Source organism: Panthera tigris, chromosome C1, assembly GCF_018350195.1.
Source record: "Panthera tigris isolate Pti1 chromosome C1, P.tigris_Pti1_mat1.1, whole genome shotgun sequence".
NCBI lineage: Eukaryota > Metazoa > Chordata > Mammalia > Carnivora > Felidae > Panthera > Panthera tigris.
Window position 1 is genome coordinate 77536870 of NC_056667.1, and position 212097 is coordinate 77748966.

The 212097-nt window shown below is 37.0% G+C and overlaps 3 protein-coding genes and 2 pseudogenes across 9 annotated transcripts; 3 read left to right on the forward strand and 2 right to left on the reverse strand.

The window, feature by feature from the left end:
- The first annotated feature begins 15325 nt into the window (after positions 1–15325).
- Positions 15326–73630, forward strand: CC1H1orf146 (chromosome C1 C1orf146 homolog). Of its 6 annotated transcripts, none has more exons than XM_007073403.3 (6): positions 15326–15398; positions 56933–57044; positions 69753–69843; positions 71941–72109; positions 72499–72577; positions 73451–73630. In XM_007073403.3, exons 2-6 carry the CDS (start codon positions 56976–56978, stop codon positions 73583–73585), a joined length of 543 nt encoding a protein of 180 aa, XP_007073465.1. In that variant the 5' UTR covers positions 15326–15398; positions 56933–56975; the 3' UTR covers positions 73586–73630. The 6 variants fall into 6 exon arrangements, with proteins under 6 accessions (XP_007073465.1, XP_042853809.1, XP_042853805.1 ...); XM_042997875.1 differs by lacking the exon at positions 73451–73630 and adding an exon at positions 72695–72968; XM_042997871.1 differs by having other exon boundaries at positions 15351–15402.
- A 650-nt stretch (positions 73631–74280) lies between these two features.
- On the reverse strand, positions 74281–109179 carry GLMN (glomulin, FKBP associated protein). Its single transcript, XM_042997877.1, has 19 exons — positions 109096–109179; positions 108216–108281; positions 107628–107753; positions 102046–102162; positions 100794–100902; positions 99370–99616; positions 97772–97874; positions 90647–90834; positions 88273–88326; positions 86843–86873; positions 86667–86756; positions 85721–85762; positions 84971–85044; positions 83686–83770; positions 83096–83205; positions 82098–82161; positions 75639–75762; positions 74948–75030; positions 74281–74841 (listed from the first exon to the last, which is right to left on the reverse strand). Exons 2-19 carry the CDS (start codon positions 108252–108254, stop codon positions 74725–74727), a joined length of 1803 nt encoding a protein of 600 aa, XP_042853811.1. The 5' UTR covers positions 108255–108281; positions 109096–109179; the 3' UTR covers positions 74281–74724.
- Positions 109019–208590, forward strand: RPAP2 (RNA polymerase II associated protein 2). Of its 2 annotated transcripts, XM_007073425.2 has the most exons (13): positions 109158–109335; positions 110094–110139; positions 112934–113048; positions 122290–122388; positions 122712–122777; positions 124676–124764; positions 146004–146039; positions 148822–149761; positions 155679–155761; positions 158816–158896; positions 170037–170105; positions 198509–198658; positions 208151–208590. In XM_007073425.2, the coding sequence occupies exons 1-12, from the start codon at positions 109263–109265 to the stop codon at positions 198648–198650; spliced, it is 1839 nt and encodes a 612-aa protein (XP_007073487.2). In that variant the 5' UTR covers positions 109158–109262; the 3' UTR covers positions 198651–198658; positions 208151–208590. The 2 variants fall into 2 exon arrangements, with proteins under 2 accessions (XP_042853810.1, XP_007073487.2); XM_042997876.1 differs by lacking the exons at positions 198509–198658; positions 208151–208590 and adding an exon at positions 172364–172597 and having other exon boundaries at positions 109019–109335.
- Positions 114417–115247, reverse strand: LOC107179339 (annotated as a pseudogene).
- Positions 163354–163512, forward strand: LOC122241580 (annotated as a pseudogene).
- Positions 208591–212097: the final 3507 nt, after the last annotated feature.

The following is a 212097-nucleotide window of genomic DNA, read 5'->3' on the forward strand; positions in this document are numbered from 1 at the left end:
ACACATATGTGTAATTGACACATAAGATGAATCTCATTTTGTGTCTTTAAAAGATAGATGATAAGGGGGCACCTGGGTGGCTCAGTGAGTTAGGTATCTGACTTTGGCTCAGTTTGTGATCTCACAGTCATGGTTTTGAGCCCTGTATTGGGTTCTGCACTGACAGCTTGGAGCCTGCTTCGAATTCTCTGTCTCCCCCTCTCTCGTTTTCTCTCTGCCCCTCCCCTGCTTATGCTCTCTCTCTCTCTCTCCCTGTCTCTCAAATCAACATTAAAAAAAAAAAGATGATAGGGGAACACCTGGGTGGTTCAGTCAGTTAAGTGTCTGACTCTTGATTTCAGCTCAGGTCATGATCTCAGCACAGAGCTTGCTTGGGATTCTCTCTCTCTCCATCTCCCATGGTCCCACCACTGCACACTACCCCCCCCCTTTCTCTTAAAATAAATAAACTTAAAAAAAAAAAAAGACAGATGATAGGGACTTCAGGGGAGATGTCAGAGTAGGAGGATCCTAAGCTCACTTTGTCCCATGGATACAACTAGATAACACCCATGTCAGTGTAATTACCCAGAAAATGACCCAAAGACTGGCAGAACCAACTCTCCACAGCCAAATGTAAAGAAGAGGCCACATCAAAGAGGGCAGGAAGGGCAGAGACTCGATCAGGAGCTGAACGGTCCGGTGGAACTATAAGTGGGAGGGAGGGACATAGCAGGTGTGGAGAAGGGAGAAGACCAGATCTCCACACCAGGCACCCCAGTCATGGAGAACCCACATGGAGAAGACAAATTCCCATAACATTTGGCTTTGAAAAACAGAGGGCCTAAGAATCAGTGGGGCTTAACATCTGGAACTTGAAAAATCAGCAGGCTGGGCTCTGGGAGAGCTAGGAGGGTGGAGTCCCCACCTTTAAAGAGATAACACAGCAAAGAGCCACATGGAGATACAGCATAGAAGCAGTAGTTAAAACCTGATGTAGGGGCTCCTGGGTGTCAGTCACTTAAGTGTCCAACTTGTGGTTTCAGCTCAGGTCATGATCTCACAGTTCATGGGTTTGAGCCGTGCACTGGGCTCTGTGCTGACAGTGCAGAGCCTGCTTGTGATTCTCTCTCCCTCTCTCTCTCTCTCTCTCTCTCTCTCTCCCTCCCTCTCTGCCCCTCCTGCATCTCTCTCTCAAAATAAATATAATTTAAAAAACAAAACAAAACACTTGAGGTATACAGGAAGATTCATTTACTAATCACTGAGCATGTGGTGGAGGGGCAGGGATCTTTGGGAACTTTCCCCAAGAACAAAAGAACTAGTAGGTGCCATTTCCCTCCCCTGCCCCACAGCCTAAATACAAAAACACCTTCAGGAACCAGCACGGAGCCATCACTCTCCACCTAGCTTGCTAACAGCACCCCTTTGCACTTCTGCAGGTCTACTCCCTCCAACCTGGCCAGCCTCAGAGAAGTAGTCCCAAGCAGATGCAGGTCCCTTGTGGACCTTGCTGGCACAGTGCACCCTGCGTTCATGTGCTCCTACAGACCTGCCCCCTTCAATATGTCCTTGGCAAGAGACCATCCAAAGTGGTGTCACGGGTCTGGCAGTGTATAAGCAGTCCCAACAGGGGCCAGTACCACTCCAAAGTGACTCCTGTCCCAGAGAGAGGGGAAGATAACTACATATACCAGTCCAACTGCAGCCCCAGCAGTGTACTGGGGGTAGACCTCAGGTCTGACTGCAGGCCCTGCCCACCTAAAAAAGCTTCACAGGGGACGACACAGGGAAATCACCCTGAAGTTCCATGCTACTGCATCTAGGCAAATACCTAGTCTGACTCAACTCAAGCCCAAGATGGCCCCAGACTGGCCCAATGACAACACAGGAACCAAACCCTGCCCACAACAGGCACAGAGAACCAAGGCAGATGACTGGACTGAAGGCACAAGCAGCATGGCAATAACAGCAGGGCACGTGCAACACACATAGAAGACACCTCTGAAGCAGCAGATTCTGGTGAACAGGAGATACTGCACTGCAGAGCACTACAGGACCTCTTCTTCATAAACCCAGTATCTTCAAGAACAGGAGACATAGTTGGCTTTCCTAACACATATAAGCAGACACAGAGAATTAGACAAAATGAGAAGACAGAGGAACATGTCTCAAATGAAAGAACAGGACAAAATCACAGCAAGAGACCTAAATGAAACAGAGATGAGTAATATATCTGATGGAGACTTCAGTGAGACCATTAACAAAGAGAGAAAACATAAAACAAACCAATCAGAGATGAAGTACTCAATAAAGGAAATAAACAATAAACTAGATGGAATAAATAGACTAGAGGAAGCACAAGAACAGATCAGTAAACTGGAGGACAGAGTAATGAAAGCAATCAGGCTGAAAAGGAGAGAAGGGAAAATAATAATAATAATAATAATAATAATAAATGAAATGAGACTTAGGGAACTCAGTAACACCATCAAGCATACTAACATTCTCATTATAGGGATCCCAGAAGAAGAAAAGAGAAAAAGGGGTGGAAAATTTATTTGAAGAAATAATGGCTGAAAACTTCCCAAATGTGAGGGAGGAACCAGAAATCCAGATCCAGGAGGCACAAAGAACCCTGAACAAAATCAACCGAGAAGGCCCACACCAACACGTAGTAATGAAAATGGTTAAAAGTGGTTATAAAGAGAGAATTTTAAAAGCAGCAAGAGAAATGAAAACAGTTACATACAAGGAAAACAAAGGCAAAAATAAACTATTGGAACTACATCAAAATAAAAACCTTCTGCACAGCAAAGGAAATAATCAACAAAACTAAGACAACCTATTTAATAGGAGAAGATATTTGAAAATGACATGTCTGATATGTATACAAAATATATAAAGACTTACAAAACTCAATGCCAAAAAAAACCAAAACAATTCAAAGTAGGCAGAAGACATGAACAGACATTTCTACAAAGACATACAGATGACCAACAGACACATGAAAAGATGCTCAACAGTACTCATCATCAAGGAAATGCAAATCAAAACCACAATGAGCTATCATGCCATACCTGTCAGAATGGATAAAATAAAATAAAAAACATCAGCAACACGTGTTGGCAAGGATGTGGGGAAAAAGGAATCCTCATGCACTGTAGGTGGGAATGCAAACTGGTGCAGCCACTATGGAAAACATTACAGAAGTTCCTCAAAAACTTAAAAATAGAAATATCACATGATCCAGTGATTTCACTACTGGGTATTTACCCAGAGAAAACAAAAACACTAATTTGAAAAGATATATGGACCCCTATGTTTGTTACAGCATTATTTACAAGAGCCAAGTTATGGAAGCAGTCCAAGTATTGATCAATAGATGAATGGAAAAAGATATGGTGTGTATATGTGTGTGTGTGTGTGTGTGTGTGTGTGTGTGTATGACTATACACACACACAGTGGAATATTACTCAGCCATAAAAAAAGAAATCTTGCCATTTGCAGCAACATGGATGGATCTAGTAAAGGGTATAATGCTAAATGAAATAAATCAGTCAGAGAAAAACACCATATGATTTCACTCAAATGTGGAATTTAAGAAACAAAATAAATGTACAAAAAAAAAGAGACAAACCAACCAAAAAGCAGGCCCTTAACTAAAGAACAAATTGATGTCTACCAGAGGAGAGGTGGGTAGGGGGAGAATGAGTGAAATAGGTGAAGGGTATTTAGAGTACACTTATCATGATGAGCACTGAGTAATGTATAGAATTGTTGAATCACTATATTGTACACCTGAAAGCAATATAACAGTATATATTAACTACACTGGATTTAAATTAAAAAAAAAGATAAATAGGTAAAACATAGATGAGTCTTTAATATTATTAAAAGTTTTTGCACACCAAGTCAAATGAGTTTAAAAGCACAGAACTAACTAAAAAAGGACTCATTCATTTCAACTTATCCTCCTCCAGTCTGGATAGTTTATTCTCTAGGAGTTCTGTAAAGCTGTCCCCCTGGATCTCCCTTCATGTTCAACATGAGGATTCCTTCACTTCTTTCCTCATTAAACTCCCCATTAACTATGTCCCACATCTTCCTCTTTGTTTTATATTCTAGTTTTGGTGGAGTACTTCCTCCAAAGGGATCCATGAGAGGCACAATTTTTAAGAACTTGAAAGCCAGAAAACACCTTTATTCTACCCATGCACTTAGAAGATAGCTTAACTGAATATAACATTCTTGAATGGGAATAATTTTATTTCCAATTTTTGAATATGTTATTTCCGGTGTTGTTGTTAAGTCTGATGCTATTCTGATTCTTGTTTTTTTGTTTGTTTGTTTTTATTTTTGTAAGTAGTCTGAAGAATTTTAGGACTTTCTCTTTGTCCTTGATATTATAAAATAGTATGACCATGTACCTGACATGGGTATATTTTCATCCATTGTCCTACACATGTGGGAGGCCCTTTCAGTTTGGAAACTCATGTCCTTCCATGGTAGAAAATTTTCTTAGATTATTGATTCAATGATTTTGTCCTCCTCTATTTTCTCTGTTCTGTCTTTTTGAAACTCCTGTTATTAGATATGGGAACACTAATACCTTTTCCCTCAAATTAATCTCTTTGTCCTTTAGTTCTTGAGGAATTTCCTTAACTTTGTCTCCCAGTGCTTCCATTCAGCTTTGAATTTTCATTATTGCTATTTTATTTTTTATTTTGTACATTGAAATTTTTCTTAATAGTATTTTCTTCTTGTTCCTTGGATGCAGTATTTTCCTCATCTGAGGGTATAAATTATTTTTTTTACAGTTTCATACTCTGCACAGTGAGTTTCTCCCAATTTGCTTTTTTCTATTTGTTTTAGTGTCTATTTTTAGAGACTGAAATTAGAGGCATTCTTTGGCTTTTTTCTCATATTTTAGGGACTCAAATATTTTTTGGAAATTATATGCAAGTGAGTTGGGCTTGTTGATGGTAGTCTTCTTGGCAGAATAATCTGATTGGGCCCATTTTTTGTGAAACACCACTGTCAGCATCTTGAGGTCTTTTCATCTAATCTATTTAGATTCCTCATATAATAAAAATCTTCCTATCTCCTGCCTGGAAGAAATGACCTTGATACCAACATTCTAAGAGCAATTATGGTACATTATGGAAGAGGGTATCACTTTCTGTGTGTATGTATTCTCTTATCCTCCCGTTTTTAGCAAAATCCGCTTTCAGTTGCACCTGTAGTCCCCCCGTCAAAGACTATCAGACTACCCTCTCCAGAGAAATAACCTCTGATTTGCTGAAGTCAGGGAGGAGGAGTCACCTGGCTATGAGTAGGGCATCTTGGATTCTGAATGCTTCTTAAACAGGCTTTCAAGGGGCGCCTGGGTGGCTCAGTCGGTTAAGCGTCCGACTTCGGCTCAGGTCATTATCTCACAACTCGTGAGTTGGAGCCCCGCGTCGGGCTCTGTGCTGACAGCTCAGAGCCTGGAGCCTGTTTCGGATTCTGTGTCTCCCTCTCTCTCTCTGACCCTCCCCCGTTCATGCTCTGTCTCTCTCTGTCTCAAAAGTAAATAAACGTTAAAAAAAAAAAAAAACAGGCTTTCAATAATTCTGCCTCTAAGTCACACCTCTGATACACCAGAAACTCTGAAACAAATTTCTAAGCCTCTGGGAGTTCTGAGTTGCTTTCTGACTCCCCCCACTGCTGAGTTAGGCTTTACCTTTCTTTGATTTATTAGGTTAATCTTGGATTTATTAGGTTAATTGTCACTCCTTCTTTTGCTTCCAGCTTCCAAAATTGTTTTATGACCTCTACCATTCTCTTTTTTATTTCATGGTGTATACTTTTTATTTTTCTTTAAATATCTTTTTTTTTCTTTAAATATCTTCAACATCATTTATAAGATTAAATTTGTTAATTTTCTCATTTTGTTTTAGATTTTTATGTTTTCACCGTCCTTCTTTTGTGTCTTTTTTTCTACAAATCAGATTTCATTTGCTTTTCTCTAATGTTTAGAAAATTAGTATTCTAACTCCCCCATGCAGTTAACACTATTTTCCCTAAAACATTTTTTACCTTATATTTCTCCAGTCCACAAGAATCCAATGTGTAATGACATCTTTTGAGTTTCCCCTATTGGAAATGAGAAATTAGCACACCTCTCTCTCCACCACTTTCCTCTTACCTTATGTCCTTTGTTTACTCCTCTCTCTGATACTGTTTAGATGTTTTGAGTGTTTGGATCCAGATTATCATTCAGAATTTTTACATGATATGTCTTCCCTTTTAAGAGTAATTTTGACTTTTGTTTTAGCCCAGTTCTCCAGAAAATAGAACCTAAGGCAAAGCTTGTGGAACTCATGTTTTATCAGAGGGTTCAATCCTAGGGAAGCAACAGTGAGGAAGAAAGTAAAGTAAAAAGGGAAGGAGGGAAGCAAATACAAGGAGGCAAGCTATGCTCAGCTTCATGAGAAATAGTTGCTTGCTTGGTCACACAGGACACCTTTGGAGAGGCTAATGGTGCTTCTGAATCTTAGAACAATAAGGGGGAAGAAGGGTGAAAATTTATGTGCTTGCTCTTCCCTATTTTCTCTTCATTGCACCATAGGAGTTAATTCCTCCATACTTACAGACTGTGACCTGGGCACCTATTGGCAGCTACTGGAGAAGCCAGGGCCTCCCTCCATGGATCTCATTGGGCCAATACAGCTTCCACTGTAGCATATATGATGGAGCCCATGCCAAAAATAGCCTTCCTGCCTGGGAAAGCTGATCCAGCTGGTGGTGTCAGAAGACAAAATCCAGTTGGAGGAATCAGGAGTTATTATTGTAGGAATGGCAAGAGCCTTTGAATGGGCTGCTTGGGCTGGGAAGCTGAGCAAATACTGAAACCAGGGAAACAAAGGGTCAAAAGGATCTGAAGAGGTGCATAAATTAATGCATTACATCTGGGTTTAGCTTTTGTGACTATATTAATAAGTCTTTATATGTATGTCTTCATTTAACCCATTTGAGTGCTCATTGCCTGTCCTTACCTCTCAGTTAGTTGAAAATAGCTTGTAATAATTATCTCTTATAATTTAGTATGGCAGCACAGAAGTCTGAAGTGAACATGGTTTTCTTGTGCTTTCTAGGAAACATCTTTTATTTCCTTCACAGATCTTTGTAGATTTTTTTTTCTGGAGCCTTGTAATTTAAAAACATTCTCAGGCTTGTCTAGATGTAGGTCTTTGTCATTTATTTTTGCCAAAAACATGGCTATTTCTTTCTGTCTGCATCTATGGGCTTTTTATTCTCATCAGGAAAGTGTCCTTCCCATCATATATTTGATTTTCTTCCACTTGTTTTAGTCTCTTCTTCATGAATACCAATTGTCTTTTCTGTTTCCCTACTTTTATCTGTTCCACCTACCTCTTATCTTTATCTGTTCACCAGGAGTGTCTCAAGTAACCCTCATTATTTATTCAATATTCTTGCAGAGTCAAGTCTTTCTTCATTGCCAGTGGGGATTTTAATTCTGTGGTTGCGTTATTTTTGTATAATTCCCTGTCCTTTATTTTATTCATAACATTTTCTTGAGTTCCCATTTAATCCTGTTTATATCTTTCTTCTCACACTTTATGGATGCATGTTTTTAGAACACACATGGCTTTTTGTACTCTATTAAGGATGCAAATAGTCTCTGGAAGCTTTCTTTTGGATAATGCAGTAGATCATTTTTATGCTTTTCCTTTCAGTCTTTATGGTGCCATTTCCTTTCCCTTGTTCTGAAATATTTTTTCATAGGTTCCATGTTGATTTTTTCTCTTCTTTTACTCACTTTTCTGTAAGACTCCTCAGACTTAAGTGTTTATCAACAGATAGAATTGTATGTTTCTTTTGGTCCTGTTCCCTTTCCACTTGTATATGTGTCAGATCTTATTTCAATTTCTATGTCTACTAATCATTGACCTATTGAACTTTCCCTGTACTGGCTGTTCTTATACTATTGTCTAATTTTCTGTTAGAAGATTTTGAAATGACAGAGTACATAAAAAACTACAAAATTCTCAGTTTGCACTGCTCTTGGGTCGTCTCTCTGCTCCTCCCTACAATGCTATATATTGGGACAATACGCTTCCCAACATGCAGCCTGCTCCCTCCTTCCTGCTCAACTGTTTCCTTCTAGCTCTCTATGGATGTAGTACAAGAGAGAGATAGTAGAGGTAAAGGGAAGAAGAAATAAAGAGGTAATTAATATAACTCTGGCTATTTCCTAAGGCAAGGGGAATAAAAGCAAAAATAAACAATTGGGATTACATTAAACTAAAAAAATTTGGTGCAGTGAAAGAAACTACCAACAAAACAAAAAGGGAACCTACTGAATGGGAGAAGGTATTCGCAAATGATATATCTGACAAGGGGTTAATATCCAAAATATACATTGGGTCACCTGGGTGGCTCAGTCGGTTAAGCGTCTGACTTCAGCTCAGGTCATGATCTTGCAGTCTGTTGAGTTAGAGCCCCACGTCGGGCTCTGTGCTGACAGCTCAGAGCCTGGAGCCTGCTTTGGATTCTGTGTCCCGCCTCTCTCTGCCCCTTTCCCACTCGTGCTCTGTCTCTCAAAAATAAATAAATGTTAAAAAAACATCCAAAATATATAAAGAACCTATACAACTTAACACCAAAAAAAAAAAAAAACCCCAAAAAACCAAAAAAACCCTAATTAAAAAATGAGCAGAAGAGCCGAATAGTCATTTTTCCACAAAAGATGTACAGGCGGCTAACAGACACATGAAATGCTGTTCAGTAGCACTTGCCATCAGGGAAATGAAAATCAAAACCACAATGAGTTATTCCCTCACACCAGTCAGAATGGCTAGTATCAAAAAGACAAGAAATAGAAAATGTTGGCAAGGATGTGGAGAAAAGGAAACCCTTATCCCCTGTTGGTGGGAATGTAAATTGGTACAGACACAATGGGAAAAAGTATGGGGGGTTCCTCAAAAAGATTAAAGATTAAAAGATTAAAATAACAATCACATGATTCAGTAATTCTAATGGTGGGTATTTACCAGAAGAAAATGAAAACACTAATTCAAAAAGATACATGCACCCCTAAGTTTATTGCAGTATTATTTATAATAGCCAAGATATGGAAGCACCCTAATTGTCCATCAAGAGAGACAAATGTCCACCATATATATATATATATATATGAATATTACTCAGCCATAAAAAGAGTGAAATCTTGCCATTCACAATAACATGGATGGACCTAGAATATATTATGCTAGGTGAAATAAGTCAGACAGAAATAGATAAATAGCATAAGATTTCACTTATATGTGGAATCTAAAAAACAAATGAACAAACAAAAAGCCAGACTCAGAAACTCATAAATACAGGGAACAAACTCAAAGTGGTGGTTACCAGAGGAGAGAGGGTTGTGGGGATGGGTGAAATAGGTGAAGAAGAGTAAGACGTACAGGCTCCTAGTTATAAAATAAGTAAGTCACAGGGATGGGAAGTACAGCAATAGGAAATATAGTCAGTAATATCATAATAGCTTTGTATGGTGACAGATGATAATTATACTTATTGTGGTGAGCATTTCATAATGTATATAATTGTCGAATCACTATGTTGTAAACCTGAAATTAATATAATATTGCATTGTCAACTATACCTCAATTTAAAAAAAAGAGCTCTGGCTGCCTCAAAAAGCAGTGCATACCTGGTAAAAGTGGTAACCACAAAATTTATAATTGGCACATACACTTGATCTGATGCAGGGACAGAGATAGATATTATGTATTTTTTAAATCCCTTTTTATATGATAAAACTTGATTATGCTTTGAAGGGTAGGAATTTCTTTATCCAGTTCAAAATGCCTTAAATTCAGGAATTTTTATGTTCTCAGACGTAGTTTTTGCTGCTGTGTTGAATTTTCCTCTAGGTTGCTTTTATATTACGACTGAGAACTGAAGGCAATTTCCCTTGCCTAAAAACAAGAATCTGTCGAAGTGTCTAAACTTTGAGGAATTAACCATTAAATTACAGCTACACTCAATAATCACATTAAACCAACAGTAGCTACAACACAAGGGATTATCACTGACAGTTGAGAGCTCAGGAGAGATTTAAATCAGAGGATGAATAGAACCAGTGTGGTAGGAGTGCAAAAATTCTTTCTTAATGTCTGAATAAAGAACTGAATATATTTTGCTTTATCTAAACCATATACATACATGCCCAAACCTATTTTTAAAAAGCTTTTAAAGCCAAACCACCAGCTACTTTTATTTAAAAATGTTTTTGTAATGTTTATTTATTTTTGAGAGAGAGAGAGACAGAGTGCAAGCAGGGGAAGAACAGAGAGAGGGAGACACAGAATCCAAAGCAGGCTTCAGGCAATAAACTGTTCACATCCAGTCATTTAAAAATAGGAATTTATATACATGGTGAGTTTTGAGAATATAGTACTGTATCAGTTCCTGTATCAACGACAATTGGGGAAAGGCTAGATGTGAAAACAGCCACTTTTCTTTCATCAGATTTCCTCTACGTTCCCTTAGTCTTTGTGTATGTGTGTGTTTCCTTTTGACAGTTTAGAACATCAAGGTCAGAATGTCAGGAATGAAGCAGATAACAAAAAGAACATCCAGTAGAGCCTCAAAAGAAAATGCTTGTTCAATATTTGCAACTGACTAAAAGGGAAAAATATTGAAGTACATTGACTATCATAGATCTATCAAAGCATTCAAGCCACTAAGTAGATTAGAAGGTTTGCTGCTGCTTATGAAACTGAGACATCTCACAAAAAACATTAAGCTATTCTTTGCACTGTCTCATAACAGCTTGTCATTCTACAACTAATGTGGAAATATGGCATTGCAAGGTTTATGAAATATATATATTTTTATTGATTCTATGCTTTCAAGTTCAAGCTTACATTTTCCATTCAGGAATAAATAATTTACAGAATTAATTTTTCATTATAACTTTCTCACAGCTGCTGAATTAGGGATGTTCTGAAACTAAACATGAATGTAAATTGAACATATTTCTGTGTAGGAATTCTAGGGAGTAGTGAATCATAGAGTTGAGCTGTTGTAGAACTGCCAAATATATCTGTGTAGTCAGTTTCAATATATTTGGACCTGAATTGTGTAGATGACCTTTAAAAGCACAACTCAAACAGGCTTATTTATTCTGTTAATAAATGAATCACAATAATACATAAGACTCCCAAATGAAAACTTGTTAGCAGGGTTAGCTGCTGAACATTTATTTCAAGTAAACACCTCTCAGACAAATTAGCCTGAACCAGAAGACCAAAGCTTGAAATAAATTAGTTCAAGCCTAACAGTAATAAGGCTAAGAATCTTAATAAAAATAGAAGACCCTTTGGTACTGTTCATATTATGGCTACTAACATTCAATGAAGTCTGATATGTTACCACTGAGACACAAACTAGAAGGTGCTTTATATGTCAGGGTGAATGATACTTCAACATTTAACTAGATTTATTAGTGCTCATTAGGTACCAGACATTGTTCTAGGTGCTAGGGATTTATCAGCAAACAGACAAAAGTCCATGCTCTTGTGGAGTTTACATTCTAGTGAGAGAAGAAAGGCTATAAACAAACAAACAAAAAAACATAATATGTAATACGTTAGAAGGTAGCAAATGACATGAAAAACAAACAAACAAACCCAGCAGGTTAAGAGAGATCAGGAGTGATTCTAATTTTAAATGAGGAAGTCAAGGTGGGCTTTATTGGGAAGATGACAGTTGAGCTAAGTAAGATTTGAAGGAGGGGAAACAGAGAGTGAACTATGAATATATCTGGTTCAAAAGCCCTGAAGCAGAACCATGCCTAGATATGAGGACAGGAAGGTCTGAAACAGAATGTATCTGGGACAGAAAAAGTAAGTTAGAAAAATAGTAGTAGAAGGGGTTTAGATAGGTAATAGGGTAACTGGCTGACTTAGGCCATTGTCAGTCATCAGAAGGACTTAAGCTTTAATTCTGACTTCTATTTTAATAAGATTACCCTGGCTGCTATGTTGAAAAAGGACTGTAAGGGGCAAGGCATAAATAGGAAGATCTGTTAGGAGGTGATAGCAATAATCCAGGTGATTGGTGATGGTGGTTCAGACTAGGGAGGTGGTGAGGATATGGATATATTTTGAAGGTTCAGGCCACAAGATATCCTGATGGATGAGGTGAGGCATATAAGAAACAAGCAAGGTATTTATATTTAACAACATGAAAGTGTGAGTTATTAGCTGTGATGGGGAAGACTAGGGGTGGTATAGGTTTGCAGAGGGAAATTAGTTCAGCTTTAGAAGTGTGAAATTTAAGATGTCTTTTAGTGGAAATATTAAATAGGAAGCTCCTTATACCAGCTGGAGTCCAGGGGAAAGGCTAAAGCTGAAGATACAAATTTGGGATTTGTCAGCATATGGATTATACCTAAAGCCATGAATTGATGAGATCACCAAGGGAGTGAATATAGCCAGAGAAGAAAAGAGGTCTAAGGACTGTATTGGGGGTTCTCCTGCAAGGTTGGGTATTGAAGAAAAAAAAAGTGGCCAGTGAGGTACAGGAAAACCATGGTATGGGGTAAGAAGTATTTCCAAGAGGAGAAAGGGGTCAACTGTGACAAATGGTTAAGTAAAATTGGTATTGAAAATTGCTGGATTTAACAATGACCATGACAAGAGCAATTTCTTTGGCATGGTGGAAATGAAAAAGGCAGCCTCCTTATAGTAAATGTAAGAAAGAATTAGAGAAGAGGTATTAGAAACAGAAATTATAGACAATCCTTTTGAGTTTTACTATAAAAGAGAGTAGAAGAATGGATGGTTAGCTAGAATGTAAAGAGGGAACAAAAGATTTTAAGATGGGAGAAATAATGACATATTTATTTCCTAATGGGAATGGTCCAGTACAGACTAGAAAACTGATGTTGTAAGAGAGACAGGAGAAAATTGTTGGAACTATGTTCTTGAGTAAACAAGAAGAGATGAGATCTAGTGTCCATCTGCAGGGTTGACCTTATTTAAGAGCATGCACAGTTAATCTACCAAGACTGGGAGGAAAACAAAATCTGTGGGTAGAGATGATGATTGATGGGTAGATGTGCTCATGAGCCTCAGTGGAAAGTTCACTTTTGGATGCTTTGATTTCTCTCATTTAAATAGTAAGGAAGACCTTCAGCTGAAAGTAGGGATGAGGAAAAGGTGCTAGAGAATTAAGGAAAGGAGAAGGTATGAAACAGTTATGCAGGAGAGTGGGAGAAGGAATGGACTGGGCAGATACTGTACAGCTGCCAGATGACACTAAAGGAACATTTGAATAACGATAGCATGTTAAACATATTGAGTGCTTGTTTTAGGCACTGCTTTAGAAGGCTTACATATATTGATCTATGAACTAGCACAATTATTATTCTTAGTTTAAGATAAGAAAACCGAGAGGGGTGCCTGGGTGGTTCACTTGGTTAAGCATCCAACTTCGGCTCAGGTCATGATCTCTCAGTCCGTGAGCTCGAGCCCCACATAGGGCTCTATGCTGACAGCTTGGAGCCTGAAGGCTGCTTCAGATCCTGTGTCTCCCTCTTTCTCTGCCCCTCCCCTTCTCTCTCTGCCCCTCCCCCACTCACACTGTCTCTTTCTCTCAAAAATGAATACATGTTAAAAGACATTTAAAAAAGAGATTGGTAAGGAAAATTTAAAAAAAGAAAAAAAAATAAGAAAACCAAGAAGCTGTCACTTATCTGTGTTCACATAGCTAAGTTAATGGTGGAGGCATGATAGGAAGCCAGGCTATTTGACTCCAGACACTAGGCTATTTTTCTTCACAATCAAATATTTGTTGATTGAAAAGATGAAGGATAAATTAAAGGAAGGAAGGATGAACTATCAACGCTATCTCCACAGTCTGTGGCTTTTTGCTAACTCATTTTTATACTTATGTAACCTAAATGACGTTTTCCAGATCTTATAACTGGATCTTTGTGCAGAGAAGGAACTGTAGTAGTAGGGATGTGGCCCAGACATCTGATAGATTTAGGTTTGAATTTCAGCTCTTTTTTTACTAGCTATATCACTTTGGCCAACTAAATCACTCTGAGCCCTAGCTCCCTCATCTTTAAAATGAGAATAACGTATACTTTATAGCATTTATGGAGAAGATTAATAGAATCATGTATGCAAAGTATCTGGTATAGTACTTGGTACAATGCAGGTTTTCAGTAAGATTAGTTTGCTTTTCCCTCTCTGTTCTGGTCAGTTGCCCAGAACTTCAGTATCCTCCCAGAATGGACCCTTCTTTGCACTTGCCAGTTTCACTACCAGAACTAGAGTCTCTGCTCTCATTCCAGCTAAATCTCCTTGTGGTATTACATGTAGAAAGGGAAGGCTATCCTGCACTCTTACTTGTTGGGAGCCTCGGCAGTTTACTCTTGGATGTCTCTCCTACCCCTTTACAATCAGCCAGCTAGAAACATGAGGGCCTTCCAAGAAGGGTCCTCTGGCAAGCTAACCTTCCTGCCCCCACCAGCAGCTGAGTCAATTCCTTGAGTGCCCAAATCCACAGGTGTGGCTGGAGTCAGGTCTTGATTAATCTGACCTGCCCTGTCCTGGCTTTAACAAACTGTCCAACAGGGGCAGCAAAAGGGTGCCCCTAATTTTAATAATATCAGATATACAAGTCAAAATTTACAAAATAGTTACTGTAGGGAATAATGAATCCGTATTATAAGTGTGCTCCAAAGGATTTTTTCTGGAGCACTATTTTTCTTCCCAGCAATACATATTTTACTAAGGAAGACATAAATAGTTTTGCATCCTAACCATTAAGCTCTAGACAAGTGGTCGCTTTTTCTTTTTCAATTTTTACAATTGTGAACACCAGCGCATAAGAATTTGCTGAGTTTCAGTTAGGTTGAAAACAATGGATTCCAAAAGAGCAAACACACAGGCTTCTATATGTTACAGTTACAGCTACTAATGAAAAAGTGAGTATTTTTTCATAATTTGGATATACCTGAGGTCACTGTGACCTTATGTTGTCAATAATAAAAGAATTGAGCCTAAATTTAAAAAAATTGTGAAAAATTAACTCCAGGCAAGTAAGTCAAACGCAAAAAACAACTGAAAAACAAACAAACAAACAAACTTACTTTCTCCCAACCACTTCCTGGCTCCTTCAAATCTTGCCATTTAATGATCAGAAAAGGCGGGGCCAAAGTTAGCAAGGTCTGCGGCTGCGCGGAAGCGCAGCAAGTGAGGAGTAAGTCCTGCGGCTGGGGCGGCCACGAAGACGTCTGTGCTTCTCTGCTGTGCGGCCATACTTCCGCTACTCTTGGAACGTTCTGGAAGTTGGGGAGGTGACGTGGCACCACGGACTTGCTGGTCGGGTAGGTGTGTTTATAGCCACTGCGGACCACGCTCTTCACGTTTTTTTTCATTCTCCTGCCAGGGTGTTTTTTTTCCTCAGACTTGCCAGGTCCAATCTTTACCTCAGAGATTTGGAGACGTGAGAGAGAATCCTCCCCACCATCCTTTCTTTTTGAGAGTCATATGGAACGGGGTTTCCTGAGGTTTTTTCCTATAGGGTTATAGAACCTTCCTTTTCGGAACCCTTGTAGTCAAGTCTGCGGATTTATATTTACTTCAGGTATTGTTTGTATCCTGGTAGGAAGACTCTTAAGAATGGAAGCCGCCGTGAAGATAGTTGTGGTCCAACCTCTCACTTGTCAGTTAACGAGACTGAGCGGGAACGCGATTTACATGAGATTTTTGTGCAGTGTTAAGTTGATCTGAATTTGAAAACTTGGGGAAAACAAACGAAATCCTAATAGCCCAGAATCCTAGGGACTTGGAACGGGTAGTGCCTTAAGAGCGTGTGAGCTTTTTATTTTCAGACGAGGAAGCAGGCCAAGTGGAGGTGAAGGGATTTGCCCAGAGTTGCGGAGCTCTGGAGTGGATGAGCCCCCGCGTGGCTGCTCGCCCAGGGGCGTTTCTCCAGAGATACTGAAGGAGCCTTACTGCTGCAGCCCTAGTTGTCTGCCTCATTTCTATTCGTTAATTGTACCCTCGTGGGGATCTGCGGACCCCAGTTCCTTTCTCACTTATTAGAAGTGCACAAAATTAACAAACCTCTCATAGCTTTACTTAAATTGTTTATAAAACCTACAATAACGGTGTGAAGAATTAAACGGCTGTATATTATGTGTGTATTATCAGGAGGATGATCATTAGCTACACAGTGAATTGTATGGGAGGGGTAATAGAAGTTGCAGTCCTTCCTTTAACCGGGTAACCATTTACTCATCCAAAAACAAGTATTTTTTGAGTGTCTACTTCTGCCAGGTGCTGGAGATAAAGTACTATTCGTACAATAAATGAGGAAATTATAGAACATTTGGCTTCAACCCAGCAGGAAGACCTTTCTAATTATTAGAGTCATTCAAAAGTAGAATGAAACTGCCTTAGGAGATAACTAACTCACCGTAAACTGAAAGTGACTTTCATCTGGATTAGTTGGTTTCTAAATTTTGCTTTGAACTAATTTTATAGTAAGTAACATGAAAAAGTAGATAATATGTTTATAAATAATTTTGTTGGACAAAATGTGATAGGTGCTCAACCGAGATATTCTAAGGTGGATTCTGAGGAAGGAGAGGTCTCATTTAAGTTTGAGGGGCCCAGGGATAGTTTCTTGCAGGAGACAGCATTTCTAATGGGCTTTGAAAGAGAAGTAGGTTTTTTGTTTGTTTGTTTGTTTGTTTGTTTGTTTTAATAGACTTCATTTTTTTTACAATAGTTTTAGATTTACAGAGAAATTGAGGCTAAAGCCACAGTATTCCCACATACTGTTTTAGTTTCCCCTATTACTAACGTTTTATATTAGTATGGTACATTTGTCACAATTAATGAACCAATATTATTACATTATTATTAACTAAAGTTTATTCTGATTTCTGTAGTTTTAACTTAATGTCCTTTTTTTTTCTGTTCTAGGAATCCTGTCACTATACCAAATCACATTTAATTTTAATGTTTTCTTAGGTTCCTCTTGGAGGTGACAGTTTCTCAGACTTTCTTTGTTTTTGATAACCTTGTTGACTTTGAGGAGTGCTGGTCAGGTGTTTTGTAGGTTGCTCAATTATTGGAATTTGGTGTGTTTCTCACTTTAGGACTAAGATTATAGATTATTGAGAAGAAGGTTACATTGTATCATTGGTACATACTATCAGTGTGATTTATAACTATTGGTGTAGACTTTGACCACCTGGCTGAGGTAGTACCTGTCATGTTTTTCCAATGTCTTCTACCTGTCATGTTTCTCCAATGTGTCTTGAAGACATTCAGGAGATTTGTCGCCTCTCCCCCATTTATTAATTTTTTAATTCATTTTTATCAGTATGGATGTGTGACTTTTTGTTTTATAGTTTGAAATGTGATAAATGTTATGACTTTTATTAATATAATTTAATATTATTTTATTATAATTTTACTTATTTTGCTACTCAGATTGTTCCAGCTTTAGCCATAGGAATCTTTTTCAGGTGATTCCTCTCCTCTTTTTGACATACTTCTCTCAGTGTTAGTTTTTTCTTTGTTTTTTTAAATTTATTTCTGAGAGAGAGAAAAAGTGCGCATGCACATGAGATAGGGAGGGGGACAAAGGAAGAGAGAGAAAGTGAGAGGGAAAGAATCTTAAGCAGGCTCCATACTCACTATGGAGCCCAATGTAGGGCTCAATCCTGTGACCATGGGATCATGACCTGAGCCAAAATCAAAAGTCAGACACTCAACTAACTGAACCACCCAGGTGACCCACTTTGTTTTTGTTTTTAATCACTTCCTTCCTTTCTGGCACTACAAAATACCCTAGGCTCAGTTTGTATATTTCTTGTCCCACTTCTTTTCACCATTTCTCCCAGGGATCTCCAGTTCTTTTTATTAGAGAAAAGTATTAGAAACCAAAGTCTGAGGCACCTGGGTGACTCAGTCAGTTAGGCACCCGACTTTGACTTAGGTCATGATCTCACAGTTCATGAGTTTGAGCCCTACATCAGGCTCTGTGCTCACAGCTGGGAGCCTGGAGCTTGCTTTGGATTCTGTGTCTCCCTCACTCTGCCCCACCCCTGCTCAAGTTCTAGCTGTCTCCCTTAAAAATAAATAAACATTAAAAAAAAAAAATCTGGCTGCTAGGTGTGATTGTTTCTGAGAAGGTATCATTTATTTTAGGCCCCTCTCAGATAACAAAGCAAAGAGATATATACACGTGTATGTACTAGTCTATCTATGTCCACCTATCTGTAAGTCTTTTTATGTATGTTCAGTTGTATCTCTATTAAGCTAATAGTGATTTCATAAGAATGTTGCCAACACTAATCCATTACCACATGGATCATTCTAGCCTTGAAAGATTAAAAAAGAAATTTAAGCAAAAGTATGAGGAATGAACTTTTAAAATGCTGTTATGAACATTCTTGTACAAATCTTTTAATACATGTTGCATGCATTTCTTTTCAGGATAAACTTACAAATGCAATTGCTAGGTGTGTATCTTCCCACTTTAGTAGATAATGCCTATCAAGAACTCTGAAAAGTCTGAAATTTTATCCTACTTGTAAGCTAACAAGTTGACCTGGTATTGTTTAATTGATGCTGGCAGAATATACATACATGATGCCTGGACGAGGAACAGGCTTTAAAAATCATGGCAAAAGTAGTAGCCAAAGATTTAGGTTCCTCATGGTTTTCCTTGGCTCCCAAATCCCAAAGTGGGTAGATGTGTTGGAATAACAGAAGTGGACCTAGATGGACACATGCAATTGGTTACATTAACAAAGAGAACACTTATTAATAAGCGGTGACAAGCTTGCTTACTGCATTTCTCAGTGTTGCTCATTGCAAATGAAAAATGACCTGGATAGAGTCAGGGCCTTCTGTTGTTGGCATTTCAGAAAAAAACCTTCAGGGACACTGGGGGCCCATTGAAGACTACCCCAGCAATCTCTAATTGTTGATAAAGTACAGCATTCATGATAAAAACCCTCAGCAAAGTAGGTTTAGAGGGAACATAACTCAACATAATAAAGGCCATATATGAAAAACTTATAGCTAACATCATTCTCAATGGGGAAAAACTGAGAGCTTTTCTCCTAAGGCCAGGAACAAGAAGAAAAAATGTCTACTCTCACCACTTATATACAACATGGTACTGGACGTTCTAGCCACAGCAAGCAGACAAGAAAAAGAAAAGACATGTAAGTTGGTAAGGAAGAAATAAAACTTTCACATTTGCAGAAGACATGATACTCTTTATAAAATCTTTATGAAAGATTCTGTCAAAACCTGCTAGAATTGATAACCAAATTCAGTAAAATCACAGGATACAAAATCCGTATACAGAAATCTTGCATTTCTATACACCAATAATGAAGTAGTAGAAAAAGAAATTAAGAAAACAATCCCATTTACAATTTCACTAAAATAATAAGATACCTAGAAATAAACCTAACCGAGGAAATGAAAGATGTATACTCTGAAAACTATAAAACACTGATGAAAGAAATTGAAGACAACACAAAGAAATGGAAAGACATTCCATGCTCATGGATTGGAAGAACAAATATTAACTCTTTTTAATTTTTTTTAATATGAAATTTATTGTCAAATTGGTTTCCATACAACACCCAGTGCTCCTCCCAACAGGTGCCCTCCTCAGTGCCCATCACCCACTCTCCCCTTTCTCCCACTCATCAACCCTCAGTTTATTCTCAGTTTTTAAGAGTCTCTTATGGTTTGGCTCTCTCCCTCTTTAGCTTTTTTTTTTTTTTCTCCTTCCCCTCCCCCATGGTCTTCTTTTAAGTTTCTCAGGATCCACATAAGAGTGGAAATATATGGTATCTGTCTTTCTCTATATGACTTATTTCACTTAGCATAACACTCTGCAATTCCATCCACGTTGCTACAAAAGGCCATATTTCATTCTTTCTCATTGCCACGTAGTATTCCTTTGTGTATATAAACCACAATTTCTTTATCCACTCATCAGTTGATGGACATTTAGGCTCTTTCCATAATTTGGCTATTGTTGAAAGCGCTGCTGTAAACATTGGGGTACGAGTGCCCCTATGCACCAGCACTCCGTGTCCCTTGGGTAAATTCCTAGTACTGCAATTGCTGGGTTGTAGGGTAGTTCTATTTTTAATTTTTTGAGGAACCTCCACACTGTTTTCCAGAGCAGCTGCACCAGTTTGCATTCCCACCAGCAATGCAAGAGAGAACCTATTTCTCCACATGCTCGCCAGCATCTGTTGTTGCCTGAGTTGTTAATGTTAGCCATTCTGACAGGTGTAAAGTGGTATCTCATTGTGGTTTTGATTTGTATTTCCCTGATGATGAGTGATGTTGAGCATTTTTTCATGTGCCTGTTGGCCATCTGGATGTCTTTGGAGAAGTGTCTATTCATGTCTTTTGCCTATTTCTTTACTGGATTCTTTGTTTTTTGGGTGTTGTGTTTGATAATTTCTTCATAGATTTTGGATACTACCCCTTTATCTGATATGCCATTTGCAAATATCTTCTCCCATTCTGTCGGTTGCCTTTTAGTTTTGCTGATTGTTTCTTTCGCTGTGCAGAAGATTTTTATTTTGATGAGGTCCCAGTAGTTCGTGTTTGCTTTTGTTTCCCTTGCCTCCAGAGGTTTTTGTTTCCCTTGCCTCCAGGTGAAAGAGGTTTTTGCCTGCTTTCTCCAGGATTTTGATGGCTTCCTGTCTTGTCTTTTATCCATTTTGAGTTTATTTTTGTGTATGGTGTAAGAAAGTGGTCCAGGTTCATTGTTCTGCATGTCATTTTTCCCATCACCACTTGCTGAAGAGACTGTCTTTATTCCATTAGATATTCTTTCCTGCTTTGTCAAAGATTAGTTAGCCATACGTTTGTGGGTCCATATCTGCGTTCTCTATTCTGTTCCATTGATCTGAGTGTCTGTTCTTGTGCTAGTACCATACTGTCTTGATGATTACAGCTTTGCAGTATAGCTTGAAGTCTGGGATTGTGATGCCTCCTGCTTTGGTTTTCTTTGTCAAGATTGCTTTGGCTATTATGGGTCTTTTCTGGTTCCACACAAATTTTAGGATTATTTGTTCTAGCTCTGTAAAGATGCTGGTGTTATTTTGATAGGGATTGCATTGAATATGTAGATCGCTTTGGGTAGTATCGACATTTTAACAATATTTGTTCTTCCTATCCAGGAGCATGGAATCTTTTTCCATTTTTTTGTGTCTTCTTCAATGTCTTTCATAAGCTTTCTATAGTTTTCAGTGTATAGGTTTTTCACCTCTTTGGTTACATTTATTCCTAGGTATTTTATGGTTTTTGGTGCAACTGTAAATGGGATTGATTCCTTGATTTCTCTTTCTTTCGCTTCATTGTTGGTGTATAAGAATGCAACTGATTTCTGTGCATTGATTTTATATCCTGCCACTTTGCTGAATTCATGAACCAATTCTAGCAGTTTTTTTGGTGGAATATTTTGGGTTTTCCGTATAGACTATCATGTCATCTGTGAAGAGTGAAAGTATGAACTCCTCCTGGCCAGTTCGGATGCCTTTTATTTCTTTGTGTTGTCTGATTGCAGAGGCTAAGACTTCCAATACTATGTTGAATAACAGTGGTGAGAGTGGACATCCCTGTCTTGTTCCTGACTTTAGGGGGAAAGCTCTGTTTTTCTCCATTGAGGATGATATTAGCATTGGGTCGTTCATATATGGCTTTTATGATCTCGAGGTATGCTCCTTCTTTCCTATTCTTGATGTTTTTTATCAAGAAAGGATGCTGTATTTTGTCAAATGCTTTCTCTGCATCTGTTGAGAGGATCATATGGTTCTTGTCCTTTCTTTTATTGATGTGATGAATCGCGGTAATTGTTTTGCGAATATTGAACCAGCCCTGCATCCCAGGTATAAATCCCACTTGGTCGTGGTGAATAATTTTTTTAATGTATTGTTGGATCCAGTTGGCTACTATCTTGATGAGGATTTTTGCCTCCGTATTCATCAGGGAAATTGGTCTATAGTTCTCCTTTTTAGTGGGGTCTCTGTCTGGTTTTGGAATCAGGGTAATGCTGGTTTCATAGAAAGAGTTTGGAAGTTTTCCTTCCATTTCTATTTTTTGGAACAGCTTCAAGAGAATAGGTGTTAACTCTTCCTTAAATGTTTGGTAGAATTCCTCTGGAAAGCCATATGGCCCTGGACTCTTGTTTTTTGGGAGATTTTTGATTACCAATTCGAATTCCTTACTGGTTTTAGGTCTGTTCACATTTTCTATTTCTTCCTGTTTAGTTTTAGTAGTGTATATGTTTCTAGGAATTTGTCCATTTCTTCCAGATTGCCCATTTTATTGGCATATAATTGCTCATAATATTCTCTTACTGTTTTTATTTCTGCTGTGTGGGTTGTGATCGCTCCTTTTTCATTCTTGATTTTATGTATTCTGGTCCTTTCCTCTTTCTTTTTGATCAAACTGGCTAGTGGTTTATCAATTTTGTTCATTCTTTCAAAGAACCAGATTCTGGTTTCATTGATCTGTTCTGTTTTTTTTGGTTTCGATAGCATTAATTTCTGCTCTAATCTTTATTATTTCCTGTCTTCTGCTGGTTTTGGGTTTTATTTGCTATTCTTTTTTCAGCTCCTTAAGGCATAAGGTTAGGTTGTATATCTGAGATCTTTCTCCCTTCTTTAGGAAGGCCTGGATTGCTATACACTTTCCTCTTGTGGACTGCCTTTGCTGTGTCCCAGAGGTTTTGGGTTGTGGTGTTATCATTTTCATTGACTTCCATATACTTTTTAATTTCCTTTTAACTGCTTGGTTAGCCCATTCATTCTTTAGTAGGATGTTCTTCAGTCTCCAAGTATTTGTTACCTTTCCAAATTTTTTCTTGTGGTTGATTTCGAGTTTCATAGCATTGTGGTCTGAAAATATGCACAGTATGATCTCAGTCTTTTTGTACTTAGGGCTTATTTGTGTCCCAGTATATGGTCTATTCTGGAGAATGTTCCATGTGCACTGGAGAAGAATGTATATGCTGCTGCTTTAGGATGAAATGTTCTGAATATATCTGTTAAGTCCATCTGGTCCAGTGTGTCATTCAAAGCCATTGTTTCCTTGTTGATTTTTTGATTAGATGATCTGTCCATTGCTGTGAGTAGGGTGTTGAAGTCTCCTATTATGATATTACTATCAATGAGTTTCTTTATGTTTGTGATTTATTTATATATTTGGGTGCTTTCACATTTGGTGCATAAATATTTACAATTGTTAGGTCTTCTTGGTGGATAGAGCCCTTGATTATAATATAATGCCCTTCTGCATCTCTTGATACAGCCTTTATTTTAAAGTCTAGATTGTCTGATATAAGTATGGCTACTCCGGCTTTCTTTTGTTGACCATTAGCATCATATATGGTTCTCCATCCTCTTATTTTCAATCTGAAGGTGTCTTTAGGTCTAAAGTGGGTCTCTTGTAAACAGCATATAGATGGATTTTGTTTTCTTATCCATTCTGTTGCCCTATGTCTTTTGATTGGAGCATTGAGTCCATTGACGTTTAGAGTGAGTACTGAAAGATATGAATTTATTGCCATTATGATGTTTGTAGAGTTGGAGTTTCTGGTGGTGTTCTCTGGTCCTTTATAATCTTTGTTGCTTTCGGTATTTATTTATTTATATATATATTTTTTTCATCTTTTTTCCCCTCAAAGAGTTCCCCTTAAAATTTCTTGCAGGGCTAGTTTAGTGGTCACAAACTCCTTTAATTTTTGTTTGTCTGGGAAGCTTTTTATCTCTCCTTCTATTTTGAATGACAGTCTTGCTGGATAAAGAATTCTTGGCTGCATATTTTTCTGATTCAGTACACTGAATATATCCTGCCACTCCTTTTTGGCCCGCCAAGTTTCTGTGGATAGGTCTGCTGCAAACCTGATCTGTCTTCCCTTGTATGTTAGGGACTTTTTTTCCCTTGCTGCTTTCATGATTCTCTCCTTGACTGACTATTTTGTGAATTTGACTATGATATGCCTTGTTGATGGTCAGTTTTTGTTGAATCTAATGGGGGTCCTATGTGCTTCCTGGGTTTTGATATCTGTGTCTTTCCCCAGGTTAGGAAAGTTTTGTGCTATGATTTGCTCACATAACCCTTCTACCCCTATTTCTCTCTCTTCCTCTTCTGGGACCCCTATGATTCTGATGTTGTTCTTTTTTAATGAGTCACTGATATCTCTAATTCTTAAATCATGATTTTTTGCCTTAAGCTCCCTCTTTTTTTTCTGCTTCATTATTCTCTATAAGTTTGTCCTCTATATCACTGATTCTCTGTTCTGCCTTATCCGTCCTTGCTACCACTGCATCCATCCATGATTGCAGCTCAGTTATAGCATTTTGAGTTTCATTCTGGCTATTTTTTACTTCTTTTATCTCTGCAGAAAGGGATTCTAATCTATTTTTGACTCCAGCTAGGATTCTTATTATTGTGATTCTAAATTCTGGTTCAGACATCTTGCTTGTATCTGTGTTGGTTAAATCCCTGGCTGTCGTTTCTTTGTGCTCTTTCTTTTGGGGTGAATTCCTTTGTTTTGTCATTTTGAAGGGAGAAAAGGAATTAATGAGGTAGAAAAATAAAAACTAAAAAAATATTAAAATTAAAAAAATACTAAAATTTAAAAATTAAACACACACACACACAAATTGAATAAATGATGCTAGATCCTAGGTGTGTTTTGGTGGGTGTTGAAAGTGGTTTGACAGATTAGAGGAAAAAAAGGGGGGCAGGAAAGGAAATCGTTTGAGAATTTGAAAAAATGAATACATTGAAGTAGACTAAAATGAGACGATGGGAGTAAAATAGAATTTGAAAAAAATTACACAAAAGTAAATATACTAGAAAAAAATTTAAAATATTTTTAATAAAAATTAAAAATAAATAACTTTTTCTCTTTCTGTATTCAAGAAAAAGAAAAGAAACAGAAAAAAAGAAAAAATCGTTTGAAAATTTGAACAAGTGCATACACTGTAGTAGACTAAAATAAAATGATGCAAGTAATATAGAATTTGAAAAAATTTACATAAAAGCAAAAAATTATAGTAAAAAAATTAAAGAAAAATATTTTTAATAGAAATTGAACATAAAAATGAGGTTTTTCTCTTTCTGCATTCAAGGAAAAGAAAAACAAAAAAGAAAAAAGAAAAAGAAAAAGTAATCGTTTGAAAATTTGAAAAGGTGAATACATTGAAGTAGACTAAAAGAAAATGATGGAAGTAAGATAGAATTTGAAAAAATTTACACAAGAGTAAAAAATAGAGTAAAAAAATTAAAAACATTTTTAATAAAAATTGAAGATAAAAATGAATTTTTTCTCTTTCTGCTGAATTCTGTGGTTCAGGTTGTGCAGATTGTTGTGTTAATCCTCCAGTCAGTTTTCTAGGTCTGTAGGATGGTTTAGTGTTGGTCTGGCTGTATTTCATGGATGCGAGACACACAAAAAACTTCCATGCTGTTCTGCCATCTTGGCTCCTCCTAGACTTTAGATTTGTTGTTACCATTGGGTTCATATTATAACTTCTTATGTTATAGCAGTCTATATCAATGTGATGGTTGCTTAAGTTTGAACACATTCTAAAAGCACTAAATTTTTACTCCCTACTCCATATTTTAGGTATATGTTGTCATATGCTACATCTTTTTATTTTGTGTATCCTTTGACCAATTTTTGTCAGTATAATTGATTTTACTACTGTTGTGTTTTAATGTTGACATTGGCTTTATAAATTATTAATCTGCCTTTATGTTTGATTTTATCTATGAATTTATTTCCTTTCATAATTTTTTCCACTTATGGCCTTTTCTTTCTTCTTAAAGAATTATCTTAAAATTTTTTGTAAAGCTAATTTAATGGTGATGAACATCTTTAACTTTTGTCAGAGGATCTTACAACCTCTCCTTCTGTTCTGAGTGATAAACTTGCTGAGTAGAGTATTCTTCACATAGGTTTTTTTCCTTTCAGCACTTTGAATGTGTCCTGCCTCTCCAGTCTGGTCTGCAAAGTTTCTTCCAAAAATCAACTGATAGCTTTCTGGCATTTTCCTTGTATATAACTGTTTTCTTTTTTCTTGCTCCTTTTAAAATTCTCTATCATTAGTTTTGCTGTTCTGAATATGTGTATTGGTGTGGACTAACTTGGGTTTACCTTTATATAGGCTGACTGTACTTCCTGGACTTGGATGGCTGTTTTCTTTTCCAGAGTAGGGAACTTTTCATCTGTTATTTTTTTTAGGTAAGTTTTCTGCCCCTTACTCTTTATCTGTTCCTTCCAGGATCTCTGTAATGGGAGTGTTACTGTACTTGATGATATTGCTGAGTTCCTGTAACCTATTTTCATTTGTTGTTACTCTTTTTGCTATTAAACTTGGTTGCTTTCCATTACTCTGTTTTCCAGATCATTGATCCTTTCTTCTGTATCCTCTAATCTGTTTGTCGATTCTCTCTAGTGTATTTTTTTTTATTTCAGTTATTGAATTTTTAAGTTCTGACTAGTTCTTTTTTATATTTTATGTCTCTTTGTAGAGGTTGTTAACTGAGATTGCTGTCTTTTTTCAAGTTGTATTTTTATGATCATTACTTTGAATTCTTTATCTCTGTTTCATTTAGTTCATTTACTATGATTTTGTCTTGTTCTTTCATTTGAGACATATCTTGTGTCTCCTTTTTGTCTAATGATCAGTTTTTGTTTCTATGTATTAGGTAAGTCACTTATGTCTCGTGGTCTTGAAAGAAGTAGCCTCATGTAGAAGATGTCCTATGGTGCCCTGTAGTGCAATCCCTCTGGGTCTCCAGAACCAGGCTCTCCAATGGTCTTGCTTGTGTCTGCTGTACTAAATGATAAATGTCATGTTTGTTCTGACTGTTCTGCCAACCAGCCATTCCCCACCATTCTCCCTTGGGTTTCTCTATTCCCTGAGGCACAACAATATTGAAATTAGGCCAGTCAGTAACCCTACAGTGGACTCTGAGTGTTCATGTGAAACGAAGAGTCCACATACCTCACCTTAAATTGAAAGCTAGCAATAACTAAGCTTAGTGAGGAAGGCATGTCAAAAGGCCAAGATGGGCTGAAAGTTAGGCCTCTTGCAGTTAACCAGTTAGCCAGGTTATGAATGCAAACAGTTTGTGAAGGAAATTAAGAGTGCTATTCCAATCAACACACAAATGATAAGAAAGCAAAATAGCCTTTTTTACTGATAAGGAAAAAGTTTTAATGAGCTGAATAGATCAAACCAACTACTATAGTCCCTTAAATTCCTAATCCAGAGCAAGGCCCTAACTCTTTTCAATTCTGTGAAGACTAAGAAAGGCCAGGAGGCTGCAGAAGTAAAAATTTGAAGCTAGCAGAAGTTGGTTCATGAGATTTAAGAAAAGACCTCTCCATAAAAGTACAAGGTGGGGGTGCCTGGGTGGCTTACTTGATTAAGTGTCCAACTTCAGCTCAGGTCATGATCTTGCAGTTTGCGAGTTTGAGCCCCACATTGGGCTCTGTGCTGACAGCTTGGAGCCTGGAGCCTGCTTCAGATTCTGTGTCTCCCTCTCTCTCTGAGCCTCCCCCCCCCCTCCGTCTCTCTCTCTCTTTTAAAAATAAATAAACATTAACAATTTTTTTTTTAAGTAGAAGGTGAAGGAGCAGATGCTGATGTAGAAGCTGCAGCAAGTTATCTAGAAGATCTAGCTAAGATAATTCATGAAGGTGGCTACATAAACAACAGAATGTAGATGTAACTAACAGCCTTGTATTGGAAGGAGATGCCATCTAGGACTTTCTTAGCTAGAGAGAAGTCAGTGGAAGTCAATACCTGGCTTCAAAATGCCAAAGGATAGATAGGCTGACTTTCTTGTTAGGGGCTAATGCAGCTAATGATTTGAAGTTGAAGCCAGTGGTCATTGCCATTCTGAAAATCTTAGGGCCTTTAAGAATTGTGCTAAATCTGTGCTTGTGCTGTATAAATGGAACAACAGATCTGAGTGATGGCACATCTGTTTATAGCATGGTTTACTGAATATTTCAAACCTACTTTTGAGATGTACCACTCGGAAAAAAAGTTTTTTTTAAAATATTACTGCTCATTGGCATTGCACCTGATCACCCAAGGGTTTTGAGATGTACAGTGAGATTAATGTTGTTTTCTTGACTACTGACACATCTGTTGTACAACTCATAGATCAAGGAGTAATTTCGACTTTCAAATCTTACTATGAGAAATGTGTTTCATAAGGCTACAGTTGCTGTAAATAGTGATTCTTCTGATGGATCTGGGCAAAGTTGGTTGAAAAACTTCTGGAAAGGAGTCATCATTCTAGGTCCCATTAAGAACATTCATGATTCATGGGAAGAGGTCAAAATATCAGCATGAACCAGAGTTTGCAAGATGCTGATTCTTACCCTCATAGATAGTGGAGGGGTTCAGGACTTCATTGGAGGAAATAATTGCAGATATGGTGGAAATAGCAAGAGAAGTAGAATAAGAAGTAGAGCCTGAATATGTGACTCAATGGCTGCAATCAATGACTGAAAGACTTTCACTGGGGAGTTGCTTCTTTTATTTTTTAAGTTTATTTATTTTGAAAGAGGGAGCATGCAATCCGGGGGAAGGGCAGAGAGAGAGAAGAGAGAGAATCCCAAGCAGGATCCACGTCATCAGTGCAGAGCCTGACATGGGCTTCGACTCCACGAACCATGAGAATAAGACCTGAGCCGAAGTCAAGAGTCAAATGCTTAACTGACTGAGCCACCCAGGTGTTCTTGAGAACGTACTTCTTAAGGATGGGCACAGAAAGTGGTTTCCTGAGATGGAATCTACTCCTGGCGAAGTTGCTGTGCAGGTGGTTGAAATGACAACAGAGGATTTAGAATATTACATAAACTTAGTTGATAAAGCAGCAGCAGGGTTTGAAAGGACTGACTCCAATTTTGAAAGAAGATCTACTGTCAATAAAATGTTATCAGACAGCATCATGTGCTATAGGTAAATGGATTCTGAACACAAGAGTCAATCAGTATGGCAGACTTCCTTGTCTTATTTTAAGAAATTGTCACAGCCAGACAAACTTTCAGCAGCCATTATCCTGGTAAGTCAACAGCCATCAACATTGAGGCAAGACCCTTCTCCAGCAAAAAGGTGACATTCACTGAAAGCTCAAGATTACGGTTAGCATTTTTAGCAAAAAAGTATTTTGTTTTTCTAATGTTTACTTATTTTTGAGAGAGAGAGAGACAGAGACAGAGCATGAGCAGGGGAGGGGCAGAGAGAGGAGACAGAATCTGAAGCAGACTCCAGGCTCTGAGCTGTCAGCACAGAACCCAACATGGGGCTGGAACTCAGGAGCTATGAGATCATGACCTGAGCTGAAGTCAGATGCTTAACTGACTGAGCCACCCAGGCAAGCCAAGAAAGTATTTTTTAATTAAGATATGTACATTTTTTAAGACATAATGTTGGGGCGCCTGGGTGGCTCAGTTGATTAAGTGTCCAACTTCGGCTCAGGTCATGATGTTGGGTTTTGCGAGTTCGAGCCCCACATTGGGCTCTGTGCTGACAGTTCAGAGCCTGGAGCCTGCTTCCAGTTCTGTGTCTCCCTCTGTCTCTGCCCCTACCCCACTTGTGTTCTGTCTCTATCAAAAATAAATAAATGTAAACAAAAATTTTTTAAAAAGACATAATGCTATTGCACACCCAGCAGACTATAGTATAGTAGACAGAACTCTCTTTTTAAAGTTTATTGATTTATTTTGAGAGAGACAGAGACAGCACAAGTAGGGGAGGGGTAGAGAGAAAGAAATTGAGACAATTTCTCAATTGGGTGGGACGCCTGAGTGGCTCAGTCATTAAGCATTTGACTTCAGGTAATGTCACAGTTCATGAGCATGAACTCTGCTTTGGGTGAGCACGAGCCCTGTGTCAGGTAAGCACAAGCCCTGCTTCCCGCAAAAACATGAGTTCCACTTCTGGTGAGCCCAGCTTCTCTCTCTCTCCCTCTCTCCCTCTTTCTCTGTCTCCCTCCGTCTTCCTCTGTCTCCCTCTCTCTCTCTGCCCCTCACTCACTTGCTCTCTCCCTCAGTCTCTCTCTCACACACACACACACAGAAAAAAAAAAAAAAAAAAAAAAGAAGAAAGAAAAAATCCTAAGCATGCAAGCAGCCTGTGAGCTGCTAGTGCAGAGCCCAACTCAGGGCTCCTACTCTTGAAACCATGAGATTATGACTGAGCCAAAACGAAGAGTCAGATGCTTACCCTACTGAGCCACCCAGACGCCCAGTATAATATACATAACTTTTTTACTTTATTTCTATTATTATTATTTTTTAAATAGGCTCCATGCCTAGTGTGGAGCCCAAAGCAGGCCTTGGAACTTATGACCCTGAGATCACAACCTGAACTCAAGATCAAGAGTCGGACCCTTAACTGACTGAACCACCCAGGTGCCCCAAGCATATGTAACTTTTATATGCACCAGGAAACCAAAAAATTCATTTAACTTACATTATTGTGATATTTGCTTTACTGGGGGGGATCTAGAACCTAATTCACAATTTCTCTGAGATATACCTGTATTTAGATTTCTCTTTTCTTATTTCCATATCTTCACTATTGGAATTTTTGTCTTATTAGAACAGTGTCCATTTCATATAGGCATCAAATTTGCTGATACAGAGTTGTTAAAATCTGTATAATATTTTTAACTTCTGAAAGTTTGGCAGTGATATTCCTTCTTACATTCCAGATTTGGTAGTTTATATCTCCTCCCTCTCCACTTCTTTTTTCTCTCTGTTAGTTTAGCTAAATGTCAATTTTTTTCATCTTTTCAAAGAGCCAACTTTCTCTTTCATTAATTTTCATTAATTTTCTCTGGTGTTTTTCTGTATTCTATTTTATGGAATTCTGTTTTAATCTTTGTTACTTCTTTCTAATTGTTTTGGCTTTAATTTGTTCTTCTGGGTTTTTTTTTTTTTTTTAATGGAGTAAGGTACTAACTTGAAATCTTCTTTTTAAATTTAGTCTTTTAAAGCTATAAATTTCCCTGGATACTACTTTAGCCATATCCTATGAATTTTGATACATTTATATTTCTTCTCACTCAGCTCAAAATAATGTCTAATTTCCATTGTGATTCCTTTTTTGACGCATGCATTTCTCATGTATGTTTAGCTTCTTTATTTGAAGAAATTTGGTTTTATTTGTATTGATTTCTGATTTAATTCTCTTATGGTTAGAGGGCATGCTTTGTATGACTTTGTTTCATGTGTTTTGGGTCTCTGTTAGATGGGTCTCTGTTAGATGTTATGTTTACAGTTGTTATATATCCCTGATATATTGACTCTTTTATCATTTTAAAGTATCTCTCTTGGTCTCTAGTGATGTTTCTTACCCTCAAGTCTATTTTGTGTTTTATTAATACAGCCACTCCAGCTCTCTTATACTGTTTGCATGGTGTATCTTTTTCTTATGACTTTCAGTCTGTTTATATTCTTGAATCTACGACAGCGTATAGTGGATTTTGCTTTGGAACATTTTTCTGTTCATATTTGATGTAATTATTCAATATGGCTGGATTTATGCCTATTATTTAAAATTTGTAAGAGATATAATCCACATAACACAAAAATAACTTTTAAAGTGAATTAAAATGAATTTTTAAAGTGACTTAAAGTGAATTTTAAATTCAATGATTTTTAGTATATTCACTTTGCTGTACAACCATCACCACCATTAGATCTGCCATTTTGTCATTTATTCTTTATAGGTATTTTGTTGTTATTCTTCTGTTATTTTTTTTACTACCATTTTTGTGATGTATGAATATTTTTTTAGTTTACAACTTTAATTCCTCTTTATTTTTTTACTTTTTGTTTTTTAGTTACTTTCTAAGTGTTTTTAGACTGTAATATGCATCTCATTATTATTTCCGATTAATACTTGGTACTATAAAGTGGATTCTCCCACTGAGAGATGTTAGAAGTTAAATATATATTTATTACAATTAAAATAGTTTCTTTCATTGCTAGAAGCCTACTGTTAATATTACCAGTGTATCTCATCAGTAATATTATAGGAACATAATTCATTGATCAACTACTTAGTAAACCCCACTATGCTAAGTGTTAAGGGAATATAATAAGGAAGTAAATTCATATCTCAAACAAGTAGAGGGAAATTCTTCAATGGTATTAATTAGGGAAAGATAATATGGGATAATATTTGAGGTTTTGTACATAGAGATATGAGATTTATATTTTCAGAGATAAGAGGGGCATTTCATTGAGAAACCTGAGAAAATTTTGGAAGTTTAGAATATGGATGGTGTATGTAAGTGACGGCAATTAATCAAAATACCACAGACTTCGTGCTTAAAATGGCAGATTGACCCCATTTGTTTATCTTCTCTTTTTCTCCAAAGACTTTTGAAATGACAGTAAATATTTCTTTAAAAAGTTAACAAACACAAAGATATGAGGAATAAAATAGCAAATGAGAGATTTAAATGAGTAGGAGGAAGCTAGAAGACAGGAATGGTAATTGATTTGGTTATAAAAGAAAATTATCTATGTGTCTACAGAGGGAGAAATTAATGAGAAAAGAGGAGTTTTGCTTCATGGACCTCCTGAGAGGCTGAGTACTGTACTTAGAAGCATCAGGTATTGGTGCCATCAAGAGCAGAATGTGGAAGAAGGAAAGATTGTTGAAAGTTTATATGCAAATCTATTAGAAGCTCCCTGGGTTCTCTTCTCCATCCTGAACGTCCAAGCAAATTCACTCTACAATTCTCCTATGGAGGAGGCTGGAGGTTTGTTTTCTGGAGTAGTTCAGCTGGGAAGATGGATTTGGGAATACCAGGCAAATGTCTTACCTTATAAGAGATGTCTTCTCTGACCATCCCAACATAAAATAACAGCCTCCAGCACTTACTCCCCATATACCCTGATTTATTTTTCTCCATGGCACATATTACTACCTTCCATCACTCTCTCCTTATCACCCATATTTATCTTTTGTTTTTTAATTGCTGGAATCATCCCCCTAGAATGGAAGCTTCATGAGGGTAGAGATTTGTCTGTTTTTTTCACTGTTGTGTCCCCAGTCCCTATAATAGTATCAGATATGTACATAAATATTTTTTAATTAATAAATACATAAATAAGAACAATTAAGGATCACTAGACATTTGAGGAAAACTTCCAACATGAAAACTAGATAAAATAATCAGAAAAAAAGAGACCTGTAGAAAACAGACCATATGGACAACAGAAGAAAACTTTTTGAAGATGTAATTAATTACCTCAGGGAAATTACAGATTTTTGAGTTCATAAAATAAAGAGATGCCATAAAGGAGAATGATCAGAGAGTAAGAAAGAACCTCTAATAACTATATATATCCTATATATGATATATAATTATATGATATATGTGATATATATCATACATGATATATATATATCATATATATGTATATGTATCATATGTATATATGATAGTTTAAATTTTAAAAAACAAAACTCTTGGCTTCTGGTTGCCAGTCCAGCATGTAAAGAGCATGGAGCTAGTAACTCCATCCTATTAATAAGTAAAAAGCTGAACAAACTGAAAAATCAACAACTCTTCTTAAATCTGCCAGGGAAGTGAGATTACATGGCAAACTTCTGCACCCAAAATTTTAGAGGCAGAGAGATTGATACAAAGAATCACCTAATTGGAGCAGAAACCTCTGCAGGAACCAGTACTGGGATAGGAAAATCTAAAGTGTAATTGAAGAATTCCTGAAAGCACTGTGTCAATAAGTGCAGAGATCAAATCATTAGGGGACCCTGTCTTAGTTTGACCTGCCATAGCCATTCCCATAGACTGGGTGGCTTAAACAGCAGAGATTTATTTTCTTAACAGTTCTGGAGGCCAGAAATCTGAGGTCAGGGTGCCATCTTAGTGCGGTTCTGGTAGGAACTTGCTTCCTAGCTTGCAGATAGCCTTCTTGCTGTGTCCTTATATAGCAGGGAGAGAGAGACTGCACTAGCAAGCTCTAGCATCTCTTCTTATAAGGGCGCTGATCCCATCATGAGGGGCCCACACTCTTGATCTCATCTAAACCTAATTATCTCTCACAGACCCTATTTCCAAATACCATCATATAATGAGGATTGGGGCCTCATTATATGATTTTGGTGGAACATAATTCAGTCCATAGCAGGCCTCTGCACTTTGTGAGTTCTACCTCCAGGAGCTCTACCAGGTTCTCACAGTGAATATTGAAGAAAACTTCCTTTGTGCTTCTGGTTGGGGGCTGGGGGTGGGGGGTATTTTGAAATATGCAAGCATCCTCTTCTTTTTTTTAATATGAAATTTATTGTCAAGTTGGTTTCCATACAACACCTAGTGCTCCTCCCAACAGGTGCCCTCCTCAATACCCGTCACCCACCCTCCTCTCCCTCCCACCCCCATCAACCCTCAGTTCTCAGTTTTTAAGAGTCTCCTATGGTTTGGCTCCCTCCCTCTCTTACTTTTTTTTTTTTTCTCCTTGCCCTTCCCCATGATCTTCTGTTAAATTTCTCAGGATCCACATAAGAGTGAAAACATATGGTATCTGTCTTTCTCTGTATGACTTATTTCACTTAGCATAACACTCTGCAGTTCCATCCACGTTGCTACAAAAGGCCATATTTCATTCTTTCTCATTGCCAAGTAGTATTCCATTGTGTATATAAACCACAATTTCTTTATCCATTTATCAGTTGATGGACATTTAGGCTCTTTCAATAATTTGGCTATTGTTGAAAGTGCTGCTATAAACATTGGGGTACAAGTGCCCCTATGCACCAGCACTCCTGCATCCCTTAGGTAAATTCCTAGCAGTGCTATTGCTGGGTCAGAGGGTAGGTCTATTTTTAATTTTTTGAGGAACCTCCACACTGTTCCAGAGCAGCTGCACCAGTTTGCATTCCCACCAACAGTGCAAGAGGGTTCCCGTTTCTCCACATCCTCCCCAGCATCTATAGTCTCCTGATTTGTTCATTTTAGCCACTCTGACTGGCGTGAGGTGGTATCTCATTGTGGTTTTGATTTGTATTTCTCTGATGAGGAGCGACATTGAGCACATAGACCAATGGAATAGAATAGAGACTCCAGAATTGGACCCACAAAAATATGGCCAACTAATCTTTGACAAAGCAGGAAAGAATATCCAATGGAAAAAAGACAGTCTCTTTAACAAATGGTGCTGGAAGAACTGGACAGCAACATGCAGAAGAATGAAACTAGACCACTTTCTTACACCATTCACAAAAATAAACTCAAAATGGATAAAGGACATGCATGTGAGGCAGGAAACCATCAAAACCCTAGAGGAGAAAGGAAAAAAACCTCTCTGACCTCAGCCACAGCAATTTCTTACTTGACACATCTCCAAAGGCAAGGGAATTAAAAACAAATATGAACTATTGGGATCTCATGAAGATAAAAAACTTCTATACTGCAAAGGAAACAATCAACAAAACTAAAAGGCAACTGAAGGAATGGGAAAAGATATTTGCATATTACATATTGGACAAAGGGCTAGTATCCAAAATCTATAAAGAACTCCCCAAACTCCTCACCCAAAAAACAAATAATCCAGTGAAGAAATGGGCAGAAAACATGAATAGACACTTCTCTAAAGAAGACATCCAGATGGCCAACAGGCACATGAAGAGATGCTCAATGTTGCTACTCATCAGGGAAATGCAAGCATCCTGTTCTTAAAAATTCTGCCCTCAAGAGAAACTACCAGAACCTAATCCTGTTGGGCTTTTATCATAGCCTAGTCAACGTGGGAGAAGGGAAATACCCAGCTTTAGTCCCCTCCAGGCATCCTGTCTCACCTAACCAGAGGAAATAATGGACAAACACAAGTGAAATTCTCAGCTAAGGGGTGCAGGCTCCCAAAAAGACTGAGACCTAATAATAAGACTATGGAATGCTTCTCCTCCCTGTACACCTTACCACTGTCACCAAAGGCCTGTGTACCAGAGTTTCTTTTACCAAGTACGTCATGTTAGGCTTTAAACAAAAAATGATAAGGCATGCTAAAAGGCAGAAAACATAATTTGAAGAGACCATAAACATCAGAACCAGACACATCTAGTTGCAGCAGGAATGTTGTCATTATTAGACTAGGAATTTAAAACAACTATAATTTATATGTGGAGGCTCTAATGGAAAAAGTAAACAATATACAAGAACAGATGGATAATGTAAGCAGAGAGGTGGAAATTGTAAGAATCCAAAAAGAAATGTTGGAGATAAAAGACAATGTAACAGGAAGAATGCATTTGATGGGCTTATTAGTATAATTGACACAGCTGAGGAAAGAATCTCCAAGCTTGAGAATATGCTAATAGAAACTTCCAAAACTGAAAAGCAAAGAGAAAAAAAGTCAAAACAATTGAGCAAAATGTCCACCAGCTGTGGGACAATTAGAAGTGTAATATACGTGTAATGTGAATATCAAAAACAGAAGAAAGAGAAAGGAAGAGAAGAAATACTTGAAGCAGTGACTAAGAATTTCCATTTCCCCAAATTAACGCCAGACACCAAACCACAGATTCAGATATCTCAGGGAACGCCAAACAATGATAAATGCCAAAAAACTACCTAGGCATATTAGACTACAGAATATCAAAGATAAAATATCAAAGAAACCACCTTATCAGAGGAGCAAAGATACAAATTACGTTACACCAGATCTTGCTGGTGCTGTCACTCTCTCTGTGCCATGTGAGGATGCAGCAAAAGGTGGCCAACTGTCTGCAAGCTAGAAAGAATGTTCTCACCAGAACCCATCTAGGATGGCACCCTGGTCTTGGATGTAATTGGATGTAAACCATGCAAGCAAGAGTGTGGAGTGAAATATTTAAATTATTGAGAGAATAAAACCACCCACCTGGAATTTTGTGTCCTGCTGTCTTCCTTCAAAAGTGAGGGAGAAATACTTTTTTTCTCACATAGGCAGAAATTGAGAGATTTTCCTGCCAGTTGATTTGTTTTTCAAGAAATGCTAAGAATTTCTTGAGAGAACACTTTATGTTAACTAACTGGAATTAAAATAAAAACTTTAAAAAATGAAAATAAAAACATCGTACAACTTAAAACAGTAAAAAAATTTCTTGAGAGAAGGAAAATGATAGTGTCAGAAACTCAGATCTATATAAAGAAAGGCAGAGCAATAGAGAAGGAATACATGAAAGTAAAATAAAAACTTACTTATCCTTAATTCATTTAATAGATATGTTTTTTTTCCCAAATAATAGTAACAACAGTGTATTTGATGGTTATAGCTGATGTTAAAGTGAAAAAAAATGACAGCAGTGACATAAGGGATGGGAGGGCGGATTTAGGAATGTTTTTTATTATAAGGTACTTGTACTATTTATGAAGTGGTATACTGTTATTTGAAAATAAGCTTGGCTTGGGGCGCCTGGGTGGCTCAGTTGGTTGAGCATCCGACTCCGGCTCAGGTCATGATCTCACAGCCTGTGAGTTTGAGCCCCACGTCAGGCTCTGTGCTGACAGCTTGAAGCCTGGAGCCTGCTTTGGATTCTGTGTCTCCCTCTGTTTCTGCCCCTAACCCACTCATATTCTGTCTCCGTCTCTCTCAAAAATAAATAAACATGAAAGAAAATTTAAAAAAAGAAAATAACCTTGGCTTGGTTATAAATGTATATTGCACACTCTAGAGCAACCGCTGAAACATAGTAAAACAACAAAACAAAAAAGCCTTTAAGGTTGGTTGGGGAATAACCTGGAAAATGACAAGAAAAAAAAATGAAAACAGGAAAAGACTAAGATCAAGCTGTGAGATCTAATACCCAACTGATAACAGTTGAAAAAAAACAAAATGAAATACAAAAGAATATTAGGAATATTAAATATTTGATTCTGGTTTTCTAGGATTGAGGAACATGAGTATCCAGATTAAAAGAGCTCACTGAGTACTCAGTACAATTCAGGTAAAAAGATCTACCCAAAAACACATTGTTGTGAAATTTCAAAAGATTAGAGGTTAAGAAAGACCCAAAACATGAAGGTACCATAAAAGCTTTTGGAGAAAACAAATGAAAAATAAGTCACTTATACAGGAATAGGAATCAACATGGTATGTCCACAGCTACATTGGTTGTCTAGATGACAGTAGAGTAATATTTATAAAGTTCTTAAAGAAAACATATCTAATAAGATATATATATGTATATGTATATATACATACACACACAAGCATGTATATAAGTACAAACACATGCATATATACATATAAGTATCAAATACGGAGATAGAATAAAGACTTTCAGACATGCAAGTGCTCAAAATACATCTATATATTATCTGTTTGCTTTGCATCTTTTTAAGAGAACTACTAAAGAATGCTTCATAAACCACAATGAGATACCACCACACACCTGTCAGAATGGCTAAAATTAACAACTCAGGCAATTACAGATGTTGGCAAGGATGTCGAGAAAGAGGAGCCCTTTTGTACTGCTGGTAGGAATGCAAGCTGGTGCAGCCACTCTGGAAAACAGTATGGAGGGACCTCAAAAAATTAAAAACAGGACTATCCTATGACCCAGCAATTGCACTACTAGGTATTTATGCAGAGGATACAGGTGTGCTGTTTCAAAGGGACGCATGCACCCCAATGTTTACAGCAGCACTATCAACAATAGCCAAAGTATGCAAAGAGCCCAAATGTCCATCAATGGGGAATGGATAAAGAATATATGGTGTGTATATATATATATATATATATATATATATATATATATATATACACACACACAGTGGAGTATTACTCGGCAATCAAAAAGAATGAAATCTTGCCATTTGCAACTATGTGGTATTATGCTAACTAGAGGGTATTATGCTAAGAGAAATAAGTCAGTCAGAGACAAATATATGACTTCACTTGTGGAATTTAAGATACAAAACAGATGAACATAAGGGAAGGGAAGCAAAAATAATATAAAAACAGGGAGAAGGACAAAACATAAGAGACTCTTAAATACAGAGAACAAACAGGGTTGCTGGAGGGATTGTAGGTGGGGGGAATGGATAGATGGGCAAGGGGCATTAAAGAAGACGCTTGTTGGGATGACCACTGGATGTTACATGTAGGGGATGAATCACTGGATTCTACTCCTGAAGTCATTATTGCACTATATGCTAACTAACTTGGATGTAAATTTAAGAAAAAATATATATATATATTTAAAATATATATAATATATAATATATTATAATAATATATAATATATATATTTTAAAAATCTTTCAGCAAAACAAAAAATATATATAATATATAATATATTATAATAATATATAATTATATATATATGTATTTAAAAAATCCTTCAGCAAAACAAAAGAATACATCAGGGAAAGGGAAACATGGCTCTAACACAGGAGAGAGGTGAAGGGAAATCCCAGGATGACAGCTAATGAATCAGGCCCAGGTAAATATCCACTTTATATCTGCAGGAAAGGGAAGGGAACTAGGGAGAAAAGTGTAACTAAGGGATTATTTGTGTTGGTTTGAAAAAAGTGCTGAAGGTCTTATAAAAATGGTTTATTGTTAGGTTTTTGTTGAAAGGTTTGACTAAAGTAAATAATTATGGTAATAATATATTTGTATTTTACTATGTATTATGTCATTTTATTTTTTTAATCACTCTGAGGGATATCAGCAAGCCAATATTATTCATCTCATAGTATGTAATTATATATATGTTAAAAATAGGCTTAAAGGCATTGAGTGATTACAGTGTTAGAGGTAAGAATAGAACCCTGGTCTAACTCCTGTTGTGTTTTTCCTATTATACAATCGATCTTCTACCAAAAGGTTTGAATGTATACCTTATGTTTGATATATTCCACATACACTACACATCCTCACTGCATCATAAAAGCCATAAGCACCCATTTTGTCTTTTGTATTCTCCCCTCCCCCATCTGCCCTCCCCACCAGTATTTTAACATTCTTTCTTGTTCCTAACATTTTTTTTTTTTTTTTTTTTTTTAGTTTTTTACCTTTCACTGGACACTAAGGTGACACGAACCTTCATTCTGCCTCTAGAATTTGTCTTTATATTTGATCCTCCTGGCTTTTGAATTGTACCTTTCCCTTTTGTTTTCTTTTTTCTTTCCTTTTCTTTTCTTTCTTTCTTTCTTTCTTTCTTTCTTTCTTTCTTTCTTTCTTTCTTTCTTTCCTTCTTTCTTTCTGACAGAAAGAGAGCTTGAGCAGGGGAGGGATAGAGAAGGAGGGAGAGAATCCCAAGCAGGCTCTGGGCTGTCAGCATGGAGCCCAATGCCTAACTTGAACCCATAACTGTGAGATCATGACCTGAGCTGAAACCAAGAGTCGGACACTTAACCAACTGAGCAACCCATGGGCCCCTGGGGAGAGAGAATCTTGAGCAGGCTCCACACCCAGCATGGAGGCCCATGTGATCTCACCACTGTGAGATGACCTGAGCTGAAATCAAGAGTCAGATGCCCAAGAAACTGAGCCACCCAAGCACCCCTATTTTTTTGTTTTGTTCTTTCTTTCTTTCTTTCTTTCTTTCTTTCTTTCTTTCTTTCTTTCTTTTTTTAATTTTAGAGAGCATGCGAGCAGGAGAGAGGGACAGAGGAAGAGAGAGAGAGAATCTTAAGCAGGCTCCATTCTCAGTGCAGAGCTGAATGTGGAGCTTGATCCCATGAACCTGGGATCATAGCCTGAACCAAAATCAAGAGTTGGATATTCAACTGAAAGAGCCAGTTGCCCCTATTTTCTTTTTTTTTTTTTTCTTTCTTAAAATATCTATCTCTCTTTCTATTTATGATTTATTTATTTTTGAAAGAAAGGAGAGAGAGTGCACAGGGGAGGAGCAGACAGAGAGGGAGAGAGAGAATCCCAAGCAGGCCCCACACTATCAGCATGGAGCCTGATATGGGACTTGAACTCATTAACTGAGATCATGACCTGAGCCAAAATCAAGAGTCAGATTCTTAACCAACTGAGCCACTCAGATGCCTGTATTTTGTTCTTTTAAACATATTTGGAAATGAACTTTTATACATTTAACTATGGATGCAGTTTTTTTTCTTTTTTAAATTTTAAATTTTTAGAAAAATGTTTATTTTTGAGAGTGAGAGACAGAGCATGAGTGGGGGAGGGGCAGAGAGAGAGGGAGACACAGAATCTGAAGCAGGCTCAGGCTCTGAGTTATCAGCACTGAGCCCAACATGGGGCTTAAACCCACAAACCACAAGACCATGACCTGAGCCAAAGTCTAACCGATTGAGCCACCCAGATGCCCCATATTTTTTATTTATTTAAATTCAAGTTAGTTAACATACAGTGCAGTATTGGTTTCACGAGTAAAATCCATTAACTCATCACTTACATACAATACCCAGTGCTCATCCCAGCTAGTGCCCTCCTTAATCCCCATCACACATTTAGCCTATCCTCCCACCCACCTCCCCTGTAGCAACCGCCAGTTTGTTCTCTGTATTTAAGAGTCTCTTATGTGGCACAAAAACAGACACTCAGATCAATGAAACAGAACAGAGAACCCATAAATGGACCCACAAACGTATGGCCAACTCGTCTTTGACAAAGCAGGAAAGAATATCCAATGGAATAAAGACAGTCTCTTCAGCAAGTGGTGCTGGGAAAACTGGACAGCAACATGCAGAAAAATGAACCTGGACCACTTTCTTACACCATACACAAAAATAAACTCAAAATGGATGAAAGACCTAAACAAAAGACAGGAAGCCATCCAAATCCCCGAGGGGAAAGCAGGCAAAAATCTCTTTGACCTTGGCCACAGCAACTTCTTACTCAACACGTCTCTGGAGGCAAGGGAAACAAAAACAAAAATGAACTGTTGGGACCTCATCAAAAATAAAAAACCTGCACAGTGAAGGAAACAATCACCAAAACTAAAAGGCAACTGATAGGATGGGAGATTTTTGCAAATCACCTATCAGATAAAGGGTTAGTATCCAAAATCTATAAAGAACTTATCAAACTCAACACCCAAAAAACAAATAGTCCAGTGAAGAAATGGGCAAAAGACACGAATAGACACTTCTCCAAAGAAGACATCCGGATGGCCAACAGGCACATGAAAAAGTGCTCAACATCACTCATCATCAGGGAAATACAAATCAAAACCACACTGAGATACCACCTTACACCTGCCAGAATGGCTAACATTAACAACTCAGGCAACAACAGATATTGGCGAGGATGTGGAGAAATAGGATCTCTCTTGCATTGCTGGTGGGAATGCAAGCTGGTGCAGCCACTCTGGAAAACAGTGTGGAGGTTCCTCAATAAATTAAAAATAGAACTACCCTACAACCCAGCAATTGCACTACTAGGCATTTATCCAAGGGATACAGGTATGCTGTTTCGAAGAGACACATGCATGCCAATGTTTATAGCAGCACGATCAACAATAGCCAAAGTATGGAAAGAGCCAAAATGTCCATCGGTGGATGAATGGATAAAGAAAATGTGGTATATATATACAATGGAGTATTACTCGGCAATCAAAAAGAGTGAAATCTTGCCATTTGCAGCTATGTGGATGAAACCAGAGGGTATTATGCTAAGCAAAATTAATAAGAGAAAGACAAATATGACCTCACTCATATGAGAACTTTAAGATACAAAACAGATGAACATAAGGGAAGGGAAGCAAAAATAGTATAAAGGAGGGGGACAAAACATAAGAGACTCTTAAAGATGGAGAACAAATGGAGGGTTACTGGAGGGGTTGTGGGAGGGGTGATGGGCTAAATGGGTAAGGGGCATTAAGGAATCTACTCCTGAAATCATTGTTACACACTATGCTAACTAATTTGGATGTAAATTAAAAAAATAAAATTATTTAAAAAAAGAATCTCTTATGGTTTGCCTCTGTCTCTGTTTTTATTTTTCCTTCCCTTTTCCTATGTTCATCTGTTGTATTTTTTCAATTCTACATATGAGATTGAAATCTTTTTTATTTTTTTTTTTATGTTTTATTTTATATTTGAGAGACAGAAAGAGAGAGAGAGAGCATGAGCAGGGAAGGGGCATAGAGAGGAAGACACAGAATTCAAAGCAGGCTCCAGGCTCCAAGCTATCAGCACAGAGCCCAATGCGGGGCTCGAACTCACAAGCAGTGAGATGATGACCTGAGCCAAAGTCGGGCGCTTAACTGACTGAGCCACCCAGGCGCCCCAAAATCTCTTTTGTTCTTGACTAGACTCTGCTGCAACTCATGGAACTCAATGCCATATACCTCTTTTAGTTTAAAACAACTTTGCATCCAGTTGGCCTTATTTTAGGCAAGAATAAGCATTTGGAAAATATTTCAAATTCTTCAGGGATGATCCTTATATAATGGAATACCAGCTACCTACTTCCCGAATGGCTGTTTGCTTCTGCCATATCGCCATCGTATCGGGTCATCCTCTTCAAAATATTTCTTGATATCCAACAAGATGTTTTGTAAGCATGTAATTCTATTTGAATATTTATTATGATCTATGACATGGTGCCCAGGGAAAAGTCCCAGAAGGTCATTTAATTCCTTTCTGACTACATATCATTCCATTTACTAAACGGACTTTCATCAGCATGAGATTTTCGTAATGGGAAAAGCTCTCACCAAGAAAACAGCTTCTGTAGAACCTAAGCTTATTCATTTACTACTTAAGAATTTAGGAATTCTTGGGGCACCTGGGTGGCTGACTCAGTTAAGTGTCCGACTTTAGCCCAGGTCATGATCTCACGGTTCATCAGTTTGAGCCCTGTGTCGGGACAGGAGCCTGGAGTCTGCTTTGGATTCTGTGTCTCCCTCTCTTTCTGCCCCTCCCCTGCTCTCACTCTATCGCTTTCTCAAAAATAAACATTAAAAAAAAAGAGGAATTTAGGAATTCTTCTGTTTACACAGGTTACTTTACCATTTATACACTAACTACAGATCTGGGTTCATAGCATGGTTTTTTAAAATTAATGTATTTAAATTCACATTAGATAACATACAATGTAGTATTGGTTTCAGGAGTGGAACTGATTCATCACTTACATATGACACCCAGTGCTCCTCCCAACAAGTGCCCTTCTTAATCCCCATCACCCACTTATCCCATTTCCCCACCCACCTCCCCTCTAGCAACCCTCAGTTTGTTCTCTGTATTTAAGAGTCTTTGACGGCTTGCCTGCCTCTCTGCTTTGATCTTATTTTTACTTCCCTTCCCATATGTTCATCTGTTGTGTTTCTTAAATTTCACATACAAGTAAAATCACATAATATTTGTCTTTCTATGACTGACTTATTTCACATAGCATACTCTAGCTCCATCCACATTGTTGCAAATGGGAAGATTTCATTCTTTTTGATCACTGAGTAGTAGCCATCGTATGTGTATACCACATCTTCTTTATCCATTCATTATTTGATGGACATGATGTGCTCTTTCCATACTTTGGCTATTGTCAGTAGCGCTGCTATATAAACATTGGGGTGCATGTGCCCCTTTGAATCAGCATTTTTGAATCCTTTGGATAAATAACTAGTAATACAGTTGCTGGGTTGTAGGGTAGTTCTATTTTTAATTTTTTGAGGAACCTCCATACTGTTTTCCACAGTGGCTGCACCAGTTTGCAGTTCCAACGGCAGTGCAAAAGTGTTCTCCTTTCTCTGCATCCTCACCAGCATCTGTTGTTTCTTGAGTGGTTAATTTTAACCATTCTGACATATGTGAGGTGGTATCTCATTGTGGTTTTGATTTGTATTTCCCTGATGATGAGTGATGTTGAGCATCTTCTATGTGTCTGTTAGCCATCTGGATGTCTTTGGAGAAGTGTCTATTCGTGTCTTCTGCCCAATTCTTCACTGGATTGTTTGTTTTTTGGGTGTTGATTTTGAGAAGTTCTTTATAGATTTTGGATACTAACCCTTTATGTGATAGGTCGTTTGCAAATATCTTCTCCCATTCTATCGGTTGCCTTCTTGTTTTGTTATTTTCTTTGCTGTGCAGAAGCTTTTCATCTTGATGAGGCCTCAATATTTCATTTATGCTTTTGTTTGCCTTGTCTCCAGAGACATGTCTAGTAAGAAGTTGTTGTGACCGAGGGGTGCCTGGGTGGCTTAGTTGGTTAAGCATCTGACTTGGCTCAGGTCATGATCTCGTGGTCCGTGAGTTCGAACCCATGTCAGACTGTGCTGACAACTCAGAGCCTGGAGCCTACTTCAGATTCTGTGACTCCCTCTCTGTCTGCCCCTTCCCCACTCACACTCTGCCTCTCGTTCTCAAAAATAAATAAACATTAAAAACAAAAAACAAAACAAAAAAAATGAAGTTGCTGTGGCTGAGGTCAAAGAGGTGGTTGCCTGTGTTCTCCTATAGGATTTTGATGGTTTCCAGTCTCACATTTAGGGTTTCATCCATTTTGAATTTATTTTTGTGTGTGGTTTAATAAAATGGTCCAGTTTTATTCTGCATGTTGCTGTCTGGTTTTCCCAGCACCATTTGCTGAAGAGACTCTCTTTTTTCCATTGGGCAGTCTTTCCTGCTTTGTCGAAGATTATGTGGCCAGACATTTGTGCATCCATTTATGGGCTCTCTGTTCTGTTCCACTGATCCATGTGTCTATTTTTGTGCCAGTACCATACTGTCTTGAGGATTATAGCTTTGTAATACAGCTTAAAGTCAGGAATTGTGATCCCTCCAGCTTTGCTTTGTTTTTTCAACATTACTTTGGCTTTTAGGGTCTTTGTAGTTTTATACAAATTTTAGGATTGTTTGTTCTAGCTCTGTAAAGAATTCTAGATAGGGATTGCATTGAATATGTAGATTGCATTCGGTAGTATAGACATTTTACCAGTATTTTCTAATCCATGAGCATGGATTTTTTTTTCCATTTTGTTGTGTATTCTTCAATTTCTTTCGTAAGCTTTCTATAGTTTTCGGCCTACAGATTTTTACCTCCTTGGTTAGGTTTATTCCTAGGTATATTAAGGTTTTTGTTGCTCTTGTAAATGGGATAGATTCCTTGATTTCTCTTTCTGCTGCTTAATTTTTGGTGTATAGAAATGCAACCAATTTCTGTACGTTGAATTTATATCCCGCAACTTTGCTGAATTCATGTATTGATTGTAGCCATTTTTTGGTGGAGTCTTTGGGTTTTCTATGTAGAGTGTCATGTCATCTGTGAAGAGTTAAACTTCAATTAAAAAAAATTGACTTCTTTTTACCAATATGCATGCCATTTATTTTTTTCTTGTCTGATTGTGAGTCTAGGACTTCCTTCCAGTACTATGTTGAACAACAGTGGTAAAAGTGATCATCCCTGTCATGTTCTTGACCTTAGGTGAAATGCTCTCACTTTTTCCCCATTGAGGATGATATTAGCTGTGAGCCTTTCATATATGGCTTTTATGATGTTGAGGTATGTTCCTTCCTTCTCCCCTGCTTTCTCAAGGGTTTTTATCAGGAAAGGATATTGTATTTTGTCAAATGCTTTTTCTGCACCTATTAAAAGGATCATATACTCCTTACCCTTTCTCTTAATAATGTGGCATATCACATTGATTGATTTGAGAATATTGAACCAGCCCTGCACCTCAGGAATAAATCCCACTTGATCATGGTGAATAATTCTTTTTTTTTTAATATGAAATTTATTGTCAAATTGGTTTCCATACAACACCCAGTACTCATCCTAATAGGTGCCCTCCTCAATGCCCATCACCCACTTTCCCCTCCCTCCCACCTCCCATCAACCCTTAGTTTATTCTAAGTTTTTAAGAGTCTCTCCTGGTTTGCCTCCTTCCCTGTCTGTAACTTTTTTTTTCCTTCCCCTCCCTCATGGTCTTCTGTTAAGTTTCTCAGGATCCACATAAGAGTGAAAACATAGGTATCTGTCTTTCTCTCTATGACTTATTTCACTTAGCATAACACTATCCAGTTCCATCCATGTTGCTACAAAAGGCCATATTTCATTCTTTCTCATTGCCAAGTAGTATTCCATTGTATATATAAACCACAACTTCTTTATCCATTCATCAGTTGATGGACATTTAGGCTCTTTCCATAATTTGGCTATTGTTGAAAGTGCTGCTATAAACATTGGGGTACAGGTGCCCCTATGCATCAGCACTGCTGTATCACTTGGGTAAATTCCTAGCAGTGCTATTCCTTGGTCATAGGGTAGATATATTTTTAATTTTTTGAGGAACCTCCACACTGTTTTCCAGAGTGCCTCCACCAGTTTGCATTCCCACCAACAGTGCCAGAGGGTTCCTGTTTCTCCACATCCTCTCCAGCATCTTTAGTCTCCTGATTTATTCATTTTAGCCACTCTGACTGGCGTGAGGTGGTATCTCAGTGTGGTTTTGATTTGTATTTCCTTGATGAGGAGTGACTTTGAGCATCTTTTCATGTGCCTGTTGGCCATCCAGATGTCTTCTTTAGAGAAGTGTCTATTCATGTCTTCCGCCCATTTCTTCACTGGATTATTTGTTTTTCGGGTGTGGAGTTTAGGGAGTTCTTTATAGATTTTGGATACTAGCCCTTTGTCCAATATGTAATTTGCAAGTATCTTTTCCCATTCTGTCGGTTGCCTTTTAGTTTTATTGATTGTTTCCTTTGCAGTATAGAAGCTTTTTATCTTCATGAGGTCCCAATAGTTCATTTTTGTTTTTAATTCCCTTGCCTTTGGAGATGTGTCGAGTAAGAAATTGCTGTGGCTGAGGTCAGAGAGGTTTTTTCCTGCTTTCTCCTCTAGGGTTTTGATGGTTTCCTGTCTCATATTCACGTCCTTCATCCATTTTGAGTTTATTTTTGTGAATGGTGTAAGAAAGTGGTCTAGTTTCATTCTTCTGCATGTTGCTGTCCAGTTCTCCCAGCACCATTTGTTAGAGACTGTCTTTTTTTCCCATTGGATATTCTTTCCTGCTTTGTCAAAGATGAGTTGGCCATACTTTTGTGGGTCCAGTTCTAGAGTCTTTATTCTATTCCATTGGTCTATGTGTCTGTTTTTGTGCCAATACCATGCTGTCTTGATGATTACAGCTTTGTAGTAGAGGCTAAAGTCTGGGATTGTGATGCCTCCCGCTTTGGTTTTCTTCTTCAATATTACTTTGGCTATTTGGCATCTTTTGTGGTTCCATACAAATTTTAGGATTGCTTGTTGTAGCTTCGAGAAGAATGCTGGTGTAATTTTGATTGGGATTGCGTTGAGTGTGTAGATTGCTTTGGGTAGTATTGACATTTTAACAATATTTATTCTTCCAATCCATGAGCATGGAATGTTTTTGCATTTGTTTGTATCTTCTTCAATTTCCTTCATAAGCTTTCTATAGTTTTCAGCATACAGATCTTTTACATCTTTGGTTAGGCTTATTCCTAGGTATTTAATGATTCTTGGTGCAATTGTGAATGGATCAGTTCTTTATTTGTCTTTCTGTTGCTTCATTATTAGTATATAAGAATACAACTGATTTCTTTAAATTAATTTTGTATCCTGTGAATTTGCTGAATTAGTGTATCAGTTCTAGCAGACTTTTAGTGTAGTCTATTGGGGTTTCCATGTGTAATATCATGTCATCTGCAAAAAGTGAAAGCTGGACTTCATCTTTGCCAATTTTGATGCCTTTGATTTCCTTTTGTTGTCTGATTGCTGATGCTAGAACTTCCAGCACTATGTTAAACAACAGCCGTGAGAGTGGACATCCCTGTCGTGTTCCTGATCTCTGGGGGGAAGCTCTCAGTTTTTCCCCATTGAGGATGATATTAGCTGTGGGATTTTCATAAATGGCTTTTATGATGTTTAAGTATTTTCCTTCTATCCCAACTTTCTCGAGGGTTTTTATTAAGAAAGGATGCTGAATTTTGTCAAATGCTTTTTCTGCATCGATTGACAGGATCATATGGTTCTTTTCTTTTCTTTTATTAATGTGATGTTTCACATTGATTTGCGACTATTGAACCAGCCCTGCAGCCCAGGAATGAATCCCACTTGATCATGGTGAATAATTCTTTTTATATGCTGTTGAGTTCGATTTGCTAGTGTCTTTTGCATCCATATTCATCAGGGATATTGGCCTGTAGTTCTCTTTTTTTGCTGGGTCTCTGTCTGGTTTGGGAAACAAAGTAATGCTGGCTTCATAGAATGAGTCTGGAAGTTTTCCTTCCCTTTCTATTTTTTGGAACAGCTTGAGAAGGATAAGTATTAGCTCTGTTTTAAATGTCTGGTAGAATTCCCCAGAGAAGCCATCTGGTCTTGTTTGGACTCTTATTTGTTGGGAGGTTTTTGATAACTGATTCAGTTTCTTCGCTGGTTATGGGTCTGTTCAAATTTTCTATTTCTTCCTGTTTGAGATTTGGAAGTGTGTGGGTGCTTAGGAATTTGTCCATTTCTTCCAGGTTGTCCAGTTTGTTGGCATATAATTTTTCATAGCATTCCCTGATAATTGCTTGCATTTCTGAGGGATTGGTTGTAATAATTCCATTTCATTCATGATTTTATCTATTTGGGTCCTCTCCCTTTTCTTTTTGAGAAGCCTGGCTAGAGGTTTATCAATTTTATTTTTTCAAAAACCAATTCTTGATTTCATTCATCTGCTCTACTGTTTTTTTTTTAGATTCTATATTGTTTATTTCTGCTCTGATCTTTATTATTTCTCTTCTTCTGCTGGGTTTGGGGTGTCTTTGCTGTTCTGCTTCTAGTTCCTTTAGGTGTGCTGTTAGATTTTGTATTTGGGATTTTTCTTGTTTCTTCAGATAGGCCTGGATTGCAATGTATTTTCCTCTCAGGACTGCCTTCACTGCATCCCAAAGCGTTTGGATTGTTGTATTTTCATTTTCATTTGTCTCCATATATTTTTTAATTTTTTCTCTAATTGCCTGGTTGACCCAGGCATACTATGGAGGGTTGACCCTCCATGCTTTTGGAGGTTTTCCAGACTTTTTCCTGTGGTTGATTTCAAGTTTCATAGCATTGTGGTCTGAAAGTGTCCATGGTATGATCTCAATTCTTTTATACTTATGAAGGGCTGTCTTGTGACCCAGTATGTGATCTATCTTGGAGAATGTTCCATGTGCACTCGAGAAGAAAGTATATTCTGTTGCTTTGGGATGCAGAGTTCTAAATATATCTGTCAAGTCCATCTGATCCAATGTATCATTCAGGGTCCTTGTTTCTTTATTGATCCTGTGTCTAGATGATCTATCCATTGTTGTAAGTGGATTATTAAAGTCCCCTGCAATTACCACATTCTCATCAATAAGGTTGTTTATGTTTGTGATTAATTGTTTTATATATTTGGGGGCTCCGGTATTTGGCTCATAGACATTTATATTTGTTAGCTCTTCCTGATGGATAGACCCTGTAATTATTATATAATGCCCTTCTTCATCTCTTGTTACAGCCTTTAATTTAAAGTCTAGTTTGTCTGATATAAGTATGGCTACTCCAGCTTTCTTTTGACTTCCAGTAGCATGATAGATTGTTCTCCACCCCTCACTTTCAGTCTGAAGGTGTCCTCAGGTCTAAAATGAGTCTCTTGTAGATAGCAAATAGATGGGTCTTGTTTTTTTATCCATTCTTATACCCTGTGTCTTTTGGTTGGAGCATTTAGTCCATTTACATTCAGTGTTATTTGAAAGATACGGGTTTAGGGTCATTGTGATATCTGTAGGTTTCATGCTTGTAGTGATGTCTCTGGTACTTGTGGTCCTTGCAACGTTTCAGTCACATAGTGCCCCTTAGGATCTGTTGTAGGGCTGGTTTAGTGGTGATGAATTCCTTCAGTTTTTGTTTGGGAAGACCTTTATCTCTCCTTCTATTCTGAATGACAGACTTGCTGGATAAAGGATTCTTGGCTGCATATTTTTTTCTGCTGATCATATTGAAGATTTCCTGCCATTCCTTTCTGGCTTGCTAAATATCAGTAGATAGGTCTGCCACTAGGCTTATGGGTCTCCCTTTATAAGTTAGAGCCTGTTTATCCCTAGCTGCTTTAAGAATTGTCTCTTTATCCTTGTATTTTGCCAGTGTCACTATGATATGTCATGCAGAAGACTGATTCAAGTTATGTCTGAAGGGAGTTCTCTGTGCCTCTTGGATTTCAATGCCTGTTTCCTTCCCCAGATCAGGGAAGTTATCTTCTATGATTTGTTCAAGTACACCTTCAGCTTCTTTCTCTGTCACTTCTTCTGGAATTCCTATGATACGGATATTATTCCGTTTGATTGCATCACTTAGTTCTCTAAATCTCCCCTCATACTCCTGGATTTTTTAATCTTTGTCTCAGCTTCCTCTTTTTCCGTTATTTTATCTTCTAATTCACCTATTCTCTCTTCTGCCTCTTCAATCCATGATATGGCCGCCTCCATTTTATTTTGTGCCTAATTTATAGCATTTTAAAATTCTTCATGATTATTTTTTAGTCCCTTGATCTCTGTAGCAATACATTCTCTGCTGTCCTCTGTGCTTTTTTCAAGCTCAGTGATTAATTTTATGACTATTATTCTAAATTCTTGTTCCATTTTATTGCTTAAATCGGTTTTGATCAATTCGTTAGGTATTGCTACTTCCTGGAGTTTCTTTTGAGGAGAATTCTTTCGTTTCATCATTTTGGCTAGTCCCTGCGGTGGCTCCAAACTGCAGGGCACTTCCCCTTTGCTCTCCAGAGAAACTCGTGTTGGTGGGCGGGGCTGCAGTCAGACCCGATGTGTGCCCCTAGCCCACTGCTGGGGCCACAGTTGGACTGGTGTGTACCTTATCTTCCCCTTTCCCAGGGGCAGGACTCACTGTGGAGTGCTGTGGCCCCTGTCTGGGCTGTTTGCATACTGCCAGGCACAATTGTGGTGCTGCTTTGATGGGATCTGGCCAAGGGTGTATTAGTGGGGTGGGTCCGCAAGTGCACAGGGGCAGGAGGGCCAGGCTTAGCTAGCTTTGCCATAGGTGGTCCCCTGCGGGAAGGGCCCTGCAGCACCGGGAGGGAGGCAGGACCATTGGGGGGATGGATCCACAGAAGCACAGTGATGGGTGTTTGCACAGTGCAAGCAAGTTCGGTGAGGGAAACTGGTTCCCTTTGGAATTTCGGCTGGGGGATGGGAGAGGGAAATTATGCTTGCCAGCACCTTTGTTCCCCTGTGGAGCTCTGTCCTTCTGGGGCTCAACAACTCTCCTTCCCAGCATCCTCTCACCCTCCTCGCTCTCCGAGAGCAGAGCTGTTGACTTCTAACATTCCAGATGTTAAGTCCTGCTTGCTGTCAGAACTCACACAGTCCGGCACCTCCACTTTTGCAAGCCAGACTTCGGAGGCTCTGCCTTGCCTGGTGGGCTGACCCTCCACCACCCGGCTCCCTCCTGTCAGTCCGTGTAGCATGCACTGCCTCTCTGCACTTCCTACTCTCTTCTGTGGGCCTCTTGTCTACGCTTGGCTCCAGAGAGTCCATTGTGCTAGTCTTCTGGTGGTTTTCTGGATTATTTAGGCTGATGTGGGTGGAATCTAAGTGATCAGCAGGACTAGGTGAGCCAAATGTCCTCCTATGTCGCCATCTTTGGCTATTTGGTGAATAATTCATTTAAGGTACTCTTTGGTTTGATTTGCTAGTATCTTTTTGAGAATTTTTGGATCCGTGTTCATCAGGGATATTGGCCTGTAATTCTCCTTTTTAGCAGGGTCTTTGTCTGGTTTTGGAACCATGGTAATACTGGCCTTATAGTAGAGTTTGAAAGCTTTCCTTCCATTTCTTTTTTTTTTTTTTTTTTTTTTTTTTTTGAACAGTTTGAGAAGAATAGGTATTAACTCTTCTTTAAGTGTCTGGTAGAATTCCCCTGGGAAGCCATGTGGCCCAGGACTCTTATTTGTTGGGAGATTTTTGACGACAGATTCAATTTCTTTGCTAGTTATGGGGCTGTCAAATTTTCTATTTCTTCCTCTTAAGATTTGGTAGTGTGTGAGTGTTCAGGAATTGTCCATTTCTTTCATATTGTTCACTTTGTTGGTGTATAATTTTTCATAGTATTCTCTTATAATTTTTTGTATTTCTGTGGTGTTGGTTGTGATCTCTCCTCTTTAATTCATGATTTTATCTATTTTGGGTCCTCTCTTCTTTTTGTTAAGTCTGGCTGGGGGTTTATCAATTTTGTTTATTCTTTCAAAAAAACACCACCTTTTAGTTTCTTTGATCTGTTCTGTTTTTTGTTTGTTTCTAAATCATTTAGTTCTCTCTGAGTTTTATTATTTCCTTTCCACTGCTTTGGGCTTTATTTGCTTCTCCTTTCCTAGCTCCTTTAGGTGTAAGGTTAGGTTGTGTATTTGGGACCTTTCTTGCTTCTTAAGATGGCCACAATTGCAATGTATTTTCCTCTTAGGACTGCCTTTGCTATATCCCAAAATGTTTGCACTGTATGTCTTCATTTTCATTTGCTTCCGTGTATTTTATTCTTTAATTTCCTGGTTAACCCATTCATTCTTTACTGGGATGTTCTTTAACCTTCATGTATTTGAGGGCTTTCCAAATTTTTTCTTTTGGGTGATTTCAAGTTTCATAGTGTAATCTGAAAACATGCATGATATGATCTTGATCTTTTTGTACTTGTTCAGGGCTGGTTTGTGACCCAGTATGTGATCTGTTCTGGAGAATGTTCCATGTGCACTCAAGAAGAATGTGTATTATGGTGCTTTTTAGGGTGAAATGTTTTGAATATATCTGTTAAGTCCATCTGGTCCAATGTGTCATTCAAAGCCATTGTTTCCTTGCTGATTTTCTCCTAACTTCATCTGTCCATTGCTGTAAGTGGAGTATTAAAGTCTGCTCCTATAATGGTATTATTATCGATGAGTTTGTTTATGTTTGTGATTAATTGATGCACATATTTGGGTGCTTCCATGTTAGCATAAATATTTACAATTGTTAGATATTGTTGATGGATAAACCCCATTAATTATGGTATAATTCCCTTCTTCATCTCTTGTAACAGTCTTTGTTTTAAAATCTAGTTTGTCTGGTATAAGTATTGCTACTCTGGCTTTCTTTTGACTTCCATTAGCATTATAGATGGCTCTCCATCCCCTCACTTTCACCCTGCATGTGTCCTTAGGTGTAAAATGGGTCTCTTGTAGACAGCATATAGATAGATCTTGTTTTTTTATCCATTCTGCTACCTTGTGTCTTTTCATTGGAGCATTTAGTCCATTTACTTTCAGAGTGATTATTGAAAGATATGAATTTATTGCTATTATCTGTATTATCTGTAGATTTGGTGTTTCTGATGGTGTTCTCTGGTCTTTTGTAGTCTTTGCTGCTTTCCACTCACAGGGTCACCCTGAGGATCTCTTGTAGGGCTGGTTTAGTGGTCATTAACTCCTTTAATTTTCATTTGTCTTGGAAAGTCTTTATGTCTCTTTCTGTTCTGAATGACAGACTTGCTGTATAAAGGATTCTTGGCTGCATGTTTTTCCTATTTAGCACATTGAATATTTCCTGCCACTCCCTTCTGGCCTGCTAAGTTTCAGTGGACAGGTCTGCTACTAACCTTATGTGTCTACTCTTGTAGGTTAAGGACCTTTTCTCCCTAGCTGCTTTCAGAATTCTCCCTTTATCTTTGTATTTTGCAAGTTTCACTATCATATGTCATGGTTTTGAGCTGTTTTTGTTGATTTTGAAGGGAGTTCTCTGTGCCTCTTGGACTTGGATGCCTGTTTCCTTTTCCCAGGTTAGAGAAGTTCTCATCTATAACTTGTTCAAATAAACTTTCTGCCCCTTTTTCTCACTCTTCTTCTTCTGGGACCCCTATGATATGGATATTGCTTCATTTCATGGAATCAGTTAGTTCTCTATGCCTCCCATTATGATCTAGTAATTTCCTTTCCTTCTTTTTTCAGTTTCATGATTTTCCATAATTTTAACATCTATTTCATCTATTCTCTCCTCTGTTTCTTCCGTCTTGCTTCACTGTATCTAGCCCATTTTGCATCTCATTTATAGCCTTTTTCAATTCATGCTGACTAGTTTTTAGGTCTTTGATCTTTGCAGCAAGGGTTTCTCTGGGGTCTTCTGTGCTTTTTCAAGGCCAGCTAGTAGTTTTAGGAATGTTGATCTCAATTCTTGTTGATCTAAATTCTCAGATATATTGCCTATATCTATTTTAAGCAAGCCCCTGGCTATGATTTCTTCTTGACCTTTCTTTTGGGGAGAATTCCTCTGTCTTGCAATTTTGACTAAGTTTCTGTCAGTGTTTTGCATGTTCTAAAAGCTTGTTATGTTTCCTGCACCTGAGAGTACCACTATATTAAAAAGGGGTGATACACTGTCCAGGGCCTGGCACTCCTGGCAGTGTTTCTGGTGTATGCTGTGTGCATTCTGCTGTTGCATTTTGGCTTCTCTTTCCCATTGTTCAGTCCTCTACAGAGCTCCTCATTACTTTCAGTGGTGAAGCGTCTGTACCTTTAATTAGGTGTGCTTTGCTTTGTTTGTTGAAGTAACCCTGAAAAAAAAGGAAAAGGGAGAAAACCCTGATGCCCTGTAATGGGAACCATTGTTTTTAGTAATTGTTAGTAGAGTTAAATAGCAAAAATTCGACCGAGTACATTTACCGTATGTTTTCACTCATATGTGGATCTTGAGAAACTTAACAGAAGACCATGGGAGAGGGGAAGGGGAAAAAAAAGTTACAGAGAGGGAGGGAGATAAACCATAAGAGACTCTTAAATACTGAGAACAAACTGAGGGTTGATGGGGGGTGGGGGAGAGGGGAAAGTTGTTGATGGGCATTGAGGATAGCACTTGTTGGGATGAGCACTGGGTGTTGTATGGAAACTAGTTAGACAATCAATTATATTTTTAAAAAAACCAAATTGGCTTTATTCCATGAATCATGAATTGGGCAGTATCCCAATTAGCAAGGGAAAGGAACTCCACCAAGCTGTGGGAAAGGGAAGGTTTTGTTTTTTTTTTTTAATTGTTTATTTAGTTTTGAGAGAATGAGTGGGGAAGGGGCAGAGAGAGCGGGGGACAGAGTGTCTGAAGAGGGTCTGCACTGACAGCAGAAAGACCGGTGTGGGACTGGAACTCATGAACCATGAGACATGACCTGAGCTGAAGTAGGATGCTCAATCAACTGAGCCACCCAAATGCCCCAAAAAGGGAAGTGTTTAAAGACAGGAGTTGGAAAAAAATTATTTGCAAAGAATGCATTTTTCAGGCAAGGTTACTTTCCTGAGGGGAAAGGAAGGGATTTACTGAGTGCATTATTTCACCAGTGCTGACCAAGTATTCAGTGTCAATTGGTTAAAGGTTACATTGCAGGGGGTGGGGGGGTGGTAAGTGAGGGATAGGGTGGTTGGGTGGTGAAACTGAAGTTAGGTTGGATATTAAGTCTTGGTTTACTGATGTGGGGTTTAGTGCAAGTGACTCCGTTTTGGGTCTACTATCTCCTTTTTAGCAATAGGAAGCGTGGTATTGATAAGCTTAATGTATAACAAGACATATTTTCAGTGTCAAATTTTAACTTTCAAATATTATTTAGAATGTCTCCATTAACCTTGTTTGTTTGTTTGTTTCTTTCTTTCTAGAAAGCACCAGTGGGGGAGGGAGAGAGAGAATCTTAAGCAGGCTCTACATCCTTGGTGGAGCCTGATGCAGGGCTCGATTTCATGACTATGAGATCATGACCTGAGCTGAAATCTAGAGTTGGACTTTAACCAACTCAGCCATCCAGGTGCCCCCACATAGTTTCATTTCTGTCTTTAATTTACTCATTCATCAAACATTTCTACATGTCCTGTTTCCTCTTACCTTTTTTCAGGTTGTGGCACCGTTAGAAGCTGGGTTGATCCAAAGACAGACAGATGGCTGAAAATGGCACAAAAGAAAAAATAAAATGGACAACCACCATTATTATTAGCTCATCTCTTAAGGTAAATAGACATTTGGGCCATTGATCTTTAATTTAAAAATTAAAAACCATAGAACAATATTTTAAAAGATCCTTAGCTTGATTATCAAAGTTATGTAGATCAGCAAGCACATAAACTAAATGTATTTTAAAGATAAATTATAAACTTTATTGTATCAATTTTCAACATCTTACATCTCTAAATATTTGAGGTTTGGAAATTTTTTAAAGTTCTTTTTTTTCTTTATAAGCCTGTTCTAATAGAGATGTTAAACGATTCCAGAAACAGTAACACATATGCACATATATATTATTTAAGGTTTTTAAAGAAATAAACCACAGAAACTGATTTTTTTTAACTTAGTGGCATTAGGAGGAGGCTGTCTCCATAGTTTGGATGGGAGGGGATGGGAAGTTAAATGTCTGAAGGCACTTGGTCAGTCCATAGCTGTTTTTAACTCCTTAGTCAACAGGATTTCTCCATTGCCCTGGTATTTATCTGTGAACACTAGCTGATGTCTAGAGTGAAGGGGCAGGAGATGACTATTCCACAGTAAAGAGGAGAGAGGCAGTATAAGAGTTAAAATAAGATTTTTATCCACTCTGTCCTCTAACTGCTGCCTCAAGCTGCACTTTGCCCTATTAGCTTTAGCCATCTAGCTCCATAACACATACCAGTTTAGGACAGCCTTAAGTCTCACTGATTTTTTTTCATGCTTCTTTTTGTTAGGTTTCTAGAATTCATGTTTCTCTCTTAATTATATAGCTTTTTTAGACTGATTTTGAGAAAGGAAGCCAGCAATCCATGCTAATGTGTGAAGAGCAACTACTTTATAATTCATTTATTATGTTTAATCATCTTGTTTTTTTCCTATTTGTCCCACCTTTTCTGTTTCTTTTTTCTCTCCTTTCTTGTTAGTTTTTGTATTGATTGGTCAGTCTCTCTCTCTCTCTCTCCCTCTCCCCCTCCCCCCATCACCATCTCTCTCCCTCTTTTACTAGCTTTGGAAATTATATGCCCTATTTCTACTATTTTAGTGGTTGCCCTAGAAATTTTAACATGTATACTTAGTTCCACAAAATCACAGTGAATAATTACCTTTATCCTCATCTTAAATCACAAAAGAATCTTAGAACACTCTTAGAACAAGATTCTTGTTGTTATCATATTTAGTTTAATTCTGTTTTTTAACTCCACAAAGTCTTATTCTCTAAAGTTAGCATTTGTTTAGATTTACTCATGTCTTTGCTGTTGTTTTTGCTCTCCTTTTTTTCCTTTGGCTCAGACCTCTCTTTTTAAATCACTTTCTTTTTATCTGAAGAATATAATTTAGAATTTACCTGTATGAGGATTTTCTAGAAGTAAAAAACTTACTCTCATTTTTTGTTAATATCAAAATATTTCTGTTTTCCCCTTGATTTTGAAAGATGTTTTAAAAGTCAATTTAAGTATAACTTACATACAATAAAATGCACTCATTTTAAATGTGAAGTTTGATGAGTTTTACAATCAAAATATAGAACATATGCATCACTCTAGAAAGTTCCTTTATGTCCTTTTATAGTAATTTCTTTTCCAGCCCCCTGCCTCAAGTAAACCATTGATCTGATACTTATCACTATAATTGGTTTTGCCTATTGTAGAATTTCCTATAGATGGAATGACACAGTTGGTATTCTTTTGTGTCTTGCTTACATGTTGTTACATATTACAATAGTTTGTTTCCTTTTATTGTTGAGTAGTAGTTTACTGTATGAGTATACCCCAGTTTATTTATCTATTCACCAGTAGATGGACATTTGGGTTGTTTCCAGTTTTGGGCCATTTTTAAGTAAGCTGCTGTAAACCTCATTATATGTCTGTCTGTTGATCTGTGTTTTCATTTCTCTAGTAAATACATAGTAATGGAATTGCTGGGTCAGATGGGTCAGATGTTTATTTTTATAAGAAACTGGAAAACTTTCTTCAGTTTTACTACAAATGAGCACTGAATCTATTTAACTGCGTGACTAATCTGTGTAACTAAAATAAAAATAATGTGGGAATTATGGTTTTATACTCTCATCAGCAATGTATGAGAATTCCATTTACTCCAAAGTGAAAGATATTTTCACTAAATTTATAGATATTTTGTTTCAGCATATTGAGGAACTCATTTCACTGGATTCTGACTTCCATTGTTATTGTTGATAAGATAGCATCAGTTTGTCACTTCCTTGAAGATTACCTGTCTTTCTTCTCTGACTGCTTTTCAGATTTTGGCATTCTGTGGTTTTAAGGTATAGATTTCTTTTTATCTTTTGAGGCTTCATGAATCTTTAAATTGTTGTTATTACCAAGTTCTTATCCATCATCTCCTTTAATATTGCCTCTGTCCTATTTCCTTGCTCCTTCCTCTCTGAACTCCCATTAGATGTTTGTTAGATCTTATCAGAATATTCTCCATGCATTTTGACTTCCCTGTCACTTCTTCTGTCTTTAGGTTGCAATCTAGGTAATTTAATCTGTCCTTTGTTCCATGTCAATATTTTTCTCTATTCCTATTGAACTCACCCATTGAGGGTTTTGTTTTGTTTTGTTTGACTTTTTTCAGCTTATGAAATACACATAGAGAAAAGTAGAAAAGGACATAAAGTATATATGAACCATTTAATGGAGTTATTATAAAGAGAATACCATGTAGCCAATCGGGTCAATAAGTAGAACATTATTCATTTCCTTTTCTCCTCAAGACTTTTATTAATTATATCAATCAAACACCAATTATATTAGGTGTTTATAACTTATTAGTTATATCAAATGTGCATAGCACTTATACTTTTTCTATAACCATAATTCCCGCATTTATTTTCATGTTGGTTACACAGTTAAATAGATTCAGTGTGTACTTGTAGTTTTCATGTAAAAGATATGTCTTTCCACTACTGGATTTTGTTAATGATTCATGAGACAAGCATTAGACACAGCTGAAATGTTCTTTCTCTAGAGGAGCCAAAATTGTCAGACATGGCTTTCAAAAATGTCCCTCAAAGTAGAAGTCTGTTCTTTTTTCATGTGTTTTGTTGGGAGTTACACATGTTTCCCACTTTCAACAAAGGAAAGTTTGCTATTGTTTCTCATTCTCCTTTGGTTTTTGTGTACTTTTCAAAGAAAGTAGGAGATACCACCATTTTTATTCTAGTATTTTCTATATTTTTATATTTTAAATGCTGAGTCTTCATTTACCTTACACATAAATCTTTTTGTTTTTTGCTAGTTTTTGCTTTAGAAAAATTCTTTGAAATAGAATAGTTGCATTAAAGAAAGAGACATGCACCATTTGAAGACTTTTGATATGTGTTGTCAAATTACCCTACAGGATGTTTTTATACACAGTGGCATCAGCAGTATATAGGAAGCTCAACTTATCCTCACCTATGACAGTTCCACATGTTATTTAAGAAAATCTTTGCTAGTTTGGTATTTTATATTTTATATTTCTTTGATTACAAAGGATATTAAACATTTTTTCAGACACATTATTTTTATCTCTTCTGTAATTTTATCTTTCCTTTTTTTCTATTGGCATAAATAATAAATTTTTATTCTTTAAAATATTAAAAAATATAAAATTGTGTTATACTATTAAGATTTTTCTTAAGGTTTTTTTTTGCCTTTCAATTTTATTTGGTATTTGTGAAATCATAAGTTGCATATTTTTATTTCTACTCTATCTTTAGGAATTAAGGCAGCTGTTTTTATTATACAGTCAAATTTAACAGCTTCTTCCCTGAGATTTCTTAAATTGCTCTTATAAAATTTTTATATATCAGCCTTAAATATGTGTTATACATCTATACATATGCTCATATACAGATAATCATTATATAGTTTTGAATCTGATTCTGTTGTTTTCTCTTCAGTTGATGTATATATTAAATATTGAATCATTACCACACTTTTAAATTCATTGTAGTTGGGTGATATACCTTAAACTTAATAAGGCATGTTCCTTCCATACTGTTCATATGTTTTTAGAACATATTTTTTCTTCTTGATCAGGGAATCATAAAACTATGGTGTATGCCCTGGCCTACAGCATGTTATTGCCAAGCCAATGAGTTAAGCAGGGTTTTTACATTTTTAAAGGCTTATAAAAAAGAGAGAGAAAGAGAGAAGGAAGGAAGGAGACAGGAAGGAAGGAAAAGAAGAAGGAAAGAAGGAAGGAGGGAAAGAAGATGGGAAGGAAGGAGGGACGGTGAGAGAAAGAGAGGGAGACAGGGAAGAAGAAAGGAAGAAAAGAAAAAAAATGTGACAGAGATCATATGCAGCCTCACAAGCCTATAATATTTATTATCTGGCCTTCTGCTGAAACAGTTTGCCGAACTTTATTCTAGATGAACTTCAAAATCACTTTAAGTTAAAAAAATTTTCCATTCATTACACTTTTGATTTGAATTGAACTAATTTATTAAATGAGGGAAAAATTTATTCTTCCCATCCTTTGAACACATGAGATATATCGTTTTTTTTCAAGTCTTTATTTTCTCAGATAATTAAAAAATTTTTTCTTCATATTCTGTTTCTTTTTTTTTTTAATATATGAAATTTACTGTCAAATTGGTTTCCATACAACACCCAGTGCTCATCCCAAAAGGTGCCCTCCTCAATACCCATCACCCACCCTACCCTCCCTCCCACCCCCCATCAACCCTCAGTTTGTTCTCAGTTTTTAACAGTCTCTTATGCTTTGGCTCTCTCCCACTCTAACCTCTTTTTTTTTTTTTTTTTCCTTCCCCTCCCCCATGGGTTTCTGTTACGTTTCTCAGGATCCACATAAGAGTGAAACCATATGATATCTGTCTTTCTCTGTATGGCTTATTTCACTTAGCATCACACTCTCCAGTTCCATCCACGTTGCTACAAAAGGCCATATTTCATTTTTTCTCATTGCCACGTAGTATTCCATTGTGTATATAAACCACAGTTTCTTTATCCATTCATCAGTTGATGGACATTTAGGCTCTTTCCATAATTTGGCTATTGTTGAGAGTGCTGCTATAAACATTGGGGTACAAGTGCCCCTATGCATCAGTACTCCTGTATCCCTTGGATAAATTCCTAGCAGTGCTGTTGCTGGGTCATAGGGTAGGTCTATTTTTAATTTTCTGAGGAACCTCCACACTGCTTTCCAGAGCAGCTGCACCAATTTGCATTCCCACCAACAGTGCAAGAGGGTTCCCGTTTCTCCACATCCTCTCCAGCATCTATAGTCTCCTGATTTGTTCATTTTGGCCACTCTGACTGGCGTGAGGTGATATCTGAGTGTGGTTTTGATTTGTATTTCCCTGATAAGGAGCGACGTTGAACATCTTTTCATGTGCCTGTTGGCCATCCAGATGTCTTCTTTAGAGAAGTGTCTATTCATGTTTTCTGCCCATTTCTTCACTGGGTTATTTGTTTTTCGGGTGTGGAGTTTGGTGAGCTCTTTATAGATTTTGGATACTAGCCCTTTGACCGATATGTCATTTGCAAATATCTTTTCCCATTCCGTTGGTCGCCTTCTAGTTCTGTTGGTTGTTTCCTTTGCTGTGCAGAAGCTTTTTATCTTCATAAGGTCCCAGTAATTCACTTTTGCTTTTAATTCCCTTGCCTTTGGGGATGTGTCGAATAAGAGATTGCTACGGCTGAGGTCAGAGAGGTCTTTTCCTGCTTTCTCCTCTAAGGTTTTGATGGTTTCCTGTCTCACATTCAGGTCCTTTATCCATTTTGAGTTTATTTTTGTGAATGGTGTGAGAAAGTGGTCTAGTTTCAACCTTCTGCATGTTGCTGTCCAGTTCTCCCAGCACCATTTGTTAAAGAGACTGTCTTTTTTCCATTGGATGTTCTTTCCTGCTTTGTCAAAGATGAGTTGGCCATACGTTTGTGGGTCTAGTTCTGGGGTTTCTATTCTATTCCATTGGTCTATGTGTCTGTTTTTATGCCAATACCATGCTGTCTTGATGATGACAGCTTTGTAGTAGAGGCTAAAGTCTGGGATTGTGATGCCTCCTGCTTTGGCCTTCTTCTTCAAAATTACTTTGGCTATGCGGGGCCTTTTGTGGTTCCATATGAATTTTAGGATTGCTTGTTCTAGTTTCGAGAAGAATGCTGGTGCAATTTTGATTGGGATTGCACTGAATGTGTAGATAGCTTTGGGTTGTATTGACATTTTGACAATATTTATTCTTCCAATCCATGAGCAGGGAATGTCTTTCCATTTCTTTATCTCTTCTTCAATTACCTTCATAAGCTTTCTATAGTTTTCAGCATACAGATCTTTTACATCTTTGGTTAGATTTATTCCTAAGTATTTTATGCTTCTTGGTGCAATTGTGAATGGGATCAGTTTCTTTATTTGTCTTTCTGTTGCTTCATTGTTAGTGTATAAGAATGCAACTGATTTCTGCACATTGATTTTGTATCCTGCAACTTTGCTGAATTCATGTATCAGTTCTAGCAGACTTTTGGTGGAGTCTATCGGATTTTCCATGTATAATATCATGTCATCTGCAAAAAGCGAAAGCTTGACTTCATCTTTGCCAATTTTGATGCCTTTGATTTCCTTTTGTTGTCTGATTGCTGAAGCTAGAACTTCCAGCACTATGTTAAACAACAGCAGTGAGAGTGGGCATCCCTGTCGTGTTCCTGATCTCAGGGAAAAAGCTCTCAGTTTTTCCCCATTGAGGATGATGTTAGCTGTGGGCTTTTCATAAATGGCTTTTATGATCTTTAAGTATGTTCCTTCTATCCCGACTTTCTCAAGGGTTTTTATTAAGAAAGGGTGCTGGATTTTGTCAAAGGCCTTTTCTGCATCGATTGACAGGATCATATGGTTCTTCTCTTTTTTTTTGTTAATGTGATGTATCACGTTGATTGATTTGCGAATGTTGAACCAGCCCTGTATCCCAGGAATGAATCCCACTTGATCATGGTGAATGATTCTTTTTATATGCCATTGAATTCGATTTGCTAGTATCTTATTGAGAATTTTTGCATCCATATTCATCAGGGATATTGGCCTGTAGTTCTCTTTTTTTACTGGGTCTCTGTCTGGTTTAGGAACCAAAGTAATACTGGCTTCATAGAATGAGTCTGGAAGTTTTCCTTCCCTTTCTATTTCTTGGAATAGCTTGAGAAGGATAGGTATTATCTCTGCTTTAAACGTCTGGTAGAACTCCCCTGGGAAGCCATCTGGTCCTGGACTCTTATTTGTTGGGAGATTTTTGATAACCGATTCAATTTCTTCGCTGGTGCTGGTTATGAGTCTGTTCAAGCTTTCTATTTCCTCCTGATTGAGTTTTGGAAGAGTGTGGGTGTTTAGGAATTTGTCCATTTCTTCCAGGTTGTCCAATTTGTTGGCATATAATTTTTCATAGTATTCCCTGATAATTGTCTGCATCTCTGAGGGATTGGTTGTAATAATTCCATTTTCATTCATGATTTTATCTATTTGGGTCATCTCCCTTTTCTTTTTGAGAAGCCTGGCTAGAGGTTTGTCCATTTTGTTTATTTTTTCAAAAAACCAACTCTTGGTTTCGTTGATCTGCTCTACAGTTTTTTTAGATTCTATGTTGTTTATTTCTGCTCTGATCTTTATTATTTCTCTTCTTCTGCTGGGTTTAGGCTGCCTTTGCTGTTCTGCTTCTGTTTCCTTTAGGTGTGCTGTTAGATTTTGTATTTGGGATTTTTTTTGTTTCTTGAGATAGGCCTGGATTGCAATGTATTTTCCTCTCAGGACTGCCTTCGCTGCGTCCCAAAGCGTTTGGATTGTTGTATTTTCATTTTCGTTTGTTTCCATATATTTTTTAATTTCTTCTCTAATTGCCTGGTTGACCCACTCATTCGTTAGTAGGGTGTTCTTTAACCTCCATGCTTTTGGAGGTTTTCCAGACTTTTTCCTGTGGTTGATTTCAAGCTTCATAACATTGTGGTCTGAAAGTATGCATGGTATAATTTCAATTCTTGTAAACTCATGAAGGGCTGTTTTGTGACCCAGTATATGATCTATCTGGGAGAATGTTCCATGTGCACTCGAGAAGAAAGTATATTCTGTTGCTTTGGGATGCAGAGTTCTAAATATATCTGTCAAGTCCATCTGATCCAGTGTATCATTCAGGGCCCTTGTTTCTTTATTGACTGTGTGTCTAGATGATCTATCCATTTCTGTAAGTGGAATGTTAAAGTCCCCTGCAATGACCACATTCTTATCAATAAGGTTGCTTATGTTTATGAGTAATTGTTTTATATATTTGGGGGCTCCGGTATTAGGCGCATAGACATTTATAATTGTTAGCTCTTCCTGATGGATAGACCCTGTAATTATTATATAATGCCCTTCTTCATCTCTTGTTACAGCCTTTCATTTAAAGTCTAGTTTGTCTGATATAAGTATGGCTACTCCAGCTTTCTTTTGGCTTCCAGTAGCATGATAAATAGTTCTCCATCCCCTCACTCTCAATCTAAAGGTGTCCTCAGATCTAAAATGAGTCTCTTGTAGACAGCAAAAACGGGTCTTGTTTTTTTATCCATTCTGATACCCTATGTCTTTTGGTTGGCGCATTTAATCCATTTACATTCAGTGTTATTATAGAAAGATACGGGTTTAGAGTCATTGTGATGTCTGTATGTTTTATGCCTGTAGTGATGTCTCTGGTACTTTGTCTCACAGGGTCCCCCTTAGGATCTCTTGTAGGGCTGGTTTAGTGGTGACAAATTCCTTCAGTTTTTGTTTGTTTGGGAAGACCTTTATCTCTCCTTCTATTCTAAATGACAGACTTGCTGGATAAAGGATTCTCAGCTGCATATTTTTTCTGTTTAGCACACTGAAGATATCGTGCCAATCCTTTCTGGCCTGCCAAGTTTCAAAAGAGAGATCAGTCACGAGTCTTATAGGTCTCCCTTTATATGTGAGGGCACGTTTATCCCTTGCTGCTTTCAGAATTCTCTCTTTATCCTTGTATTTTGCCAGTTTGACTATGATATGTCGTGCAGAAGATCGATTCAAGTTACGTCTGAAGAGAGTTCTCTGTGCCTCTTGGATTTCAATGCCTTTTTCCTTCCCCAGTTCAGGGAAGTTCTCAGCTATAATTTCTTCAAGTACTTCTTCAGCACCTTTCCCTCTCTCTTCCTCCTCTGGGATACCAATTACGCGTATATTATTTCTTTTTCGTGTATCACTTAGTTCTCTAATTTTCCCCTCATACTCCTGGATTTTTTTCTCTCTCTTTCTCTCAGCTTCCTCTTTTTCCATAACTTTATCTTCTAGTTCACCTATTCTCTCCTCTGCCTCTTCAATCTGAGCCGTCGTCGTTTCCATTTTGTTTTGCATTTCGTTTAAAGCGCTTTTCAGCTCCTCGTGACTGTTCCTTAGTCCCTTGATCTCTGTGGCAAGAGATTCTCTGCTGTCCTGTATACTGTTTTCAAGCCCAGCGATTAATTTTATGACTATTATTCTAAATTCACTTTCTGTTATATTATTTAAATCCTTTTTGATCAGTTCATTAGCTGTTGTTATTTCCTGGAGATTCTTCTGAGGGGAATTCTTCCGTTTGGTCATTTTGGATAGTCACTGGAGTGGTGAGGACCTGCAGGGCACTTCCCCTGTGCTGTGGTGTAGGGGGTTTCCTTTTTCATTCTTTTTTTTTTTATTCCTTTTGTCTATGTCTATGTAGTTATATAGCATGGAAATTTTAAGGTAAAAGGTGCTTTACTATTAAATTTTCTGTGCTGTTAATTTTTTTATGCAATGTAGAAAAATAGTGGTTTTGCTTAGTTAAGTTTTGCACTATGTTATGAGTCTATTTCATAAATTATATATTTTTTCAAAAATTTACTAAATTATAGAGATAAATTTATTAAGTTGAAATTTATGAAATTGCCATTTCTGTAATTAAAATTTTCATATTGGCATTCGTTTAATTTTCTCATTAACTGTATCAGTTATTGAGTACCCTTTCTCATTTCTGTTTTTATTTATGGTTCCTTTCTAATGAGTGGATTTGGTAGACAGAATGTTAATTTTATAGAATATTGATAGGTGTTATATTTATAGAAAGAAGTATTGGATTGTATTTGGAATTCTTGTATAAACAAATTTATACAATTTTTTTATTGCACTGTCTTAACAGCTGTTCATATGCTCAGATGCATTATAAGTCCTCAAAAGGAGATAAAATAATATTCAGTGTTTCTAAGTATTAATTGAATAAGGAATACATTTTAATATCTCATGGGACTAATATTTCATAAAATATGCTTTGGAAAATCTGGTTTTAGCTCCTAGTTATTTGAAAAATTAACTGTTGAATTTGGCTATTTTTTTTTCTAATTCAGTACTTTTTATTTTTATTTTTATTATTTTCTTTTATTATTTTTATTATCATTCTTTTAGTTGGCACCCCAGATAGCATATGAATTTTTTAAGTTTATTATTATTTTTTATTGAAGTATAGTTGACACAGTGTTACCATATTTTCCAGGTGTATAGCATAGTGATTTGACAAATCTTGTACATTCTTCCATACTCACTAGAGGTGTAGCTACTAATAGAATATGATTAAAATTCATTAACATGGCATACATGGGTACTTAGGTTATGCACGCATTTATTCCTAACACCATCTTCAAGTTAACTGACTTGTGTATACCTTACATACTTATCATCTAAGGATCCTACTTTTGGTTCTGAATGCCTTTGCCTGTTACTTTTTCTGTCTGTGCTTTTCTCACATTTATCTTCTTCCTTCACTTGTCTGCTTAATAAACTCCTTTCTACTTTAAAGGTTTAACTCATATTTTATGAAGCTTTTCTGACTCACATCTGTTACATCCTTTTATAGTTTCTGGTTCTTAGCCAAAATTCTCAGTCTTGTCTTTCATCTCCTTAAACATAGTAAACATTGCTATTTTAAGGTATGGATCTGATATAACTTCACTTTATGTATCCCCTGTGAGTCTACTTCTATTGCCTATTGTTTCTCATAGTTCTCTTCCAAGTATTTAATCTCTTTGTATGTCTGATTATTTTTGTGTGTTGGAATTTGTATTTGAAAAATTGTAGAAATAATTTGAGGCCTAGAATAGTGTTCTATTCCTCTAAGAAGCTTTAATTTACAAGAGAATTAAACCCCTAAAACCTAAGCAGGGTTGCTACATACATTACAGGACATGCAGTTACAATATTTGGGTTTTAGGTAAGCAATTAATTTAGTATAAGTACATCCCAAATATTGCATGGGACATACTTATACTAAAAATTATGTTGTTTATCTGAAATTCAAATTCAGCTGGGTGTTCTTTATTTTTATTTGCAAAATCTGTCAGTCCAAGCCCTAAAGCATCTATTGTATGTAATAAATGAATTACATCTAGAATGGTACTAGTTATGTGAGAATTGAAAGAATAGTCACTCAGATAATTTTCTTTGTAGTTCGAAAGAGGAAACCTGATTGAGAAAGGTTGCTCTAGGGAGTGGTTCTGCAAGATGGTTGTGAATACTAGTAATACAGTATCACCTAAAGACAATTTCTGGGATTGAAATGGTTTGAAGCTAGGCTATAGTCCCTGTGAGAGCTGTTCTACTTTTATCAGAAGCTGTGTTTAGCCTGTCAGCTCTTTTGGAATTGGCAGATGCCCTCAGGGAAAAGGTGGCCTAAATGCTGGTCTCATATCTTTGAATTTCTGTATGGATTTGGCCTTATAATTGTTCACTATCCTGCTAGCTCTCTGATGTATTCAAGAAGATTTTTTAAATTGTCCAGCTTTTCTAGTTGCTTCAGCAGGAGGTTTGGCTTAAATTGCTTAGTCTGCCATTGCTGGAATCAATGTATAGTTTTAAAACGGCAGAAATAAACTCATGGGAAGAGCCATAGTTGAACTCTATGTCAGGATCTGTTTGGCACAAAATACTCTCTTTGGGACAGAAAGGAAGCATATATTTTGTACATAATTCCAGCCTGTGTACTTAAAATATACATGTTATAAAGCAAAATATAAAATTAATATACCTAAGGGATTTTTATCTACTTGGATAATAATCAGCTTGAGCTGTAACCAATCAGGAAACCCTATTAACCACTTACATTTTAGTGGCTTGGATAAAATTATCTAAGTAATTACTTGTATAGAATAGAAAATGAGATGGTTTTTGAAACGGCATTCAAACAGAAGTCCTGTTGCTGTGTTCATACGTGTTTTCTGACTCATCTAAGGCTTGAAGCATCTTAAAATTATAATAAAAGTAACTGTACTATACACAAATAAATTGGAGAATTGGTTGTCTCCTTGTGGTATTTTGTACATCTGGCACTTCATGGTTCTTTGAACCATCTAAGAAACTCACCACAACCCACCTTCCAATTTATATTAATGTATGTCAGGATCCATCTCCAAGTTGTGTTTTTACAAGAACTTTGCATTTGCTCTGCTTCTTATAGTTTAGTTCTTTAATACTGTCCTTTGTTTCTGTCTCTAAATAACATAACTAGTACACAATTCATTTCCAAACACAGTGTGTTTCAGAACAAAATATTTTTGTTTTTACAAAAGTGTTTTCACCATAGAGAGCACATTTACTGTCTCCTTTGATGATCAGATATATAAGTGGTATAGTTATAAAAGAAGCTATTAAATTAATTTTTTCATTAGCTTTAACAAAAAATCATTGTAAGCATGTCTTAAGTTTATGTTTCTGAAAAAAATTTTTTTTAGAGTTGTGAAGTTGCAACTGCCCTAGATCGAAGCCACAAGATTCGGTATTCAGATTCAGTGGAAAATGGATCAATTATCTTTTCTCTTTCTGGTACAGTATATTTGCTGTCTTAAGTTCCTTATAAAATATAGGAGTATAAATTCTAATAGTGGTAGTTCAATAACCAGGTAATAAGCTTAAGGTACTATCTTTTCAGAGAGGTAAATGTATAAAACTATTACTGCTGCAAAAGTAGTGCGTGTGGCCGATTACAACATGCATTTCTTTTTAGATTACAATTGTTGAACTAAAGCCAAACCAGTGGAGTGTGGTAGAAGATATTAAAAACTACTTGTTTTGGAACTAAGATGAAAATAGAACAAAGCCACCTCTCCAACAGTCAGTACTTAAAATGTTACCAGTATTAATGAAGAGGCCAACGTCACATTGGTCAAAAGCCATATACAAAAACAATATAGGAGAATGTTTTTTCATGATTTTGTACATGATTTTGATGAATATAACATAAACAAATACTAAAAGAAAAGAACCAAATGGAGACAAATAGAAGTTCCGCAAATCATAAAACTGTACAACGGTCATGGGCAAAATAGAGGAAGGAATTAGATTAGGAGATGAGAAGCCTGGGACGATGGAAAGGGGGCAGCACAAAGCATAGTTTTGTGATAGGGAAATGACTGAAGTGATAAAAGAGGTGGAGGTAAAGGATTTTATCAGGAGGGTTGCAGACAGACTGATACTTTAGCAGAGGTTTTGGAAGACAGGCAGCTTTCAAAAGCTACTAGAGGGGCGCCTGGGTGGCTCGGTCGGTTGAGCGTCCGACTTCAGCTCAGGTCACCATCTCACGGTCCGTGAGTTCGAGCCCCGCGTCGGGCTCTGGGCTGATGGCTCAGAGCTTGGAGCCTGCTTCCGATTCTGTGTCTCCCTCTCTCTCTGCCCCTCCCCCGTTCATGCTCTGTCTCTCTGTCTCAAAAATAAGTAAACATTAAAAAATTTTAAAAAAGCTACTAGATGGGGGGTGGGAGGGAGGGGAGGGTGGGTATTGAGGAGGGCACCTTTTGGGATGAGCACTGGGTGTTGTATGGAAACCAATTTGACAATAAATTTCATATATTGGGAAAAAAAAAAAAGCAGAAATGGTCAGACTGGATGAGGACTATTCTCAATGAGATGCATTCTAAATATAAAAGTAGAATAATCTGTACTTGACATTCTCATAGATCATTGGCACACTATATTAGGTAACTTAAGCTTTAAATCAGTCTGCAAATATTTACATACAAAAAAATATGGAGACTGAGATAGTTGGACTAAAGTTTGTTGTAATCATAAGAGTGCAGTCCTAAATCTTGAAGAAATAAAAGTGAAAATCTGAAAGGTAATTAAAAAAAAAAAAAAAAGCTACTAGAAATAAAACTCCAGGCTGAAAGTGGTCCAACTTCAAACTCATCCTTCCTGGTTGAATAAAGAGCCCACACTAGGGAGAAGTGAAATGTTCTTGAATACCTCCTATGTGCCTTGGCCACTTTATATACTGTATCTTATTGAATCCTCTCAACAAACCCATGAACAATTATTATTGCCATCTTACAGATGGGGGAACTTAGGTTCAAAGAGGTTTATATAAATTGCCCAACTTCACTCAATTAGTATATAATCACTTTCCTCAGATTGTCTACTCCTCATCATTTAAAGTGCTATAATTAGATCAAATTTCCTTTCAGGACTATTCTTACAGGCCTGATACTTTTTCAAAAATCCTAGGTAACTGCTTATCGAGTATTAATGTATGTAATAGTTAATATTCTCTACAAAGGTTTCTTCAAGAAACAATTGAAGGCTTATCTTCCTTTGATTTTCAGCTTTAAAAAAAATCATTATAACACACAAAAAAACTTTTCACTAAAATTAGGCATTACTATGTATACAGTGCCATCATCAGAAAAAGATGACCAAAAACATTTTTCTTCTTATTTAGAATAAGCCATCCTTTTATATAGAGCACTTCAAAGAATTACCAAAATCATTTTGTAGTTTAAGAATTTTGTTATAGTAACTTCTGTTCCTTATGGGTTTAGGTCCTGTACACTTAACCAGCTATATGAATTTTTGTTGATTTTGTGGAGTTTACAAAATATTTTATTATTATGACAAAGTGATGTTTTGTATTTTGTTCACCTTTCCTAGGAGTTGCATTTTTATTGATGGATGCTAAAGAATGCTTTACATCAGCTGAAGAAATATTTCTAGCCAAAATTGAGAAGTTTACTAATATTCACCAAAATAGCTTTTTGGTTCTGTCTGCTGCCTTCCATGGGCCTGAGGAATGGAAACTGATGTTCAGGATTCAGCAGAGGTATGGATGAATAGTACTATAGACTTTTCTTAAATTACAATATGCTCACTTTCGTTCTTAATCCTTTTAAACAGGTGAATTGTGTTTTGCCAAAAAATAAATGTTATAATATTAACTTGTCACAGTTAACAAAGTGCAGGCCTAATGGGTATTCCAAGAATGAGGGTAACAAGTTTCAGAGTTCATGCTGATTTCTGAGATTCTCCTGCAAGACCAAAACAAAAGTGAACATTTCAGTCTGTTCAATCCTGGCTATAAAGTTTATCATATCCTCTGTGGAATAGGGCAGAGCATAAATAAATGACAAGAGCTTTCTCTCTCCTTTCTGTTTACTTAACAGATGTCTATATAAGTTATATAATGTATTTAACTTATGAATTATTTTTCAGATTCCTGGGTAGTAACTTACGGATACTTCCAGTACACAACACAGTAGATGTTATTAATCTTATGTGCACTATAGCTAAGGTGAGTCACCTGAGGAAAATGACACATACATAAAAACTCATAGATTTTAAGGTTCTTGACTTCAAAATGCACACTCTGTTGAGCAGGATTGACAAATACTGTTTCTGTTCCCCTCAGAGAAGTTGCTCTTTCAGCATGCAACTTGGAAGCCTGAACTCAGCCTCTCAAGTCTTCTCAATTTACTTCTGGTAGTCATTACAACGACTAATTTTAGGCCAAAAGAGCATTTGGCATATATACATTGTGTTGGTCCTACTGGTTACTTAAATCTTCCTTTAAGTTCTAAAATATAATTATTGATCAGGTTGTAGTCAAGAACTGTCAAAGTGCATTCTTTTTTAAAGTTTACTTATTTATTTTGAGAGCACGTGTGCGCATGAGCAGGGGAGGGGCAGAGAGACAGAGAGAGAGAGAGGGAGAGAGAATCCCAAGGAGGGTCCACACTGTCAGCTCAGAGCCCCAGGGAGATCATGACCTGAGCTGAAATCAAGAGTTGGACACTTAACCAACTGAGCCACGCAGGTGCCTCAAAGTACAAACATTTTATAGAATGATCTTCACTTCACAAGTTACCATTTTCTTTTCATGCTTGTCCTCTGTGAAGTGTGCCCTAGGCAGAGTTAGGTGTTTCTTACTCTTATACTTGGAACAGATCTTCATTAAAGCAATTCTTAAAGTATTCTTTTGACTTGTTTGAAATTCCTTAAAGACAGAGCTCAGGTATTTTTCTTTTACTGACTTAACTCACACATAGTATTTAGCACAGAAGGTGATTTGATATTTGTCGAATAAGTGAAAGTTTATATTTTTATATGACCCTGTAAAAATAATTTATTTCTGTAAATAATGTTGCATGTTTATAACTTCTTACAGATGGCCTCCAAACCATACATAGATAACATCTGCTATAGAATGGTAACAACTGAGGCTTACATCATTGAGCAAAGTCCTGTTTGGAAAACACTTCAAAAGTTAAAACTGAGTAGTGATTCATTTAACCCAAACTAGAGTATCAATTACAAATGTCCTTTTGGGAGAATATTAAAATAATTAGACCACTTAAATTATAATGTTAAAATATATATTTACTTTAAAGATTTTTAAAAATTTTAAATAAAATGGATATGACCAAAAATGATTTTATTTTCAGTTTTGTTGAGTAATTCCTTTAATAATGTTTAGAAAACACTGGTACATACATATATTTAAAAAGTCAGATGCAGTTTTTTAATGATACAAATTAAGTTGGATGGATAAGTATTTACTACAAAATAAAAACACAGCATTTTTTAACTAGCCCCTTAGACTAAAAGGAAAGTCACATACACTTTTTAGCTTTTCCACAAAGGCTGCCAGTATTTTCTAAAATTAATCTTTGCAGATGCTTTCATGTTGTAACTACTGCTAGAGAGGTGGTGATGGAACTCTGCCCCCTAAGACTCCTCCTGAGGCAAGGAAAGGAAGGGAAATTAAGAGAAGCAGCCAACTGGCCCAACTGAAAACTTCTGTGTACACTTTTAGAGTGGTGTGATATCTTATTTGACACTAGGAGTTCTATTTTTTTTGTTTATTTATTTTTGAGAGAGAGAGACAGAGTGTGAGCTGGGGAAAGGGCAGAGATAGAGAGACACAGAATCCAAAGCAAGCTCCAGGCTCTGAGCTGTCAGCACAGAGCCCGACGCAGGGCTTGAACTCACAAGCTGTGAGATCATGACCTGAGCCGAAGTCAGACACTTAACCGACTGAGCCACCCAGGTGCCCCAACACTAGGAGTTCTAAAATGTGTCATAGCATCTAACTGGAACATAAAGTGTATCAATGTATTTATAAACTCACTATAACTGTATGAATGCATAAAGGCAATTCAACTACATTTTATGAAATTATAACATAAAATTATTAGTTTGTACTGGATTTTCAGTAGTAGGATTTAGAATACATATATGGGCATCATTACCATCTAGATAGATTATCTTTTTAAAACCAAAGAATACTACTGATCCATAATGTGTCATCACAGAAACCAATAACTGAGAAAGGTTACATTTATTTTTCTAGTATTTTAAAGAAAAGTTTTTATAAAGATATTAAATAATCATAATGGAAAATACAGTATTTTACTTGTTTTTATTTTGGGAAATGGAGGTTCATTTTATCCCAATATTTTCTTCAGGGGTAGACTTTGTTTTTATTTCAATGAGTTCTTCTACTCGAGCCAGAACACTTTCAATCAAATCAAATGTGAAAAGAGCTGAATGTAGAACCTGCAATGCCAAGGAAAGTTAGTGTTATATTAATGTTGCTGTTAAAGCAAAAAAAGAAAGTAGAAAGTCCTCAGCTGGATGTAGCTTAGGAAAATTTCAGATATACCTTAAGCTGCATTTCAGGTGGCATATTAGGGATCTCTTCTCCACCTACAGTTACAGAACAAAGATCTTTAGATTTCTGGACATCTGTTAAGGGAAGAAAAAAATTTAACCATTAAAAATCTCTCAGATTTCAATAATCAATTTATAACCTACTTTCATTATTATATATCTGTTACACTGAAAAGAAATTTCTAGTAATGCCTTTAAGAAATATCCCCACAGATATATAGAAAAGAGAAGATCATTATAGTAGAATTGCCGACTTTAAAAAGTAATTCTGAATCTGAGATTCTTTTTTGTAATTTATACAGATTTACTTGAGAGTGAGGTTGGCGGTGAGGACAGGTGGGGGGATGGACAGAGCCATACCAAAGTTAGTGAAATATACAAACAGAAATACTTGTAATACAGTTAGATTCTTAATCAGAATTTGATCTTAATCTGGTTTTAAACCAGAATATACTTCAATTTGTTTTAAATCTATGTTAACCCAATTTCAATTTCAACTGGCTTTACAGACATGTTAAAAATCATTTTAATTATAAATGAAATGACTTAACTGTCATGGTTCCTTGTTTGTTATAAAATAAACAACTATGATATTAGAGAGTTCTTTATTTTGAATATACATAACAGTTCTAAAATTTGACTAATTTTTAGACCTAACTAAAAATGAAATACACATTACCAACCTTGGCTATTTTCTTGGCTATTTTTAATTTCTGCTTCATAATGTGCTTTTGACATATTAAGTCCTGTATGGAGTGGCTTTAAGAAATTATTCTCAATCTTTCCAAGTTCTGTCCATAATCCAGTCTGTTCAGAAGAATTAATGAAAGAATTAGTTATTTGGTTCAACATTTTTTGATTGCCCACTATTATTAAACACATGTTAAGAGCTCAAGAAACAAAAATAAAATCTGATCCTTGCCTTCCAAGATAGTTTACTATTTAATAACACATTCATGCATACATTTAGTTATTTTATGTGAATACCAATCAAAATAAAATACCAATCAAAACAAAAATGTACTTTGGATACTACACTCATTCCTACACCATCTGGACAGCTCCTGACTTTGAGATGTGTAACATACAAGTTTTATCCGTGAGAAAATTATTTGAGAATAATCCATATGATGAGACACTTCTTTTCCTGTAAAAACCATCCCTACAATGACTACCTTATATATTCCTTCAACTCATGATCTTTCAATTGATAGCCTTGTCACAGATCTAGTTCTAAAGGATTCTTTCCCTTCTCTATTAATGGAAACATTTCTAACACAAAGCTGTTAATGAACTTTCTGGTGATCCATGTAGATAGAAATTTTACCTGCCTAGGACAGCTTAGGGTTATTCTGTCATCCATATTAGAAGTTTTTATTCCAAGAGCATTTCCTCTTATATTACTCAAAGGAGGGGAGTCACAAAGTCTTAATTTTATTAGAAAGGAAGAAAGGGAAATGAGAGGGGAGGGGTGGGTCATGGGGAAGAGAAAGGAGACAGGAGAGAACAAGAGGAGGTAGAAGAAGAGAGAGAAAATTCATTAATTTTATTAAAAGTTTCCAGGGGCTCTTTACAAAGGAAAATAGGTGAAAAAGGGAAACTTAGGAACCCAATTATCCTTAACTAAAAGTGGATCACTTGAAAGCCTATTTTGTATTCAAGTTTTGGTTATTCAGTTCCAAATAGTATCTTTTATCATGTATACAAATATGTCATAAAATAGATTTTATTCATAGTTATATAGAAGTTCTTAAATGTCAATGTGCTAGTTAAAAATGTAGATTTCTGTGCTTTAGTCGGAGACTTTGAGTAGATTTGGGGCTGAACCCAGGAATTTGCATTTATGCGCATAAAAGAATACCCAGATGATTTTGATTAGGACATGTTAAGATATAATGATCCGGGGCGCCTGGGTGCCTCAGTTGGTTAAGTGTCTGACTTCGGCTCATGTCATGATCTCGTGGTTCTTTAGTTGGAGCCTTGCATTGGGCTCTGTGTGGACAGCTCAGAGCCTGGAGCCTGCTTCAGATTCTGTCTCCCTCTCTTTGCCCCTCCCCCACTCATGCTCTGTCTCTCTCACTGTCTCTCTCTAAATCAATAAATAAACACACCAAAAAAAATTAAAAAAAAAAAAGATACAATGATCCAAGGGGCACCTTCATAGCTCAGTCGCTTAGGCATCTTACTTGGGCTCAGGTCACAAATCTCTCAGGTTTGTGAGTTAGAGCCCCGCATTGAGCTCTGTGCTGACAGCTCAGAGCCTGGAGCCTGGTTTGGAATCTGTGACTCCCCTCTTCTCTCTGCCTCCCCCCCGTTCACGTTCTCTCTCTGTGTCTCTCTCAAAAAATAAATAAATGTTAAAAAAAAAAAAAAAAAAAGATACAATGATCCCATCCAGGGGCACCTGGGTGACTTGGTTGGCTGAGCATCTGACTCTTGATTTCAGCTCAGGTCATGATCCCAGGGCGGTGGGATTGAGCCCTGCATCAAGCTCTGCACTAAGCATGGAGCTTGCTTATGATTCTCTTTCCCTCTCTCTCTCCCCCACCTGGGTTCATGTCCTCTCTCTCTAAAAAAATAAAATAGCCCTATCCAATGCCAATGAGGAAGTAAATTTTTAATTGAAAATGTTTTTTAATCCTAATTTTAAATAGTCATATGTGGCTACTACCTACTATATTGGACAGTGAAAATCTAGGAGGTCTTTATTAAGACTTTAGTTGTTTTTAATGGCAATTTATTTTAACATACAACACGTTATCATAAAACTCGTAATAAGGCAATAAAAACATGTGGCAAAATTAGGCTACAGCAAATCTGTTGGGCATTCTGTCCAGCTAATTCTACAAATCTTTCATATGATGAACTGTAATTTTAGAAGCATGTAGGAGTGAAGAAGTTGTGGAAATAAGAATATTCTCTCTCTTAAAATTAAGGTTACTAGGTCTTTAAAAAAACCACAAAGAAAATCATTTTAAGATTTCTTTTATCTTCAATGTCTAGAAAAAGTAACTTAAGAATTTTAAATAGTTACAATAAGGATAAAGATGTGATGTTCTCACAAATGCTTGCTTTTTTTCCTAAAATTTTTTTTAACATATATTCATTTTTGAGAGATACAGACAGCATGAGCAGGGGAGGGGGAAGAGAGAGGGAGACAGAATCTGAAGCAGGCTCCAGGCTCTGAGCTGTCAGTACAGAGCCCAGCGTGGGGCTCAAACTCACAAACCATGAGGTGATGACCTGAGCTGAAGTCGGACACTTAATAGACTGAACCACCCAGGCACCCAACAAATGCTTGTTTTTAATTTTTACCCAAGTAGACTCACTTAATGTAGTTAAATTCTTTCAGTTGTAAAGCTTACCTATATATTTCAAAATCCACTGGAGTCTATCTCACAAAAGGAAGACTAGGCAGTTCTGACACATAATGCAATTTATTGCCAGAACAGACAGGGACCTGTCAGGAATAATCAGCCATGACACTGAAGAAATAAAGGAAGGAAACAAATAACACCCAGTTTTCCCCTTTCTCCTTATTTGAATATGATTCTTATTTATGAAGTATTATTTATTCTTAATTACAAAGCATACGATACTTATTTATGAAGTAGTATTGTAGAACTTCTACTGTTTCTAATATTAATACTGTAATAATAAGGAATGTGTGTCACCTGAAGTCCTCTTGCTCAGCAAATAATACACAAGGGATATGTTTCAATAAATGAAAACCCAAAATATGGATTACACAGGATTATATGTATGTGTATATATGCCAGATACAGTTATTTTCCTAAATGAAAAGCATATATGCCTATATTATACAATTCAATTTTTAAAAATTCCCAATTCTTGTAGCCTTTACAATCTCACATTGTTTCCTTTGACCTTGTTTTCATTGTACATATTATAAGCACAAATTATTTAAGACAAAGAATGGACAAGCAGGCATATGGAAAAGGATATGAGTAGATAGGACAGACGGTGAGGGATAAAATTATTATGGACTGTGTATTAGAAAAAATTATTGTAATTTAAAACAACTAACATTTAACATATCGTTAATAAAAACTAGGTTGGAGGTGCCTGGGTGGCTCAGTCAGGTAAGCATGTGACTCTTGATTTTGGCTCAGGTCATGATCTCATGGTCGTGAGATTGAGCCCCACATCAGACTCTGCGCTGACAGTGCGGGAGCTGCTTGGGATTCTCTCTCCCTCTCTCTCTGACCCTTCCCCACTTCCGCTTGTGCATTCTCTCTCTCTCAAAATCAATAAGCTGGTTTTGCCAGTTGAGATGGAGGTTCAACTTAAAAACTGAGAACAAACTGAGGGTTGATGGGGGGTGGGAGGGAGGGGAGGGTGGGTGATGGGTACTGAGGAGGGCACCTTTTGGGATGAGCACTGGGTGTTGTATGGAAACCAATTTGACAATAAATTTCATATATTGAAAAAAAATAAATACACTTAAAAAAAAAGAAGAGATGGAGGTTCAAGAAAAGTTTTGTTGAATCTGAAGTATGGGAGAAGGTGCCTAAAACTTACGAAGAGATAAAGAGAAATGAAATAGGGTGAAGAGGGGAATGACATATGAAAAGAATAAGTCAGCTGACAGCAATCCAGAAGAGCAGGAAAAGAAATGGATGATTATTCAATTATGAATCACTTTGTTTTGTATTTGAATGATCCTCTTAATATCCCTGTATACCTTTCTGACTGCTTTTCAGCTTTTCATCTGACTAGTTACCCTCTCAGCATGCTTAACTGATCAAAAACAGGTACTGGTAGGAGTCTTTTTGAATAAAACTACCCATAATTCAGCCTCACTAGGGTATCATTTTGATTCTCCCTTAATCAAAACGTATAAAAACTCAGAAGCTGTCATTTTTTGATCAGCCATAGCACACAGATTTACCTGTCCTGTATATACATGACCTATTATGACTGCACTTGGGAGAAATACTTCTATGATGAACAAACAGGCTCTTAACCTGCCTCAAAGATAACAGGTTGCCCATCTTGGACTGAGTTTTTTTGCTAATCTCTTTGGTATAATAATTCTTATGGTAACTTGCATGGCAATACTTTGGGATATTTGAATCCCAAGAAATTTTTTTAAACCAGTAAATAATAAAGCAATCTTGTAAACTGGTTGTATCCTTTTCTTCACCATTTAATGTTCAAGCCAAATAAAAGGCATTATCTATGGGCATAATAGCAGATATTGCACAATGCTAAACTGCTCTGTTTTCCCTCTCTAGGCAGAGGCCCATCTGCTGTCCCTGCAGTACAGTGTTCCATACCTAATAAATCTAACACTCGTAATCAAGAAGATATTATTTCTCCCTGACAGTCAAATTAGGTCATCTCTAGGTGTGGCCTTTCATGATCACTAAAAAAGTAAAAGCTTATACCATACCCTAAGGACACCCTCCTGAAGCCTCAGGGCCTCCAATGCTGCTGAATATCACTTGTTAGCTTTTCTGTTTTTACCACAAGCTCCTTTAGGAATCAGGATATACTGTGATTCAAAGGTTCTGGCCATTGCCTGGGGTCATGGCTGTCTCTACCACTTACTAGGTATGGGCCCTTCTGCAAGTTAAAGATCCTTCCTAAGCCTATATTATCTTTGAAAAGCTATTAAAAAAAAAAAAAAAGGCAGAAAAGGACACAGCAAACTTCTGATGACAACAGTGTTTTACATTTGATAAAGATTTGGATAAGGGGTGCCTGGGTGGCTCGGTTGAGTGTCTCTTGATTTCAGCTCAGGTCATGATTCCAGGGTTGTGGGACTGAGCCCCACATCAGGTTCTGCAATGAGTATGAAGCCTGCTTAAGATTCTCTTGCTCTCCCTCTGCCCCTGTCCTCTGCTCTCGCTTTCTCTCTCAAATTAAAAAAAAAAAAAAAAAAAAAAGACTTGGATTAATCCTATCCGTTTGTTACAACTCAGAGATATTCGCTTAAAATTTGTGCATTTCATTTTATGTAAATGTTATCTCAAAGAAAAACTACAGACAGATATTTAACTCTATTGAAATATATGCTGAAATATGTACAGGCAAGTATGCTCTCTGCATACAGTTTACTATGAAGTGCATAAAAAATAGACTGGTGAATAGATGGTAGAGAGATGGAGACATGATAAAAGTAGAGTAAAATGTTAATGGTAGCATCTTGGTGGTAAGTCAGTGTGATGTTGTAAAATTATATTTCACTTTGGTTGTATGTTTGGAAAATTTCACTGCAAGATGTAGGGGAAAAATAAGCACACTGTAGAGAATAAGCACTAGTCAATAATAGCAAGTAACTGTTTCTGGCTGAAGAGGGATAAACAGGTCAAAACCCTGCATCTACTAAATTCAGTCAAGAGGGAAGGAAATTGCTACTTACAAACTTCTCATTCCAAATCATGACTGACTTAAATTTTCTTTAAAACTCTCTGGCATCCTTACATAAAAACCAATTACTTTCATTTCTTTTATTACTTTCTTAAAAAAAACAAAACTAAAACCAGATTAACAACACATGTAATTTAGGTAGTTACAATTTAAATAGAGATGACACATTGTGGGAAAACAACTATTAGAATAGGTAGAAAGAGAGGGGAAGATAAAAAGCAAATCTAATTTTACTGTATGACAAATCTTCCTCAAATAGTTTTGTCTTCATTGAATACCTCTAATGATGCACTATTTAAAGAAAAAAAACAAAACAAAACACTTCCCACACATTATCCAAAAGGTGCTATTAACAGATTTTAGTGCTGAAAATGCTTCAATTAGAGGATATCAAATTATCAGATGATTTTATTTTAGACATCTTAGACTTACAATCATGAACTAGAGGTGGAGGCAACTGAACAAGACACCCAAATATATGCTGGGCTCCAAAAGTTTAGTTAACTTACGACTTGCAACTTACCTACCTGACAGGGCTAAGCAATGCTTACAGCAAGATGGCAAGGGTTAAAAAAGAGAAATTGAAAGGGAAGCTGGATGTGAAGTAGTAAGAGCTCCTAAGAATTCACTTCATGTTTCAGAATTCTTACTGACACGTCTCCCAGCCTTTGTAGCTGGGTAAGATATTAAATATTGGCTTGTGCATTTTGAATATACTCAGTTTAATTTTTAAAAATTTCACTTACTTGATTGTCTTTTTCATTATCTTTGATAACCAAATATCTCAATAAATTTAATGAAGCCATTATCCTGTTAATTAAAAACACATAACTTGTTATTTACAATACAGTATTATATAATCAGCAATTTCAATGAATAAAATAAGTTAAAACCTTGGGTATATTTTTACAATTATATTTGCCATTAGAAACTATTCCCTTTAACACATCTTTTGTAGTAGTAATTATCATTCTTGTTCTTCAAGTTCACAAAATACAACTGTGAAAATTATAAGGGAGCATTGTTATCTTTTAATACTTGAGAGTATCATCTCTTGCATCCTGAATTTTAAGATTCCTTTATAAATGCTTACAACCACTTATCATCCACTGTGTAGACTAAAAGTGAAATTACATGTTCTCTATATAAAAAAAATGATATCCTTGGGGCACCTGGGTGGCTCAGTCAGTTAAGCGTCCAACTTCGGTTCAGGTCATGATCTCACAGTTTGTGGGTTCGAGCCCCCCGTTGGGTTCTGTGCTGACAGCTCAGAGCCTGGAGCCTGCTTTAGATTCTGTGTCTCCCTCTCTCTGTCCCTTCCCCATTCACGCTCTATCTCTCAAAAATAAACATTAAAAATATTGTTTTAATAAAAAAATGATGTCCTAGAAAACAAAACAATATAACCCAAACATGTAAGTCTTTTATGTAAGTTATACTGAAATTCTTAGTTTTCAGTCACCAATGCTTAGAGTTAGTTGCAAATCCTTATGAGCTGTACAATGGAATGCAGGGTACATCATAGGTATAAAATCATACTGTTGGTCATGCTTTTGGAAAGAGGAGTTTTTAATTTTGTTTTTACATAGCATCTAATTACTAAAATATGAAAATCTTTATGTAATTTTATGAATTAACCATAACTCATAACAGGAAAATACACCTTATTTGTTTAGGTTTGCTAAGCAGGGGTTTCACATTTTTTTTAATTTACTATGTGAACCTTAGTAATGGTCAACCTTACCTATCTGAATTTTGAAGTAAATCTGTTTCAGCACCCTCTGGGAGAAAGAGTACCAAATCTAGAAGTGAAATCAGCTGTGGTCCTGTAAACCATTTGTTGTCATGTGTTTTCTGAAAAGCAAAAGAAAAATTAGGAAAGATTTTAAGTAATAGTTGGTAAATTCACGTGTTTTTCTAGTACCCTCATACTACAAAAATAAACATTACACATTTAAAATACGTTTCTAAACTTAAATTTTCATTCATTCACACTATTTCTAGACAATGGGAACAAACTGCCAGTTTGAAAACATTGATGCACTCTTTGTTTTCAGTATGAAATTACTGACTATTCATAAACAGATTAGACTTAAGTTTCCATTGATATTTCAGAAGTACAGAGCAAAACAAAATCATATTCTTAGCTCAAAGAATGAATACAATTTAAATGTATAGTTAATAAAATTTCAAAATTCATGTTTTTAAAAAAGAAATAGTAGAAATGGTGAAAAAATATACCCTAATACTAGATATACATTAGTGTATTCCACAAATGAATATATATATCTCACAAAGTAAAAAAGATAATCAACACCTGAGCTATGCTCTTACCTTTAATGACACATCAATTTGATTTTTGATATTTTGAATAATGAAAGCCTCCACACCTGAATGATTACTTGTATTCAATAAGCACCTTGAAAGCAAAATTACAATACATTTGAATTTATCCTGGACTCTATTATACTTAAACAATGCTGAAAATTTTACAAATTCAAATGGACCATGTGTTATTTCTAAAAATACAAAAATCTGTGAAGACAATTAGCAAGGTGATCAACCAATTGCCAAATTACTTGTTGTGGTTATTGCTCTAACTGGCAAATTCTATTTTCACTGGATCTTTCCAACAAGAAATTTCTATTAAATCAAATATGAATCTTTTGTGAATATAGCTGCAGTGATTTGACATGGCAAAAATGGGCACTAATAACCTAAAATCTCCCAAAATTATTCCCTGTGAAGGTAGACTAGTTGTGTTAGACTAACTTAATTGCAAAAAAAGGAAACAGTATGACTAGCTTAAGAAAGGGGGATTTCTTGGTAGGGACATAGGTAAATCAGAACAGGAAAACTGGTATTAAGACATAAGCATCAAATTAAAATTTCATAAACCTGGTCTAAGTCTTATTGATAGAAGTAAAGATGGGATTAAGAATGCTAGTGTTGGCCAATTCCAAAAGAAGACTTACTAGCATTTTGACATTGCCCAAATCGGTGTTTAACTCATTTTTACTACCAGGCATGTCAACAGACTAAGGTCTGCAGGCCAAATCCAACCTGTTGCCTGTTTTGTTTTATTGGAATATATTCACCTCCACTACAAAGGCAAAGTTGAATAGGTGCAACAGAGACTGAGTGATGCATAAAGCCTGTATTTGCTATTTGGCCCTTTACAGCTGCTCTTTAACTCAGAGAGTTGCTAGAATCTTTTCCTTTTCAAACAGCACTATTAATAATCTCTACTTTTAACTTAAAAGTGAATAGCCTATCCAAGTTATAACTCCAGAGCAATTAATTTCAACAGTGAATAATGGAGATTACTGACGTGTAAAGTTCCATCAGGAGACTTATCAATATCTCTAATCTCTAGTCTATTTTAATTTTAGACTACTTCAATTAGTTGAGCTGAAATACTGTTACTCATATGAGTCCATAATATTTAACTAACCCTTCTCTACCCATAGGGATAAGAGAATTTATTATAATATGGTTTCCAAGTACAGTAGATTACATGTAAAACATATTGAAATACTGTAGCCTGGAATAATTAAATGGTATTAATTTGGTTTTTAATCAACTACAACCATTCTTGACAACCATTCTTGATACATACCTAAATAACGTATATTTGCCTTGTGAATCCAACTTGTTAATATACAGCTGAAGCATAGCTAAACTCTTTTTCCTCTAGAATCAAACAAATAATATTGTTACATAAACTGAATGAAGATTACAGTTGACTTTTCAACACAAGGAATTTGAAATGTGCAGGTCCACTTACAGTGGATTTTTTCTGGCATATAGTTCTGTAAATGTACTTTCCTTATGATTTTTTTCCTATGAATTTTTAAATAACATTTTCTTTTCTCTAGCTTAGTTTATTGCACGCATATAGTATATAATGTAACATACAAACTATATGTTAATCAACTGTTTATGTTATCAGTAAGGCTTCTGGTCACTAGGAGGCATTATGGAGTCAAAAGTTATACCTGGCTTTTTGACTAACGCAGGGGGATGGCGCCACTAATCCCTGCATAGTTCAAGAGTCAGCTGTAAATTATTCAAGAAAATTTCTCATTGTAAAGGGGCACCTGGGTGGCTCAGTCAGCTGAGCATCCAACTCTTGATTTCAGCTCAGGTCATGATCCCCAGGGTTGTGGGACTGAACCCCACATTGAGCTCTGTGCTGAGCTTGGATCCTGTTTAAGATTCTCATTCATTCATATTCCCTCTCTCTCCCCCCCCCCCCCCCGCCCCTCCTCCCTGCTCCAGCACACAGCCCAGCTCGCCCTCTCTCCCTCTCAAAAAAAAAAAAAATCTTCACTCTAACTCATTATTTATTTCCAAAACATTTACATACCAATGTCTCAATGGGGCAAAGCGTCATTACTTTGACTAGGCCCTGGAAATAAAAACAAAACAAACAAAAACCACCATTCAGATGATAATAGATTATATTGACAATAAACAACTATATTATCAATGGATACTAAAATTTCAGAGAAGGGAAGGTAGGAGATTTAAAAATTAAGTAAATTTTTCTCTGAGCCTTTCCGTTCCACTGTTACATCTGAGGAAGCAAAGTACAATCTGTTTTGTAAGTAATGTTGAATGGGGATGTTACAAAGCATAAATTTAGAAGTATAATTTACAATTATGTCTAGGGTGGCAAAAAATGAAACCAGACATGGAAAATATAATCCATTCATTAAAAACAATCATTGTTACTATACTAATATCCATGTTTTCCTATTTAAATAGTAGAAAAACAGGTTTCTTCGTTAACATCTAAAGACCCACCTGGCTATGATAACTAACAGATAGTACTAAGCAAAATAAATCACAGGAGAGAAAAAATGTCTTTCTAGTAATGAGTCAATGCATGCCTTGATGGAGTCCTTAGGACTTGAGTTATGAGAAAAGTAAAGGAGCTTCATTTTTAAGGTCCCTACAGAAACAAAGTGTTTAAGAAGAAAATTACGTTTTTCCACCAGATGCTACACTATCAACTATGGTAGCCACTGGTCACATATAGCTATTTAGGTTTAAATTAAATTAAATAAAATTTAAAATTCGGTTCCTTAACTCTAGCTACATTTCAAGTGTTCAATGTGGCTACTGGCTTTAATACTGTATCATACATAGCTAGAACACTTCCACCATCAGAGCAAGTTTTATTGGACACATGGCACTAGAGTTTTCAAAGGATATGGAGAAGGAAGTAGGAGAGGAGTCTGAAAAGACCTTTACTTAATTTTAGAATAGGAAAGGGGCTATTTCAGGATCAGAATACACATTTAACTGACCTGAGGTACCGTAAGAAAGCTCTTGATTTCTAAGTACTGGTGAAGTAAACTGTTGTCCTCTATTCTCAATAAACCATTCTCCAACAGATCCTATGGAGATACATATATACCAAAGTCAACAGCTGTATTTGTGCAACGACTGTGTGTAAATTACAAGGGGTGCAAACAAATCTTACCACTCCTTTGGAGAAAACAGACTCTTCTGTTCTGGAAGAGAATATTAAAATTTATCAACATGACTTTCTAAACTGTTTTAGAATGATTCTTCATTTTAGGAAAAATAAAGCAAAAATTGAAATTAAAAGACTTTCAAAATATATATCATTAAGGAAAAATTCTATTGAAGAACTTAGTCAAAATTCTTAATCCACGTATGATCGGTCTTTTGACTTGGCTATTGACATCCAAATCCAACCCAAATCCACCCACTCAGGGCTTACTTCCTAGTATAACAAATCAACGAATCTTCAACAGTAAGTGCTAAGAAACCAATTATACATAATATGATATTATGTATTCCAGTTGATTAATCTGTAAAATCTTTTCAATTCTTTTTATACAAAAATAATAATTAAATGCTTTCCATTTGTGATCATATTTTTTTCAAGGTATATAATCTTTGTTAATTAAGTATTTAAGCTCTGTGGCAAAAAATATTATTTAAGGCCCAGGTTTTTATTCTAACCATGCAAGGAGTTAAAAGTGTTGTTTTTGTTTAATGACTAAATAGTCTGGAAATCTTAAGAATACAGAACGTAAGATTTAAATCAATACATATTCTCATTGTATGAATAAAATAGAGACTAAAAAGAATGTAAAACCATTAAGACATACATAATACAGTAAATTTACAGAGTTAAAAACTGCTTGTGCCAGGAGACCCTTGGAAATTCCTGCCTTGTAGGCCGAGGCTTTGGACATTTGCCATGTTACAAATCTTCCTTCACCTGGGAAGAGATGGGATTGATAAACTGTCACTAATGTTCCTATAGGATACTACTGAAAGGTCCTGACTGATCGCAAGAGATAATTTAAACATGTTACAAGGAAAGAACACAAAGCATATAGAGTTTTGCAAAATGCTTAAATATGTCTGAAAAAATTACACATATTTGTTACTCTGTAATTTTTTTCAAAGAGAAAGACCTACGTTCTTAATGCCTCAAGTAGAAGTTGTTGAATACAATCACTGTTAATAATCTGAGATATAAAAAGGTGGGGTCAAGACACCTCCTTCCTTTTAATGCAGTTCACATTGTGTCTATGAAGCAAAAACATGGATGAATTTCTTTTATTAACCACCTCGCTTAGATGGAGAAGGCTGCAGTGGGACAGAGGTGTTTTAACTTACCAACTTTTGAAATAAGGGGAGAAACATCAGAAGCAGATGACTGGAAACTCCCTTAGAAGCTAATATTTTAATATTTAAAAGAGATTTCTGTTGTAAAACCTCTTTGACTCATTTTTGTTTCATATTTACATCACTGTTTTATAAAATAACCAATTAATTAATTAGGGTCTGGCAAAGAGAAGGTAGTCTCCCCCACTTTTAACAAGAGCTACTTTAACACTATTTAATTCTGAGATGCCATCTAAATGATCTTACCTTTGCAAAAAGACTTCAATGTGCCCCATATTAAATTGCAATAGGTACGATGGGCTAAAACAGACAACATATATATGTATGTATATATCACCCACACATTTTTTAGAAATTTTGTATACATCAATACTGTTAAAGGTTAAATTGTGCCCCCCTCAAAAAAGAAATGTTAGAATCCTAACCTCCAGAACTTCAGCATATGACTTTATTTGGAGACAGGGCCTCCTTTTTTCTTTTTAATTGGGATGGGCAAGGGCGACAACAGGAACCCCCTCCCCCCCACCTGTGAGGTCATTCCTGTGAACCCGAATCCAGTAAAATAGGTGTTCTTATAATAAAGGGAAATGTGGACAGAGACATACACAGAGAGAATGCTATATGAACATAAAGCCAGATTGGAGTGACACATCTACAAGCCAAGGAACATCAAGGATTGCCAGCAAACCACCATCACCAAGTGGAGAGGCATGGAACAGATTCTCCCTCACAGCCCTCTGAAGGGACCAATACTGCCCATACCTTGACTTGGATTTCCATCCTACAGAACTATGACAAAATACATTTCTGTTATTTTAAAGCTATCCAGTTTGTGGTGTTTTATTATGACAGCCTTCACAAACTAATATACATACCTAAGTCATTATGATGGTAGTGTGATTAAGAGTATAGGCTCTAGGGACGCCTGGGTGGCTCAGTCGGTTAAGCATCCGACTCTTGATTTTGGCTCAAGTCAGTCATGATTGCATAGTGGTGAGATCAAGCTCCACATCAGCTCTGTGATGGGGATGGAGCCTGCTTAAGATTCTCTCTCCCTTTCCCTCTGCCCCTCTCCTGGGGCTTTCTTTCTCTCTCTCTCTCAAGTAAGTATAGGTTCTGGGGGAAGACAAAACTGTTTGAATCCACCTATTCCACTAATTAGTTGTATGATATTAAGTGGTATCTTAACTTGTCTAAGCCTGTTATTTTCATTTGTAAAATGAGAATACTCTATTTCATAGTATTATAAAGATTCAATAATGCATATAAAGCTATTGGCATGTTTAATACATGATGAACATGCAAGTGGTAGCCATTATTGCAGTATTTACACAGAAATATATCCCCAGGTACATTCATAAGTAAATATATAAATGTACACAAAGAAATACAACTATCATCTGCAAGACAAATACATAATCATTATTATGGATATTAAAGTCCAAGAGGTGTTATGTTATAAAATTATGTATCTTAAAAATAATTTGATAAACTTTATGGGAAAAGAAGGGCAAGGTCAAGATAATTACAACAGGAAGATGTGACTGAAATTGGGTGATTAGTGAAGGCTTTCCTCATAAAGCGACATTTAAGGTTAAAGATGTTTGTTCTAAGCATATACAAAGGCCCTATAGCAGAAAGGTTTGTGACACATTTGAATAAAAAAACAAAAAAAGGTCTATGTTATTGGAGCATAGTAAACAAGAGAAAAAGTGGTAGAAGGTGAATCAGGGCAATCAAGCAGAGATCAGATAATGTATAAGCTTGTCTTATGTAAAGACTTTTAGACTTTAGAACAATAAAAAGCCAGTGAAGGGTTTACATTAAGGGACTACTCTTAAAGCTTCACTTTCTGTGTTGAAAATGAGTTGGATTAAAAGGGATTGAGGTTGGATATATAAATAACCACTCAGGACTACAAGAGTAATCCAGTTAAAAGATGATGGCATTTTAGATACCCACCCTTCCACCATGGGTAAATGAGCAGTTCCCTCTCTTACAGTACAGGGCGATCCCCAAAGCTTCAAAACCAAGCCCAGTTTCACTCTCTTAAAAAAATTTTTATTTAAGTAATCTGTACACCCAACATGGAGCTCTTGAACTCACAACCCCAAGATCAAGAGTCAGATGCTCTTCCAATTGAGCCAGCCAGGCACTCCCAGTTTCACACTTTGACTCTTGTCCCCACCATTATGTCTATTTCAATTCTCACCCCCCGCCACCACCTTTCACTATTGGGAGTACTATTGGCTTAAACAGATTATAGACTATATAATAATAGAAATAGTTCTTGTTTAGGGGCACCTTGGTGGCTCAGTTGGCTAAGTGTCTGACTCCTGATTTCAGCTCAGGTCATGCATGATCTTACTGTTCATGGAATCAAGCCCCACAACAGGCTCTGTGCTGACAGTGTGGAGCCTGTTTGGGATTTTCACTCTCCCCCCACATCCATCTCTGCCCCTCCGCCACTCACACTTTCTCAGAATAAATATTTAAAAAAATAGCTTTTGTTTATACTTCATTTAAAGTATTAGTATAATAATAAGTATGCTGGAAATTAGATATATGAGTTCGATACTCCTTTTACAATTACACGAATAAATCAAACACTAACTCCTACCTTAAGACCATTGGAAGCTGATCGATACTGATGCCCTGTACAAATACTAGATAGGCCAGAGAAGCCATAGAGTCTGCTAACTGTTTGTCTTCTTCTTCCTCAAATTCAAGATAATCCCATGTCTTCTTTTTCCTTCCATGATTAAAAATCATTTTGGGGAAAGGATGTCCAATTGCTGATAAGAAACCCTGTTGAAATGGATAAAAAAAAGTAAGCTACAGCAGACAGACTCTAGTATGCTCTTCTCACCCTCCCGTGCCATATTCACATCCTGTATAATCCTCACCCCTTGAGTGTGAGTGAGACGTGTTGGACTTGCTTCAACCTAACAGAATATGGCAAGATACCACCCCATGATTAGATTTTGTTATGACAAGAAGTGAAAGGATTTTTTGCAGATGTACCTAAGGTTCCAAATCAGTTGATTCGGGGTTATTAGAAAGGTGACTATCTCTGGTGGGCCTGAATTAATCAGGTAGAAGTCTTTAAAAAAGGGTCCAGTCCAGTCTGGGGCACCTGGGTGGCTCAGTTGGTTAAGTGTCTGACTCTTGGTTTCAGCTCAGGTCATGGTCTCCCAGCTTCATGGGTTCGAGCCCCACATCAGGCTCTGCACTGGCAATGAGGAGACTGCTTGGGGATTCTCTTTCTCCTCTCTCTCTGTGCCCACCCCCCCAACTTGTACTGTCTGTCTCTCTCAAAATAAATAAACTTTATTTAAAAAAAATAAAAAAATAAAAAAGGGTCCAGTCCCTCCTTGAGAGTCAGAAACTCACCGCTGAAGGCATTAAAGAACTAAGCTTCCATGTTATGAGAGGGTCTATGGAGAGGGCTGTCTGTAGGAACAACCTCTAGGAACTGAAAGTGGTTCCTGACCAAATAGCCAACAGGAAAATGGGGACCTCAATCTATAGCTTCAAGGAGATAAATTTGCCAACAACCTAAGGGAAATGAGTGGGAAGATGAGAAAGTTCTGGAGACAGATGGTGGTAATGGTTGCATGACAACGTGAATGTATTTAATGCCACTGAAATGCACTCTTAAAAATGATTTTTAAAATAGTAAATTTTATGTTATGTATATTTTATCACAATTTTTTTTAAAGTGCCTAAGGTATTTGAAAGCAATCTAAAAAATGTGAGACATACAAATACCATGAAATGATAGTAAACTAACTACTTAGAAGAAGATTACTCTAGGAACAGTGCTCCAGTGACCACTTTGAGGCTTTGGAAACTGGTGATATCTCATATCACAAGGGTTCTTGTGTCATAAGAGAAAGAGGACCATGAGTGGACAGGACTACAGTTTTACCTTTTTTTTTAAGGAGGTAAGAATAGAGAAAAAAAAGACACTCAGGAAACATAAAGCCACTCCTATGCCTCTTATATTATTCCTAACTACAGTATACTAGAAAGCATCTGACCTTCAGAATCCAATGGAATTACCACCTATTAGCTATCAGATACTGGACAAGTTACGTAACTTCTCTAAAGGCTCAGTTTCTTTACCTAGAAAATGATATAATTCCTGTGTCAAATATCTATTGAGAACATCTACAAAAAAAATATGAGGAGAGCCTGAGTGGCTCAGTCAGTTAAGCATCCGACTCTCAATTTCAGCTCAGGTCATGATCTCTTGGTTCGTGAGGTCAAGCCCTGTGCTGGGCTCCGCACTGGGCTCCATGCTGGGCATGGAGCCTGCTTGGGATTCTCTCTCCCTCCTTCTCCCTCTGCCCCTCCCCTGCATAAGCTCGCACGCTCTCCCTTTCAAAAAGTATAAAAAAGTCATAACATACTATATAAGTCAAAAGGGAATGTCAAGAACAGCTAAATCAGAATACTGACTTTCCACATATTCACTCATTTATTTAATAAATATTTGAGTATCAGGCACCGGGCCTGACATTGTAGGGAATAATAAAGTCAAATAAGACTTTTCCAGCCTTCAAGGAAGTAAAATCTGCTGATCCCAGATGGCTCCATTAGTCATTTCAGAACACAAAAAAGAACCAGGGGAAATCATCCACAGTCACAAGAGACTGCTATTCAGCTACCAGATGCTAAATATATATACTGTTGTACTGATTTTCAAAGCCATGCAGTCTTGTTATAGCTGTAAGAAAAAAAGTTTACTGTACTTGGATTCCAAATGTCCTCTTAACCATGAAGCTCCATTTCTTCATTCAGCCAATATTAGATGTACTTTTTCCCAGAGTAAGATTAGCCTTTTAAAAACCCATTATACATAACCAGATTCTACAGTGCTACTTTGGGATTATCTGGGGTCCACCTGTGTCCAAATTAGGGCCTTCACAATCTACCCACACACCAGCAGTCTTGCTCAGACCCAGGATGTACCTGCCACTCTACAATTTCTCATGGCAGACTTGGCCCTTTTTTTAAAGCATGTTTCTATGCTGAAACCCTTGGGACATTCAAGCAGTTCTCTATCAAAAAACTTCTGCCAGGGCACCTGGGTGGCTCAGTCAGTTAAGTGTCTCTTCATTTCAGCTCAGGTCATGATCTCATGGTTCCTGGGTTTGAGACCTGCATCAGGCACTGTGCTGACAGCGCAGAGCCTGCTTGGGATTCTCTCTCCCTCTTTCTCTCTCTGCACCTCCCCAGCTCATGCTCTCTCTCCCCCAAAATAAATAAAATTAAAAAAAAAAAAAAAGGCAAAACTTCTGCCAATGGTGGGACAGCTCAAGCTATCAATCTCAAGTGTTCCCACTTATCTGGACTTCTCCAGCATAGAAATGAAGGCACCTCCTTACTTTATCTCCTACCCTGATTTTACCTCTGCTTGATTGCTTTGTGCTTCCTCACTTCTATAAGATCTTAAACTTTCTTCCCTATACCCTCAACCTTTTCATAGAATACTTGCTCTATCTTACTGCTCTAATTAAACCTGACTGATTTCTGGTGGAGGCTGCTCATCCTCTCACACCTCTTACATAGCACAGCCAGGGAGGCAAGAGTGGGGAAGGGTGGTATAGGTAGAGGCTGGGTATTACCTTGGTTCTTCCTGTACTCTCAAGCAAAAGCACATTTTCCTTTGAGGTAGATACTGACCTTTTATTGTTCTTATCTCTGCCATATGCTGACTTCCTGGTCATTTCCCCACATTCACTGAAGACTTTGGTACCTGCTCACAATCTTCTCTATCCAACTGCTACGATGTGGGAAAGTTCAGTGTTCACATAGGTAACTCCTCTAACAGTCCAGCCTCATGGTTCTTGATTTCTAAATTCCAGTGACCCTAACTTCTAATTCATTTCAGCACGTAATCCCATCCTGAACCTCTGTCAGCATTTGGAGCTATTCCATATTAGATACTAAACTCCAGCATTTCACTTTCTGACCATAACTTCTTATCCTGTCTCTCCTACCAACCTGCTTTTGTACCTCTGACCTTTCTAGTTCTGTGATCCCTTCATCTAACCTACCTATCTGTCCCCTCCTAACTTCCCTTCTTTCCCTGTCCAACCAAGACATTTCTGGTCATTTGAACTACTTACACCCTGTATTTCCTTTAGCTCCATCTACCCAATAAAATGCCAGCTTTGGAAAAAAAACTACCATCCACCTTCTCTACTTCCACACCCAGTCAATTGACTACTGTTGAAGAAAAAAATCATACACAAATACAGACTGTTACCACTATAGTTGTGGTCTTCAATCACAGCTGAGTGCTCAGACTAGTAACTAATGCTTTCATAGTCTTCTACCATCTCTTTTCTTTTCCCTTCAGTATTCCAAACCTTTACCAGTTCCTTGAAGCCCCCATTTCTACCTCCTCATTCTTAAGAGATCTCCTTCACCTAGAAATCTGAGGCCAGTGGGTTTGATTCCTTTCAATTGTAATATTCCATTCCTGCTATAAATTTCACTGCATACATACCCATTCTTACCTCCTCCAGGTGTCCTTGCTCCTGTGGCCAGCTGTGTGCTCTCGAGCCACATTATTTCATTTATCCCATTATACTTCTCTTTTCCCCCTCTAATGGTTCCTATCCCTTCGAGTCTATAAATACACATGCTCAAGCCTCCCTATCTCCCCTATTACCTTCCTACCCCAAGTTCATGTCTTCCAGCTACTGCTTCTTCTTTCTTATCCTTCCTCTTTTGAAGAACACCTTATACTAGCTCCCCCCTATTTCTCATTTTTCATGCACCCCTTTATCCACTCTACTGTTTTTTGTCTCCAACACTCCACTTAAACTGTTCTTGCTAAAATTATCAATGCCATCTTCCTAAATCCAATGGATGCCCTTCAGCTGTTACTTTACAGGCTCTCTCTGCTGCATTTAACACTACCAATCACTTCTTTCTTCCTGAAACTCTACTACCCCAGTTTCTGTGATACTTGTACAACCTCTGTGACCCTTCTTCCTTGGTCTCTTTGGTGGACTTATCTTAAGTGTTGGTACTCTGTAGGGTTCAGTCCTAAACCCTTTTCTTTTCTCACAATGACCTACCTCTTTAGGTGATCTCATCAAAGTTTGATCATTATTCAAAATTTATTCCTTAAAAACCTGCTCTCTGGGAACTGGCTATATATTAAGAAATTTACTGCTAATCTTGCTAGATGTCATAATGGATTGTGGTTGTGTTTTTATAAGTCCTCAGTAGTTAAAGAAGCATAGTTAAAAGACTTATGGAAGAAATGATAGATCTACGACTTGCTATAAAATACCATAGTAGGGAAAACAAAGGAGGGTAGATAAAACAAGATTGGCAAAATGTCAAAAATTGTTAAAGCTGGGTAATGGGTATACCAGGGGTACATTATATTGTTCTTTCCACTTTTCTGAATGTTTTTAAATTACCTTAATAAAAAAAATTTTTTTAAGCACAAAACACCTTGTTCTTTGTTCTGTATTCTCTATCTCAGCTACTGGCACTTTCATCTGCCCAGTTCCCCAAGCACAAAACTTATGAATCAACGTTTTAACCATTTTTCTAAATCCAATTAATGACCAAATTTTGTCAATTTTACCTACTATGAAGTTTTTTTATTTTGCCCTCTCCCCTTCATCTCTACCATTTCTATAATCAGGATCCCACTATTTCTCACCTAATTCCCAAAACACACCTAAGGATCTCCCTATTTTCAATCTTATTTCTGTTAAATTCAACCTCCACTGAAGTGATGAATCCAAAACAAATACATCACTCCCAGGCTTAAAATCCTATAACAGCCACCAACTTTCATAGCTATTTTCTCAAAATAGGGTACATATATCATATATGGTAATTTTTATACAATATCCACTGGATTATACTGTACTCTAATATTGCCAACAGTGAAGAGGCCCTGTTATGGTCGGCTATGTACTCCTTGGAAAACTCCTCCCTTTCTCTCCTTCTATGTCACTCTTAGCCTCTTCCCTACTATCTTGACCATCAGCATTAATTCCATTAACTACATAACCCTATTCATATCATCTCTCCTCAGAATCTAGTTCCCCTACATTTCTGACATCTCCTCTTCGAAACCCTTCTCCTACCTCTTCTCAGATTTCAGATACCCTTCAGGTATGGCCTGTGGAACTTACAGTTATCAGCAAAATTCATTCTTCTTGAAATGGTCTCTTACCTCTTTTGCTCTAAAGGTAACCTGACTCCTCTGACAACAACTACTTTGTCTGAAAACCTCTCACAGGTTGTTATTTTTTCACCCATATCCACTATATCAAGCCTGGAAGTAAAATACCTGTTCTCCTTGCTATTTCTAGGCCATTCTCCCCCTTCCTCTCTAAAACCCCTCTCTTCAACCCCTTTGAAACTTATTTCATATGACTGTATTAGATCTACCCCCAAGGTCACACCATTAATTGGGTTTCTGACATTATTCTTAATCATAATTCTGTGTAACTTAAATGTACAACCAAAGATCTTCTAATATCCTGGAATCTCAGGTACTTCACTTTGGTCCAATGATTTCAGCCTCTACTTCTCCTAAGAACACTCACTCCATGGTCATACCCCAGACATTATTAATAACTAACTTTTCCACAGTGTAACTGCAAGCATCCTGTTCTTTAACCTCCAATCTTTTCAGGTCATTCCCTTTAGTAACCTAGCTCTGACAACTTGTCAGTCACACCAGGACCTACAATCCAGTGATCCCATCATCTATTCACTGTCTCTCACATTTAGTATATCCTAACTTCCCTCTTTACTCAGCTTAAATTCTACTGTGCGTCACAGTCACTTCCCTGCATACATGCTCAATGCCATTTCCTCTCTCTTGCTTTGTAGAACTCCCACAGTTCTCAAAGCCTGACCTATTTAAATCCACTTTCTTCCTATGTTGCACCTACCATCATACAGCTGAACATAGCTGAAGAAAACCCACAACCACAGTGGCTGCTCTAACCTGAAATTCATGACTATCAATCTCAAGTACATATTTTTCCATATTTCACATTAGTTCCCTAATAAAGAATCTCAGCACACTTAAAAATACTGGATACATTAAGCCAAATTACTTTTCAAATGAAATTTACTTATTTCTGGAGGTATTTTGAAAATATTTATCATGACCCTTAAAACTGAGGATATCCTTTGGCACAGAAATTCTACTTCTAGGAATTGACTTTAAGAAAACAACTAAAGAAATATATAAAGATTTGGTTAAAAGGATACTTACCACAGACTTAACAGTTAACAAAAGAAAACTGGAATTGTTCTATAATAATGAAAAACTGGAGAAAACCTAAGTGTTGAGCTAGATGGCCCAGGTCAAAGATATTATGCAAGGTCCATACCATGGAATACTATGGACAATGGAAAGACAATGGAAAAATATTCATAATATGCTAAGAGAAATAAAGTACATTCCAAAAGGGTATGTAGATAGACTCTTCTAAAAAATTATTTACACATATGTATAAATTTACTTATAAATATAAAAGCAAAGTCTAGAAGGTGTTAATTTCATTACCTAAATAATATTATTGATGTTTATCTTCCATCTTTTTATCTGTGTTCTACAAAAAATACATATTGCCTAATTAATAACGTATCAACTTACATGACCACATGCAGTACATGAGAATATAGCAGGACAACATTTTAAATTATAGCAGATTTTATGGCAGATTAAATTAGCTGTACTTACTATTATTTCAGATGCAAAACATCTTAAAGGATCATTTCCAGCTTCTTTAGATTGCTCAAAGAATTGTGCTGTCAGCAAAGGGCATTTCAAGCTTTTGAAACAACTAAGGTGTAAGAAATGGGTTACTGTGAACACAGCATTTCCTAAGTATAAAATACCTAATTTTATAAACATATCCAAGTTAATTTTACATGAAAAATAACATAAGCACCAATAACTCAATGGCTTATAAAGCTGGTGATGTAACATCTTTCTTACCAGTATTGGGGAAAGCATGAGAACTCCTTGCTAGACTCAATGTGGTAAGACTGACTTCCATGTCTGGACTGTATCAATGATTACTGAATGTTTGTTTGAGGATCAGTGCTATTCTCCATGACGTAGATTTCATCAGGTCAAAGAAAAATTGGGACAATGTAATTTTTTTCATAAAGCTGTATTTGTTTTACTTACAAAACCAAATTTTATTCTATGATTAAGCCCCTCCTACTTCTTTAGTTTAAATATCTTTAGTTTCATGAGATAATGCATTTTATAAATGGTAAAAAAAAATTTTTTAATGTCCTAACCTGAAAAAATAGAAAGCTAACAGTTTTAGTCTACAAAATTTAAAAGATAAAATTATTGGTCCATGTAATTAAATAGTCCAACACTGTCCAACAGAAATACAATACAAGCTCCATATATGATTTAAAATCTTCCAGTAGTCACATTAAAAAAAAAACAGGGGGTGGGGGGGCAGCGTCTGGGTGGCTCAGTTGGTGAAGCGTCCGACTTCGGCTCAGGTCATGATCTCATGGTTTATGAGTTCGAGCCCCACATCGGGCTCTGTGCTGACAGCTAGACCCTGGAGACTGCTTCAGGTTATGTATCTCCCTCTCTCTCTCTGCCCCTGCCCCACTTGTGCTCTGTCTCTCTGTCTCTATTAAAAATAAATAAAATGTAAAAAAAAAAACAAGGGAAATTTTAATTTATCTTATTAACTCAATGTATCTGAAATACTACTATGTGAATATGTTAATATAAAAATTATTGAGGTATTTTGGCATTTTTTTATAATAAGTCTTCAAAATCCAGGGAGCATTTTATACTTAGAGCACATCTTAATTTGGAATAGCCATATGTCAAGTGCTTGATAGCCATACTGAACAGTGCATGTTTAGTCTATAGTGCCCCCCAGATTGAATGCTATTGGGTACTCTTCCCGTTTTTGTGGTCAAGTTGGATGTTTAACTGTCTGGTGCTGCTTCTGTTGCTTTCAAAGGGAGAGCAAAAACATAATTCCCCCACAGAAAGACCAGATTCTTTAGCTACACCTATTTCCCCCGCTTTTATTATTCACTTGCTATGATGAGTAAAGCCAAGTCAAAGAAGAATATCAAGTAAATTAAACAAATGGATTTGGGTTTTTAATTTTTAAAAATGTAGAACATGGCATTTAATGAGGCATGGACCACTGAACCCCATAATCTTCTAAAATTCAAAATCTGAAATTAGACATCTACATCCAAGGCAAAAAAATAAAACAAAGAAACATAAATTAACTGAGCTATAATTACTTAATTCCATTGTGAAATGTTACCAAAAATTATACTTACAATTTCAGTAATTCATCCTTTAACTTTTCATTTTCACTTTCCACTGAGTTTTCTTTGTCATTAATGACTTCTTCCACAAAAGGCTTAGTGAATTCTATTAAGGCCTTGCAACACTGACAAAGGCCATAGTCATCTGTTTGTATTTGTTCTTTTGAATATGGAACAGGAAGGAGAGATAGCTGACTCCAAAGAGTGGACAGCGCTAATCCAACTGAATATGCCTTGTTGTTACGAAGTTTCTGAATCACTAAAACAGAGACCAAGTTGTGACTTGAGGTAGCTCCATTAAGTATGCTAAACATGGGACAAGTCCAGTAAACACAGAATTATAACACACTTTTTAAAAAAAAATATTGTAACGATGATCACTGGGTTCTTCTCCTGAAACCAATACTACACTGTATGTTAACCAACTTGAATTTAAATAAATTTAAATAATAAAACAAATATATTGTAACAACTCTGAAATCAGGATAACATAGCTTAATTGGTAGTTATTTTTTTCCTTCTTAGCGGTGTATGAAATATTGGAGCATCTTACCATCATGGCACCTTACAATAGATGCCATGTTTAAGTATGTTTCTAAGAGTTTACATGGTTAAGGCAGAAACACTTCGTTCCACATTTTTTGGTCATTCTAAGTATCAAATAAGAGAAAGAAATACAAAGAAATATATTTACAAAATATAAAGCACTGTAAAAATGACAGGTAGTATTATTAGATTTTCCTTTCTAGGAGATTTTGAGTATTTCAAGTGGTACACAGCTGCTTTATTCTCATTTAAAATGGATTTACTCTAACTTCTGACTCTGGGTCCTTCTATCAGATTCTGAGCTATATGTAAGTCATAAAATGAAGAAGTGGTCTCAGCTCATGGATACTGTCTGCTCTGGATGCTAAGGTCCATTGCTTAACAATAATGTTACTGCACTCAACCATAAAGACTTTTCTTCACTTGTTTCATTCACCAGCACCTTTGCTATTCCCAGCCTCAACTTCCCAAGACAGAGGATGAGCAATGCCCCGCGTGATACGGTTTTTAACCAAGATACACAACCTATCACAATGCTAACAGAATGAGTACTGCAGACATCATAGAGGCAATCCTTTAAATATGTTTACAGGGAAATTTCTAGATACAAGTTGCAGATAGGAAGATTAGGCAAAAAGCTACAGATTACAACACAGTCCCTGAAAATAGCATGACATTCAACAAAATCTATTCTGGGTACTGTCTGTGCCGGTATTGTCATCTTTCTATAGGCAGCAGGATTCAAACGGGCACTGCTATTGCTAGTTTAAGCAGAGTACTCAATAATGAGTCATAAATTTTACTTTGATATAGTACTGACATTTTACAGTAGTATCAAGAACTTAACACAGATAAAACAAGAAACTCTTAGATATCAAAATACTCATTACCTGTTTGTAATGGCTGAAGTAAAAGAAGAATTATCTGAGATATCTGTTTTCCAGAGGGCTCTTCAATCAGTTCAAGCAAACCCAACAATAATTCCTTTGGATTACATAACTATAAAAATATTCACAATTGAACCTGTTTAATACAAGTTGTATTTAAAGCCACATGATTACTAGTTTTAAAAGGCAGCATATACTGAGAAAATACCATTATTTTTGCTTAACAGTACAACACCTCATATAACTTAAAAAAATACACGAGCAAAACATAGAATCTGACTGTCAAATCACTATAAAACTAAAAAGAAGCAAGAATGAGTCTCTTAATAGACAACTACCTTTTGGAGACTTAAATTCCTCGCTAAAGGAGAAGTCAGAAAAACAGGGAGAAGGAAGAACTTGATTACCAGACTTCAGTTTCTTTTGAGCTTTGCCCGTCTACTCTGAAGGATGCTATAGTAGTTTCTCAGGCTTCCAGCAAGTGGGGCCTTTCTATCTCACCCTGCCAGGGTATTTCTGAGTGCAGTCTTTTTTGTCCTTCCTGAACAGATGAAACTGTGCATTGTCTTCTGACTAGCCATAATCACCTCACTTGCCTTTTTTTTTTTTAAAGTCCTCATTGTTAATAACTACTATCTAGATGGGGTTTCCTCTTTCCAAGTACTGTATATATTTTTATTTGCAGTGATCTCTAAGTAGACTCTTACAACGTCCTTTTCCTTAGAATTTATCTTTCTTTACCATCATTTTTTACTTTTAACTCTAATAACCTTTCCCCAAGGGTCTCTAAGGTTGTTGGTCACAACTAATCTGCATCCTATTACCATGTCCACCGTTATCACTTGCATTCTAGGTTTTTTATATCCTTTTAGAGAACATACCACAGAGAAAAGAGCATTGGCATTTGCTAGTTGCAATGTTGCTAAAAGAACAGTGTAGCCTTGAATTGCCTCTCTAAACCTTGAATTCCATATCTATACAATAAGCTACTTATTAAAAATAGAATTTTTAGGTATCTTCTTCGAGATTCTGAATCAGTGGGTCTGAGATGAGGTTAGATAATTCTACCCAGAAATTTGGAAAAACGGAAATGGATTTGCTCATCCAATCAATAAGACTGGGCCTTTTCTCCAAAGAGTCCCCTCCTATATTTTCATTAAAAGCTTTGTCACCCCAAATAAGCATTAAACATTAAAGGGAATTACAAAATACTGCTGGCTATTGTGACAAAGAGAACCTAATTTTGTTAACTTACCTTTACCAATAAATCAAGCATCAGAAAATAATGTTTTCTTTTCTCATCTTCCTTATTCCACAAAAGACATCGAACAACAGGACCAACAAGATTCCAGCCCATATTATTGATGATGACCTGTAAAAACATTTTCAGAGTAAAGCAAATACTGCCATCTATAGGACTCTTACACTGAGCTTTCTGATCTTGAAGGAGCTGAGAATTCCCTCTGAAGAGCTAAGATGAGACAAATGAAGTCTACAGTATTTCACCAGGGACTTCTTAGGGTTCGCTGCTAGCAAATACAACATTTTAAAATAGTTTTTTTTAATACTTTCACTGAGGAAATGTGAATGGGCATTTACTTTAAATCAGGCAAGTTCATGATTGAAATAGGTCTTCTATTTCTAACAAGAGAGTTAATTTATTTAATATAAGCAAATACTTAATTTTCACGGAGAATTTTGCTCTCCTAATTCATAAAGAAATCCACCCAATGCTCATGAACCTTTTAAATAAAGTTCCTTGGAAAATATGCAAACATGTTATAATTATGTAACTTATGTAAAAGAAGGGGATGCCACCTCAGTTAATTTTTCTCCTACATAAAAGTTGCTTCTATTTTCTTTCTTTCTTTTTTAAATTTTTTAATGTTCATTTGTGAGAAAGAGAGAGAGAGAGAGACAGAGTGTGAGCGGGGGAGGGGCAGAGAGAGAGCGAGACACAGAATCTGAAGCAGGCTCCAGGCTCTGAGCTGTCAGCACAGAGCCTGACATGGGGCTCGAACTCACGAACCGTGAGATCATGACCTGAGCCAAAGTCAGACACTTAACCGACTGAGCCACCCAGGCGCCCCAAAAGTTGCTTCTTTTCAAAGCAACTTGCTTTGAAAGCAAGTTGCTTTTTGTTTTCAAGATATTCCAGAGTGCTTATCATATAAATAAATGTTTATCTTTTTAATTAGTGATTCACATTCACTATCACAACTACTATTTTCAGAACTATCAACAATGTACTCCACTTCTCTGGCTTGATTTTACTTCAACTCATCAGTATTTTATCAAGAATATACTACTATATGTCAAGTCCCTAAAATATTCTGGTGCTAGAAATAAAACAAGAACGTATTAGATAAGATCTCTACCATCACAGAATTACATTCTAGGTTCACTCAAAAATAAAACAAACCCACACATTTGGGAGGAAGACAATTAAGTACAATACCTCCTCCATGACCCCACTCTCTTAAGATAAAGGTAGAGGATAAGGTATAGCAAGAGAAGAGTCCTTTCCATCTAGGGAAGGCCTCTTCCCAGAAGAGGCAATGGCTAAGTTAAGGCTTATTAGGTAAGTCTGTCAGGCATAGGTAGCTGGGGAACACATTCAAGGCTCTGAAACAGCAATGTGTAAAGGTACCTAAGACTTAACATGTCCTAGAGAACTAGCAACAGAATATGTTAGGGTACGTGAACAAATAGCTTACAAAAGAGGAAATATTTTTTACCTTTTTGCTCATTTATCAATTGGACATTTCAGTGTTTGTCTTTATCAGTCTGCATGAGCTTCCTACATGTTAATATTCCCTTCTTATATTTACGAAAAATAATTATTTGGTTTTTTGACTGTCCTTATTTTTTATATAGCAAAATATACTTTTTGCCTCGGTCTTTTAGGTCTAAAATGGATTTCCTCCTTTAGAGATTCATAAACATTCATTTAAAATTAAATATATATACATTCCCCCTTTCTTTTTATTCAATAAGATTTATGCTAAAAACGTGGCATAAAATGAAGACTTAAATTGATTTTTTTTAAACAAACAGCAAAACAATCATCCTTTTTACTGAACAGGAAAGATTTCAGCTGATCTCTCAGAATATTCTTTTCATACTAGTTACTCCTGGCTGGCACACTCTTCTCACAGATAGCTCCATATTTTATACCCCTCCTTCCTTCAAATCTCTGTAATTTCACCTAGCATGGTCCATTCCCCAGTCATGCTTTACTTTTTTCTATAGTATTTATCAGTTTCTAACACACTATATAATTTATAGTGTAGATACCTGTCTTCATTAGAATTTAACATCTATACGGGCACTGATTTTTGTTTACTGCTATCTATTCCTAGCATCTAGACAAGGGCCTGTTACAAAATAGGTGTTCCATAAATACAGGCGAGTGATATCTATTACCTTTTGGTGTAACAAATTATCCTCCCTCCAAAGATTTGATATTCTGTTTTCTTCCATTTTTTTGTTGTGGCTAAACTTAATATTCAGATCTTGAATCAGAAACATATTATAAACCTATTTTTTCCCAAGTTACTAAATACTTATTCCACCATTACTTACCATGACTATACTCGCTTTTTAAAACTTAACTGGTTCCTGTGAGACTTCTACTTTTCCAACTATGTACTTCTTTCCCTTTCCATTGGTCTACCTCTACCCTGTAAGTGATTCTCTGGGAATAATTATCAAGGAAATTTCAGTTTTGAGTAAGATGTTACATATCTGAACTGAAAAAAAATAATTTTGATAAAATGTTTTATAAACATCATCTCAGCTGCAAGGTATCTAGTTCCTATATAAATAGTGAATGGTTATGAGGAAGGAAAATAAATACTATCCATAAACTACATCTTTTTTAATTTAATACTAACTACCTACAGAATAAGATTATTATCCCCAAATGACAGATAAGAATGCCAAAGTTTAGAGATTACTGCCATGCCCAATATCTAACATCTAAATTGTGGCAAACCAAGATGTGCATATGTCTGTCCAGGTCCAAAGCCCATGTGTTTCCCACTATATCACTGGTTTTCAATGGGGGCTATTTTGTTTCATATCTGCCGGGGACATTTGGCAGTATCTAGAGACATTTTTGATTGTCATTATGGAATGGGGGGGAGGGGAGAGAGTGGGAGGGTGCTACAAAATATCTACAGTATAAATGTTGAGAAGCCCTGTACTATAGGACAAAGTATTCATATACTTTTTTTTTAAACATTTACACAAAGCAGATTAATAGTCAATTTTGATCAATCCTAATTGCATCACCTGGCAAGAAAATTAAGTTGCAGTCAGTTTGAAACCCTGTCTTACTGGGGCACCTGGGTGGCTCAGTCAGTTAAGCATGCGACTCTTAATTTCAGCTCAGGTCATAATCTCACTGTTTTAAGATCAAACCCCACAGCATCTCCCAGCTGGGCATGGAGGCTGCTTAAGATTCTTTCTCCCCCTCTGTCCTTTCCCCAACTTTTCTCTCTCAATAAAACAAAACAGAACAAAACAAGAAACACTTGTCTTATCAATGTCTGAACCCTTGGATTTAGCAGACCACACATTACAAAGGTGATTTTCAAGCTATTAAGACTATTAAAGGGTATCTGGGTGGCTCAGTGAGTTAATCGCCTGATTCTTCTTGCTTTCGGCTCAGGTCATGATCTCATTGTGAGTTTGGGCCCTGAGATCAGCTTTGCACTGACAGTGAGGAGCCTGCTTGGGATTCTCTCTCTCTCTGCCCCTCCCCCCCACATGCACATGTGTGCTCTCTCTCTCTCTCTCTCTAAAAATGGGTGGGCGAATTAAAAAAAAATTAATGTTTATTTTTGAGAGAGAGACAACACGAGCAAAGGAGGGGCAGAGAAAGAGGGAGACACCAAATCTGAAGGAGGCTCTAGGCTATGAGCTGTCAGCGCAGAGCCCGATGCAGGGCTCAAACCCATGAACCACGAGATCATGACCTGAGCTGAAGTCAGACACTTAACTGACTGAGCCACCAGGAACTCTCCCTCCCTCAAAATAGTGAGTCTTAATAGTCTTAAAAAAATTTTTTTTGTGGGGGAGCCTGGGTGGCTCAGTCAGTTAAGCATCTGACTCTTGGTTTTGGCTCAGGTCATGATCTCACAGTTTCCTGAATTCGAGCCCTGCACCAGTCTCCGTGCTGACAGTGCAGAGCCTGCCTGGAATTCTCAGTGTTCCTCTTTCTCTACCCCTCTCCCACTTGTGCTGTCCCTGTCTCTCTCAAAATAAATAAACTTTAAAAAAAAATTTAAGAAAAAGACTATGCTCAAAAATATTACAATTAATTTCTAATAGTGATGCATAAATCAGGATTTTAATCTCCTGTTTCTTGACTGAGCTCCAAACATTACTTTTCAACTGCCTGCTACATCTTAAACTTAACATTTCCAAAATAAATTTACTTGCACCCCTTCAAGAAATTCTCTCCTCTTCTTAAGTTGCCCTTTTCTATTCAGGATATAATATGTTATCCTCCCAGAGGCTAGAAATCCAGTCATTTTTGTTACCTTTCTCAATCCCACAATCAATTAGCCCTCTGTATCCCCTAAAACTTCCTTACAAGTGCTACGCAGTGCTAAGTGGAGAATGGTTAAGAGCTCTGAAACCAAGCTACACAGGTCTGAACACTGGATGTCACATGTTTCCTTATCTACAAACTGAATTTAATAGTACCCTATGGGATTCTGGGAGGCTAAATGAGTTAACAGATGTCAGGCATTTTAGACAGCACCTGGCACATGGTAAATGCTTAATAAATATTAACTATTATTAATTTTATTATTATTAGCTCTAAGTAAAACACTCTCAAAGATTATCCTCGAAAACACAATTGGGAAACATCAAGGAGTTAAAGAAAATATTACATTTACTCTATTTGGGGCTACAAAGGTACTATAAACACATATCCAAAAAAATGTATTAAATTAAATGTCCTAATTTTTAAAAAAAAGAATTTTTTATATAAAAAAGGAATAAGCCCTTTGAACTACTATGCATGATTTAAAAGTTTTAGTAATGTCCTAAACACCATCAAGGTGCCCTGGTTATAATCAGAGACCAGCATAACTAGTTTGTGATATCAACAAAAAAAACTTCCACATAAATAAACAGTACTGTAAATGAAGAAAGAGTGTGTTCCTGGAAAGAAGATGGTCTTTTCTTGCATAACAGGGCAAGTACAAAGATACAAAATTTAGCAGTGTTTTCAATACTGTGTCCCAGGAAAAAGTTGTTCCTGATCCCAAAAAGATCCTTTTCCTATGTTGAGAATGATTTCTCAGATAATTATAGCTGGATGATAACGGCCAGTAAAGCCATTTAAGTCTCCCCCTATTCTGATTCTATGCACCCAAATACTATTATCTTACTTAATATTTGGTTTTCCATATACATCTGGCTGAAAGAAAAGAATGTGCTGATCACCAAAAATGAGTATCTTAGGCTGCCTGATACTTATAATACAAAATATAAATTAATAATCCAAATGCCACTTTTGATCTCTAAGCAATCCGTTTTTTTAAAGCACTTTACTCATACTTCAACTATAGCACTTATTTCATTTATTCTGCCTTCTTACTGCTAGTTGTTTACCTGTTTATCTCTTCTACCAGACTATTATAAACACTGTCAAGAATATAAATAGACCTAATTCTTTTTTGTTTTCCACATTCCTATTGTAGAAGTTTAAGTTGATTCTTAAATGTTTAATGAGTAAATGGGTGGAAGAATAATAACATCATGTGGCTATTATCATTCTAATAAATACTAAAAAGTACTCATAAAGATTGTACTTACCTTATTCTTTTCATTTTGAATAATTTCTACTAGCTGCTCTATATGCCCTTCATCTATGCATCTTTGGCCTGCTAACTGAAATAGACCAAAATCTTCTTCTTTAAAGTCTTGTTCTTCTAGGATTTGCTGACAAAAACAAAATGAAGACAAAACAAACATGTTTAGGTGAATAAAAATTCAGTAACTCCTTGCTTTATCCTCTCTGGAGAAAAAGAGAAAATCTGTTTAAGTTCTAGGTAAGTTGCACACAAGCATATGTATGAAAATTAGGACAAGACTAATGAGTACCATAATGAATGATCTTGAAATCCACTCTGCCAAATAATTCTACAATAAAGATCAGTATTAAAAATTTAAAAGGTTACTTAGACAAGTAGGTCACTTGGAGAATAATCTAATCTGCCTTCTGGCCCTCCTGCTATTTATTCACAGGTCAAACAAAGCAAGGATTAAAGAAGATAAGCGATTTGAATGACCCTAAATGTAACTAAAAATAATCTGTGTCTTGCCCACATTTTAAAAGGTATTTAACTTTACACACACACACACACACACACACACACACACACACACACACACAATACTTACACATCTCTTTATTATGGATTGAAGTTCTTCCACAGCCATTCCTCTTTATTTTTCCTACTTTTGATGCTGAAATATAAAAGTTATCAGTGATATTAAAGCGTTAATAAGTTGTATTTCATTCTGGTGAATTTCTAGTAAATACAATAAGGAAAATGTCAAGTTTTAAAGCTGAAATGTTTTTATTGAAAGGATCTTAGCCTAAGGGGGTAAAACTGCTGCATCTATTAAGAGCACAGTTTTGAAAGATACACTTGAAAAAAAATTTTTTCTCTAGGGTACGCCCACCCAACAGGAGCGCAAATTTGGACTACGTAAATGGCTTAAAAAGGCACAGTATTTCTTTTCTGAAAAAATTTCCAGAAGGTGTTCCTGAAGTCAGTTCTAATCCTTAGGGAATTAAACAAAAAATTGTTTAATGTCCCACTTCACAAAACTTGTAGTCAACACAACTCACCCAGAGTGGGTGAAAGTTCAGATGCCCCCTGATCCGAGTGTGACCAGGAAGTTTCTCTAAGAGATGCAGTCCCCCAAATAATCCAGTTAATGTAATCAGTACACCGCACGAAGGCGAGGCAACCTGCAGCTCTCAGGAGAGCACCGTTCCGTTCTCCCAGGCCATCGTTCCTCCCGGAGAGAAGGACAGGCCCGCAATGGGGGCACGGGTCAGCGGGGCTTCACGGCCGCGCGATCCAGGGCAGATAAAGCCCCAGCGCGCGTGCGGGCGGCATCCAAGGGAAGCCATTTCTCCCGATTCCTCCACGCCTAGGCGTTCGGGCCCCAGGACCTCGCGGGGCCTTGCGGGCCGTGGAGCCGGGTCCTCCGCCGCTCACAGCTCGCCGCGAGCCCGGGCCGTCCCAGACTTCCAGGTGCGTCCACTTACCGGCTGGGCCTCTGGCCACTCTCATCACCCTCCTTCACTTCCTCCGGCCGCCCAGGCCTCTCTGCCGGCCCCGCCCCGCCCCGGCCGGCCCCGCCCAGCGCTACGCGAGGGGAGGCGGAGCTTCGGGAGACGCCAGCTCCCGGTGTGACCCTCTGACGACGCTACCCATGGCTGACTCGGCTGGGCCGCGCTCCGCCCGCCTCAAGGCCCGGACTCCCCGCGCTTCTCGAAACGCCACAGGTAGGAAGAAGGGCCTTATCCCACGATTGGACCCTGGGAGTTGAACGCCTACAGGGTTCCAGACTAAAACCCGCGGGGCACACCCCAAAGGCTGCTCCAGGGAAGGAGGTCTTCAGGGCAGAGAAGGCCGAGAGCGTCCCTTCGCTGTCCTCGAGTCTTCTACAAAAGACCTCCGGCCAGACCCCCACCTCTTTACACTAGTGTCCCAAGAATTTTACCCAGAATGGGCTGTCTCTGAAGGAGAGGGAGTAGAGGTGCTGGAGCCTAGAGCCAGGTCGCCAGAATGGGTAAGTGACCAGGGCAACGTAGGCAGGCCTTGTGCAGCTGGCTTTGAATCTCGCTCGCGCCAGCCCACCTTCGAGATGTACTGCTGCTTAGGTCCTTGGATGATCCTCTGAGGTGTCAGACCCCACGGTCTTTTCCTGCGAGCGAACATTCGGGGGATGGAGAGAGGTTGCCTCTAAAAGTACCCATATCTCAGATTTTCAGGAGCCCGTAACCGTGTCACTGTGATACATAAGAAAATTCAATCCCAAAAGAGATACACTCCAAAAAAAATTGGGAAATAATTAACGGAAGTAAACTGGATTCCCTGCCCATTTCATTTGTTTTACACACAGGATTAGAAAGTAATGTGTGGGAAAAGAAGAAAAGGTTGTCTGCGGTTTATTTGAGCAAGAATCTGCCCTGTAAACTAGTGTGTTTGAGTAGACATGACCTACTGTTTTTGTTTTTGTTTTTGTTTTTTTTAATTATAGGTGCTAAACAGACAAATGCCTTAAAACAAGAAGATATTTCTAAAAGGTATGAGAACTACTTGGACAACTGCATTCTCTTATCTGTTGATCTCATATTGAACTATTTTTAAAAACAATAAAGGCTGATACCATAGAGAAAATTATTATGAGAGAGAAGGGGAAGATCTGAGAATAACTATAAATTCTCCCATAGACTCTTTGTATCGCTCTACTCCAGGCTTTAAGAAAACCAAATCAAGACACTGCTAGTGTAGGTGTCAGTATCTGCAGAAAGATTTGTAAGGGAATAAGCATTCCTAAATTAACCAGGTACTCCTTTTATACCTCTTCAGATACACTTTCTTTTTATTTCTTTATATGCTAAAGACTTCCAAGAAACCTTTTCTATTCTTGTTTACATCATGTCCATATCTTCAGCAAAAAGTCTTATTCTGTGTCTTGGCATTTCCTGAAAAGGCTAGATTTATCTCCTGTCACAAAAAAGTTTTTAGAACAGGAGTAGTCTATGAAGATGATTAGAATATTTATGTCTGTGATGGATCTTTTTTATCAAGTATTGGCTTTCATTTACTCATTCTTTCAAAATTATTTACCGAGTATGAGATATGCCAGACCTGTGTTAGGCCCTGAGGATATGGTTTTGAGCAGAATAGACACAGTTCCTTTCTAGTGGAACAGAGAAATACCAATTAAATTATCACAACTGAATGCATAATTACAAGTTGTGATAAGTGCTGTAAGGGAAAAAACTCTCTGCCCCTCCCCTACTCATGCTCTGTCTCTCTCAAAAATAAATATTTTTTAAAAAGTGAGTGTGGCTGTTACTGAAGGTTTAGATAATTAACAGCTTGAGTCAGCAATTCCTCAGTGTAGGTTGTAAACTGATCCTAGTACAATGCATTGCTCTTACTGGTAGGCAACAATATGAGAAAAATAAAATGCTTTTCGTAAAGCTAAATACATTTAATATAGAAAACTTTCTTTTAGTCTATATTCATGTCTTTTATACTTTTTGGATGTAAGAATGGTCTTTATGAAATGGTGGGAGAACAGTTCTTAGTTGCAAATTTCTTTACAAGAAAAAAGTTTTTTTAACATTTATTCATTTTAGACAGAGCACGAAGGGGGGAGAGGCAGAGAGAGAGGGAGGAGACACAGAATCCCAAGCAGGCTCCAGGCTCCAGGCTCCGAGCTGTCAGCACAGAGCCGGACGCAGGGCTGAGCCAAAGTTGGTCGCTTAACTGCTTAACATCCCAGGTGCCCCTGTTGTAAATTTCTTCTTATTTTAATGCCCTTATTTGGCAAAAGAAATAGTTGATCCTGTGTCATCTTCCTTTTTTGTGGAATGTTATTGTTTTTGTAGAATATTTTTGCTCCAGGCAAGGAATTAGAGTCTAAAGTCTTGGGGGCGCCTGGGTGGCGCAGTCGGTTAAGCGTCCGACTTCAGCCAGGTCACCATCTCGCGGTCCGTGAGTTCGAGCCCCGTGTCAGGCTCTGGGCTGATGGCTCGGAGCCTGGAGCCTGTTTCCGATTCTGTGTCTCCCTCTCTCTCTGCCCCTCCCCCGTTCATGCTCTGTCTCTCTCTGTCCCAAAAATAAATAAAAAACGTTGAAAAAAAAAAAATTAAAGTCTTGGGGGTCACTGAAAATAGGGAGAAAAAATGAATACATTCTAGATCAAGGCCCAGGAGACCAGCAAAGGTAGTTCTGGTAGGAAAGGAGAAAACAGTACAGGAAAGGAGCAAATAAGTTACCAAGATGGTTGGGTATCTCTGTTCCTATGGAAGGATTCTCAACCCTTTTGCACATTAGGATTATCTGGAGCACTTTTTTTTTTTTTAATTTTTTTTTTTAACGTTTATTTATTTTTGAGACAGAGAGAGACAGAGCATGAACAGGGGAGAGGCAGAGAGAGAGAGGGAGACACAGAATCAGAAGCAGGCTCCAGGCTCTGAGCCATCAGCCCAGAGCCCGACACAGGGCTCGAACTCACGGACCGTGAGATCGTGACCTGAGCTGAAGTCGGACGCTTAACCGACTGAGCCACCCAGGCACCCCTGGAGCACTTGTAAGAAAACACCGATAACTAGGCCCCATCCTCAGAGATTCTGATTGAATTAACCTGCAGTGGAACACAGGCATAGACATCTTTTAAAGAAATCTTCTCAGATGATCCTCATGTGCAAGTAGAGTTGAGAACCACTGTCCTAGAGCCGTTGTTTGATCAAATGGTCTCTGCTTTTATGTTCCATGATGTGTAGGGGCCAGCAAAGGCTGACAGTTCCACTGGTGCCAAGACAAGGAGCAGCTCTCTTGGGAAGATTGTGTTCCTCAACTACACAGTCACGTCAATATAGTTATTTAATAAGATTTTACAGCAAAATAAGTAAACACTTCTTTGCAGATAGGACTCTATCTTGTCAAACTGAGCTATCAGTTAACTTTTGAGACTTGACACACGTTTTTACTTGTAAGAACAGCTGAAGTTGTCGGTTTCCTCTCATATCTCTCCTGATTTCTAAGGATTTCAGAGGAAAAGCCTGTCTTCTTAGATACCCACAGGAATGATTGAGACAATATAAACGCTAACTGGCAAAAAGATATCACCTATTTTCTTCCTTGTGCTTTGATGCTTGGAAATCAAATAGTCCTGTTACTGTGGCAGACTTCTGTGTGTTAATATTTTGAGACATATTCATCACAGGTAGCAGCGTTAAAAAATATAAATTTAAGTAGCAAAATAGCACATTATGTTTGTGCTGTATTATAAAACAAAATTGGCTGTGATAAAACTTGTAAGTAGAATAACTTAAGTTTAAGTTTAATTTTATTTAATTTTAGGAAAGCAGAACTAGAAGCAGCTGTGAGAAAGAAGATTGAATTTGAGAGAAAAGCTCTACATATTGTTGAACAGCTTTTAGAAGAGGATATTACAGAAGAATTCCTAAGGGAGTGTGTATGTGTTAAATTGGGAAATTATTACTTTTGTAGTTTTCGATCTTTAAATCTGTGCAATATCAAGCTTCCTTGTATTGTCAAAATCTTTGACTCTCCTCTCAGTCACTAGATGCAGGTAGCGTGCTATATAACTCATACACTTTAAAATAATCAACTATTATGCATTCCTTGTTGTATAATGAATTTAAAATGCACTAATGAAAAACAACATGCATATTTTACCCCTTAATAGTAGTTCTTTAAACAAGTCTGCTAATCTCACTTGATTTTTATCACTTTGCACTAATCATCCCAACGTTATTTTCCATATTCTGTGTGTTTCCTATGTTAGTAACAGAAGGTTGTTATTTTTGTTAATGTAATTCTATTAGGTTTGATATTTTAAAAACTTGGAATATAGATCATTTATGATTTAACGTATAACAGGATTGCAGTCTGCATTAAAAGTTTTTTCTTTAACAACTTTCTTGCACTAAAATTTTGAATGGAAATTTCTCTTATATCCTCATAATCCTTAGAAAAATTAAAAAGAAAATTAAAACTCTGAACTCCCATTGCAAAAATAATTATTAATGTGGCTCAGAGATTTTTCTAAATAAGAGGAATATAAATATGAAGATATATATACTTTTTAAATTCTGGTGCTTTACTATAGTCTTTGTTTTTTATTGTTGCTTTTGGTTTGTTTCAAGTTGTTATTTAAATTCTATTTAGTTAATATGTAATATCGATTTCAGGAGTAGAATTTAGTGATTCATCACTTATATATAAACCCAGTGCTGATTATAACAAGTGCCCTCCTTAATATCCATTACCCATTTAGCCCATCCCCTTCCCACCTTCCCTCCATTGACACTGTTTGTTCTCTGTAGTTAAGAGTCTCCTATGGTTTGCCTCCTTCTCTTTTTTTTATTCCCTTCCCCTATGTTCATTTGTTTTGTTTCTTAAATTTTACGTGTGAGTTAAATCATGGTATTTGTCTTTCTCTTCTGACATTTCACTTAACATAACACACTCTAGCTCTGTCTGCTTCGTTGCAAATGTCAAGATACAATTCTCTTTGATGGCTGAGTAATATTCTTTTGTACATGTATACACATATATGTGTATATATACTTATGTATATATGTATGTATGTGTATATACATACACACACACCACATCTTTTTTACCCATTTATCAGTTGGTGGTCATTTGGACTTTTTCCATAATTTGGCTATTGTTGATAATGCTGCTATAAACATTGGGGTACTTGTGCTTTTTTTTTTTCACTTTTATGTATTTATTTACCAAAACTTGCATAAACCTGACCTCATTCACCAACACAAAACATACAACCAGGGGAGACACACACACACACACACACTCAAAGGCCGTGGAAGAGGCTATCAAGTACTTTGAAGGACAGGAAGGAATGAACACAGCTGGGGGGACTTTTGATTTCAGTTGCAGTTGGGAAGGGCTCTGGCCCCACACACTGGGAAGGTAGAAGGATGAGAAAGATAATAAATAGAATCCTGGGCCCAGATCGCTTTGGTACATTACAGGTATAGTCCTGTGCATGGCCCGGGCAGCACCCAGCCCTTAGCCAGCAGCAGGAGCCAAGGAGGCAGAGCCTGAGCAGCTGGTGCAGGCAGGTCAGACATGCAGCCAGAGGTCCCCTCCAAACAGCCCCCCGTGCTCCACAAGGCAAGAGGTAAGACTGAGCCAGGCTCTGAAGACCCTCGCTGTTCATGTCTGAGGAAATGGTCTTTTTCCTTTTCTGAATCTTCAGTGAGTGCGAAGTGCCCTCCCACACGGGTGGCTTCCTCTTGACCACACGCAGGTTCTGGCTGCAGCTCAGAGGCTTCTCTCGGGGTCAGGCAGGTGGCTGAGAGACTGCCTCTGTACCTGACCAACACTCATCCTCAGTGTCACTGTCCTGCAGGCCCCCTGCTCTATAACTGATGGGCGGCCTGAGGTGAGGTACCTGGTCCTCCAGGTAGAGAGGATGCTGGTAGGCAGGGGGCAGGGGCATCAGGGATGGAGTGCAGGTCCTGCATGGAGAAGCTCCGCAGCCTTCCAGCCAGTGCACCCTGACTCTTGGTTGGTAGGCTGTACAGCAGTCGAAGCAGCAATGTTGAGACCCCCGTTTCCCAAAGCTGAGCATCGTCTCATAGCTGCGTTCTTTGGTGTGCACGATGCAGGTATTTTGTTTTTTTGTGCAGTATTTTTGTTTCCTTTGGGTAAATACCTAGTAGTGCAATTGCTGGATCATAGTACTTCTGTTTTTACCTTTTTCGAGGAACCTCCATATTGTTTTCCAGAGTGGCTGTACCAGTTTATGTTCCCACCAACAGTACAAGAGGGTTTCCCTTTCTCTTCATCCTCACCAACATCTGTTGATTCTTGGCTTATTAATTTAAACCATTCCGACAGGTATGAGGTGGTATCTCATCGTAGTTTTGATTTGTATTTCGCTAATGATGAGTGATGTTGTGCATCTTTGCATGTGTCTGTTAGCCATTTGGATGTCTTCTTTGGAAAAATGTCTGTTCATGTCTTCTACCCATTTCTTCGCTAGATGATTTGTTTTTTGGGTGTTGAGTTTGAGAAGCTCTTTATAGATTTTGATTACTATTTATCAAATAGGTCATTTGCAGATATCTTCTCCCATTCTGCAGGCTGCCTTTTAGTTTTGTTTCCTTCGCTTTACAGAAGCTTTTTTATCTGGATAAAGTCCCACTAGTTCATGTTTCCTTTTGTTTCTCTTGCCTCTGGAGATGTGTCTAGTAAGAAGTGGCTACAGCCGAGGTCAAAAAGGTTGCTGTCTGTGTTCTCCTCTAGGATTTTGATGGTTTCCTGTCTCACATTTTAGGTGTTTCATCCATTTTGAGTTTATTTGTGTGTGTGGTATAAGGAAGTGGTTGAGTTTCATTCTTCTGAATGTTGCTGTCCAATTTTCCCAACACCATTTGTCAAAGAGACTGTCCTTTTTCCATTGGATTAGTTGCAAAGATTAGTTGACCATATAGTTATGGGTCCATTTCTGGTTTTCTGTTCTGTTCCTTTGATCTATATGTCTGTTTTTGTGCCAGTACCATACTGTCTTGATGACTGTAGCTTTGTAATATGGCTTAAAGTCTGGAATTGTGATGCCTCCAGCTTTGCTTTTTGTTTTCAAGATTGCTTTAGCTGTTTGGGGTCTTTTGTGGTTCCATGCAAATTTTAGGATTGTTCGAACTCTAAAAAATCTTGGTGGTATTTTGATAGGGATTGCATTAAATGTGTAGATTGCTTTGAGTAGTATAAACATTTTAACAATATTTGTGCTTCCAATCCATGAGCATGGAATCTTTTTCCATTTCTTTTTGTCCTCTTCAATTTCATTCATAAGTTTTCTATAGTTTTTAGAGTATAAATCTTTTACCTCTTTGGTTAGGCTTATTTCTAGGTATCTTATGATATTTTGTGCATTTGTAAGTGGGATCGATTCCTTAATTCCTCTTTCTACTGCTTCATTTTTGGTGTGTAGAAATGCAGTCAATTTTGGGGGACACCTAGGTGGCTCAGTCAGTTGAGCCTCTGACCTTGGCTCAGGTCCTGATCTCACAGTTTGTGAGTTTGAGCTCTGCATCGGGCTCACTACTGTCAGTGTAGAGCTGGCTTCAGATCCTCTGAACCCCTCTCTCTCTGGCCCTCCCCCACTCATACTCTCTCAAAAATAAACAAACATTAAAAAAAATAAAAAGAAATGCAACATTTCTGTACATTGATTTTATATCCCGTGAGTTTCCTGAATTCATGTATCAGTTCTTGCTTTTTTTTGGTGGAGTCTTAGGTTTTCTACATAGAGTATCAGGTCATCTGCAAATAATGAAATTTTGACTTCTTTACTGCTTGTGATGCCTTTTATTTCTTTTTGTTGTCTGATTACTGAGGCTAGGACTTCTAGTATTATATTAAATAATAGCATTGAGAGTGGACATCCTTTTTCCTGACCATAGAGGAAAAGCTCTGTTTTTACCCATTGAGGAATATTAGCTGTGTGCCTTTTGAACCACCCTGCAGCACAGGAATAAATCCCACTTAATTGTGGTAAATAATTCTTTTAACGTTATGTTGAATTCGATTTCATAGTGTCTTGTTGGGAATTTTTGCATCCATGTTCATCAGGGCTGTTGGCCTGTAATTCTCCTTTTTAGTGGGGTCTTTGTCTGGTTTTGGAATCAAGGTATTGCTGGCCTCGTAGAATGATTTTGGAAGTTTTCCTTCCATTTCCTAACATTTCCTTCCATTTCTGTTCCAAATTATTTTGGAACAATTTGAGAAGAATAGGCATTAACTCGTCTTTAAATGTCTGGTAGAATTCCCCTAGGAAGCCATCTGGCCCTGGACTTCTGTGTGTGGGAGATTTTTCATTATTGATTGCTTTTTTTTTTTTTTGCTGGCTGTGAGCCTGTTCAATTTTGTTTCTTCTTATTTCAGTTTTGGTAGTTTTTGTGTTTTAGGAATTTGTCCATTTCTTCCAGGCTGCCCAATTTGTTCGCAAATAATTTTTCATAATCTCTTATGATTATTTGTGTTTCTATGATGTTGGTTGTGATCTCTTCTCTTTCATTTGTGATTTATTTGGGTCCTTTCTTTTTTTGATAAGTCTGACTAGGGGTATATCAGTTTTATTAGTTCATTCAGAGAACCATCTTCCTACTTTCATTTATCTGCTCTACTGGGTTTTTTTGTTTTGTTTTGTTTCTGTATCATTTATTTCTGCCCCAATCTTTATTATTTCGCTTCTGCTGGCTTTTGGCTTTATTTGCTGTTCCTCTTCTAGCTCCTTTAGGTGTAAGGTTAGATTGTGTATTTGAGATTTTTCTTGTTTCTTGAGGTAGGCCTACATGGCGATATACTCCTCTTATGGCCGCTTTTGCTGCATCCCAAAGGTATTAGACTGTTATGTTTTCATTTTCATTTGCTTCCATGTTTTTTTAAGGTTTATTTTTATTTATTTTGAGAGAGAGATAGCAAATGTGGGAGGGTTAGAGAAAGAGGGAGACAGCAGGGTCCATGCTGTCATCGCAGAGCCTGATGTGGGTCTCAAACTCACTAACCCTGAGATCATGACCTGTGCTGAAGTCAAGAATTGAACGCTCAACTGACTGAGCCACCCAGGCACCCTGAGCTTCCATGTATTTTTTTATTCTTTCTTTCATTCCTGGTTATTCAATTTATTGTTTAGTAGGTTGTGCTTTAACCTCTGTGTATTTGTGGTCCTTCCAAATTTTTTTCTTTTGGTCACTTTCAAGTTTCCTAGCATTGTGGTCTGCAAATAACGCATGGAGTGATCTCGAACTCTTTTTACTTGTTGAGAGCTGATTTGTGACCCAGTATGTGATATATTCTGAAGATTTTTTATGTGCACCCAAATGAAAGTGTATTCTGCTGCTTTAGGATGAAATGTTGTGAATGCGTCTGTTAAGTCCACCTGGTCCAATGTGTCATTCAAAGCCATTGTTTCCTTGTTGATTTTCTACTTAGATGATCTGTCCATTGATGTAAATGGGGGGTTAAAGTTCCCTACTCTTATTGTATTGTTACCAATGAGTTTCTTTATGTTTGTTATTATTTGGTTAATATATTTGGGTGCTTTAAGTTGGGGACATAATTATTTACAATTATTAGATCTTGTTGGGTAGACCCTTTTATTATGATACAGTGCCTTTCTTCATCTCTTGTTACTGTCTTTGGTTTAAAATCTAGTTTATCTAAGTATGGCTACTCCAGCTTTCTTTTGACATCCATTAGCATGTCATGATAAATGGTTCTTCGTCCCCTTACTTTCAACCTGCAAGTGTCTTTAAGTCTAAAATGGGTATCTTGTAGCTAGCATATAGATAGGTTTTGTTTTTTATCCATTCTAATACTGTCTTTTGATTGGAACATTTAGTCCATTTATATTCAGAGAGATTATTGATAGATTTGATTTAGTGCCATTGTATTATTTGTAAAGCTATATTTCTGGTGATGTTCTCTGTTCCTTTCTAATCTTTGTTGCTTTTCGTATTTCTTTCCCACTCAAAAAAGTCCCATTTAATATATCTTGCAGGCTTGTTTAGTTGTCATGAACTCCTTTAGTTTTTGTGTGTCTAGGAAACTCTTTATCTCTCCTTTTCTGGTTGACAGCCTTGCTGGATAAAGTATTCTTGGCTGCTCTTTTCCCATTCAGCATGTTGAATATATCATGTCACTCCCTTCTGGCCTGCCAAGGTTCTGTGGAGAGATCTGCTGCTAACCTTATTTGTCTTCCCTCTTAGGTTAGGAATTTCTTTTCCTTGCTTTCAGGATTCTTTGCTTATGTCTGTACTTTGCCAATTTTACTACAGTAGTCTTAGTGTTGGCCTGCTTTTGTTGATTTCGATGGGAGTTCTCTATAGCTCCTGGTCCTGGATGTCTGTTTCCTTCCCCAGATTAGCGAAGTTTTCAGCTGTAATTTGGTCAAATAAACTTTCTTTTCCTTTTTCTCCTCTCTTCTTTTGGGACTCCTGTGATACTAATGTTACTATGCTTTATGGGGTCACTGAATTCACTAAGTCTACATTCCTGATCCAGTATTTTCCTTTCCCTCTTCCTTTCAGCCTCATTATTTTCCATAATTTTATCTTCTATATCACTTATTTGTTCCTCTGATTCTTCCATCCTTGTGTTCATTATACCAGTCAGTTTTGCATCTCAGTTATAGCATTTCTTATTTCGGCCTAATTTTTAGCTCTTTTATCTCTGCGGTAGGGACTCCCTGGTGTCTTCTATGCTGCCTCAAGCCCAGCTAGTATTCTTATGATTATTGTTTTAAATTCTGGTTCAGGTATATTACTTATATCTGTTTTGATTAGATCCCTGGCCATGACCTCTTCTTGTTCTTTCTTCTGGGATGAATTTTTCCATCTTGGCATTTTGTCTAGGTCTCTGTCTTCTCTGTGTTAGGAAAGCCTGTTATGTGTCCTGCTTCTAACAGTAATAGGTGTGTGTATTAAGAAGAGGTCATATACTGTCCAGGGCCTAGCACTTCAGGAAGTGTTTCTGGTATATGCTGTGTGCACTCTGCCATTGTGTTTTGGGTGCTCTTTCTGTCCTCTGCAGAATTTCTCCTTGTCTGTAATGGGAAGTGTTTGTACCTTGTCCACTGTGTGATTAGTTTTAAGTATTTGTGTTTTGGTCAGCTTATTAAGAGTATAGATCCTGTTTCCCCTAGAGCTGACACTTTGCAGCATTCTGTGGTTAGTAGATTTGGTGGGTGTGGAGGACCGTTGTGCTGGTCTTCTGGGAGGGTGGCCTGCTGCTGCTCTCTCAGACATAATGACCCTAGTTCAGAAGCACCTGAAGAGCTCAGGGAGGACAGGACTTGGTGTAAGCAGCTCAAGCCTCTACTGTGGGCTCTTTACTGCTCACTGAAGTCCATCCATGCTAAATGGCATCAGCTGGCTCTCTAGTCCCCAGAGAGGGGAGTTTGTACCCACCACTGTTCAGGAAGTGCTCACAGAAGAGCAAACAATCTCCCGTCATTTGTCCCAAGCATTCCTCAGATCTCTTCCTTCACCCTGTCTGTGTCCGACTCATTTGCCCATCTGGTGGTGCAGTGCTACTATGGTTTATCTCAGGTGCGATGGCTAGGTTTCAAAATTCCATATTTTATGCACCCAGTGTGGCATGGACCTGCTCTGATCCTCTGGGGAAGGGTCTCACAACACTGGGGCGGGTGCCGGTTTGTCCCAGAAGGGCGGTGGCACAAATTCACTAGGCTTGAAGTTTATGGTAAAACACAGCAAAAAGCCACCGTCCAGGTTAGCTGCCCTCCACAGCTGTCTCTGTTCCTATCCTAATGAATGGGACAGCTCAGTGGTACCTGCCAGCCCTCTTGTCCCTGGAGAGGCAGTGCTACCTCTCCCAAATGCACTCCAAGAAGGGAAACTGTCTCTGCCAGTACAACCCAGGGCATCCTCAGACCATGCTCTCTGCTCCCTGGCCTCTGCCCTCCTTCTCCACAGGAGCACCATTGTGCCCTACAGCCTCCACCCCAGTGATGGGTCAGACTTCTAAAACCAGACTTTGAGCTCCACTGCTTGTAAAAACTTGGGATAATCAGCCCCTCTCTTTTTCCCCATCAGGGGTTTTGGCAAAATGTTTTCCTTGTGCAATGCCCTGCATCCTGCTCATTCCCTCTCTTTCTCTCCTTTCTCCTAATTAGGGCCCTCTCCTTTCTACAGCACCACTGATTATTTTCTCTCCCAAATCACATCTTCGCCCTTCCTGCCTTCCACAATATGTCCTCTTTTCTCCCCCTAGCTGTGCATCTTATTGTCTCAGTCCTAAGATCGATTTCCTGGGTGTTAAGAATGATTTGATATTTATCTAGCTGTGTTCCAGGGATGTGGTAAGCATAGGATCCCCCTCCTGCTCAGCCATCTTGACTCCTCCCCTCTAATGTGACAGTATTTAAATTGATACATGTAACTACATCAGAATCTGCATGCAGGATGCCACTAAAAACAAAGACAAACCAGAAATGCTTCATTTGAAACAAATACCTTATATCACTCTCAATAAAAAGTTGTTCAGTCCCTGGGAAAACAGAAAAACTTGTTCAAAAGTGATCTCAAAGTTATGAAACGAGTTGAGATTTGAACATGAAGATATCAAAGAAAGTATTTGGTGTTAGCTTATAAGTACCATCTCACCAGTCTCCTATACACATTTTTCAGAAACTGGAAAATTTTGCACAAAAATTTGTCAGGAATCACAATGACACGTTTGATACACACTGTTTTTTAAGACTGTGCTTCAAAAATAGGTAAATTATATTTTATTTTCCATGGTTTATTTTTTAATCTTTTTTTAAATAAAATAAACTTTTCAGTGTTTTGCTTTGGTATAGCAATGACTATAGCACCAATTCTTTTTCCTGCCTCAGAATTACTTCATGAAGTACTTACCTACAACGATTCATAGTCTCCTGAGACAGATGTTTTTTTGGGCTATTTTTGTTTGTTTTTTTAATAATAGCTAACATTTTTGAGTGCTTACTATTTGTCAAATGTTTTTCTACGTTTATTACCTTTATTTTCTCCTCTTATTCAAACATCATATTTATAAGATAGACTGTTATTATCCCTGAATTTTCAGATGAGCTCTGTGAGGCTTAGAGAGCTGATAAATGAACTTTTCTAATAATCTAGTGGGGGAACGCCCCTCTCATTTCATTATAGGGGAAGTTCATCACACCTGCTCACTACAGCGATGTCGTGGATGAGCGTTCTATTATCAAGCTCTGCGGTTATCCTTTATGTCAGAAAAAACTAGGAATTGTAAGTAATTTTTTTAAATAGAAGCTTTAGGGGCACTTGGGTGGCTCAATTGGTTGGGTGGGTTGTGGGATTAAGCCCCTCATCAGGCTCCCCTGTTCACATGCTTTCTCTCTCTGAAATAAAAAAAATAAAGTGTAATAAAGTAAAATAGAAGCTTTAATTTTTTATATTTAACAAAGTACTTTGTAGATAGTACAAGAAATGGAACTGAGGTCATGAACTAATTACCTGAATTAACCAAAGATTTGTAGATGATTTAATCTTACAAGAAAGTTTATGTTTATTACTTGAATTCTTCTTAAGCTGTACTTTCTTTTCTTTAGGTACCAAAACAGAAGTATAAGATTTCTACCAAAACCAATAAAGTCTATGATATTACTGAAAGAAAGGTAAGCTTAAAGGCTTTTTTCAATGTGGCAGTTAATTTTTAATACACTAAATGGAATTCTAAAAATAATTGTTTAGAAGTTTGCCTTTTAGATGGTCGTCATGTTAAAAGTTTATTTGTGAATATTGCCTTCAAGGTGTTAGAAAAAACTGCTTATGCTTTAATTAATATTTGGACATTTAAAAATTAAAAGTGTATACCGGCACAAATTCAGGCAAGTAAGTCATGGAATAGAATAGAGAGCCAGAAACAGATTAACCACATATGAGGACACTTTATATGTGACAACAGGAGTATTGTAGATCAGTAGAGAAAGGATGAATTTTTTTAAGAAATAGTACTGACACAAGTAGTTATCCATATGGAAAAAAAATGGAAATTGATCCTTATTTCAGTGTACATAAAAAAAATCAATTTTAGGTAGGCTACAGACTTAAATTTAAAAGATAAACATCTTTTTGAAGAGAATATGGGAAAGTATCTTTATAAACTCAGAGAATTTCTTAAATAAGATAGAAATATTACAAACCATAGAGGAAAAATTGATGTTTTCTACATTAAAATTTAAAAACATTTGCTTATTGGAAGTTTCCACAAAAGAGTGAAAAGATGAGATAAATTAGAAGGAAATGTATTTCTCACATATAACTGACTAAAGATTCATAACCAGGAAAAGACAGAAAACCTTGTAGAAATTTTATAGAAGGAACTTGATAATGAAATATGAAAAGATGCTCAGCCTTATTAATCAGGGGAAAAGCAAATAAAAACATTGATTTACAGTCCCCAAATTAGCAAAATTATAAAAATTTGACAATATTAGAAACTCTTTAACTGCTGGTTAAATAAAATTGGTGCAACTTTTTTGAGAACTTCTTTGGTATTATCTAGTAAAGTCAAGTTCACACATTTTTTATGACCAGGCTTTTCTATTCTTGGTATATATTTTAAAGAATTTCTTGCCCATTTCTTCCTAGTTGGGTTAACAAAATATATGATATACTATCATTCAACCTTTTTAAGGAAGGAAATACTGACACATGCTACAACATGGATAAACATTGAAGACATGATGCTAAGTGAAATAAGCCTGCACAAAAGGACAAATATTAAATGATCCCACTTACATGAGGTAACTAGAGTAGTCAGATACATAGTTATGAATGTAGAATGGTGATTATAAGAGGAGGCAGAAATGAGTTATTGTCTAATGGGTGTACAGCTTCAGTTTTGCAAGATAAAAAGAGTTCTAGAGATGGGCCATGGTAATGGTTGTACTACGGTGAGAAGGTGTTTAATGCCGCTGAACTGTAACACTTAAAAACAATTTAGGTGGTAAATTTTGGTGTATTTGACCACAATTTTTTTTAATTTTAAAAATTCTTAAAGTGCTTATAGTCACATTGTAGAGATAGCAGAAAAGTTAGAAACAACTCAATTATTCATAATAAATAAATGGTAATATACTTACACAATTGAATGTAATGTATATATAAGCCACAACTACAAAAATCTGAAAACTATAACTTGGAACAAAAAACTCAGAGAACATAACAATATGATTACATTCAGACAAAGTTTAAAATTGGATAAAACTAAATGGTATCTTTTGTAGGGATGTTTTTATAGATAGCAAAACTAAAGGAAAGCAAGGGAATAAGGAACACAGAATATGATAGTGGTTACCTCTGGGGAATGTCGAAAGTGATGCTATCCAGGATGGACACATAATAGAGCTTCGAAGGTACTATACCTTATTCTTACCTTGGTTGGTAGATTCATGGGTTTTCATTATTTTCTTTGAACTACATGTTTATGTTTTATACTCTCTTCTGTACATAAGTTAGTTGTGTTTCACAGTAAGAAAAAGTAATTTTCTGATTTTAAAATGTTTTTCAGTGTTTTTGCAGCAATTTTTGTTACAAAGCATCTAAGTTTTTTGAAGCACAAATTCCTAAAACTCCAGTATGGGTTCGAGAAGAGGAAAGGTAATTTAAATCATTACATATACATTTGTTCATATATTCCAATAATTTCTTTCTACTTTTTGGGATGTATAGAGAGTAGTTGTAGTTTCCTAAGAATGTTACCATCGTACACATTTTCATTGTGGAGAAGTGGTTATATTTTTAGCTTAGTTATTAAGGATTTTACACTTAAAATCAGAAAGTAAATATAAAAGTTGTTTCTTTGTTGTTTTAATCACAACATCTGAACTTTGCTTTCTGCTATGCAAGTTATTTCTATTAACCCTATTAATATTATAATTCTAGAGTAAGAATGTTAAAGTTTTTCAGGATACTAAAACTGAGGATCCACTGAACTTGTTTTGTTGTTAGAAAACTATGTACTAAGGTTAAAAAGTTCAGGTAACTAATTCATTCAATCTTTATTAAAAATCAGTACAGTATTTTATAAATTTAAAGAAATCCAATTTAATTTTTAGCAAAATGTTTATCAATATTCCTGGGGTTTGCCGCTTGGGAAATGTTTAAACATTTACAACATTTTAGTAGTTGCTGAATTTGAGAAAAAATTTATTATTGAGGGACAAATGCCATAATACAGTAAAGGTAACAAAAATTGTTATGTAATCAGACTATTGTCTAAATTCAGACAGGCTTAAATGAGATAAGGTCTCAACTCATACTTCATAAAGAATATTATAACACAAGGCAGTGTTATTTGTGGTAAAATAGTATCAGTGCTAAATAAACTTAGTGACATAAATGTAATGTGATGCAAGGTAACTAAAGATATTTGCCTTAAAAAAAAAACACCTCTTATTAAAGTCTTATCTGATGCACAAGGTAGTATGAAACCACTGTAGTTTGAACTAGCATCATTTGTACTGGTGACAGTCCCTTTGTTGGCTGACACCTTTGCCTGCAGATCCAATGCTGTGTCGTTTAGAATATGTAAAACATACCACCCTATAGCCTTTGTTAATTGAATTACACATAGTGAAGACTAAATTGTTCACTATTTCTCCACTAGCCTGTCTTTCTTATTTGAAGAATAAAGGTTGTAGCATTGTCCAAGGTGAATGGGGAGCTACGAGCACTTTCTTAACTATCACTTTTTGTCTCTTTTACTTTCCTTTAGAGAAAGAGAGAGCAAGTGGGGAGAAGGGCAGAGAGAGAGAGAGGGAGAGAAAGAATATGAAGCACACTTCACTGATGAGTGTGGAGCCTGACATGTGGCTTGATCTCATGACCCTGAGATCATGACCTGAGCTGAAATCAGGAGTCAGACACTCAACTGACTGAGCCACCCGGGCATCCCTTTTTTCTCCTTTCCTAGCATTTCTTTGGCTAGATCTGCTCATCGCCTTTTCAACCTTATGACAGCTACACATATTGCTGTATTCTATTCCCCAGCTGTTAAGACCACTGTTTCCTTAAGTTATTCCTAACTTTGTTTCCAGTGATATCTTCTCTACTTGCTACTTTAGCTCATCTTCATCCCTGCTTCAAAACCATTTACCAAACTACCCTTCCTGTCATCTTTATATTCTTCAGATGTAGTTATTGGTATTTGCTTTAGCTAATTGAAAATAGTTCTTCTCTCTAACCTTTTTCTAAAATCTTATTCTAATATGTTCATAACACCCACCTTTCCTAGAACATGAAGGTCTGTCACTTTATTTGTAGTTCTTGAAATTCTACCTTATCTATATGCCCTTCCCTACCTCACCAAAAAAGAAAAATGAAAATGGCTTTGGCTTCCCTCAAAAAACCATTTTAATTTACATGCAATGTTTGTAGTAAGTGCTTAGTACTGGCAGGCTGTCCATACCTGTACGAGCACACACACACACTTAATGAAACTCAACCTGTGAGTTTAAATTGAAATTTTAATTGGATGGCATAATAAATATACAAGTGAAACAAATTTTTACTTATTCTAATGGGGACAAGTATTGGGGAGCCATCAAACACTTTTGAACAGAATTTGATCTGACATTGATGTACAAGATGAGTTAAAGAAGAAAGGATCATAATTAAAGAGCTGAAAGGTCCTTAGAGACAATTTAATCCAACATCTTTATCAAACAATCTCAGAAAGATTAAATATATTTCTTAAGCTTGTGATAGGTTCTGAACGTTGCTAGGATTCTATTATATTTCTCTTTGATTGGAGGTAACCAATAATCTATAAATAAACATTTGTCACAATGTGCATAGTATTAACTGTAGCCCTTATTTATGTATAATACTTGTCAGTATATAATCATATTAGTATCTTTTATATTTGGTTGCGCGTTACTTTATAAATTCTTATGGGCATGAATTATGTAGGTTTATTTCATGAATCCACTAGAGGTCACTGTGTCTTCAGAGGATGTTTATTATATTTTATGTGTTCTAATGATCAGAATTCTAGAATTCAGTATTATTTTAAAGAGCTTTTCTAGCTGTTGCACATATAAGCTCTACAGAAATGTGACTTTTTTTTTAATTTTCTTTTTTTAACGTTTATTTATTTTTGAGACAGAGAGAGACAGAGCATGAACGGGAGAGGGTCAGAGAGAGGGAGACACAGAATCCGAAACAGGCTCCAGGCTCTGAGCAGTCAGCACAGAGCCCGACACAGGGCTCGAACTCACGGGCCGTGAGATCATGACCTGAGCTGAAGTCGGCCGCTCAACCGACTGAGCCACCCAGGCGCCCCCAGAAATATGACTTTTAAAGAAAGTCTCTTCACATATAGTATGGGGTATAACACTTCAAAACCTATCTCCTTTAAAGGGGAAAAATGGTTTCTTTTAAATGGCAGCATTTAGTATTGCAGAGATGTTTTTAATGAGCTTAAAGTAAGCCATCATCATAATAACTTGCATCACCTTCATAATTAAATCATAATCATAATTGTTTTATTGTTGATTTTATTTTATTGATATTAATAATTATTAAACAATTTTAAATTTTAAAAATAAGAGCAAAATTTTAAATCCACTCAAAGAATTGAGTATTTTATTGCAATGATTTCCAAAATTTTTGACCACTATAAGTATATTTTATGTTATGATTCAATACACATGTAACTGAAACAAAGTTTTATAAAATGATATTTATCCTCATTACTTGAACATCCTGATACTTTCTACTCTATTGCTTTTTTCCTTTTAATGTTTATTTATTTATTTTGCGAGAAAGAGAGCAAGCAGGGGAGGGGTAGAGAGAAAGGGAGAAAGAGAATTCCAAGCAGGCTGTGCTGTCAGGGCAGAAGCAAATGCGGTCTCCATTCCATGACCTCGGAATCATGACCTGCGCTGAAGTCAAGAGGCAGAAGCCCAGTTGCATGAGCCATTCAGGTGCTCCTACTCTGTTGCTTTTTTTGTTTTTTTTTTAAATGCTGATAGCAATCCACTTAATTGGTTGGTCAATTCTAATATGCAGTTTTAAAATTCTAATATGCAGTTTTAAAAGTACTCTTGGAGCGCCTGGGTGGCTCAGTCGGTTAAGCATTTGACTTTGGCTCAGGTCATGATCTAGCGGTCAGTGAGTTCGAGCCCCACGTTGGGCTCTATGCTGACAGCTCAGAGCCTAGAGTCTGCTTTGGATTCTGTCTCCCTCTCTTTCAGCCCCCCTCCAGCTCATGCTTTATTCTGTCTCTCAAAAATGAATAAACATTAAAAAAAATTTTTTTTAAGTACTGTTTTGTTGTATCCAGCTTAGGTTTTTAGTTGTTTCACTATAGGAAAGTCTCTTATCAACACGAAGTCTCAGTTTCCTCATTGGTAAAGTAGAAAGTTGCAATTAAACTCTTAGTTCCCTTTAGTTCTAATGTTTTGCAGTTCTGAGTCAGTCAACTGCTACTGTAGTGAAAGTTTCCTAGATAGGAAATGTCTTATTTATAAAAAGTGGTGAAAATTAAAATTGTAAGCATAAGACTGGGAAAATTTTGTAGGGAAGTCTGTCTCATTTAAGAATTTAGAATAAATGTTACTGACTTGAATAATTTGAACTCTTCAGTCTATAAAGATAAAGGCTGATGAAAAATTGGAACAGAGTTCTTAAATTATGAAGAAACCCAGGAATATATTATAGCATGTTCAGAACAACTTGAAGTTGGCATCTTCAGGGACACTATGATCTTCCATACTGTTTGGAAACAGAATGTTGAATTTGACTCAATTTAGTCTTATATTGTTATGAAAGCTTATATAAATTTTTTCACCAGACTCCAAAATACTAAAATCTTTAGTGTCCCTTAACACTGCTAAGATATTATTTTGTACCATAGAAGGCTGTGTATCTCATTGCTTAAAATGTGTAAGTAACTTTAAGAAGGATGTAGAGAAATTCATGAATTCTAGCTCCATACTTCTATTGAGGCTTTGGAGTCAGAAGGTGCCTTAGAGGTTTTCAAGTCCCTCATTTTTATCATTAAGATATGAAAAAATATGTGGAGTGTATCTTCAATGTCATGAATAACAGCAGTGCTTCTCCCAAAATGTCTCCTGATGCCGTGTCAGAGACAGAACATTGACCTAGATGGACTGGGTCATGACGCAGTATGATGCATCTCATGTTGTGAGTTAGAAATTTTTCACCCACTTGGTGGCCAGACACAGACCACATATTTGTTCCTCTTAGACAGTACGCTCATTTAGATAGTCATATAGTTGCATTTATAAATCCTGTTTTGTTCACTACAGGCTCTGACAAATCTTTGAAGGAAAGCGGTTTCTTTGTAACTTAAAAAATCAGGAGTTAAAACTAAGAAGGAAAGACAAATGTTGAGAATTAAATTATAGTTTAAAAGATCAAAATGGGGTGAATGGCTAATGCTGACAGAGCTAAAAGCGCCATCATGTGGCCCAGAGTAGGGGATTTTCACACATGCTTCTTGGCAATAAACAGTATAATCTCAGAGGTGCGGAAGCCAAAAACCTCTGCAGAACAACTTCTCTAACCTCTTCCTGAACAGCCACTTCTGTTGCTGGGTGTACAGAATAAAAACTTGTCTTAAAGAGGTTTTAACATGTCTCATATTATATTTGAAAAATTTCCACCACAGGGGGGAATTGTAGCCTGCTGCTTTTGTTGGTTTATGTATAGTACACATATTCTGAGTGATACAAACACATATATGTGCATATATACACACAAGGTTATTTGGCACAAGTTATTTCTAGTTTTAGATTTATATTGCTAAAGTTGCAATTAATCATCTAATTTATACTTCGGTTAAAATAACATTAAAATGTTTATGAAGAAGCAGTTTGAAGGTATTCTTTAACTAACATGATTATTTTTGTTTTTTAAGTTGAGGTCCTATCAGATTGAGAATAATCCGGGGCAATGTAAACTTTGAGGGGAATGGAAGATACATAGAACAAAGAGAAATGGCACTTTTGCAGTGTCTGGGTGGCTCAGTTGGTTAAGGATCCGACTCTTGGTTTTGGCTCAGGTCATGATTTCACAGTTCGTGAGTTCAAGCCCTGCGCTGAGCTCTGTGCTGACAGTGTGGCGCCTGCCCTGGGTTCTCTCTCCCGCGCTCGCTCGCTCTCGCTCTCTCTCTCTCCCTCTCCCTCTCCCTCTCCCTCTCCCTCTCCCTCTCCCTCCCTCTCCCTCCCTCTCCCTCCCTCTCCCTCCCTCTCCCTCCCTCTCCCTCCCTCTCCCCCATGTGCTCTCTCTCCCTCCAAATAAATAAATAAACTTAAAAAAAAAAAAGAGGGGCACCTAGGTGGCTCAGTGGGTTAAGTGTCTGACTTCGGCTCAGGTCATGATTTCATAGTTCACAGGTTTAAGCTTTGCATTGGGCTCTCAGCTGACAGCTCAGAGCCTGGAGCCTGCTTTCAGATTCTGTGTCTCCCTCTCTGTCCTTCCACCACTTGTACAATCTCTCTCTCTCTCTCTCTCTCTCCCCCCCCTCTCTCTCTCTCTCTCTCTCTCTCTCTCTCTCCCCCTCTCTCTCTCCCAAAAATAAACATTAAAAAGTTTTGAAAAGAGACATGGCACTTTTATTTATTTATTTATTTTTATTATTATTTTTTTTAATATATGAAATTTACTGTCAAATTGGTTTCCATACAACACCCAGTGCTCATCCCGAGACATGGCACTTTTAACAAAAAGCTTTTGAATTTCATCTAAGGATAGAAAAGAATGCAATATAACTTAGTGCCTCATTCTTTCTAAACAGCTATAGCAAAACAATAAAACTGAATTTTTATATTGAACCTTTCATTTAATAACCTTATTAAGTGCCAATCTAATTTATTTTAGTGTCACATATTATTCTCCATTTTGCAGACTGGGTATCAGGGAGACTGTTAAGATTACTCATCAAATATCTAGAAACAATGTTCAATATAGTTTTCTTTACCTGAAGTAAGAAAAATGAAACAAAGGAGGGGAAAATAGTCACTTGTAAAGTATATTGAGTTCCTATGAGAAAGATTAAACAAAGGTAGTACCCTCACAACTTTTTAAAGTCTTTTTTCTGATTTTACAGGCAGCATGTTGTAGAAAGAGCTTGAACTTTGAAAGATCCAAATTCGAATCCTAGATTTACTAGTTAATTGCTTAACCTCTCAAAACTTCAGATTCCTCATCTGTAAAGAAAAAAAGGCCATAAGTTATATGAGGATTAAGCGAAGTTGTATAAAAAACAGCTAGGACAAAGTGTGGGTAGATGAAAATATTCTGGAAATGGATGATGGTGATAGTTGTACAAAAATACAAATGTACTTAATGCCACTGAACTATAATTAAAAATGGTTTAAATGGTAAATTTTATGTAATGTATATTACACCACAAAAAAAAAAAAAAGAAAAGAAAGCCAAGCCCACCTACCATATGGTAGGCACTTTGTATATTCTGGCTTTCCCCTTACCTTTAGAAATTGAGGGTTTGTTTTTTTTCTGAATTCTTAAGTGTTTTTCCTTAAATGTTGTTATGTAGCTGGGTATGTCTCATAAAATTATCTTAAACTGCATTCATGATTCAGAATAGTGTTTACATTTTGATTATCTCTTAATTTAGCCATACATAGACTTACTCTTATATGGGCTATTCTACCTCCAAGATCTTGAAATAAGAGCTTCCCGTTGTGACCACAACCTCTATCTCATCTACAGCTATCACTCTTGAGTATGCTTTGTAACCTCATTTTGACCTCCTGTCTCTACCTTAGCTCTATTCTTCTAAGTTGGACAGACTTTCATTAAATTTGTTTTCTTGAGCTCCACAGTCAGCAGTTACAGTATTGTCCATTCAAACAATCCCAGATTCTTTCTCCCTTAACCTTCTACCATGTCTACCTTCCCAAGTGACAGTCATCTTTTTTTTTTCTTTTAAAATGTTTATTTAAATTCTAGTTAGTTAACATAGAGTGCAATATTGGTTTCAGGAATAGAATTCAGTGATTTATCATTTACATATAACACCCAATGCTCATTATAACAAGTGCCCCTAATACCCATCACCCATCTAATCCACGTCCCCACCATCAACCCTTAGTTTGTTCTCTATTGTTAAGAGTCTCTTATGGTTTGCTTCATTCTCTCTTTTTGTCTTCTCCCTCCCCCCCCCATGTTAATCTGTTTTGTTTCTTAAATTCCCTTTATGAGTGAAATCATATGGTATTTGTCTTTCTCTAATTTCACTTAGTGTAACATACTCTAGCTCTATCCACTTGTTGCCAATGGCAAAATACTCTTTTGATAACTGAGTAATATTCCTTTGTATATATATATACGTATACCAGCTCTCCTTTATCCATTCATCAGTCTTCAGTAGTCATTTGGGCTCTTTCCATAGTTTGGCTATTGTTGATAATGCTACTGTAAACATCAGGGTGCATATACCCCTTCAAGTCAGTATTTTTGTATCCTTTGGATAAATGCTTAGTAATGTGATTGCTGGATTATAGGGTAGTTCTGTTTTTGCCTTTTTGAGGAACCTCCATACCGTTTTCCGGGGTGGCTGTACGAGATTGCATTCCCAACAGTACAAGACGGTTTCCCTTTCTCTGCAGCCTTGCCACTACCTGTTATTTCTTGTTATTAATTTTAGCCATTCTGACAGGTGTGAAGTGGTATCTCATTGTGGTTTTGATTTGCTGCTGATGAGTGATGTTGTGCATCTTTTCATGTGTCTGTCAACCATTTGGATGTCTTTTTTGAAAAAATGTCTGTTCACGTCTTCTGCCCATTTCTTCACTAGATGATTTGTTTTTTGGGTGTTGAGTTGGAGAAGCTCTTTATAGATTTTGATTACTATTTCTCAAATAGGTCATATGCAGATACCTTCTCCCATTCTGTAGGCTGCCTTTTAGTTTTGTTGTTTTCTTCGCTTTACAGAAGCTTTTCTATCTGGATAAAGTCCCACTAGTTCATGTTTACTTTTGTTTCTCTTGCCTCTGAAGATGTGTCTAGTAAGAAGTGGCTCCGGCCGAGGTCAAAGAGGTTGCTGTCTGTGTTCTCCTCTATCCTGTCTCACATTTTAGGTGTTTCATCCATTTTGAATTTATATTTGTGTGTGGTGTAAAACTAGTCTAGTTTTATTCTTCTGCATGTTGCTGTCCAACTTTCCCAACACCATTTGTCAAAGAGACTGTCCTTTTTCCATTGAATATTCTTTCCTGCTTTGTTGAAGATTAGTTGACCATGTAGTTGCAGGTTCTTTTCTGGGTTTTCTATTCTGTTCTCTTAATCTATATGTCTGGTTTTGTGCCAGTACTATACTGCCTTGATGACTACAGCTTTGTAATGTAGCTTAAAATCTGGAATTGTGATGCCTCCAGCTTTGCTTTTTGTTTTCAAGATTGCTTTGGCTATTTGGAGTCTTTGTGGTTCCATGCAAATTTTAGGATTGTTTGTTCTAGCTCTATGAAAAATCCTGGTGGAATTTTGATAAAGATTAAATGTGTAGATTGCATTAGGCAATATAGACATTTTAACAATGTTTGATTCTTCCAGTCCATGAGCATGGAATGTTTTTCCATTTTTTCGTGTCCTCTTTAGTTTCCCTCATAAGTTTTCTATAGTTTTCAAAGTACAGACCTTTTACCTCTTTGGTTAGGTTTAAATTTTTTTTTTTATGTTTATTTTTGAGAGAGAGAGAGAGAGAGAGGGAGAGGGAGAGAGAGATGGAGTGTGAGCAGAGGAGAGGCAGAGAAAGAAGGGGAACACAGAATTTGAAGCAGGCTCCAGGCTCCACACTGTCAACACAGAGCCTGACGCAGAGCTTGAACCCACAATCTGTGAGATCATGACCTGAGCTGAAATCGGACACTTAACCGACTGAGCCACCCAGGTGCCCCTCTTTGGTTAGGTTTATTGCCAGGTATCTTATAGGTTTTGGTGCAATTGTAAATGGGATAGATTCCTTGATTCCTCCTTCTGCTGCTTCATTATTGGTATATGGAATAATGCAACAGATTTCTGTACATTGATTTTTATATCCCATGACTGTGCTGAATTCACGTATCAGTTTAGCAATTTTTTGGTGTAGTCTTTCAGGTTCTACATAGAATATGATGTCATCTACAAATAGTGAAACTTTGATTCTTCCTTGCTGATTGTGATGCCTTTCTTGTTGATGTTTTTCTTGTTGTCTGATTGCTAAAGCTAAGATTTCCAGTACTTTGTTAAGTAGTAATGGTGAGAGTGGACATCCCTGTCTTATTCCTGACCACAGAGGAAAAGTTCTCAGTTTTTCCCCATTGAGGATGATATAAGCTGTGGGTCTTTTGTATATGACCTTACGTTCCCACTATTCCTACTTTGTTGAAGGTTTTTATAAAGAATGATGCTGTATTTTGTCAAATGCTTTTTCTGCATCTGTTGAGAGGATAATATGGTTCTTATCCTTTTTTTTTTTTTTTTAAGTTTATTTACTTTTGAGAGAGAGCGTGCAAGTGGGATAGGATCAGAGATAGAGAGAATCCCAAGTACACTCTGCACTGTCAGCATAGAGCCCGACATGAGGCTCTATCCCACGAACTGTGAGATCATGACCTGAGCTGAAGTCATGCTTAACGGACTGAGCCACCCAGGTGCCCCAGTTCTTATCCTTTATTTTATTAACATCGTGTATCACATTGAGTAATTTGCAAATATTGAACCATCTCTGCAGCCCAGGAATAAATCACACTTGATCATGGTGAATAATTCTTTTAATGTACTCTTGGGTTTGATTTGCTAGTATCTTTTTGAGAATTTTTGCATACGTGTTCATCAAGGATATTGGCCTGTAATTCTCCTTTTCAGTGGGCTCTTTGTCTGGTTTTGGAATCAAGGTGTATTGCTGGCCTCGTAGAATGAGTTTGGAAGTTTTCCTTTCATTTCTATTTTTTGGAACAATTTGAGAAGAATAGGTGTTAATTCTTCTTTAAATGTCTGGTAGAATTCCCCTAGGAAGTCATCTGGCCCTGGACTTTTGTGTGTTGATTTTTCATTACTGATTACGTTTCTTTGCTGTTATGGGCCTGTTCAAATTTTCTATTTCTTCCTGTTTCGGTTTTGGTAGTTTCTATGTTTCTAGGAATTTGTCCATTTCTTCTAGGTTTTGCCCAATTTGTTGGCATATAATTTTTCATAATCTCTTATGATTATTTATTTTTCTGTGGTTTTGGTTATGATCTTTCCTGTTTCATTCATGATTTTATTTATTTGGGTCCTTTCTCTTTTTGATAAGTCTGGCTTTGATAAGAACAAGCTCCTAGTTTCATTTATCTGTCCTACTTTTTGTTTTTATATCATTTATTTCTGCTCTAATCTTTATTATTTCCCTTCTGCTGGCTTTTGGCTTTATTTGCTTTTCCTTTTCTAGCACCTTTAGGTATGTGGTTAGGTCTGTTTTGAGACTTTTCTTATTTCTTGAGGTAGTCCTGTATGGCAGTATACTTCCCTCTTATGACCACTTTTGCTGCATCCCAATGGTTTTGGACTGTTATGTTTTCATTTTCATTTGCTTCCATGTATTTCTTTATTTCTTCTTTAATTTCCTGGTTATCTCATTCATTGTTTAATAGGATGTTCTTTAACCTCCATGTATTTTGTGGTACTTCCAAATTTTTTCTTGTGGTTGATCTCATGTTTCATTGTGTTGAGGTCTACAAATATGCATGGAATGATCTTGATCTCTTTGTACTTGTTAAGGACTGATTTGGACTCAGTATGTGATCTGTTCTGGAGAATATTCCATGTGCACTCAAAAAGAAGGTATATTCTGTTGCTTTAGGATAAAATGTTCCGAATGTCTGTTAAGTGCATTGGGGTGCATTCAAAGCCATTGTTTCTTTGTTAAATTTCTGTGTAGAATGATATGTCCGGTGATGTAAGGGGGGGGGGGTCAAAGTCCCCTACTACTATTGTATTGTTATTGATGAGTTTCTTTATGCTTGTTATTAATTGATTTATAAATTTGTTATTGATATATATTTATATATGCTTGTTACTAATTGATTTATATATTTCTATATTAATTGACATATATATTTATTAATTGATTTATATATATTGAATTGTGTATATATATACACAATTTATATATATATTTATATATTATATATATATATAAATATATATATATTATATATTTATATATACACAATTTATATATATATATTGTGTATATATATATATATATATATAATATATATATATATAATTGCCTCCCAAGTTGGAGGAATAAATAATCTAGTTTTTTTGATATAAGTATGGCTACTCCAGCTTTCTTTTGATGTCCATTAGCATGATAAATATTCCCCATCCCCTAATTTTTAATCTGCAGGTGTCTTCCGATCTAAAATGAGGCTCTTGTAGGCAGCATATAGGTGGGTCTTGTTCTGTTTTTTGTTTTTTAGCTTTTTCAATGTTTGTTCTTGAGAGAGAGAGAGAGCACAAGCGGGGAAGGATAGAGACAGACAGACAGACTGAATCTGAAACAGGCTCCAGGCTCCAAGCTTTCAGCACAGAGCCTGATGCAGGGCTCAAACTCGGGAACGGTGACATCATGACCTAGGCTGAAGTCAGACACTTAACCGAATGAGCCACTCAGGCACCCCCCTGGTGGATCTTGGTTTTTTTTTTTTTATCCATTCTGATACCCTATATCTTTTGATTGGAACATTTGGTCCACTTACATTCAGGGTGAATATTGAAAAATATGAATTTAGCCATTGTGTTACCTGTAAATCTGGTGTTTCTGGTGATATTCTCGGTTCCTTTCTAGTCTTTGTTGCTTTTGGTCTTTTTTCCCCCCAAAGAGTCCCCTTTAATATGTCTTCTAGGGCTGGTTTACTGGTCACAAACGTTAGTTTTTGTTTTTCTGGGAAACTCTTTATCTCTCCTTCCATTCTGAATGATGGCCTGCTGGATAAAGTATTCTTGGCTGCACATTTTTCCCATTTAGCATGTTCAATATATCCTGCCATCCCTTCTGTCCTGCCAAGTTTCTGTGAATGAGTCTACTGCGAACCTGATCTGTATTCCTTTGTAGGTTAAGGACTTTTTTTTCCCTTGCTGCTTTCGAGATTCTTTCCTTCTCTGGGTATTTTGTGAATTTGACTATGATATACCTTGGCAATTGCCAGCTTTTGTTGAATTTCATTGGAGTTCTCTGTGCTTCTTGGATTTCATTGTCTGTGTCCTTTCCCGGATTAGGGAAGTTTTCAGCTATAATTTGCTCAAATAAACCTTCTGCCCCTTTTTTCTATCTCTTCATCTTCTGAGTCTCCTATGATATGAATGTTATTACGTTTTCAGACGTCGCTGAGTTCCCTAAGTCTACCTTCGTGATCCAATACCTGTTTTTCCCTCTTCTTTTCAGCTTCGTTATTTTTTGTGATTTTATCTTTTATATCACTGATTCATTCTTCTGCTTTGTTCATCCTTGGTATTATGGCATCCATTAAGGTTTGCATCCTGGTTATAGCATTTTTAATTTTGTCCTCATTGGATTTTAGTTCTTTTATGTCTGCAGTAAATGATTCTGTAGTGTCTTCTGTGCTTTTTTCAAACCCAGTTAGTGCCCTTATAATTGTTTTAAATTCTAGTTCAGACATCTTCTATCTGTATTGATTAAATCCCTGGCTGTTACTTCTACTCCTGCTCTTTCTTTTGGGGTGTATTCCTACATCTTGTCATTTTGTCCAGACAAAATATGATTTGATCTGCTTGTTAAAAGAAGCTAGATCTAAAAATAAAAGCAATATTTACATTTATATAGTTATATATATATTTATATTTTATAATGTATATTTATATATATTATATATATAACTAATTTATATATTATAAATATATATATATTATAAATATATATATATATATATATAAAACTAAAAAGTTGAAAAAATAAAAAGGAAAAAATAAAAAGGAATCTAGACCCTATTTCCCCTAGAGCTGAAGCTTTGCAGCATTCTATGATCAGTGGAGTTGGGAGTGTACGAGGGGTTTGTGCTGGTCTTCTGGGGCCAGCTTCTGTGCTGCTTCTCAGGCCAACTTGCCCTCATTGAGATACACCTGCAGGGCACAGCAGGGTGCAGCAGGGCTGGGGCTTGGCGTAAGCAGCTCAGGTCTTTACTTGGTGGTGCTGGTTAGCTCACTGAGGTCAGTCAGTGCTGGTGGACGGGGGAGCAAAATGGGGTTGCTCAGCTCTCTTATCCACAGAGCAGAGAGCTTGCACCCACCACTCTTCAGGAATTCCTCACAGAAGAGAACACAATTATCTCCCTTATGTCCCAGGCTGCCTTCACCCTGTTTATTTCCAAGTTGTTTTGTCTCAGGCCCATGGCTGGGTTTCTAAACTCCAAATTTTAGGGACTCGGTTGGCATGGCTCCAAGCTGTTCCTCTGGAAGAGGGTCTTGCCATGCTTTTGCCATTTGCCAGCTTGTCTAAGACAGCAATCACACGACCACACAGTGGTTCAGATCTTAGGCAAAGCAGAACAGAAAGCCTGCATCAAGATAAACTGCCCTCTTCCTCAAAACACTAAAAACAGAACTACCCTACGACCCACCAATTGCACTACTAGGCATTTATCCACAGGATACAGGTGTGCTGTCTCGAAGGGACACATGCACCCCCATGTTTATAGCAGCACTATCAACAATAGCCAAAGTATGGATAGAGCCCAAATGTCCATCGATGGATGAATGGATAAAGAAGATGTGGTGTAAAGAAGATGTGGTGTACATATATATATATATGTGTATATATGTATATATACACAATGGAGTATTGCTCAGCAATCAAAAAGAATGAAATCTTGCCATTTGCAACTACATGGATGGAACTGGAGGATATTATGCTAAGTGAAATTAGAGAAAGACAAAAATAATATGACTTCACTCATAATAGGACTTTAAGAGACAAAACAGATGAACATAAGGGAAGGGAAACAAAAATAATATAAAAACAAGAAGGGGGACAAAACAGAAGAGACTCATAAATGTGGAGAACAAACAGAAGGTTGCTGGAGGGGTTGTGAGAGGGGGGATGGGCTAAATAGGTAAGGGGCACTAAGGAATCTACTCCTGAAATCATTGTTGCACTATATGCTAACTAATTTGGATGTAAATGTTAAAAAATATAAAATAAATTTAAAAAATACAAAATAAAATTAAAAAAAAAAAAAAAAAAAAAAGATTCACTGCCCTCAGCCAGTGTTTCCACTGCTGTGCCTGGCAACAGTACAGCACATTGGTGCCATCCATTCTTCTGGCCCTGGAGAGGCCTTGCAGCCACTCCCAAATGTACTTCAAGGAGGGGAACTGTTTCTCCTCATGTGACCCAGGGGAATCCTCAGTCCATGCTGTCCACTCTCCGTTCTCCACTCTCCTTCACCGTAGGAGCACCACTAAGCCAGGCTGGACCCCTGTAGTGGGCAGACTTCTACAACTTCAGATTTTGGGCTCCACTGCTTCTAATACCTTGTGGTACTCTATATAAGCAGGGCTCCTTCCCCTCCACAGCACCCGCAGTTCTTACCTCCCCCAAATCAAGTCTCCGCAGCTCCTACCTTCTACAATTCTACTTGTAGACTTGCAGTTTTGTTCTCTCAGTCCTCAGATTGATTTCTTGGGTGTTCAGAATGATTTGGTTTTTATCTAGCTGTGTTTGAGGGACTAGGCAAGCTTAGGGTCCCCCTATTCCTCTACCATCTTAACTCCTCCCTCACCCTTTTTTTCTGTGCTTGGGTTCCTGATCTTTATTGAGTAAAGTTCTCAAGCGCTTTAGATAAGCTGTCTCATTTAGAACATTAGTGCTTTAAATAAGCTGTCTCAGTCCTTACAAGACCCCTTGGAAGTGTTATTACTCATTTTATGGGTGGTGGAACTGAAGCTCACAGAGGTTTAGTGACTAACCCAGAACACTAGGCTCATTTATATAGATCTGGAATTTAAACCCAGATCTGACACCAAAGCCTCATGCACTCTTTCCATTCCTTTGGCCCTGTTCCATTTTATTCTGTGTAATCTCACTCATGTGTTCACATGTTTTTTTCTTTGTTTCTTATTGACTCTCTGATAAGTTCACACATTTTCTTCTCTCCTTAAACTTTGAACCCAATCCCCAACTCATTATAGATAATTTAACCTACCACTTAACTAAATGATTGAGTGCATCCAGCAGAATTTCCTTCAATGTTATTTTCTTATCCTCTCTCGTTTCTCTGCCTCATTGCTTATACTTTCTATGTTCCTGATTCTTTTCTTCTGTCACCAAGGCTTGCTTCATGATTTATTCCTATTTTCTCTTTCAAGCTCTCCTCTCAAGTTGATTATTTTTCTTCTACTTTAAAAAGGTTGGTAGGGACAGAACCCTGAAAAATATCCATTAAGTTTAGCATTTCTATGGTGATTGGTAATATTAGCAAGGGACATCTCAGTAGAGTAATGCATACAGATTCCAGGAGGCAGAGGGGTGATGATTGAATAGGAGATGTGGAATTGAAAACCAGTGCAGACTTCTATAAAGAAAGGTTACAATGAAAAAGGGAGTGGGGGGAGCTGTATGATTGAAGGACAGGGTTTGTTGGTTTCTGTGTTTATTTTCTCAAGATAGATTTAAGTATGATAATATCCTAAAAGGCAAGAGGAAAAAGGGAGAGGTTTACGGAGTAAAACCTCAGATCCATAGAGTTAGCCTTAAAGGCTTTTATATATAAACTATATGAATCTTTATAGACCCAACTGAATCTAAAGCTTTTCTTCATTGGCTCAACAAGCAATTTTTATTTCTTCTGTAATTTGTTGTAGCAGTTCATGTATCTCTCATGATACTTAACATATATTCTCTGAAATTATATGATGCAAAATGTAGTTAAGAGCCCTGCTGTCTTGATTTGATTTCTAGCTTTACCACTTACCAGTTGTGTGGCTTTCCACTACTTATTCTTTTAGTACTCAAATTTTTTTATCTGTAACATGGGGATAATAGTTGTAGCTACTCATTCTTGTGACGATTAACCTTTGTGAAGCTCTTAGAACAGGCGTTTTTCTCCTACTAAATTGTAACGTCCTTAAGAATAAGAACCTGTTCTTTATATTACTTAATATGCCCAGCATAATTCATACATATAATAGTTCAGAATTTTATTTTTGAAGGAATAATGGAATATATACCCTGCATTTGTAGGTTAGCTGTTGAGTGTAAGAGTCCAATTGAGAATCACTGTCTATACATATTTTCTTACCTATAGAGATACTCAGACCCTATAGGACTAAATGCCAGGCAGCTGCAAGGCACTGAACCTTGACAATTTTAGCCAGGAAGACTTGGATGGGGATGTGGGATAGGAAGAATGAAAGAACTACAGGTACCTGTGAGAGGCAATACAATCCTCTGTTGTAAAAGTTAGCATATTATTTAGGCCAAAAAAGCTCTTAATAAGAGTTATAAATATCCCCTGGGGCAATCAAGGCTAGTCATCATCCATGTAGTGTCCTTTGCTTTGAGGAACACCAACCCAAGGTAGCTTCTATAACTAGAGTTTTAGTGAGTAGAAGAAGTAGTGTAAACAGGGTAATATTGGGTGATTGGGAAAGGATATGCCTCAATTGGCTGAGGGACTAAGGAAAAAAACAAAAATAGATTAAAATTTTACTCTCAGGCAGCTCATTGCCCATTGTCTTATTTTGCCTTTCCTTCTAAATTTTTTATTATTGGTCTTGGAGAATTCCTGAACTACAGGGGAATCTCTAAAGCAGGGATGGCAAATATTGGTTTCATCCCATATGTCTCCTGATGGGTGGTGCTGAGAAGGAATATAACGGGAAAGAATGCCTTGATTAGTTAGTGGTGCCTTCCATAACTTAAGGAGAGGATTGGTAGGAGAGTCCATTCATAGCAGTGCCTCTTCTGCTTAAGACTGAACACAAGATAAATGGATTATCTAGGCAGTATTATGTGGTCAACTCTGATGCTTAATTATATAGAAAAATATCTTTAACTGACATTTTTTTGATTAGCAGCCTTTCAATGTCATAACTCGAATAACCTGTGGTTCTATCTATCCATTAGGCTTAACTTTTTTTAATTGAAATGCTTTTTTGCAATATCATGGCCTTCATTGCAACCCTATTTTGTCCTTTAAATGGGATTAATATTCAATGCCTTAGCTTCTCTTTCATGTATGTCTAGTTTCTTATATTTACTTTTTTTTCTATTAATAGACTTTATTCCTTAGAGCAATATTAGCTTCATACCAAAATGGTGAGGAAGGTACAGAGATTTCCCATATACCCTCCTTACCCCTACCCTTGTATAGCCTCCCTCATTATCAGCATCCCCCAACAAAATTGCTCATTTGTTGCAATTGATGGGCCTGTATTGGCATATCATTATCACCCAAAGCCCATAGTTTACATTAGAGTTCACTCTTAGCTTTGTACATTCTATGGGTTTGGACAAATATATAATGACTTGAATCCAACATTAATTACATTATTATACAGAGTAATTTTATAGTCATAAAAATCCTATGTGCTCCACTTATTCATCTCCCACCTGTCATAAACCCTGATCTTTTTACTATCTCCATAGTTTTACCTTTCCCAGAATATTAGGTAGTAAAATTATACAGAATATGTTCTTTTCAGGCTGGCTTATTTCACTTAGTAATATGCATTTAAGTTTCTCCCATGTCTTTTTCTAGGTTGATGGTGGCTAATTTCTTTTTCATGCTTAATAATAATCTGTTGTCTGAATTTGCTACAGTTTATTTAACCATTCACCAACTGAAAGATATCTTAATTGCTTCTAAGTTTTGGCAAAATGGATAGAGCTGCTGTAAACATCCGTGTGCAGGCTTTTGTGTAGACGTAAATTTTCTTATTTGTTTATTTTTAATTTACATCCAAGTTAGTTAGCATATAGTGCAACAATGATTTCAAGAGTAGATTCCTTAATGCCCCTTACCCATTTAGCCCATCCCCCCTCCTACAACCCCTCCACCAACCCTCTGTTTGTTCTCTGTATTTAAGAGTGTTTTCTATTTTGTCTCCCCCCGCCCGTTGTTATATTATTTTTGCTTTCCTTCCCTATGTTCATCTATTTTGTATCTTAAATTCTTCATATGAGTGAAGTCATGTGATATTTGTCTTTCTCTGACTAATTTCACTTAGCATAATACCCTCTAGTTCTATCCACATAGGTGCAAATGGTATGTAGATGTAAATTTTCAACTCCTTTGGGTAAATACCGAGGAGTAAGAGTTCTGGATTGTATGGTAAGAGTATGTTTAGTTTTAAAAGAAATCACCAAACTGTATTTCAAAGTGGCTGTACCATTTTGCATTTTCACCAGGAATGAATGAGAATACTCTTGCTCCAAACATTCACCAGCATGTGATGTCAGTGTTCTGTATTTTAGCTATACTAACAAGTGTAGTGGTATCTTACTGTTCTTTTAATTTGCAGTTTGCTGATGACATATAATGTAGAGCATCTTTTCATATGCTTACTTGCCATCTTTATATCTTGTTTGGTGAGGTGTCTTTTAATGTCTCTGACCCATTTTTATTGAGGTGTTTTCTTATTGACTTTTAAGAGTTATTTGATATTTTGGATAATAGTCTTTTATCAAGTATGTCTTTTGCAAATATTTTCTCCTAATCTGGTTTTTCTTTTTATTCTCTTGACAATATCTTTCACAAAGCAGAATTTTTTTAATTTAATGAAGCCTGGCTTACAAGTTTTTTCAGTCATAGATTGTGTGTTTGGTGTCCTATCTAAAAAGTCATCTAGGGGCGCCTGGGTGGCTCAGTCAGTTGAGCGTCCGACTTCGGCTCAGGTCATGATCTCACGGTCCGTGAGTTCGAGCCCTGCGTCGGGCTCTGTGCTGACAGCTCAGAGCCTGGAGCCTGTTTCAGATTCTGTGTCTCCCTCTCTCTCTGCCCCTCCCCTGTTCATGCTCTGTCTCTGTCTCAAAAATAAATAAACGTTAAAAAAAAAAAAAAATTTAAAAAGTCATCTAGTTTTCTCCTATATTATCTTGTTGGAGTTTTGTATAGTTTTGTGTTTTATATTTAGTTCTATGATCCATTTTGAGTTAGTTTTATGAATGGTATAAGTCTTTGTCTTGATTCACTTGTTTGTTTGTATGTGTTTGTTTGTTTGTTTGTTTGTTTTAGAGAGAGAGAGACAGAGACAAAGTCCAAGCAGTGGAGAGGGACAGAGGGAGAGAAAGAGAATCTCAGGTGGACTCCGCAGTCAGTGCGGAGCCCAACACAGGGCTCAATCCCACAACCCTGGGATTGTGACCTGAGCTGAAATCAACAGAGAGGCCCAACACACTGAGCCACCCAGGTGCCCCTTGATTCACTTCTTTACATGTGAATACTCAGTATTCCAGTACCATTTGTTGAAAAAATGGTCTTTTCTCCCTTGTATTGCTTTTGTTGCTTTGTCAAAGATCAGTTGAATATATTTGTGTGCATCTATTTCTGGGTTCTCTATTCTGTTCCAGTGATCTATTTATCTGTTCTTTGACCACTACCACACTGTCTTCATTACTATAGCGTTATAGTCTCGAAGTCAGGTAATGTCAGTTCTCCAACTTTGTTCTTCATTATTGTGTTAGCTATTCTGGGTCTTTTGCCTCCTCCCAAACTTTACACTCAATTTGTGATATCCACAAATAACTTGCTGGGATTTTGATTGGGATTACATTGAATCTGTAGATCAAGTTGAGAATGACATCTTGACAGTATTGAGTCTCCCTATTGACAAACATGGATTTTCACTCCATTTTTTGTGTATTCTTCTTTGTATATTTTTATTTTTTTAATTTTTAATGTTTATTTTGAGAGAAAGAGAGAGAGAGAGAGAATGGGGGGCGGGGGCGCAGAGAGAGAGGGAGACAGAGGGTCCAAAGTGGGCTCTGCACTGAGAGTGGAGAGCCCGATGCGGGGCTTGAACTCACAAGCTTTGAGATCATGACCTGAGCTGAAGTTGCTTAACCAACTGAGCCACCCAGGTGTCCCTGTATATTCACTTTTATTTAATCCATTTTTGTAATCTTTAGAAGTCACTTTTCCTAAGTCACTTCAGAAATATTTTATAGAGTTTTCCTGTCCTCTTGGAATCACTTGCTATTTGTTCCTTTTTGTATTGGCTTTCTAAGAGCTTTTCTCTCTGTCTTTTAAATATCCATGATGCCCAGCCAAATGGAATTTCTGGTATTGCATAGAAAAATTGTTCCTAGAATTGAATTCAATCACCTGATCTACATAGTTCATACTACGATACAATGCTTTCTCAGAAATTAGAGCAAAAATTCTTATTGACTATATAAAGGAAATAGAGGAGAATTGTGGTACATAATTCCTGCCCTCAAGAAGCTTGTAGTTTGGTAAGAAACCACACTTAAATGTATGAAAAGTAAGACTTTTAGATAATAATTCTAGTATTAAGCCATAGAGGAGTACCTGATTAACATATATTAATTGACTACATAATACTGACTCTGGAACTCATAGGAGAGAGTGATTTACTTTAGTCAGGTTAGTCAGGGAAAACTTTATTACACTCATGGAAATTGAACTTAGTCCTAAAATATGAACAAATTTTGGATAACAGATTAATCCATATTTCTTATGGATGAGTTTCACAATTACTTTGTTCTTCAATTTTTTCTTTAAAACTTTAAATGAACTGTTTCCTTTTAATTATATTTTCTATCCAATATAGTTATAACAAACACTTGAAAATGTTTGACATACCAGTTGCCTTCAATTTTTTATTCCTATGTTTTGTCACAGGGATCCTGATTTTCAACTGCTACAGGAAGGACAAAGGTATGGTTGAATCAGTATTACTTACCTTCTATATATTTATGTTAATAGAAACATTAAGAGTAAACCAGGTGATACGAGCTCTTGGACTTCCTGTGTTGATGCATGAGGTAAGTGCCCATTTTAGCCCACACAAAGAAATATTTGCCTTGTACAGCTTTTTCTTTTGTGATAGTAAGATGATGTGTTTGATCTGTGTGATTTATTGTACAGCTGTTCCTACAATGAAGTCTAATTGAACCTGTTGAAATATGACACAAACATAGCTTCCATCTGAGATACTGTGCTTCTTTGTCAACTAGATTATGCCAATTACATTTGTTGAAAGGTTTTTCTAGTCTTATTTTATAGGATTTCAAAGCTTAATATGCCAATTATGTATTATTTGGAAGAGTGTCTAAAACATTAATAGAAAAATTCCAAGTTGTGATATTTTTCTTAACTGTTCTTGAGGTGTTGCTTGCCCAATCGTGACTATTTCTCAAAACACATTCTTATATCTTTTATCAGCATAAATTTTCCTGGTTTTTAGCCACTATTTTAGTACATGGAATTGAGCACAAGTAAGAGATATTTATTTATTGATATATATTTTAAATTTATAGCTTCAAAGTAATATAGAAAAATATAATTACTTTAAAATTCCAAGAGAAAGTATGAAACCTATGAAAGTCAAATTGTTCTAATTTTTTTTAACATTATGCTTACTTCAGGTACAAGAGACAGTCTCGTGGCTATATAGGTTAGATTCAAACTAAAAAATGGTATCTAATACTGAATGAACTTGTTATCTTTTCTTTATTCCCATCCACAACCTTACTGTTGTTTTTTTTTTTTTATGTTTTATTTATTTTTGAAAGAGAGGAAAGCGCAAGCAAGGGAGGGGCAGAGAGAGAGGGAGACACAGAATCCTTAGGCTCTGGGCTCTGAGCTAGCTGTCAGCACAGAGCCTGACACAGGGTTCGAACGCACCAACCGTGAGATCATGACCTGAGCCTAAGTTGGACAGTTAACTGACTAAGCCACCCAGGCGCCCCCACAACCTTACTTTCAACTCTGTTTTTCTTTTTCTTTCTTTATACTTCCACCAAGCATGCTTTTTTTTTTTAATGTTCCATTATTTTATTTTAGTCTATTTTTTTAATCATTTAAAAAATGAATATCCTTTTGGGGGAGCAGTTTTAAGTGTATAGAAAAATTGCTTGAAAAGCAGTAAGTTCCTACATACCCTCACAATTCCCTGCCCCCACTCACACAGAATTATTATCCTAAAAGAGTTCTTTTAAAGTTCTGATGTGTGCATTTGCTGATATGTGCATTTGCTGACATTTCCTATCTCAGGTTTGTATAGACAAAGCTACTCTTTTCCTTCACCTTTTCATAATTCTTAATCTTTTTAAAACCCAGTTGAAAATTGAAGCAGGGCGCCTAGGTTGCTCAGTTGATTAAGTGTGTGATTCTTGGTTTCAGCTCAGGTAATGATCTCATGGTTTGTGGAATCGAGCCCCACGTTTGTGCTGACAGTGTGGAGCCTGCTTGGGATTCTCTCTCTCCTCGTTCTTAGTCCCTCCTCCCTCTCTCCCTCTCTCTGTCTCTCTCAAAATAAGTAAACATTAAAAAATTTTTTTAATTAAAAAAAATGAAAATTGAAGGAACATAATCAAAGGGAAAACTACTGTCTTTTATTTTTAGCATTCTATAATAACTCTGGGTTTTCAAATACAATATCTTTCATTGGCAAATATTAATTTTCTTTATTAATTTTATTTTTTGCTAAGACTTTCTTGTGATTTTTATCTATGGAATTTTCTGTATAACTATCAACCATAATTGGGAAAGGTTTAAACATGTCTTTTTATCTTGTTATCTTTCAAAACCTAAACAGAGTTTCTGTAATACATTTTTTTGAGAAAGCAGGAATGAGGTTTTCAAAAGAAAACCTTTTTTTAAAAAGTATATATAAAATAGTCACAGAACAGTAACAGGCAGAGGCACCTGAGTGGTTCATTCGGTTAAGTGTCCGACTCTTGATCTCCACTCAGGTCTTGATCATCAGGTCATGAGTTAAAAAGAAAGAAAGAAAGAAAGAAAGAAAGAAAGAAAGAAAGAAAGAAAGAAAGAAAGAAAGAAAGAAAGAAAGAAAGAAAGAAAGAAAGAAAGAAAGAAAGAAAGAAAGAAAGAAAGAAAGAAAGAAAGAAAGAAAGAAAGAAAGAAAGAAAGAAAGAAAGAAAGAAAGAAAGAAAGAAGAAAGAAAGAAAGAAAGAAAGAAAGAAAGAAAGAAAGAAAGAAAGAAAGAAAGAAAGAAAGAAAGAAAGAAAGAAAGAAGAAAGAAAGAAAGAAAGAAAGAAAGAAGAAGGAAGGAAGGAAGGAAGGAAGGAAGGAAGGAAGGAAGGAAGGAAGGAAAGAAAGAAAGAAAGAAAGAAAGAAAGAAAGAAAGAAAGAAAGAAAGGGAAAGAAATGTAACAAGCAAAACTCAAAATAATTCAGTAGGATGGAATTATCAAGGTTTTTTTTTTTCTTTTTGCTGTACTCCTTTAACACTTTAAAAAACGGGAAAAAAGAAGATGGTAGAATTATATCAAATAAATAAGATGCAGAGAAATCATAGATTATATAGCATTCTTCGAAAACGTGTATATGTGTGTATCTACGGAAATACATATATATATATATAGATAGGTATATATATATAATCTATAGGCAATGCTTGAAAGTTACAAAATATAAATAACTGTGGGACGTTTTGCTTTTTCATTATAGTTATTTTGTTTCTTTCCTTCTACAGTGGCCATTCTGGAAAGGAAGTACAGCTATGCACTAAGGCCATTAAAACATCAGATATTGACAATCCTGGACATTTTGAGAAGCATTATGAATCTAGTTCTTCTAGCACTCATAGTGACAGTAACAGTGACAATGAGCAAGACTTTGTTTCCTCCATTCTACCAGGAAACAGACTGGTAGATGCAATGGGTGTAAGTCCAAAGCTGCACAAAAAAAGCATAATGAAAAAGAAAGCTGGCCATAAAGCTAACTCCAAGCATGAAGACAAAGAACAGACAATAATAGATGTCTCTGAGCAGCTAGGCAATTGCACATTAGATAGTCAGGAGAAAGCTGCTGCTTGTGAACTTCCTTCACAGAAAGTAAGTACTCAGATTTCTCCAAATAGTCCTTTGCAAGAAAAAGTAGAAGTTTCAGAAAATTCTGAAAATAAATACAGTAGTTCAAAAGTAACTCTAGTAGGTATAAGTAAGAAAAGTGCTGAGCATTTTAAGAGAAAGTTTGCCAAATCAAACCAGGTTTCTAGATCAGCATCTAATTCAGTGCAGATGTGCCCTGAAGTTGCAAAGGCAAACTTACTTAAAGTCCTGAAGGAGACTTTGATTGAGTGGAAGACAGAAGAAACTTTAAGGTTTTTGTATGGCCAGAATTATGCTTCTTTGTGTCTGAAACTCTCTTCAGCCCCTCTGGTTAAAGAAGAAGAACTTGATGAAGATGACATAGACTGTGACCTAGACAGACATTCTCCTTCCCTGCAGGGATCTCAGAATAGCTTGGATGAGTCTTTACCTTTTAGGACTTCAGATACAGCCAGTAAACCACTACCAAGTTATGAGAATTTGAAAAAAGAAACTGAAACCTTAAATCTAAGGATAAGGGAGTTTTATAGAGGACGATATGTTTTGAATGAAGAAACTACCAAATCACAAGACTCAGAAGAGGTATGTCTTAATGATGATGGGTTTTGGGGGCACCTGGGTGGTTCATTCAGTTAAACATTGGACTCTTGATTTCAGTTTAGGTCATGATCTCACAGTTTGTGAGATCTAGCCCAGCGTCAGGCTCTGGGATAACAGCCTGGAGCTTGTATGGGATTCTCTCTCTCCTCTCTCTCTGTCTGCCCCTCCCCCCACTCATGCTTTTTTTTTCTCTCTCTCAAGATAAATAGACTTAAAAAAAAAAAAAGATAATGAGTTTTCTATGCTGCTAGCATATGAAACACTCACCATAGCAAACCTTGGAACAGGAGTAATACTGAAGAAATAATTGTTAAATTTTCAAGTTTGTTTAGTTCAGTTTTTTGTTTTCAAATGCCATCCCTAGGGACTCCTTGGTGGCTCAGTCAGTTGAGGGTCTGACTCTTGGTTTTGGCTGTGGTAATGATTACATAGTTTCATAGGTTTGAGCCCCGCATCTGCCAGTGCAGAGCCTGCTTGGGATTCTCTGTCTCTCCCTCTCTCTGCCCCTCCCCTGCTCGTGCTGTCTCTCTCTCTCTCAAAATAAATTAATTTTATTTATTTTAATGTTTATTTTTGCGACAGAGAGAGACAAAGCCTGAGCAAGGGAAGGCCAGAGAGAGAGAGATACAGAATCCGAAGCAGGATTCAGGTTCTGAGCTGACAGCACAGAGCCCAACGTGGGGCTCGAACCCACAAACCATGAGATCATGACCCGAGCTGAAGTCAGAGGCTCAACCAGCTGAGCCACCCAGGCGCCCCTAAATAATTTTAAAAAATTTTTTAAATGCCATCTCCAGTAGTGGCATAATTGTTTTCCAAATAAGTTGAAATTCGCTCCCAGAAAATTTCACAAATGTGTAATATTTTTCTCCAGTATAGAAATAGCCTAGAATTGGGGGACAGAGTTTTCTTTAAAACCTAGTTCTTCATATAATATGTAGACTCTCTGAAGAGGTTTATTTATTTATTTTTGTACCAACAAATATTCTTTGTATTTCAAATTTCTGCATGGGGTATATATCTTTGTATTTTATTTCCAATAGAACTGTATACAGTGGAGTAGACTTACTCGCTGAATGGTAAAGTATTTGGGTATTATTTAGCAAGCAGGCCAATTTAAAATAATATTAATGAAAATAATATAGTAAAGGAGACTTATTGAGAAATAATGGACATAAGAGAAAATAGAGCATACCAGGTAAACCTAGGTTTTAGTATTAGTTATGTCATTTATTACTGTATGAAAAGTTGGTCTCTTGAGTCTGATAGCTTTCCTTGCTCACTTGTTAAGAATTTAAAAAATAATGTATGTAAAACATTTATCACAGTGCCTTAGATAAAATTGATGCTCAGTAAATAGTAATTCTCTGTAGAGACTAAATGTCTCTTAGGCGGGGTTCTCACAGTATTTCTCTTACCTGTTTTTGGTTTGATGTGTAGCTTGGGAAATGAAGTTATTTGGCATGAAGAGGAGTACATGATAACCTTATTTTTATGACAAAATTTTGTTACTAAAGATTTGTGAGTAAATGTGGCTCTAAATTTAAGAACACATTTGGAGATTTAGAAAGAGGATGAAAGTGGAAATAGAGTAAAAGTTTAGAAATTTCTTATATAGAATGCTACCTAGCCTAGTACTATATTTTGAATCACTTCAACTGTATTATTAGATAGTATTCATAACTTTTATAATAAGCTTGAAGAAACCTGATCTCTGTCACTCAGCTGCATAAACTACCTTAATATAACATTCGTTTTATCATTTTTGTGTTTATAAGCTTTAAACAGGAAAAATAACTAAGAAAGAAAATGAAAATTGACTATTCCTTTGTTGCATAACATTAAAACTTTTTCGTTCATGTAAAATACAGATAGTAAGTGTACAACTCGTTGAATTATCACAAAAGAACACAGCCTTGTAATCATTACCCAGGCCAAGAAATTTGAGTAAAACAGAGGCCCAACTATGTCTCCTCCTGATTATATCCTCTTTCCAAATTGAATAACTATTATAATAACATACATTAGTTTTGTCAATTTTGAACTGTATTAAATGAATTCACATAGTATATATTCTTTGGTTTTCAATTTATTTCATGCAACATTATGTTTGTGAGTTATTTATGTTGTTCCATGCGGCTATACTTCATTCTTTCATTGCTGCATAGCATTCCCTTATAGAAATATATCCCAATTTATTCATATTAATGGGCATTTAGGCTTTTCCAGTGTGGGGCTGTGGTGTCTGAGCTTTCTTGTTTATATCTCTCTTCTAAGGTATAGGTATTTATGTTGGGTATGTATATCATTTTGGGGTCATAATATATGTGTATATGCAACTATACTGGATAATGCCAAACAGTTTTCCAAAATGTTTTTGCAGGTTTATATTCCATTGCCACTATATGAGAGTTTCCATGACTCCACATTCTTTACCAGTACTTGATATTGTTACTTTTCACATTTCTGGTGGTATTACTTTTTGGTTATAATACATTTCTCTGATGATTAATGAGTTGTGCACTGTTTCATTTGCTTTTTGACCTTTTGGAATGTCTCTTTTGTTAAGTATCTTTTCAAGTGTTTTTCTCATTTATCTGTAGGAATATCCAGGTATTTTTTTCTTACTGATTTTGTAGGAATTCCTTATTCAGGATTCAAGCCCATTTTTAATTGAGTGTATTACAAATATTGTCTTCTACTCTGAGACTTGCCTTTTCACTCTCATTAATGATATCTTGAGTTCAGTTTATTAATTGTAGCCTTTAATGACTTTTCTAAGAAAATAATCTTTGTTTAGCCCGGGTTATTTCATCTTCTAGAAGCTTTGTTTTTCCTTTCATATTTAGATCTGCAATTCACTTGGAATTGATTTTTGTTTATGATGAGAATGGGTCAGATTTCATTGTTTTCCTTTGAGAAAATGTGTTTACATTAAAGTTTGAGAAGCACTATTGATTTTTGCAGGGTGGGGGGTGTTGTTCGTTAGTTACTGAGAAAGATGGGAGAGATGGGTCAGAAATCTGTCACCATAATTATGGTTTGATTATTTTTCCTTTTAGTTTAGTGAATTTTACTGTTAGTATTTTGAGACCATATTATATGGTGTTAAAAAAAAAAAAAAAGATTGTTATGTCTTCCTGGTAAATCAAACCTCAGTATTATGGAGTGACTTTTCTCTACATTGATGATTTTTTTCTCTTTTACTCTACTTTGCTGGCATTAGCATTCTTCATTAGTATTTTCAAGGACTATCTGCTTTTACTTAGGCTGGTAATCTTTATTATGTGGAGAATTTAGCCTATTTACATTCAGTATCCTAAGTGATATGTTTGGGCTTAAATCTCATCCCACTCATTGCTTTCTGCTTGTCCCACCTGTTCTGTGTTCTTTCTCTCCTTTCTTTCTTTGAATTAAATATCATTATTTCATTGTTTACCCTCTGTTAGCTTGTTTTAAATGTTATTTTACTAATCATTAAGTGGTTACTGTAAAGAGTAAAACTTGAATTAACTGAATTATTATAAAAGTCTAATATAAGTTAATTTTTTTTGCTTCCTTAACAGTCCCTTAGAAACTTCAATTCTATTTACCCTCTCTTTCCTTATGTGCTCTTGTTGTCTATTTTTATTCTCTCTGTATTTTTTTTAATATATATTTTTTTTATGTTTATTTACCTTTGAGAGAGAGAGAGAGAGAGCACAAGTAGGGGAGGGGGAGAGAGAGAGGGAGACAAAGAATCCATAGCAGGCTCCAGGCTCTGAGCTGTCAGCACAGAGCCCGATGCAGGACTTGAACCCATGAACCATGAGATCATGACCTGCGCCGAAGTTGGACACTTAACCAACCGAGCCACCCAGGCACCCTTTGTCTCAGTATTTTAAATCATGTAAGATTATTTATAGTCAATATTCAGTTGGAGTTACCCAATTAATTACTCTTCTATTGTTTTTCCTTCCTGCATCTCTATTCTTCCATTACAGATTATTTGTCTTGGGCCTGAAGAATATCCTGTATTTTGATTAGTGCAGTTTGCTAATGATAAATTTTCTTAGTTTTTGTCAGAAAATTCTTTATTTTACTTTCATTTTTGAAGGACATTTTTCTGGGTATTGAATTCTAGATTAGCATTTTTTTCAGGCAGCTGAAAATATTTCTTTGTCCTTTGGCTTTCATTTATTTGTCTTATTGCTACTTCTTTGAAAATACTGTTTTTCTTCTGTTAGCTACTTTTAAGATTTTTTTGTCTTTGGTTACTGTCAATTTTAGAATGCTTGGCCTACATGTGATTATTATTGCATTTATTCTTTTGGCACTTGTAATACTTGAATCTTAATTTGGTTTCTTTATCAGTTTTGGAAGAGTCTCAATTATTATCTCTATAGATACTTCTTCTGTCTCATTCTTCCTTTCCTCTCTGTCTGGTACTCCAATTACAGACACGTTAATCTTTTCCACTGTATCTTCTGTGTCTCATATTCTTTTGTGCTTTGTATTATGTATGTATGTGGGAGGGGGTGTTAGGTGTGACTGTGCTTTATTCTGAATAATTTCTAAATCACTATTCTCTCTTCAGTCTTTTTTACTATATTATTAAATATATTCATTAAGTTCTCACTTTAGAATACTGTATTTTTCAGGGTGCCTAGGTGGCTTAGTCAGTTAAAATTGATTTCATTTGGTTCAGGTCATGATCTTGGTTTGTGAGTTCAAACTCCACGTCAGGCTCTGTGCTGACAGCACAGCACAGAGCCTGCTTGAGATTTTCTCTCCCTCTCTCTGCCCCTCCCCTGATCACATGTGCATGCATGCTCTCTCTCAAAATAAGTAAATTTAAAAAAAAACTGTATTTTTCAGTTTGAGAATTTTCCTTTGGTTCTTTTATATAGTTTTCAGTTCTCTACAGAAATTTTCAGTCTTGTCATTTTTCTTTAAATACATCAACATAGTTATTTTGAATAAAGCTGATAACTTCATCGTCTGGATTCCCTGGGGGTTGTTTTCCATGGGCTAAAGTTTCACATTTTGACCATGTTGTCTTGTTTTCTTATTGCTTTATTATATGGCAAACATTGTATATTAAAAATTACAGATAATTTGAGACTGAAGTTAAAACAGATTTATGTTGGCTTCTAGCAGATGATTTGTATTTGTCCCACATCTTGCTTAATCCAGTCATGGATTAAAATGATTTAAAGCTGGGCTTCAGTCTCTGTAAGAGCCAGTCTGTTTCCTATTCATTCTTAGTCTTAGTAGTCCTTCTAAGTCAGGCTTTGGGGGAGAGAGTTGTCAGTACAGTCTCGGCATTCCCCAAGCTCTAATGCTTATTAGAAGATGCTCAAGTTCTCAGTATCTGAATTGCTTCTTTTGGAATTAGTCACTGCCTTTCTGGAATTACCTTCTCTAGAATCTCTGGCCATAATTATTTACTGCCTTGTTAGTTCTGTGATGTTTTCAAACAAATATGGGTATTTTCCCAGTGTTTTTTCAGTTCTCAGCAGGAGAAATGGTTTGAATTACCTTGTCTGCCATTTCTAGAAGTGGAATTCCCCATAATATATTTATACTATTTGCTAATTTTAAAACTTTAATCTCCAACATTTGTAGAGCATTTATCAGTTTACAAATTTCTTTCATGTACATTTTCTCATTTAATAAAGAAGGTATTAGCATCCCTTTATACAGATGAGAAAACACTCTAAAAAGTAGGCATATAACTTAAGTTTACATCAACCTAATGACTGAAGCAATACTCAAATTTAAATCTTCTAATTCTCAAGTCTAGTTTTTATTCTGCCATTCCCTAGGTGTAAACTTTTGTTTTAATGTTTATTGTTCTTATCAGAGAAAGAATGTACGTTTATGATTTTGCTTTGTTTTGTTTAAAAATGTGATTCAGCAAGATCCCACCTTTCCGCTGATAGATTCAAGTTCTCAGAACCAGATTAGAAAACGCATCGTACTTGAAAAGTTGAGTAAAATGTAAGTATATAATTGTCATTCCACTTTTACAATATTTTGAATTAATTTGGTATTTGTAGGTTCATAATTTAGATTAATTTCTATCCTTCAATTTTGAACAGTTTGAAAAATGTGAAAAGTTTACATGGATGTCTTTGCCTGAGAAATTGGAATTTTTAAGATATATTGCCAAGGAAATATTGAAATTAAGTTTTGTGCAGAAGACACAGAAGCACATAATAAAAGTTGAGAATATGGGAGTAGAAAACCAAACTATGTCACCTCCACTTAATAATCCAGTGAAGTCAGGGAAAAAATATCAAAGCTAGACCATTTAAATACTGATTTGTGGTATATGTGTCATATCAGTTTCACATGTGAATGAAACTTTATGAAGTTTTAACGGTCTGTTAACTCACTCTGCATACATATTTATTTATAGAACCATTTCACACTCAGCAACTTAAGAGTTTTTGTTCAAGTCAACTTTGCACTTTAGTTTTAAGCTTCCCGTCGTGGAAATTATTTTTCTTGTAATTGCCCAGTGATGAATGACATTTAAAAAATTGTAATCTTGATTTGTCTTTCAAAGGAAGTTTGAAAAATCTTTTTTCCAGAGGTGTAAGAGCTGTCTTGAACTTTTAAATCTCCACTTTCTTTCTTGAGGAGAAAAACGTAAGGGTGTTTTCAGTCATTGTTTAAGGTGTGCATATGGATTAGGGGCACCTGGCTGACTCAGTCGGTACAGCATGTGACTCTTGATCTCAGGATTATGAATTCAAGCCCCATTTGGGTGTAGAGATTACTTAAAAATAAAATCTAAAAAGTGTGCATATAGATTAGTCTTAATTTTGTAGTAGTTCAAAACTAAGAAAAACATAATCTTCTGGAAGCCTTGGTATTTTGAGCAGCTTGCTTCTGTAAGTTTTACATTTTAAATAATTATTTAAATTAATATTTGTTGAGTGCCTGTTATGTTAAGCTTCTCATAGACAGTAAAGCTGTTTTTAGTTTTGCCTTTTATATGGTCCTATACTTAGACATTGTTTCTGTGTAATATTAGGTTAGAAAACAGTAAAAGTCACCATCTGTCTGATTCATAGGACAAGAAGATATCAATCCTTGACTGTAGTTATATAGATTTTAAACGTTAGTATGGATTATTGATACTGGTATGTAATCAGTAGATAAGGATTTATCAGAAAATAATTTTCTAGACATTTCAGGTAATGAAAGCACCCAGTTTTAAATTTAAGACCACATAGCTATGCCATTGAAGGAATTCTATTCCTCCTGGATTTTGGCTGCAATAGAAGATGACAAAAGGAGCCCTGCCAGAAGACCAAATTATTGATAATAGCTCAAGAACTAAATGTGAGAAGAGGTGGAATAACTTTAAAGAGAAAGAAACACAAAGAACACTAAAAACAAAATAATTATTGACACAGAGGTTTTTTTGGTTGTTTATGCAAGTAGTTGAGGTTTTCTTTGTTATAAAATGAAGATATTTTTTAAAATAATAAAAAAATAAAAATAAGACCTTTTGGTTTTTGATTAGAACAAACCAATTGTAAACAGACTTTTTTTTTTTGTTTTTTGGATAACTGTAGAAAATGAAATATGTACTGGGTATTAGGTGATATTAAGGAAGTGTTAATTTGGTTAGGTATGATCATTTTATTATGATTTTGTAAGAACATGCTGTTGTATTTTTTAAAAAAGAAAGAAAATGCTGTTGTATTTAGAGATAAATAAGGAAATATTTTGGGATCAAATTACATGTCAAGGATTTACTTTTTTAAAATTTTTTTTTAATGTTTATTTATTTTTGATAGAGAGAGAGAGAGAGAGAGAGGGAGGGAGGGAGGTACAGAGAGAGAGGGAGATACAGAATCCAAAGCAGGCTCAGGCTCCAGGGGTCAGCACAGAGACCCATGTGGGGCTGGAACTCACAGACTGCAAGATTATGACCTAAGCCAAAATTGGTACCTCAACTGACTGAGCCACCCAGGTGCTTAGGAATTCACTTTAAAATGGTACTGGCAAGGAGAGGAAAGAAGGAAGAAAAAATGCAGTAAATATAACAAAATATTGGGAGGTTGAATTTGGAAATAGATATAGAGTTGCTATTGCTGTTTCCTCTGTTTTGAAATATATCTGAAACTTGCATAATTAAAAAAGTCATACATACTTATTGCAGCAGATTGAGGCAGTGCAAAATTGTATAAGAAGGAAGATAACCTATAATCCCTAGTAATGTTTTGATGTTTATCTTTGATGTATACATGATGTATGGTGTGTGTATATTCATTCCCTTTGGTTCTCTCCGTTATAGTATAAACCTGGAAGGAATGAAACGTGTTTGAAATACACAGTATGTCAGATACAGTATCATTATATATAAGTTTTTATAAAAATGGGGCAATACTCCATAGGCATTTTTCACTTAATATACCATATTTTTCCACATTATAAATACGTAGATTTATATTAAAGGTTTTATTATATTCCATTATATGGAATATTTGTATATCATAATTATATGTGTATATCATTATTTATGATCATCTGTTGATGGACATTTGTTTCCATTTTTCACTACTAAAAATATTTCTGCGTAAGCAACTTTTTTATGTTATCTGATTATTTCTTTAGGATAAATTTTTTCCTAGTAAAACTCTTGGGTCAAAGACTAGCTGCATTTAAAACGTTAACATATATTGTCAAGTTGCTCACTAAAAAAGTACTAATTTTTACTCCCACCATAAGAATTTAATAAGGAGAAATAGGCCACACTCCTAACTTAGTCTAATATTCAAAAGTAAAGGTAAGAAAAACCCAAGACCAGAATACAGATAGTAGCCAAAACAATGTTTCTCAGTGTCTCGTACTGTAGCATAGACTGTGACTTGGACTTATATCCTTATGACTTCTCAGCAGTCAGATCCTAGCTTAACTGCCTCTACCTAAGTGCCATTCTTACGTATGGAAAATCCAGACTTAGGCAAACCTCAAAGAGTATGTGTGTATAATTAAATTATATTTTAAAAGAAACGTAATTTTTTTTATTTTCAGAGTGCCTGGACTTTTGGGGCCTCTTCAGATCACATTAGGAGATATTTATGCACAGCTTAAAAATCTCGTTCGAACTTTCAGGTTGGTGTTAATATTACAGTTTTCCTTCTCAGTTATTTTGACTTCATGCAGCTGTCTTGCAGAATCCATAGGTAGACTGTGTTACCCACTGATATATCACAGCCGCTAACTCAGGAAATAAATGGGTAAGCCCTGGCATGCTGCCATGGCCAACTGCTCCATCCTAGGAAATCCTGTGGGGGCTAGACTAATAAAAAGCATAGCTCCTGGCTGGGTTTGCCCACACTGTTATTGAACAAACTTGGATAAACTCATCCTAAAAGGAGCCAATAACCGAAAAGCATTTGGAAAAGAGAAAGGAAGAGATTTATTTTGGGTGCCAGCAGCCAGGGGAGGTGGCAGGCTTAAGCCTTAACAACCAGCCTCTCCACCAACAAGCACACCTAGAAATTTATAAGGAGAGGTTTTGAGGGATACATGCAAGAAAGCAGGCAGGGAGCATATAATAATGGGTCAGGGTTGGTATGTGTTCAGCCCATGATCGTGGGCAGGGAAGGAAGGGGTCATGTGGGGTGTGGTCTTCTAGCATTCCTTTGCTATCAGGCTTTTCTGGTTGGGCAGTTTGTATGCTCTGGGCCTTTGCAAAACACCTTCATCAATGTCTCAAGAAAGTGCAATATGAAAAAAATACAGTAAATTTTAATTAAAGCATGTTTTAACTGTTGGGGTCTGTAGATGAGCAAGAGGGCTTTCTAACAAAGGCATGAATAAAGTAAATGCTTACCTTCAGTGTCTTAGATCTAAGAATAGTGCTCTGTTTTCTTCTCCACTAAACATGACTTTTATCTTTTATTAAATTCAATACCTTATTTGTTCAGACTTTGAATATAGTTAGTTTTGGATAGTTTATTTATAGAATAGACTAAAATTAAGAAGGAAAATAAGGTCTCACACAAAGGTGGTTAGCCAGGAATATACTGGATCTTATTCAGTAAATATATATCTGATGACCAGCACTGTGGTAGGCACTATGAGCAATACAAAAGAAACATTATGCCCACCTCAAGGAAGAACTCTCCTGTTAGAGGATAACTTGAGCACTGTGAACAGTACAAAACCATGGGTAATTTAATATTGAATTGCGTGGAACAGATTTGAAGTGATAAAAAGTATTAAGAAAGAAAGAATAGGGAATATCAATTGTGAAGTAGAGTTGGGATTTTTCTAAAACTGTCAAGGTAAAAATATTCCCAGGCTATATCTGTATTCTCTACCAAGAAGCATAAGGATAAACCTCTAAATATGCTATTGGTAGAGGTGCACCAAATACACATTTCAGCCAAATGCCAGTGACCAAATATGAAAAGTAGTATTTGCCGGTAGCTAAAACCAGATAGCACCAACATAGACCAAACTTCTAGAGTAGGAGAATCATTTCATCCAATAAATAAATTATCACTATGGTTTATTGTTATCAGAAGTAGCAATATTTTAGAAGTTTAAAATTAAGGTACAGAAATAATTTCTTGGCATTGTTAGCTATTAGATTTCTCTTGTAGTCACTGTACCCTATACCAGTAATACCAAATATCCATTCACTTTCAACTAATGCGTGTAAAAACAACACTGACCTTTTTGTGTGCCAGAAAGGGATTCAGAAAACTGTTTTTCAATAAGGTGTGTACTAGCAGGATCTAAGATTCATAGTTTAGACAAATCTCAAAAAACTTTATCTTCCACCTCTAAAAAGGATCATTTGTACCACTTCATGTTTAAATACTTAGCTTCGTAGACTCAAGACTACAGGAGGGTTTTTTTCTTTCTTTTTTTTTTTTCTTTTTTAATATTTATCTATTTTGAGAGAGGGAGAGCACGAGCAGGGTAGGGACAGAGAGAAAGAGGGAGAGAGAGAATCCCAAGTTAACTCCTCACTGTCAGCACAGAGCCTGATGCGAGGCTAGATCTCACAAACCATGAGATCATGACCTGAGCCGAACTCAAGAGGTGGACACTGAACTGACTGAGCTACCTAGGTGCCTGAAGAGTTGTTTTAAAACATTCTTGTGGAGTCTTTTCCTGTGAAGCCTGACTAAACAGAATGTGTGTGGGGTGCCTCAATTTATTCAACATTTCTGTCTTAACATTTTTATTATCTTAATTAGAGATTACAATGAGATTATTTCATATCTGTTTACATAATTTAGGTATTTTTCAACTCAAGATATTTTAAAGTGACATTTTTTAAATTCATCATCACAAGATGCCAAGAATTGCCCAATAGGAAATCTTGAAAGATTTGTAACTTAAGTGGAAATAAAATTTAAATGTAGCTCTTAAAGCTATTAAAGAACAACCAAGTCAGTTTTTAAAGATCTAATTGGCATTAAACAGTGATTAATGAATTAGGTAGCATTCCATCTAACAAAGAGAAAGATGATCCAAGGGAGTGTACAAATTAGAAGGCTTTTATAGGCAGAAATGGGGCAGGATAAGGAAGTTATTAGAAAAGAAAGGATTGTTTCCGGCAAGGTCACCTTCCCTTAGAGGGAAAGGCAAGGGGTCTTACCATGCATGTTACCTCATTAGTGGTGATCAGAAAATTCTAGACTGATTGGTTTAAAACTCTATTCCTGGGAGAGTCTGAAACTACAATTGGTGTTAAGTCTTGGTGGGGTGAGCATAAGGAACTCCATTTGGGACCTTTTGTTCCTTTTTAACAATGGTTCTTTTCCTTTATATATACATAATACAGTTCTGCAAAGATTGAATTATGATGACAGGTAATCTCTATTATTCTGTCTTAACCTTATTTGAATTTATATAAACATTTCTTCCAGGGCACCTGGGTAGCTCAGTTGAGCGTTCAACTCTTTTTTTTTTTTTTTTTTTTTTTTTAATTTTTTTTTTCAACTTTTTATTTATTTTTGGGACAGAGAGAGACATAGCATGAACGGGGGAGGGGCAGAGAGAGACGGAGACACAGAATCGGAAACAGGCTCCAGGCTCCGAGCCATCAGCCCAGAGCCTGACGCGGGGCTCGAACTCACGGACCGCAAGATCGTGACCTGGCTGAAGTCGGACGCTTAACCGACTGCGCCACCCAGGCGCCCCAGAGCGTTCAACTCTTGATTTCAGCTTAGGTCATGATCTCACAGTTCGTGGGTTCAAGCCCCATGTCGGGCTCTGCACTGACAATGAGGAGTCTGCTTGGAATTCTCTGTCTCCCTCTCTCTGTGCCCCTTCCCTGCTAGCTCAGTCTCTCTCTCTCTCAAAAATAAACATTAAAAAAAATTTTTTTTTAATTTTTTTTCCAAGATAACAGCATTCTCCAGAAAGCAATCTATTTAATGTATTTACTCTTTGAATTAACTGTTAATCTATTTAGCTAAATAATTAAAAATTTTTACTAATTGTTTTATACATAAACCTAATGGTTTTCACAGGCATCATTAATTACTGCGACATTTTATTTTTCTGACTGACAAAAACACATAAGGACTTTTTTACTTCATCTAGAATGTTTAGATTTGAAAGTGAATGTTCAGTTAATAACAGTAAATGTGAATGACATGATTGTTCTTATTACTGAGATTGTTAACACTTATTAGATATCATGGAAACTATGCAATCACAAGATCATTGATCACACACAAATGTAAGAATGCCAGAAGTGATGATCAGATTGGCCTCAGCCTTTGGAAGACTGACTAAATATTTTGCCAAATACCAAGACCAAAGTCAAACTTCTCTGCATCGGTCTTAGTGATGAAGAGAGAGAGGTTTGTTTTCTATCACAGAACCATGCACCCAAAAGAAAAACAAAAGTGTTTTTCAGCTGTCTACACTGATGATAATGTTTGAATAGATGTATACAATGTGAAGTACAACTTTAGGATTTTTTCAGGATTTATCAGGAAGTAAGTATTGTATTAACAAAAAGGATAGCTGAAGGAAGATGAAGACTCTCACTGATTTTTAAAGAAGTTGTTATGCAGTTTCTTGCAAACAGTGTTTATTTAATCACCATTCTAAGGAAACTAGAAAAGTCACTAAGACATATCATAAGAGATATTAGAATGAGACTTTTGATCTTTAACTACAAATACTAATTTTGTGCTTAAGTTTTACTCTGCTCATTTAGAATACATTAACAATTTAATTTACTCTGACTATATTTTCTAGTGCTGTTTTTATATAAATCTAATTGGATATCTTCTTTTTAAAAAAAAAAACTATTCATAGGGGCGCCTGGGTGGCTCAGTCCGTTGAGCGTCCAACTTCGGCTCAGGTCATGACCTCACAGTTTGTGAGTTCGAGCCCCGCGTCAGGCTCTGTGCTGACAGCTCAGGGCCTGGAGTCTGCTTTGGATTCTGTGTCTCGCTCTCTCTCTGCCCCTCCCCCGTTCATGCTGTGTCTCTCTCTGTCAAAAATAAACATTAAAAAAAAAATTTAAAAAAACTATTCATAGGTTCTCTGAACTTACTAGAAACCCTTGGAAATATTAGGCTACAAATGCAATCGCTTCTCGGCCTTTTGGCTAAGATCAAGTGTACAAATGCAAGATTGCCCATTAATACTCTCATATGCCCTAGGGATTTAGGAATTTCAAATTGGAAACCACAGTCCAGGCCATTATTTTTGGCCTTCCAAAGCAGCCCCAGTAATAATGTTTGGTCCATGTCAGTACGTGTAGTCAGTATGGTACTCTATGTGCCAGGTACTTGGCATTTACATGTTACTTAATTTCCAAAAATAGTGACATTATCCTCATTTTACAGATAAGAGATGAGAGGTTAAATAATCTCAAATCACACAACTAGTATAGGCATACCTCCTTTTATTACCCTTTGCTTTATTGCTTCACAGATACTGCTTTTTACAAATGGAGGGTTTGAGGCAACCTTCCATTGAGCCAATCTATCCATGCTTTTTTTCTAACAGCATTTGCTCACTTTATCTCTGTATCATATTTTGGTAATTCTCATATTTTAAACTTTTTAATTGTTATATTTGTTATGGTACTCTATGATCAGTGATTATAGCTCACTGAAAGCTCAGATGATGGTTAACATTTTTTAACAATAAAGTATTTTTAATTAAGGTATGCACGTTGTTACATTAGGCATAATGCCACTGTGTATTTAATAGACTACAGCATAGTGCAAACATAGCTTTTATATGCACTGGGAAACCAGAAAATTCATTTGCCTTGCTTTTTTACAGTATTCACTTTGTTACAATGTTCTGAAACTGAACCTGCAATATCTTTGAGGTACACCTCTGGCTGAGTATCCTCTAAAATCAAGAGGATAGATCTTTAGTGTTATCACCACAAAAAAAAACAAGGGGGGGTGTGAAAATGGTAACTGTATGTGGGGGGATGATAGGTTGATTGTGGTGATCATTTCACGGTGTATGCATAGATCAAAACAAGTTGTACAGCTTAAATATATACAATTACTATGTCGATTATTCCTCAGTAAAGCTGAAAAAAAGTTTTTTTAATATGCCATTGTGTCCCTCAGTAGTCATTAGTATCAAAGATATATAAAAAATAAGTCATTTCATTAATAATTTCTCTAAGATCCCAAGTAAGAACTGTATTTGAGAGGGTTCTGTTACCTATGAAACTAAGTCTTCTGTGTCATCTAAGCTAGCTGAGATGCAGTGTTCATCAGTCCTATAAGAGGTAGCTAACAGACTGCACATAGGGGACTTTCAAATGTCGTTTTCTACTTACAATTTATAAACTATTTTATCACCTTTTTCTGTTATTCCTATTGTGTAAGCCTAAGTTCTTTCCAGTTACTTTCTGCATTATTTACATTAAAATAAAACCTATGTGAAACAATATGATATCTGAGATTTGCTTCCGAAGTATTTACACTAGGGTGATGTTGAATATGGGGTTGTGTAGATGAAACATGATCGTCCAGGAGTTGATCATTGTCAAAGTTGTGATGAGTATATGGAAGTTTTATATATGTGTGAAATTTAATAAAATGGTAAAATCAGCCAAAAAATTATGCATTGTTTTAGTGTTAGGGGATGTTTTAAAAACCTTGATGTTAATTAAGCTAAAAATTAATTAGCTTAATTAAAAATATTTACTCTTTAGTACCTACAGGTCAGTATTTATAGCTTTAATAAAAATTGCTTAAATTGGCTTTGCTGCTTTTTAGGAAATGTCAATTACTTAGAGTACAGAATTACCTCTAATAAGATCACTCATGGGGTCTTCAGATTCTGGTAGGACAACTTCAGCAGGTATATGACTATTTGTAGGCTCAGGCTTCTATGTGAAGTCTCCAAAAAAAATTGCCATATTGACGACAATGATTAATGTTGAGAGATCTTTTCAGTCAATACTGGCAATGGAAGAGAGTTGGCAGAAATAACTATACCCTTCTCTTTGAAATGATAATCAATAATAGGAACTTGTAAAACAGTGATTCTCAAGCTAGTTGTGCATCAGAATTACCTGGGGAGCTTTTAACAGCTGTACATGCCTGGCTCCACCCCTAGGGATTGAGTTTCATTTGTTCAGGTTGGGCCCAGACATCAGTATTCTTTAAAAGTCCCCCAGACGATTCTAATGTACAGCCAGAGTTGAGAGCCTGCTAGAACTTACACATAAAATAGCTTTTTCAGCTCTTTGAAGAATCTTCCCCTATGAATAGAGCTGTCCTTTCTGTTGAATTGCATCACAGTCATTTATCTGGAATGCTACTTTGATTTACCTACCATAGTGGTTTCATCAGAAGTTGCTTGGTAAAGATTCACTGTCATCAGTGTTGGATCAAGAAACTTTTTCTAAATCAGATTTGAATTAAAATTATATTTTGATACAAAAAGACCTTATCATATTTTCCCCAGTGCCTGAAACAGTGGTATAGAGCAGGCTCTCAATACATTTTTTGCTGGAAGAGTAAATGAATTCATGCAATGTTACATTTGCCTTAACTTAGGGAGATTTGAATACAGTAGAAAAGCAATTTCTGTTTAACTGTTTTTGCCATGTTTCGATTTACATGCTTATCCTTTGACCTTTTTTGGTCATATGCTAGCTTCTGTTTTAGTTGCTACGGACAAAGCAGTGAACAAAACAGACAAAAATTCCTTCTCTCATGGAACTATTCTAATAGAAAGATATGTAAACATTTTAAAACAATATGTGTATTATTATATGGTGATATGCTCTTTCCCCATTTCTCAGTTCATTCTCTTCCTTTTCTCCCCAGAAGCGGAAGAGGGGATGATACTGAGGAGGGAGATAGTTGTGATTTTAGATAGGCTGGTCAGGGAAGACCTCATGGAGAAGATGCCATTTGTAGAAAGATCTAAAAGTTGGTGAGAGAACAAGCCATGTTCCTATCTCTAAAAATATATTAGGTGCAGCAGGCCTGGCTTATTCACAAAATATTAAGGATGTTAGTGAGACTGGAGAAATGAGCAGAAGCAAGAGTAAAAAGAGATATGGTCAGAGAAGTACAGGGCGGGGAGTGGGTGTGGTATAGATTATATAGGCCTCGTAGTTATGGTCATTCTTTCACTTTTCCTCCAAGTAAGATGGAGAGCAGTTGGTTGATTCTGGACAGAAGAATAACATGATATGACATACATTTTTAACAGCAACATTCTGGCTGCTGATTTGAGAATTGCAATAACAATAGATGGGCAGAGGCAGAAAGTCTGTTTAGGATGCTGTCTTGGTAATCTAGGCAAGAAATGATGTGGACCAAGATGAAAGGAGTGGAGATAATAAAAAGTAATCAAATTCTTTTTTGAAGATAGTATCATTGGGATTTGGACATGGGACATGATGTCCCATGGTTGGACATGGGACATCAAGAGAGCCAAGGTTAACCACAGGATTTGTGGCCTGAGCAACTGGATTCTGGAAGGGTTCCATAGCCATCCTATAGAGGTGGATCTGTCTGCAAGAAGACTTGGTTTTGGGGGAAGAAGAGGAGCTCAATTTTATCTATGCTAAGTTTTGAGATGCCTATTAGATAATCAAGTGGAAATGTCAAGGAGATCATTACATACAGAAGTCTGGAATTCAAGGAAAAGATCCAGGCTAGAGATCATAAATTTGAGAATTGTCAGCACGTAGTTATCTAATATTTAAAGCTATGAAATTGGATAATATCACTAAGGGAATGATTATATATAGAGAGAGATGAGAGACCCAAGGGCAGACACCGTGGAGTAATCCAAAATCAGAACTTCTGAAAGAGTGCAGAGTTCCTCCTCTGTAAATTGCCTGCTTATATATTTTGACTGTTTGTTTATTGGCTGGGGATTTTTTTTAAGACTATTTTTTTAAGAGCAGTTTTAAGTTCATAGCAAAATTGAGAAAAGGGTACAGAGATTCCCTATAACACCCCTTGCCTCCACACATGTATAGCCTCCCACATTAGCAACACCCCCAACCAGAGTTACATACTTGCTTCAGTTGATGAGCTTACATTGACAACATCATTATCACCCAGAGTCCATAGTTTACATTAGAGTTCACTCTTGGTGTCAGATAATCTATGGGTTTGGATAAGTGTATAATGACATGTATCCACCATTTATTAACATAGGGTATTTTCACTGCCCTAAAATTCCTCTGTGCTTCACCTATTTGTCACTCCCCCCACGCAACCCACCCCATTCCACACACCCCTGGCAACCAGTGATCTTTCTACTGTCTCCATAGTTTTACCTTTTCCAGAATGTCATGTAGTTGGTATGTAGCTTTTTCAGACTGGCTTCTTTTCACTTTAGTAATATGCATATAGAGTACCAACACATCTTTTGGGAGTTTGATAGCACAAATCTTTTTAGGGCTGAATAATACTACTAGATGTACCAAACTTATTTTTCCATTTGCCTACTGAAAGACGTTTTGGTTGCTTCCAAGTTTTGGAAGTTGTAAATAGAGCTGCTATACACATCTCTGTGCAGGTTTTTAAAGTCATAAGTTGTTGACTCCTTTGGGTAAATACCAAGGAACATGATTAGTTTTGTAAGAAAGCACCAAGCTCATCCAAAGTTCCTGTACCATTTTGCATTCCCATCAGCAATGAGTGAGAGTTCCTATTGCTCCACATCCTTATAACAGAGCCGTACATTTGACTAATTATATCATGATGTCAATGTGGATTTATCAGTTGTAGCAAATGTATGACCTTGGTGAAGTGACTTTGATTCAGCATTTGGTTTTGTCAGTGTTCAGGATTTGGGCCATTGTAATTAGTGTATAGTATCTTGTTTTAAATTGCATTCCCCTTGAGATGTGATGTGTCTTTTTATGTGCTTATCTGTCATTTGTTTATCTTTGATAAGTCTGTTAAGGTATTTGGACTATTTTGTAACTGGGCTATTTATTTTCCTACTGTTAAATTTTAAGAGTTCTTTGTATATTTTGGGTAACCATCCTTTATCAGATGTTACTGGCTGGTTTTTTTTTCTTTACTGATTTATATCACTTTTTTATTTGGAGTAATTTTTCCAAATGCTTTATGAGAAACTAAATTACTACAATGTATATTGTTGTCATCAATTGCTGAGTGATAGAGTTAGATACTGATTTTAAAAACTTTTTTTTGACAAAGATCTAGTCTTCGGGTGTGGAGTTTGGTGAGCTCTTTATAGATTTTGGATACTAGCCCTTTGTCCGATACATCATTTGCAAATATCTTTTCCCATTCCGTTGGTTGCCTTTTAGTTTTGTTGGTTGTTTCCTTTGCTGTGCAGAAGCTTTTTATCTTCATAAGGTCCCAGTAGTTCATTTTTGCTTTTAATTCCCTTGCCTTTGGGGATGTGTCAAGTAAGAAATTGCTAACCCAGTGAAGAAATGGGCAGAAAACATGAATAGACACTTCTGTAAAGAAGACATCCGGATGGCCAACAGGCACATGAAAAGATGCTCAACGTCGCTCCTCATCAGGGAAATACAAATCAAAACCACACTCAGATATCACCTCACGCCTGTCAGAGTGGCCAAAATGAACAAATCAGGAGACTATAGATGCTGGAGAGGATGTGGAGAAACGGGAACCCTCTTGCACTGTTGGTGGGAATGCAAATTGGTGCAGCCACACTGGAAAACAGTGTGGAGGTTCCTCAGAAAATTAAAAATAGACCTACCCTATGACCCAGCAATAGCACTGCTAGGAATTTACCCAAGGGATACAGCAGTGCTGATGCATAGGGGCACTTGTACCCCAATGTTTATAGCAGCACTCTCAACAATAGCCAAATTATGGAAAGAGCCTAAATGTCCATCAACTGATGAATGCATAAAGAAATTGTGGTTTATATACACAATGGAGTACTACGTGGCAATGAGAAAGAATGAAATATGGCCCTTTGTAGCAACATGGATGGAACTGGAGAGTGTGATGCTAAGTGAAATAAGCCATACAGAGAAAGACAGATACCATATGGTTTCACTCTTATGTGGATCCTGAGAAACTTAACAGAAACCCATGGGGGAGGGGAAGGAAAAAAAAAAAAGAGGTTAGAGTGGAAGGGAGCCAAAGCATAAGAGACTGTTAAAAACTGAGAACAAACTGAGGGTTGATGGGGGGTGGGAGGGTGGGGAGGGTGGGTGATAGGTATTGAGGAGGGCACCTTTTGGGATGAGCACTGGGTGTTGTATGGAAACCAATTGGACAGTAAGCTTCATATATTGAAAAAAAAATATCTAGTCTTATAATTTATTGTCAACTCATTTCTATAAATTATGGATTATAACATTTCTTCATTGCCTCCTGCCAGCCTACCACAAGGTAGAAAGATACTAAAGATGAATTAAAATCAGAAATTGCTTATTACCTTGTTAGCTTATTTAATGAAATGTTGATTAGGGGAAAATACAGAAGATATGTTTATAGGGAAGTGTGTGTATATTTTAATAAATCATGCAATTTAGTTTCCCATGTTGTTCCTATACTCCCATCTTGTCTAACAGTAATATTATTATAAATATATAAAAGTAAGACTGGAGCACTTTCTTTTGAGATGGTCATTATCCACTACTGAAGATTAAGCCACAATATGCTATTGACTCTATCAAACATAAAAAGAATAGAAAATAGTGCTCTTTGGACACATGATGTTATAAATCTGATTTTATCTAAAAATAGAAGGTTCTTATATTTAAATGTAACAATCCTTTGGTAAACTTTATCTTCCTGTCTTACAGGTTAACAAATAGAAATATTATACACAAACCTGCAGAGTGGACCTTAATTGCTGTGGTGTTGTTGTCATTGTAAGTACTATTTCAGATTTTAACTCTAAATACTAATTAGAATTTTGATTGGGGAAAAACAAAGTTGTTCATTGATTTTATAAGCATCATGAGAAAAGATACCTCTATTTTGTGCCTTATTTTCCTTTCCTATATGATAAAATAACTAGTGTAAAGTGATATGCCAGTATTTTCACAAGATTTAATTATTCTCTTTATATTTTTTACCATATTTTCTTCCAAAGGCCTTTATCTTTGCAAATATGATTTGTTATATTTTGAAAGAGAACAACTCCATGTGGAATATATATGGAATAGCCCTTTAATTTCATTTTTAACAATGCATTTTTATTAACATTGAATGGGCCTCGTTTTATAACTGTAATTTTACCAACATATCCAATGCTATTTCATTTGTCTCAGCATTTTATCATTAATCGCTTTGGGAAAGTTTTATTTTCCAAACTAATGTACATCTTTAAAATCAAACAGATTAAAGGAACTAAAGTAGATAGTACAGAAGCATATATAAAACATTTAATACTCATTCACCTTTTAAGAAATCACTGGTGGTTTCTAAAGCTGTCTCTCGGTAGGGTTAAAACCTTCTAGTAAGTGTAGTGTTTTTCAGCTTGAATTGCAAGTCTTCTTTTGAGGACCATTCATTACTGCATTACTGTTGCTACTTGGAGCTTGTTAAGTCATCGAAGCCCATAGGACAGTGAATACTTTACTGGACACTCATAGGTCAAGAAGTGTTATGAGCCAACCTCATAGCATCTCCAGCCCTGCTCTCTCTCTCTCTTGATATTTCTTCAGTCTGACATGTTACTCTGGCTTCACTGTCCCAAGGAAGGCTGTGCTGGGAGGCATTAGAGTAGGCTTCAGTGAGCCAACATCTGTGTCACCCAACCAAATACAACTCACAGGATTCATTAAATCAGAACACAGAAAATAACTTTACTTGAATGCCTTGATAATAAATTTTTTATCAGCCGTAAGAACAAATCTTTTGTCATTTCTACTATTCAGTGTCCCAGTTGAATTGGTTATTTGTGAAACAGATCTTATTAATATTTTAGAAAGTTCTTTCCATTTTATGAAATTTGTAAATATTTTGGTCACTGGCAAAAAAAAAAATATATCAGTAACTCTGCTCACCCACCATATCCTATGCCTGCCAATAAACCCTCATAGATAACTGTTTAACTGTACTTCTGCAATTCATTATACTAAAGAGGAAGTAACTTTTTTGGTTGACAAGTCACAGGCCTGGGCCAAGCAGTAATCTCAGAATCTTGCTTTCTAAGCCAGTAACTGGAAGTATTATCTTAATGAGCAGCTGCTTACTGAAGACACACATTATTAGGTCCTACTTTTTTTTTTTTTGTATCAAACTCTTGACACATATTGTCCAAAATGTATAGCAATGAACAAAAAAATTATATAAAATGAAATAATAAAGACTGCTGTTAAAATTTCAAATTATTCCCTACAAAAATAAACCTCTAGTGTTTGATTTCAATGTGGCACAAAATATTGAAAGCTTTGCTAGTTGTTTTATGCACTGACTTCCCTAACTTTGGATCTAGTATAGGGAACCTCTTATTTCAAGGGTCAGTGACCCATAAAAATAGTAACTTAGTTGAATTCAAGAAAGAGACTGCACATCTTAGTTGCATTACATGTTGCACGTTACACAATCAGTCTTGGGATAGCAGTAAACCCTGTTTCCTTTTCTCATTCACCTTAAATTCTTACCTTTCATTATGTGTTAACCACTATGTAGATCTACCTTTCTTTCTCCTAATTCTTTGTCCTTTTGATACCTGGACCTGTAAAATCCTGCCCAGTTAGGGCTCTTTCAGCTTCTTTTAAAATCCTTGGTCACTGTAGATGCCAAGTCAGCTGCTTCTTTCTTGGGTTTTGCCCTTCAAATATTATTTTCTCATAATTCTAACTTTTGCCATTATCCCTTCTTGCAGGCTATTTCTGATCCCTTCCATTTTGCTTTTGCACCTTCTTTATCTTCACTAGCTGAGTCTCCTTATTTTTTGGTCATCAGCTTCTAAGACTTTTGTCTCCTGTCCCAGTATTATTTTGTTTATTTCCTCTTTTCTAAGGAAGTCCCCTTTAGCTTTTCTATTTCTTCCCCCAAGAGAATCTCTGGCTCAATTTATAGCCCCTTTCATTCTTAGCCTATTAAAATATTACTCCCATTTACTTCTATAAAGTATAATTATACTTTAGATTTGCACCTCTTTCTGCCCACTTAACAGTTCACCATTTTGGGAAAGGCATTTTGTCATTGGGGGAAGAAAAAGCAGGCTTGAGGACCAGCATTGGATAAAGAATCTTAAACACAGCGAAAAATTTGGAGACTTTAGTACCCAAAGAGACATGCACATAAACAGGTAAAGGAAGTAACATACTCACGCATCTGTGGACCAGTAACCCCACCACTCAGCCTTTTAATTTATTGTTGCTAAAATTGATAATAGGCATACATGGGATTATCTTTTTTTTTTTAAGTCTATGATTTGGAAAACCTTTGCATCTATTCTCAAATTTCCAATGGAACTTGTTTAGTCGTTGCTTGCAGATATTTCTGGAATTCATGTTAAAAGTGAACTCCTTACAAATCCTTATAGCTAGGAAAAAGATTCTGAATGGCAGTTGTAGTCACTGAAGATGAGTGTAATAAGATAGTATGTTAATTATTATAACAATAGTACTATTCTTTGTATACTAACATTGCAAGGTTTTGTTACTCAATAGCACTTGTTTAATGAATGAAAGCTGCTTCAAAATTTTTCTTGAAAACCACTTTAAAAAGTATACATTTTATTAGTATGTTGCTGTGCTGGCTCCAGTCTAACTCTTGCAGAGGGGGGAAAAATCAATATTTTAGGCAAAACATGATAGTCCAGAAGAAAGAAAGAAGGCTGGTTCTTGAATTTTTACATCTGTATGCTTAAATGAGATGTTTTTGTGTCAAATCATATTTTCCTGGTAACTCCCCTTGCACTTTCACAGGTGTATTAACATTTTAAAAATTTGAGGGGCACCTGGTGACTCAGTTGGCTAAGCGTCCAACTCTTGATTTCAGCTCAAGTCATGGTTTAGTGAGTTCGAGCCACACATCGGGCTCTTGCTGACACCTTGGTGCCTGCTTGGGATTCTCTCATAACAAATAAACTTAAAAAAAATTGGAACCACAACATGCAATTTGTCAGTGTATACTGATGGGAATTTTATACCAATATAATCTCAGGAAGAAATTGATCAAATTGAGTTGTACACTTCATCTTTGCACACTTAGTGAAATACACCTATCTATAAAAATAAATCATGACCTATTGCCATTTCATTTAGATTTTTCACAAATTCCATACGACTTGAATAGCCACTGTGACTGCAACATTTATGGATATATATATTTTGTACTCAGACCTTAAGTAGTTACCAAGAGCACACAGAAAGACTTTTTAAATCAGAGCTTAAACAGAATACACTTACTTAACAGTGAAGAAATTAATTTCCCTTTAGTCCTTTCTTATTTCTTTAATAAATGTTATAATTAACAAAGATTCTCAAGAACTCCTTACATAAAACATCTGTAATACTGAAAATTGACCCAGTTCTTTTTTTGTTGTTGTTTGTTTTTAATAACTCATTAGAAATATGGTAAAGTAACCTGGTAATTGGTGTTATGCTTAAGCACTTACAGTAATTTTTTATCTTAGCTGAACTTTATCAGACTTTACTCTTATATACTGTATATTGAAACAATACAAAGTTGAATCTGCTTTTGCCACAAAAATAATGCTGTAACATTAGACTTTTTCCACAGTCTCAGTGCATGATTTTTCATAAAGATGTGTATAAATAGATAGATAGATAGTCTGCTATAAATATTTTAGTGCCTATATACAGTGTAAAGCTAGTTAATGAATTTATATAATTTGATGTGTTTGCCAAATTAGCAAGCATAAAAATTAATGACATTAAAGTGCATTTTGTGATGCCTCCTCATAGTGATATCATATTTGTTTTTATATTCCTCATAATTCTCATCCTACTCTTAATACAGGAAAAAACAGAAACTGTAGGATCGCTTTGCATCATGGTCTCAGTACTCAGGATATTCTCCTTGAGAATATTTTGACTGGTATTTTGTGAGAAGATTTTATAGCCATAGGACACCCCCATCAGCTTGATCCCTTCTCTCCTTTTTCTCTTCCTTTTGCTCTTAGTCTTCCCAAGTCATCTTTGACTTCTCATTATACTTCAGCCTGTAACACAAGAGGGGACTGTGCAAATGTTGACTTAAAGCTGAGAAATAGAGAGAAAGGTCCAGACTAGCAGCCAAAGAGAAGCCAGATAGAAGTCTATGGAGAAGCAAATTAACTGGCCTGACTTACTTTATGTACAGCCCACATGTGAGAAATGAGAATCAGTTTCCTCAGTGTCCTTTTGTATTTAAAATACTACTTTTCCACCCAAGTTAACCTTTGTAAGTAGCCACTACTTTGCATTATGATAATCTGAGGTTAATTGTAGCATAGGAGTCAGGTGTCTTTTAGTGCGTAGCCAGTTAGGGGGTATATGTTATGGTCCATGGGAATGATTTGGTTATCTAATGAAGGAGATGAATACTTTTTATTACCTAGAAAGAAGAGAAGGTAGAGAGTGACTTCTGGTAATCTAACATGGATACATGCTCTTCCTAGTTTTATGCCCTTGATGTTCTCTAATGGAAAGCTTTCAAGATCATCTCCAAAAATGTCTGCTTTCATTTTATTTATCTGAACTGTCTGTTTCCAGTGAACTATGGCCCACTTCCTAGGCAGAGACCATGCAATAGTATATTCCTCCTAAAAGCTTTCGGTATTCCTATCGTTAAGGGAGTAGCATGTAAGTCCTGAGAAATGGTATTTAAACAAGCTCAACTTGACCATGATCACTAAACAAAAGGCTTCGCTGGATATGGGCAGCCACTTTAGGTAATCATCATACACATAGACACTCAGGAGAGTCACTTCCCTAGGGTACCAGGCATGAATAGAAAGATGTGACTAAGGCTTTTTGCCTCAGCAGATTTTTTTTTTTTTTTTTTTAGCCTACCCATCACTAATTTCCTTAGAGAAGTTTGTGAGCATACCATGAAAAATGAAGACATAGTTCCTTAGAAACTTTTTGGTTCTCAGAAGTATTCTAAGGCCTTTCTTCTAACATTTGGTTCTAAGTAGTTAAGACCATATAGTGGAAGATCATTGAAATAACTTTTTTTTCCATATAATTATGGAATTTTTTATATTTAACTGAATTTTTATCAAGATATAATTCATATAACATAAAACTCACTATTTTATAGTGTACCATTCTCTGGGTTTTAGTATATTTGTTATATTATGCAGCTGTCACCACTGTCTAATTCCAGAGCATTTCCATCATTCCAAAAAGAACCCTCATACCTGTTAGCTTAGTCCCAATTTCCTCTTCCCTTATCCCCTGGTAACCACTAATCTGTTTTCTGTCGCTGTGGATTCTGAACATTTCATACAGGTGGAATGATATAGTATGTGGCCTTTTGTGTGTGGTTTCTTTCACTTAACACAGTGTTGTCAAAGTTAATTAACACTGTAGCATGTAACAGTACTTTGTTCCTTTTTATGTCTGAGTAATATTCCATTTTATGGATATACTACATTTTATTTATCCATTAATCAGCTGATGGACATTTAGGTTGTTTGTACCTTCTGGCTGTTATAAACATTTGTGTATAAGTTTTGGTGTGAACATGTTTTAGTTCTCTTGTGTATACACCTAAAAATAGAGTTACCATCATATGCTAATTCTATTTAATCTCCGAGGAACTGCTAGCCTGTGGAACAGTGGCTTCAGTGTTTTACATTTCCACTGGCAATGTATGAGGGCTCCATAGATTGAACTATAAAGGTCTTCTCTTCTTGCCTCAAAGCCAGTAGTAATTTTAGAGGCTTACATTAACAGTTTTTCCAAAACTTAAATATGCACATTTTGATTGATTTTAGACCTTCATGGACTTGTAATATCGGTTTCTTATGTTCTGGGAATTTCTACTTAATATGCAAAATGACTACCTACGACCGCCCCCTGCTTCCAGAATGACCATAGTGTTGAATATGAGACCATATAAATTGAATGTCTGAATCATAACAGGTGGCATATTTTTGGATTCTTCAGTATCCATAAAATTCTTTTTTTGTTTTTTTTTCCCTTGTGTAAATCTTGGATTTGTTTATCTTATGATGTCTACTATCACAGTACCATTGTCATTGTGAAGTTTAAGTGTTTGTTTACTGATGATTAAACAATAATTAGATTATTTCTAAACCCCCCCCCGCATATTTATTGCTGAGAGTTTACATAAGAAAAATATATTTTTAAATTGAAGTAACTTTAGGAATCCAGATCTTTTCTAAAGAAAAAATAGTTGTTTAAATTTTTAACCAAAGCCTACTTTCCTCAGTGATTTTTCCCCTCAGAATTCCTTGTAATTTTGGCAACTTTATAATGGTTAGTGTTTTTATCCACAAGTAGCTGAGAGTGCCCAACCTCAGGCCACAGTTCACTAAGGATCCATAGCAAAAGGGTGTTCTGTCTAGCTTCCTCATCCCAAGCAGCAGCAGTGGCAACATTGGTGACAGCAAGTATCAGGCAGTACTTGGCCCTTGCCAGTCACAACCTTGACTTGCAGAGTCAGTCTCCACATCTGTCAGTGACATTTTGACATCCTGACTGAGCTCACTGAGAGGACAGGCCAGGAGAGGCTAGGAGTCAAGAGGCTTTAGGACACTGTTACCCCAGCCTCAGGGTTGGGCACTGTAAGAGTGAGATCATGGTTGCATATGGACACCACTGGTTGGTTCCATTTCAGTTCTAGAGCATTGAAAAAAAAAGTTAAAGCCACTATTCTGAAAGAATTGTTGCATAACAACAATTATGAAGAAAAACTTTTCCAACCCTCATCTACAAAGCTGCTCTATAGGTTTGTCACAAACAGGATTTAGATATAAAGTTTAAAGTCACTATAGCCCAGCCCTTTAAACAAACCTGTATGTAATATATCACTACAAAGTGCGTTACAAAGAACTTGTTTGCTTTGAATTAGAAATATCAATGGAAAGCATCCCTGCTTCCTTATTAATAGGTAATCCTAAAGCATTAAATACAAACATTATCAGGACATAAACCATCTGTTATAAGAAAAACATTTTATTTTATTTGGCTGGCATAGTCTTTTATAATCAAAGTTTTTATCTCAGTTTCCTAGATAATAGTTATGAAGTAGAAAGCCCATAATGACATACTTCTTCAGGGTATGTTCTTCTTTTCTACCTATTTTATTTTTCTTAGAATTCCTTAATAGCCTCATCTGCCTCTTGATTTTGGGACTTTAACTTTGTGCCTAGGATAAAAGTAAATGCAATTTAAATGTATGTAAATAATTTTTATTAATCATTTTTAATAAATGTAGTTCTGTTACCATACAGACTGCCTTTAGCTACACAAGGGCCTCTTAAAACCCTAAATTCAGTCTCATTCTGGATTATATCCTGGTTTTTTTTTTTTTCTTGTTGGCAAAATGAGAGGTTAGATTATATCTGGGTTAAATGAACTTAGCAGTGTGAATTCAACTATGAGATATTATATGTAAGAAATTATTCTAACGCAATAGGCCAAAGGTTACTGAAGGAGACAGTGAGGATGAGTATATTTAGTGTAGGAAGCAATTTAATTTTGCTGATAGAGCCATAGTAACACTGCCTCAGTATTATTACTTAATGATCTTAGTCATTAAACTTGCCAAAGAAATGCATTGAGTGATATGGCTAGTCACTCTGTGGAAAGATTACAGAGCACTCATTTAAGTCACTGGGAGGAACACACCCCCCCATCCCCCACCCCCAGGATTCCTTTACTGTCTTTCTACCTCAGAGTGACATTATATTAGCTGACATTATATTGCTTTCTTCATCAAAGCTAAGGAAACTGCCCTGTACAAAAGGAAACAATGGAGTGGTTTAGTACCTCAGCATTATACTTACAGTAGTGAAAAGCAAAATAAAATGCGTAAGCTGATCATTTTAATGTAAAAATACGTTTTAAAACATTATGCTTACAGAATCATCACTACAATCTATGGACCTCTTTTCCCTCTTCTACATTATTATCCTTGACACTTTATTGTGGGAATAAGTGCTGTCAGTGAATAGGGATGTCTAGAAAGAAGTTTGATGTGAGAATTTCGAATTCTTTGTTCAGATCACATTTAAGGAAATGTTTAAAGTGGTTCTAGAGTAATGTTTTCCTTTTTTACTTCCTACTTTTTTTTTATTCATTGATGAAAAGATCTCAAGTGTTCATTGATAAATCTTCTTTGAACTAGATATTGTAGGGCGACCCGAGTTTCTTCTCTGAGATAGTATCATCTTATTATTAGCTAAAGAATTGATAAGCACCTGCCTTGTAGCTCTGCTTTTTCGTCTAAAGAGTTGGTTTAGTCTTTTTTTTAAATGTCTCTAATACCATGCCATGAAAATCAACGTAAGTAGAACCCATATATACCAGAGAAGGAAATGAGACCCACACTTTGTTGTAGCATTATAACTATAAATTAGTGTAGAAGCTGGCATCTACACAATAATTGAAAAGGTTCCAAATAGTTAGAAATCTGAATTTAAAAATAGACAATGTTTATTGAGCAGCTGCTTCTGGTAAGACTGTCTCTTAGGCTCTGTGGGGGATACAAAGGTTAAACAAAGCCTCTGCACTGAAAGACTTTACAGCCTACTGGATTTTGAGGAAAAGGGGATATGAATGTGTACAATAAAAAGTTAAATGTATCATATGGGCAAAAAGGAAGCATAGACTTGGGAGTTCCAAAGAGACTAAAGATCTGGACTAGAAAGATTTAATTAAAAAAAAGAAAGTTTCATAGCAGCGGGCTTTGTGTTGACCCTCCAAAATAGAAAGGGTGTCAAGAAATAGAAATGAAAGGATGAGGGCATTCTGGAGGTACTTCTAGCATGGAAAAAAAAAAAAAAAACAGAAAGCAAAAGGATTTCTTGAAGAGTACAAAATAACTGGAAAGAGTGATTGGAAAGTTGGGTCTATTACACAGATAGATCTTTTCATGGCAGATAAACTTACTTCAGTGGAGAGTGAAAGTCATTTTTTTTTTTAACATTTATTTATTTTTAAGAGAAAGAGAGTGTGAGAGGGAGAGGGGCAGTGAGAGAGGGAGACATAGAATTGGAAGCAGGCTCCAGGCTCTGAGTTGTCAGCACAGAGCCTGATGTGGGGCTCAAACTCACGAGTGGTGAGATCATGACCTGAGCTGGAGTTGGACGCTCAACCGACTGAGCCACCCAGGTGCCCCGAAAGTCATGTTTTAAGTTTTGAGCAGAGTACTGTCATGAAGCCCATGCTTTAGGAAGATCAGTCTTGCAGAGATCTAGAGTCACATCTGATTGTGTCTTCTACCCTACACCAGTATTTCATCCACTTCCAATTGCTCTTAAAGAAAAACTTATTACTGTGGCCTGTGTGGCCCTGTGCAGTACAGCCCCTTCTTCTTCAGCCTCCCCTCACACCACCCTACCTTGTTCTTCTCCTTCCCAGCACACTGACCCTCTTTCAGCCCTTCTCATCACACTCTCTCACCATAGGACCCAGGTTGTTTCCTATGTCCAGGACCTTCTTCCCTCCCCTCTTCGTTTGGTTAATTCCCCTTCATCTTTTAGAACTTGAGGAAGTGTTTCTTCCTCAAGAAATCTTTCTTGACTTCCCTGACTAGAGCAGATATCTTTACAAATAGGGTTGTTGTTGTTTTGTTTTTTGTTTTGTTTTGTTTTTATAACACCATGCACTTATCTTTCCTACACTGTTCTGTTTTCAATTTTATTTTTAATTGCCTGACTACTTGATTAAAATCTGCCTCCCTCATTCAACTTGAAGATTTTAGGGGCTGATTCTTTGTCTGATTTTATTCACCATTATACACTTAGCTTTGTGTTTAATTATAGATTCACAACAAATATCTGGCAGTGAATGAGTGAATGTATGAATGAGGTTAATTAGGAAACTATCCTTCCTTGCTCTTTGTTGACCCCTTCCCTCCTGCCTACAACTGCTTACTCCTCTTCAAAGCTTAAAAAAACAAAACAGAAGAAACAATTTTATCCTTTGTTCTTAACCTCACTGACCCCCTCAGACTATCATCCATTCACTTGACAAACTTCTTTAAGAACTAGTGTGCTGTCAGTGATTCCAGTGCTTTTCCTTAATCTCGTGCATTCTTACTCTTGCCCACATCATTTATGAAATTGATTTTCTCCGACTCCACTAGTAACAGCCTAGTTAACCAAAGAGCAATGAGGCAGTGAACTAAAATGATTACAGTGAGAATTAAATGGGAGAGACCTGTAGATGATAAGAGACATTACAACTCGAGAATCGACAAGTTTTAGCAATGTGGGAGGTGGATAAAAAACAATGTCAAAATATAGGCACACTTCATTTTATCAGGCTTCACATTATTGCACTTTGCAGGTAATTGCATTTTTTACAGATTGAAGGTTTGTGGCAACCCTGCACTGAGCAGGTCTATCAGCACCATTTTCCAACAGCTCGCCATCTGCTCACTTCGTGTCTTTATGTCATATTTTGGTGATTCTCGTAGTATTTCAAACTTATTATTATTTACTATGGTGACCTATGATCAGTAATCATGACTCACTGAAAGCTCAGGTTATGGCATTTTTAAATTATTTTTTAATTAAGGTGTATATGTTTTTAGATATAATACTGTTTCACATAATAGACTACAATACAGTGTAAACATAACTTTTATATGCAGTAGGAAACCAAACAATATATTTGACTTTATTGTGATACTCACTTTCCTGCAGTGGTCTAGAACCAAACCCTCAGTATCTCCTCAGTATGCCCATATTAAGACAGATGACTGGGAAAATACTGGTGCCTTTAGGGGAATGGGTAGGGGGAACTAATTTTAAGAGATGGTGCATTTGGGGCACCTGGGTGTCTCACTCGGTTGAATGTCCAGCTTCAGCTCAGGTCATGATCTCACGGTTCATGAGTTCGAACTCCACATCGGGCTCTGTGCTAACAGCTCAGAACCTGGAAGCTGCTTCAGATTCTGTGTCTCCCTCTCTCTCTGCCCCTCCCCAACTCACACTGTCTCTCTCTCAAAAGTAAACATTTAAAAAAATTTTAAAGAGAGAGAGATGGTTCATGTGATTCAGTACCTGCTCTTCTAGCACTGAGACTATTCTTGTTCAGTTTAGGGTTCAGGCAGATTATTTAGTTGGGTGGTTCCCCAGTTAGGTAGTTGAAAATGTGGAATTGGATCTAAAGAATGATAAGGAGTTCACCCATGTCCAATGCCCAGGCTCAGCGGCCACTCTGCCCAGAGTTGGACCAGCACCCTAGCGTGGACCCTGAGCACTGTGGGAAAGGCATTAGCACCCAGGGGCCACAACACAGCTTGCTGGAAGGAAACTTGGGTACATCTGTAAGGAGAGGAATAGGATGGACCTGAGGAGAAGCAGTACAGGAGGGCATTGTGGATCCTTTGGAACCAAGGACTGGAATGGACATGTAAGACCTCTACCAACTGAGGGTTTCACGAGCACACTCCTTTGCCAAAATCTTGGTGAACAGCCTTTCACTGTACAATTGTGTCTTAGACATTGTGTTACTTGTTGTCATGATCGTGCTTGGCTGGATGCTTTTTGTCTCACTTGCATGTTACATGGGCACATTTCCGGAGTTCAGGCCTCCAGCTCTGAAGTGGAAAGAGAAGTGGCCTATTCAGTAAATCAAGGCATGACTGAGGAGCTGGACTTTGGATGAAGAACCATAACTAATAAGGGTTCAGGATACTTATATCCCCCAGGAGGGACCCTGGTGGAAATAAGCAAAGTTGATCCTAAAGTAATGCAGCTCTGAAGCTCACCTGACCAGCTGTACAGTTCCCATTGTTGCAAATCATTTTGTCACATTTTATGTAAAAAGTTAACGAACATTAAAAAAAAAAGTGGTAAGGAAAATCAGATACCTAGGTTTTGGAGTCAGCACTGAAATGGTGACTTGGCAGAGATAGAGGGTGTTAAATGTGGAGTCAAGATGAGATAGAACCTGTGGAACAGCTGCATCCATGCCAAGGATGCCTAAGCACTACAGAGATAGCAGAAAGAGAAGGAAAATGGGCATTTTTTAACATCAGCTGTGTGCAGCACCATACTAGGTTCTTTACATACGTTATTTTATTTGATCTTCACAATCCAGTGAGGGCAATAGTGGTGTCCCACTTCCCAGAGGAAGAAACAGACTCTTGGAAAACAAGTACTTTGTCCAAGGTCACACCTGGGACTCAAAGTCAGACCTGTCTGACTTGAAAATGCGTGCGTTTTCCTTCAGAAAGGTATGTATCCAACCAGAACACTGTCAAGGAATCCAAAGCAGGTGTGAGGTTTAAGAAAGAAGTGGTAACTACGTTTCTGAGAACCAGGTATTTATCTTCTGTTGAAAAAAAAGGCTATGGCTTTGGCAACTAGGTAGGTGACCTTCAAGAAAGCAGTTTTTGGGTTTTTTTTTTAATTGTTTTTAACTTTTATTTATTTTTGAGACAGAGAGAGACAGAGCATGAACGGGGGAGGGGCAGAGAGAGAGGGAGACACAGAATCGGAAACAGGCTCCAGGCTCTGAGCCATCAGCCCAGAGCCCGACGCGGGGCTCGAACTCATGGACCGCGAGATCGTGACCTGAGCCGAAGTCGGACGCTTAACCGACTGAGCCACCCAGGCGCCCCGAAAGCAGTTTTTTTAGAAGGATAGGCATTGAGACCAGATCGCAAGGGTTGCTGTAGTAGACAGTTGTAGCATATGTTGACCATTCTTTTCATATCGTAGCCAGAAGAGGAAAGGGAAGCAACTATAACCTGATATGACATGGTAAATCTTCAGAAGACTTCTCAGGATAGTAGAGGCTTGGGCATGTTGGTGGCAGGGGGCAAGGAGATGTTAGACAGGCAGAATTGGGAATACTAAAAAGATACAGGGTAATTGACAGGATACAACCCATGAAGAAACTGGGAATGTCATCAAAGGCAAATTTGCCTATTAATTTTTCTTCTCTAAACCCTGTCACCCACCTCTCTTTCCCACTTTTTCCTCCACATGTTTCTCTCTCCTTGCCTTGAATGTGAGTAATATTTGCTAACATTCTGCTTCTGTACAAAAGTGAATGAACCAAACCTTATATATTTCTTCTTCCAAAACCCATATGGGTATTATTGCTCCATTACTTGCTCTGATTGTTATCCCCTTCCACCACAGGTCAGTGATCTTCCCTAGGAGAATTAATTTAAGGCAGCTTTTCTAAGCTTGACCTAAATACAGCCACTATCTTTAATTCTGGTGACTAACTTTTTTTTCATATTCATGATTTTTACCTTCCCTTTCTTCTCATCTTTCATGATCCACAAATCATTCCTGGGGACTTATACATGTACTTCATTCATACACACACACACACACACACACAGACATGTTTCCAAATGAAAATAAGAGGCTTTCCCTTCATCCAGACATTTTTGTTTGGACAGTGTGTAAGCAGTAGTAAACCTGGAAAGGTGCCTACAGTAAGTGAGATGAATTTGAAACTGTTTTCTTACCAAAACATAATCTCCTTCAGCCAAGGACAGTGTCTAGATGACTTTTGTCTCCTTAGTGCCAAGCACGTGACATCTCAATCTGGCACTTATTAAGTAAAGTACTCAGTGAGTATTTGTAGAATAAAGCAAATGAATGGAGGGATAGGAAAGACTTGGATAAATTATTATTGATGTTATGTACTTAAACACAGAATTGGTAGCACTGGTAAAATTGCATTGCACAGGAAAAACAAAATAGTTGCTTACGATTATGGGTGAAAGGAAGGACAGTGACCCTGTGTCTCTGTAATGATTCATATTTTCCAGGGTGGGTAGTCTGATAAGGCTGTGACTATTTAGCCTAAAAATAATTGCTACTTTTAACCAAATCTAGCACTGCTTTTTTGCAAATAGATTTTTATAAAATCTTGAATAAAATTAATGAAAAACAAAGCTAGATATAAACATGAGATTGTTTTTTAACTCCTATAATTATAAAATTAGTGAACATTTAAACTTGTTAAATGTTTCTTTGATTTAAAAACTTGATTGATTCCAAATACTGCTTTTCTCTTACCTTCCATGAACTTACTCTTTTATCTTCTGTGGACTGATAAATGATAAAATAGAAGAATCAGTTATAGAGCAGTTAATCATCAAGTATAGCATGGCACTAAATCCTTTATTTATCTGGTGCATCACAGACACAATTCTGGAGAATTCTTTAAATGTTTTACATGTTGGTATTTGTTCGTTGAATTGGAAGAATTTATCAAATATTAATGGGTCCTAATGGAAAATTTTACTCTAGAGGCAAACTCTTTCTTTAACTAGCTTTATGAATGTATTTTATTAACTAATCTTGCAAACTTGAATGAAAGTTTTAAGGAGAAAAAATGATTATTCCGAGGTGTATCAAGTGTTTGTTAAATTCAAGATCCTAATTGCCTAGTGTGTTTTTCCTCTGTTGTCTTTCAATACTTCCGTGTAGATTGTTTATTATAGAGACTTAACACCTTTTTAATATTCTTCCTGCCTCTGACTTTTCTCATTCTGATAGTTCTAGTTAAGTAACATAGTTCTTGGAGGCAAAATTCAAATGTTTCCATTTTACTCCGTGTTTAAGTATTTTTATAAAGCTTTAGAGAAGATTTTAAGGCCAACGGGTAAAACGAGTCTTGATATTATATTACTACTGCTTGTGTTGATCCATTACCCATTTTGAATGAGGAGTTTGAGAGTTAGCTTTCTTTCATTGTAGTACAACTAGAAAAGGTATACTCTGTCTTAAAACATGGACATATCAAAATAGACAAGTCTTAATACTGAATATTGCAGTGGAGCAGAAGTACCTGGAAAACTACAAACTGCTTGGTGAACACCTACGATTTCTGTGGAAGTGAAACCATGTTCTAGTAACTAAATTGCCTGTATTATTTCTGAGTTCTATTTATTTACTGATTTTTTTTTTCCGTTGAGTTTTTCGGGCCCCACATTATGATGTTGTTTATCACATGAAGGTTTTTAATTATAGTGAGTGGCAAATCAGCTACACTGCAAAAAATGTTTTGTAAGAATAAAGCAATCACCAGGTTATAACTAGTATTCTTACGATTTCATTGCAGAGAAAAATGTTGCTCATCTGACAAGAGATTTACAGAACTTTCACATACTCCCAGTTCCCAAAACTATAAAATTAAATGCCACTAACAAATTCTCTGCAGCTAAGGTTATACATTACGATATATGGTTTACCCTTGAACAACATGGGGTCTAGGGCACTGACCCCTGCCCCCTCTAGTCAAAAACCCACATAAAACTTTTGACTCCCCCCCCAAACTTTCCTAATAGTCTGCTGTTGACCAGAAGCCTTACCAGTAACATAAGCAGTTGATTAACACATGTTTTATATGTTTTATGTGTTATGTACTGTCTTGTTAAAATGAGAGAAAAATTATTAAGAAAATCATCAGGAAGAAAAAATACATTTACAGTACTATATACCTTATATTAAAAAAATATGTGTATAAGTAGAGTACAAACCCATGTTGTTCAGGGGTCAACTGTACATTAAAAGTAGGAATAGATATGTATTCTTTACCCAAGGAGAAAAAATGTACATTTGGAAAAAAAAAAAACTCTTTACATAATTGGAAGAAATACATAATCCTTTATATCTGAGACTAAGATGAGGAAGTAGAGTCAGCAAATGTTGATTTCTCTTTTGAGAAACTTTATGATAAGGGTAGGAGGGAGATTGAACAATTTGTTTTGAAAGGACACTAAAGCATGTTTAATAGGGTGTGGAGAAGGAGCCAGGAAAGAAAAATAATCTGAAATTGAGAATGAGATGGAGGGGTAGATATATACCATGGAATAGGGTCACAGAGGAGGCACAAAGAAATGGGATCATGGTCACAGGCAGATGGAATAGCTTAAATAGATGGAAGAAAATAAGTGAAGAATAATGTGGCTGTAGATAAGTTTGTAAGTAGCAGGGAAAGACTGTTAATCATGCCTGACAACTTCATTTTTCATGAACTAAGATATGAGGTTGTGTTCTCAGAGTCAAGAGATGATGGTTGAGTAGAGTGAAAATAGTGGTACCAAAGTAGTCATTAAGAGGATCTGGAACAGGACCTATCCCAGGGCCAGAGAAAATCGACAAGTGACACTGAGTGCTCAGAAGTGGCCAGAGATCATGGATTTGTAGTATTACCAGTCTCCTTCCTGCCACTTCCTACCCCCAGTTGTTGGTAGTCAGCCATGCTGCTGTAGGTGTGGAGAAAGCCAGCTGTAGCATTGATCTCAGCTTATAGTTACCATGAATAGGAGAATTAAGGATGCAAGAGATTCAGAGGAGTGCTGGTGAAAGGTTCGAGAAATCACAAATATAATTGGTAAAGGATAATGGAGTTATCTTAGGAAGAAAATTGTTCATCCCAGTCAAACATTACTTGTATCTCTTCCCCCAAAGTTGTATCTTCAGCTCTGACATTTCTCTTAGGTTGCAGACAAAACTTTATTTTTTGCTGGACATCTGCATTTGGATATCCCTCAGGCAATTCACAGTGTCAAATCTGAGATTTGAGTTCATCTTTGAAAAGTCCCCTATTTCTTTTGGTGACATTTCCATCTTTGTAATTATCCAGAATTGAAAGCTGACTAGTTGGTGCTTCTCTTGCCCTTATTTCCCATCTGCTCAGTTGCTCAGTCCTGCCTTTGTAACTTCTCTTTCCCAGTTGTTTTTCTCCTTTCCCAGTACTGCTGACTTACATCAGGCTTTCATTACTTGCCTAGACTCCTGCAATGAGAGCCTTCCCAAACAGGTTTCCTTGCGATGTGTCTCTACTTTTGACTAGTCCATCGTTTCTCCACCTTTAAGAATCATTTCACGATTAGGGCAGGCCTTTGTTCAGAAACCTAGTGATGCCCCAATTCCTACCATGTAATTTTGGTTGAAATTCGAGGCTCTCTTAAAGTGGTCCCAAACTGCCTCTACAACTTATTCTTCTGTGTTCTTAAATTGCATCCACTGTTTCCCCCCTACAGACATCTTTGTTAGCACTCTGAACTGTGTTTAAAATGCCTTTCCTCTTGAGATCTGTCTGTCCTAGCCTCCAAGGCCCGGTTTAGATGTCACTGCCTCCTTAGAAGCCTTCCTTAACGTCCCAGAGGTAGAAACATCTTCCTTGTATAAATTCCTATAGATGAGACCATCCTTTGTGTCTGTATTAGCTTCAACTTTGTTATATAGCTGTTTATGCAAAGATCTCATTTCCCTTGCTATTTAGTTTCTTCCAACTGTGTAAGTAACAAGTATAACACATAATCAGAATTGCACAAATTTATACAGTTGAGAAATTTACAGTGGTTCTCAATATTAGTTGTACATTGGAATCACATTGGAAGCTCTTTAAAAATATCAATACCTGATTCAAAGATTTTAATTCATTGGTCTGGGATGGGGACTCGGCATATGTATTTTTTAAGTTACCCAAGTGATTGTAATTTGTACAGACATAATTGAGAACTGCTATAATTAATTATAGGGCAATTATTAGTGTGCTAGGGCTAGGCTGAATCAGTTGATTGAGCTATGTCTGCTAGGATTTGCTTGCTTCAAGGCACTTCTTAACTTTCTTCTGAAGTTTTCAATTAGTTAATGGTGTTGGAAGGTACTTTTTGGCTGTCATAGAGAAAAGATGAATTAGAAACAATAGACTTGTCAGTTTTCATCAGCACATTTTATTTTGTAATGACAGATTTCAGAAATTATTTGAAGAGCATATACCAACTGGGCCTTTGAAATAATAAGGTATACTCAGTTCTTAAAATGAATCAGACATGTGAGTTTGTGTGGTATAGTGGTTAGAAGTGTGGACTAGTGGGAGTTCTTCTGGGTTATTTGCTCATCTCTTACTGACTGTGTGACCTTAAGAAAGTCACTTGGGCCTCACCTTAGAGTTAACACTTGCTGCAACTTCACAGAAAGGTTAAAGACCAACCAGTTAGTTTCATAAAGAAAAAAAAAATCCTTTTACAAACTTGGAAATCACTGATGTTTCATATGTTTGATTCAGGAGTTGAGATCTTGCCACAAAGGGAATAAGTGGGGAAAAGAACTGGCATTTCTTCAAGGGAAATGAATTCATTTGCTCTACTTTAGAAACCTACCCACCACCCATTTTAAAGTATCTGAATTCCTTTTCAGTTGTAAAGCCACGTTTCCTGTCTACATAAAAACATCACCAGCAGTTTAGGAAAGTGCCATGAAGTAGTACCTCTGCCCAAGACCCAGTCCATTTTGATATATGGGAAAAGAAAAGCTGTTCCTCAGGGATGGCTTTTTGGTTCTTTCCCTGTGCCTAAGTGTGTTTTGTTAACTTCAGGGAGGAAGCCAGGGGCCACAGATTACAGAAATGTTTTTACAGAGTCATTGACAGAGTTGAATATTCTTCTTCATTCTCCCTAATAAGAAATGAGCAAGGTGGAAAAAGAGTTATGTTAAATAAGAAATCCTAATTACTTACATGCTAAGGAGCCCTGAATTATACAGATAAAATTCCTTTTCAAAGTTTATACCAGAAATTTCTTTTTAAAATCTGAGAGGTGCATTCTGCAAAATGCCTTGGGTTTGGGTGAACCCTCAAATTTCTGAAAATAGATGACATTTTGACCCACTGTGTTACATACTGGTCACAGCTTTCTTTTGTTTCAGTTTTGAGTGTATGTGTGAACAGACAGAGGTATTCTGGTTTAATCCTTATCATTTAGCACTTGTTCATGTAGAAAAGGAGGGAAAAATCCCAACTCATTTTTTAGTAGAAGATAAAATGTGGATGAAATAACAACTGTTAGGAAGAAAGGAATTACGAGACTTGACTGGTAAGCAAGATGCCTTTGTGATAAAGGTGTCCAATTTTAGCACTATTCTTAACCAGTATGACCCTGGATAAGCCCCTTTCCCTGTCCAAAGCCTCAGGTACTTCAGCTGTCAAAAGAAAACTTGGTGGATAGGTTGAGACTAAATCACACTTGAGGAAATTAAGTGAGTGGTATAGGCTTATAAAATAAGACTATGCAGTTAAACTTCATCTTTTAGAGTCTACACTTACCCAGGCCATTATTAATAAAGATACCTCATCTGTTCCAGAAGAGTTATGTTTATTTATGTTTATAAAAACATCCAGAAGATGTTTTTATTTTATTCTAAGCCCCCCAAGGGTCAAGTATTGTAGTTATCTGTTCTCTTGTAACTGGCAAAGTGACAAGCCAAGTGCCTGTGCATGCTGCTTGCCTTCTGCTTCCCAGCATTAACTTCTGAAGGATAACAGTGAGAGTTTAAACATTTCTTTTAAGCCCAGCATTATCTTTTAGCAGTCTCTGCATGTTCATCACCTCTATGCGTGGTAATCAGCAGAACAGGTTTCCCTACTGCAACAGAACTCTGTGTGAACCCAGTAATTTCTCAAATCTGATAGGTATAGAAAAGTATGTGGCTTTTCACTTCCTGTCCCTTCCTCCAACCCCAAACCATGCTTTCTGGTGACATTTATTCACATAGACATTCTCAAAGCTTTTTCTTAAGACTGTTGACTTTGAGGAGTGTTGTTCAGGGTCATTTTATAGCCTACCAGTTTTGATTCTGTGAGTTTGGAAATCAATGATAAAGACTCAGTGAGAAACTCTAAGACTTGTTGATTCTCTCCTAGTTTTGAGGGCGAGGTTAAAGGATGTTTGTGCTATATTACTTCAGGCAAGTGCCTATGTGATTTTCATACACTTCACCCAGCTTATTCAGGAGAGGATAATCCAGACTGTATCGTGATTTCCAGTGTTCCAGACCTGCATTATGTGTTCTCCAGTGTGAATGAGTGCAATGAGTAAAGCAGTAGGTACCACGATGGGGAAGGCCATTTAAAAATTCAGGTTCATTACTGACTTTTATTGCACTGCACGAGATGGATAACAGAGTTCCCTCAGTTGTTTAGCTCTACTGTTCACTAAACCACAGCTTTAACTCTTTATATAGCTTTCACTGTTGAGAGGATACATACCAGTGACACACAATTAGAGGGGACTTCTCAGGCATAATCAAGCATTTGTACACTTCTTTGGGTGCCTGACTGTCTCAATCAGTGGAGCATGTGACTCTTGATCTTGGGGTTGTAAGTTAGAGCCCCACGTTGGGTGTAAAGACTACTTAAAAATAAAACCTTAAAAAAAGTTTGTACAGCTCTAAATCCTTGGATATAAGAGTTTTTCTTAAATGCCACTTTTTAATTAAAAATATCTCTCTTGTTTCAGTTGTCAGACTTTAAGAGTCCTCTCGCTACTGTGTATAATTCTTTTAACCAGATGTTTGATAGCTCAGTAATAACAAGTGGAAGGTACTTGTTCTAACCTGACTTGCATTCTTTCTCTGAGGTGTAGCATATGTGGAGCTGTCAGCTAAATAAAGGTCCTTTCAATAAGATGCAGTTTGCCACTTGGCTTTTTGCTTTTGTTGTTGTACCATTTACCATATGGTAAAGAACTATCTATATAAGGCTGCCTGTCTTTTCAGAATAGAGATTTGAATCAGTGAAGTTTTAAAGAGAAGCTTCCTTCCTTGTTTGTGATTTGTACATTGCAAAGTATTATGTCGTTTTTTTTCTAATTATATTCTCCAGCATAGAGACTGTGGTAAGCCATACTTTTAGTGTCACTTTTAGAGGTTTTTATTCCTACTTAAAAGCACTTGAAGGAAATAAATTGAAACATAAAAATGTTTTGTTTTTACTTATGACCAATCACCTTTTCTGTTGATTATTTTAAAGGTATTTCCTACATTGGGGCACCCGGGTGGCTCAGTCAGTTAAGTGGCCAACTCTTGATTTAGGCTCAGGTCATGATCTTGCATTTGGTGAGTTCAAGCCCCACGGCAGGCTCTGTACTGACAGCGCTGAGCCTGCTTGGGATTCTCTCTCTGTCTCTTTCTCTCTGCCCCTCCCCTACTCTTGTGCCCTCTCTCCCTCAAAATAAATAAACATCTAAAAAAAAGGTATTTCCTACATAAAACACATAGGCACCAACTGGAGTGTATTACTTTTTTTTTTTTAAGTAGAAGTAGTCATTTGGGCTTTATTTTGTTTATTGTGGTGTTCTTTAATATTCACTACTATGCATTTCAGGACTAGAACAGAGGCATGAGTCCCTTTCAATGTGTAATAGGGATTAGAGTTCTTTAGTGAAAAAGTTAGATAAGTGATTAGCATGTAATGATTAATAGTGCACAGATAAGGAGTTAAGAGGAAAGGAGGAGTCTGGGGAGTCAGTTAAATAAAAAAAGGGGGGAGGGGTATTTGATAAGATTCTGAGATGGTACTTCAAAGATAACATAGACATGAAAGATTTTATTTTGTGGTATCTTTCTGTGAGGTGGCAAGTATGTTGTTGTTTTGAAGTAATGAATTTGGACAGTATATATATTCTGGGGCAGTACATTTTAGGAAAATGAGAAGCTAGAAGGGGGTTTAGGGAAAAATACCAATCTGAATAAGGAGCAGTCAGATGGCATTCATGAGGAAGGATTAAAAGGACTTGGAATTAATTGAGAACTGTTTTCAAGAATATGAAGAAATGACTTTTAAGAGCTTGCCCCCAAAAAAGTTCCATGAAGGAGAAAACAAAATTCTGCAAGAGACATTTAGTTTATATATGAGGAACAGTGTCTAGAACTTAAAGTTTGTTATCCATTGCAACATGCTGCACCCAGAGGTGTAGAATCCCCCTCCTTGAAGATCATGGAGATAATTTATTTACAGTCTCATGTAAAGGGATCAAATCACTATGTTAAGGAAGGATCAAATGTGTTTTCTTAGATCATTTAACTTTTTTTCTTTTCATTTATTTTTTTATTGAAGTGTAGTTGACATGCAGTGTTACATCAGTTTCAGTTGTACAACACAGTGATTCAAAAACTCATACATTACACTATCCTCACCACAATTATGGCTATTATCTGTCACCACACAACACTACTATGATACCATGGACTCTAACATACCTATGTTGTACCTTTTTTTTTTTTTTTAAAGTTTATTTATCTTGAGGGAGAGAAAGAGAAAGAAAGAGTATGAGCCGGGGAGGAGCTCATTCTGTCTGGATGATCTATCCATTGATGTAAGTGGAATCCTTACATCAATGGTAAGTAATTGAAGTCCTCTAACATTATTGTATTCTGTTATTTTGTCCCTTTATGTCTGTTAATATTTGCTTTATGTATTTAGGTGTTCCTGGATTTACAATTTATAGTTGTTATGTCCACTTGTTGGATCGATCCCTTTATCACTATGTAATGCCCTTCTTTGTCTCTTGTTACAGTCTTTGTTTTAAAGTATATTGCTACCCTCATTTTTTTTTCCACTTTCATTTGCATGGTTATATGTTTTTCCATCCCTTTACTTTCAATCTGTGTCTTTAGATAAGATGTGAGTCTCTTATAAGCAGCATAATAGATGGGTTTGGTTTTTTATCCAGTCACCCTATATCTTTTGATGGGAGCATTTAGGACATACACATTTAAAGTAATCATTGGTAGGTATGGCCTTATTGCTATTTTGTTATTTGTTTTCTGGGGTTTTTAATAGTTCTTCTCTGTCCATTTCTTCCTTTGCTCTCTTCCCATGTGATTGATGGCTTCCTTTAGTGTTAGGCTTGGATTCCTTTCTTTTTGTTTTTCTTGTGTACCTGTTAAAGGATTTGGGTTTGTGGTTACCATGAGGTTCATGTGTAACATCCTAATTCTATAGCAGTCTGTGTTAACTTGATGGTTAAGTTAAAACACATTCTGAAAGCACATTTTTCCTCTTCCTCTTCATGTTTTACATATTAATGTCATATTTTACGTGTTTTTATTTTATTAGTCCCTTTACTAATTTTTAGATATAATCGGTTTTACTACTTTTTAAAAAAATTTTAATTCCAGTGTAGTTAATACACAGTGTTATATTAGTTTCAGGTATATAATAATAGTGATTCGACAATTCCACACATTACTCAGTGCTCATCACTGTAAATGTACTGTTAACCCCCGCTCACCTATCACCTGTCTCTCCCCCCACCAACCTGCCCTCTGGTAACTCTCTCTTAGTTGTCTGTAGTTAAGAGTCTGTTTTTTGGTTTGTCTCTTTTCTTTTTCCCCCACTTATTCATTTGTTTTCTTAAATTCCACATATGAATGAGATCATATGGTATTTGTCTTTTTGTGACTGGCATATTTTGCTTAGTATTATACTCTCTAGCTCCATCCATGTTGTTACAAATAGCAAGATTTCATTCTTATGAGCGAATAATACTCTGGTGTGTGTGTGTGTACTTCTTTATCCATTCATCTATTGCTAGATACATGGGCTGCTTCCATAATTTGGCTATTGTAAGTAATGCTGCAATAAACATTGGGGTACACATATCTCTTCAAATTAGTGTTTTCTTATTCTTTGGGTAAATACCCAGTAGTACATTACTGAGTTGCAGGGTAGTTCTATTTTTACCTTTTTGAGGAACCTCCATACTATTTTCCACAGTGGCAGCACCGGTTTGCAAAGCCACCAACAACACAAGGTTTCTTTTTCTCCATATCCTTGCCAACACTTGTTTCTTGAGTTTTTTTATTTTAGCCATTCGGACAAGTGTGAGATGATACCTCATTGGGGCTATTTGCATTTCCCTGGTGATGAATGCTATTGAGCATCTTTGCATTCATCTGTTGGCCATCTGGATGTTGTCTTTGGAGAAATGTCTGATGATTTTACTACTGTGGTTTTTTTTTTTTGTTTTGTTTTTTGTTTTTTTTAATGTCAGGCTTGAACCCATGACCCTGAGATCAATACCTGAGCTGAGATCAAGAGTCAGATGCTCAACCGAGTGACACACACAGTGGCCCCACCACTTTTGTCTTTCAGTGTTCACACTAGTTTTATTAATGATTGATCTGCTACCTTTACCGTATGTTTGCTTTACTCAAGAAGTTTTTTCTTTTCATAAGTTTCTAATTATGATTTTTCTTTTTAGCTTAAAAAGTCCTTTTAACATTTCTTGTAAGGCTGGCTTAGTGGTGATGAACTTTAACTTTTGTCTGCCTGGGAGACTCTCTCCTATTCTGAATAACCTTGCTGGGTAGAATATTCTCAGTTGTAGGTTTTCCTTTTCAGCGCTTTGACTATATCCTACCACTTACTTTTGGCCTGCAAAATTTCAGCTCATAGCTTAATGGGGTTTTCCTTATATGTAACTATTGCTTTCTCTTGCATTTTTTTTTTTAAGATTCTTTCATCTTTGACATTTTAATTGTAGTTTGTCTTGGTGTAGATACCCTTGGGTTCATCCTACTAGGGGCTTTCTCTGCTTCCTGGACCTAGATGTCTCTCTCCTTTTTCTGGGACCCCCTATAATGTGAATGTTAGTACACTTGATGGTGTGCTAGAAGTCCCTTAACCTATCCTCATTTTAAAAAATTCTTTTATTATTTTGTTGTTCAGCTTGGATGCTTTTCATTACCCTGTCTTCCTGATTGGTGAGCTTTTCTTCTGCATCCTCTAATCTACTGTTGATTCATTCCATTATATTTTTCATTTGCTGCTGCATTCTTCAACTTTGATTGGTTCTTTATACTTTCTGTATCTTTGTTGAAGTTCTGAGTTTATCCACTCAAGTCCAGTGAGCATCTTTATGACTGTTCCTTTGAACTCTTTATCATGTAGACTGCTGGTGTTGGTTTCATTTATTTCTTTTTCTGAAATTTTGCTTTGTTCTTTCTTTTGGAACATATTCCTCTGCCTCCTTTTGTTTGACTTTCTATGTTTCTGTGAATTAGGCAGAACAGCTGTTTCTCCTAGACTTGAAATAATGGCATTGTATAGGAATATCTCTGGTGTAGACTGTCTGTGACTTTAGCTGGTTGGCTAATGCTGTAACCAGTGTAGGCTCAGAGCTCTGGGCATTCCAGGCGTGTTGCACTCTGGCAGGGTAGATGAAGTCAAAATGGGCAGCAGGGGTTGGAGGGTGGATGGGAGGGAGACCCACAGTGCTCTGTGCATAGGGCACCCTAGCAAGGTGGCTGGAACTGAATGGGCACAGGGTTCCCTGGTGGGATGGCAGGAGCTGAAGCAGGCGTGAACAAGGTAGTCCTAAGGCACCCCACACAGGGGGCACGCTGCCAGGACAGCGGGAACCAAAGTGGCCTTGGAGTCACAGGGTGCTCCTTGATGGGACAGCAGGAGCGAAATCAGGTATAGGCCAGGGGTCCCAAGGCACTCCATGTGAGGAACATGCTGCCAGGATGGCTGGAGCTAAGACACACCAGCCAGGTCTCAGAGCTGTCTGCACTTGAGGGGCCCTGGCAGGACAGCTGCTGCAGGCTAGGAGGTCTCAGGGGCAATCTGTGCAGTAGTTGCCCTGGTGAATCATCTAGAGTTGAAACAGGTACAGGATGATTTGGGCCCTGTTGCCTTGACAAGACAGCTGGAGCTGTAGTGGGTGCTGTCTAGGGGTGGTTCAGTGTGCACTGCACTGTGGCTACCTTGGGGAGACCACTAGAGCTGGTGTGCGTTAGGTTGCCCAGACCCTGATTTGGTACATGCTATGAAGGGGCAGTGGGGACATAAACAATGACATGCACTAGTACCTTTGACGCCACAGCATTCCAGCAGCTCCCTGGCCCTTTGGCAGACTCCCTGGGGCTCATTCCTTTATATACTAGTTGTCCTTGTTGTCTACAGCCTTTTTTCCTTGTAGCAGGGCAGGTGGGGCTAGTGTGGTCTAGGGGACTGGGGCTCAGTGAAGCAGCAGACCAACTCTGGTGCCTGTACCCTGCTCCTGTCTATGCCATCAAGGTAGAGAGGGAACATAAACAATGATACTGGCCAGTAGCTCTGACCCACGGAGCATAGTCTAGCAGCTCCCTGCCCTTTATCTGATGCTCTAGAGAGCTGGTTCCTTTATATTCTAGATGCCCTTTTAAAGTGTGGCTTTTTTTTTCTGTGCTGTAAGGGCTGAGATCTTCTCCTGGTCCCTCAGTACTATCCTTCTCCACTGCAGTTTGCAACATCAGGGCAGGATTCCTGTTGTTTATGTCTCCATTGCTCCTTTCTCTAGGTGGTCCCTCAATCCTTGGTTGGGCAGGAGCTGTTCAGTCAACCCTCAGTTCTTTAAGAGGAATTGGTCTACATGTAGGTGTGGATTCAGTGTGTCATACAGGAGAGGATCTGAGGGTCTTTTCTACATCGCTGTCTTCCCACATTTTTTTTCTAAACAAAACATTTAGGTGTATTTGAACACATAATGAAGTTATTATAATTTAAGCCCTGCAAGTTTGCTAGAGAAGTATCAGAAATATTCCTAAAATATTTTATAACCCTGGCACTTGATAGAACAATTCTCCTAGAAGCTGCTTCTTGATCTTTTCATTTCCTGTTCTCATATTGGCACATAGGTTGAGAAATCTAGTCACCATTTACATCTAAGCTGAGGGGTAAGTTTTAAAACATACGAATGGCACTTTGAGATGTAATTGAGATTTTCTTTTCATATATGAACCAAATACTAGTCTCTTTGAAAGCCAGAGGAATTGTTTTGGACATGCCATGTAAGTACCGTTCTTAAATATACACAAAAGCTAGGTTTGTATGGAGTTGACATATCCGAGCTACCTCCTCTGACTTCTTGGTTTTATTTTAGCTAACATTATCCAATCCCCAGTAACTTTGGTCTTATTGCAGGGTAGGAGAAACTTGATACACGTGAGAAAAGCCAGAGTTAACTTCTGGTTTCCACCTTCACTGCAGGAAGATGCCTCAGGAATAGCTGGCCACAAATGCCAGTTTGCCCAAGTGCCTGCTTGGGCTTGACATTGAAAGCTTGGGTTGTCCTGTTTCCTACCTTTGGGGAATACCTGTAGACAAAGCTCGTAAAATGTGAAAACCTGGTACTGCATTCTCTAGCTGTAAAGAAATATAGGAAAGGTGGGGAAGGAATACACTAAAGTGGTTTCCCCATGTAGAACTCTGGATTTCACTGGAAGAGTCATCTAGTCTCCACTTCTTTATACCTTGAGGAATATAGAGATTTTACCACCTTCTCAAAGTGCCAGCCATCTTTAGATAGTAGTAACAAATATTTCCTTTTACTTGTGCTTTCTGTATGAGATGGCTAAGCAAGGAAGGAATCTGTCTCTCAGAAAATAACATTTTGCCTTCCACACTCACTACTGTGGAATTGCTCCACGCCGATTCCTTGAGCCTTATTGATTTAAATCAGAAGGTTATTTTATTTATATTTGATGTGCCTGGTGGCAGTGCCCAGTGTTAAAGCATCTGGAAGACCTTTGTGGTAAGTGTAAGACTGTTTAAGGATAAAAGAATTTTCTCCCCAAAAGCTCTCCAGAAATATAACTTACAAAGGCTGATGCTTTAGTATATAATTGTTTGTATAAGTATATAATCTCGAGAACATGCATAAGTATATAATTACATATCATTATTATATATATTTTACATATATATATATGAAAAGTAATGGTTTTAATCTTTGATTGGTAAGCATGATTTTTAAAAAGTGAGTATTTAATGACATTTCATTGAAAATTACTTTTGAGAATAATCTGTCTTCAGGAGTATTTGCTGGAAATGCCTTGAGAAAAAAGCAGTGTTCCTTAAAAAGCTTGTATTAAATGCCATATAAGATGTAGTTCATCTGTTTAGTGTTCTAAAAATAAAAATGTTAAGGTTTCATCCAAAATACAATCCTATTTGTCTTTATCTTTTTTATTTTTCAGGTGATATAAACATTCAGTTTAGTTTAAAAGCAATTCCCCACCTCCAAGCTTCTTTCAACAGCCTCCTTTCCCCAAGTGGAAATACTTCATTTTCATTTCTGAGAAGAACTTGGTGGCTTTTTCTGGGGTAATGAAGAACATGTTATAGATTCAGGCTTTTAGGTTTATTTCCATACTTAACAATATGCTTGATCTTTCAGTCTTTTCCTGAGGTTTCTCCTCTGCTTTTATTAGTAAAGCCTTCTGTCTCAGGGGGTTTTGTCATAGCAGATAGATGAAGTCTCTCCAATTTAACAAAATTCCCTCTGCCATGTAGAAGGCAGGAGCCCCCTTAGTCCTTCTTATTTCATGGATATGCATTTAAATTTTTGTTTTTTTCAGACTGACCCCGATTCTTGGCATTCAGAAGCATTCTCAGGAAAACATCGTGTTCACACAGTTTATAGAGACTCTGCTTAAAGAATTGCATTTAAAGAATGAAGACCTTGAAAGTTTAACTCTCATATTTAAAACCAGCTGTTAACCAGAGTGGTGAGTTGGATTGTATTTTACTTTGGTTTGCTTTTTTCATTTGTTGCCCCTTTGGAATCTTTTTTCCTATTAGAAATATTAAAAACTAAGGATAGACCTCAAGATATCCTCAGTTTGTTAAGGAAAAACATGGTATCCCTTTTTTCCCAGCTGCCCCATTCACTTCCTCCCCACTCCTGTTACTTTCTGCCCCATCCTTGTTGTTATTCCTCCTTAGAGGCGATTGCAGCTAGTTCTTCATACTCAAACCTAGGTCATCCCTTATGTCCCATCTTACTCGTTAAAGTACATTGCTATTTCCTGGGAAGAAACCTAACCACTGTAGCCATCCACTGAGAACTTCCTTCTTCCCTCTTCAAACCATTCCCAACACAGCCAATAGCTTAGTCATCTCCTTTGCAGGTAAGCCGGTGAATGTACAAGTCCTGCTCTGTTGAATCCGGACCTTGCTCCCTGGCACATAGCCGTCCTCTACTCTCCCAGGTTCTTGCCTTTTTCACAACTATCAGAGTGTCCCCTCTTTCATCCTGCCTTAATCATACCTCTCCCTTTCCTCCTTTTACTTCTCACTTCATTCTCTCAGGTGCTCAGATAAGTAGTGATTTAATGTTAAGATTGAAGAAATTTAGCCAAAACTACAAATGAGACCTTCTCGGGGAGCTTATTTTTCTTTTTAACTTTCAATTTCTTGAATTATACAAGCTTACTGTAAAAATTAATACAGAATTGCAAATGTAATTTTAAAAAGGAAAATTCCCCTCTCTGCCTCCAATCCTATCTACTTCACAGAAGCACATTTGATATATGTCATTTTATTTTTTATAAAAACGAAAACAAAAAGCTCTTCAAGCACATCTTTTATGAGAAGGAGAGGAATTTTGGCAGAGAAGAAGGAACAGCATCCCTTTATTGAACCTGCTTGATAATTGAACATAAGGAGTCAGCACAGTCACTACTGCCCAATTTATTCCCAGTGGCTTTCAAATGACCCTGCTCCCCTGAGGACCTTGTAAAACAAAGGCTTTTACATAGGGAATGAGCTCAGGTTGACCTGTGTAAACATCAATTCAGAGCCCCTTCTAAAAATATAGTGAAGTTGGAGTTTGTTTCATTGAGCTTCAGGTAAAGAAAATAACAAAGAATGCCTTACCCAGAAGTCCTCCCTATTTAATGAATAATACAATCAAGAATCATTTTTAATTAACATATTTAAAACTTGTATGTAAACAGATGGCGTTAAAGTATTTTTGAGGACTTTTGACAATAGATGTTTTAAGTGGACTTAACACTTCCTTTGTAATCATTGTTTACTTACACAAATAATGTAAATAATCAAAGGTAAACCTTTACCCAGACTCTGTCAGTATTATAAGGGATTCTGAATGAATGGGCCCTCATTACATCATTTTCCCTATGAGAGACAGGGAGAGACCGGTTAAGATGGCAGAGAAGTAAAGGGACCCTGGATTTTCCTCCTCCCTCAAAAACAGCTGTATTGAGGTCAGATTACTTGGAACACACAGGAAATAGATCTGTGGAGTGGCAGAAGGATCTAGCAGATGCAAGGTGCGTCTATGTGAATTGAGGAAGATAAAATAGCAGAGCCAGGGAGGGGAGGGAACCTTTTTCTGTGGAGAGACAAAAGAAGAGAAAGAGAGGGGTTGTGAGAGTGCAGCATCGTGTTTGCACAAGAGGAAAACGTCTCTGGACCATGGACTGGGGAGTGAGAAGTACTGAGTGTACCAGTTCTTCTTCTGTCAAAAGCTTTTGGACCCGAAACTGTGAGGTTTCAGAAGTGTGTTACTTTCTCAGGAGCAGAGCCATGGTGCATGCTCTTGGGGAGGAGGACCCTGGCCCCCAAGGGCATAGCATGGTGTAGCAATCTCTGATCCCTTGGGCCCACTGGTAGAGAACAGTCCCCTTCCTGGAATACTTTTGGAAGAGGGTTTATTGCCACCCCAAGGACAAAAGTCCCTGCAGGTGCCAGCTTAAGGTCTTTAATCAGAAGTGGGGAGAGGCTTTACTCCAGGAGTGGGGAGCAAATCTGCCTTGTGCTGGGTGCTTTAAGACTTTGGGTTTTGAATCCCAGCTGTTCCCCAAGGAAAAATACAAGAGAGTTTTGGCGCAGGGCAAGCTGACTTCCCTCGCTAATCCATGAGGGCTGCCTGAGAAGCAGGGGTTGAAATCCCCAGTCCTGGTACAAAGATTGGGGTGGCATCATTTTATGCCCCACCTAAACCCAACATGGTGGGACTTCAGAGAGCAACACAGTGGCCCCCAGTGGAAGCGAGAGCCACTTATACCACACCCTACCCCTCTGTGCCAGCAACTGCTTATTTACTGGGGCAAAAGTGATACTAAAATGCTTCTCCTCCAGACTAGCACAGCACCCAGGCACCAACAGAAGTTTTTTGTTTTTGTTTTTTTAACCTCTTCCTTTTTTCCTTTGGAATCAGGCTCATAGTTTGATTTTTTTTCCCCCTTTCTTTTTCTTTGGAATCAACCTTATAGTTTCTGATTGTCTGTTTAGGTTTTTTTTGTTGTTGTTCCTGTTCCTTTTCTCTTTTTATAGGATTAGTTCCCCCCACCCTTTTTCTCTAGGGTTACGTCAACCAACAAATCAAAGCTTACCTAGAGGTCCAAACACTTCACCACTGCAAACAAGGAAGAGTTCTGTAGAGGACTGAAGTGGGAAAGAGCAGCCAAAACAACAGCAGAATGCACATATCATACACCAGAGTATGCTCCTAGAGTGTCAGGCCCTGGACAGTGTATGACTCCTCTTTAATATAGTAGTACTCTCAGATACAGGAAACATAACAGGTTTTTAAAACATGTAAAAGACAGAAACTTAGCCAAAGTGACAAGATGGAGGAATTCTCCCCAAAAGGAAGATCAAGAAGAAATCATAGCCAGGGGCTTGCTCAACACAGATATAAACAATATATCTGAACAAGAATTTAGAATAGTCACAGGACTACTAGCTGGGCTTGAAAAAAGCATAGAAGACCCCAGAGAAACCACTGCTGCAGAGATCAAAGACCTAAGAACTAGTCAGGATGAACTTAAAACTGCTTTAACTGAGATGCATAACAAACTGGATATAGTGACATTGAGGATGGAAGAAGCAGAGAAGAGAATAGGTGAAATAGAAGATAAGATTATGGAAAATAATGAAGCTGAAAAAAGAGGGAAAGGAGGTTACTAGATCACAAGGGGGACTTAGAGAACTAAGTGATTCCATGAAACTACATAACATCTGTATCATAGGAGTCCCAGAAGATGAAGAGCGAGAAAAAGAAGGTTTATGTGAACAAATTATGGCTGAGAACTTCCCTAACCAGGGGAAGGAAACAGGCATCCAAGTCCAAGAGACTGAGAAGCCCATTCAAAAATCAACAAAAAACAGGTCAACACCATGACATATCATAGTAAAACTTGCAAAATACACAGAGAATTCTGAAAGCAGATAGGGACAAAAGATTCTTAACCTACAAGGGCCGACACAGAAGGTTAGTGGCAGACCTGTGCACTGAAACTTAGCAGGCCAGAAAGGAGTGGCAGGAAATATTCAATGTGCTGAATAGGAAAAATATGCAGCCAAGAATCCTTTATACAGCAAGGCTGTCGTACAGAATAGAAAGAGAGATAGTTTCCCAAACAAAAACTGAAAGAGTTTGTGACCACTAAGCCAGCACTGCAAGAAATTTTAAGGGTACTGTCTGAGTGGAGGGGGAAAAAAAAGGAACCAAAGTAGCAAAAACTACAAAGAACCAGAGAACATGACCAGAAACACCAACTCTACAGATAACACAGTGGCACTAAATTCATATCTTTCTATAATCACTGTGAATGTAAATGGACCAAAAGCTCCAATCCAAAGACATAGTGTAGCAGATTGGATTAAAAAAAAAATATCCAGGGCACCTGGGTGGCTCAGTCAGTTAAGCATCCGACTTCAGCTCAGGTCATGATCTCACAGTCCTTGAGTTCGAGCCCCAAGTCAGGCTTTGTGCTGACAGCTCAGAGCCTGGAGCCTGCTTTGGATTCTGTGTCTCCCTCTCTCTCTGCTCCTCCCCTGCTCATGCTCTGTCTCTATCTCTCTCAAAAATAAATACATTAAAAAAAATTTTTTTTAAATCTATATGCTGCTTATAAGAGACTCATTTTGGACCTAAGGACCCTTGCAGATAGATGGTTCTCCATCCCTTCACTTTCTATCATGCTAATGGAGGTCAAAAGAAAGACGGAGTAGCCATACTTAGACAAACCAGATTTCAAAACAAAGACTGTAACAACAGGTGAAGAAAGGCATTATGCCATAATTAATGGGTCTGTCCTCCAAGATCTAACAATTGTAAATATTTATGCCACCAGTGTGAGAGCACACAAATATACAAATTAATCACAAAGAAACTCCTAGATAGTAATACAATAATAGTAGGAGACTTTAATACCTCACTTACAGCAGCAGACAAATCATCTAAGCAGAAAATCAACAAGGAAACAATGCTTTGAATGACACACTAGACTGGATGGACTCAACAGATATATTCAGAACATTTCATCCTAAAGCAGAATAACATACATTCTTTTCAAGTGCATATGTAACAATGTCCAGAATAGATCACTACTGGGTCACAAAACCAGCCCTCAATAGGTACAAAAAGACCAAGGTCATACCATGCCTATTTTCAGATCACAATGCTATAAAACATGAAATCAACCACAAGAAAAAATTTGAAAGCCCTCAAATACATGGAGGTTAAAGAACATCCTACCAAAGAATTAATGGGTCAGCCAGGTAATTAAAGAAGAAATGAAAAAATACCTATGAGGAAACAAAAAATGAAAACATGACAGTCCAAACCCTTTGAGATATAGCAAAGGCAGTCCTAAGAGGAAAATACATTGCAAAACAGTCCTACATCAAGAAGAAAGGGGGTTCCCTGGGTGATTCATTTGGTTAAGTGTCTGACTCTTGATTTTAGCTCAGGTCATGGTCTCACAGCTTGTGAGTTGGAGCCCTGCATCAGGCTCTGCACTGACAGTGTGAAGCCTGCTTGGGATTCTCTCTGTCTCCCCGCCGCCCACCCCCCCCACCGCCGTCCCTCCCCTGCTCAAGCATGTGTTCTCATTGTCTCAAAAATAAGCATTTTTAGAAAATTAAAAATTAAAGAGGGAGGAAAAGTCCCAAATACACAACCTAACCTCACACCTAAAGGAGCTAGAAAAGGAGCAGCAAATAAAGCCCAAAGCCAGCAGAAAGGAAATAAGATTAGAGCAGAAATAAATGATATAGAAACAAAAAACCAGTAGAACAGATAAATGAAACTAAAAGCAGGTTTTTTGAAAGAATCAATAAAATTGGTAAACCCCTAGCCAGACTTAAGAAGAGAGGACCCAAATAGATAAAATCATGAATTAAAGAGGAGAAATCACAACCAACACCACAGAAATACAAACAATTATACTGTGAAAAATTATATGCCAACAAACTGAACAAAGTTCCTAGACATTCACACACCACCACAACTCAAACAGGAAGGAATAGAAAATTTGAACAGGCCCATAACCAGCAAAGAAATTAAATCAGTTCCCAAAAATATCCCAACAAATTAGAGTCCTGGGCCAGACTGCTTCCCAGGGGAATTCTACTAGACATTTAAGTAAGAGTCAATACCTATTCTTCTCCAGCTGTTCCAAAAAATAGAAATGGAAAAAGAGCTTCCAAACTCAATTCTATGAAGTCAGCTTCATCTGGGTTCCAAAACCAAAGATCCCACTAAAAAGGAGAATACAGGTCAATATCCTTGATGAACCTGGATGCAAAAATTCTCAACAAGATATTAGCAAATCAAATTCAACAGTGCATGAAAAGAATTTTTCACCATGATCAAGTGGGATTTATTCCTAGGCTGCAGGGTTGGTTCAATATTCACATATCAATCAATGTGATATATTATACCACAATCAAGGAGAAGAACCATATGATCCTTTCAATAGATGCAGAAAAAGCATTTCACAAAATACAGCATCCTTTTTTGATAAAAACCCTCAAGAAAGTAGGGATAGAAGGAACGTACCTCAACATCATAAAAGCCATATAGGGAAGACCCACAGCTAATATCCTCAGTGGGGAAAAACAGAGAGATTTCCCCCTAAGGGGAGGAACACAACAGGGATGTCCACCATAGCACTCGAAGTCCTAGCCTCGGCAATCAGACAATAAAAAAAAAAAAAATTAAAGACATCCAAATTGGCAAAGAAGTCAAACTTTCACTCTTCACAGATGGTATGATCTACACATAGAAAATCTACATAGAAAACCCAAAAGCTTCCACCAAAAAACTGCTAAAACTTAATACGTGAATTCAGCAAAGTTGCAGGAAGTAAATTCAACATATAAAAATCGTTTGTTTTTCTGTATGTCAATAATGAAGTATAAAAAAGGAAAATCAAAGAACCGATTCCATTTACAATTATACCAAAAACCATAAGCTGTCTAGGAATAAATCTAACCAAAGAGGTAAAAGGTCTATATACTGAAAACTTTAAAAAGCTTATGAAAGAAATTGAAGAAGACTCAAAGAAATGGAAAAGTATTTAATACTCATGGATTTGAAGAACAAATATTGTTAAAATGTCTATACTACCCAAAGCAATCTACACATTCAATGTAATCCCTATCAAAATAACACCAGCCTTCTTCACAGAGCTAGAACAAACAATCGTAAAATTTGTATGGAACCACAAAAGACCCCAAATAGTCAAAGTAATATTGAAAAAGAAAACCTAAGCAGAGGCATCACAATCCCAGTCTTTAGCCTCTGCCACAAAGCTGTAATCATCAAGACCGTATGGTACTGGCACAAAAACAGACACACAGATCAGTGGAACAAAACAGAGAACACAGAAATGGACCAACAAATGTATGGCCAACTAATCTTTGACAAAGCAGGAAAGAGTATCCAATGGAAAAAAGTCTCTTTAGCAAATGGTGCTGGGAAAACTGGACAGCAACATTCAGAAGAATGAAACTGGACCACTTTCTTATACCACACACAAAAATAAACTCAAAATGGATGAAAGGCCTAAATGTGAAACAGGAAGCCATCAAAAATCTTAGAGGAGGGGCACCTGGGTGGCTCAGTCTGTTAAGCATCTGACTTTGGCCCAGGTCATAATCTCATGGTCCGTGAGTTCGAACCCCGCTGTCAGTGACCCTGAGCCTGGAGCCTGCTTCAGATTCTGTGTCTCCCTCTCTCTCTGCCCCTCCCCTGCTTGTGCTCTCTCTCTCAAAAATAAATAAACGTTAAAAAAAAAAAATTTTTTTTTTAAATCTTAGAGGAGAACACAGGCAACAACGTCTTTCACCTCAGCCGCAGCAACTTCTTACTAGGCGTGTCTCAGGAGGTAAGGGAAACAAAAGCAAAAATAAACTATGGGACTTAATCAAGATGAAGAGCTTCTGCACAGCAAAGGAAACAACCAACAGAATGGGAGAAGATATCTGCAAATGGCATATTAAATGGTTAGTATCCAAAATCTATAAAGAATTTATCACAATACCCAAAAAACAAATAATCCAGTGAAGAAATGGGCAGAAGATATGCATAGACACTTTTGCAAAGAAGACATCCAGATGGCCAACAGACACATGAAAAGATGCTCAACGTCACTCATCATCAGAGAAATACAAATCAAAACCACAATGAGATACCACCTCACACCTGCCAAAATGTCTATAATTAACAAAGAACCCTTTTGCACTGCTGTTGGGAATGCAAACTGGTGGCAGCCACTCCAGAAAACAGTATGGAGTTTCCTCAGAGGATTCAAAAAAGCTGCTTCAAATGAGCACATGCACCCCTGATGCTATAGCAACACTATCAGCAATAGCCAAAGTATGGAAAGAGCCCAAATGTTCATCAGCTGATGAATGGATAATGAAGACGTAGTGTGTGTGTGTATGTTGTGTGTGTGTGTGTGTGTGTGTGTGTAAGTACTCCACACAATGGAATACTAACTCAGCAATGAAAAAGAATGAAATCTTACCATTTGCAACAACGTGGGTGGAACTAGAATGTATTGCTAAGCAAAATAGGCGGAAAAAGGCAAGTATCATATGATTTCACTACTGTGGAACGTAGGAAACAGAACCGATGAACACAGGGAAAGGGAAGGAAAACTAAAAACAGAGGGAGGCAAACCATAGGAGACTCTTAAATACAAAGAACAAACTAGCAGTTACTAGAGGGGAGGTGGGTGCAGAATGGGCTAAATGGGTGATGGGTTATTAAGTAGAACACTTGTTGGGTGAGCACTGGGTGTTATATTTAAGTGATGAATCACCGGGTTCTACTCCTAAGACCAATACTACACTGTATGTTAAGTAACTTGAATTTAAATAAATTTTTTTTTAAAGGCTAAAAAATAGAGACAGCTTTGAGTAGGTAGTTGAATTTTTTCTCTTTGCATGATTTCTATAAATCAAATTCACTTGTGTATAAAGACTAATGTCTAATAACCTTTTCATTATTAAATTACTATTAGCAAGTATGTGTTAATGCTTTTAATTGCAAATTTATAAAAATCTAGCTTTTCTTATGATAGAATGTTAATTATCTTCTGCTGCTTAACAAATTACTCCGAAGACTTTAAGCCACTACCATTTTTTATCTGACACTTTCTATGAGTCCAGAATATGGAAACAGTTTAGCTTAAGGACTCTGGCTCACAGTTTCTCATGAGTGTGCAGTTAAGCTGTTAGGGCTACAATGTCATCTGAAGGTGCAACTAGAGTAATATTCCCTTCCTAAGGTCACTCTTGTGGTCGTTGCTAGGATTTAGTTCCTCACAGGCCGGTGAACTCAGGGCCTCAGTTTTTCATTGACTGTTGTCTGGAGACCTCTACATAGTATACCTCACTACTTCTCATGTGCCTTATCCTTACAGTGAGCAAGATGGAAGCTACAGCTTTTTTGTAACTAATCTCAGAAAGTGACATCCTATCACTTTTGCTGTATTCCATAATTAGTTAAAAACTAATCACTTGGTCCACCCCATATTCAAGGTTGAGAAGATTGCATAGTGGCATGAATACTTTGTGCCATCTTAGAAGTTGTCTGAGTGGCAAAATTGTTTACTAGTTCCCAGCTTCACATACAGTATAGTCCACTGTCTTGGTAAGAGTCTTGAACTTCACACTAACCAATCCTGAACCAATCCTGAACCAATCCATATGCCCATGGGATTGCTATAAACTAACCCCATCATTCTGGCAAGGGATGGGGGTGAGAGAAGAGGAATTTCTTACTGATCTAGACCCATCACAGCCTTCCCTCAACTGAATATGAGTTGGGTCTATTCCACATAAACCACTATGTAATGAGGAAAAATGGAATATATTGGAAAGACAACACAGTGTTCCCAAAAGCTACCAAAATATTTTAGATGTTTTCTTCAAACTGTCCTTTTTTTGCTTCACAGGTATAATCCATGAAGACCAAATAGAAGATGAACTTCTATTCATCATTTCTGGAATTCTAGCTACATAGTGATCTGGTGGTGACTGATAACTAGCTTTGTTCCAAGAAAGACCTTTATCTTCTTAGATTTCAGCCCCCTGCTTCCCAGTTCCTAACTGTACAGTGACTTCCCCCACATAGAGGAGAACCATTATTCCAACAAGGATAACTAAGTACTTGTATCCCTAGCTATAAGACACAGTATTTTTATTTACTTGAAAATGAAAAATGAGGTTTTAAGTTGAAACTTTAATAAATCTAAGTGACCTTATTTTTTTCTGGATGATTCTAGCCATTGTATCAGTTCACAAAACAATTGAGAAAATTCTCATTTTGGCCTCCTGGTCTAAACTCTAGATTTTAAGAATAATAAAGAGGTCAATAAATGCAATCTAAGATGAAGCCCTTTGGAAGTCTTGTCATTATGTTTATTTATTTTTAAATGTTTATTTTTGACAGAGTAAGCAGGAGAGGGATAGACAAGAAGACAGAGAATCCCAAGCAGACTCTGTGCTGACAGTGGGGCTTAATCCCCAAACCATGAGATCATGACTTGAGCTGGTATCTCAAGGGCCAGATGCTTAACCACCTGAGTCACCGAGGTATCCCTAGTCATTATTCTTTTAAAGAAACTGTGCTATAAAATGGTCCTGAGCAATTTAGTTAACCCTACAAGTCCAAAACAGGAGTATCTCAGAATTTTTTGGACTCCCAAAGAAATAAAAAATTAAAAGGAAATTGTAATTTATTTTCAAGAGACAATCTCTGGAATTTATACCGCTTTTTTCAAAATGTCTATCAAGCATGCAAGGTAGCAAGGCCTTCAGACCAGTTAAGGGGGGCTCAGTTTGGGAAGCTTTACTGGAGGGCCAAGAAACAAAATAAGATCTATTCCCTTGGACACTAGAGGAAATGAAAGCTAATAGTCCAACCATGGAAAGGGTCCAAAAAGCAGCCTCATAGGGTGGGGAACATAGTGGATGAGAATCTACAGTAATCAATATAGTGTGGTATTGATAGGCACAAAGATCAGTGAAGCAGAGGGTCAGGTGGGAAGATGGCTGAGTAGGAGGACCTTAAGCTTGCCTTGCCCAAATATACAACTAGGTCGTACTCACATCAGTGTAAATAACCCAGAAAATGACCCAAAGACTGACAGAATAAATTCCGTAATTACATAAATGGTAGAGAAGAGGCCAAATCAAAGAAGGTAGGATGGTCTGGGAGTGAAATGAACCAGGCCTTTCACACTGGGGAGTCCATGAATGTGGAGGACAAATCCCCATATATGCATTTGAAAGTGAGAGGGTCCAAATGTCTTGAGTTCTTAAAACCATTGAGACTTAAAGCCTGGAATTTTAAAAATCAGCAAGCTCAAGTCTGGGAGAGACTAGATGGCTTTAGGAAGCAGAGTCCCTGCCCTTAGCACAACAGGGGTGCCTGGGTGGCTCAGTCAGTTGAGCATCCAACTCGATTTCAGCTCAGGTCATGATCTTGCAGTTGTGTGGTTGAGCCCTGTGTTAGGTTCTGCACTGAGCATAGAGCCTGCTTGGGATTCCTTTCTGCCCCTCTCTTTCTCAAATAAATAAAAATAAACATTGAAAATAATTTTTCAAGACAGCACAACAAACAGCCTATACAGATACAGCACAAAACCAGCAGTTTGAAAAATGCCAGGGGTAGACAGATGGAGAGTGATTTGTTCATCTCAGAGCATGGCCTGGAGAGACAGGGATCACCGGCAGACCCCCTTCCAGGACAAAAGAGCTGGCAGGTGCCATTCCCCTCCCCACCCCCAGCATAAACAACAGCTACCTGCAGGAACTAGTGCAGTGTGGACACTCGTTACCTAACTTAATTACACCAAGCCCCACCCTTCACATTTCGGATCCACCTTTCCAGTCATGGCCGCCTTAGTTCAGTCACTGCGAGGCCCCTCCCCCAGAAGACCAGTGGAAATTCTGCCAACACTGTATCTCCTGACTGGCACCTTGTGCAGAACTCTGTTCTCACAGGTGCAGGTCTCATTTCACAAGCAGACCACCACACACCTTTTTAGATACTGCCCACAGTACACAAAAAGCCTCTGTAGACAAGTGGACTGAAGGAAAAAGAGGCCAACACTCAACAGCAGAGCATACACAATACTCCCAGGAAACACTCTCTGAAGCACCAGGCCCTGGGAAACAGGCACTACAGGACCTCTTCTTTATAAGGCTATTATCTTTAAGAGCAAGAGAAGCAGCTGACTTGCCTAACACAAAGAAACAGACTCAGGAAGTCAGACAAAATGAGATAGAGAAATAGTTCTCAAATGAAATAATACGACCAAACCACAGCAAAAGATCAAAGTGAAACAGACAAAAGTGATATGCCTGATAGAGAATATAATGATTTTAACAATACACACTGGACTTTAGACGAGTGGAGGGCATCAGTGAGACCCTTAACACAGAAATAAAAAGCAGCTAATCAGGGATCGAGACCACAATAAATGAAATGAAAAATACACTTGATTGGGTGGCTCAGTCGATAATTTCAGCTCAGGTCATTACCTCACAATTTGTGGGTTTGAGCCCCACATTGACCTCTCTGTTATCAGCACAGAGCCTGCACAATAAGTATTTCTGTAGGGAAAAAAAAATCAGTCAAGGGATTCACAAAATGAAATAATGTGAAATATGATACCATATACCTAAAACATGGAGGGGAGAGGACTAAAGAATGGGTTTGAACTTAAGTGACCATCAACTGCTATATGCAGAAGATATTATATATAAACCTAGTGTTAACTACAGATCAAAAACTAGCAATAGATATGCAAAGAATAATGGGAAAGGAACTCAAGTATATCACTGAAGAAAGCCAACAAAGTACGAAAGAGCAAGAGGAATCAGAGAAAATCTATAGAAACAACCATAAATAAGTAATACAATGGCTATAAATACATACCTATCAATAATTACTTTGAATGTAAATGACCAAACACTCCAATCAAAAGACATAGGGTGACAGAGTGGATAAAAAAAAAAAAAAAAAACAAGATCCATCTGTATGCTACCTACAAGAGACTCATTTCAGACTGAAAAACACTGCAATTTGAAAGTGGGGGATAGAGAAATATTTATTATGCAAATGGATGTCAAAGAAAGCTCAGGTAGCAATACTTAGACAAAATACACTTTAAAACAAAGTCTATAACGAGACAAAGAAGAATACTATATACTAAGAAAGGGGATAATGCAACAAGAGAAATATAATTGTACATATTTATGCACCCAGCATGGGAAACCCCAAATACATAAAAACAAAAAGGAAGGAATTGATATTAATATAATAACAGTAAGGGATGTTAACACCCCACTCAAACTGATGGACAGATCATCCAAACAAAATCAACAAGGAAACAGAGGATTTGAATGACACATTGGACTAGATTTAACAGACATATTCAGAACATTCCATCCTAAAACAGCAGAATCCCCCCTGCCTTTTTTTTTCAAGTATATATGGAATGTTCTCCAGAATAGATCATGTTAGGCCACAAAATAAGTCTCAACAAATTAAAAAATAAATATATCAAAGTCCTATCCTGCATCTGTCCTACCACAACAGTGTGGAACTAGAAATCCATGACACAAATCTGGAAAGAACACAAATACATGGAGTTAAATAACATGCTACTAAACAATCAATCAGTCAACCAAGAAATCAATGAAGAAATAAAAAATGACGTAGAAACAAATGAAAATGAAAACATTCCAAAATCTCTGGGATACAGCAAAAGTAGTTCTAAAAGGGAAGTTTACACCAATACAGGCTTACCTCAAGAAGCAAGAAAAATCTCAAACAACCTAACCTTAAAACACCTAAAGGAACTAGAAAAGAAGAACAAACAGAACCCCAAAC

What these genes read in the sequence shown, in the direction of transcription:
- RPAP2 (XM_007073425.2), top strand. Translation starts at nt 109,263, where the DNA reads ATGGCTGACTCGGCTGGGCCGCGCTCCGCCCGCCTCAAGGCCCGGACT. An exon ending in CAAGAAGATATTTCTAAAAG is followed by an intron (nt 110,140 to 112,933) that starts GTATGAGAACTA and finishes ATTTAATTTTAG; the next exon opens with GAAAGCAGAACTAGAAGCAG. An exon ending in TGGGTTCGAGAAGAGGAAAG is followed by an intron (nt 124,765 to 146,003) that starts GTAATTTAAATC and finishes GTTTTGTCACAG; the next exon opens with GGATCCTGATTTTCAACTGC.
- CC1H1orf146 (XM_007073403.3), top strand. Translation starts at nt 56,976, where the DNA reads ATGGCTGAAAATGGCACAAAAGAAAAAATAAAATGGACAACCACCATT. An exon ending in TTATTAGCTCATCTCTTAAG is followed by an intron (nt 57,045 to 69,752) that starts GTAAATAGACAT and finishes AATTTTTTTTAG; the next exon opens with AGTTGTGAAGTTGCAACTGC. An exon ending in AATTATCTTTTCTCTTTCTG is followed by an intron (nt 69,844 to 71,940) that starts GTACAGTATATT and finishes CACCTTTCCTAG; the next exon opens with GAGTTGCATTTTTATTGATG.
- GLMN (XM_042997877.1), bottom strand. Translation starts at nt 108,254, where the DNA reads ATGGCTGTGGAAGAACTTCAATCCATAATAAAGAGATGT. An exon ending in AAGGATGAATTACTGAAATT is followed by an intron (nt 97,875 to 99,369) that starts GTAAGTATAATT and finishes CTTACACCTTAG; the next exon opens with TTGTTTCAAAAGCTTGAAAT. An exon ending in GTTTTGCATCTGAAATAATA is followed by an intron (nt 90,835 to 97,771) that starts GTAAGTACAGCT and finishes CCATTTCAACAG; the next exon opens with GGTTTCTTATCAGCAATTGG.